Genomic DNA, 214,881 nt, shown 5'->3' on the forward strand with positions numbered 1-214,881 from the left:
AATTTACATTTCTCAAATCTCATCTTGTACTGAAAGATCCAGCTTCCATCTGATACTAAGATATGCTCCACATTAGGAAGATAAATCAGCAGACCTGGAACTAACAAATGATAAGATGTCATAGCGGCTAATTTTTTTTCCTGCTGGAGAAATGAGTCATGACATATACAAATATCAACTATAGGTATTTATAGCAGGAAACTAAAAGTGTTAGCTGCTCAGTTCAGTTCAGTTCACTTCAGTCGCTCAATCGTGTCCGACTCTTTGTGACCCCATGAACTGCAGCACGCCAGGCCTCCCTGTCCATCACCAACTCCTGGAGTCCACCCAAACTCATGTCCATTGAGTCAGTGACGCCATCCAACCATCTCATCTTCTGTCGTCCCCTTCTCCTCCTGCCCTCAATCTTTCCCAACATCAGGGTCTTTTCCAGTGAGTCAGCTCTTCTCATCAGGTGGCCAAAGTATTAGAGTTTCAGCTTCAACATCAGTCCTACCAATGAACACCCCAGACTGATCTCCTTTAGGATGGACTGGTTGGATCTCCTTGCAGTCCAAGGGCCTCTCAAGAGTCTTCTCCAACACCACAGTTCAAAAGCATCAATTCTTCGGCACTCAGCTTTCTTTATAGTCCAACTCTCACATTCATACATGACCACTGGAAAAACCATTGCCTTGACCAGACAGATCTTTGCTGACAAAGTAATGTCTCTGCTTTTTAATATGCTGTCTAGGTTGGTCACAACTTTCCTTCCAAGGAGTAAGCATCTTTTAATTTCATGGCTGCAGTCACCATCTGCATTGTTTTGGAGCCCCCAAAAATAAAGTCAGCCACTGTTTCTAGTTTCCCCATCTATTTGCCATGAAGTGATGGGACCAGATGCCATGATCTTCGTTTTCTGAATGTTGAGCTCTAAGCCAACTTTTTCACTCTCCTCTTTCACTTTCATCAAGAGGCTCTTTAGTGCTTCTTCACTTTCTGCCATAAGGGTGGTGTCATCTGCATATCTGAGGTTATTGATAATTCTCCTGGCAATCTTGATTCCAGCTTGCACTTCTTCCAGCCAGCCCAGCGTTTCTCATGATGTACTCTGCATATAAGTTAAACAAGCAGGGTGACAATATACAGCCTTGACGTACTCCTTTTCCTATTTGGAGCCAGTCTGTCCTAACCATTGCTTCCTGATGCTCAGTCATATCCAACCCTTTGCAACCACATGGACTATAGCCCACCAGGCTCCTCTGTCCATGAAATTCTCCAGGCAAGAATACTGGAGTGGGTAGTCACTTCTTTCTCCAGGGGATCCTCTCTATCCAGGGATCGAACCCAGGTCTTCTGCATTGCAGGCAGATTCATTACCATCTGAGTCACCAGGGAGAGGTAATCGAAAAGCAAGACAACTGATTTTTTATGATAGTTGTGAATTCTTTTGTTAGTTTATATAACTCAGAGATCAGCTGCCTGGGTACACCCCAGATATTCCAGAATTGTGGGAGGCACTCTGTTAGATAATATTTAAATAAAAATTTTCAACTACATAGGGTATCAGATGGTGATGAGTTGCCAAATTCTATGGAGGAAGTTAAGCAGGAGAGAGGACTAGGGAGTGAGGGGACAGAGCAGTGTTAAGCACCCTGGATAAAGCCTCCCCAAGAATGTGGCTTTCGAGAAAAGACTTGAAGTTGGTGCAAGAGGGGTGGAGGTAGGACAGAGAGGGTGCAACCTTTCCAGCAAGTTCAAAGGCTCCCATGTCTGGTGAGTTCAGGAACCCAGAGGCTGATCTGCCTGGAGCAGAGCCAGCAAAGTGGAGAGAAGCAGAAGGTGGAGACTGAGCAGCTTGGGGTAGAAAATAAAACGTATATAAGGTCTCGGCTTTTAACCTGACGAAGTGGGAAGACACTGGAGGGTGTGGCAAGAGGTATCATATGATCTGACAGCTTGTTGAGTAGAGATTGAAGGGTCAAGCGTGAAAGCTCACTGAAGAATCTGGAGGCTTCTGCAGAACAGCAGACCAGAGAAACATGGTGACCTGGATCAGGGAGCTGGCCATGGGTGATGAAAAGAGGTCAGCTTATAAACATATCTGGAAGATGGAACCATTTGTCTGATGACTTCCTTTTCAGTGTTGATACAATAGCCACATTTTCTTCCAGAAAACTTACGCCAATTAGTACTTCCTATGGGCAAATTATAACCTCAGATATGCAGATGACACCACCCTTATGGCAGAAAGTGAAGAAGAACTAAAGAGCCTCTTGATGAAAGTGAAAGAGGAGAGTGAAAAGTTTGGCTTAAAGCTTAACATTCAGAAAACGAAGATCATGGCATCCGGTCCCATCACTTCATGGCAAATAGATGGGGAAACAGTGGAAACAGTGGCTGACTTGATTTTTCTGGGCTCCAAAATCAGTGCAGATGGTGACTGCAGCCATGAAACTAAAAGATGCTTACTCCTTGAAAGGAAAATTGTGACTAACCTAGACAGCATATTAAAAAGCACAGATATTACTTTGTCAACAAAGGTCCATCTAGTCAAGGCTATGGTTTTTCCACTGGTCATGTGTGGATGTGAGAGTTGGACTATAAAGAAAGTTGAGAGCTGAAGAATTGATGCTTTTGAACTGTGGTGTTGGAGAAGACCCTTGGGCTGCAAGGAGATCCAACCAGTCCATCCTAAAGGAGATCAGTCTGGGGTGTTCATTGGTAGGACTGATGTTGAAGCTGAAACTCCAATACTTTGGCCACCTGATGTAAAGGACTGACTCATTTGAAAAGATCCTGATGTTGGGAAAGATTGAGGGCAGGAGGAGAAGGGGACAGCAGAGGATAAGATGGTTGGATGGCATCACCAACTCAATGGACATGGGTTTGGGTAGACTCCGGGAGTTGGTGATGGACGAGGAGGCCTGGCGTGCACCGGTTCATGGGGTCGCAAAGAGTCAGACATGACTGAGCGACTGAACTGAACTGAACTGAACTGATGGGCAATTAAATGGGATTTCTTCGTAGCTCAGTTGGTAAAGAATCTACCGACCATACAGGAAACTCAGGTTTGATTCCTGGGTCGGGAGATACCTGATATTCTTAGCAGGGAAATCCCATGAACAGAGGAACTGGCGAGCTATAGTCTATGGGATCACAAGAGTTGGGCACGGCTTAGCAACTAAACCACTTTCTCTATACCGTCACCAACAGTGAATTAATGTGTTGCTTAAAATTTTTGAAGTGAAAGTTAATTCACATTATTTTTCTTTGGAGGGAGTCAGTTATTTCATGAAATGACCAACTACAAGAAACGCCTTGGAGTTGAGAACCGCTCCCTTAGCAGGCCAGAGCTGTGAGCTACATACCATCAGCCTACTGGGATGACTAAATTGCTGAGCTGGCCTCGTGTTGCATGCAGACCCATCTCTGCTCTCTCAAACCACATTAGAAAAGCGACAAGGTCAAATCGCACAACCGGAAGTGGCTCACCACCTGGACATTCCACTTTGCCCTCCCACAACGAAAGGACTCTAGCTTATTGTAGATTTGCTGTTGCTGTTGACACTGAGGAATAGTCGTTTGTTTTACTTAGGATGAAATGATTCAAAGCAGTTTTGTAAGGCTCAGTCTTTCAAAGACATGTTGAATTTCCCACATGACGGTCCACCCGGGTGACCAGCAGAGCCTGCGCCTAGCAACTGTCCTTTAGCCCTCGATTTCTGGGTTTGCACTCATCCATTCTGGGGTGTGCACGTTGCCATTTCATTTCTCACTTCATTCTGCTGTGATAATTGCACGTTTGGGAAAAGGCAGCTAAAATATCACCAAGAAAATACGAGAAGAAAAAGGTGACTTGTTGTGGTGCTTCTGTTAATTTAAGTCTTTATTCTGGTTTGCTTTCTGTCTGGCTTCTCATTTTAGATATTTACTCCTCAGGGCTGGAGTAATTGCATTTCTGGACTTTCTTCTTCAGAGTTGGCTTGGTAAGATTCTTTCAACACCTCAGAGGTTTTGTTCCAATATATTCAGTTCCTTTGGACTGTTTGTCCTGAATGTCTTTCATCACTTCTCTGCCCCCTCCACCCCTTTGCAGATTTTCTATTGTTCGCACGCTAGTTTCTTCTTGCACCTGGAATTGTTTGCCGAGACATCTCCGTCTGCAAGCAAATTGAAAAGAGGTTGTTTCAGTAGGAGTGTCGCCTGCTCTTTCTCAGCGTGTGCTTGCATTTCTGTGACAGTTTGGGCGATGAACTAATTTCCCAGTGTTTGGCAGCACACCAGGATTGTTGATGCATCCGTCACATCCTCTCCCCCCGTCCCCAAAACACACACACATGGAGAAAGAGTTCTGATTAAATCTCCTCCAAAGTCCCTCCCATTTGTCACTCACTTCCACCTGGCTCTCCTGCTGCCCTTTGGTGGGAATTTTGGTTTTACATGAGAAAGAATTATTTTTTAGGTTAGATTTTTCCAAGGTAGCAATTTAACTGTGGTGGTTATCCTTTTTAAGAAGGGATGTCTTATTTTGGAACTGAGAAAGAAGCAGGGGGAATTCCACGAAAAATAACAGTGAAAGAAGAGAAATAAGGTTGAAAATACACTGCCACCTTAATTTCCATTTAAACTGAGAAACAGTTCGCAGGATACCATCCAAACGCAAGCCCTCCTTAGACGTGGGAGTCCGATCACCAATTAGTCTTCCTCGTTGCTTGGTTGGAGTTTATCTTTGAACGCTGGGTTCTATGGAAGCAGTTGTCAAGGCAACCTGGACTGCAAGGCACTTCCTGAGTTCTTTGCATGGGTCCCGCCTCTGAGGGCTCCGGTGTGCCCTGAGGGCTTCTGACTGCAGCTTATTATAGTTTTATCTCGATTAATATGAACAATCACTTGGTGACTCAGGGAAATTTTTTTTTTGCATCTCTTGATGAGGCATTGAAAAAAGTGATACTGTCATTTTGTTCACCAGCTGGATTTTAATGGATATTCCACCTAACAGTTAGTCACTAATACTGTGTACAATGTACCACCCTCGAAGACTTTCATATGTGGATTTAGGATGGTGTCCTAATAAAAATATGAGTCAGGAAAACTACCCAGATTTTTAATTCTGTGAAGATGAAAATTGTGATCTAAAAATTATTCATAGTCTCCGTTTCCCTACTGATGGGGATGTAAGACTCATGGATTAAGAGAATCTTCATCTGTTCAGTGTGATTCTTTAAATGTTTCTTTCACCACAGCTTTTAGATTTTCCTTTGCTTAAGCCCTTGTGCTGTAATGTGAGGGCTTTCAAATAGATAATTTTTTGTTTGTTTAGTTTAGGGAAAATCCATAATACTCTATTATTTGGCTCTATTCTGAACTTAGCTATTCCCTAAAGTCATCTTCTAAATGAAATGAGGAACTTGGAAAAATGATTTTGTTTGCAATATAGTAAGAAATCAGCAGATCATCTTTCCTAGCTGAGTCCATTGGGCTGCTATCACAACATAACTTACAAACAACAGGAATTTATTTCGTGTATTTCTGGAGGCTAGAGGTCTGAGATCAGGCTACCCACAGGGTTGGGGGATGAGCTATCTTCCTGTGTCTTCACATGTGGAAGGGACGAAGGAGCCCATTCAAGAGGGCTCTACTCTCATGACTTAAGCCCCTTCTAAAGGCCTCGTCTCTTAATACTATATTGGTATATTAGCATATAGTAATATAGTATACTATATGTGCTCAATTGCTCAGGCATGTCCGACTCCTTGCAACCCTATGGACTGTAGCCCTCCAGGCTCCTCTGTCCATGGGATTTTTCAGGCAAGAATACTGGAGTGGGTTGCCATTTTCTCCTCCAGGGGATCTTCCCAACTCAGGGATCAAACCCAGCTCTCCTGAATTACAGGCAAATTATCGTCTAAGCCCCCTGGGAAGCCCCCTATAATCTATATATACTATGTATATTAGAATATATATACTATATGTGTGTAGGTAGTAGTATAGTACACTATAATATGACCTTCCCTGAGGCTCAGAAGTAGAGAATCTGCCTTCCAATGTAGGAGATGTCGGTTTGATCCCTGATTCGGGAAGATCCCTTGGAGAAGGAAATGGCAACCCACTCTAGTATTTTTGCCTGGGTAATCCATAGAGTTACAAAGAGTCAGACATGTCTTAGTGACTAAAAAGAACCCAAATATTATAAATAGTAATATAGTATATCATCTTTGGGGGTCAAGATTTCAAAATATGAATTTTGGAGGTGGCGCAGAAATATTCAGACTATAGCACTAGCTCAGCAACTTTGTACTATTCATAATACCTGTGATCTAGTAAGTTCAGGTCAAAATTAGATGGCTAACGTTCATTCATTCCCTCGTTCATTCATCTAGCCATCCAACATTTACTTTGAGGAGCCTCTGTTACTAACAATGTAACTTCAGTGAAAGGCCATGTGGCATAGCAGATTGATGACTCATCTGAGCTAAGGCTGTGTGTAGATGTACTACAGCCAGCTCTCATATACAGTAATAAAGGGCTTGGGTTTTTTTCTTGTAGCAAATGAAAGCCATTGCAAGATTGCAATCAGAGGGATAATGAGTGGCTGACAGCAACATGGAGGATAAATCAGGGTGGAAGAAAGGTGGCAGGTGAGAGCTGAGGAGTGTGTTGAGTGGTCCAGGCAAGCCTGATCTGATCACGGGACACCCAGGGTGCAGACGGGAGAAAACGTGCTCTAGAGGTGTTTATGAGGAAGAATTGTAAAGATCTGATCGATTATCCCAGAGGCACTAGGTGGGGTGACTTTGACTCCTAAGCAGGAGAGGACGGATGTCAGAGGTAGGAAGATAAAATTGTGGGTTTGGGAGGTGCTGAGTGTGGGAAGTTCAAGAGAGCTCTGCAAAAGCTGAGCCGGAAGTTCAGGACACCTGAAGTACATCCTACTGCCAACAAAACATCCTCACTTTTGTTTTGAGGTCTCTTTGTTATTGTCACTTTCCCAAGCCCACTGTGACAATCTCTTAATAGCTCTTCTCCTGGCCTCAGCTCTGGTCTCTGCTCCATGAAATTCTCTCTTCATCCTGCCCCCAGAGGGATCCAAATGAAATGCTAATCCGCCATTCCCTGATTAATTCCTTAAATGACATTTTCATGCCATTTCAGTGGCTCACTCCTCCCCACTGTGGGATGAAGCTCTAGCTCTTGGGCAGAGCCCTCAAGCCCTCTCCGTGTGAGGATGTCCAGCCTCACACATTTTGCTCCAGCCCTACCAGCCCCTGGCAGTTCCCTGACCTCGCCCTGTGTTGCCTTATGCTCCTGCTATCATCTCTTGCTGGTAGGGTTGAAGAAGCAGGAGCAAACAGACTAAGGAATGAGGCAAGAAGCTGGAAGACATAGAAAACAAGTGATCAGAGACACAGGAAGACAGGCAGGAGAGCTCTGCTGGGATTTCAGGAGAGGTGTAGAAATGGTAGGGGATGTAGATGAAAGCGTGGGCAACCCAGGGGACCGGAAGATGAGTGCAGGGGACACACTGGATCCGGGCTGCTTCTACCAAACACAGGGTCCCTCTAATTGGTAACCTTGGCTTCGGGACTTTCCAGTGACCTGATGGAGATTTTCTCAGACCTGTGCTGCAGTCAGGACCTGCCTTCCCTATCTCCTTTCACAGGTGTCACACCGGCATCATGGCTGAAAACCTCTCCTTGATGACTCCCACTCCCTCCCCCTTTATCTTTACAGGCATTTCCCTCAGTAAATCTCTGGTACATCTAATTCCATCTTTGTGTCTGGCTCGCCAAGGGTCCAAAATGATTTGACAGTTTGTAAGTTACCCAAATGCAGGGGCAGGGGCAGGAGGTAAAAGGATCAAGGGAGGGACCTCGCTGGTGGTCCAGTGGTTAAGGCTTCACCTTCCAATGCAGGGGGTGCTGATCTCCAGCTAAGATCTAACATGCTTTGTGGCCAAAAATTCAAAACATAAAACAGAAGCAATAGCGTAACAAATTCAATGAAGACTTTAGAAATGGTCCACATGAAAAAAAAATCTTAAAATAAATGGACCAAGAGACTTAATTTGATGTGGTGGAAGAATAGATCTGAGAGCATGGGGGTTGCAAGGGTAGACGGTAAGGATCAGAGAGGAGGATGTGTGTGTGTGTGTGCTCTGTCTCTAAGTCATGTCCAACTCTTTTCGACCCCATGGATGGTAGCCCAACAGGCTCCTCTGTCCATAGGATTTCCCAGGCAAGAATAAGTGAATGGTTTGCCATTTCCCCCTCCAGGGGATCTTCCTGAACCAGGGACTGAACCCACATCTCCTGGGTCTCTGGCATTGGCAGGCAGATTCTTTACCACTGAACCACCTGGGAAGCCCAGAGAGGAGGATATGAAAACTTAGTTGATCAGGAGGCGAGGTGTAACAAAGTACCAAGAATGGTCATGAAGAATAGGGTGGGTGAAGCAGAGTAGAAGTGAAGGTCAATGATATTGGACAAAAACTATAAGGCAAGAATATTAGTTTTCACTGATTTTACTCCGAACAGCTAAAAGACCGCCCTTCTCAGCTTCCTCTGCAGGTGGCACAGCAAAGAATATAGTAAGTAGAGGTGCTCAGAGGGGAGGGGATCTGGGAAAATTGCAGTGAGCAGCCATTCGGAAGGTGCACCCATTTGCCGTTTTGTTTCCCCCCTTTTTTCTTTTAGCCTTTCAGTCAGTTTGAACCCTGAGGCCACTTGAAGGATAGAAACCCAGGCTAAGAACAGAAAGACTGAGTTCCCAGTAACATGGATTCACCCTTCTCACCCTGTTCCGCCTAGTTTCTAGACTTGTTTTATGTGAACGAACTCTGTATTATTTAAGCCACTTACTTGGGGATTTTAGGTATAGCTAAACTTATGCTTCCCAGACGGCGCTAGTGGTAAAGAACTTGCTTACCAACGCAGGAGACATAAGAGACTCGGGTTCGATCCCTGGGTTGGGAAGATTCCCTGAAGAAGGGCATGGCAACCCACTCCAGTATTCTTGCCTGGAGAAACCCACTCCAGTATTGACTGGAGCCTAGCTGTCTTCAGTCTATGGGGTTGCAAAGAGTTGGACACAACTGAAGTGACTTAGCATGCACACAGACTTATACAGAAATGCTGTTCACACAGACATAACAATAGGAACTTCTGCTGAACATGGTGTAGAGAGAAAGAAAGTACGTAAACAAGATGGCAAAGCACTTTGTGTATAAGGGGGCGTGACTTGGAGGTCACAGATGAGAGGAGCAAGAGGGCGGTGGCGGTTATGAGAATGTGTGAATGTTGGGGGAATCAAGCGAGCAGAGTTTTCGCACGAGAGTGGAGAAGTAATGGGTTGGAAACATCAGTGGAAGGCAGCCAGTGGGAGAATGTTTACATCCCCTGCCTGGCCCCAGTGATTGTGGGGTGAAGCAGAGGAACAGCTTCTAGGCTAGAAGGCTGAAATGGAAGAGTTTGTTTCCAGTGGGAGTTTTGGAAAATAATTGAAATGGACAGGGGAGCTCTATCAAGTGAAGGGAAGAGTCAGAGGAAATAAACCAGAAAATGAGATTGAGGTAAAGAGAGAGGAGAGGATGGGGGGAAGTGTGGAGTGCTGCCTCTGGGGGCAAAGTGTCCGAGGATTAGAAAGAATAGAAGCACAGAGAGAAAGGCTTGCAGTGTTTCAGCCACTGATCGAGGCTTAGTGGTTGAGGGCAGCAAGGCCCCATGGGTTAGAACTGGAGCCTGAAAGGTTCTGCATTTTGCTGCTATTCAGGGACACACTTGTGCATGGTAGCAAGGATGAGTCTAGTCACAAATGTTGATTCTAACTCCAGTATCACATAGGTGGCATGCTGCGTGCTAAGTTGCTTCGATCATGTCTGACTCTTCGTGACCCCATGGACTGTAGCCTGCCAGCCTCCTCTGTCCATGGAATGCTCCAGGCAAGAATACTGGATTGGGTTGCCATGCCCTCCTCCAGGGAATCTTCCGACCTAGAGATGGAACCCACGTCTCTGATGTTTCCTGCGTGGGCAGGAAGGTTCATTACCACTAGCGCCACCTGGGAAGCCCCTACGTGTGGAAGCTCAATCCAAAAATGGAAGATTCTCGGTGAAGAATCTCAGGATCAGAAAGTTGCCTGAAGTTGAGGTATCTGAGAATTAGGGTTTTTACCAGGCTCTTTGGAGAGAGGTACAGTTTCTCCCTTACTTGATATTTTCTTAGGCACCCCTGTAGTCAAAAGAAAATCAAGGGAAAATCACAGATCTAAGGATTTGGGGGTGGAGGACACAAGTGGAGAACTACTTGGCTGCATGTATTACATGAAAGAGCCAATGTCTGATGTGATTAGCATTTCTGAAGTTCAAGAGTATTGCAGCCATATTTCCTCTTTCCTTGTCCCTTTCCTCTCCTAAAAATGATGCATGAACAATAGGACTAAGTTCTCTGAACCCTAAAGACAATAAAAGCTCTGATCATAAGTGTATTTTTGATAATAAGCCAGAATTCTTGAAATTAGACCTGCCTCCCCCCCCCGCTTCACATGTAGGCTCTCTAGGACATACTCACTGTTTAGAAAAATATTTATTTATTTTTGGCCGTTCTGAGCACGGGCTTTCTTTAGTTGTGGAGAGTGGGATCTACTCTCTAGTTGCAGTCATGGGTTTCTCATGATAGTGGCTCCTCTCATTGCAGAGCGTGGACTTTAGGTGCCCAGGCTTCAGTAATTGCAGCACATGGGCTCAGTATTTGTGGCATATGGCTTAGTTGCCCCATGGCATGTGGGATCTCCCCAGACCAGGGATGGAACTGTGTCCTCTACATTGCAGGCAGATTCTTTTTATAAATTTATTTGTTTTTAAATTAAAGGATAATTGCTTTACAGAATTTTGTTGTTTTCTGTCAGACTTCATGAATCAGCCATAGGTATACATATGTCCCCTCTCTCTGCAAAGCAGATCTTAACCGCTGGGCCACCAGGGAAGCCGCCATATTCACTTTCTATAACTAAGTTAATTCTGTTTTTAGGATTTCATGACATTCACCCCATCTTGAGAGAATTAGGAAATATGTGGAATGTTGCAAAGATAGGGCTAGGAGTGACTAAGCCAGATATTGCCCCAAAGTGCCTTAGTCATCACAGATCCTAACCCAAGCCATGCACAGTCTCCTCCCTGCAGAGAACACCCACTTCTTAACCTCTTCTTTATAGCACCTATCAGGCCCAGGATGTCTGAACAGTCCAGCTCCCAAGACGTAACATGTTTGGATTCCAGGGAAAATGAATAGACTTTGGAGGTTTCTGTTTTTGGCTGTCTGTCTTCAGTGACTTTGGATGCTTTCTTCCAACTGGTTAAGACTGAATGAATGTGACTGTGAAAGTCACTCAGTCATGTCTGAGTCTTTGCAACCCCATGGACTATACAGTCCATGGAGTTCTCCAGGCCGGAATACTGGAGCAGGTGAAAGTCAAGCTGCTCAGTTGTGTCCGACTCTGCAACCCCATGGACTGTAGCTTACCAGGCTCCTCTGACATGATATTCTCCAGGCAAGAATACTGGAGTGGGTTGCCGTTTCCTTCTCCAGGAGATCTTTCCAATCCAGGGATTGAACCTGGGTCTCCCGCGTTGTAGGCAGATGCTTTACTGTCTGAGCTACCAGGGAAGTTCCCTTCTCCAGGGAATCTTCCCTTCTCCAGAGGATCTTCCCAACCCAGGGATCAAACCCAGGTCTCCCACACTGCAGGCGGATTCTTTACCAGCCGAGCCACCAGGGAAGGTTAAGATTAAATGTGCTTTTCTAAGGTTCTTTTGAGAAAACCCAGAGACCTGCACTTCCTATATCTGTCACTGCTGGATCCCACATTCCAGGAGAGTCTCCCTGTCGCTCCAGCTTGTTGTCTTGGGACGCTATTCCCAGGCCTGGAGGAGCGAGGATGGAAGCACAGCGGTGGATGCTGAGCAAACGTGGTGGGGAAGCTGGGATGTGATGGGAACTGGGGCCTCACAGTGTCATTTCCCTTTGTCCACTGTCATGGGCAGGGCAGTCCTCGAAGCTCTCAGGGGCTTCTCCCCACCCCCATGTCAGTTTGTGAACCCAGGGGAAACGTATTCAGTGAATAAGGGATGACCACTGAGGGCCTGGGAGGGAAGAGGGGGTATAATCAAATAGGGTCATCTGAAGAGAGTGTTAAAAAGGGTGGCTTAGCTGGATTCTCCAGGAAACAGATGCTAGGGTGGAGTTAGGGTGTAACTGGCTTATTGGAGGTAATGTCTGTGGAAGATGAAGGGGAAGGAAACAGGAATGAACAGGGAAACGCTGTGCTCTTTGATGCTGATCTGATCCCTGTGAAAGAACACAGAGGAGGAAGCAGGACTGGGCAGGGAAGCCTCAGAGCACCATTCAGATCTGACAGTCTTAACTGATTCAGCAGGGACGGTGAGCAAAGACTGCCAGTTAGTGGAGTCCCTCTTGTTGGGCAGAAACAGCCAGGCTTTCCCACGATGCTTAGTCACTGTCTGGGGCTGTTCAGGAAGATGGAAACAACAGCAACAATTCTGATCTCGAAATCTGAAGGCCATTGGTTAGCTGCAGCCTTGCAGCTCAATGGCTAATTCTTTTTTTTTTTTTGGCTGCACTGGGTCTTAGTTGCAGCACGGGGGATCTTTGATCTTCATTTCAGAAGGCGGGATCTAGTTTCCTGACCAGGGACGGAACCTGGAACCCTGGCACTGAAAGTGAGGAATCTTAGCCACTGGACCACCAGGGATGTGCTGGAAAATTCTTTCTTGAAAAAAGATTTGACAGACACACCTCTATGGCTGTCATCCAGGCTACTTGAAAAGGCATGGGGCATGGGGTTGTTAAGCCACTGGAAGCAACAGTCGGAGCTAGTGAGACAGGGGCACCACTAGCCCCCTTAGCTCCGAGGACAGAGAGACTGACCATGACCGTCAGCTCGAGGATGCAGCAAGGATGGAGGGAATCGGGGCACCAGTGCCTGGACCTCACTCACTGTCCCCCATCCTGCTGGTGCTCCCATTCGCCAGTCCCAGCCAGCTCGCTGACATCACACGTGCCCGTCAGCCTCCCCAAGAAGAGAGTGGGGTGGAGGGGCAAACAAGTGCATCCAGCATCCAAGGGCAACTTCCGAGGAGCAACTACAGAGGGGGAGAGAACGCAGCCTTGGAGAAGGCAGGAGTCAGGACGGGCTGTTGCCTTGCTGAGCTTCTCCCCACCTGCGTGCTTCCTGTGATTGCTGGCTAGGTTCTAGACCACGGCTCTCCAACCCTCAGCAGCTGCAGTTCCCAAAGCAAGGTCCTCAGTGGCAGATGGCCGAGTAATTCCTTGGATGGGTGGATGGCATCATCGACTCAATGGACAGGAGTTTGAGCAAACTCTGGGAGATGGTGAAGAACAGGGAAGCCTGGTGTGCTGCAGTCCATGGGGTCACAAAGAGTCGGACACGACTAATCAACTGAACAACAACAATTCCTTGGAAGTGGAGGAAGGAAGGGAGGGAGAGAGATAGAGACAGAGGTGAGAGAGAGAGAGACAGAGAGAGAGGGAAGCAGGAGCAGGAGAAAGAGGATGGTGATGATCATAGTGCAGGGGAGGAGGAGGAAGAAGGGGAGAAAGACAGGGACTGAGAGCGCGCCCTCACACACACCACACATTTTGTTTGATCAGTACTTTCCTAGATCTTACATCTGAGTATGAGGCATTGAGGGAACCAGAATCTGAAGTCAGTGACACGCCCTAGACTACTTATAAACCTGTGTGTGTGGTCCAGACTCCCCAAATCAGTCCATCTTTCAGAGGTCTGGCGGCTTCTAGGAGTACCCTGTGGCCATCAGCACACGCATCCCCTTAGGTCTTTCTTACCAACTCCTACAGAGGGCTCCTCTCCATTATCAGCTCACTCTCTCCAGCTGCCTGTAGGCATTTATTTTGTGATGTTATTTCACAGACATTCACAGCCACAGGAAACATCAGTTCTGCTTCCGAGGAGTGGACAGTGCTAGGCAAATTACTTTTGGCAGCGAGCAGTTAAGATAATTTTTTAATGATACAAACAGGCCTCAGCCAATGGTGTTCGACACAGGCCTGCTGGAGTTGAACCCGGAGTGGGCAGATGGTTTTTCTCCTAACTTAGTTTGATTGAGTGAGACATTTGATTTGAGCTTCTATTAAAGGGAAATAATGTATTTAATTGTTTGATGATGCTTGGCCTATTTTCAGTGAAAGCACGTAACTCTTTTCGTCTATAATTCCAAGCACCTCCCCCCACCCCCACTTAATCATCAAGGGTCAAATCCTCAAGTGAAGGCTCAGGACTTACCAAGTTACTTCTTTTCCTACATTTAGAAAAGTGATTGTGAAAGACGTCCAAGTCATGTGACAGTACTGGGATCATGGGATGGGAGATGGGGAAGATTCCTTCCTTTCCACAAGAATTTGTTTCCTTCTTAAGAGTAAGAAATAATTGGTGCAGGCACTGTGGAGAACAAAAACTAACAATAGAACTACCATATGACCCAGCAATCCCACTCCTGGACATATACTGGGAGAAAACCATAATTCCAAAAGATATACGCAGCCCAGTGTTCATTGCAGCACTATTTACAATACCTATGACGTGGAAGCACCCTAAATATCCACTGACAGAGGGATGGATAAAGAAGATGTAGCATATTTATATATATATATATGGAATGGAATATATATATCCTGTATATATATGTGTGTGTGTGTGTGTGTGTGTGTGTGTGCATATATACACACACACTGGAATATTATCTTCAGCCATAAAAAGGAATGAAACTGTACAATTTACAGAGATGTGGATGGACTTAGAGGCTGTCATAAAGAGTGAAGTAAGTCCAAAAGAGAAAAGCAAATATCTTAACACATATGTGTAGACTCTAGAAAAAGTGTTACAAGAAAGTGAAAGAAAGAAAAAAAAAAGTGAAGTTGCTCAGTTGTGTCCGACTCTTTGAGAGCCTATGGACTCCTCGGGCTCCTTAGTCCATGGAATTTTCCAGGCAAGAGTACTGGAGTGGGTTGCCATTTCCTTCTCCAGGGGATCTTCCCAACCCAGGGATTGAACCCAGGTCTCCCTCATTGCAGGCGGACACTTTACTGTCTGAACCACCAGGGAAGCCCTCTAAATTCCATATATATGCATTAATATACTGTATTGGTGTTGAACCTATTTGCAAAGCAGAGAGATTGGGATGTAGAGGACAGACTTACAGACACCAAGAGGGGAAGGAGGGTGGGATGAATAGGGAGTTTGGGGTTGACATAAATATATATACTACTATGAATTGTCTTCTAATGGATTTAGAGTAATGGACTATTTCCTGCCGTATCGGTAAACGAGGATGTCACTGCCGGCTACTACAGATGGAGAGCTGGTGCGCCCTGGGGGAACTCAGGAAGGAAAGAATACCTGTTATCTAGTAACCATCAGACTACAGCCACTCCCAACGGTGAGCCCTGAGGAAGCTCAGGATGTGAAAGCAGGATACTGCCCACCCCACCCCCCGCCCCTACCCACCCCCCGCCCGCCCCTACCCACCCCACCCCCGCCCCTACCCACCCCCCCCCCCCCCCCCCCCGCCCCCGGCATAGCTGGGGGGAACCAAGGAATTATTTCAGTGAGCCCAGGCTCCTGCATCTTCCCATAAATAGAAAAATGCTAAATTTCTTAAGTTGAGCTATCTGGTTTTCTTTAATTAATAATAATCTTTTGCTTTCAGACTACCTTCCCTTCATTGTAAAACTTCTGTGTAACCTAGCTCATTCCCTCACCTCTTTTCTCTCAGGGTTACCTGAGATGCCATCTCCCAGGCTTGAAGTGCTAAAAATTCCCACTGAAGAAAACATAACTTTCTTGCCTGGGAAATCCCACAGAGGAGCCTGGTGAGCTACACTCTTTGAGGTTGCAAACAGTCAGATACAACTTAGTGACTAAATAGCAACAAGAAGTGACCTAAATGATACCCACTGACAGAGAAATGGATAAAGAAGCTATGGTTCTGCTAAGTCACTTCAGTCATGTCCAGTTCTTTGCAGTGCTATGAACTGTAGCCTGACAGGCTTCTCTGCCTATCGGATTCTCCAGGCAGGAATACTGGAGTGGGTTGCCATTAATAGAATATTACCCAATAAAAAGAATGAAATAATGCCATTTGTGGAAACATGGACCTAGAGACTGTCCCACTGAGTGAAGTAAGTCAAACAGAGAAGGAGAAATTTCCTCTGACATTCTTTGTATGTGGAATCTCAAAAGAAATGATACAAATGAACATACTTAGAAAACAGAAAGAGACTCACAGACTTAGAGAATGAACTCATGGTTGCTGGGGTGGAGGGAAGGATGAGGGGAAAGGAAAGTTCGGGACTGACATGTATACACTGCTGTATTTAAAACGGATAACCAACAAGGACCTACGGTATAGCACAGGCAACTCTGCTCAATGTTATGGCAGCCTGGATGGGAGGGGAGTTTGGGGGAGAATGGATGCATGTAAATGTGTGGCTGAGTCCCTTTGCTGTACTTGAAATTATCACAACATTGTCAACTGGCTATACCTCAACTTGGAGGTTGTGAATATTTTTTAATCCACAGTTTACTTTCGTAGGTTGTATTGCTGCATCCCATCTGTATTCACAAACAGTGGCAGCTGGACCAACAGTGTTGAGGCCTTGGTACGTGGTAAGCTCTCTGCTGGGAGCTTAGGATACTGATGTGCACACCACAGACTTGGGATTGCCTGCCTGGGGTTTCACCTTTAACAAGGTAAAGAACGGAATGAGTTACAAACCTAAGACAGCAATACTAAATAGTCGTCTAATGCAAAAGAAATTTTAGAAATGCACTGCAATCATTGGCCTAGAACTTGTCATAAAGGATGTTCTTTTCAGTTAGAAATAAATTTAAGTAATATATACCCATAAGCCAGGAGCATTCTCCTATTTAGAGCTGAAAAGACAAGTGAAATGGGAGTAGCAAAAAAATAGATACATATGCATACTTTCAAAGAGTAATTATATTTTTACACCTCCTCAAGCTGTCCTATTTTCTCTCTCTCTCTCTGATGTGCTCAAGTTAAACAACAGACTGACTGTTACAACGGAAGACATTGTAAAAATCAGATTAGCCAAGACAAGTTGGTTGGAAGGTTTAAACCATCTCTGAGCAACCCGATTCCAACATGGAGTAGGGAGCTTTGGCAGCCAAATCCCCATGGCATACGATGGGTGGTGACCTTATTCTGAAGAAAGTTATTGTTTCCAAGTGTTATAAAGCTGCAATTTCCTGGACACAGCAACGCTCATTTTAAGGGCATCTCTTCTTGCCTGGAGAATCCCAGGGACGGGGGAGCCTGGTGGGCTGCTGTCTATGGGGTCACACAGAGTCGGACACGACTGAGCAACTTCCCCTTCGATTGGGACTTCAAACAATTCAAAGAGAAACAAAGACAAACAAAAAAACCCCGAGATGGTGCTTAAGTATCTAGCCATCCCAACGATGCTCATGAATATCTCCACCAGCTGTTCACATGGGCTTGGAAAGAGGGTCAGTTTTCTGAGTGATGCTGTCTTTGAGACTTGTCCCTTCTTTCCTTTTTTAGGGATACACAACTAGGTTGGCTTCTGGCCACATCTTTTGCTTGGGTAAAGCTGAATCGAGTACTTCCTAAGCTTGCTTGCAATGAATTCTTGTAGTTTCTGGCCTAAGAATGGATGCAGCAATCATTGTTCTATTAATAGCTCTTACACATGATGGATGGAGAAGCAGCAATTTTGCATATTTTTCCTTGGGCTGTTTGTCTCCCTGCTGACAATGCAGCCATCCCTGGGTGGTATGAATGTAGGCCAAGGAGTCAAGTAATGTTTAAACAAAACCACATGAAAATGGCCTGTCCATTTCAGTGCCTTTAAATGGATTCAGGCCCCTGGCTTCAAAATGAACAAGCAGGTTGTGGAAAAGGCTCCAAAGTATCATTGCTTAAAAATCTCCCACATCAAGGCAAAAGCAAGGACTTCACTTTTAAAAAATATATTTGTTTATTTGACTGCACTGGATCTTAGTTGTGGCATGTGGGATCCCGTTCCCCAAGCAGGGATCAAAGCCAGACCTCCTGCACTGGGAATGTGGATTCCTAGCACTGAACCACCAGGGAAGTCCCAAGGTATTCACGTTTAGAATAGTGCTTTGAAACCATCCAGGCCAAAGTATATATAAGGCTTCCCTGGTGGATTAGACAGTAAAGAATCTGCCTGCAATGAGGCAGACCCCTGTTTGATTCCCTGGATCAGAAGATCCCTTGGAGAAGGAAATGGCAACCCACTCCAGTATTCTTGCCTGGAGAATCCCACGGACAAAGGAGCCTGGCGGGCTACAGTCCACAGCATCAGAGTCAGACACCACTGAGCAACTAACACTAAAGATAAAGTATCCACTTGGAGATCATTTTTCCCATCCCACCTCTGTTGTACATATTGTAATAAGCTGACTCTCAGAATTCTGATCCTGTGTTTTACAAATGGCTCGGTCTAGCAGGCGGTGAAGAGAACAGTGCAAACAGCTGAGCTCGGAGCTTGGCACACCTGGAACAAACACTCTATGATGTCAGGAGCACTTAAGTGCCTTTTAGTCCACAGAAGGGATTTGAGGGAGCCCCTCTGGCTCTCAAGGAGCTGTGTGTGCGTTCAGTGGACGGTTCCTCTGGGGCCAGGAAGGAGCTGAAGTGGGTCTTCCCATCCTCTCCCCGTCAGGTGTGAGAAGCCTGCTTACTGGAACAAGAACGGCATCACCCACATCGCTCACTCACTCTTGCTTTGAGACCCTGGATATCCTAGTAAGCAGCCCAGGTCATCTCCCAGCAGTGATCACAATGACCACAGCGTGTACCTGGCGTGGACACCCACCCTCACACACAGCGTCGTCACATTGAGACAGGCTGGGACGTGGGGCCCTGTGCTGCAATGCTGCAATGGGTGCTCCTGGACACACTTCTCCTCGAGCAACAAAAGGCAAAGAAACTATATGGAACTAAAAATAACTGCGTGCATGCATAGTGGGGCAAATTTTGGCAAAGAGACCAAAAAACCTGTTACCTTTGAGGAGCCTGGAGCAAAAACCGAGTGTCAGGAGCAAAAGCAAGTTACGGCCCATGTCCCCTGCACACTGCATCACCCGAGGGGTAGGCAAACCACCTAAGCCACTCCTCCGCCAGACCCCTGGGCACATCCCTACCCACATCCCTACCCCATATAAGGACAAGCTGCCCCTCCTAGCCGGGAACAAGCAAGTCAGGGAACCTGTTGTTTCTTCTCCCGCCCCTCCACTGCCCCCCCCCCGACACACACTGCAGCGGGGCCCCAGTAAAGCCTTGCCTGAATTTCTTATCTGGCCTCTAGTCAATTTCCATTGATTGGGGAAGGCGAAGAACCCTGGTCCCAGGAGAGGAGCACTGTCCACACGCAGCTCCTCTCTTTCCACAAGCTGTGAGCACAGGCTTAAGCAAAATCTGGTGTTAAAAACACAATCACACCCCATCCAGTGGGAACCGGTGGTTTTGGCCACGGGCCACAGGGTGGGTGGGGTGGGAACGGAGGGGTGGTGCCTAGCAGTTGGCGCTTCTATTAGAAAAGCAACTTGGGAGATTCTCTTTCAGTGACGGGAAGGGAGGAAAGGGCGGTGGAGAAGGGATGCTGAGGTAGTGAACCCCGAGTTGTAGGGATCTGGAGAGATGGTCGCAGGCAGAGTCTCTTTCCACCAGCAACTGTGGTTCAGGAAGGGTCCTTCCTGGTCCGACTAGCCTTGTGAGGAAGGGCACTTTCTGGGGCCAAAGCCTGCACAGGCCAACCGGCTCCGGTGCTGCCAGCCACTCTTCTCATTTTGCATCCTGTGAGGAGGCAGGAGGTAGCTGGCTGATCTTCCACATGGGGAGTCAGAGGTGTTGTGGTGGGGGTGGGGAATGGAAGTGGGGGTGAGGGGTGGAGGGTGGGGAAAGGGGGAGGAGAAGGAAAAGGCCGCTGTCCTGGAGCCCACAGGAAGCTGCGCACGGGCTTTGTGTCTCACGGGCATTCCTGGGCGAGCATGTGCCTTCCTCCTGTGATGGTGCAAACTTAGAACCAGGAACATTCCTGGGGTAGTGGAGAGGGAGGATGGGGAGGTGGACACCACAGCTCCCCAGGGAGAACAAGAGGATTTCCCCCGCCAACCCCCAACATCGAGGAAGGGTAAAGACAGGTCTGTGGGGCTCATCAGTTCAGTTCAGTTCAGTTAAGTCGCTCAGTCATGTCCAACTCTTTGTGACCCCATGAATCGCAGCACACCAGGCCTCCCTGTCCATCACCAACTCCCGGAGTTCACTCAGACTCACGTCCATTGAGTCTGTGATGCCATCCAGCCATCTCATCCTCTGTCATCCCCTTCTCCTCCTGCCCCCCATCCCTCCCAGCATCAGAGTCTTTTCCAATGAGTCAACTCTTTGCATGAGGTGGCCATAGTACCGGAGTTTCAGCTTTAGCATCATTCCTTCCATAGAACACCCAGGGCTGATCTCCTTTATGAATGGACTGGTTAGATCTCCTTGCAGTCCAAGGGACTCTGAAGAATCTTCTCTAACACCACAGTTCAAAAGCATCAATTCTTTGGCGCTCAGCTTTCTTCACAGTCCAACTCTCACATCCATATATGACCATTGGAAAAACCATAGCCTTGACTAGACGGACCTTTGTTGGCAAAGTAATGTGTCTGCTTTTGAATATGCTGTCTAGGTTGGTCATAACTTTTCTTCCAAGGAGTAAGTGTCTTTTTATTTCATGGCTGCAGTCACCATCTGCAGTGATTTTAGAGCCCCCCAAAATAAAGTCTGACACTTACCCTGACCTAAAAATGGGGAAATTTTAAAAAGGATTGTAAAGTTTCTTTCTTCCTTCCCTGTTTTTCACATGAGCAGCCATGGAGAACACAACTGGCTTTCAGTCTCCTGTGTAATTGGGGACAGGATTGAAATGGATAAATGAACCTCCCAGGTAATCCCCAAGCTTATTCTTTTCCATTAGCTTCAACCTCTCCCCTGAACAAATCTATCCCAGCTCCTGATGAGGAGAAAAATGAGCTACCGAAGCATAAAGGACATTGCAAGCCAGACCTGTCCTCTGATAGGAGTGTGAAGGCTCAGGAAAGAAGGCAGAGGTGCAGAGGGAACCACCTGGGGCTGGACAGAGCCAGCCTGTGGGGCCTTCTGTCTGCAGAGAGGACAGACTTACAGAACTGGACAGGATAACCCATGGATAACCCAATCCCCCAATCCAGTTGGTTCCTATACAGTGGAGGGAGTGAGGTGGACACAGAAGCGCTGAGAGGTTAAAATTGCAGGGAAAGCAAAACTTTTCTTTTACCCTCTTACTGTCAAGGCAGAGTTAAGTTGACATAAGACGGATTGTGGTGCTGGAGAAGACTCTTGAGAGTCCCTTGGACAGCAAGGAGGTCACACCAGTCAATCCTAAAGGGAATCGACCCTGAATATTCATTGGAAGGACTGATGCAGAAGCTGAAGCTCCAATACTTTAGCTACCTGATGCAAAGGGCCAACTCATTGGAAAAGACCCTGATCCTGGGAAAGACTGAGGGCAAGAGGAGATGGGGTGACAGAGGATGAGATATTTGGATGGCATCTCCATGGACATGAATCGATGGACATGAATTTGAGCAAACTCTGGGAGATCGTGGAGGAAGAGTCTAGTGTGCAGCAGTTCGTGCGTGTGTGACCACCAGGTTACTCTGTCCAAGGGATTTTCCAGGCAAGAATACCAGAGTGGGTTGCCATTTCTTTCTCTAGGGGATGTTCCTAACCCAGGAATCGAAACTGTGTCTCCTGCATTGGCAGGCAGATTCTTTACCAACTGTGCCACCTGGCCATGCCATGTGCGGCAATCCCTGGGGTCGCACAGAGTCAGACACAACTTAAGCAACTGAACAAAAACAAAGATGGATTCGCAGGAGAAAAGCATACCGATTTTTATTCTTACATGGACATGGGAACTTTCACAGAAAAAATGAAGACCCCCCCATTCTAAATGGATAAATAACAAGGTCCTACTGTATAGCACAGGGGGCTATATCCAATCACCTGGGATAGACATGATGGAAAAGATATTTTAAAAAGAATGTATATGTGTGTCGTGGTCACTATACTGTACAGTGGAGATTGGCACATTGTAAATCAACTATACTTCCATAAATAAATTTAAAATAAGACCCCCAAAATGGTTGGGTCTAAGAGCTCATATACTAGGTTGAACTAATTTCCCTGGTGGCTCAGATGGTAAAGAATTCGCCTGTAATGTGGGAGACCTGGCCTCGATCCCTGGGTTGTGAAGATACCTTGGAGGAGGGCATGACACCCCACTCCAGTACTCTTGCCTGGAAAATCCCCACGGACAGAGGAGCCTGGTGGCCTATGGTCCATGGGGTCACAAAGAGTCGGACACGACTGAGCGACTCAGCACAGCACTAGGTTGAACAGAGAGTAGTAACTGTGAAAAGGTAACTGAAATATATGGGGCTGCTCAAGGAAGATAAGGGCTATTTGAACAAAGTTTGTACTGATTTCTCTTGGCACCTTCTCCCTGTCTGTGGAGATAAGAATGTTTCTTTCCTCTTGGTACAGAGAGGGCATCTTTCACACTGGAGTTTTGTCTTCTGCTTTTAAGAAGGAAAAAGGAAGTCAGGGCGCCTTCTTGCATTTGCTGTTTTAAAAATATCTCTAACTCAAAATAATCTTATGTCAAACTAGCTTGTTTGGCCATATTCTACTACCTTTTACCATCCAGCTAGTTAGTAGCAAAACAAGAACTGGAAGTTGGTCCTCCTCACTTCTGGTCTGTGGTTATTTGACTACATCTCAGTTTCCTTCTCACGACAAGCACTCACCCATGGTGATTGTTTCCTTGGTGGTCTAGGAAGCACCAGGCCCTATGCTCGAGGCCTCTGGGGTTCGAACATAGTATTACTCTTATTTTGTGGATGAGGACTCAGGTTCAGAGCGGCTCAGTGGATTAGTAAATGGCAACTTCAAGTGTGTGCTAAGTTGCTTCAGTCATGCCCAACTCTTCCTGACCCAGTTAATAACATTGTATCCAACCAGTCCATCCTAAAGGAAATCGGTCCTGAATATTCATTGGAGGGACTGATGCTGAAGCTGATACTCCAATACTTTGGCCACCTGATGGAAAGAGTTGATTCATTTGAAAAGACCCTGATGCTGGGAAAGATTGAAGGTGGGAGTAGAAAGGGATGACAGAGGATGAGATGGTTGGATGGCATCACTGACTCAATGGACATGGGTTTGGGTAAACTCCGGGAGTAGGTGATCGATAGGGAGGCCTGGCGTCCCTGTCTGATTGATTGTATAAAAAAAAAAAAAAACTGACTGATTGTATATTTGAAAGTTTGTAAGAGGGGAGATCTTTAAAATTCTCATCACAAGAAATAAATTATCTAACTATGTGTGGTAACGGTTGTTAACTAGACTTACTATGGTGGTCATTCTGCAGTACATAAAAATATCAAATCACAGTGCTCTACACCTGAAACTAATATAACGTTATATGTCAGTTTCATCTCAGTTGGGGGAAAAAAAGTGAATTCAAGCTCAGGTCTCTGCAAGTGAAAGTCTTAGTCGCTCAGTCGTATCTGACTTTGCAACTCCACGGATTGTAGTCTACTGGGCTCCTCTTTCCATGGAATTCTCCAGCAAGAATATGGAGTGGGTTGTCATGTCCTTCTCCAGGGGATCTTCCCGACCCAAGGATCAAACCTGGGTCTCCTGCATTACAGGCAGATTCTTTACCGTCTAAGCCACTAGGGACTCCCACTTTCTGGTCTCTGAGTCCGGTGCTATTTCTACTACTCTACTAAGCTGGGGTCTTTGGCAGTACTTTCTTTTATTATTTTTCATGGGTTATACTTACTTTTACTGCTTCACTATATGTTGGAAATAAATGAGACACATACAATTTTTTATTTTTACTGAGAACACTCTTTGCTTTTGGCCTCAGTCTGTGGTTTCCCACTCAGACTCAATTATTTCCCCTCGATTTTGACCTCCTAGGTTCTGGGAAGGCTTGAGAGGTGCTTGCAATCTGGACACAAGCATATTCCTGTGCTGCTGCTAGTGAACGTTAGGGCTGGGTGGGACCTGAGACAGAGTCTCATTTCATCCCTTCTCCTTACAGATGAGAAAGCTGCATCCTTAGATGCTGCAGAGGCCTGGGGGAAGGTGAGTATGGAAGCCTCTGGTGTGCTCTCACCTTCATCCACTCCATCAACAGTCCTTGGTGGCGGGGAGGGGAGGGGAGAAGGGGAGGGTGGGATGAATTGGGAGAGTAGAACTGACAGATATACACTGCTACTGCTGCTGCCAAGTCGCTTCAGTGGTGTCTGACTGTGTGACCTCATAGACGGCAGCCCACCAGGCTCTTCTGTCCCTGGGATTCTCCAGGCAAGAACACTGGAGTGGGTTGCCAATTCCTTCTCCAATGTATATACTACCATGTGTAAAGTAGATAGCTAGTGGGAAGCTTCTGTATAGCATGGGGAACTCAGCTTGGTGCTCTGTGATGACCAGAAGGGTGGGATGGGGGTAGGTGGGAGGGAGATTTAAGAGGGAGGGGCTGTATGTATACGTATAACTGACTCACTTCATAGTACAGCAGAAACTAACACAATGTTGTAAAGCAATTATCCTCTAATAAAAAATAATAATAAAATGTGTAATTTGGGGTTGATTAAAAAAGAAAAAAAAAACATTGCAGTCCTTATCTCATTCCTGGGTAAAAATGTGGCACCCAGGACTTCCCAGGGGTCCAGCAGGTAAGACTTCTCGACACCAATACAGGGGCTCAGGTTCAATCCCTGGTTGAGGAACTAAGATCCCACATTCCATGAAGCACAACAAAAATAGATTTTAAAAAAATGTGGCACTCAATTTCAGAGGAGTATAAATCCAGAGGTTCTGGATTTACTTGGATTAGCTGTGAAACAGCCTCCTTTCATGAGAAGATTACAAAGATTCCAAGTGTAATCTTTTCTATTAATAGACAAGAAAATAAGTTTAGTACTTTGACAGCTCAAAAATTCACAGAAATATGGCCAATCAGAAATATGGCCAAATATGGTGGATATAGATTCGTCTTGGACTATATCTACACTCTACCAACACTGCATTCAGAGTCTTAGCAACATATGGTTAGGGTATGGAGCAGCTGAACAATGCCGCCTCATAAGAGTCCTTATGAATGAAATCCAGTCTGGCCCCCACTGAGGGCTGGCCTCTCACTCAACTGCAGGCAGGCTAGGACGTTGACAGCTGACGGCCAGAGCGCTGCTTTGGGGCAAAAGATGGGCAGAGAGTGAGGAGCATGGAACGGAGCAGAGCTGAGAGGCAGGGCTGGAGTGAGAGTTGAGTCCATCAGCCCACCTCGGCAGGGCTGTGGGGAGGAAGGGATGCTTCGTGATGTTTTGATGACATATAGGAGTTGGGTTCCCGTGTGTCAGCTCGAAGCAGTACAAGCAAAGGTGTTGGTGAGTGAGAAATGACACCACTGGGGCAGCAGGGGTCCCCAAACTCTGGGATCTAATGCCTGATGGCCTGAGGTAAAGCTGATGCAGTAAAGTGCACAATAAATGTAATGCACTTGAATCATTCCGAAACCACCCCCCCCAACACACTCACCCCAAGTCTGTGAAAAAATTGTCTTTCACAAAACCAGTCCCTGGTGCCAAAGGTTGGGGACTGCTGCTCTACAGTCCAAATATGACCTGCTGATTTTCCCTCTGGTTATGCGTAAGACTGATGGGATAGGAGAGGTCCTGTCTTAGGGGCTGTTGTTAGCCCAGAGCCCAAATCAAACGTGCATTATGTGGTCATCACAAAGCATAAGGCACCCTTGAGGGACATTCAAACTAGGTTTAAGTATCAGGTCAGGAACACCAACGAATTCATAATCATTTATTGTGAATCACTCATAGTTTACACATTATTAATGGCAAAAATAACACCGTTAAACACCTGCTGGATGAAGAACTTTATTATGACAATTCCTTACCGGCGTCACTTCTTTTCAAAAATGTAAATTTAAATCCTACATCTTCCCTATCTTTGCAGCACTATCTTCGAAGTGCTCTGATGCCAAACTATAAGGCTCTCTTTTGCTCTAACATCTAACACAAAGGGCACGCTGTCCCATTAATTCGACATGCTCTTTACAAGGCGACTTAACACACAAATTTTTTTAAAATCCAGAGGCTACATAATGATCACTTTATGTCTTGCTGCAAAATCAATGAAGGCCGCATGCAGGTGAAACATTTGTAGACACTGAGTTCTAGATAACTGTTGGTTATTCAGATCTGATGACCTGGTGGGGAAAATTAATATGCTTATTTAGCAGGAGTAGGTAAAGTACATGCATCAGTGGCTAGGATCAATTAGAATATAAATTAGGTGTCTAAACATTTAAATGAGAGCTTCATTTGAGCTTCATTTGATGTCTGGCACTTCTGAGTTCTACATCTTAAAATGACAATAGCAAAGAGAACAAAATCAAACACTTAAAACAGGCACTGATTTATAGGGTCAGCTGGACGGACAGCTCAGGACACAAAACTAGCTGAGCAGTGAACAGACCCCTTGAAGCAAAGAAAGTGGAACATCAACAAGCTGGAAACAGGGCAAAAAAATAAGAGAGCCATTTCCTGTATTCTCATTTTTTAACATTTTCAATTTTCTTACTTTAAAGCAACAACAAACACACACAATAATTACAAAGCAGAAACATTCTTTCCTTACTACTTAGACCCTCTCTTTTGTCTTCCACCCTGCCTCTCTGCTCCTTCAGATAGTCTGTTTGAAAATAAGGTTGGGTTTAAAACAGAAAACAAAGGCTCTCCTGAATCACACTGAAAGAATGTGAAATTCCTTCATCCTGTCAGGGTTAACATCATGTACAAGTACAAGCACATGACGATGTATGTTTGAATGACATGTTGTAGCTATAGCGATTAAATCACATGTCCGCGTTCTAGTGTTAAAGCATAGTTACACTGACTTTTAAAAAATTCTCTTCATTGATAGTTTGTATCGACATTATTTTGAGACCAACGAGAAAAATCCGCAAACTGCGTGGATTCTGTTCTCTCCCCAGCTTGCGCCCCCTCCCACGATCCAATGAACAAGAGTAGTGTAGTAACAAAGGCCGTGAACCGAGGCGTCGTTGACAGCACGCGCAGATGCAGGGTCCAGAAGTCAGGCGCTCCCGTCTCCAGTCCGGGCTTTCCGGGCTTCGATCATCTGCTTGGTTGCCCGTTTGCGGTCAGTGGCTAGCCCCAGCCAACACATGAAGTCAATGAACCAGGTGGTTGGGTTGAAATTTAAGCCAAATTCACTCGCAGAGTAGTCAAAGGGAAAGGTGTGATGGTAGTTATGGAAACCTTCACCTGGAAGACAAAGTAGGCTTGAAATAACACTATCAGCACCTCTCTGCAGAGCTTTTAAATGCCACGAGATTGCAAGACCCTGTGTTAGGCTCCATGGGGAAAAAAAATCTTACAGAAGGTGCCTATGTACAAACCTACAAAGATGTGTGGTATGCCATCTGTTGTACTGCACATGCATTTCAAGATACTGGACTGTAAGATTAGAGATGCTTTATTTTTCGTTTGCTTTTTATGTATGTATTATCTATGTGAAAAGTATTAGAGACCTATTACAGTTCAGTGCTATATAGCCGATTGTGTTAGATGGCTACCTAGGCTAACTTTGTTGGATTTCTGAACAAACCGGACTTCCGAACTTGCTCTTGGAATAGAACGTGTTTGTATGTAGGGGACTTACTGTACTTGCCGTCTGCCCTTAGGGAGCATTCACTGAATTGGCTAGACAAACGATAGGAACAAAAAAATAACAATAAAGTTATCAGCATAAAGTCTCAAGATGAATTTTCCCTGTGAACTGGTGACATGCTCCCATGATTTTAGAGCTGTACTTCGGAAGCTAAATGCCGAATGGCTGATAACAGATCATCATTTTGATGTATGTTCATAAAAGAAAAATAGCCTCTGTCGACTGAAGGGATTAAAGGAAGACTTCTTGGGAAAACTCGGAAGAGATAAATGATAATCGTTCCCATAAGTAAGTGAATTAAGGAGTTGGATCTTTAAATATCCAAAATCTGCCTATATATTACTCTTCCCTTCACAGTGAGTAACTTTTCCTCCCTTACTGCCCCTCCCCCAGGGTGTTTTCAGGAGGAGTCTCACATCTTTTTTCATTTTTTTTTCAAACAGCTTTATTGAGATGTAATTCACCGTACAATTCACCCATTTAAAGTATCCAAGTTAATGGCTTTCAGTATGTTTGCAGAGTTGTGCAGGCATCCCCACAACGATCTTTATAACATTTTCACTACCTAAAAAGAAACTCCACTCCCCAAGGATGGATGGATGTTGAGCCCCATCCATCCCCCCATCCTTCCAGTCCTACTTTCTTTCTCTGTGATGGTTAAGTTTACATGTTAACCTGACTGGCCAAGGAGTGCGCAGATTAACCCTTATTTCTGGGTGTCTGTGAAGGTGTTTCTGGATGAGATTAGCATTTGAAGCAGTGGAGTCAGTAAAGTAGACGGTCCTCCTCCATGTGAGTGGGCATCAGCCAGTGCCTTAAGGGCCTGGAGGATGAATTGCCCCCTGTTTTCTGGACACTGATTGAATGTATATTTCATCTTCTCCTGCCCTCAGACTGGGACCTGCATCATCAGCTCCCCTAGTTCTCAGGCCTTGGTGCTCAGATTTAGTTATACCACTGGCTTTCCAGGGTCTCCTGCTTGCAGATGGCAGACAGTGGGACTCAGCCTCCGTAATCCCACCAGCCAGTTCCTCATCATCAATCTCTCCTCCTTCCCCCGCCCCGTTCCCGTAAACACACACACAGGCACACGCAGAAACAGAACACATCTGCCTCTATGCGGATGTGTATTGGCTTGGCCAAAAAGTTCGGTCAGGTTTCCATGTGATCTTACAGAACACACCCAATATATAGGTAGAGAGAGACTTATTATAAGCAATATTATATATATAATTACATATATATATATATTCCAGTATCCTTCCTGGGGAATTCCACAGACAGAGGAGCTAAGAGTTGGAGACAACTTAGCAACTAAACTACCACGTGCGTGTATATATATATATATATACATCGTCTCTGACTCTTTGTGACCCCAGGACCATAGCCTGCCAGGCTCCTCTGTCCATGGGATTTCCCAGGCAAGGATACTGGAGTGGGTTGCCATTTTCTTCTCATATATATACACACACATATACTGTCACAAAGAGTCGGACTCGACTGAGCAACTTTCACATTTACTTTTACTAATACAGTCTCTATAGATTGCCTTATTTTGAACATTTCGTGTAGATGAAATCAAATAATATGCAGTCTTTTGCGACTGGCTTCTTTCACTCAGTATACAGTTTTCAAGGTTGTAGCAGGTATCAGTACTTCATCTGTTTTTATTGCTGAAGAGTATTCCATGGTATGGATATACCACATTGCCTTCATCCATTCATCAGGTGAGTGACATTTGCTGTATTTCTACTTTTTAGCTGTTATGAATAATGCTGCTATGAACATTGATATACAAGTTTTTATGTGGACATACATTGCCTTTTCTCTAGGGTATAAATCTAGGAGTGGAGTTGCTGTATCCTATAGTAACCATTTTTAACCATTTGAGGAACCACCAGATTCCTCCTTTACTTCTTAAGTGGCTACTGGTCACCATACAGTTCTTCTACTGACCACATTTGGAAGATTCTGCTGTACGATGAGTCCATCAGATGGATCAGTCTGTGGTCTGCGCTCTTCTTTTTAATTTAAGTCTTTTCTACCCATCATTCTTGGACTAGAGTTCTAGAGTTTCCCCCTATTTTTTAGAAACAAGCACTGTTCTAAGAACTCTGAACATAGCCCCCGGTCTCCCATATGGCTGGTGTAACAAGAGTCTTCTAGTGACCTTTATCAGGAAAGCTGGCTGAGAGTTCAGTGTAGACCTTGAGAGTCCTCAAGCCAACACCCAGTTTTTCAGGACCTGTGTCGTGGGCACATTCCTTGGGTTTCCTGGCCCACCATCCCCTATGTAAGGCGGTAACAGATGCATGGGGCCCACTCTTGTCGCTCTCAGTCACCACTGGATGTGGCTTCCCTCACCACGATTCTTATTAAAGACAAAGAGCGAGATGAAGAGAAAACAACAGAAGGGGTCAGGAAGCTCACACTTTTCTCTCTGCTTATCAAGTTATTCCCAAAGCGAAATCGGGTCTTTATTCAACTTACATCGCTCTTGTCAACACAAGATCCCTAGGGTCTTAATGAATGGGTGACCCGTACACCACGATAGCAGAAATTCATTGCAGAGTGATGCAGAGACTGTTTATACTTAACAGCAGGAAACTTCCTTCCTGGGTTTGGTCTCGAGCTCAAGCTTAGCTTATACAGAAGCCCAAGATGCTTCTATAAAGACACAGCTGTGCAACCCCATGGACTGCAGCCTGCCAGGCTCCTCTGTCCATGGGGATTCTCCAGGCAAGAATACTGGAGTGGTTTGCCATGCCCTCTTCCAGAGGATCTTCCCAACCCAGGGATCGAACCCAGGTCTCCCGCATTGCAGGGGGATTCTTTACAAACTGAGCCACAGGGAAGCCCAAGAATACTAGAGTGGGTAGCCTACCTCTTCTCCAGGGATCTTCCCAATCCAGGAATCGAACCTGGGTCTCCTGCATTGCAGGCGGATTCTTTACCAGCTGAGCTACCAGGGAAGTCCTGGTAACATTTATCAATCACTTATTGTGTACCAACCACAGGGCTGAATTCTTCAAAGGGTATTAATACTTATAATCCTCACATCACTCAGCTAGCTGTTATGAATAACCCTACTTTAAAATGAGGATGGAAGTGCACAGAAGGGACAAGTTATTTGCCTAAGACCATTAGGCTAGTAAGGAAAACAATATCCCTGAAGGCTTGTTTCCTGCTAAGCACTGCTGCAAACACTAGGTAACCTAACCCTATGGTGACCCTGGGCAAAGGTCAACGCTACTCTTATCCCCACTTTACAGAAGAGAACACAAGGTGGGGAGGAGCCTGCTAACTTGCCCAGAGATTGAGCAGAGGAACCAAGCCTCAACTAAGCCCGTCAGACTGACTCTTAACCATTCTGCGGTCCCACGAGATTGTCAAGGTCCCGTTTCTCTCCATCCCTCTGTTTGAGGGCCTTTTTTAAATGGTCAGCCAAATGTTGGACAGCTGAGGCTAAGAGCGGTCAGGCAATTTGAGAGCGACATCAACTGCTACTCCTCCTTTAGTAGGGAAATGGCTAGCGTAAAAATAAATAACTGCTAATTACTGATTACCTACTATGTGCCAGGCACCATACTAAGCAGATATCTATAGTATCTTATTTAATTCTCGTAACCCCCTTGAAAGTGAAGTGTGAGTCCCTCAGTCAGGTCTGACTCTCTGCGACCCCATGGACTGTAACCCCCCAGCCTCTGTCTATGGGGATTCTCCACGCAAGAATACTGGAGTGGGTTGCCATTTCCTTCTCCAAGGGATCTCCCCAACCCAGGGATTGAACCCATAACACCCTTATGAAGCAGGTATTCCTGTTTCCATTTCACAAATAAGAAAGCTGTAAACCAGAGAGTAAGAGGCTTGTCCAAGAGCCAGGATTCTAACGCCAAAGCCCAAATCCATTTCAGTCCACTCCACTCCCTTGCCTCCCTTGACATGTCCCGCAAAACCCCTGAGAAGTCAAGAAGGTCTGAACACCCACTGTCCCCAGGGGTTCCCACGTGACACTCACCAATGGCACCCAGGGTGACGAGCGGGTTCTGCCGAGGACTGATGTGCTTGTCATAGGGCCGGTTTCCATACATGTGGGCGACGCTGTTGACCAGCCAGGTGACGTTGAGTGAGATGGTGTAGCGGAGGATGGAGGCCAGGAAGTAGGAGTTCCACAGGCTCTCTCCCCAGATGTACCAGGGCACCAGCGTGGGGACTACGAAGCACATGAGCACCACGGTGATCTTGTAGTACCTGGAAAGAGGAGGAGGTCACACTGCCATGGGGCACCTGTTGATGGTGGCGGGGGGCAGTGAGCAAGCTGCAGGGGGAGTCAGGAATGATGCCAGTCAGTTCCATCAGCTCTTGGAGCCTGTTGTGTCTCTGTATGGGGGTCACAAACCCATCCACCTACCAGGGCAAGGCAGGTAACACCAACTTGAGAATTAGGGCAGGCAGAAGTTATAGGAAGTGATAGGACCCTCTGCAAACTTCAAAATTTCAAGTATTAAACAATCGGTACAGGTAAAACCCATGCATCTCCAAGCTACGTGTGTCCTACAAGCGACAGTTTGAGGGCTTCTATTTCTTTCACCAGTCAACCCGACAAACAGTTTTTGTTTTTTTTTTTAACCATAATTTCAAGAAATATCCAATATTCTTTGAATACTTTGCAGGCATGTGAATCTGTTTTAATGTAGCTCGGGAAAAAGATAAACAACCCTTCCTTAAATGTTCTCTGTCCATCTGCAATTATGTTCCAAACCAGCATAAAAATAAACAAGTATATGAACAAACATGGCCACATATAAAGCAAAGATTAAAAATAAACCATCAATAGTTTGCTTGCTGGACTTGTGTACCCAGCAAGTGTTTCCTGAGCGCCCCCTGTATACCAGGCCCCAAGGGCCAGTGGTACCAAGACAAATTTGACAAGAGTCCCTGCTCCGGTCATGTGAAACCTTTGGCTGTGTGGCACAGGCTCTTAGCAGGGACATGAAGGGGCTGTGAAATGAAAATGTCCAAAGCTGCCTGTTCCAGAACTTCCCGGGAGGTCCAGCGGTTAAGACTCCACACTTCCACTGCAGGGGCCACAGGTTCTATCCTTGGTCAAGGAACTGAGATCTCACATGCCACGCAGTTTGGCTAAAAAATAAACCAACCCCTGCCCCACTCCAAAACAACAAAACAAAACAAAGCTGCCTGGTCACAGCTGTTTTCTCCTCGGTTTTCCTTCGGCTGACCCAGCTCATGGGAGGCCTCCGTTAAAAGGCGCATGTATGAACCGGGATGGGGAGCAGCTTGAGGAAACAAGATGTGGGAGGTGGAAGAAATCTGACTTGAGTCCAGGTCTGATTCTTCACGGAAAACAAGCCTCTCTTTGTTTTTCCACTCTTTGTGTACACAGTGAGATGGTTCCCCAAACAGAGCATGAGGCAAGGGCTTGTATGTGGGTAGTTCATTTGGGGAAGTGACCTCGAGTAACAGGAGTAGGCAGCTGGGAAGAGGGAAATGAAAGGAGGGAAGAGTCAAGCTGTGGGTGCCCACTGCTGCGGGAGCTCCATGGGACACATTATAGCTCAGAATTCTCTCTAGGAATGAAAAGGGGACTGTTTTCCCGTTGGCCCCAGTTCCTCTTTGGTCAAGGGGTCTACGTGGGAGGTCAGCTCTCTCACACTTTCAGGTTTGCTTGGGTCAGAATGGCTGAGTGTAGTCATGGGCATCTCAGGTGGGCGTGGCAGAGAAGCCAGGGCAGGAAGTAGGCAGTGTGGCTGGGCACGTTGCTGGTGAGTTACACTTGTGCCGCAGGAACAGCTGGAGTGAAAAGGTGGGCTGGGAGTATGAGGCGGGCACAAGAGGTGTCCAACACAGGCAGGAATTACAATAACACACGGGGTTCTTGAGAGGAGCAAGTACGAATGCCAGCATGGGGAGCTCAGCTCGGGGCTCTGTGATGACCCAGAGGGGTGGGATCGGAGAAGGCAATGGCACCCCACTCCAGTACTCTTGCCTGAAAAATCCCATGGATGGAGGAGCCTGACAGGCTGCAGTCCATGGGGTCGCTAAGAGTCGGACACGACTGAGCGACTTCACTTTCACTTTTCACTTTCATGCATTGGAGAAGGAAATGGCAACCTGCTCCAGTGTTCTTGCCTGGAGAATCCCAGGGATGGGGGAAACTGGTGGACTGCTGTCTATGGGGTCGCACAGATTCGGACACGACTGAAGTGACTTAGCAGCAGAGGAGTGGGATGGGAGTGAGATGGGAGGGAAGTTCAAGAGGGAGGGGATATATGTATACACATAGCTGATTCACTTCGCTGTATAGCAGAAACCAACACAACATTGTAAGGCAATTATACTCCAATTTGAAAAACACTAATGCCTAATGGATACTATGTGCTTACTACATGTCCTGGTTATTCTGAGACCCATCCATGTACGGGCTCATTTAATTCTAACAAAAATTTAGGAGGAGGGCACCAGTAGTATCCTCATTTTACAGATGGGAAAATTGAGCCTTTTATAGGTTATATAGTTGGGTCAAGGTCACAAGGCTAATAAGTAGCAGGACCAAGATTCAAATCCAGGCAGAAGCATTTCAGAGACTATCAGGCTATTCTGATTTGCAAATAAAATCATGTAGGTTTTGCATATTGCTAGATGCACATAAGGGTCAGTTTCCACATAATTATCACTGTTTTTATTGGGCAACATATTAATCCATCAGGCTTCCCACGTGGTGCTAGTGGTAAAGAACCAACCTGCTAATGCAGGTAGACATAAAAGAGAGGGGTTCGATCCCTAGGTCAAGAAGATCCCCTGGAGGAGGGCATGGCAGCCCACACCAGTATTCTTGCCTAGAGAATCCCATGGACAGAGGAGCCTGGCAGGCTGCAGTCCATAGGGTTGCAGAGTTGGACGTGACTGAAGAGATTATCACGCATGCACGTTAACCTATCAGCACCCATTTCGGCATAAGATATGACTGCATTTTAGTGGAAGGAGGGTGCCTGGGAGGTCAGATGAGAGGCTGTAGTTGGAGGGGCAAAGACAACACACAGTGAAGAGATTGCTGGTCTGAGTCTGGGCTCCCAGAGTCCGATGCAGAAGGCTTTTGGGAAGATGCTTGAAGCAAGGAAGGCAGGATGGGCCCGGGGAGAAGGTCATGCACAGTGAGCCTTGGCAGATCCCGTGGAGCCGGGTGACTCCGCATCATCCAGCCCCTGGCCTCAGGGTGCCTCCTGAGCTGGGTGAACCCGTGTACAAGGGCAACTCCCCAGAAAGGACAGCAGCTGGGTGGGAGCATCCACTGAAGAGGGGATCTGCAAGAAGCACGCAGGCCGTGGCCAAGGGTCCTGGGAGCTTGTGGGGGTGTGTGAGGAGCCAGGGGGACGGGAAGCTCAGAGACGATGGTCTGCAGTGGCTGCTCATCGTGGGTGCCTCTGGGAAAGACAGGAAGCAGCTGAATGTTGTCCATAGGGCATCCTGCAACTCGGGTGGTTCCTTCTGTCCCTCCACTCTGGGTTACAATCCAGTACCTCTGAAAGGAGCCTCTCGAAGTCCTGTTCTTTTTTAAAATGCAGTTTCTTCCTTCCTACCTTTCCCGGCACCGGGGCTTAGTTGCCCCAAAGCATGTGGGATCTTTGTCCCCCAACTAGGGATCAAATCCATGTACCCTGCATTGCGAGTTGGGTTCTTAAACCACTGGATCACAAGGGAAGTCCCCCTAGTCCTGTTCTGAGCCACAGTCTGGGACCCTCATTTTGCTCCTGGAAAGGAAACAGAAATCACATATTAACGGCTGACTCTGTGCTGGATGCTGGGCTAAGCGTGCCATAGGCTTTCTCTCATTTACTCCTCGCCATGGACTCACGATAGGCACACTCCATCAATGAGGGTGCTGTGCCATGGTGCAGAGGGGCTGTGGTTTCCCGGGGAGAAGCCTGGCCCTTGCCATGACTCTCTTGCTTTGTCCCCACCCTATGGAATCCACCGTCTCTGGTTTGACTGCAGCCCACAGGCTTCGGCTTCAGTCTAACCATCCTTCTCTCTCAGAGGATTTCTATAGCCCCCTTGGACCAGGCAGGAAGCCCCAGGTTATTGTACTTCTCAGAGAGAAAGGATGGCTATAACTTTTGAAAGGGAAATAACAAGTGTTAATGACAATGTAGAGAAACTGGAACCCTTATGCATCACTGACGGGAATGGAAAGTGGTGAAGCTGCTGCTGCTGCAAAAAATAAAAGCTTCTCAAAAGGTTAAATATCAAATTATCATATGATCCAGCCATTCCAAATCTATGTATCTATTCAGAAGGTTGGAAAGCAGGGACTTGAACAGGCATTTGAGCACCAATGTTCATAGAAACATTATTAACAATAGCCACAAGGTGGAAGTAACCCAAGTGTCCATTAGTAGATGAATGGATAAACAAAATGCTGTCCATCCATACAATGGAATACTATTCAGCCATAAAAAAGAATAAACTTTTGATACAAGTCACAACATGGATGAAACTTGAAAATATGAAATAAACCAGGCACAGAAGGACAAATATGGTTACAATTCCACTTATACAAAGAACGTAGAAAAGGTAATTCATAGAGAAAGTAGAATGGAGATCACTAGGAATTGGGAAGGAAGAGGAAAGGAAAAGCAATACCTATTGCTTCATAGGTATAGGGTTGGTTTTTTTTTTTTTTTGAGAGTGATGAAAAATATTTGAATATAAAAGTGAAGATAGGTATACAACACTGTGCCACGTGCCAAGTTACTTCGGTCACGTCTGACTCTTTGTGACTCCGTGGACTGTAGCCCACCAGGCTCCTCTGTCCATGGGGATTCTATAGGCATGGGAATTCTATTGGATTGGGTTGCCATGCCCTTCTCCAGGGGATCTTCCAGACCTGGGTCTCCTACATTGGCAGGCGGATTCTTTACCACTAGCACCACCTGGGAAGTCCACATACAACACTGTGAATCTACTTAATGCTACAGAATCAATACACTTATGAACGGTTAAAATAATAAATAGCATGTTGTGTATATTTTACCTCAATAAAAGAGAGTGATGAAGGAACGTTTTCCTTGCTAACAGAAAGTGCTCAGAGGGAAAGATGGCGTCTCTTTTCTTCATAGCGTCTCCTGGACCCACCCCACTGGCACTACCCTTGTGACAGTGACAGGAAGGAGGATCAGAAAAGAAAGGAGACCTCTTCGGTTGACGGAGCAGAAAGATGGAAAGGCTCTTGAATGTGCTGCTGAGCCACCAAACTAACTGCCCCTTCAGTGGCTTTATTCCTGAGGTATTGCTCTGGGACAAGACAGGCGAGTCAAGAGGTTCTGTGGAGTAGCCAAAAGCCTTTTAGCATAATGTAGTGGACACTATGGTGAGGCATCCAGATTCCTCTTAGGATCAGAAGGCTTCATCTCCCAGGCGATGGCAATGCTGTCTCTGCCCAACGGAGTCATCTTGCCCTAAGTCACACCTTTTCCCAACAACCCCATCCAGTGACTGACCTAAAAGGGCAGAAGTCCATTACCCAGGTGGAGTACCACCGCTCCAACTCACCATGAATCTGAAGAATAAACCACCTGCAGGGCTGGCTGAAGCCTCCATTGAGACCAGTCAAGGCCCAGTTTCTTCCCTTCCTCAATCCTGTTTCTGTCCCTTCTTCCACAGGTGTTGACCCCAACAACCCTCCCCAGGAAACTTTCTACAGTGTAATATCCATCCCAGAGGCAACTTCAGGGTAACCTGTCTTGCCACAGGATAGACTGCTGGGCCTGTGGAGTGAGGCATAAAGTCAGATTCTGCAGAGTCTAGCACAGAGCCCTGCACAGAGCAGGCACTCCTAAATCTGTTTACAGGAACGGTTAGTCAATGATGAGTTCTCAGAAAAATAAAAGCACTTATGTGACTTCAGCAGGGCTGTTCAGAGTATGACTGATAAGATGCCAAGGTTTTCCAAAAAACCCACAAACTGCACAATGAATGTTCAGCCTGCTTTTGGGTTCCTCATGAGATGTTCATCTCTTGGACTGGTACCAACACAGGATTGTGTATATGAAGTCAACAACTCGATGAAAGACATTTGTGTTCCCTGAGACTCAACCCCCAGCTTCCACCAACAGGTTTCACTGTGAGGCTTCCTATGAAGGAGTCCTTGGGCCTGGAAAAGAAAACAACAGTCTTAAAGGCCCTTGCTGAATCATCTAACTTTGGGGAAAACAAAACTGAACTTTAAGTCCTGCCCTGATGCTCCGGGCCGGTTGCATCTACCTGGAACTTATCACCCCCTGCCCAGAAACCTCCCACCCCCTACATCTGCCCAGGAATTACTGCCCCCTGCCCAGGGGACTTATCACCCCCTGCCCAAAACCTCCCATCCCTTGTTCAACTACAAATGCCATCTCAACTAAAGATTACCCAAAATGTCTCGCCTGACTAACGCTTCCCTTATTGCTTCCACAAACCTCCCTTTAAATATGAAGCCTCCCTGATCCCTCTCATGCTCAGCCTTAGGCCAACTGTTGCCCCTCCTTGCCTGAATAAAGGTAACCTACCTCCAATGAGAAGGCAATGGCATCCCACTCCAGTACTCTTGCCTGAAAAATCCCATGGACGGAGGAGCCTCGTAGGCTGCAGTCCATGGGGTCGCTAAGAGCTGGACACGACTGAGCGACTTCACTTTCACTTTTCACTTTCATGCATTGGAGAAGGAAATGGCAACCCATTGAGGTCGTCTCTCCTTCTTTTCTGCCTTGGCCCAAACTATATCTTATATCCTACCTCCAGTTTAATGAGTGATTTCTGAGCATGAGCTTCTAGGTCATTCTCTGAGCTGCCAAATATGCTACATTTTTGGCAACATTTAAGATTAACAGCCAGTCTAACAGGTTTGGTCTTTTCTTGGAATGTGAGTGACTTCCTCTTTGTCTTTCTGTGAACGCTCAGATGGGAGTTATCTGATAGGAAAAGAAAGGAGATAGGAGAAGCTTCCTAAAACCATCAAGGGAGAAAGAAAAAGAAAGGGGTGAAGAGAGAAGGGGCGGTAGAAATCTGAGAACGACCCAAGGAAGAGTAGCTGCACCCAGAGACTCAAACGTTTAAGCCAAAATCACAAAAGTCAACACTCAAGCTCACCTTACAGTAACTTGGGAGGCGTGTCCTAGAGCTTCAAAGTGACAGTTTATAAGAGGAGACCCACAATAGATGTTGGAAACCTTTCAGTTCCCATCTCACAGTTGCTCATGACACCAGTATCAAAGTGGGAAGATGGTTTTCAGCATTCCAAGATATGCAGTCCATTGGGCTTTCCAGGTGGCGTTAGTGGTAAAAACAGCAACAAAAAACTCACCTGCCAATGCAGGAGACTTTAAGAGGTGCAGTTTCAATCCCTGGGTGGGTCAGATCTCCTAGAGGAGGGCATGGCAACCCACTCCAGTACTCTTGCCTGGAGAATCCCACGGATAGAGGAGCCTGGTGGGCTACAGTCCATGGAATTGCAGAGTCAGACACAACTGAAGTGACCAAGCACGCACGTGCAGTCCATTTTCACACATCAAATGCCATCACGCCACAACACTCCCGTCCAACTAGGCTTTGATTACAGGACATAGATATTGACACAGGCCCTAACCTTTCAATGCTTTGAAGAATATCCTTATGCCAATAAACTGGATCACAATAAGAACTGAAACATTAAAGGCCTTGAGATCAAAAGTTTTTTCTATGGAGAAGAATCAGGCATTTCATATATATATATATTCAAATCTGGGTGTGATAAGCATCTTAAAACTCTCATTTTTCTTCAGATGAAAAAGAAATTGCTGTTCTCTGTCTGCAAGCATCTCTTGTTGCTTGACTAACCCTTGCACAGCAGTCCGGTGCTGCTGGGGTGTGAGATCTTGAGAGTGAAATCTATTAGAGCATGAAAGAAGGGGAAATGACCTGCTGACTTCCAAACAGAGTCAGCTCAGGAAATGTGAAAAGAAGCAAATATAACGGGTGAGAGAGAAATTACAGTCCTCAAATGTATCGTAATGATGAGGGATGAGCCGTCACTGGCATCTTGATTAAATATGTTTGCTTCTGTGATTCCACTTACGGCCAAGTCAGAAATTCATCTTCCCTGCAATTTTCGCATCTTGTAGGGGACCAGGCAAAATCATCTGGGTGCTTACAATAAACATTTATTTTGAGGACAGATGATCTGCCCTGGCAGCTGGTTAAATGAATGGATCATTTCCTCCTTCCTTTGCATACTCTTTTATCGACCACCAGGAGGTGGAATATGTGATTTGTTTGGAGGCAGATCTGAAGACAGAAGCCCATTGATGGGCTTCAGAAAATCTTCCAGACTCTCTGAATTAAGTTGAAAAGAGGCTTCACCGCTGTACCCCGGAGCCTGCTTCTTGGATGCTTCAGTGTCTTTAAGTGAGAATGTTTCACGATGGCTGCATTTGAAGTATTCTCAGAAAGTTTTAATCACTCCAGATTTGTTTTTGACCCTTAGTTAGTCTTGACATCACTTTCCCTGTGCTACTTCACAATAAGCATTCCCTTAGAAGAAAACCTTTAACTAGACTACCTAGATGCATAATTCCCATATCCTGGCTAATTCTTCCCATGGAGGAACCAGAGATAGCAACCAGCCTCTCCATGAAAGCATCTCTGTCGGAAACTTGCAACGTGTGGGAAAAAAGACATATTTTTATTTTCTCTCCGACTTCAGCTTTATTTGCTTTTGAGGTCTGAATGTGGAGGCTAGTTGCATCTATCTACTTGATTTTAATTTGTCTTTGTACAAACAGCTTCCATGAGCTCACTAAGCAGCATTTCAAAAGATAAACACCATCACTGCAGAATTTTAACACAAAAGAGCATTATCCCTACCTCATTAACAATGAAGGACTTGAAGAAAAATGCCCAGACATATTGATTGCTAAGACCATGGAAGGAAGGTTAAAAGGACTTTTCCCTTTTCAAAGCTTTGATTCCATTATAATGAGCGCAGGACAAATTCTTTGAGGTTAGGCTTTGCCTTGATCTAATTCACATCATGCATTGTTCCTTGAACACAAAATGCTGGTTAACACAGCAGGTGCCCAATAAGTAGCTGAATTATTGACTTGCATGACAGGAGTCCACCTGTCTTTGGCCAAAAAATATTAAGTCAGTCCACCCTCAACTGTTTGATATTTAGGATTTCTCCAGTCTCCTCTAGAAATTTAAGTTGATTTAGACACTATGTCAATCTGTGTCTCTCTTGAGGATTTTTTGTCTTTGTCCTTCATTTCCCCCACTCTCCTCCCTCCCTTCCTAATTAGTTACCAATCGTTCTCAATAAATTATAAGAATGACAGATTAACTCCCGATGGTAACAGAATACGATGACTAAAGATGAACAATTAAAATTATTTACAAAATAACTTTAAAACAAAGTCACTGCACATCTACTTTCTCTCGTAAGACTGCACCCTTAAAACTGCATTCCACCTCGACTCTTGCTATCTGAGATAAACTGAACATCACGGGGACAACATAACCATTTTCTTTAACCTGGGACCCATGAAATTATATGCAAACTTTTTTTTTTGCATCTCCATTTTTCTGGGGTTCAAGGTCCACAGCTTTCATCAAATTCTCAAAGAGATATTCAATTCCCAAAAGAATGAAAGCCCAATATGTTAGGTTACTACTTTCTGCTTTGATCATGCTGTTGTTATTTAAGTCTTTTTTTCTCTGTTTCCTTTAGGATCTGGCCTAAGATTTAAGTAAGAAAATTTTAATTCATGTTAAAGAGTGGTCCTTTGATGTATTTAAAAATTTTTTTAAAGAGTGGTCCTTTAAAATATGAGATTGTCCTCCCTTCTCTATTTAAAGGTGAAATTTTTTATAGAATTAGTGACAGTAGATAGCATTCTGTGTGTGTGTGTGTGTGTGTGTGTGTGTGTGCTCATATGTGGATCTTGTACTGAAACGACAATAGCCAAGTGACAAGAGTACAATCCTCTTGCCCCACCCAAGGGAGTAAGGTTGATTCCCAAACACTATCAGTGATAAGTTACTCACCAGTAGCTGGTTTCTGCACAAGAAAGAAGCCACTGGAGTAATTTTGGCTATTTGCATGATCAATATCAACTGTTACAGATGAACTGATTTAGGTGGGCTGACTATGTTCCTTGTTGTGTGCAAAAATGAACAGGCTGACAAAACATGATTTTTTTTCCATTTCGTGTGGAAGAAGTATCACCCTTGTGCACAATGCATGCTTTCTAGCCCATGGTTTCCATCCCTAAACTCAAGCTGCACCATCCTTTCAAAGGTCTCCAGGACTTCAGAACTCAGCTGAAATCTGATTTCCTGCAGAAAGCTATCCTGGGACTTCCCTGGTGGTCCAGGGGTTAAGAAACCACCTTCCAGTGCAGGGGACGCCAGTTCGATTCCTGTTCGAGGAACTAAGATCCCACAAGCTGCGCGGTAACCAAGCCCGCTAGCCACAACTAAGACCCAACGCAGCTGAAAGTAAATAAATAGAAAAAAGAAAGAAAGCCTATTCTGGTAAATCTCCTCCCAAGTCTGCTGATTGCATTTTCCAATACCCCTCAGTACAACTGTGCTGTCAAGACTCAAGAAGACAACTACTTTAGACAGCTGGGTTTTCTTGCTAGTTGAAGATATAAACGTTTAATTACCCCTACTTTCTTTTAAATTGTTTGTGGCAAAGGATAAGATGGAATTCCATCCGATGGAATCTGAATCAAAATGGGAAATTTCTACATGAAAGGGGCCAAAAGATACAAATTTCCAGTTATAATTAGTAAGTCCTGGGTCTATAATGTGCATGGTAACTATAGTTAATAAAACTGTGTTACATACCTGTGTTGTATGCTCAAAAGTACCTAGGGGAATGGATCTTGAAAGTTCTCATCCTGAGATAAAGATTTGTAACTCTGTATGGTGAGGCATGTTAACTGGACTTACTGTGGTCATCATTCTGTATTATTTACAAATACCGAAGCATGTTGTTGTTCACCTGAAACTAATATAATGTTATGTCAATTATACCTCATTAAAGATGGGTATTTCTGGACTTCCTTGGTGGCAGAGTGGATTAAAAATCCACCTGCCAATGCAGGGGACATGGGTTCGATCCCTGGTCCAGGAAGATTCCACACGCTGTGGAGCGGACAAACCCACGGAGCACCTAAGCTCGCGGAGAGCCTAAGCCTGTGTACCATGACTGTTGAGCCTGAGCCCTAGAGCCCCTGCTCCAAAATGAGAGAAGCCACCTCAATGAGAAGCCGGAATACTGCAATGACGAGTAACCCCCAGCCAGGACGTGGAAGCAACCTAGATGTCCATCAGCAGATGAATGGACGAGAAAGCTGTGGTACATAGACACAATGGAATATTCAGTTCAGTTCAGTTGTGTCCGAACCTTTGCAACCCCATGAATCGCAAGGCCTCCCTGTCCATCACCAACTCCCGGAGTTCACTCAAACTCACGTCCATCGAGTCAGTGATGCCATCCAGCCATCTCATCCTTGGTCATGCCCTTTTCCTCCTGCCCCTAATCCCTCCCAGCATCAGAGTCTTTTCCAGTGAGTCAACTCTTCACATGAGGTGGCCAAAGTACTGGAGTTTCAGCTTTAGCATCAGTCCTTCCAATGAACACCCAGGGCTGATCTCCTTCAGAATGGACTGGTTGGATCTCCTTGCAGTCCAAGGACTGTCAAGAGTCTTCTCCAACACCACGTTCAAAAGCATCAATTCTTTGGTGGTCAGCTTTCTTCACAGTCCAACTCTCACATCCATACATGACCACAGGAAAAACCATAGCCTTGACTAGACGGACCTTTGTTGGCAAAGTAATGTCTCTACTTTTTAATATGCTATCTAGGTTGGTCATAACTTTTCTTCCAAGGAGTAAGCGTCTTTTAATTTCATGGCTGCAATGGAATATTACTCAGCCATTAAAAAGAATACATTTGAATCAGTTCTAATGAGGTGGATGAAACTGGAGCCTATTATACAGAGTGAAGTAAGTCAGAAAGAAAAACACCAATACAGTATACTAACGCATATATATGGAATTTAGAAAGATGGTAATGATAATCCTATTTGCGAGACAGCATAAGAGACACAGATGTATAGAACAGTCTTTTGGACTCTGTGGGAGAAGGCGAGGGTGGGATGATTTGAGAGAATAGCATTGAAACATGTATATTATCATATGTGAAAAAGACCGCCAGTCCAGGTTTGATGCATGAGACAGGGTGCTCAGGGCTGGTGCACTGGGATGACCCTGAGGGATGGGATGGGGAGGGAGGTGGGAGGGGAATTCAGGATGGGGAACACATGCACACCCATGACTGATTCATGTCAATGTATGGCAAAAACCACTACAATATTGTAAAGTAATTAGCCTCCAATTAAAATAAATAAATTTTAAAAAAAGAAAGTAATCCCTGTTTGCCACAACTAGAGAAAGCCTGAGCAAAGCCACCAAGACCCAGTGCAACCAAAAATAAATAAAATAAACAATAAAAATTTTTAATGGGAATTTCTATGTGCCAAATAAATAGTATGTGGAAATCAGTGCCCAGTTGTTGGTCCATCTTAATCAGTGAAAGTTGCTCAATCATGTCTGACTCTTGGTGACCCCATGGACTGTAGCCCACCAGGCTCCTCTGTCCATGGGATTCTCCAGGCAAGAATACTGGAGTGGGTAGCTCTTCCCTTCTCCAGAGGATCTTCCCAACCCAGGGATTGAACCCAGGTCTTCCTGACTGCAGGCAGATTCTTCACCATCAATTTTTTGAATTAACTTGACCTTCCATGATGGTGATGAGTGTTTTGGCCTGGGTTTCTCAAAAGGCAAGTCTAAGCAAAGCTTCTATGAATTACTCTATGTGGAGGGCTCAGTCCTGGGCAGACAGAATGTGGGCAGCAGGGAAAGTCAGGGGCTGGCCTGAGCTGGCCACTGCTTGACCCCTCAACCTGGGGGCTCCATCTTCCAAGAGGCCAGATGGGTGACGGAGACTTGGAACAACCTTTCTGGAAGGAAGAAGAGGGAAAAGTGCATCTACCAGCTGCCCTACATTGCCCACATCCCCACTACCACCACACGGAAACTTCTGGATTGTCAGCATGGGTGCTGAGAGGTGTCACAGGCTCCAGCACCAATAGAGACGCCCCAGTGCAGGAGGCTCAGGCATAAGGATAGTGCTGTCAGGATGAACCTGCCGGAAACCAGCTGGAGCGCAGAGAACTGCCGAGAATGAGGGGCTTCAGCCTCAGGATAGAGGCGGTCCAGACGTCTGTAATGTTGCCTAACAGCTGTCTGATACAATGAGCGTGAGCCTTAGACTCTGTTTTGCCCACAGGGTCTGTTAAGGTACGAAGCGCTCTTGGCCTCAAGTAACTGACTTATTATATGACTCAGTCATTACAAGAACTGAGTTCTTATATTTACTTATTAAACTTTGCCAATTCCACCTTTATTTTCAGGTGCACTGAAAAGCTGCCACTTCCGTTTGTCAGTTTTCCCACCTGCAGCAGCTTCCCTGTCTCCTTCTAACTTGCTCCTCTTAATCTGTGAAGGGTCCGAAAACCCTGGAGAGCTGAACTTGAATTTGCATGCAGATGGAGAATACACAGGCTCTGAGTCAGGGCCAAAGAGAGTAACTGGGGCTGAGACTGAAAATGCAGAATTACTAGGAGTGTGACGTTTATTCAAAGATCTCTTTCTATGGAGGCAAAGGGGGGGACATGTATTTTGGAGGTTAGAGGATTCCGTGAAATACGGTGAATCTGGTACTGAGCATCTACTGTGACAATTCTCTCTGTTTATTCACAGGTTCTTGGGTTTATTCCAGTTAAATGAAATGATGGCATAGCTGAATTTCAGATAAATGAGACTCTACCATATTTAGTTTTCACTATACTGTGTGTATTTGAACTTAATGATATTGTTATACTGCCTGTGATTTACTTGAAGATACTTCAGCATAAACAGTGTGAGACGGGTGTGTGTGTGTGTGTGTGTGTGTGTGTGCGCGCGCGTGTGCACGTGCGCACGCACGTTTTATTCTTCACCCTAGGGGATGTCCATTAACATCTGAAGTACCCTCATCAGGAACCCACACTTCATTAGTTAGCATTTGACAAACTCTCATAGTTCATAAACCAGAGGTCTGTTATAGAGTTCAACTACTGTTATCTCCCACCAGCCCTAAAGAGTTTGTAATTAGGATAAGGAAAATAAATTTTCACTGATAAAATGAGTGGTCCAAACACGGCGTCAGCTAGAGATACTAGGTAGGTACCTCTCAGCAGGATCAGCGTGGTATCACCTAAGCTTTTGTTCCACCCTGCGCCCAGCCACTGACAGAATTCTGTTGCTGGATTCCAACAGGAAGAGGATATGACTGCATCATGGCTTCCATGCAAGGGGCTTGTGGCATTCAAAAGGGCAGGAAGCAGGGTTTTTAAAAAGAATGAAATAAAGTCATTTGCAGCAACATGGATGGGTCTAGAGATTGTCATGCTGAGTGAAGCAAGCCAGACAGAGGAGGGGAAATAGCAAATGACATACATTCTACGCAGACTCTAAAAAGAAATACAAATGAACTTACTTGCAAAACAGAAACAGACCCACAGACTTAGAGGATGAACTTACGGTTGCCCTGGGGGTGTGGCGGGGAAGGATAGGGGAAAGGGATAGTTCAGGAGTTTGGGATGGACATCTAAACACTGCTATATCTAAAATGGATAGCCAACAAGGACCTAGTGTATAGCACGGGGAGCTCTGCTTATATGGCAGCCTGGATGGGAGAGGAGTTTGCAGGGAGAATGGATACATGTATACGTATGGGTGTGTCCCTTTGCTGTCCACCTGAAACTATTACAACATTGTTAATCAGCTACACTCCAATACAAAATTTAAAAAACATTTTAAAGGGTAGGAATCAGGGATTCATGAAGCTTGCAGATGTGGTACGTGGCTGTTTTTGTCCCTAGCGGTAGAATTTAGTATGATGTGGGATTCTGTTCCCATGGGCTTCTTCCTCCTCTCACACTGGAGTTGGCCAAAGTCAGTTCCCAGCGTACGAGTCTCCTGCGGCACCATCTACGTTTCTGTACTAGTTCTCTCACTGTACCTTTCCGGGTCAGAGAACCATGGACGCAGGGGAAGATGACTGCTGGTGTGATGATGCCGGGCACAAATGGGTGCTGCTGCTTATGGGACTCCCCTACCTCCCGAGGGAGGTGGGACTCCAGGCAGCTGAAACATGGAGCGGAGTACCCCCAGGGCTGCTGGTGATGTCCATGAGTCACTCACTTTAGCAACTGAGGGTTAGAGCATCATACACAAATCATCACCCCTGAAGCCGGCTCTCAGATGTAGGCTGCCCAGGGCTCTCTCTATAAACTGGAGGGTAAACATACTCCTTAGTCCCCGAAGTATTCAGGGAGGATGCTGCATTTTTTTTAAGTCTCAATAAATAAGAGAGATGAATTGGTCATAGTCATAGTCCTCAAGGAGCTTATGATCTAATGAGAGAACTATACAAGTGGGCCAGGCAAGAACACCAGAACCAGTTGCCAGGTAGGCATTTCCTTCTCCAGGGCGTCTTCCCGACTGAGGGATGGAACCCACGTCTCTTTCGTCTCCTGCATTTTTGGCAGGCAGATTCTTTACCAATGAGCCACTTGGGAAGCCCAACATTAACTATAAGGGAAATTAAAATAAAAATATCACCTTGATTGAATAAATACTAAATGTTAATATATATCAATAATACAGGATTACATATAAAGTAAATAAATGTGTTTGTTCATGTCATACAGGAATATTAAATTGATCAGTTCATTAAAATAACAATAAACCTATTACATGTTAGCATAAATAACACATGTTGATGAAAAATAACTATCTTCCAAAACAAAAAAAGAGTTTCAGTGTGAAGAATGGCCTCATTTTACATAATTGCGACTCTTTAACATCTGGCTTAACAGAGGCAGCTGGATTGACATTTCTGTGCCTGCAGTCAGTCTGCTGTAATATCCCTGCTTGATGACTGAAGAAAAGCTGCCTTACACAGCTCTGTGTGTAGAAACAGGAGAACCTCACAGACACCCTCCCCCCAAAAGACAAGAGCTTATATGCTACATATAAAGCTTGTACGCTTGGGGACCTCTCACCCAGAGGGACCTTGAAAACTGACCTCAGCTCTCCAAGGGTAAGTTGTGAAGAATAAGAGTTGTCAAGGCAACATGACAAGACAAGAACATTCTAGGTCCTGAGCACTGCTAAGTTGCTTCACTTGTGTCCGACTCTGTGCGACCCCATGGACTGTAGCCCACCAGGCTCCTCTGTCCATGGGATTCTCCAGGCAAGAATACCGGAGTGGGTTGCCGTGCCCTCCTCCAGTTCTAGGTCTGTGCTTCCCAAAGAATCACAGCACATCCTAATCACCTGGGATCTGAGGGTGTGGCTGGAATTCTGCTTTTCTAACAAGCTCCCAAGTGATACTGATGCTGCTGGTCCCCAGAACCGCAGTTTGAGTAGCATAAATCTAAGCCAGAGAAAAAGCAGGAATCAAAGGCAAAGTGTCAGAGAGCAGGCTAAAGTGCAAGGGAATGGCATGACTCGAGAGAAGAGTACAAGGCGGGCAGTTCCGGGGAAAAGGGAAGCAGGCCTGGTCTCGGAGATGACAGTGGTAACTTTTCCCGAGGGGAAGCCACAGAAAGGTCTTAGGCAGGAGACAAGTCTGGCTCACATGAAGTATCAGATGAGACGGTTGGATGGCTTCACTGACTTAATGGACCTGAGTTTGAACAAACTCCGGGAGATGGTGAAGGACAGGGAAGCCTGGCATGCTGCAGTCCATGGGGTTGCAACTTGGCAACTGAACAACAACAACAACACAAAATAACTCAAAACTGCAATAAACACAAAACATATGAGCAAAGTAAGCATGAAAAGGATGAAGTGGAGGAAGTAATATTCTCAGTGGATATTATTACAACAGAGTTTATTGGGAAGAACATGTGCTTTGGATGAGGATTGAGTTTGTCTAAATTCCAACTTTGCCTTCTTCAAAATGTTACCGAATCGCTTCTTGGCCTTTTGGCTAAGATCAAAATGCCACCCAGTTAACATTTCAGAGCTTCAGATCCCACGCCGTGTAAAGAGATATGAATTACATTCACAGAGAATGAGTCTGGTGCATAGTAGGTACTCAAAACGCTGAAATGAACACAATAAAGAATTATAGAGATAATTTTAAAAATAAAAACTGGAAGTTATTGCTGTCATTTTAACATTAGAGGAAAGCATGAAACAAGACAGTGGGGCTTAAGGGTTTTGTTTTTTTCAAGAGCAAAAAACATTCAGAATGAAGAACAGAGGGGAATCACCTAGAAGTAAATGTTTTCCTACTGATGCGCCTGGCAGTGTCAGCCCATAGTCATCCTCAGTAATGGAGGAGCTGCACTTCCCTGGTGGTCCAGGGGTTAAGAATCTGCATTCCCACTGCAGGGGACACGGGTTCGACCCCTGATCTGCGAAGTTCTGCATACTTCAAGCTGTGGCTGAAAAAAAAAATCAAATCAAATCAAAAATAATGGAAAAGGAGAGAGACATTAGATGCTGGTGGCAACTGGAAGAGAAGGACCTCAGGCCTCAGGCCTCAAGCTAATTATTTTTTAATACAACTTGGACCCAAAGTTCCAATACAAAAGTTGAAGGGTTTAAATCTTAGATTATTTTTCCCCCTTCTAGTTTCCTGGTGGTTATAATGGCAGATAATAATGGGCAAAGATACAAGGGCACAGAGGAAAATTTTATGCATATGAAATACAGCCACCACAGGTTTAAAAGTGCTCTCTCTGCCTGAGCACTTCCAGTAGGTCTTTCTAGTCCTCTTTCTCTATAACGCTTGGCTTGCAGAATCCAGAAATTCCCTTGGCACCACCTGGGGTTCTGAGACTCCTAATACTTCTTGGCTTGAAGTGTGAATTATTGAAGTCACATATGAGGTGTCGCTTTCTCACTCCATTAGAGCAACCATTGGCCGTCTGACCGTAAATGAAAGTTTTCATTACTCTAAAAATTAGATTCTTAGTTGGGCAGAATTTGAAAGCCTATTAATTTATCTTGAAGAAAAGACATATATGGGGTTTGCCTAAATCTCTTGATAGTTAGGACATCTGAGGAATTGTTTTTCTTTACTTTGAAAGGAAAGGCAAGATAAGAGGAGGTTTATGAGAGAAAGCCAAATGTCAGAAGAGATAGCTCGCTTCATCTGAGTTGTCAGTGAGCATGTCTGGACAAACCACATTATCCCAGCACTATGAGTCTCTGTATCCGTTATTGTTTTATATGAAAATGGGCAGTGTGAGGAGAAATAAATGACTTGGACAGGGAGACAGTTCAAAGCCAATTTCTGACAAGGCTTTCCTCAGCTAGCGGCTGATGGTGATTTCCTGGGTCTTTCTAATCACTGGGAATTCATCTTTCTTAATCTTTGTAATTTCCGTATTCTATGAGAACTTGGCTCTTAGAACATCCTTGCCGTAAGCTCTTAGAACTTCCCACAAAGGGAGAATTAGCCTGCGCTTTATTTTACTTTATTTATTTTATTATTTTAATACTTAATTATTTGGCTTCAACAGGTCTTAGTTGTGGTAAGTGAGATATAGTTCCCTGACCAGGGATTGAGCCTGGGCCCCCTGCATTTGGAACACAGAGTCTTAGTCCCAGGACCACCAGGGAAGTCTCCATTCACTCATTTTAAGAATCTCTGAATCCACAAAAGCATCTCTTGAAAGAAAGCAAAGAGGGAAGGAGGGTGAATTTTTAATTTCTAAAGCTGGAGAAGACTCTTGAGAGTCGCTTGGACTGCAAGGAGATCCAACCAGTCCATTCTGAAGGAGATTAACCCTGGGATTTCTTTGGAAGGAATGATGCTAAAGCTGAAATTCCAGTACTTTGGCCACCTCATGAGAAGAGTTGACTCATTGGAAAAGCCTCTGATGATGCTAAAGCTGAAACCCCAGTACTTTGGCCACCTCATGCAATGAGTTGACTCATTGGAAAAGACTCTGATGCTAGGAGGGATTGGGGGCAGGAGAAGGGGACGACTGAGGATGAGATGGCTGGATGGCATCACGGACTCGATGGACATGAGTCTGAGTGAACTCCGGGAGATGGTGATGAACAGGGAGGCCTGGCGTGCTGCGATTCATGGGGTCGCAGAGTCGGACACGACTGAGCGACTGAACTGAACTGAACTGAAAGCTGGGGTAGCTACCCTACCTGTCTTGATGGTGGTTCTGGGTTGGTGCCCTCTGCCTCTAGCCAGAGGGGCTTCCCAGGTGGCTCAGTGGTAAAGAATTCGCCTGCCAATATATGAGATGCAAAAGACTCAGTTTCGATCCCTGGGTTGGGAAGATCTCCTGGAGAAGCAAATGGCAACCCACTCTAGTAATTTTGCCTGGGATAATCCGATGGATAGAAGAGTCTGGTGGGCTACAGTCCACGAGGCTGCAATGACTGAGCATGCACGCAAGCCTCCTGCCAGCACCCCTTGCGCAACAACCTCCACATTACAGGTATGAGCCTCCAAGGTGTTTTGTGAAAAGTCCGGGTAACTCACCATTTCCTAGTAATTCACCAGTTCCTGTCATTTACCTGAGATACCTAGGGCAATAAGTTAAGGTCTTGGCATCCACTCCCTGTCCCTGGGATACAAATTCAGTGGTGCTGTTAACAATAACAAAAATTGTAGCATGCCTAGGAATGAACCAAACAAGAAACACGCAAGATCTATATTTAGAAAACTATGAACATTTACTGAAGGACAGTATGACAAAGGAATCAACTCTGTTCCTGGACAAAGAGATTCAGGAGAATGCCCTCACCCCATAAAGAACCATCATTCTCATGCAGACTTCAAGAACCCTGTTCTTTCTTCCCTACTTTATCGTGGATTTTCTCAGTTCATGATAAAATCATCTACTAGTGTTACTTTCATACGTGGACTTGGAGGTCTCTGGCGATTTCATGAGTGTCTTCTCAATTAAAAGATTTTGTTGTTCAGTCACCAAGTCCTGTCCAACTCTTTGAGATCCTATGGACTGCAGTACACCAGGCTTCCCTGTCCTTCACTATCTCCCAAAGTTTGCTCAAACTCATGTCCATTGAATCAGTGATACCATTCAACCATCTCATCCACTGTCATCCCCTTCTCCTCCCGCCCTCAAGCTTTCCCAGCATCAGGATCTTTTCTAATATGTCAGCTCTTCACATCAGGTGGCCAAAGTATTAGAGCTTCAGCTTAAGCATCAGTCCTTCTAATGAATATTTGGGGTTGATTTCCTTTAAGATTGATTGGTTTGATCTCCTTGTTGTCCAAGGTACTCTGAAGAGTCTTCTCTACTTAAATGATAAGATAAATAAAAACAAGGACTGTCTCTTTTCAGTTCAGTTCAGTTCGGTTCAGTTCAATTGTTCAGTCGTGTCCAAATCTTTGCAGCCCCATGGACTGTAGCACGCCAGGCCTCCCTGTTCATCACCAACCCCTGGAGTTTGCTCAAACTTTTGTCCGTCAAGTCAGTGATGCCATCCAACCATCTCATCCTCTGTTATCCCCTTCTCCTTCTGCCTTCAATTTTTCCCAGCATCAGGGTCTTTTCCAACGAGTCGACTTTTCGCATCAGGTGGCCAAAGTATTGGAGTTTCAGCTTCAGTATCAGTCCTTCCAATGCATATTCAGAACTGATTTCCTTTAGGACAGACTGGTTAGATCTCCTTGCAGTCCAAGAGACTCTTAAGAGTCTTCTCCAATACCACAGTTCAAAAGCATCAATTCTTCTGCACTCAGCTTTCTTTATAGCCCAACTCTCACATCCATACATGACCACTGGAAAAACTACAGCTTTGACTAGATGGACCTTTGTTGGCAAAGTAATGTCTCTGCTTTTTAATATACTTTCTAAGTTGGTCATAGCTTTTTTCCCAAGGAGCAAGCATCTTTTAATTTCATGGCTGCAGTCACCATCCGCAGTGATTTTGGAGCCCAAAAAATAAGGCCCACATCTGGGGGGGAAAGATCCTGATGCTGGGAAAGACTGAAGGCAGGAGGAGAAGGGGATGACAGAATCAGAGGATGAAATGGTTGGATGGCATCACCAACTCAATGGACATGAGTTCAAGCAAGCTCTGGGAGGTTCACATCTGGGGGGAAATGTTGGATCCAATGCATGAAAGAGAAGTGTACTCTGGTTTTAAAGCTTTTTTTTTTTTTTTCCAATGTGTAATAATTTTATTGTAAAAGAAAAAATCAATTTCAGATGTTTAGATTACAAAGTTTCACAGGTAGCAAGTTAACACTATTGCATAAACTCTTCATATCATGTCTTTGTTTTTTTTTTGTTTTGTTTTGTTTTTAATTTTAATTTTTTTTTTTTTTTTAATTTTAATTTTAACCTCAGTCCACCTTTCCCCACTCTCTGGCATCCATGCACCACCCAACAGCTGCACCTACGTCAGACATGGACTGAGATTCATTCTTACATGACAGTATACATTTATAATTATTTTTTGAAGGTGAGGATCACTTATTTTTATTTATGAATATAAATCAGTCATTTGATTTATATGAAAACCGGGCAAATGAACAGGCTTTTAAAACCTAAGGTTTTGGACTTCCCTGATGGTCCAGTGGTTAAGAATCCCCTTGCTGCGGGGCAGTTCGCCCATGTGCCACAGCTACTGAGCCTAAGTGCTGCAAATGCTGAAGCCCACGTGCCCAGAGCCTGCACTCCACCGCAATGAGAAGCCCATGCACTGTAATTAGAGAGTAGCCCCAACTCGCCCCAACCAGAGAAAGCTCATGTACAGCAATGAAGACCCAGAGCAGCCAATAAATAAATAAACAACAAAATAACTAGAATACTAGAAAAAAAAAACCTAAGGTCTTCACAAACAATATGGCTTTCATGGAGTGCTGGATGTGTGATTAATTACACAAATGTTTACTGAATAGTTCCCCACATTTTCATATAAATTAATTTACTCACCCAAAAACTTTGTCAGGTAGATATCACTATCATCATTTTATGGGTGTGGAAGAAACAGAATCTCAGAGAATGTAAAAGTCAGATCTTTTGATTCCAAGACTGTATTTAACCTCTCAAAAACTACCTCTTCGGGTCAACTAAATGAATGAAAACACAGATCATAATTCTCTCTATGCTTCACATAGTTTTAAAAATGGCTTGGTTTCTGAATGCACGTCTGTTGTTGTATATAATGTTGTCAACACATGTAATATATATGCCACCAATGTTATATTATGTAATGCCACAAGTCCCATATTCTGTCTCTCTTCTGACCTTCAAAATACCTCCAGGGATGTTAGAAGGGGCATGGGAGGGGGCATCGAGACACTTTGTTTAGAGTGGTTTCAAGAAGTCCATGATGAAGCCATGAGGGTTACTTTTCAGTATGCACCCTTGATGCAATTCACAGAGCACCTCGTAGTGCATGCTCAGGGTTGAGAATCCTGATTTGCCTCTGGACATCCTTTGTACTGATAAACACAGAGAAAACGGCTGAGAGTTCAACCTAAGTTTGTTCAGCAGGGGTTTCATTTCTGCAGTGCTCCTGTGTCAATTGTGTTAATAAAAAAACCTCATAATCTCTCTACCTAATCATTCCATGACACATTTAACAGGCTATAACATGGTGAGACAGGGACTTAGGAATTAGAATAAATTGTGTCACAGGAAAAGCTCCCTGGTAGCTCTGACATGACAGACTCTCATGAGTAATCTAAACATTCATTTTGGGTAATGGAACAGCTACCAATAAATTCATTACTTAAGACAATATTTTCGCTTCAACTGTCAATGGACAAGGGAGCTCCATAATACATTACCAATCAGCAGTCTGCATCAGTAAGAGAGAGAAACATACTTGAATTTCACAAATACGTAGGCATCATACTCTTTCGGTTTCAAAAACAGAGTCAGCCTCATTGAAAATTTTCACAAAACAGCTGTCACAATGACATAAACTTTGCAAATCATTTCACAGCAAGAATTATGGTTGTATAGACACTTTACCATCTGAGCCACCAGGGAAGCCCCATATGATAAGTAATGGATCTGTTTCCGGTTAACTAGTCTATTTCTTTAAATGTATGCACTGGCGGTTTCAGATGCCTGTTTAAACATCTTCTTTCTAGCTTAGTAGTTCTCTCCAGATAGATGTGGAGAGGAGCTGGAACAGGAGAGAATCTTGCATGAAGAAAAACAGCACTAAAATGACTCTACCTGTGTAAACATAGCCCAGCTCAGACCACTGAAGGGAGGATAAGCAAGCACGTGTAACACTCCATGGGTGAATTTGCCTATCTAGACATCAGACTCACTTGTGACTGTTCTACCTTCTTGTCCCATGATAGGCAGGATTCTAGATTAAAAAAAAAAAAAAGTAGGCTTTAGAGAAGGAAATGGTAACCAACTCCAGCAGTCTTGCCTGGGAAATTCCATGGACAAGAGGAGCCTGGGGGGCTCCAGTCCATGGGCTCGCAAAGAGTTGGACATGACTGAGGAAGCAGCAGGTGCTTTCCAGAGGCCCCAGAGCTTTTGATGGCAGAGCCAGAACTGTGGCTGAAGACTCCCAGCTCCCAGGCCTCTTCATCCTGGCCTCTCTCACCAGATACGAGTGTGGAAAACTAGAATCTAAAATATTCCTGAGGGCTTTCCTGGTGTCTCAGTGGTAAAGGATCCTTACTCTCCAATGCAGGAGATGCGAGTTCCATCCTGGGAAGATCCCACATGGCACAGAGCAGCTAAGCCCGTGCCGCCACTACTGAGCTTGTGCTCCAGGACCCGGGAGCTGCAGCTCCTGCAGTCTGTGGGCACAAAGCCCATGCTCCGCAACAAGAGAAGCCACCACAGTGAGAAGCCTGTGCTCCACAACCAGAGAGTAGCCCCTGCTCGCCACAGCTAGAGCAAAGCCCAGGCAGCAACGGGGATCCCACACGGCCACAAATAAATAAAATCATTAAAGAAAAAGTAGGCATTGTCACCTCACTTTCTCAGATATCTCTCTTTAACAACAAAAAGAAAGGAAGAGAGATGAGGAGACAGTCTCTCTTTTTTAAAAAAACAAAATGAAATTCTTGCATTTATAGTTTATTTACTTTTTGGCTCTGCTGGGTCTTGGCTGTGCCATGCAGACTTCTCTCTCTGTGGGTTACCAGTTTAGTTCTCTAGCTGCAGAGCATGGGCTCAGTTCTCTAGCTGTGGTGCACAGGCTTAGTTCTCTGGTTGTGGAGCATGGGCTCAGTTCTCTGGTTGTGGCGCACGGGCTTAGTTCTCTGGTTGTGGAGCATGGGCTCAGTTCTCTGGTTGTGGTGCATGGGCTTAGTTCTCTGGTTGTGGAGCATGGGCTTAGTTCTCTGGTTGTGGAGCATGGACTTAGTTCTCTGGTTGTGGAGCACGGGCCTAGTTCTCTGGTTGTGGAGCACGGACTTAGTTCTCTGGTTGTGGAGCATGGGCTTAGTTCTTTAGTTGTGGAGCATGGACTTAGTTCTCTAGCTGTGGTGCATGGGCTTAGTTCTCTGGTTGTGGAGCACGGGCTTTGTTCTCTAGCTGTGGAGCATGGTGGGAATTTAAAGGAGTGGGAATCCCTCATTATTCATCAGAAATAATTACAATACACCTTCACAATGAGATACTAAGCAGGGATTACAACTGGAAAGACTACCCCAATGTTCATCACAGCACTGTTTACAACAGCCAGGACATGCAAGCAACCTAAACGTCCACCAACAGAGGAATGATGAAGAAGATATGATACACATACACAATGGAATATTACTCAGCCATAAAAAGAAACAAAATTGGGGTCATTTGTAGTGATGTGGGAAATCCTATGGATGGAGAAGCCTGGTAGGCTGCAGTCATGGGGTCACTAAGAGTCGGACATGACTGAGCGACTTCACTTTCACCTTTCACTTTCATGCACTGGAGAAGGAAATGGCAACCCACTCCAGTGTTCTTGCCTGGAGAATCCCAGGGACAGGGGAGCCTGGTGGGCTACCGTCTCTGGGGTCGCACAGAGTCAGACACGACTGATGTAACTTAGCTTAGCAGTAGTGATGTGGATGACCCTAGAATCTGTAATACAAGGCAAAGTAAGTCAGAAAGAGAAAAACAAATATCACATACTAACACATGTATATGGAATCTAGAAAAATGGTACTGATGAACCTATTTGCTGGGCAGGAATAGAGATGCAGATGTAGAGACCAGACCTGTGGACATAGGGTGGGAAAGAGGGTGGAATGAAGGAAAGAATAGCATTAACATAAATACACTGTCATGTATAAAGTCGATAGCTAATGGGAATCTGCTGTATAGTACGGGGAGCTCAACTCGGTGCTCTCTGATGACCTAGAATGGTGGGATGGGGGTGGGAGGGAGGCCCAGGAGGGAGGGGACACATGTATACCTATGGTAGATTCATGCTGTTGTACAGCAGAAACTGACAAAACATTGTAAAGCAATTATACTCCAATTTAAAAAATAAATTAAAAAATTAAAACTGGAAAGACTTCACAGTATTCTGTTAAAAGAAAACTGCATATTATAAAGTAGGATGCTGAGTTCTGCTTCTACTTACAATGTGGAAAGTCCTAAGAGAACGTTGTTTCCATCTGAATGATGAGAAAAAGCTGAGAAATTTACAAAATAATAACTTTTCTTGAGCCCATCAGAGAGTTGAGGTCACAAGGCAACCAAGTAAACTGAATTTCAAAGAAGGAGAGGTCCATCCAGGAACTGCCTCACTTTTGGCTGAGCACAAGCACAGGAGGTGGTCACCATGTAATTAGCTAAACATTCAACGCGCACTTAAAGGCCCAGGGTGGGTTAGAGTGTCGATGCAGAATAGCTTAGAGTCTCAGACAAGAGGGAGCTCACACTTACTCTCAAGCTCTTTGCTACAGACCTCCCCTGGGTGTTCATAAGAAAGGTTAGAGGCAGAGGAGGAAACTGGTGCAAGGCCCCCTCCACTTCACAGACATTCAGGAGGTGACACAGATAAGCAGCTGCTGCTGGGAGACAAGATAGCTTCATCTTCTTTCCCAGGGCCTTCTCTTGCAAAGCAAAAGTCTCAAGCTCCAGTGGGGAGGGCAGAAAACCCTCTGGCCTCTAGGACCAGGCAGAAGTCCATTGCTTCTGCGAGAAGAATAAAAGCAAAACTTGCTTTTCTCTAAGGGAGGAGTAGGAGTCTCTCTCCCCCAGACATAAGCAAAGAGCCATTGCAGCTTAGCGAAGGGTGGAAGCAAAAATCTTCTGTCCACTGGCTTACCCACTGCTCCAAAGCAGGTCTCTCACTGCAGAGAAAGGCAGGAATGCTTAGAAAGCCTTAACCCCAAGGTTCAGGCTTGCCTAAGATACAAGGCCAGGACAACAAAGAAACCCCATTACCCCTACAACAAGCCGTGCCCAGAGAAACGGGAGAGGACAAGAGTACGAGAGAGATCTACTCTGTGCGCAGGTGTGCAGAGACAGCTGAAAGCTGAGGGTAAAGAATAAATGCTTAGAAAACTCCTCTCGCACCCCAGGTTCCACTCCACACACACACAGTAACAGCAACCATCCATTGAAATCTGTGGTGCACTAACTGTAACCATAGCAACAACGAAACCCAAATCCAGCTCACCTCTTGATTCACGGACTCAGCCTCCACCCTCTGCCACACACCTCCAACATTGACGAATTGAAAGAATAAGTATGCCCATTCTCAGTAAGAAATGGTATTTACCTCAGTCTCTCTGTTCTTCCAGGCACAATGTCTAGCATATAATTAAAAATTATGAATCACATAAAAGCACAGGAAAAAAAATTATCAAGACATAAGTAATAAATAGAACTGGACTCAAGGATGACCCAGATGTTGTATCAATCAGATAGGCACTTTAAGATAACTATAATTAACATGTTAAAGGGATCTAGTGGAAAAGAGGGACAATATGCATGAACAGATGGGAAATTTCAGCAAAGAGATAGAAAGTACAAAAGTGTCAAATGCAAATGTTGTACAGAAAAACCAGTATCAGAGATGAATTTCTTTGATGGGCGTATTGTTAGGGCATAGCTGAGAAAAGAATTCATGAACTTGAAGATATGTCAACAGAAATTATTCAAACTGAAATATAAAGATAAAAAAGAGTGAATTAAACAGGACAGCACTTTCAAGAGTTGTGGAACATGAAACAGTAAGACATCTGTGTAATTAGAGTCCTAGAAAAAGACAAAGATAGAAAACAAGGTCAAAAATACAAAGATGTCACAAAAAAAGAAAACTACAGGCCAATATCACTGATGAACATAGATGCAAAAATCCTCAACAAAATTCTAGCAATCAGAATCCAACAACACATTAAAAAGATCATATACCATGAACAAGTGGGCTTTATCCCAGGGATGCAAGGATTCTTCAATATCCACAAATTAATCAATGTAATTCACCACATTAACAAATTGAAAAATAAAAACCATATGATTATCTCAATAGATGCAGAGAAGGCCTTTGACAAAATTCAACATCCATTTATGATAAAAACTCTCCAGAAAGCAGGAATAGAAGGAACATACCTCAACATAATAAAAGCTATATATGACAAACCCACAGCAAACATTATCCTCAATGGTGAAAAATTGAAAGCATTTCCCCTAAAGTCAGGAACAAGACAAGGGTGCCCACTTTCACCGCTACTATTCAACATAGTTCTGGAAGTTTTGGCCACAGCAATCAGAGCAGAAAAAGAAATAAAAGGAATCCAAATTGGAAAAGAAGAAAAACTTTCACTGTTTGCAGATGACATGATCCTCTACATAGAAAACCCTAAAGACTCCACCAGAAAATTACTAGAGCTAATCAATGAATACAGTAAAGTTGCAGGATATAAAATCAGCATACAGAAATCCCTTGCATTCCTATACACGAATAATGAGAAAGTAGAAAAAGAAATTAAGGAAACAATTCCATTCACCATTGCAATGAAAAGAATAAAATACTTAGGAATATAATATCTACCTAAAGAAACTAAAGACCTATATATAGAAAACTATAAAACACTGATGAAAGAAATCAAAGAGGACACTAATAGATGGAGAAATATACCATGTTCATGGATCGGAAGAATCAATATAGTGAAAATGAGTATACTACCCAAAGCAATTTACAAATTCAATGCAATCCCTATAAAGCTACCAGCCATATTTTTCACAGAACTAGAACAAATAATTTCAAGATTTGTATGGAAATACAAAAAACTTTGAATTGCCAAAGCAATCTTGAGAAATAAGAATGGAACTGGAGGAATCAACTTGCCTGACTTCAGGCTCTACTACAAAGCCACAGTCATCAAAACAGTATGGTACTGGCACAACGACAGACATATAGATCAATGGAACAAAATAGAAAGCCCAGAGATAAATCCACACACATATGGACACCTTATCTTTGACAAAGGAGGCAAGAATATACAATGGAGTAAAGACAATCTCTTTAACAAGTGGTGCTGGGAAAACTGGTTAAACACTTGTAAAAGAATGAAACTAGATCACTTTCTAACACTGCACACAAAAATAAACTGAAAATGGATTAAAGATCTAAATGTAAGACCAGAAACTATAAAACTCCTAGAGGAGAACATAGGCAAAACACTCTCTGACATAAATCACAGCAGGATCCTCTATGATCCACCTCCCAGAATTCTGGAAATAAAAGCAAAAATAAACAAATGGGATCTAATTAAAATTAAAAGCTTCTGCACAACAAAGGAAAATATAAGCAAGGTGAAAAGACAGCCTTCTGAATGGGAGAAAATAATAGCAAATGAAGCAACTGACAAACAACTAATCTCAAACATATACAAGCAGCTTATGCAGCTCAATTCCAGAAAAATAAATGACCCAATCAAAAAATGGGCCAAAGAACTAAATAGACATTTCTCCAAAGAAGACATACGGATGGCTAACAAACACATGAAAAGATGCTCAACATCACTCATTATTAGAGAAATGCAAATCAAAACCACAATGAGGTACCACTTCACACCAGTCAGAATGGCTGCGATCCAAAAATCTGCAAGCAATAAATGCTGGAGAGGGTGTGGAGAAAAGGGAACCCTCCTACACTGTTGGTGGGAATGCAAACTAGTACAGCCACTATGGAGAACAGTGTGGAGATTCCTTAAAAAATTGCAAATAGAACTACCTTATGACCCAGCAATCCGAGGAAACCGAGAAAACCAGAATTGAAAGAGACACATGTACCCCAATGTTCATTGCAGCACTGTTTATAATAGCCAGGACATGGAAACAACCTAGATGTCCATAAGCAGATGAATGGATAAGAAAGCTGTGGTACATATACACAATGGAGTATTACTCGGCCATTAAAAAGAATTCATTTGAATCAGTTCTGATGAGATGGATGAAACTGGAGCCGATTATACAGAGTGAAGTAAGCCAGAAAGAAAAACACCAGTATACTAACACATATATATGGAATTTAGAAAGATGGCAATGATGACCCTGTATGCAAGACAGCAAAAAAGACACAGATGTGTATAACGGACTTTTGGACTCAGAGGGAGAGGGAGAGGGTGGGATGATTTGGGAGAATGGCATTCTAACATGTATACTATCATGTAAGAATCGAATCGCCAGTCTATGTCTGACGCAGGATACAGCATGCTTGGGGCTGGTGCATGGGGATGACCCAGAGAGATGTTATGGGGAGGGAGGTGGGAGGGGGGTTGATGTTTGGGAACGCATGTAAGAATTAAAGATTATAAAATTAAAAAATAAATAAATAAATAAAATTTTAAAAAAAAGAAAAGAAAACAAGGTCAAAAATAATCTGACGATATAATGACCAAGAATTTTCAAAAATTAATGAAATAATATACAAACAGCTCATACAACTCAACAACAACAAAAAACAACCCAATGGGAAAATGGGCAGAAGACATAAAGAGACATTTCTCCAAAAGAAGAAATACAGATGGCCAACAGGCACATGAAAAGATCCTCAACATCTTAAATTTTTCAGTTCAGTTCAGTTCAGTCGCTCAGTCGTGTCCGATTCTGTGACCCCAAGAATTGCAGCACGCCAGGCCTCCCTGTCTATCACCAACTCCCAGGGTTCACCCAAACCCATGTCCATCAAGTTGGTGATGCCATCCAGCCATCTCATCCTCTGTCATCCCCTTCTCCTCCTGCCCCCAATCCCTCCTAGCATCAGAGTCTTTTCCAATGAGTCAATTCTTCGCATGAGGTGGCCAAAGTATTGGGAGTTTCAGCTTTAGCATCAGTCCTTCCAATGAACACCCAGAACTGACCTCCTTTAGAATGGACTGGTTGGATCTCCTTGCAGTCCAAGGGACTGTCAAGAGTCTTCTCCAACACCACAGTTCAAAAGCATCAATTCTTCAGCACTCAGCTTTCTTCACAGTCCAACTCTCATATCCATACATGACCACTGGAAAAACCATAGCCTTGACTAGACGGACCTTTGTTGGCAAAGTGATGTCTCTGCTTTTGAATATGCTATCTATGTTGGTCATAACTTTTCTTCCAAGGAGTAAGTGTCTTTTAATTTCATGGCTGCAATCTTAAATTATTAGAGAAATGCAAATCAAAACTACAATGAGATACCACCTCATGCTGGTCAGAACAGCCATCATTAAAGTCTAACAAATGCTGGAGAGGGCATGGAAGAAAGGGAACCCTCCTATACAGTTGGTGGGAATGTAAATTGATGCAGCCACTGTGGAAAACAGTATGGAGGTTCCTCAGAAAAAAACTAAAAATAGAATTACCATATGATTCAGGAATCCCACTGCTAGGCATATATCCAGACAATAATTCAAAAAGATACTTGCATCCCTATGTTCATAGCAGCACTATTCACTATAGCCAAGACATGGAAACAAATGTCCATCGACAGGTGACTGGATGAAGAAGATGTGGTACATATATACATTTCACATTCAGCCATAAGAAAGTAGAAAAATAATGCTATTTGTAGCAACATGGATGCAGCTAGAGATTACCATGCTAATGAAGCAAGTCAGAAAGAGAAAGACAAATACCAGACAGTATCACTTACATGTGGAATCTAAAATAAGACACAAATAAACCTATCTATGAAACAGAAACAGAATTAGGGGACAGAGAGAACAGTGGTTGCCAAGGGCTTGGGGGGATGAAAGAGGGTAGGAGTGGGAATCTGGGACTAGCAGATGCAAACTGGTATATATGGAATGGATAAACAACAAGGTCCCACTGTGTAGCACAGGAAACTATACTCAGTATCCTATAGTAAACAGTATTGTGATTCAAATATACTTCAATAAAAAATGAATTTTAAAAAGTTAATGAAAGACAACAAGCCACATTTCCAGGAAGCTCAAAGACTCTCAAGCAGGATAGCACTCTCTTGCTCTGCCCTTACTCAAAACAAACAAACAAACAGACAAACCTAGACACAGCAGAGTCAAACCGCTTAAAACCAAAGACAAAAAAAATCTTGAAGGCAGCAAGAAAAACATTACATGAGGACCTGGGTCAGAAGGTAAAGAATTTGCCTGCAGTACAGGAGACACGGATTTGATTCCTGGGTCGGGAAGATCCCCTGGAAAAAGAAATGGCAATCCACTCCAGAATTCTTGCCTGGAGAATTCGGTGGACAGAGGAGCCTGGAGGGCTAAAATCTATGGGATCACAAAGAGTCGCACACGACTGAGTGACTGACACTGGATCTTGCTTATGGACCTCTGGTGGTCCAATGGCTAAGACTCTGCGATTCCAGTGCAAGCGGCCCGGATTCAACCCTGGTCAGGGAACTAGATCAGGAATAATGCTAAGAATTCCAGCAGACTTCTCAGATTCTATACAAGGCAAGATTGACATCTTGTTGTTCTGAAAGTCTGCTTTAACATTGTGTTAATCCAGAGTTTTATGTTCAGTAAAATACCTTTCAAAGATGGAATTAAAATAAAGACCTCCAAACCAACTAAAGTTGAGAATTTATTGCCAATAAAACTGTGCTACAAGAAATAGTAAAGAAAATTCTTTGGGTAGAAGGATGATATCAAATGGAAATTAGGATACACACACAGTAAATAGGCTGGAAAGGAAATAATTAAGGGAAATATTAAATATATTTTTCTTATTTTAATCACTTTTAAATAGTATATAGAGTATGGATATATTTTGTAGAAAGAACAGCATAATGTACTTTAAAAAGACTTTAGAAAGCTATACATCAAAATTTCAACTAAGCTTTTCTGAGTGGAAGGACTACATATTATTTTATTTTTTACAAATTTTATTTGCATTTTCTGAATTTTTTGCATTGAATTTATATTACATTTTGTGCTAAAAATATCTTTTAAAGATAATGTGCAGATTTCAAGAGCTCAGAGGTTAGAGAAATTTTCTAAGTTAACTGTTAGAAGAAATAATAACTAGGAAATGAATTTTCTGTTATGAAAAACTTTTCCCACTTTTTTCTCCCTACTATATGGGAAAGAAGAGGCAAAGAAAAGGCAAAAAGGGCTTCTTTGATGCATAAGCCAATAGTAATAAAGTTAAGTTTCTAGATAATAAATAAGGATTAACTAGAAGCCTCTTAGAAAGGTTGTGGATGTTCTCTTTGCAGGCCGAAACTTTGGGACTGGAGCCATATACATCACTTGAAGGGTTGTTTATTCCAAGAAAATATTAAAAGACTAATCTCTACATGGTCTAGAAATAGAGCCAGGAATTGATAATGTCTAAATATTAGTGAAAATGTTATCTACTTGCACCAAAATGTCTTTCATTTTGTCAGTCTTTCAAATGTCTTTCTAATTTTGCTTTGACATCTCTGTAATTATTCAAAATTTACATGAAAACTAACTAAGACTTTTTAGTTTTGGTAGATTCCCAGGTGGTGCAGTGGTAAAAGAATCTGCCTGTCAATGCAGTAGATACAAGAGACAGGGGTTCAATCATTGGGTTGGAGTGATCCCCTGGAGAAGGAAATGGCAACCCACTCCAGTATTCTTGCCTGGAAAATTCCATGGACAGAGGAGCCTGGTGGGCTACAGTCCATAAGGTTGCAGAGTCTGACATAACTGAGCACATTAATATTTTATTTGTTGTTCAGTCGCTAAGTCAAGTCCGACTCTGTGACCCTGTGGACTGCAGCGTGCCAGGCTTCCCTGTCCCTCATCATCTCCTGGAGTTTGCTCAAACTCATGTCCATGAGTTGGTGATGCCACCCAACCATCTCTTCTTTTGTTGTTCCATTCTCCTCTTGCCTTCATTCCTTCCCAGCATCAGGGTCTTCTCCAATGATTTGACTCTTCACATCAGGGGGCCAAAGTATTGGAGCCTTAGCTTCAGCATCAGTCCTTCCAATGAATATTCAGGGTTGATTTCCTTTAGGATTGACTGGCTTGATCTCCTTGCCGTCCAAGGGACTCTCAAGAGCCTTCTCCAGCACCACAGTTCAAAAGCATCAATTCTTTGGTGCTCAGCTTTCTTTATGGTCCAACTCTCACACCAGTACATAACTACTGGAAAAACCATAAATTTGACTAGATGGACCTTTATCAGGAAAGTGATGTCTCTGCATTTTAATACACTGTCTAGGTTTGTCATAGTTTTTCTTCCAAGGAGCAAGCATCTTTTAATTTCGTGGCTGCAATCACTGTCCACAGTGATTTTGACAGAATAATTTTGTGCAGGTATATGGGCTGTTCTTCTTTACTTTTTTTTTTTTATTTTTAAGAATTTTTACTGTGCTCTTCATTTTCGACAAAGAGCATATGGTTAATCAAGGCCATGGGGAGCCTGAATCTTTAGAATTCCAGAACAGAATCCAGGTATCATCATTTACATGACAGAGTTATTAAAAGGATCAGAAATAGACTGAACAGCAAGAACAAAGACATGACGTAAGTATACAGTAGGCAGTTCGTGAAAGTGCTGGTTGCTCAGTCGTGTCCAACTCTTTTCAACCTCATGGACTGCAGCCCTCTGTCCATGGGATTCTCCAGGCTAGAATTCTGGATTGGGTAGCCATTCCCTTCTCCAGGGGATCTTCCAGACCCAAGGATTGAACCCAGGTCTCCTGCATTGCAGGCAGATCTTCACCATCTGAGCCACCAGGTTAAACAGCAGCTATTATTGCCTACTGAACTGACTCGAAGATGCAAGAAGAAGCCTTATTGCCATCAGCAGTGAAGCAAAGATAACAATTTACAAACAGCAGTTCAAAAATCCATTGACACCTGCTGATTAATATGTCTAACATGCTCGTGACTGGAATATTCAGATAACATTTGAGACACCGTCTCTTCATCTTGCAGGGGAATTTCACACATAGACATGGATGGTCAGTGTGGGGAAAGAAAAATGATACTAATGCGGTTGATGTGTGTGTTCACACACACACACACACACACACACACACACACACTCAGGCAAGTTCTCCCAAAGTCCTAGTAGGAAAAGTACCCCTTATAGAGGCAAACAAATGACATTTTCACTTGGAAATTTTTAAAAAGTCAAAATGAGTTCTTGAACTATGGGTCACATGTTTTCTCCCCTGTCCAAATTTTTAGCCACTAAAACAGGGAAACTTTGTTGGTGCTGCCACCTCAGTATTGAATCATCTCTGTCCTGTATCCCAGAGTGTCATCCAGGTGTTTGACTACAGCAGAGTCTCTTTAGAAAGGCCAAAAACAACACTGTAAGGCAACAATATCCCAATAAAAATGTTTTTAAAGGAAAGGCCAGAAGTTTGGCTTGGGATGTTTCACCTCTTCCTATTGACTTTTTTCTTTCTTTTTTTTTCCTATTGACTTTTAACAAAGGGATCTGACTGAATACAGCTCATACCTCTTCCACTGATTTTTATCAAGTCCTTGGACCTCAGAAATTCAGAATTTTAACTCCCATCAATGACAGCTGGATATAGAGAAAGTTATTCAAAGAAATAAATTATTTCATTCTTAAAAATTTTACAGAGCCCGGATAAGATGCGACAGTTTTAAAGTGAGGACAGAGTGGGAGAGATTCCAGGGCCCAAGCTGTTAACCAGAGATAGGCTGTCTCTCACAGGGCTTCCCAGGTGGTGGTGGTGGTGGTGGTGCTGCTGCTGCTAAGTCGCTTCAGTTGTGTCTGACTCTGTGTGACCTCATAGACAGCAGCCCACCAGGCTCCCCCATCCCTGGGATTCTCCAGGCAAGAACACTGAAGTGGGTTGCCATTTCCTTCTGCAATGTGTGAAAGTGAAAAGTGAAAGTGAAGTTGCTCAGTCGTGTCCGACTCTTAGTGACCCCATGGACTGCAGCCCACCAGGCTCCTCCATCCATGGGATTTTCCAGGCAAGAGTACTGGAGTGGGGTGCCATTGCCAGGTGATGCTAGTGGTAAAGAACTCACCTGTCAGTGCAGGAAACCCAAAAGATGTGGGTTTGATCCCTGAATTGGGAAGATTCCCTGGAGGAGGAAATGGCCACCCACTCCAGTATTCTTGCCAGGAAAATTCCATGGACTGAGGAGCTTGGCGGGCTACAGTCTGTGGGGTCAGAAGGAGTCGGACACAACTGGGCACTCAAGTGGAAGAAAAGATCAAGGAGAAGGAACATTTACAGATACAAAGAATGTGTGAAAAGAATAAACCTGAGCAAGACAATGGAGCGAGGAGAGATTACAAGAGGACAAAACCCTCATGCCATCAAAAACAAAACGCCTGAGCAATAGGCTGAATGGCTTTTGTTCCCTCAAGAGGCTGGAGGAGAGGAAGACATGGGGAACCTCAAAGAAGGGAGAACGCTGTGTGATAGAAGAGGGAAAGTGTCCTCATGCAGAGAAGGGCACCAAGGAACAAAGCCCTCCGGCAGGGAAAGAGACAAAGACAGCCAAGATGGTAAGAGGCCCATCAACAGGACGGCATGAACTGGAGACAGCTTCGGGGGACAGGACTCAGTAACAGGAGAGGCGGAACAGGGAGCAGCCAAGGCGTCCGTGGAGAGATACACCCAGTCAGGCCATGGGCGGGTGCCTGGCGAGGCTTCCTTTCTCACTTTCCCAAACCCAAATGTGGGCTCTAGACAGAAAGAGCAAGTTCTGTCCAGAATCTGGTTCCCTTGTTCCTGTTCCATTGCCAGCTTCTAGAGCAGAGCCTGGTATGCAGCAAATATTCAAAGCACAGTGGTTGAATGACAAGTGATACACATAGAAAGGAAAAGGAGGCTGGATGCTCTAGAAACGCCACGTGTCTCACGTGCGTATTAGTCGCTTCAGCTGTGTCCAGCTCTTTTCCACTGTATGAACTGCAGCCCGACAGGCTCCTCTGTCCATGGGATTCTCCAGGCAAGAATATTAGAGTGGGCTGCCATTCCCTTCTCCAGGGGATCTTCCCAATCCAGGGATTGAACCCAGGTTCTCCAGAATTGCAGGCAGATTCTTTACCATCTGAGCCACGAGGGAAGCCCATGTGCCTCATGGCTTCCGTTATTTTTTAATATTTCTTTATTTGGCTGTGCCAGGTCTCAGCTGTGGCACTCAGGATCTTCAATCTGCCTTGAGGCATGTGGGATCTTTTAGTTGTGTTTGAATTCTCAGCTGCAGCAAACAGGATCTAGTTCTCTGACCAGGGATCAAACCTGGCCCCCCTGTATTGGGAGTGTGAAGTCTTTGCCACTGAACCATGGGGGGAAATCCAAAGACTTTCATTATCGAGGTGTTAGTGGGCAGAGATGATGCCCAAGAGCTGGGCTCTGCATACAGCATGCCTGAGTGATGCTCACCCTGGGGACGGTTTGATTCTGCTCTTGCAAGACCATCAAGGACCAAGTGAGACAGGCAGTGGTCAAACCACAAGTGACTGATGAGCAAGGGAGCTACAGAGGGTGTTTATGCTTGAAAGGCTCTGTCTCCAACATCTCATCCACATGTTTGGATGTTTGAATGTCTCACTATCTAGATTCTCTCCTTTGGGGGTGATTTCTATAGAATTTTCCATAAAATACAATTAGCCAACCAATGTGCTCAGCCATTCAAAGTCACTAAATTCTAGACAAGAATTGTTGTATCACTCTAGCAACAGTTAGAGTAGGGCTGCAAGACTAAAGAACTCAGGGTGGAGAGAGATTCCCCAAGAGCCAGCATGGAACCAGAACCAGAGGGCAATGGATTCGGTCAACAGAGATGGAGCCAACTTGTTTGTAAATTCCCAGGTGATTCGTCCCACCCACCCCCCCCACCAGGGAATCCCCCAAGTGGAGGATGAAGCTGCGAGGATAGAGAAGTGAAGATGAGTCAATTGTAGACTTGTTTGACTGCTCTGTCTTGGTTATGTGATGTTACCAACAGAGAAATACATTTAGGGTTTTCACAGAAAGAACTAGAACAAAGTCATAGGAAGGAAGGTATTACTGAGAGAGTTGGTGCTTGTCCTTAAGAAAGGAGGGGAAAAAAAAAGACAAACGGTAACAAATTAGGAGACAAAGTGAGGTGAAATCGACCTCAAAAAGATTCAAATGCCTTTCTTCCTGAAATGGCAAGATTTACACATTTTCATCTCTTCTAAGGGCTTCCCACGTGGCTCAGTGGTAAAAGAACCCATCTGCCAATGCAGGAGACTACAAGAGACGCTGCTTCGATCCCTGGGTCAGAGAGATCTCCTGGAGGAGGAAATGACAACCCACTCCAGTATTCTTCCCTGGAAAATCCCTTGTAGCCTGATGGGCTACAGTGCATGGGGCCACAGAGAGTCAGACATGACTGAGGGACTAAAGACAGCACAACCCCATTCCTACCCCCACCTTCCTTTGGGTGAAACTTTAGTGGTGACCTTGGACCACAGAATGAAACATGGAAAGTCATATGCTAAGGATGGAGCAGAAAGACCAAAGAATCCAGCCCTCTCCTGGCTCTGTATGGCTGCCATAACCTGGACCTGGGCAATTCTTTCATATGCGAGAGAAACGAACCTCTATCTTAAGACAAACACAATTCCCACCTGAGAGACCCACTGCCAACCTTATGAGTAGCCCCTTCTAGGCTCACCCCCAACATTTTCAGGGTCCAGGCCAAGAGAAGAGGTGGAGGCCCTTAGCTGTGGCTGAACCCCTTCTCTTCCCAAGTCTGTCTTCTCTGCGTTGAAATCCAGGCCCAGGCGTCTAAGCTCCTCCCCACGCCAACATGGCCCCTCAGCCACTCTCAGTCTAGGGTGCACGCACTTCGCTTCAGGAGGACAGAGCCTGGGAGAGGCTGGTGCAGACTCTGAAAGTGAGCTCAGAGACACTTGGGCAGGGAATTCCAGGACCCTAGGACCCTAAGGCAAGGTCTAGAAGTGGAAGGAGGTTCCAGGTGGCAAGCCCTTTTGCTCTGTGATCTTCTTGCCCTGCGAGGACAAACACAGCTGTTGAAGGCACAGGAGCCAGGCAGGGACCCGAGCCGCCACGGTCTAAATGTGACACCACTGGCTTCTCAACCTCTCATCTCCTAATGCCTGCCCTTTCGGCATTCACAGTTTGACAACAGAGCGAAACCTGAAGTTGTCCAGCTACCTGCTTGTAATCACTTTGGTAGAATGATCTCTTAGAGGAAAAGTTTGGACCCAGGACTGAACCGTGCCTCTTTCCTATTACCCTTAAGTGAAAGTCGCTTAGTCATGTCCGACTCTTTGCGACCCCACGGACTATACAGTCCATGGAATTCTCCAGGCAAGAATACTGGAGTGGGTAGCCTTTCCCTTCTCCAGGGGATCTTCCCAACCCAGGGATCGAACCCAGGTCTCCCGCATTGCAGGCAGATTCTTTACCAGCTGAGTCACAAGGGAAGCCCTATTACCCTTAAGGCCACTATTTTCTCTCTTTTATTAGACTGTATAATGGAAAGCTGAGCAAGCTTGGCTCTCAGGCAAGCTTTTCTTTTGATGGGTTGTCATTAGGATGACCAAGCACAGTGGATCCATCAATTGTAATATTGGTGCTAGGGGACTTTCCCGGTGGTCCAGTGGTTAAGATGCCACATTTCCACTGCAGGAGGTATTGGTTCAATCCCTGGTTGGGGAACTAAGATACCACATGCCACACACAGTGGCCAAAAGAATAAATGAACTAAAATTATCAGTGCTCATGTTCTGATTGAAGGTGTGTGTGTGCTGACTGAGTCGTGTCTAACTCTTTGGGACCCCATGGACTGTAGCCCAGTAGGCTCCTCTGTCTATGGGATTCTCCAGGCAAGAATAAGGAGTGGGTTGCCATTTCCTCCTCCAGGGAATCTTTCCAATCCAGGGACTGAATATGAGTCTCCCGCTTGACAGGTGGATTCTTTACTATTGTGCCACCTGGGCAAACTTCTGACTGAAGGAGGAGTCTCTAAATCCTGGGTCTCTGTCATTTACACATTTGCCTGTTTGAGAAAACTCTCCAAGTGTTTAGCTGGGTCTCTTTGCACAAACATTGCTCTCCGGGAGGTAGTGAATCAGTGGTAAACCCCAGCCACTAAAAATGGAACAAGGACTGTTGCTCTCAGAGGACCACAGAGGGGATGGGAATTCCATCCAGGAGAGGGACTCTCTAAGGAGTGCTGCTGAAATGGCACAAGACTGGGCTCCAAGTGAGCATCTTCTGTTTTTCAAGATGCCCCTCCAACTTGGCACAGAACAGCAAGGTCTGAGACCCAACGTGGCAGTGCCACCCATGATGGGACCCACTGTTCCAGCTCCCATCCCTACGAGCAAGGACTCACTCTTTAAGGAATCTGCCTCCTCTATGGGGCCTGAATGACAGGATGGGTAAAGCTGGCTTCATGAATGTAGCTCTCTTGCTGTAATTCAGTGATTCTTTTATTATTATTATTTATTTATGAGGCTGCATCGGGTCTTAGGGCTTCCCTGCTGGCTCAGTGGTAAAGAGCCTGCTTGCAACGCAGGAGCTGCGGGAGATGCAGGTTCAATCTCTGGGTCAGGAAGATGCCCTGGAGGAGGGCATGGCAACCCACTCCAGTACTCTTGCCTGGAGAATCCCACGGACAGAGGAGCCTGGTGGGCTTCAGTCCATGGGGTCACAAAGAGTCGGACACAACTGAGTGACTGAACAACGAACTTCATATGTTGAAATCTAATCCTCAAGGTAATGACGGGCTTTGAGAGGTGAGTAAGTCACAAAAGTGAAGCCCTCATGAACAGAAGTAGGGCTCTTATGAGAGAGACCCCAGAGAGCTCTCTTGCCCCTCTGCCCTGTGAGAACACAAGAAGACAGCTATCTAGGAACCAGGAAGCAGGCTCTCACCGGACACCAAATCTTCCGGGGCCTTGATCTTGGGCTTCCCAGCCCCCAAAACTGTGAGAAATAAATGTCTGTTGTGTAAGCCACCTGGTCGTCAGTATTTTTGTTATAGTAGCACAAACAGACTGACAGGACTTCGATTCCCAACTTTCTATTTACATTTTGTTTATTTGTTTTCTCATAGGAAAAATGGAAGGCATGGGTTAACTGATTTGTAAAAAGCTCCAAAACTCAAGGGCTCTATAGACTTTTATGAAGTGACAGACATAATAAATATTCTAGCCCCCATCCTTATCTAACTTCTCATCCTTCAGGTCTTGGCTTGGGAGTTGGTTCCTTCCAGCTTGCAGGGTGGGCGAGGAGACCCCTCTCTGCGTTCCCATGGTGCCTGACTCTACCCTATTACACGTCATTCTCCTCCATCTAGAGTATAATTATCTGCAAGTTAATTTGTGGGTTCCCTGCTAGTCTGCAAACTCTGGGGGAACTGAGACCAATCTTTAAGACTGTATCCTCAGCTCTGACTTCCAGCAGGAGCTCAATGATATGTGAAATGATACTGTGAATGAATGGTTTTTGATACTGCAATCCTTCGGTCACTGAACTGGTAATGATAGATGTTCTCAGACATCTATTCAGGGAACATGCTGAAATAGTCTTTGTTCTTCTGCCTGCCTTTAGAGATAGTCTTTGGACATATGTACCATGAGTATACACCTAAAGAATCAGATTACCACATTGTTTAAAAGGGAAAACTTGAAAAAAAATTTCCATTTGTATGGTCAGAGAAACCACACTATTATACTCGGCTCACTTCTTATGAATAAAATAGAAGATCCTCTGCCTTCTCATCTGAGCTCTTCAAATTAATCTAAGGTCTGATTGTCCCAAAGCATTACTAATCATTTAGCAACATCATTTATATCACAAAATTGGAAACGACATACATATCCTATCATGGAGTGATGGTTAAATAAACTCTGACACTCAAACAGTGAACCCATGCAGCCTTTGATAATGGTGCCTACAACATAATCTGAAGTTAAAAGGCAAGACATAAAACTACATAAGCAGTATGACTTTCATCATGTAAAAATATGTCAAATGTATGCATAAATGTAGAAGATGTTATAGAATTGAAACTGTGGTTGTGTTTATGTGTTAGAACTGTGGGTGATTTTCTTTCTACTTCTCTGAATTCTGCAGATTTTCCTATTTTACCCTCATGACAAAAAAAAATTAGAATCAAGAAGTCATTTAATTGAAAGCATCTTATTATTTTCTGCTATAAAACTTTTGGCTACCGATAACTTGTTGCATCCGCCTGAAAGAACTGTATGGAGGAGAGAAAGAAGAGCCTGTGGTGAAGCCAACAGAAGCAGAGGTTTGCAGACTTCCCTGGTGGTCTTGTGATTAAGAATCCTCCTTCTAATGCAGGGGACCAAAGGTTCGATCCCTGGTTGGGGAACTAAGATCATCCCACATGCTGGCAACTAATCTCATGCACCACAACTCCTGAGCCCACCACAGCAAAGACCCAGCACAACTGAAAAAAAGAAAGGAAGCAGGTGGGGGGGATTGGAGTAGCTCCTGCCCAGGGCGTGAGTCATCACAAATCTATACCATGTGCCAGGCATTTCCCATCTTTTTTGTTTTCATTATGTCCTCACAAAAACTGTAAGAGACAGGTGCTACTGTTACCCCCATCTTACAGCCACAGCTGAGCCCTGAGAGCAGTCAGCTCTTTTGCAAGGATGTGGAGGTGCTCAAGTGCAGGCCTATGCGATCTGTCTTCTCCACCCTCCCTTTTCTCACCACCATCTTCAATGTGAGAAGAGAGGCTAAAGGATCAAAGGGGCACATTTCTAAGCCATACATCCTCTCACGCAAGGAACTCTGCATCAAAGGTACAGACTCCATTTCCATTATCAGGAGATTCTGTTTGAGAGAACACTTCAAATGATTCTTGCCTGTCAGTGGAGATGGTATCCAGGGACCATTTGTCCACCATACCAACTCAAGGATCTCACTAGAATGCCATTCTCAAATCATCTCTCTTTGCACATAAATCCATTGTTTTGGGGGCAAGGAATCTATCTATAAGTGCTCTCATCGTGGCCAACTCTGCTGATTTAAACCAACATGAGTTTCCCTGGTGGCTTAGATGGTAAAGAATCTGCCTACAATGCCTGAGACTCAGGTTTGATCTCTGGGTCAGGTAGATCCCCTGGAGAGGGCAATGGCAACCCACTCCAGTATTCTTGCCTGCAGAATCCCATGAACAGAAGAGCCTGGTGGGCTACAGTCCACAGGGTGGCAAAGAGTTGTACATGACTGAGCAACTAACACACTGTGGCCAGCTCTGCGGATCTAGAGCAACATGGATGCAGCCAGCTTCCTAGTGGAAATGTGAACCTTGGATGCTCCCCACTTGCAGCAGTGACAGGCAGGCTATCACCGGCGGGCTGCTGAAAGGAGAGTCACCCTGTAAACGCTGATGGGCGGAAACCGCTCAGCTGACACTGTGCATGCACACAAGCACTTTGAGGCTCTTTGTTACCCGGGCATGTTTTCTCTGCACAGAAACCTTCTGGTGTTAACAGTTCCAGGAGTCGGGGAGGGGAGGATTCTGGGAGCACAGAGCAGGGGACCGAGAGGGAGACCAGTCCCATTGGAGTCCAGCGTGTCACTAAAACAAAGCAAATCCTCTCTGCCCTCCTCGCCAGCCCAGGGAAACACGGATGAGCGAGTGAGGAAAACAACAGAAACATTCCACGAAATCAGTCATGCAGATGGGTCGGAAAGAAATGACAAGTGGGCTTACAGGAACTCCATTTCAAAATCAAGGTCAGATTGAAAACAACTGTGTGAACAGAGAAAAACATCATGATCAAAAGGGAATGAATCAACAGACAGCGACCGCAGGAAGACCCAATCTGCAGGGGAACTGCCTGGGGATATTATTACACCTCACTGGGCTCTGTCTCTGGGTCCTGTCCCTCAGGGACATCGATAGTGATTGCTCACTTACTTTCTCTGGAACCGGACCACGGGGTCAGCCAGCAAGTCGGTGACGTCAAGCTTCCTCCCCTTCTCAATGACGTCCCGATGCTTGCGGACAAATAGCCAGCCGATGTGGGAGAAGAAGAAGCCCCGGCGGGCATTGTGCGGGTCAGCATCCGTCTCCGAGTACTTGTGATGGACTCGGTGGTCCCTCGACCACTCGAAGATGTCGTTCTGCAGGGAGAAGGCAGACCTGAGTGAAAGGATCAAGCATCCTGGCGTTTCCTGAAAGTTCCCCAATTTCCCCCACCCCCCGCCTACTCCCATCCCCACTTCCATCCTCATCACTGGCAGACTTGCTCCCATCCTCAACCCACAGTCTCTCAACCTCAAGTTCAATCCCCAGGGGTTGGTTTGGGGTGGTTTTCATCCAAACAAAAATACATCCTCACTTAGTAGGCATCTTAGCTTGTCCCTGCATGTGTGCTAAGTCACTTCAGTCATGTTTAACTCTGAGACCTTATGGACTGCAGCCTGCCAGGTTCCTCTGTGCATGGGATTCTCCAGGCAAGAATACTGGAGTGGGTTGCCATGCCCTTCTCCAGCGGATCTTCTCTACCCAGGGATTGAACCCGGGTTTCCTGCATTGCAGGTGGATTCTTTACTGATTGAGTCACCAGGGAATTAGGATGTGCCCACTGTAGGAGGTTCTGCCTTGATGAGTGAACTAGTAAGGAAGCCAGAAGAAAGTTCTGGTGGGGACTACTGATATGAAGAGTTGACTCATTGGAAAAGACTCTGATGCTGGGAGGGATTGGGAGCAGGAGGAGAAGGGGACGACAGAGGATGAGATGGCTGGATGGCATCCCTGACTCGATGGACATGGGTCTGAGTGAACTCTGGGAGTTGGTGATGGACAGGGAGGCCTGGCGTGCTGCGATTCATGGGGTCGCAAAGAGTCGGACACGACTGAGTGACTGAACTGAAGCCCACTGAGAGATCGTTCATGTCCAGAAAAGAGACATTCATCCTCAAGGAAAGGGGCAACCCTGAGTATAGAAGGGGGTTAGTTCTTGGCCTGACTCTCTCTATCCTTCCTCCTTCTCTTCAATGGGCTTCCTGTCCAACACACCAGAGAACAGGAAGTCAGTAAGTAAAAGCCCAAAGAGCTACTTGACCAAATCTCTGCAAAATGCCAAGGCACAAATAACATTGTCTGAGGACTGCTCTAACAGTGTGTCACAGACAGGAAGGGAGGGGACTTGGCTCTTTGAGGAATCTGGTCTGCTTGGCAGCATCCCATGTGGAGAGGCAGGCAGCACTCACTGGAATCCCAAGAGAGACTCTGGTGCCCAAAGAAGCAGACACGTCGGAGTCCAGCAGATTCTGCCAAACCCACAGATGGGGCGGGGCTCAGGCACATGGGGGATCGGCTGTTGACCTCATGATGAGAGACAGTGTCAGGGTCTGGAGGTCCTAGGTAAGCTATCCGAGGAAGTATTTCAGCTGAAACTGTTAATGAAACCTTAACTATTATAGCCATGGGCCAGAGAGACCTATAGACTTTTTCAGTTTATACTCTGTTTTGCTATTATTTGATAATGCTTTCAAAACTTTGAGAATGGCAAATTAAGTCGGGAAGTAGCATTTTTGATAGGAAAATTGCAGCTGACCCTTGAACAACATGGGTTTGAATTGCACAGATCCACTTATACACAGATATCTTTCAATAGGAAATGCTATAGTACTTCATGGTTTGCGGTTGGTTGACTCTGAGGGTGTAAAGGAACCACAGATAGGAAAAGTCAATGAAAAATTGTAGGTGGATTAACCTCCGACTTGTTCAGGGGTCAACTATAATCTGAAAATAAAAATAAATGTATATAGTGTATAAACCATTTAAAAAGAGGTAATAATGTTTTATACTGTATTATTCAGTACTGAGTCATGCTTTCATTAGGAATCTGTCATTTCACAGATATTGGGTTCTTCCTAATGATGAGAAGAGAGAGAACTGCTTTTTTCTCAAAGTTTTAACAGTTCTTTTAATCAGAAAAGGATTTATGGAATTTTATATGTGTGTGTGTCTCTAGCTCACCCAGTGCTGGTGGAAGGTGATGCAATCTTCTTTATCTTATAACTTTAAAAATTTGCTTAACATTTTGGTAATGGGACAAAGAGGGAAAGTAGAAAGACCTTAAAAAGTATATGCTCAGCTTTGAATGCAAAGAGGGGGAAAAGGTGCTTAGAAGTCTGTGTAAGGCAAAAATTATAGCTTGGCTTACTGTGATAAGAAAGAGGTCTTTAAATTTTACCAGTGTGTTGAAACACAGCGGTTGGAAACAGTGAAAGCATTCATTACTTATAATCACAGAATTGAGTCAGGAAGGAATGTCAAGATCACTGCAGCCTGGGGAATAATTTATTACTTTTTCTTCCAATGTATTGCTTTTATTGCAAACCCATCTGAACACAGGACTATGGGGGAACACTCTCTCCCCGGTTCACAGATGGCAAAATTAAGGCTTAGAAGATATGTATTCAAGTTCATCTAATAAGTTAAACTAATCACGGAACAAAGATAGAGCTCTTTCGGTTCTTAGTTCACACTAATTTCAGCAAGATATTTCCCTTATCCTTCAAGTTCAGGGGAGAGGGAATCTTTGAAAGAGAAGTCTCATTTTTCTTGTTAAAAGGCTATGTTGACTCCTGAATTTATTACAATGCAATTTTATAAAAACTAAGTGGAGGGCTCCAAAGGGCTAGAAACATTATTCTTATAAAATTAAGCATGATATAACGATAACAAAAGAGTGATAATGAGGACAAGTTGCAGCAGAGATGTTTCTTGAATTCCTCTCACCTTGGAGACCTTCCCTACATAAGCTACTCTGAGTGAAGCAATGGAATGAAGTAAGGATTTTGGCCACATTCTAAATAATTGAGCATACAATCGAGCTCAAATACTTTATGAGGTACTTTGAAAAATCTTTTATTTATTTCTTACTCTAAAAATGAGTCCAGTGAAAAAGTGACTCAAAGAACAAGACATAAGCCAACAATAGGGCAGAAAGGAAGCAAGAGTCACACGCTAATCCCTAGGGCTTTTTCTTCCTACTTCTCTGCATTTTGTTTCCACACTTCAGGTTGGGTGTGGAAGCCAACGTGGGAACAGCATTCGTGTTTGATGAAAAGGTATGTGCACCAAGGGTGTGTCTGGTACAATCAATAAGTGAGGAAGTGAAAGCTGAGGGCTGATAAGAGATGGCAGCCTTCCATCAATGAACTGTCCATCAAGTCTGCATATTCCGTCTTTCCATGCCGTGTGTGCACATTTTAGCAGGAGCATGATGTTGAATCCAGCAGCAATTCCTGAAGTCGAAATACATACCCTTTCTCAGCAATCAATTAGCACAAGATGCACCTTAGAGCTAGTACTTCCGATCGGTCCGGTAGATTACGGTCTTAGTACCCTGTTACCTTCAAAAGTGGGCATTCGCCACGTGTTTACTGATCATTCCTGACAGAGGGAAAGACTGAGGGCAGGAGGAGTGGGATGATAGAGGATGAGATGGTTGGATGGTATCACTGAGTCGATGGACATGAGTTTGAGCAAGCTCCGGGAGTTGGTGATGGACAGGGAAGCCTGGAGTGCTGCAGTCCACGGGGTCGCAGAGAGTTGGATACGACTGAACAGCTGAACTGAACCTGACAGAGGATTGTTGGTGGTGAAGGGGGCTACATTAGTGCTAAGAGCGCTGGCTGTAACTGAGGCACAGGTGGGCATGGGGCGGGAGGAGCGGGAGAGGAAGAGAGCCTATCAGGAGTGCATCCCTCAGTGGCGGGTTTATTATCTGAGGTTCTGTACAGGGTCCTATTCTGTGCTGTCCACGACACACAGAGTGCAAGCCACACATGTGACTTGCATTTCCCTAGTAAATACATGAAAACAGTGAAATTAGACAAGTGGAATCAATTTTACTCATGTATCTTTACTAAACAGACTACATGCAAAATGTCATTCAATATATTATTAGCATAAAATCATTAATGAAATATTTCCCAGGACTTTCTTCTGGACCAGTTCTTCGAAACTGGGTATTTTACACTTCCAGCCACATCTTAATTTGGACCATCCACAGTTCTAGTGTGCCACGTGTGGCTGGTGGTTACCGTATTGGACAGGGCAGGTTTAACCCGTGATTAGGACACTTTTCTATATGTGTTATACTTTTAAAGATTTTTAAAAAGTAAAAGTTGCTTATGGATGACAGTGAGAAACTGGCATAAATCATACGAAAGGCGAATGCACTGCACATATCAGACGTGCTAAAATGGTGCGATTTGTTTTCTGGAGTTTATCTCAGGGAAATAATCATGGCTCTGTGCAAATGCTTAATCACAAAGACGTCCACTGAACTTGGAAAAACCCTGATTTTCCACATAACAGGATTTTACTTACTACCTTGTGATACATTCATTAATTGAATACTATTTGTGTGTGTGTGTGTGTGTGTCCATAGAAATTTTCTGGAGAGAAACATGAAGTACACGGTCTTAGGGTTACATCAAGGAAGGAAGACTGGAAGGTAGGAGAAATACTTTTTATTCTATACTCAGAAATGTTTAACAAGAGCATCTGTTGGTTTTGTATTTCAAACTAGCAAAAAGGGACTTCCCAGGTGGTCCAGTGGTTAAGACTTCACCTTCTAATGCAGGGGGTGTGGGCTTGATCCCTGGCAGGTGAAATAAGGACCCCCATGCCTCAGGGCCAAAAATAAAAACCAAAACGTAAAATAGGAGCAATATTGTAACAAATTCAATAAAGACTTTAAAAATGGTCCACACCAAAAAAATATTTTTAAAAAACTGACCAAAAAACGATACTGTAGCATTGACATGGAGAGGTGAGGTACAAAGTAGTTAAGTGAAAGACAAAATAAATGATAGAATAATGAACGCATTGGGCTTCCCTGGGGGCTCACAGGTAAAGAATCCACCTACCAATGCAGGAGACGCAGGAGACACGGGTTTGGCCCCCGAGTCAGGAAGATCCCCTGGAGCAGGAAATGGTGACCCACTCCAGTGTTCTTGCCTAGAGAATCCCATGGACAGAGGAGCCTGGTGGGCTACAGTCCATAGGGTCGCAAAGCGTCAGACAAGAATGGGCATGAACACAGGAATGAACGGATTCTTGATAAAAATATGTATTTAAGCATAGAAAAAATGTTAAAGTATATGTCAATCTGTTTACAGCTGTTCTCCCTAGGAAGTGGGGCAGTGGATGACTTAATTTTTTTCTTTGTTTGTTACATTTTTAAAATAATCAAGTTTTTCGTCTGTAATAAGAGGGTAACAAATTATTTTTAAGTTTCTATATACCTGAATCAAAACAATCAGCTTCTGCCACCAGCCCCGTGTTAGGAAAAAATGATGAGGCAGTAATATTCATCTAGTAAGGCAGTCAGAGATACATCTTTATATCACCCTTCTTCCATCTCTGTTCTTATGAGCACTAATCAACCAATCCCAACTGAAGCACAGTGACAGTGCCCTCACTGAAACTCACCCTGGGTCCTGTACCTTTATTACTTCACTCTCCATCAGAGATAATATCCCTAACTGGGTCCCTGCTGAGACTGTAGAAACTGAAATTGATCCTGTGGTAATATTTCTCCATAAACTCAGCCTTTGCGTGTTCTCTGGAACTTGAGTAAAGGTAATCAATCTCAAAAGCTCCACTGACGCAGATTAGAAAGAATCTGCTGAGGAGCCTGGTAGGCTGCAGTCCATGGGGTCGCTAGGAGTCAGACACGACTGAGCGACTTCACTTGGACTTTTCACTTTCATGCATTGGAGAAGGAAATGGCAACCCACTCCAGTGTTCTTGCCTGGAGAACCCCAGGGACGGGGAAGCCTGGTAGGCTGCCATCTATCGGGTCGCACAGAGTCAGACACGACTGAAGTGACTTAGCTGCAGCAGCTCTATAAGAACTACTTTTCTCCCAACCTCCTTTTATATTGAAAATAAATTCTTGAGTCTAATCCCCCAAATGGCAGTAGGGGAACTTGTCTTTTAAGGCCTGCCTCATTTGCTCTGGGTAGTGAGATGAAGACCAAGTGCGAACGGCATTGAGCTTGTCCCAGTCAGCAGATCTAAGACCAGAATCATTTTTTTAACTTTTCATTTTGTATTGGAGTACAGTCGATTAACAGTGTGATAGTTTCAGGTGGACAGCAAAGGGACTCAGCCATGCACATACACGTATCCATTCTCCCCCAAACTCCACCACCCCTGCCACCCAGGCTGCCACATAACATTGAGCAGAGTTCCCTGCTGAGACTGGCATCACTGGCATCACTGGCTGCGTTTCCCCTAAACGAACTGCAAACAGATGCTTGCTTCTGACCAGACACCCGTGTGGCTGTTCTGTCCCCTAATTCGAGTGTGCAGCTGCTTACAATTCCTAAAGGGAACATTTACCAGGTGGTCTCAAAACACACCCCCAGGTAATTCCAACTTGTATTCGTAATACACCTTTGTTTCCAGTCAGCAGTGGAAAAGAAACCAGGACCATGTCAGCTTTAAACAGGCAAATTTTAGAGTGTGTGTATGTGTGTGAGTCTTGTGAGTAATGGCATCTTATCTGAGAAAGGAGTCGTTTTATCAAAGAGGGAAAGACGCTGTGGCCTCCACTCTTCAGGGACCCGAAGACCCATTCGAAACAGACTATCTCAGTCTCCAAGTCTGAATCTCATCTCCCCCAGTTCAGATGACAACACTGCGCTATTCAAACAGTGAAGAACGTTCGGTGCTTTCCCCACAGTTGATACTGGGTCAGTATTGATTTCCCTCCAGATAACACTGACAATCTGTAAGCAGGGCCCAGAAAGTCCCCAGGAAGGCCTGGCATCAGCCTTCACCACCTGGCAAATTGCAGCTTCAACAGAACAAGTCCCCACCTGCTGTCTGGCCCTCATGTAGCGCTAAGCCTGGGGAAGTTTTAGGAGCTGGGCAAACGTTGAAAAACCAGTTTTAGCATTTAGAAAGTGTTTGCTGACAAAACTTAAAGACTGCAGGGGTGATTCATGTTTTCTTTTATTCTTCCAGTAATTAAATTCTTACACAAAGAATATATTTGTGTAAGACACATTTTTAAGATGGCTTAGGTAGTCCTCTTGGTAGAATTCTCTGGTAGCTCAATGGTAAAGAACTCACCTGCCAACAAGGAGACATAAGAGACGTGGGTTCGATCCCTATGTTGGGAAGATCCCCTGGAGGAGGGCATGGCAACCCACTCCAGTATTCTTGGCTAGAGAATCCCATGGACAGAGAAACCTGGCAGGCTACAGTCCATGTGGTCGCAAAGAGTCAGACTTAGCACCAGCACCTTGGTAGACTAGTTTGCTTTCTGTGAATCGTTCCAGTTTGGGTTTTGGATGATTTTGGTCTGTGAGGTGACCATTGCTTAGTCTCCTAACCTAGATCTCTCTCACTCAATGAGTCAAAATTTCAGGGAAGAAAGGACCTGGAAAACAAAGACAGTCCAGTCACCATGGATACACCTCACTCCCAGATCTTGGTTTTTAAATACCATTCCCCACTGAAAAGGAATCAGAACTCTTCGGTGTAATGGCTGGTGCCAGGACGAAGGCAGGAAAAGCACAAGAAGAACTTGGTATATTTTGTTACATGAGAAAAGTAAGGAATTGCTCCAAAACATGATGGGGACCTGTCAAAAGGACACAGGAGTCCATCTCCAGTGCTCCCACTGAACAAACTCGGGTCCTCTGATGAATGATTTGGGTGTGTTACGATGAATGCTAACAGGAATGGATTAATAAAATAAGAACCCATGAACCCACAATAAATAAATAAGAAGTAAAATGTCAACCAACAAATGTAGAAAAAATAATGCAGCTAGAAAAATCACCATTTTGCAGGTGCCTTGGCAATAACCGATTCAGGCAAGACTCACCAAGGTGTGCTAAAATTACTAAAATCAAAAGGTTGATTAAAATAAAAAACATATTACATCGGCTCATAGGATCTTAGCATAAATTACTCATTGATTACCAATGGAAACATAGTAATCTTACTGTGGAGAAACAGGGTGGACACTACCTTAGCTAAGCGATTTACGTTCATACCACCAATAATATGACAAAGTGGTATCATGGGCCTCTTGTCTGATGCTAGGACACAAGATTATTAATGTAGCATTCCTGCCCTAAATGCCCAATCTGAGTGAAGCTATGAGGAAACTTGAGCAAACCAAAAATGAGTATTCTGCAAAATAAACGGTCTGCATACTTCAAAAATGTCTAACTTCAAAGACCAAGGAACTATTCCAAATGAAAGGGACTAAAGGGACAGGTCAACTCACTGTTACGTAGGATCTTGAGCTGGTTCCTGGGCTAGGACCCTGGATACAGTACTGTATCAACATTAAATTCCCTGGTGTTGGTACAAGCATTGTGTTACTGTGAAATGTCTTTCCCATTAGGAAATGCACACTGAAGTATTTAGGGATGAAGAGGCATGGAGTTGATAGCTTACTTGCAAAGGATTCATGAAAAAAATAACACAGAAGAATGCAAACTCTACACGCATACAAAGAAAGAGAATAGTAAAGCAAATGAAGCAATATGTTAACAATGAGTGAATCTGGGTGAAGGTACACAGGAGTCCTTCATAACGTTTTTGCAACTTTTTTGTCAGTTTGAAATTATTTCAAAATAAAAAGTTAAACCTAAAAAGAAAGAATGTCAAGGGCATCTTTCTTAAAATTCTCAGTTTCCCCCTTTCATTCCGTTCCTACTCCACCACGCTTGTTCAGACTTCCATCAGTTTACCTGGACTCCTGGAAGGGCCTCCTGCCTCTAGTCCTTCCCTCAACAATGCATTTGATAAACTGTGATTACACTTCACATACTCATTTTCCCCAAATATCTATCATTCTCTTGCTTCTGATTTGACAACTTCACCATGTCACTTTTCTCATCAAGCCTAAACATTTCTTCTTCTTAGCAATCAAATAGCTTCAACTGGCCTGATTATTATCTTTCCCACTTTCTTTAGTTTGATAAATATTTACTGAATGTTGGTATGTGCTAGAAGATAAAGAAGGAACAAGACAATCAAGGCTATGTCATCAAGGAGTTTACATTTTATAGAGGCATAAACATAAATCATTTCAGTTTGGAATTAGTCCCATGAAGCAGATAAGTATGGGGAGATAAAAGAATGACATTGAGACAGGCAAAGGTTTTCTAATCAGATAATCTTGTTGTTGTTGTTCAGTTGCCCAGTGGTGTCTGACTCTTTGCAACCCCATGGACTGCAGCTTGCCAGGCCTCCCTGTCCCTCACCATCTCCCAAAGTTTGCCCAAGTTCATGTCCATTGCACTGGACATATATTCTTAGGCTGGGGGAGATAGGGCAGGAATGAAACAGGGAAGAAGGAATTATCTCAGGGAGAGGAAAGGAGTTGGCACAGTCCGGGAGTTAAGAGAAGTCCAGCATGTCTGGTGGGTGGGGTGCAAGAGTGGTGCAAGATGAGATCTGAGAAGTATTGTGATATAATAAAGATATACCTGTCCCCAGTGGTTGCTGGCAGAGAGCTTCAGAATCTGTTGGAGTTTCCTAAATGATAGAAGTGACTTTACTGCATTAGATGACTCAGTACGGACCACTGGATAGCTTCAGGACTGGGGCTAGTCACCAGAAAGATCAAGCATATGATTAGAGTGCTGGCACTTTGGGAGGAGAAGGGGACTGGAGATGGAGCTCAGTAACATGGCCAATGATGTAATTAACCAAGCCTTTGTAATGAAACTCCAGTAAAAGCTCTGGATGCTGAGGTTCAGAGGAACTCCCTGGCTGGTGAACCCACAGACAGGCAGGCAAAGTGAGGCCCCTGACTCCATGGGGAGAGGTGAGGAAGCTCTGCGTGAGGAATCCTGCCAGACCTCCCACTGTGTGTCTATTCCACTCTTTATAACAAAACTGTAAGAGTAAGTATAACACTTTTCTAGTTCTGGAGTTGTTCTAGCAAATTATTAAACCAGAGGGAATTGTGGGAATCCCTGAATCTGTAGGTATGAGGGGACTGGAGACCCTGGCTTGTGGCTGGCTTATGAAGTAGGGGCACCCATATGGAAGACTGGGGCTTTCCCTTGTGTTGTTTTTTGACTAAGGTAATAAGTCGTGTCTGATCCTTTGTGACCCCACGGACTGCAGTGCATCAGGCTTTCCTGTCCTTCACTATTCTCCCGGAGTTTGCTCAAACTCATGTCCATTGAGTCAGTGATGCCATCGAACCATCTCATCCTCTGCTTCTGCTTCTTTTCCTGCCCTCAATCTTTCCCAGCATCAGGGTCTTTTTCAGTGAGTCAGCTCTTTGCATCAGGTGGCCAAAGTATTGGAGTTTCAGCTTAGCATCAGTCCTTCCAATGAATACTCAGGATTGATTTTTTTTAGGATTGACTGGTTTGATCCCCTTTCTGTTCAAGGGACTCTCAAGAGTCTTCTCCAGCACCACAATTAAAAAGCATCAACTCTTTGGTGCTCAGCCTTCTTTAAGGTCCAACTCTCACATCCAGATGTGACTACTGGAAAAACCATAGCTTTGACTAGACGGACCTTTGTCAGCAAAGTGGTGTCTTTCCTTGTGTATCTGAAGCCAATGCGAGTGGTTAGTATTAGAATTTTATTGAAGTGCACCCACGTGTCATGGAAAAAGCATTGGTATGTAATAGCCTGACCGTACCAGGCTATCTATGTCATGATAACAGGGTTGGATTTCACTTCAAAGGCACCGCTGAGTCACTCAAAGATTTTCTTTTCTTGTTAGTGGTTTCATTTTCAGTAAGTTCTGTGTGGCTGCGGTATGGAGAAGGGCAACTGCTGGAGGAGGAAGACACGTGTGTGGGGTTTTTGCAGTAGTCCAGACCTGAGACTAGAGAGTGGCAAAAATGAGAAGCACGCAGATACAAGATACAACTGTGCAGCAGAACCTAAAGAGATGGGCTAAAATATTGGGTGAGGGATGATTAGGGAGCTAGAGAAATCATGGAAGGCATCCAGATTTCTGACGGGCGAAACTGGCAGAGAAGTAGTTTCGGGGAGAAGATGGAGTAACAACTTCGATTCAAGGCACACTGGCTTTAAGATGCCTCAGACACGTCTGGTGAGAGATGCCGTACAGTGCGGTGAGAGATGCCGTACAGTGCGGTGAGAGATGCCGTACAGTGCGGTGAGAGATGCCGTACAGTGCGGTGAGAGATGCCGTACAGTGCGGTGAGAGATGCCGTACAGTGCGGTGAGAGATGCCGTACAGTCCGGTGAGAGGTGCCGTACAGTGCGGTGAGAGATGCCGTACATCTGCAATGCGCCGCCCCAGTTTTTTCTTCAATCAGACCGATGTTCTGCTACTCAGGGACTCGACGCAGTATGTCACAATCATTTCTCTCTCTCAGTGCTATGCTGTGTTAAGTCACTTCTGTCACGTCTGACTCTGTGTGACCCTATGGTCGGCAGCCTGCCAGGCTCCTCAGTCCATGGAATTTTTCCAGGCAAGAATACTAGAGTGCGTTGCCATGCCAAAGTGAGTGAAGTGAAAGTCGTTCAGTTGTGCCCAACTCTTTTCAATCCCATGGACAAGGCCATGGCATTCTCCAGGCAAGAATACTGGACTGGGTAACCTTTACCTTCTCCAGGGGATCTTCCCAACCCAGGGATCGAACCCAGGTCTCCCACATTGCAGGCGGATTCTTTACCAGCTGAGCCACCAGGGAAGCCCAACCCAGGGATCAAATCGGCCTTTCTTACATCTCCCTTTGAAAGTCGGGTTCTTTACCACTAGCGCCACCTGAGAAGCCCTTCTCTGTCTCTGCTACTGCTGCTGCTGCTGCTGCCAAGTCGCTTCAGTCATGTCCGACTCTGTGCGACCCCATAGATGGCAGCCCACCAGGCTCCTCCGTCCATGGGATTTTCCAGGCAAGAGTACTGGAGTGGGGTGCCATTGTTGCTCAAATGTTTCCCTATCTTCCCCTTCTTCCTTGCCAATGCAAATCCTTTTCTTCTTTTGAGTTTTCAGCTCAAAATTTTCCTTCTGCATTAGGCTTTATCCTAATATCCTAACCCATACTCTTATTTTTGCAGCCCTAAGAGTCAGTTTGAAACTTTCAAGCAATTTAATGCCACATCATCTGGGTAGAGTCCTTCTTCATTATACATGAATCTAGCCTGCTCTAGCAGATCATAAGTTTCTCATAACAAGGGCCATTTCATTTTCATAGCCTGTGTGTTTCACCAGCACGTAATGGTTTATGCACCTTTAAATTCAAAGAGAATTAACTAGCAGATTTACACAAAAAGCTCTAAAGAATAAATAGGAGAAGATAAAGGGTAATCAAATGTGTTTGCCTTGCAAAAGAGTTTTTAAAAAGCGAAAAATTTCCTCCGGCATATGAAACTATAAATTTTACTGTTAATTAAAATTCTTGATTCAGTGACTTCTGTAGCTATTGTACCTCTGGAGCTTAATAAAGCATATAAAACAGCATCCTTGAAACATTCCTGTGACAAGAGCTCTGGTTGGCACTAGAAGAAACTAGAACAGTATGACTGAAAAGCCTGAACTTTAATAAACAAGAACCAGAGATGAAAAACAGCTCAGAGTCTATGGGGATCGGGTGGGGGATGCAGCTAATGGAAGGCTCCAAAGTAGCTGTTAGCTCTAGCTTTATTTAGCATCTTCATTAATGACTAGGAACAAGCCGTACACATTTAATAACATTTTTGGCTGGTGCCAAATTAGGGGGTGCTGCAGACATCATTGAGGGACAGAGAAATAACACAGATGGATCTAAAGAGGTTAGAAATAGGAAGAGAAATTATCACAATGAGATTTGATTTAGGCAAAATGCAAATGAAGGCAGCTGGGAGAGAAATCATCCGAAATGCAAAATAATCAGTGGGTTGGGAAACCTAGAAAGCAGCAACATAAGAGCTTCTGGCAGGAGAGCAATGGAATGAAGAATAAGCAGTGACAACCTGCTGGCTCAGCCCCAACGCTTGGTGGCAGGTACGGAAAGAAATGGCTTGTCAGGGAATGGCACTGTGACACAGTCTCCTTCAGCACCCACCAGCATTTTTTTGGAGACAATGTGGAAAAAATAAACAAAAATAAGTATGATATTTGATCCTTCATTTTTCAGTTGTTGAAGGACATGGCAACCCACCCCAGTATTCTTGCCTGGAGAATCCCCATGGACAGAGGAGCCTGGCAGACTACCATCCACAGGGTTGCAGAGTCGGACACAACTGAGCGACTCAGCACTTTTCAGTTGTTAGAAAAGGAATATGACTTAGTTTTTAATGTCCCTCAGCTTCAAACTTTTGTGGTTTCAGAAGAGACTGGCAGTGGGGAGTGGAGGTGGGGAGACAGGTGAAGAGAGGGTAGGGACTGAATACTGTTAAGATGCCCTGTCTCTGCACTTTTAAACATCTAAGGTATGAAAAGAAGGGAGAAAGAAACATTTAGCTTGAAAATATGTTTCAAGACAGATTCCAAATGGACAGAACTGCATGTGAAATTCATCTTAAAAGTATCTTTCAGTAGAGGTGTGGAGCCAAATTCACATGTATCAGTAAAAATCTGGTGGCTATTTGTTTGCAAAAAACCCCTCAACTTTACCAAGTGTTTCTTTCAATAAAAGCTCTCTGTATGCCTTGAAAGTCTGTCATTATTTGCTTACAAAATTTAATCACCTTGAAATGCTTAGGAATACATCTGTAGTACAAAGAGGGTAAGATTTTGTAAAAAATCTTGCTATATTTGGGAAGAGTAACACAAGAGACCAGACTAGTCTTATTGGTTGGCATGTCCATCTGCAGTTACTCTGTCTTCTCAGGCCACCTCAGGCGATTACGTTTTCCTTCCCCTGAGATGGTTTCCCTCACGTCACCTGTTTCCACTGACCTAGATCCATAACGAAGGAGGTGAAGCATTTCAGGCGGGTAAGGCAATGGCACCCCACTCCAGTACTCTTGCCTGGAAAATCCCATGGACGGAGGAGCCTGGTAGGCTGCAGTCCATGGGGTCGCTAGAATCAGACACGACTGAAGCGACTTAGCACTAGCAGCAGTAGCAGAGCCATCTTAATCTCTACCTTAAATGGTACATTTTTCTTGGCAGGAAATATGTAGTTTATCCTACCAGAAGGAAGGAAAATGCTGAGCCCCATGCAGTAGCCCTGGGAGAATTTCTCCTCTTTCCTGCCTCCCACCTCCTCCCCGTCATCTCTCGGAGTGTCTCTCGATCCTGATGGAGTCACAAAGCAGCATGTATGTAACAATGCTTTGATGAATCCGTATATCACCAGAAACAACTGCCATTTCCTCCTCTAGGGGATCTTCCTGACGCAGGGATTGAACCCGCGTCTCCTGCTATTCCTGTATTGGCAGGCAGAATCTTTACCACTGAGTCACCCGGGAAGCCCTATTTCTACTTGATACCAGAGGTGACCAGGAGGGCAAGATGCCCTCCAAGAAGGAGACGGTGTGAGGCAGGCATGCGAATCATCTCCCGAAACCATACCGGGAAGTCTTTTCTGGGCACTGGGGTCAGGACCACTTCTGCTCTGGCTGTTGACATAGTGGGAGGAAACCAACCACATTCACCCATCGCAACAGAAGAAGGAGAACATGTTTCCACCATGGGGAAGAAAGGTTGTACATCTGAAACTTAGGGTAGCTGTTAGGGAAGGTAGTAGAACCCGAAAGAGGAGCTCTGCAGTGAGAGTCAGGACCCAAGAGCCACGTAAGCTTCGGGATTCTTGAGCCTGTGGCACGTTCTGGGGTTTTCTTCTCCTTCTAACCAACGGTCACTCCATGCTGCTGCCAACACCCCAAGCCGTCCTCAAGGGCACTGCCTCACATGCAGTCTCCCAGAGAGACCCAGCCTTAGGGGTGGGTCCCCAATCCTGAATCTGGTACATCATCTTTGGGGTCTCATGACGACGGTCTGAGGCTCATATGTGCCATCAAAATGCGTGAGGCATGTCGCCCCGCTGCCTAAAAGCTTGCAGTGCCTTCCTGGGGCTTTATTTTATTTTATTTTTTTGGCTACATCGCATGGCATGCAGCATCTAAGTTCCCCAACCAGGGACTGAACCCAGGCCCCCTGCATTGGAAGCACAGAGTCTCAGCTACTGAACTAACAGGGAAGGGCCTCTAGGGCTTTTAGAAGAATATCCAAACTCCTTGCCACTCCTGGCAGAGCCCTGCACTGGTGTGGCCCAGCCCTCCTCTCTGGCCTCTCCTATGACCACCTTCTCCCTCACGTGGCCTAGTCACACGGGCCATCTTGCTCCTCCTTGAACGTGCCATACTTGTTCCCACTTCTGACTCCTCCTTCTATCTGGAATGTTCTTCCCCTACCTGTCCCCTCCATCAGGTCTCAGTTCTCAGGCCACCCCCTAAGTGACAATTTCTCTAACCATACTCTCTAAAGGAGTCACCCTCCCTGGCATTCTTTATCATACACTGTGTTTCAATTCTTCAGCTCTTCTCTCTTTCTAAATAAACTTGTCTATTCATTGCTTGTTTGGCTTCCCTTGTGGCTCGGCTGGTAAAGAATCCGCCTGCAATGCGGGAGACCTGGGTTCGATCCCTGGATTGGAAATATCCCCTGGAGAAGGGAAAGGCACTCCAGTATTCTGGCCTAGAGAATTCCTTCTCTTTCTGAATAAGCTTGTTTATTCATTGCTTGTTTATCTGCTGTCTCTCCCACTGGAATATACATGCTCATGAGAACAGAGACCTTGGCCTTTACTTCTCCAGCGCTGGAAATGATGTTTGGCACATGTATCTGCCAAATGAAAGATAAATAGACACTTGAATGCTGGGAGAGGCATGAGGGCATTGCAGTGAGAGGGTGACCTCTAGAGTTAAGGTTCCTGCACGCGAATTCCCCTTCTGTTACTTAAATCTGTATGTCCTTGGAAAGAGTCAATGTTTTCATCTATCAAACGAGGAAAAGAACAGTATCTACTTAGTATGGGTATTGTCAGATGGCTAAAATACTAAATGAAGTGCTGGTATGTAGTCAGTCCTCAGTAACTGTTTTTGTTTTGTTGTTATATAATTGCCAAAGTTCATGGCCCATGACTCTGAGATTCACTTGACTATAGTTATGAATCACACTGCAACTTCCACTTTCTGATCTGATATGTAAAGAGCTTGGAAGTTATTTACTCTTATCTTTTGTAACAAGAAAGAAAAAAGCCCAGTAAACTGAAAAATCAACAAGTCTTCTTAGATCTATCAGAGAATTGAGGTCACAGGGCAAACTGCTGCACCAAAAGCTAGAGAGACAGACAGACAAAATCACAGCCTAGATGGACAGACAGAATCACAGCCTAGCAGGAGCAGAGGCCAGGAGGGAAAGCCTGCAGCTGGCAGCAGCGTGGCAGCAATACTTTAAGCTGTAATTGATGAATTGTTGGAGGTTTAGTGTGGGCAAGCGTGAGAGTGAAAAACTCTTAGGGGGTTCAGTGCAGGCACCCCCACACTTTCATGAATGTTCCCTCCAGGAGCCCTCCAGGTTCTTGCTATGATCAACCAAGAAAAATCCCCTTGCTCTTCCAGCAGGAGGAGAAAAGTAAACATTTTGAAATACATGACAGAGCTCTCTGTTCCCCTTAGCAAGATCTGTTCTTAAGAGAAATTATTTCAGCAGAGTTTAATCAACTGGGATTTTACCAAAGCCTGACTAATCTGGGGGCGGGGGAGGGAAATACTCAGCTCCAGGTCAATGGAAGACTGAGACCTAATCATGGGATGGAGGAGGTGTCCCCTCAAAGGATTCTGTACAACAGGGGGTTCAACTGAAAGAACTGAAAGCTTTAACTCCTGTTTAAGAAGTCTCTAGGAAAACCCAGCAATGCAGGGACAAAAAGAAAGTCACTGGACCTTCAACACTACAGATACTGCACACAGTAACACAGCCTAATTCCTAGCCAGATAAGCAAAAAAACCTCACACTAAAACCCTATTTTCTCAGTCCCTGTTACTCAGTACATCATGTCCAGTTCTCAACAAAAAATTATGGAATATGTCAAAAAGCAAAACATACCATTTTAAAAGAAAAAGCAAGCATCAGAACCAGACTCAGATATGAGAGAGATGTTGGAGCTATCAGACTGGCTATTTAAAATAATTACAATTGATGTGCTAAAGACTCTAATAGAAAAAGTAAACTACATGCAAGACCATATGGATATTATAAGCAGAGAGATGGGAAGTCTAAGAAAGAATGAGAAGAAACCGACAGAAGTCAGAAAAACTGTAACAAATGAAGAATGTCTTTGATTGGCTCATCACTAGACTGGACACGGATAAGGAAAGAATCTCTGAACTTTAAGGCATGTCGATGGCGGTCTCCCCAAACTGAAATGTGAAAAGATTGTAATAGAGTATCTGAGAACTGTGGGACAACTACAAAAGATATAAGTTGGGTGTGATGGGAATACCAAAGGGAGAAGGAAGGAAAGAAAGGAGGGAAGGCGGGAAAGAGCAAAAGAGGGTGGGCAGGAGAGACGAGGGAACCCACAGCAGAAATATGTGAGGAAATAATGGCTGAAAGAGATGTTTCTAAAATTAAAGACAGACACCCAACCACTGATCTAGGAAGTTCAGAGAGCAAGCACCAAGCAGGATACATAGCAAAAAATCTACTGTTGCGTGTATCATATTCACCTGGAAAAAAATAAAAGACAACGAAAATCTTGAAAGAAACCAAAAAGTGAAGGGAAAAAAAACACCTGTAGAGAAATGAGGATAAGAATTGCACCAGGTATACCGGGTTTCTCTTAAGACACATATCAGCAAGAAGAAAGTGGAGTAAACTATTGTAAATGTTGCAAGAAAAATCCACATACTTGAATTCTGTACTCAGAAAGTTATTCCTCAAAAGTGAAGGGGAAATAAAGACTTCCTTAGACAAACAAAAATTGAAGAAATTTGTCACCGGTAGATCCGCCTGGCAAGAAATGCCAGAAATTCTTCACAGCGAAGGAAAACGGCACAGGTTGGAAACTCAGATCTACACAAAGAAAGAATATTAGCGAATGAATAAATGAAGGTAAAATAAAACTTTCAAATTTTATTATTCTTAATCGATCTAATAGACAATAATTGACTTGCAATAGTAACAGCAAAAATAAAATTGGTGATTATAGCTTATGGATGTATGATATGAATGACAGTGATGTCATAAGGGATAAGAAAGAGGAAGTGGGAATATTAGTGCAGTCCCATGAAATGGCACAGTGTTATCTGAAAGTGGACTTGGATTACCTTTAAATGTACTTTGCAAACTCTAGAGCAATGACTAAAAGAATCTGAAAAGAAGTATAATCGACATGTCAAGAGAGGAAAGAAAATAGAACCCTGTAAAATGTTCAAATAAAACCAGGGGAGACAGGAAAATGACGAAGACAAAAGAAAGAAACAAAGAACAAGGGCAATGACTAGCAAACAGAAATATGGTAGATATTAATCCACATATCTTAATAATCACTTTGCGTGTGAATGGTCTACATACACCAATTAAAAGACAGGGACTGTTGGGGTGGATAACAGAACAAGATCCAACTAAAAGTTGTTTACAAGTCACACTGTTGAGCATCACAAGAGAACATCCACGTGTAAGCCAAGGGTCAGGAGACTTAAGTTTCAGTCTGGTCTATCCACTAACTAGTTTGTGACCTTCAACAAGTCCCTGATAGTCTTTCAATTTAGTTCAGTCGCTCAGTCATGTCTGACTCTTTGTGACCCCATGGACTGCAGCAGGCCAGGCTTCCTGTCCATCACCAACTCTTGGAGCTTACTCAAACTCGTGTCCATTGAGTTGGTGATGCCATCCAACCATCTCATCCTCTGTCATCCCCTTCTCCTCCTGCCTTCAATCTTTCCCAGCATCTGGGTCTTTTCCAAAGAGTCAGTTCTTCAAATCAGGTGGCCAAAGTATTGGAGTTTCAGCTTCAGCAACAGTCCTTCCAATGAATATTCAGGACTGATTTCCTTTAGGATTGACTGGTTTGATCTCTTTGCTGTCCAAAGGACTCTTCAGCATCACAGTTCAAAAGCATAAATTCTTTGGCACCCAGCTTTCTTTATGGTCCAACTCTCACATACAAACATGACTACTGGAAAAACCACAGCTTTGACTATAGCTTTTTTCTTTTCCCTACACAAAATGATGGAGAAGAAGGATGTGCGCTCACCTTCTCCTTTCAGAACTCCAAAACTGCAACTCACTGCTAAACAACCATCAACAGGAGAAAGTTGGATCCCACCAAAAAATGATACCCCATGTCCAAGGGCAAAGCATAAGCCCCAACAAGGCAGTGAAAGTGAAAGTCGCTCAGTGGTGTCTGACTCTTTGCGACCCCCGCTGACGTAGTCCAGGGAATTCTCCAGGCCAGAATTCTGGAGTGGGTAGCCTTTTCCTTCTCCAGGGGATCTTCCCAACCCAGGGATCAAACCCAGGTCTCCCGTATTGCAGGTGGATTATTTACCAGCTGAGCCACAAGGGAAGCCCAAGAATACTGGAGTGGGTGGCCTATCCCTTCTCCAGCGGATCTTCCCATCCCAGGAATTAAACCAGGGTCTCCTGCATCGCAGGCAGATTCTTTACCAACTGAGATATGAGGGAAGCCCATCAACGAGACAGTATGCAAGGCAAAATTGTGTTTGGAATCAAACCCCATACCTGCTGCCTCTCTTTATCTTTCCGTAAAATAGGAGGGCCTCGGCCAAATCCCTGTAGTTCCCTTACAGATTGAAATCCAGTGCATCTCCACTAGGGTCTGATGAGTAAATGTGGACAGTAAGGGAGGGGACTAAAGCATTTACAGGTGCTTTTGGTTGGATTGAGGTCACCGCAGACCCAGCTGCAGCCAGCAGGGGTGTGTGTGCATGAACACGACAGCCCAAATCCAAAGTTGTGGGTACTCTGTGAAAACCAAACTCTTGGAGACCACTGGATGGCAGGAATCCCTCACCCAGGTTCATAGATGACTGGAGAAAATTATTAAAAAGTTCACAAGAAACCTTTTGAGTGGCTTATATCCTACTGGTAAGGAAGGAGAGTCCCTTGGGCTGCAAGGAGATCAAATCAGTCGGAAATGACTGAGCAACTGAACTGAAGGAAGGAGAACAAGCCAGAGAGGAATTCATGGGGTCTTTGCTGAATGCAAGGGTATGGACGGGACAGAGGATTATTACAGCTCCTTATCTGGCATTCCTTGCCCATCATCATCTTTTCAGACTCAGCTTTCCCACTGCTGCCCTCTCCCCTATACACAGGTCCTCTGCAGAAGAAAGAGAAAAAGAAGTTTCGAACATTTCAGTCATATTTTTAAGATTGTTCTTGATGATCAAGATCTTAGCAGCATCTAGCAAAAGCCCTGTTGATCCTCAAACAGAGATAACCATGGCATGACTTGTCTGTTTTGGCCAAAGGCATGACTATTCTTATGGAAGAAAGCAGAAGAGAACCTTTGAAAGGATCTTTTAAAATGCAAGGGGACATCAAAGGGAAACTGAATCAATGATACCGCTTTAAGTTAAAGTTGTAGGTCAATGCCCTAGACTGGCAGTCACAGCACTTTGTTACTTTGTTACACACTTTGCTACTTTCCCAGGTGGTTCTCTTCCTAAGATTAAGTGGCCTGAATCAACTGCATTCTTTCCTCTGACTCAGGCATTATATAGAACCTGGTCCTTTGCTGATCTTATGGAAGCTCATCTAAGTCGAAGTGCCATTGTTACAAAACTGCAGACGCCAAAAGCACCTACATTTCCACTGGGAAACATCTCATTAGCTGGAAGCCTACATAAAGGCAAGGTTTGTAACTATGTTTGCAAATCACTGAAGCCAGTGTGCCTAGTTCAGGGCCTGCCACATAGCGGGTGCCCAGTAAGTATGTGCTGAATTAATGAAGAAATCCACTACAGATGCGGGCCTGGAAGAAGCACACATAGTTCACACTTGAAGATTTCTAAAAGTACTTTGTTGTTGTTGCTGTTCAGTTGCTAAGTCGTGTCTGACTCTGCAACCCCATGGACTGCAGCATGCCAGGATTCCCTGTCTTTCACTGTCTCCTGGAGTTCGTCCAAATTCATGTCCATTGAATTGGTGATGCCATCCAACCACCTCATCCTCTGTCACCCCCTTCTCCTCCTGCCCTCAATCTTTCCCAGCATCAGGGTCGGCTCTTCGCAAGAGGTGGCCAAAGTACTGGAGTTTCAGCTTCAGCATCAATCTTTCCAATGAATATTCAGGACTGATTTCCTTTAGAATTGACTGGTTTGACCATTGTGCTGTCCAAGGGACTCTCAAGAGTCTTCTCTAGCACCACAGTTCAAAAACATCAATTCTTCGGTGCTCAGCCTGCTTTATGGTCCAACTCTCATATCTGTACATGACTATTGGAAAAACCATAGCTTTGACTATATGGCCTTTGTCAGCAAAATGATGTCTCTGCTTTTTAATATGCTGTCTAGGTTTGTCATAGCTTTGCTTTTAAGGAGCAAGCATTTTTTAATTTCATGGCTGCAGTCACAATCTTCAGCGATTTTGGAGCCCAATAAAATAAAATCTGTCCTTGCTTCCACTTTTCCCCTTCTATTTGCCATGAAGTGATGGGACTGGATGCCATGATCTTAGTTTTTTGAATGTTGAGTTTTAAGCCAGCTTTTTCACTCTCCTCTTTTACCCTCATCTATTATTTCATTTAACAGTCACTGAGTATTTTCTGTGTGATAGGTACTAAAATACAGAAATGAGTAAGATGGTTGCCAATTCTCAAAAAGAAGGCAGGAACAGTATTCACTGAGTGCTACTATAAACTAGGCACTTATTATTCATTATTTCATTCTCCCAATAACTGTGTGAGGTAAATATCATTACACTCCCCAACTCACCTTTTGCAGATGAAGGAACAGAGACGTGAACCAAAGCCTACACCTAGCAAATGGCAAAGCCAAGAATTTATTCAATGACCTGGATACTTCCTTCGACAATATATTTTCTCTTCAAAAAGTAGAATTTAAAATCACAGTGTGATGTTCTCTATGTGATGTTTTGTTAAGGAAACTTAAGTTTTTAAAAACTAAATTACATACCAGTTTTCCAAGTTTCATTTGGAAAAAGAGGTTTAGGCTCTCAACTTCAAGTTATTTATGTTGGAAAACATTCCAGTAATAGAGGTGCTTTATAACTACATGAAGGCTTGAAGGCTTCATGTAGTTGAAGGCTAAAAATAATAAATTGCTTGAACAAAATAAATGAAAATTACTGAGTTAAGTCCTGAATAGCATCTAAGACCTAAATCAGTGAGTTTCTAAATTATAATTATCGTAACTCATTGTTAGGGAAAACAAAGCACAATACTGAACTAAGATGGCTGGATTCAAAGTGAAGGGCAGCATAGTTCCCACTGCCAACAGTGAACAAAAAGAACACAAAACTGAGAAGCTGCCAGCTGCTCCTTTGTGCAAACGGCTTCCTCCTGGGATGCTGGTGCTTATTCCCAACTGCACTTGAATTGTTCAGTAGATATTCATAATGTGAACTGAGATCCCTAAGTGATGTATTGTGCTTGACCCTTTTTGCTTTATGAATGCACAAACAGGAGGGAAGCCTGAATTGGGAAATGAATTCTTAAGACACAAGAGCAACTTAGAGAAATATTCAAGGTCAGGCTGTCCTGTAGGGATAGAATGCCCATTGTACAGGTGGCCACCTGACCTGCACATCTGAGGGTCAGAGAGAGACTTCTGGGTCACCTGTCTCCCTGGGCCCTAAAGTAGTTTTGGGAATCACCATTTCTTCCCAATAGGTTGAAAATACACAGGACCTGGAATCATCTGTCCTCATAACATGGGCAGAAATTTTGAAAGCAAGTTATTCTCACCCACCTTATTTAGATCAGATGAGGAACTGGGAAAACAGAGATTCATGATCAATACAAAATTCCAGCGGCTCAGAAAGTGCCCAACGGGGTGGGAAATGGTCTAGGTAACAAAGCCAAATACTTCAAGGATATGGCCCAATCCTAGTGTGGTCATGATCCCTCTTACATTTGTGTCATGATTTCATAATGACTCTGAAATTGAAGTCATATTCTTATATTTACAGATGAAGAAACTAGAGATGAATGAATCAAAGCTAGCAACCGTCAGTGTTAGTCGCTCAGTCATATCTGACTCTTTTGCGACCTCATGGACTGTAATCTGCCAGCCTCCTCTGTCTATGGGATTTTCCAGGCAGGAATACTGGAATGGGTTCCCATTTCATTCTCCAGGGGATCTTCCTGAATCTGGGTCTGCATTATAGGCAACTTCCGGAACCTGCATTATAGGCAGATTCTTTACCATCTGAGCCACCAGGGAAGCCCAGCAACCATAAGGAACAGAGTGAAGTGGAGTGGAAGTCACTCAGTCATTTCTGACTCTTTTGCAACCCCACGGACTGCAGCCTGTCAGGCTCCTTTGTCTATGGAATTCTCCAGGCAAGAATACTGGAGTGGGTAGCCATTCTCTTCTCCAGGGACTCTTCCTAACCCAGGGATCAAACCCGGGTCTCCTGCATTGCAGGTGGATTCTTTACCGTCTGAGCCACCAGGGAAACCCAGCAACCATCACAGTAAGAATTAAATCTTGAGTCTTCCTAATCCACGCTGAGTAACAGACCTTTCATCACAAATCTAAAGCATGACCTCAAGAATATGTGTTGTAGGAGCAATGACTTTGGAGTTAGACTTGCATTGGCCTATCCAGATGTACCATTTTTTAGCCATATAATTAGGAAAGTTCTTTAACAGCATGAAGCCTTAGTTTCGTCATCTGTAAAATGGGGACATGCATCACACCTAGCTCGTGGGGTTATGGTGAGGATCAAAGGCAATATGCATATATCACACTCAGCATAGAACCTGACCCTCATTAGAGCCAGACAGATGTTGAGGGTTTCAGGGTCATGTTTACAGCATGGACTCTGGATGAAGGAACTGCCTTTCCTCCTCTGTAGTTTAGCATGCCTTGGGGCTTAAAACCCCCAGGGAACATTTTATAGTATCAAAAGCCACAAGAAGATAAAAACTTGACACAGGCAGACAGTGCCTGGGCCTAAAATGGGTGTGGAGGATGTCCACTGTACAGGAAGCATGTCTGTGTCTCCTCCCACAATGCCGTCCGCGCTGAGTCCCTGAGAGTGAGGACCCTCCATTCCCACCTGGAAAGCCATGGAGTTGGCAGCAGCCAGAAATATCCTCAGGGGCAGCTTGGCCTTGTAGGACCTGTGGCTCCACAAACGATGGGCACCAGCTGTCACACCCAGAGCAGTCAGGAGGAAGCAGAAGTAGGCTGCAAGACACAAGCAGGGAGAGAGTCAGCAGGTGTCGGAGCTTTTAACCTTCCCCTAACTTTCCTCTCTTCTGAATAGGGATCCATGTGGAATGGTGTCAGAAGCATATGCAGTGTGAAGAATCAATAACTTTGGAAAAGGCAGGCTTTCTTTTATTGGTTTTTAGCTTTCCGGTATGAGAGAGACATAGAGAGAACTTTGCTTAAGAAACTGGGACCTTGGAACATCCATTTTTTCTATGTCAAAGGAATCTATTTCTTGCCAGTCTTGATACAAAATCACAGCCCTATTAGTGTTCATTTGTAATTCTTACCTGTCCACTCTTGGTGGAGTTGAAATAGATCTCTAATCTTGCTTCTTAATTGGCACCTATGCCAGGATGACTCTTTTAAATGGCAGTGCCCATTTTCAGGGCTCTTCTAAATGGTTTGAAGGAACTCAGGCCAGACCTAAAAGCAATGAAGTCTGGCTCAGGGCCAGTAAGAATGAGACTAAAACTGATATCAAGGACAGCTGAGATTTGTCTTCTAGCACTCCTCACTTATTCCATCACCATCACTATGACAGGGCTGGTAGAGATGGCCAGGCGGGGATCTACTTATTTGTTAAAAATTTCATTGGGGTATAACTAATTTATAGTGCTGTGTTAGTTTTAGGTATATAGAAAGTGCATCTGTTATGCAAATATATAGATCAACTCTTTTTTAGATTCTTTCCCCGCATAGGCCATTACAGAGTTTCTGTGGTATACAGTAGGTCCTTACTAGTTGTCTGTTTTATTTATAGAAGTGTGTATGTGTCAATCCCAATCTTCCAATTTATCCCACCCCACTCTGCTTACCCCTCAGTAACCATAAGTTTATTTTCTATATCTGTAACTCTATTTTGAGTTTATAGATAGGTTTACTCATAGCCTTTTTTTTTTTTAGATTTCATATATAAGTGATATCATATGATATTTGTCTTTTTCTGTTTGACTTACTTCACTCAGTTTAAGAATCTCTAGTTCTATCCATGTTGCTGCAAAACATATTATTTTGGTCTTTTTTGTGGCTGAGTAATACTGTATTGTATATAGGTACCACATCTTTATCCATTCCTCTGTTAATGGACATTTAGGTTGCTTCCACATCCTAGTTATTGTAAACAGTGATGCAGTGAACACCGGGGTGTATGTATCTGCCGGGAGCCGGCCCGGGAGATCCCACCCATGACAAGGTCATGTGGAGAGACCTGATGGGCAAGGCGAGTCAGGTCTCAAGGGGTCCTCTGCCTGAGCTGCTACTGCTGCTGCATCTAACCCCCCCCCAAAACCAGAGTCTGCCAGCTTTACTGTGCTTTCCACTCTTCTGACATTCTCTGGAAAAAGTTAATTTAGGGCTTCAGTCTCATATAAAAAGAATGTCTTGGCTTAACCCCCTCTGATGGCTCTCTAGCTTGCCTAACAGGTTCCCCTGGACTTTTGACAACTTGTGAATTGTTTACAGCCCCCCAATCACGAGAGGCACAAAGCTTAAAGCATCTTAAAGATACAGAGCCTTTTCTAAAGAGCTAAAAATTATACTGGTGATGGGTTTCACTGTTGAGTCAATGACTGCTACCAGGCCTCCATATTTTTTATCTTTTAGGCACCTGAAGGATATTAATTAATGTAATTGGGATATAGAAATAGGAATATAGTAGTTTTGATGTTAGCAACGCTAGACTTTTGAGTTAATTATTTTTCTTTGTTATATATCACTGCACTCTTGTATCTTTGCTATGTAAGAATGTAACTTTATTTAGTGCTTTCTGACAGTGGCACCAGACTTTGGGAAGAACAACACAAATAAGTCTTCTGGTTGACAAATCTTTATCAGAAAAGGGCCGTAAAATGTTAATTGGCCTTCTGGCCAGAAGATGATGTAAATCACCTAAGACTTGTGTATACAACTAAGTATGCAGAGAAAAAGCCTGGTCTCGGTAAGAGTCAGGGCTGCTGATGCTACATAATTTTATATTATCCATTAATCTCTATGTACAATAAAAAGTATAAAAGGCCGTTCTGGACAATAGAGGAGGGGCCAGTCACTGGACTGGTTTCCCCCATGTCTCTCCTCTTTACTCTATTTTCTGGCTGAATTCCCATCTGGGGTGTGGAGGCTCGCCATGTCTACTTACTTGCCCCGGCTTCTAAGATCCACACGAGAGGGAGCCCAAGGTGGGGCATCCCCCGCTATTCAAGAGGACGCCGGTGGCCTAATGTAGATGGTGCAAGCTCTTTGTCTGGAACTTTATTGGCTTTCCACATAAACCAAGTTATTCAGCCTCTTTTCTCCACTAAATTTTCCTACTACACTATTTCTTCCTAATCTAATCTTATATTTATAAGTAAATAAGTTTTTCCTCGCCCACGCCATCCCTGCTTCGAATTTCCCTGGATCCACCGGGGCTGGACCCCGGCATGTATCTTTTCAAATTATGGTTTTCACCAGACATATGCCCAGCAGAGGGGTTTCTGGATCATATGGCAGCTCTATTTTCAGTTTTTTAAGGACCGTTTATACTCTTCTCCATAGGGGCTGTGCTAGTTTACATTCCTACCCACAGTGTAGGAGAGTTCCCTTTTTTCCACACTGGGTGGGAATTTTCTTAAAGTCAACCTACAGTGGAGCTTATTATCTGCCACACATTTAAATATATTATCTTTAGTCTTCATAACATGTGTTAGCATCTCATTTTACAGCTGAGAAACTAAATCTCTGAGTTAAATCCTTCATATAAACCAAAGTCAGCCTGGTTCTAAAGCCTCTGCCCAGAGACCCCATGCTGCCCCTATGTGGTGGTGGTGATTTGTTCTTTGTACAAGACTTGGGAAAGGTTGAGGGCATGGTAGAAAGGAGACCAAAAATCACAATTCCTGAGATTATTTTCCTCTAGTGGTTTTAAAGCAAGGTTCCCACAAAATGCTAAATGTCTTACTTGAATTATCTTATTAAAACATAGCAAACAACCCTTATAGGTCTATATTATTATTGAGTCAAAGGCTTAAAGAAGTTAACTAATTTCCCAGTATCACAAGGTTGGGGAGTGTCTTTGCTAAGAGTCAAACTTGAGTCTGCCTGAACCAAGAACAGAGTACTTGGCCTCTATACTTTTCTTTGCCTCCGGGAGATATCAAGTAAGTTTTAGCTTCATCTTCTACACCCTCCTGGAGAAGGACATGGCAACCCACTCCAGTACTCTTGCCTGGAGAATCCCATGGACAGAGGAGTCTGGCAGGCTACAGTCCCCGGGGTCGCAAGAGTCGGACACGACTGAGTGACTAAACCACCACTACCACCTCTACACCCTACATCCTTAACGCATGCATGCTAAGTCACTTCAGTCATGTCTGACTCTTTGTGACTCCATGGACTACAGCCTGTCAGGGTCCTCTGTCCATGAAATTCTCCAGGCAAGAATACTGGAGGAGGTTGCCATTCCTTTCTTCAGGGGATCTTCCCCACCCAGGGATCGAACCTGGGTCTCCTGCATTGCAAGAGCTTCTTTACTATCTGAGCCATCAGGGAAGCCCAACGTCCTTAATATTGGATCCCAATCTAAATTTAAAAGTGAGCTGCTTCCTTATTAGAGGGGAGAGTCCTGAACTACTTACATGTAAGCAGGGTCAGACAGATAGTCCTAGACAATTGTTTCTACCACTTAGCACATACAAGGCCCTCCATAAGGAAGTGTCAAAGACCAAGTGACCAGCTGTGAGTAGATACATGAGTAGTCATGAATGGTACCCAGACCAAGTTCTTACGAAGGCCCTTGTAGGACTTCTTTGGAAGTATTACTAGGGCAACTTCAGTGTCAATATATGTATTTAAAGGGAGTACAATATTACAGCTTCCAAAAGTCAAGCCTGACTGATCTTGACCCTGATATTTATATGGGTCTAAAAACAAGACTCACCCTTGGCACTAAGATTAATGAGTCTGAGTACGTGTGGTTTTCATGAACTTGACAAATTATTCCTTCCTTGAAAGGTTAAAAACAAAAAGCAACAATCTGCCCATAAATCACAGAAAGTAGTAGTAAATAAAACACTCTGACCTCTTTTGTTATCATAATTTACCCTTGGTCATGAGTCCATGAAATGGACAGCTATTTCCCATGTCATCCCTGGCCTTCATGGCTCTGCCAATAATTTTTTTCTGTCAAGTGAAATCTATGATGGAAAAATTCAATGTGACCCTATCTTGCCAGTGGGCTAAGACACTGAACCTTGAGTGCAATAAGATGAATTCCCCAGGCTCCATGAAACATATTGGCCTTAAAGCAATCCCTCCAAACCATGGTTCTCAGGGCCTTGCCATGGCTATGGCATTGTCTTGTCCTTTTCAAGATCTTCAGTATTTCAGGAGTCGTTTACCAGTTGATCTGTTCATGTCTGGGCCCCTGACAATGGGTTTGAGTCAGAGCCTGCACTGGGCAGTAGTGGTTATTGGTTTCCCATGGTCCTTCTTTTGGCAACAAGAATGTAGCTGTTTGACCCAGGCCTTGGCCTTGCATTGTACCCCCATCTACCTTGTTCTGGGACTACAAACCTGACCGAAGCTTTCTCTCTTCTGGCTTAAAGACTAATGCATGATTGAAACAGCAAAGAATGAGGCCTGGAGAGCAAGAAGTGAAGATGACAGACAGAGCCAGCTCTACAAGAGACAGAAGGACAGCTGTCTGCACTGAGCCACTGGCTGCAGGCCCTGGAGTTCTACAGTTGTTCTTTTCATCCTTTGATCCTCCCCAGTATTCCTCCCAGTAATGTGAGCCAACAAATTCCCTTTTCTTGCTAGTTTGCACTAGATTTCTGATAACTAAAATTCTGCAGGACGTCTAGGAAAGAAAGCAATCTTTTGGTCATAGTCCAAATGAGGATAAACAGCAAAAATCTTGGGCTGGTTATGAGGCTTTACAGGATGTTCCATTTAACAGGTCTCAGTTTTCCTACTTTGACAGGGTTAATTGGAGAGATTCTTAACCTCTCTTCTATGAGGTATGTGCTCCAAAATCACTGCAGATGGTGACTGCAGCCATGAAATTAAAAGACGCGTACTCCTTGGAAGGAAAGTTATTACCAACCTAGATAGCATATTCAAAAGCAGAGACATTCCTTTGCCAACAAAGGTCCATCTAGTCAAGGCTATGGTTTTTCCTGTGGTCATGTATGGATGTGAGAATTGGACTGTGAAGAAAGCTGAGTGCCGAAGAATTGATGCTTTTGAACTGTGGTGTTGGAGAAGACTCTTGAGAGTCCCTTGGACTGCAAGGAGATCCAACCAGTCCATTCTGAAGGAGATCAGCCCTGGGTATTCTTTGGAAGGAATGATGCTAAAGCTGAAGCTCCAGTACTTTGGCCACCTCATGCGAAGAGTTGACTCATTGGAAAAGACTCTGATGCTGGGAGGGATTGGGGGCAGGAGGAAAAGGGGACGACAGAGGATGAGATGGCTGGATGGCATCACCGACTCGATGGACGTGAGTTTGAGTGAACTCTGGGAGATGGTGATGGACAGGGAGGCCTGGAGTGCTGTGATTCATGAGGTCGCAAAGAGTCGGACACGACTGAGTGACTGAACTGAACTGAACTGAATATCCAAACATGTTTCAATGAATGCTGGCTAGTTGGCTCTGAGGTAGTGAATAATCAGATACAGAATTGATGACTTTGAAAAAAAGGAGTAATGGGCAGTGTCAATAACTTTACCAAGTAACTCATACCTCACAGAGCAAAGTGCTAAAGTAATCGAAACTGGACTCACAAAATCACAGAACAGTAAGAAACATGTGGATTGGTCTCTATGCAAATAAGAGTCACCAATTCTGGTTAGCTGAAGCCAAAAAGACATGTATTAAATAGATATTAAGTAGTCTATGGAATGCATGAGGAGGTTGCAGGATAGGGTTTTGGTTCACAACCTCCAAGATGGTGCCAGTGATGCCTACCTCCTTCAATTCACGGCCTTGTGTAGTCTTCTCCCCTTGGGTAACTTTCTTCTAACCAAAGGCTCATAGCAACATTGAGGGAATATCAGTTCCATTATTTGGTTACAAAAGATATGACTTCTATTTTGCTAGCAGATTCTTTCTTCCCTTGGTTTTGGTGAACTAAGCTGCCATATTGGGAAGGCTAAGTGGCAAAGAACTCAGGATGGCCTTCATCCAACAGTCAGTGAGGAAATGAGGCCCTCAGTTCAACAGTCCTCAAGGAACCAAGTCCCGCCAACAACAATGTAAGTGAGCTTGGCAGTAGCTCCTTCCCCAGTCAAGCCTTCAGTTAAGACCACAGTCCTGGCCAGCACACTGCTGCCTTATGAGAGATCCTGAAGCAGACAGTCCAGCCTAGCTGAATCTGGATCCCTGCTCCATATAAACTATGAGAAAACAAATCTATGTTGTTTTAAACCGCTGACTTTCGGAGTACTTTGTTCTGTAGCTGAAAGTGATTAATATAAGACCTGAATAGGAAACTTCCCATGAGGGAAGGAAGGTACAGTCTAAATCCCAGTTTAAGAATGGTTTGCCATCTATAGGGATGGGCAGTAGATTCAAGTTGCATGGGGTGGGGGAAAGGGTGGAGAAGCATGGGGTGACTGCTAATAGGTATAGGGTTTTAGGGGCTAAAGAGTGATAAAAATGTTCTGAAATTGATTTTGGTGACTGTTACACAAACCTGTGAATATACTTAAAATTAATGAATCGCACATTTTGAATAGTTAAGTTGTATGGTTTGAGTTACATAGCTCAATAAAGTCATTACTAAAAAAATGACTGAGCTTCTATTAGATTTTATTATTATGTATATTTTCTCAGTGTAAATAAAATAGACATGTCACAAAAGAACATAGGACAAAACAAAGAAAAATCAACCATTTGCCTAGGATGGACACTTGCTACCAGTGGGCACACATATCACACCATGGGCCCTTAAATCTTTCATAGCTGCCAAGAAGAGTGTCTGTTTTACACCTATACATGAATCTATCCAGACCAAAGATTCCAAGGCAGAATCACCTACTTACCAGTGTTCAGATCACAGTCCACGCTCTACCGACAAAAGAGAGAGAATCTATGGTCTCTTTGGCTTCCATGGTGGAAGACAGTCTCTCACTGATCTGGATTCCTCCATTGTAGCAATGTGTGGAAAATAACTGAAGTGACCCTCTCTGGACCACAAAACCAGAGAACAGTCCAGAGGGGGGGAAATGTATATATATATATACATGCTGCCGCTGCTGCTGCTAAGTTGCTTCAGTCATGTTCGACGCTGTGCAAACCCATAGTTCACAGCCCACCAGGCTCCCCCGTCCCTGGGATTCTCAAGGCAAGAACACTGGAGTGGGTCGCCATTTCTTTCTTCAATGCATGGAAGTGAAAGTGAAGTCAGTCGCTCAGTCCTGTCTGACTCCTAGCAACCCTGTAGACTGCAGCCCACCAGGCTCCTCTGTCCATGGGATTTTCCAGGCAAGAGTACTGGAGTGGGTTGCCATTGCCTTCTCCGATATACATACATATGTGTGTGCTAAGTCACTTCAGCCATGTTGGACTCTTTGCAACCCTATGGACTGTAGCCCACTAGGCTCCACTGGGATTCTCCAGGCAGGAATACTGGAGCAGGTTGCCATTTCCTTCTCCAAGGGGTCTTCCTGACCCAGGGGTGAACCTTGCATCTCCTGCATTGGCAGGCGGGTTCTTTACCACTAGCACCACCAGGGTATGTATATTCATTATATATATGGGGTGTGCATATTCGTTATAGATTAATAATGCTATACAGTAGGTCCTTGCTCTCTGTTTATTTTGTATATAGTAGCGTGTATAGTTTGGGCTTTCCTGGTGGCTCAGATGGTAAAAAATCTACCTGCAATGCAGAGGATGCAGGTTTGATCCCTGGGTGGGGAAGATCCCCTGGATAAAGAAATGGCAACCCACTGCAGTATTTTTGCCTGGAGAATTCCATGGACAGAGGAGCCTGTCGGGCTACAGTCCATGGGATTGCAGAGTCGGACATGACTGAGTGACTCTTTCACTTTATTTTCAGTTCAGTGTGTATAGTACATCTTAAAATAGCCTCTTTTCGTTCACCCTCAAATACTTTGCACACATAAGATCATTGCAATCTCTATTACGGGAGCAATAAAGATGAAAAAATCGGTATTTGGGGACAGAGTGTGCAAAAAGAAGTTGGTTTCTATAATTTCTTAAATGAGCGCACAGTAAAATTCCAATTAAAAAAAGAAAAATGCACTGCACTGCCTAACAGTGTCAGCAGGGAGGCTGGAGAAGGGGGTCTGCTCTCACTGCCTGCCTGCCATGGACCCGCACTTTACCAATATGTCTAAATTTATTGTTTTGTTTCTATGTGGTAGATAGATATCTAATTCCCATTTCACAGATGTGTAAAACTGAAGCCCAGAGCCTAAATGCCTCGGGATCTCACAAGGACAGAGCTGGGGCCCAAAAACCAGCTCAGTCTAGCCCAAGCCCTCTCCCCTGGTGCCAGGGTAGCCAGCCCTGACTGCCCACCACAGTCATCTGGGATCTTTAACATTTGAGAGATCCATAGGGCCCAGTGAATCTGAGATGAGGGCCCACAGAGCAGGGATCTCTCTCCAGAGGGGACTGTGATGCACAACCGGGGCTGAGAACCCACTGCCCTGTAATGTACGTCCTCCTTTAGACACCATCTGGTCCCATCCCCTGAACTTAGAAATGGAGAAACCTAAACCCAGAGTGCACTGCACTCCCTCCAAGCCCCCCACCCCATCCCATGCTGACTCCCACGGGGCTTGGTAAATGCTCAGCGGTTTGGGAGCAGGAGACAGCATGCTGTCCTTTCATGTGAACCCAGGCCCCTGTGCTCTTCTCTTGGCGGCTCCCTTTGATGGTGTGAGATGATCCCCAGGTCCCCTCGCTGGAGGCTTTGATATCCACGCACCCACCGGACTGGAAGGCGGGTATGCAGGGGGGCCCAGGCGGGAGAACCCAAGCTTGCAGGGACTTGTCTTCCACCAGGGAAGCAGGGAGGTGAGGCGGGGGGCAGGAATCAGAGGGTGAAGGCTCCTGGCGACAGGGCCACATGCAGGGGCGGTGGTGGGGGGGGGGGGGAGGGCAGGGGCAGAACCTGCATGGGAGAAAACAGCGCACTTGGATATCTGCCTTTTTGGCTCATGTTTTGAAGGTCACTTTGGAGCTCTGGCCAACAAATGATTGTTTCTCTTCTCCAGTCTTTCCTAGGTTTGGCAGATCAGTGGAGGAAAGCAGACACAGCCACAGATGAATCGAGACATACACACAGAGATACATGTACACATATGAGTAAATAACGCGGGCTTCCTAGTGGTAAAGAACCCATCTGCCAGTGAAGGAAATGGGTCAGGAAGATCCGAAGGAGAAGAGAGTGGCTACCCACTCCAGTATTCTTGCCTGGAGAATTACAGGGACAGAGGAGCCTGGCAGGCTACAGTCCACAGAACGGTGGAGTCAGACACGACTGAAGCAACTTAGCACGTATCTCTGGTGGTCCCGTAGTTAAGAATCCACCTGCCAACGCAGGGGACACGCGTTTGATCCCTGGTCTGGGAAGATCATACATGTGACGAGGCACCTAAACCCGTGGGCTACAACTACTGCCCGCCTAAAGCCTGTGCTCCGCAATAAGAGAAGCCACAGCAACGAGAAGCCTGTGCACGGGCAACTAGAGAGCAGCCCTCATTCGCAGCAACTAGAGGAAGCCTACGCTCAGCAAGGTGCTCAGCAAGGAAGACCCGAGGCAGCCGAAAATAAGTAAGTTAACAGTAGAAAAGGAATCTTTCTCTGGGCTTTATATCTTTATCCCTAAAATGGAGAAAGTCTTCACAAAAAATAAAATAAGTAAATGATGGGCACTATAGCATGATTAAGATGAACCTGGGCTGAATCCCTGGTATATCACCTATCAGTGTGACTTTATCTCTACACCTTGGTTTCTTCATCCATAAAATGGGAACACAGCCTGCCCTAGAGGCTTGCCGTAAGGGCTGAACGCAGCAGTGAGTGTACAATGTGAGCCGGGCCTGGCAAGCAGCACTGGCAGGTGCTACTGCCCCAGTATGAACGCCAGCCCACTGCCTCTGAAGCTAGCCCTTTCCCGGCTAACCCCCCGTGAAGACACCCACGCTGTTTATCACTCTGAGCTGGAGATTCTCAAGAGGATGGGCAATCTTGCCTACTCCCTTTCCTGAGACCTTTAGCAAAGACTCCAGACTGTTCATTGTCACAAACCACAGCTGGAAGGGTGTTACTGGCATCTAGTGGGTAGAGGCCAGGGATACTGCTGAGTGGTCAGCAATGCCTGCAACAAAGAGGGACCACAACCAAAATGTCAGGCGTGCCACAGTAGAGAGTCCTGTTCTGGTTTCTTGGGGCAGTTCTCGAAACCTAGTGTGACTACATGGGCCTTGCTTCCTCACACCTCTGACTTCATGGGGAGTTATAGGAGTAACTCATGTTTTACATATACACATAATGTAATGCAATGCAATATAGGCCAAAAGTTTGTTGAGGTTTTCTGCATCATATGGAAAAACTCAAATGAACTTTTTGGCCAACCCAATGTAACATAACATATGATAAACAAGCTGAAAACAAAGAACTAGGACAAAAAGCCAATAGGATTTTAGGTCATTGGTTCTTGAACTTTAAAGGGCCAGCGGTCTTGCTAAAAGGCAGATGCCCAGCTCCACTCTCAGAGATTCAGTAGGTCTGGGGAAGAGACCCAGAGGTTCTGTTTCTAACAAGTCTGCAGGCGGCTCTGGTGCTGTTGGTTCAGGGTCTGAGTGTTTAGCCCATCCACCAGTGAGTGTTTGGCTGACCCACCAGATGTGAGAGAGAGGGGCTAATAAGGGGCTGGCCCTCTAGGGCCACTCACCTCATGAGATGCTGTAACAAAGAGTTGCAATTAGACCTTAGGTCTTCCAGTGAAAGGTTTGGATTTATAACACTTGAGATTCTGAGGCAATTTCCTCCTAGATATTATTTGAACATTTGACTCGAAATCAGAACATTTTTACAAGGTCATGAGAAGTGTGGGCTTAGAGGCAAAGGGCTTCTTTTGACTATTAAACCTTCCAAATTCTGTTGTATTTTTAAAAATTGAGTTGATTTACAGTGTTGTTTTAGTGATTCCAGCATATGGCACAATAACCAACAGCCTTTGTGATCCCTGCCTCCTTCCTCTTTGCCACCTTCTCCTCTGTGACACACGGGCTGCAGGCGTCTTGAAGGAAGTGCCCACATCTTCTAGATTCAACGGAAAGGGAACAGAACAGAAGGGAGAAGATAGATTTCACAGGTACTGCCTATTTCCCTCGAGCATCCTTCCTGCCTTCAGTTAGGCTCACTTAGACTGTTCTGAAGTCCTGGGCAAAGCCTCCTTTTCCTGGTTGATTTACAAAATATATGACAAGTAGTATAAAAGTCACAGCAGATCACAAACGACCACAAAGTACAGCATAGCGTGTTTCCTCTCTGCTGTTGCACCCTACTTTCTATTCAGTTCAGTCGCTCAGTCGTGTCTGACTCTTTGCGACCCCATGAACTGCAGCACACCAGGCTTCCCTGTCCATCACCAACTCCCAGAGCTTGCTCAAACTCATGTCCATCGAGTCGGTGATGCCATCCAACCATCTCATCCTCTGTTGTCCCCTGCTCCTCCTGCCCTCAATCTTTCCCAGCATCAGGGTCTTTTCTAATAAGTCAGTTCTTCACATCAGGTGGCCAAAGGACTGGAGTTTCAGCTTCAGCATCAGTCCTTCCAATGAATACTTAGGATAGGCTGGTTTGATCTCCTTGCCGTCAAAGGGACTCTCAAGAGCCTTCTCCAGAACCACAGTCTAAAAGCATCAATTCTTCAGCGCTCAGCTTTCTTTATAGTCCAACTCTCACATCCATACATGACTACTGGAAAAACCATAGCTTTGACTAGATGTACCTTTGTTGACAAAGTAATGTCTCTACTTTTTAATATGCTGTCTAGGTTGGTCAATTTCTTCCAAGGAGCAAGCATCTTTGAATTTCATGGCTGCAGTCACCATCCACAGTGATTTTGGAGCCCCCTCAAAATAAAAGTCTGTCACTGTTTCCATTGTTTCCTCATCTATTTGCCATGAAGTGATGGAACCAGATGCCATGACCTCAGTGTTTTGAATGTTGAGTTTTAAACCATCTTTTTCACCCTCCTCTTTCACTTTTGTAAACAAAAAAGAAAGTAAGCATTCGAGTCTTTTCCAGGACCTCATTCTGTATCCACAGGTTCAGGCTAAGCCAGGAATCCCTGTTAGATGCTCCCTGGCCCTCTGTGTTTTCCAACATGCAAATCATCACATTGTAATTAAACAAGGAATTGTTCATCTAATACCATCTAAAACATAAACTCTAGGAGGGCAGGAATATTGTCTGTCCTTGCATGTATTGTCAGCTGGTATTTGTGTAACTATTATAATTATATAATGTATGTATATAATTGTATAACAACTCTTTGTGACCCTATATACTATACAGTCCATGGAATACTCTAGGCCAGAATACTGGACTGGGTAGGCTTTCACCTCTCCAGGGGATCTTCTCAACCTAGGGATTGAACCTAGGTCTCCCGCATTGCAGGCGGATTCTTTACCAGCTGAGCCACCAAGGAAGCCCAAGAATACTGGAGTGGGTAGCCTATCCCTTCTTCAGCGCATCCTTGCAACCCAGGAATTGAATCGGGGTCTCCTGAATTGCAGGCAGATTCTTTACCAACTGAGCTATCAGGAAAGCCATTATAATAACTTCAGTTAAGTTCAGTTCAGTTCAGTTCAGTCGCTCAGTCGTGTCTGACTCTTTGCGACCCCATGAATCGCAGCACGCCAGGCCTCCCTGTTCATCACCATCTCCCAGAGTTCACTCAGACTCACGTCCATCGAGCCCATGATGCCATCCAGCCATCTCATAGCTAGGTTGGTCAACCATGCTATTGGTTTCACTTTAAAATTCATAAACCATAACTATAGTTCAGCTTGCATATTACCCAGAGATCATATTACTTTCCCCTGGTCCATATGGGCTCCCTCCCTCCTAGACAACTGTTTCTTACCTGTTCTGATCACCTTGCCCACCCCCCCGCCAGTCTCCCTCCCCCACTTCATATGATAACATTGCTTCTGTTTGAGGGCAGAACTTCCCCAGGCCCCACCACCTCTGCCCACTTGCCCTTCAGCGCCTGAGCCTGTGCACCCTGCATTTCTCCATTCCTACAGATGGCCAGTCCACACATCCTTTAAGGCCGGCCCTTTCTTGTGCATCTTATCCATTCCATCCTACTCAGTTGCTCTGCCATTTACCCCTCTCTCTGCATCTGGAATACCCTCTTACTATTCCCATAGCCTACAATCAAGCTGTTATTTCTCTCATTTTAAGAAACAAAAATTAAAAAACCTCTGTTGACACTCTCCCCCCAACTAGAACCTCCTCGCCTTCTCTGTTCCTCTTTACACAGAATTCATTGATGGCTTGTCTCTTGATTGTGGATTACAGATCTTCACTTCCGATCCCAATCAAAACTGTTCCCACCAGTCCAGCCAAGACAGACGTGGTCCCTTTCCTTGTGGGCAATCTCTAGATGTATATTAAGAAAGTCAATATGTGGGTGATGAACACAGTGAAGGAGAGGCAGAGGTGCTACCGGAGCCCGCAAAGGAGGGACTGATGTTCCACGCAGAGGTGACATTGTGTGCAAAGGCACAGAGGCTCCTGGGAGGAGCCCTGCCAAGTGGCGGGGTCTGGCTCCTGGGAGGGGATGTGGAGTGAAATGAAATGCAAAAAACAGGCAGTGACCTGACCAGGAAGGTGCTTAATGTTATAAAGAATTTAATCTTGAGGACAAGAGGGTTCCACTAAAGAATGTTACATGGTCAGGGATTTCCCTGTGGTCTGGTGGTTAAGAATCTATCTGCCTTGCAGGGCAGGGGACGTGGGTCCTATCCCAGTTGGGAGAACTAAGGTCCCACATGCCATGGGGCAACTAAGCCCTCACACTGCAGCTAGAGAGCCTGCACGATCTAGACCTCATGCTCCACACCTGGAGAAGCCCGTGTGCACAGCCAGAAGCAGAAAGCCTGCACGCCGAAACGAAGAGCCCTCTCGACCAATAAATGAACAAAATTTAAAAATAATGTTACATGATCAAGTTTAGAATGACAGATGTGAGTGTGTTATGGAAGATGGAATCTAGTAGGCTGAAACTATCCCTTGTGCTGAATACTCTCCACCAGCCCTTGCAGACACACATCTCTTTTTTTGCTGCTCTGTGCCCTAGGAGGCTGGCCTCTATCAGGTGGACCAAAGGGCTCCTTCTGGAGCTGGACTAGCTGCTTCGGGATTACTTGAAGAGCTTTAAAATCTATACACATCTTCTAGATCCTTACGCCCAGGAGGCTGGAGTACGTAACTCCAGATGGTGCAGTTATATAGCCAATTATGGGGGTGATGGACAAGGAGAGTGGCGAACAAGGAGAGTGCTCCTTAAACTAATGTGCCCATCAATCACCTAGCGCATGCATACGCAGTCCCTCAGTCGTGTCTGACTGTCCTACCTCATAGACTGAAGCTCGTCAGGCTCCTCTGTCCATAGGATTCTCCAGGCAAGAATACTGGAGTGGGTAGCCATTTCTTTTTCCAGGGGATCTTCCCAACCCAAGGATCAAGCCCAGGTCTCCTGCGTCTCCTGCATTGCTGGAGGATTCTTTACCCACTGAGCCATCTGGGAAGCCCCATAAATCGCCTAAGTGTTTTATTAAATTGCAGATACTAATCCAGTAGGTCTGGGCAGAGCTGGAGATTCTGTGTTTCCAATAAACTGCCAGGTAATGCCACTGCTATTATTCCAGGGACCACACTTCAAGTTGCCAGACACTGGGTAGCTCCTGCAGAGAGTTTAGGACCAAGGAAACCCAGCTTCTCCTCTTAGCTTCTTATGCAAGCAAAAGGATGTTTAGGACAGAAGCCCAGGAGCGAGGTCTCATCTCCCCACCCACAACCGGTGCTCACTCTTCCTACCTTCTCTTCCTTGCCTTCTTTCTTTTCTTGGGTACAGAGTGAAAAAGTTTGTTTATTTAAATTTATTTTTTATCTATTATTTTTTCACTGCACCATGCAGCATGTGGTTCTCAGTAGTTCCCTGACCAGGGATTGAACCCACACACTCTGCAGTGGAAGCTCGAAGTTTTAACCACTGAACTGCCATGGAAATCCTTATTTCAGGTAGATTTTAAAATTTAGAAGACAAGAAAAGGGCTGCCTTCAAAGCATCACTAAAACAACTCCATGACATAAGAACACAAGAACTGAACTGCTTAAAGAACAATGGCTAAAGACATCTGCACACTGCAGTGCTGTCAGGCCTTGGTGTGGAAGAGGTCTGATTAAAGAAAAAAGGTCCCTGGGTAAGAATAAGAATTTGTTAAACTGAATCTTAAGAGCTCTTAATCATCACTGAATGGTGTTGACAGCCTTTCCCCTGAAGCAAAGTATGTGAAACATGTTGACCAAGCTGAATTGTTGGGGGAAGAGAGAAGAGGAGTTTATTTTCTTTTGGTTCTTAAGAAAATGTCAGAAACTTACACTGTTCCGCTTCCAGTTCATTTCTAAAAATATTTGGCATCTAATGCAAGTGGCCACATGTATAAGAAGAGCTATATTTGGAGCTGTCAATCATGTAACATTTTACTAGAAATGCAAAAAACATAAAAATCAGGATTATTTTATGATTTTATGATTTATCAATATTTGTTCAGTACGACACCACCCTAATGGCAGAAAGCGAAGAGGAACTAATAAGCTTTTTGATGAAGGTGAAAGAGGAGAGTGAAAAAGTTGGCTTAAAACTCAACGTTCAAAAAATGAAGATCATGACATCCAGTCCCATCATCTCATGGCAAACAGATGGGGAAACATTGGAAACAGTGACAAACTTTATTTTCTTGGCCTCTAAAATCACTGTGGATGGTGACTGCAGCCATGAAATTAAAAGATGCTTGCTCCCTGGAAGAAGAGCTATGACCAGCCTAGACAGCATATTAAAAAGCAGAGACATTACTTTGCCGATAGTGGTCTGTATAGTCAAAAGCTATGGTTTTTCCAGTAGTCGTGCACAGATGTGAGAGTTGGGCAAGAAAAAAGGCTGAGTGCCGAAGAATTGATGCCTTCGAACTGTGATGTTGGAGAAGGCTCTTGAGAGTCCCTTGGACTGCAAGGAGATCAAACCAGTCCATTCTAAAGGAAATCAGTCCTGACTATTCATTGGAAGGACTGATGCTGAAGTTGAAGCTCCAGTCCTTTGACCACCTGATGCAAAGAGCCAACTCATTAGAAAAGGCCCTGATGCTGGGAAAATTTGAAGGCAGGAGGAGAAGGGGGCAACAGAGATTGAGATGGTTAGATGGCATCACTGACTCAACAGACATGAGTTTGAGCAAACTTATGAAAATAGTGAAGGGCAGGGAAGCCTGGCGTGCTGCAGTCCAAGGGGTCGCAAAGAGTTAGACATGACCGAGTGACTGAAAAACAACAACTCGACCCTGAAGCAAGTCCTTGAGAGAGAACCATTTCAGAGCACAAACTAGCTCAGAATGGGATCTTTTCAGCGTGGCTTCCTGCTCCCTCTGCTTCTTACTTTCTTGTTCAAGACTTCTTGTTACTGTTTAGTCAGTAAATCATGTCCGATTCTTTGTGACCCCAGGGACTGTAGCCCACCAGCCTCCTTTATCCATGGGATTTTCCAGGCAAGAATGCTGGAATGGGTTGTCATTTCCTCCTCCAGGGGATCTTCCTGGATCAGGGATCAAGCCCACAGCTCTTACATTGGCAGACAGATTCTTTACCACTAAGCCACCAGGGAAGCTCTCAAGACTTCTCTCCCTCAAATAACACAAACCTTCTTTGGGGTGGAGGGGATCATTTATTAGGTGTGGGAATCAGAGCTCATTGGAACGGCTCATGGAAAATGCTGGCTCTTTATATAGAGAAGTGCGGGGGTGCACAGATAAATCCGACAATTCACAAGTGAATTGCCTGACTGTCTTTTCCTAGCTGGGGATGGGGGGATACCATCTTACTATTTTTTAGTCTTAGTTCCCTTATCTATAAAGCACACAAGCTAACAAAAGACTATCTCAGAAAGTTATCATGAGACAAATAAAAAAAATATATAAGGTGGTTTTAACAAATAGTAATATCTTAATCAACATTACTGAAAACACCATTATTCTTATTGCTAGGCAAAGATTTTCAGACAGAGGAAAGTAAGCAGGGTCTTCAGAGGAAAGGTGCCCCAAGTTTCAAAGCAACAATTTTCCTTACACTGATTCTCAGCCCTCCCAGCTTCTTGGAGGTGAATTTGGCAAAAGCAAGGAGAGTTCATGATACAGAGTAACTCCCATCATTCCCTCCCTCCCTCTCACTCACTCTCTCACACACACACACAGTCAAAATCAGGAGAAAACTATCAAAATTAGAATTAGAGATAACTGAATACAAAGAGAATAGTGCATGGAACTATAGGCCACACTGAACTTCCTTCTTCATTAATTATTCAGTTGTGATTTTTCTCCTGGGCAGTAACTGCATGTGTGTAAGAGAGAGGAGAGAGAGAGTGAGACAGAGAGGATTCATATACATCATATTGTTCTAAGTATATGCACACTCATTAATGTCTTTAGCCATAAATAGAAAACTGCAATACCTAAAATGTCAATCCCCCTGAAGGAAGAAGACCAAAATTTAGAAACAGCACCCAGACTGGTCATTTGAGGGAACTGGAAAAAAAGAATAATTTCGGCCCTTCTCATCTGAATTATCCAGGTACTTATGAGTTTTCATTCTCTCTCTCCCCTAACAAGCTATTTATTTCCCTATAGGGATTAAGACAGCCAGAGGTTGAAGCCCACGCCAGAAGCTTAGGCAGGCGTCAGCAGGCATTAACAGCAGTGAACCATGAAGGTGTGTCAACCAGACCCTCAGAGGGCTGAGTGCTGGGCCTGGAGAGGTGTCTCGGAGGAAAGTTCTGCCGGGAGAAGCCCAAGGCACCTCTGCTGCTTTGATGTCTGAGCCCTTTGAAGGGCAGGGAATCAAAGTGACTGTAGGGAAAGCTTCTGGGAGCCACAGCTGTCTGTCTGTCTTCATTCCTCCCCAAGGATCTCCTCCCTGTCTTCATTTACCCTTCTGATCAGGGAAGAGTCCTCCCCAGGGCTCCACGTGAATATAGTGGGCTTGGAACAAACCTCCCCACGGAGCAGCCATAGGACAGAGACAAAACCCATTTGGCGGTGGAAGTGCCTTGATGCCCCCAAAGGGAAAAATGATGAAACACAGTCCTTCCAACATTATTTTACCACAATAATGTTTCTGCCTTAAAGAAAAGAGTTAAATTTTTCATAAGACAGCATTCTATCAAGACACCAAGAAATCCCCTTTGACTCTGATTGTCAACCACATCCTCAGGGCAGCCTGACCTAGTTCACGAGCTCCAGTCTCAAGAGATTCCTTCACACATTTCTATTCCTGCCAAGTCTCCTTAAGTTATTGTGAGTAACCCAAGGCGGGTTGGGTTTGTCTTTTCTTTGCAGCATAATCCAGGGCCTGATTTTCTGATCGTCACAGGTTCTGAAGCAAAAAGTCCAACCTGATTTTATAAGTTGCCTTAGCAAAATATTTGGTTCTTTCCTTCCTCGACAAGCACACACCAACGCCTTCTGTGTGCCCGGCTGTCTAGAAGGTACTCAGCACGGAAATGGTCAATAGCCGTCTCCCAGGAGCCTCATGGCAGGACAACTCCTCAAACTGGCAGCCCTGAGGCCACAATCAGCCCACAGATTAAAAAAAAAACAAAATAAAACAAAACTGAAAATTAAAAATACAGGATCTCAGGAAATTCCTGGGTGGTCCAGCAATTAGGACTCTGTGTTTCCCCTGTAGGAAGCGTGGGTTCCATCCCTGGTCAGGGAACTAAAATCCCACATGCCCAGTGGTGTGGCCAAAAAAAAAAAAAGCAAAAGGATTTCAAATTTTATTTATTTATTTGTTGTTCTTGTTCAGGTGCTAAGTCTTGTCTGGCTCTTTTGTCCCCCCGTGGCTGTAGCCTGGCAGGTTCCATGGGATTTCCCAGACAAGAATACTGGAGTGGGTTGCCATTCCCTTCTCCAGGGGCTCTTCCTGGCCCAGGGATCGATCTGGTGTTTCCTGCATTGCAGGCAGATTCTTTACCAACGAGCCACCTGGGAAGCCCATTTATTAGGATTATTTTTATTGAAGTATAATTGATACACAATATTGTATTAGTTTCAGGTGCTTCCGTGGTGGCTTAGAGTAAAGAGTCTGCCTGCAATGTGGGAGACCCAGGTTTGATCCCTGGGTTGGGAAGATCTCCTGGAGAAGGAAATGGCAACCCACTCCAGTATTCTTGCCTGGAAAACCCCATGAACGAAAGAGCCTGGAGGGCTACAGTCCATGGGGTCACAAGGAGTCTGACACGACTGAGCGACTAACACACACCAGGCATACAGCATAGTGATTAAAAAATTTAAAGACTATATTCCATTTATACTTATCATAATACATTGGCTATATTCCCTGTTGCTATACAATATATCCTTGTACCCTTGATCTTAGCCAAAAGGCCTAGAAGCAACATCCTTACGGATTATTTATTTTATATATAGTTTTTTTGTAATCATAGGATTTTTTTTAATTGGAGGATAACTGCTTTACAATGTTGTGTTAGTTTCTGCTGATTCAAAATTTAAAATTTCAGTTTCTACCTTGAAAAATAGAGAGATCTGGAAACATCAGGAGCCAAATGGCCCTTCCTTTCTGACGCCACCCCCACTAACCGCGTACACAAGGACACAGTAGGGTCAACTGTCTTCGCTTATCACCCACCCAGCCTCTGATCTGGAGCAGGGCCACGGCCTTATCTGCTAGGCACAGAAGACACAGCTCTGAAAGCCACTATATATTTTCTTCAGAAGGAAAACAAACATAACAGTAAATATATAATAATGAATCCAGCCTAGGTTATATGTGTCTTTATACCAGCAGTTATAAAATATAATTTCTAATTTTTCTGATGGCAGAAGGAGCCCATAACAGCAAAAGTCATAACCAAGCCAGTCCCTGATATACTCCCCCCGATAAACAGATTTTGAATCTGCATTTCAAAATCTGTTTCCCAAAGAACCCAACCTGAGATCCCAATAAGTAATGGATTCTGGCAAGAATCATCAATGGATGCTGTTATGAGTTGAACTCTGTCCTTCCAAAATTGATGTATTGAATTCCTAACTCCCAGATGCACCCAGAATGTAACCTTACATAGAGTCTTTACAGATGGAATGTGCAGGACAGGATAGGCTCTGATCCAGTGTGCTGCTGCTGCTGCTAAGTCGCTTCAGTTGTGTCGGGCTCCGTGCGACCCCATAGACGGCAGCCCACCAGGCTCCCCCGTCCCTGGGATTCTCAAGGCAAGAACACGGGAGTGGGGTGCCATTTCCTTCTCCACTGATCCAGTATACTGGTGTCCTTATTAGAAGAAATCTGGACCCACAAGCACACACAAAGGGAAGACAAAGTGAAACAGCCCCCTGCAAGCCAAGGAGAGAAGCCTGGAACAGATCCTTCCCTTGGGGCCCTCAGGAGGAACGAGCCCTGCCAACATCTTGATTTTAGGCTTCTGGCCTCCAGAACAGAGGAACAATACACTTCTGTTGCTTAAGCCACCCTGTCTATGGTTCTTTGTTATAGCAGCCCTACCAAACTAATACAGATACTCAGATAATCAGATCAGAGGAGTGATGCAAAGCAGGATACCCTCAAGGTCTCAGAGCATCACCCCTGGGACTGCAGACTAATTGTGAAGCAGAAAATAAAAGTTTACAAAGGAGGAATCTGGCACCTAACCAAGAAATTTAGCATCGGGAATGGTGGAAGAACTTGACATTAGATGTCTTTTGACATGATGAATATGAAGCACATCACATCACCCTGGAGGAACTGCTGCCACCTGGGCTTAGCTGTAATCTCCATACGCTTGTATTCTCAGCTCCTGGTATACAGAAAGTGGGGAGGAAAGAAAACAATCAGACAACTCCAAATGTGGGACACTCAACAGAAAAAACTGTCCTCTTCAAAACATTTATGTCAAATCTGAGAGCCTTTCCTAAAGACAGAGAATAAATATCAAATAGGATGCAATAATCTTGATTAAATCTGGAGTCAAAAAATAAATTTAAAAAGATATTTTGAGAACTGGAGAAATTTTAATATAAAGGAGATAGATTATTATTAACTTATGATAATATCCTTATTTTTAGGGGATGCATGTGGAATTATTTAGGATTAAAGCACCACAACATGTGTAACTTAGTTTTAAAGCAGTGGTCCTCAACATTTTTGGCACCAGGGACTGATTTGGGGGAAGACAATTTTTCCATGGGCCAGGGCGGTGGAGGTGGGAGGCGATGGTTTTGGGATGATTCAAGCGCATTACATTTATTGTGCACTTTATTTCTATTATTATTACATCAGCTCCAGCTCAGATCATCAGTATTAGATCCCAGACCTTTTAAATGACTGAGAAAAAAAATTAAAGATAGAGCAACTGTGGCAAAATGTTAATAACTGTCAAATTTGGCAGCAGATGTGCTGGTGTTTACTGTACTATTCTTTAAAATTCTCTGTATTTGAAAATGTTCATATTAAAAGTTTGGAGGAAACAAATGTCACTGAGAGCCAAAACACAGACACTAAATGTCAACTTTCTTCTTTTGCTTCACACATTAACATACCAACCAGTTGAACACAGAGGGCCAGCATGTGGGAACATCGGTTAAACCTTGCTTTGTGCTGGCTTTATTATATTCAAGAAATTAAATATATTCATACTTAACGAATCCTCCTGCAATGCAGGAGACCCTGGTTCGATCCCTGAGTCAGGAAGATTCCCCCTGGAGGAGGGCATAGCAACCCACTCCAGTATTCTTGCCTGGAGAATCCCACGGGCAGAGGAGCCTGGAGGGCTACAGTCCGTGGGGTCACAAAGAGTCAGACATGACTAAGCAACCACTGCACTTTTCTGCTCACAATTAAGCAGGCTCTAAGATAAGTGGGGAATGCAAAGCCAGATAACAAGAAATATTGTAAAAAGATGTACAGGTGGCTATGCTTCTGTCTCCTTCTGATCCTTTCTGAGTCTCAGTTTCCTCATCTGTAAAATGGGGAGAATAAAACAAATCAGGAAGGATTGTTTTCAGGGTTAAAGATGAGGGATGCCCAGTGTCTATGCACAGTAGACAGGTGATAAATATCCTCTGAACTGCTGTTATTACTCTGACTGTGAGCTGTGGGGGCAGCCAGCAGCAGCAGGAAGGTAATAAGCTAGACATCCTGGCCCGAGCGCCTGTCCTCCAGGTGGTGCTGGGCTGTACTGCCTCTGAGAGAAACTATACGTGCATTTTCTTCTAATGAGCACAACAAGGGTAACCAAAAGGGCAGTTTACTCTCTTCCAGGCAGAGAAAAGTGGACAGACATTCTGTCTACATTTCAGATGGCACACTTCATATTTAGGATAATAATCAGGAAGAACTCAAGAGGAGTTTCCTTTTTTTCTTTTTGTAATTGGAGTGTAGTTGCTTTACAGTGGTGTCTTAGTTTCTGCTGTACAGCAAAGTGAATCCTCGAATGTCTGTCCCGTTTGGGTCACCGCAGAGCACTGAATAGAGTTCCCTGTGCTATGCAGTAGGTCTCTCAGTAGGTTCTCAGTCTCATAGATTGTTATCTGTTTTATGCATAGTAGTGGCTTCCCTGGTGGCTCAGATGGTAAAGAATCCGCCTGCAATGCAGGTGACCTGGGTTCGATCCCTGAGTTGGGAAGATCCCCTGGAGGAAGGCATGGTAACCCACTCCAGTATTCTTGCTGGAAAATTCCATGGACAGAGGAGCCTGGAGGGCTACAGTCACTGGGGTCGCAAAGATTTGGACATGACTAAACCACTAACACTTTCCGTGTATATATGCCAATCCCAATCTCCCAATTTATCCCACCTCCCAGACTTGCCCCTCAAGAGGGGTTTCTCAAAGATCTGTTTTAAAAAAAGAGAAAAAGTTAGAATAGTTCCACAAGAAAGAGGCCAAAGTTTTCCTGTAATCTATGTCAAGACCTTGTAATACTGTATTGCTTAAAACAAAAACAACTTCCCTGAGCTTTAGAAGAGAAAGAAACTTTTCCACTTCACATGCAATGTAGATGACGTTAGGCTATTCTCGGAATGGAAGGTGCCGAAGGACAAAGGCTTTTGATGTTTCAAATAAAACCTTGAATGTGAATTCAACTCAAACCCCACGAGAGCTGTCACTCCCCATCAGCCGACACTAATTTTCCGAAGGTAAAATCCAAATCCCAGTTTTCTTTTCATTTCGCCATCAGCTACTCAAAGTACCTCCACGGTACCTTTTTGTCTCGCCTAGCAAACACAAATGACAGCTTTGGGTGGCAGGGTTTTTTTTTCCCCATTTGTTATTGTGACAGCTTTAGCTCATCCATGAAAATTCTAAGACATGACGCCTTGTGAAGATAAAGCCCTTTTCCAGAGGCATTTGATTTGGGTCCAAACCTAAGGGGAGCAGCATACAAGGGACAAGATGAGTCACAGAAAAAAAAGTGAGGAAAAGCCACCTGAAAGGTTGACGAGCTTCTGAAGCTCCCAGGGGCCTGAACCAAAGGAGTGGAGACAGCGTCCTTCCCAAAGGCTCTTAGAGGCACAGGCAAGCTACTTTCTGCTACCAGCATGTCTGTTACTAAAAAATAACCCTGAATTTTCACAGCAAAGCTAATAGAACTCTCCCAACCAGGCAAACTTGAATTACTCAGACCCTGAGTAGAAAAAAGTGGTTATTTTTATTCTGCTTTTAAGGAGGCAGCTGTTTATTTATTTATTTAATAGAGACTTACAGTAAAATGTTACACACTGCAATGTCGAACACAGACGCAGACAGAACTGAAGCAAATTTTCAGAAAACAATCCTTGCATGCCTGATTAGTTGTATCTGACTCTTAGTCGTGTCTGGCCCCACAGACTGTAGCCCACCAGGCTCCTCTGTCCATGGAATTCTCCAGGCAAGGACACCGGAGTGGGTTCCGGCATCATTCCCTTCTCCAGGGATATCCTTGACCCAGGATTTGAACCTGCGTCTCCTATATCTCCTGCATTGGCAGGCGGATTCTTTACCAGCTGCGCCACCTGGGAAGCCCCCAAATAATCCTTACAATATGCAGTGCACTGATACTTTCTGTTTATTATTTTTAAAATGTTGGTCACAATTCAAACTGAAGTTTCATACCGTCTACTAGGTTACAATGTGCTGTCTGAAATACGCTGGGCTGGATGAAGCCTGGGCCTCTTGGTACAGTCCTGTCACATCTTAACCCTCCTCACCCAATCCCTTTCCCAAGGAGCTGCCAGAAACCCACCTTGATTGGTCAAGAGAAACAAGACAGGTTTTCTTTTTCCTGCATTTCCAAAGTCCTGAAGGGCAGCCATCATGGAGGCTGACCCATGTCTAATGGGGGAGGGGGTGTCTATTTTCCCTTACAGGAATAATGAATGGTGAGTTACAGAAGGGGAAACTCCTTCTTGTGTCTGAGACTCTTGGGTTCACATCTAAGTGAGGAGAGACTTCTCCACCAGAAGACCCATCAGACACTCCACTCACATGTCCTCATCCTTGGATTCACAGGAAACCTGAGCTTGACCACAGGACATAAGGATTTGGGTGCCACAGTGATAGGCAGTGGACGTGCCCCGGTATTGCCCACTTGCAGAATATACACCCTGCACTGTCTCTGGAAGAGTCCATGGAGGGAGGCCAGCCTTCCTGATCACAGAGAGTGGTGCCCTGTGCACCCCAGCCCCGCAGCTGAACACTCAAGAGAGGCACTTGTCTCACCCTATCTTTTCTTAGGGGGCGTATGTGAGATCTGGGCTGCCCTGGTGGCTCAGATAGTAAAGAATCTGCCGGCCATGTGGGAGACTCAGTTGGATCCCTGGGTTGGAAAGATCCCCTGGAGGAAGGCATGGCAATCTTCTCTTGCCTGGGGAATACCATAGACAGAGGAGCCTGGTAGGCTATAGTCTATGGGGTTGCACTTTCAGTTTCGCTTTTTTTCATGTAGGGTCTTAGTTCCCTGACTAGGAATTGAACTGTAGCCCCCTACATTGGAAGCGTGGAGTCTTAATTACCAGACTGACAGGGACACCGTATATCCTCACCCTCTTTGAGTGTCCAGGCCCCACCTGAGGGCTCCTCAAGTCAGGGGTTATGGCTCACATGCACCCCCAGCCTCTGTGAACGTCCCTCCTTTCATCTTCCAGGGAGAGGGCCTGCTCTAGGCTTTGGTTCCCTTTTGGTTGTTTTGAGAACTAATGGTCCTTCCTGTCTGCCCCCTTAGACATCCCCTAGCGGTCAGTCAAGACTGCTCTGACTCCACAGGTAAATCCCTCACCGTCTGGTGCACCCCTGGGAGCGTCCCAGACCAGACTTTCCCTGGTCTGGGAAAGTCCAGCTGTTCTCAGTGTCTCCTCTTTGGCCTCGAGCTTTTTTGTGAGCAAGACTGTCTCTCATCTCCTCTGCACCATTTGCCACCTTGCATTAGTCCAGAAGTTTAGGCCAGTTAAGAATCATCATTCTGAATTTACCTATGCAGGTCCTGTTTTTGTCTCCTTGTCCCTTTTTTTTCTCTAACATATTCTGTTGTTGCTGTTCAGTTGCTCAGTTGTGTCTGACTCTTTGCGACCCCATGGACTGCAACATGCCAGGCTTCCCTGTCCATCACCAACTCCCAGAGCTTGCTCAAACTCATGTCCATTGAGTCGGTGATGCCATCCAACCATCTCATCCTCTGTCATCCCTCTCCTCCTGCCTTCTATCTTTCCCAGCATCAGGGTCTTTTCGAATGAGTGGGCTCTTCACATCAGGTGGCCGAAGTATTGGAACTTCAACTTCAGCATCAGTCCTTCCAATGAATATTCAGGACTGGTCTCCTTTAGGATGGACTGGTTGGATCTCCTTGCAGTCCAAGGGACCCTCAAGAGTCTTCTCCAACATCACAATTCAAAAACATCAATTCCTAGGTGCTTTAGTTTTCACAATTCTCCCTGCCATTGCGTGTCCCCCAAGTTACCAATTAAAGATCTCCTCATGCCTGAAAAGGGTCAGCAGGTGGCCGTCCAAACAGCTGTTCCCAACCTGGCGGCTCACCAGAGTCACCCGGGTGTTTTCGAACGTCTCTGGAGCCACAAATGCACCCCGACCAGTTAAATCAGACCTCTGGGGGTGGGTATTTTTAAAGCTCCCCAGGTGATTACAAAGTGTAGGCAAGATTGAGAATCATTGTTTATTGTTCCCATTTACAGCAGGTTTTATGTTTTAAGATGCTTCTTTAGCCAGTAGGAGAGCAGATGCTCCAATTTCCAGAGTGAAGACTATTTCATCCTCATTGTCCAGGAAGGTCACTTGCAGAGGTTAGACCTCATGTCAAAAAACAGTCTTTTAAATAAAAATCAAGGGGACTGCTGTGGTCCTGTGGCTAATATTCTGGCCCTCCCAATGCAGAGGGCCCAGGTTTGATCCCTGGTCTGCCAATGCAGGAGACGTAAGAGACGGGGGTTTGATCTCTGGGTCAGGAAGTTCCCCTGGAGAAGGCAATAGCAACCCACTCCAGTACTTTTGCCTGGAGAATCTCATGGACAGAAGAGCTTGGCAGGCCACAGTCCATAGGGTGGCAAAGAGTCAGACACAACTGAAGTGACTTATACACACACATACATTCCCGCACACACACGCACGCACACACACACACACACACACACACACACACACACACACACACCACACGGGGAAACACATGATGCACTAAAGATCCCGAGTGCCACAGCTAAGACCTGGTGCAGCCTAATTAATTAATGAAAAATTTAAAAGAACAAAAATAAAATCACTTAGCCCTAAAAATTAAAAAATAAATAAAAAATGAAATCAAGCTAGTTCTTCTCAGTATGCTGATCTCCAAAGGGACCCAACCAATGCTGGAAGCTGTGGCCTCACCATAGATCACCAAACCCGTGGAAAATGAGTAGGTTGTTGCTCAGAAGGGAGAAGGATGGGACTGGGCTGGAAGGGGAAAGCTGGGTTTCCCAACAGAGACGAGAAGCTGCACCTCAGGTGGTCACGGACCATGCGGGCCATCAGGGGAGCACAGAGCCTGGGCCAGAGCTGGAGATTGGGTAGGTGGCTGCTGAGCACCAGATTAGGGTTACTCCGTGTGTGTGTGTGTGTGTGTGTGTGTGTGTGTGTGTGTGTGTTTGCCTGCTCAGTCACGTCAGACTTTCTGCAGCCCCATGCACTGTAGCCCGCCAGGCTCCTCTGTCCATGGAGTTTTCCAGGCAAGAACACTGGAGTGGGTTGCCATTTCCTTCTCCAGAGGGTCTTCCTGACCCAGGGATCGAACCCATGTCTCTTATGTCTCCTGCACTGGCAGGCGGGGTTCTTTACTTCTAGTGTGCCCTGGGAAGCCTAGGATTACTGAAAGAAAGAAGAAAGTGAAGTCGCACAGTCGTGTCCGATTCTTTGCGACCCCATGGACTGTAGCCTACCAGGTTCCTCCATCCATGGAATTTTTCAAGCAAGAGTACTGGAGTGGGTTGCCATTTCCTTCTCCAAGGGATCTTCCTGACCCAGCGATCAAACCCCGGTCTCCTGAATTGCAGGCAGATGCTTTACCACCTGAGCCACCAGGGAAGCCTGGGAGTCCTGTAAAAAGTCAGTTACCTTTTCCTGTGTTTATACTTTATTTGATAAGCTCAACTGTAAGCTCTTTGAGAGCAGCTGTCACCCCACCTGCAAGAGTATGGGCACACAGCTCTGCATCCCATAAGTCTGAGCCGACAAGAGGTTGTCAGTGGAATAGTAGATATTCTCGGAATTAATGGAAGCAGAGGGAGGAGTGGAAGGGATATGTTTAGGAGGAAGCATTTTAAATACACCATCATCTTCTTGAACATAAAAAGCGTACTCTCTTGAAAAACTGCTTCTTCTAAGGAAGGTTCCAGTCAAGAGCTGAGAGTCTCCAAATAAGTCGTTTCCTGTCTGTATAGAAACACCCCTACCCCCACCATGAGACCCATCAAAGACCAGATTGGCATGCTCCACCCGACTAGGGTGCTTTAGCACTTTTCTTTAAAAAAGAAAAAAAAATTTAATTGAAGTATTAGTGAATCAGTGTGTGTGCTCAGTCATGTCCAACTCTTTGCAACGCCATGGACTGTAGCCTGCCAGGCTCCTCTGTGCATGGGATTCTCCAGGCAAGAGTACTGGAGTGGATTGCCGTGCCCTCCTCCACGGGATCTTCCCAACCCAGGGATTGAGGCTGCATTTCTTGCATCTCCTGCATTGGCAGGCAGATTCTTTACCACCAGTACTATCTGGGAAGTTGATTTACAATATCATGTAAATTTCAGGTGTGCAGCACAAGAATTTGGTTATATATATATATATATATTCTTTCTCAGCTTCTCTTCCTGTATAGGTCATTACATAATATTGAGTACAGTTTCCTGTATTATATAGTAAGTCCTTGATGGTTATCAGTTTTATACCCACTGTGCCCATATGTGTGCATGTTAATCCCAGTCTCCTAATCTGTCCCTTCTTCTACACCCTCTTCCCCCTTTGGGAGCCAAAAGTTTCTTTCCTGGGTCTATGAGTTTTTATTTCTGTTTCAGAAATAAGTTCATTTGTATCATTTTCTCTTTTTAGATTTCACATATAAGCAATATATATTTGCCCTTCTCTGTCTGGCTTACTTCACTAGTATGATAATCTCTAGGTCCAACTGTGTTGTTGCAAATGGCATTATATCACTCTTTTATGGCTGAGTGATATGCCATTTTATTTATATGCCTCATCTTCTTTATCCGTTCATCTGCTGATGGGCATTTAGGTGTTTTAGTGCTCTTCAGTTCCTTTCATTTCTTTTTCACTCAGTGAGAGTTGACAACTGATGTGTAGTGGACCAGCCAGGTCTGCCATCCTCGAGAGCAGAAAGCTGAGGATATGGAAGTGTGAAGGTACAGCAGACTCTGCTGAGTGCCTCTCCTGGTAGTCAGCTGGTTGTAGCTGGGACTGGCAATTATTCTGCCTTCATCAGGAATCCAAGGTGCAGATCGCCACTGCTGGGCTGAGGCCTGGCACATACTCAGCCTGGCTAGGACAGCTCCGAGGAGTCTGTAAGGGCGAGTGAGGGCAGACCAAGAGAGGGCACCAGCTCCCTCCCTCTCTCTCTTGCCAACGCAGAGGAACTTTCTCACAGCCACTGCTGTGAGTCAGTCCAGGACAGAGCCTGGGGCTATGAGAGCCCTGGACACAGCAAGCATCACCGCTGCAGCAGCTACAGGCCACATCCAGCTGTGTGTGCGCAGTCTGGAAGTGGAGCCCTTCTTCTCAGAGCTCTGCATCCCTCAGAGAGCCTCTCCAGGTGCTGGGATGCAGGGGGGCTCCAGGGTCTGGAGCCTGGGGAGGGGAACCCCATCACACTCCACCTACCAAGACAGAGAGTGAGCTAGAAAGAATCCAGACCATGTAAGGACCCCGAACAGGCCAACTCACTTCTCACTCCCCTTCCTCCCCAGAGGCAGGAAAATGACTGCAGTTTCCACTTTTTTCTCATTTATATTATCTCTCCTTTTACTTTGGAAAAGACAAGTTGTCATCTGCCTGGGTCAGACCAACTTTTGCCTCTTACAAGCCCCACAATTACAACTATGAATGCTGTGATCAGGGTCCCTCTCCTCCTCTCCTGACTTTCCTTCATAGCTTGCATCTTTGCTCAAAGGCCATTTTTTTTTTTTCAGAGCGAGGGGGATTCTTTTCTCTCTTCTCCTATTACTTCTAAAATCATCCAGTTTTTAATCCATGGAGCTGCTTCTCCAGAAGCGTTCCACTGCGTATTTCATGTTCCACATTTGCTACCCCCACCGACGTGAGTCTCCTCATGGCTGAAACTCACCATCTGTGGGATCCTGCTGAAACTCAGGCCCTGGCTAGCTTCTAAGATGGCATCCATCACTGGTCATTGACAGCCCTCCAGGCTGGGGCACAGTCCCTGGGTCCCTTCACTCTAGAAAGCGAAAAGACTCCAACAGAACTCATGGAAAGAAACAGAATGTGGGCTGCTAGGATAGCGAGAGCTCTGGATCCTCTTCCTCAGTGATCCTTGAAGTGTGGATCCCAGACTAGAGGCAGCAGCAGCCCCAGAATGTGGTAGAAGTGCTATTTGCATCTCCATCAGTCTAGGAGAAAGAGGCGGGGCAGTGGTCCCCAAGCACTGGCATGAATGATGGCAGGAGGATCATGGCTAACGTTGATTAAGCATAGGCGCCCTGTACCAGCCTCGGTTCTCAGAACTTTATAGCATATTTAATCATCACAACAACCCTCAGAGGAGTTAAGTACGATTCATAAATCCTGCAGTTTTACCCATGTGAAAACTGAGAAATGGAGAGGCTCAGAAACTTGGTTTAATTGTAGAGTACATGACAGAACAGCAGACCAGGCACTATACATACAATCTCTCTCTCTCTCTCTCTCTCTCTCTCACACACACACACACACACACACACACACACACACACAAAACACTTTACCTCACTCCTCTCTCTGGCTTTGGTCTTTTTTCCCAGAGCGTGGGCAAGGTAAGCTTGGTTCACTGTCATGAGATGGTGAAGTTTAGTGGCTCCAAGCTTGCACTTAGGGCCAACTGCTTGGGTCTGAAGCTTGCTTCTACCACATCTTAACTTTGGGCAAGTCACTTAGGTTTCTGGTGCCTATTTCCTCAGTTATAAAATGGTCAGAGGGGATTTAATGCCATCTCTACCAAATTACAGGATTTTTTTCACAGAACTAGAAGAAATAATCCTAAAATGTATATGGAACCATAAGAGACCCAGAACTGCCAAAGCAATTGAGAAAAAAGGACAAAGCTGGAGGCAAATGCTCCCAGACTTCAGACAATACTACAAAGCTACAATAATCAAAACAGCATCATACCAGTACCAAAACAGACATATGGACCAAGGGAACAGAAAAGAGATAAACCCACACATCTATGATCAATTAATCTTCAACAAAGAAGGCAAGAATATACAATGGAGAAAAGACAGTCTCTTTAGCAAGTGGTGTTGGGAAAGATGGACAGCTGTATGTAAAACAATGAAGTGAGAACACATCCTTACACCATACACAAAGATAAACTCAAAATGGCTTAAAGACTTAAATATAAGACGTGACACCATAAAACTCTTAGAGGAGAGCATAGGCAAAACATTCTCTGACATAAATTGTCGTGATGTCTCCTTAGGTCCATTTCCCAAGGCAATAGAAAATGAAAGCAAAACTAAACAAAGGGGACCTCTGTCAAATTTAAAAGTTTCTGCACAGCAAAGGAAACCTGTTAATGGTTTCCTTTGCTGTGCAGAAGAAAAATGAAAAGATAACCTATGGACTGGGAGAAAATATTTGCACATGATGCAATCAACCAGGGCTTAGTTTCCAAAATATACAAAGAACTCATACAACAAACAACCCAATTTTAAAAATGGGCAGAAGACCTAAGGAAGCATTTCTCCAAAGAAGTGCATACAGATGGCCAATAAGCATGTGAAAATATGCTCAACACTGCTAATTATTAGAGAAATGCAAATCAAAGCTACAATGAGGTATCACCTCAAGCCAGTCAGAATGGCCATCAGTAAGAAGTCTACAAGTAACAAGGGCTGGAGGAGGCGTGGAGAAATGCTGTTGGTGGGAGGACAATCTGGTGCAGCCAGAATGGAAAACAGGGTGTGCATGTGTGCTAAGTCACTTCAGTCACGTCCAGCTTCTTGCGACCTGTGGACTAGAGTCCACCAGGCTCCTTTGTCCATGGGATTCTTCAGGCATGAATACTGGAGTGGGTTGCCATGCCCTTCTCCAGGGGATCTTTTTGACCCAGGAATCGAACCTGAATCTCTTAAGTCTCCTGCATTGTCAGGCAGGTTCTTTACCACTAGCACCACATGGAAAACAGTATGGAGGTTACTCAAAACGTTAAAAATAGTCATATGATCCTGAAATCCTGCTAATAGGCATATATAGAGAAAACTCTAATTCAGAAAGATACCCCTTTGTTCACAGCGGTACTATTCACAATAGCCAAGACACGGAAACAACCTAAAGAACGGATAAGATGATGTGGTGCAGATACAATGGAATATTACTCAGCCATAAACGAAGGAAACAAGGCCACCTGCAGCAGCATGAATGGACCCAGAGATTAGCATGTTAAGTGAAGTCAGAGAAAGACAAGTATCACACGATATCACTAATATGTGGAATCTCAAATATGATACAAATGTGTGTCAGTCATTCAGTCATGCCCAACTCGTCATGACCCCATGAACTACAGCCCTCTAGGCTCCTCTGTCCACGGAATTCTCAAGGCGAGAATACTGGAGCGGGTAGCCATTCCCTTCTCCAGGGGATCGTCCCAACCCAGGGATCAAATCAGGTCTCCTGCATTGCAGGCAGATTGTTTACCGTCTGAGCCACCAGGGAAGCCACCGATGATACAAATGAACTTATTTAAAATAGAAACAGATTCACAGGCATAGAAAACTTATAGTTATCAAAGGGGATAACAGGGGTTGGGGGGACCTCTCAGTAAATTAAGATTCTGTGATTAGCAGATACACACTACTATATAGAAAATATTCAAATAACAAGGTCCTACTGTACAGCACAGGGAACTATATTCAGCATCTTATAATAACATATAATGAAAAAGAATCTGAAAACAAGTATGTATATATATTCATACATATATATGAATCACTTTGCCTTACACCAGAAACTAACACAGCATTGTAAATTAACTATACACCAATTAAACATATATATACATAAATGAAATAAAAAGAAAGAAAGAAAGAAACAGTGATACTAACTGTTCCCATCTACCTCATAGGGAAGATAAAATGGCTTATCTTCATATTTTGTGAAGCTAAAATGGGTTAATATATGTCAGCATGCCTGATGCAGAGCATATACTTAGTAAGTGTTAGCTCATTATCTCAAAGGCCTCTAATTAGGGGAGGAAAGAAAAAGGAAGAAAAATATGAGACAAGGAACAGAGGAATTGTTGGAAACCCTCCAACAATTTCTCTGGTAAAAACTCATGGAGGGCCCTGCTGGTTCTCTCATCTGCTTGTGACGCGCATGCTAACGAAGCATCTTGTGCACGTGTGAGGGTGGGTCCATCCTGGGTCTCATGCGTGTATTTAATCTTCCTGTGAAAGCAGATGGTGTTGAACAGGCCCGCCAGCCTCTGTCTCTGTAGAACTGCCTGATGCAAGCAGAATTCTGTGTCCAAGCACAGAGATTTGGGCATCTCTGCTGCTGCAAAGAGGCAAATGTGAAACAAACCGATGAAACGTAAGGCCTGCTTACACATGTGTAAGGACGAAAAGAAAAACGGCCTTTACTGAATAAAATGACATCTCTATCTCAACCTTCAGAGCACCTTGCGACTTTGAGGAAATGTGTGACTATATTTTACTGGGATTACTGTTGCTGTCAGAGGTGGATGCAAGGAAAAATAAGAGGATGCCAAGCCTGAGGGACAAGAAGGATCAGACCAGAAGGAAAAAGAAGCCTGTGACTGGGAAATGTGAAATTAGCTTAACTTAGGGGGAGATTCTTACAAGGAGAGAAAGGAGTTGATGCTCTGCCTCCAGAAACCCCCAAACAATCCAAGCATGAGATCCAAGGAGGTAAAGCTCTGGCATTAGATGAGCCAATTGGATAGTTAACCCGACCTGATTTTCTTCTGCAACCACTCCAGGCTCTTGGTAATCACATGTCCCCTGTCTGCACAATCAGCAGGCAAAGCCACTGGAAAAGACCATGATGCTAGGAAGACTGAAGGCAAAAGGAGAAGGGGGCGGCAGAGGACAATATGGCTGGATAGCATCACCAACTCAATGAACATGAATTTGAGCAAATTTCAGGAGACAGTGGAGGACAAAGGAACCTGGCGCGCTACCGTCCATGGGGTCGCAAAGAGCTGGACATGACTGAGTGACTGAACAATGGCAAGGGGGGCCGTTTTGGTGTGATTCCAGCTTGTGTTTACAGTCTGTGCAGCTGTCAAAAACCACAAGATGCAGATGGAAGGATTTACCTCTTTTCTGTCCTTGATAAACTGCAATATACAGTGCAGCCTATAAAACCATGTTTTTAACCAATTTTGTAATGAGAGACGAAACACAAACACCAAAGCAACAGAGACTCACATTCACTTCTCACCCTGCGATGTAACAAAACCGAATAATCTCTTCTTAGCTTTATTGTTGTTGGGGAATTTTTTTTCACATATCTATAGTCAATATTCAAAAAATCTGAGCTCAGGCTGGTTTTCACTTGGACTTCCCTAATGGCTCAGATGGTAAAGAATTTGCCTGCAAGGCAGGAGACCCAGTGATCCATCCCTGGGTCAGGAGGATCCCCTGGAGAAGAAAATGGCAACTCACTCCAGTTCTTGCCTGAAGAATCACATGGAGATAGGAGACTGTCCATGGAGTACAAAGCGGGGTACAGTTCATGGAGTCGCAAGGAGTCAGACACAACTGAGCAACAAAGCACAGCACATTTTTCACTTAGCGTTATTTTATATCAGCTTTTCCATTTGCTTTTATAATAGACAAACGTACCATCCTTAATAGTAATATTAAATTTCATTTCTATATAATAGTTTGTTTTTATTTTAAATTTTTAGGTATTGTTTTTTCTTTCTTTCTGTTTTTTCCTCTTATTTTTTCTTCTTTTGAGTTGTTTCTCCAGGATATGGTTTCAAACACATGTTTACCAGGCCAAAGGATGTGATCGTCCATGGCTCACTACACTTTGCCATGTTGTTTTCCAGAAATATTGTACTAATTGATGTCAGTATGAGAATGCAGCTTTCTCCAAAGCCTCGCCAGATTTCGATTTTGTAATTATGATGGACTTTTACCAGCTTTGCTGGCATTGTATAATTTTGTGCTTTAAGTTCCCACGATTACGAGGGAGGCTGCATCCTTTTGCAAGGATTTGTTTTCTTGTGTGAATCATGCATTCTGATTTTCTTGACCATAAAAGTAGTAAAAATAATATTGCTCTTACAGATGTGGTTCCATTCCCTAGAGATCCTGAATGTTCCTTTTTTTTTTCATCCTTCCTTTTTTTAATTCACAATTTCTCCCCTAAGTCACTTTGACTCAAGAAAGTTTTGCTTGGTGGACACAGATCCCACTCAGGCAGAAGATCATCAATTCAGCTCAGATTCCCAGCGCCCTATTTACTGGTGGCTGCACACAGTAATCCCCTCATAAATTTTCCTGAAGGCAGCCTGCTTTTTGAGTCCCCTAGCTCCCTAATGAACTGTATTCCCGATCTGTCAAATATAGCCAGCAATTATTCAATGTTGTATCATGCGCTACTGGAAAAAAGAAATCAAGAGTGCTATTTTCATGCTTGCCTTCCTGGCCATCCCTGACTAATAACTGTGCCTTTCCGCCAAGGTAGCATTTACATACTGTGGTCTCCACGCATTCTACACCTACTGGGTCAGACTCTGAAAAGAGAAGAAGGAACCACAGTCAAGATGTCATCTCTGGTAGCGGGAGGGCTGAACAGGAAAACAAGGTCATGCACAAGATGAAATGAAACAAACGAAAGCAGAACGTATTTGAGAGTTGGGATAGTAAACGGTTAATAATACTATCTTACATGTCTTTGAAAGTTCCTAAGAGAGTGGAAGTTCTCATCACAAGAAAACAAAACTGCAACTATGTGGGGTGATGGATGTTAGCTAGACCTCCTGTGATGATCCTTGAGCTCTATGTATATCAAATCATTGACACAGTGGTAAAAAAAAATCTGCCTGCCAATGCCGGAGACTCAAGAGATGCAGGTTCCATCCCTGGGTGAGGAAGAGTCCCTGGAAGAGGAAATGGCAACCTACTCCAGTATTCTTGCCTGGAAAATTCCATGGACAGAGGAGCCTGGCGGGGCTACAGTCCATGGGGTCACAAACAGTCAGACACGACTAAGCATTTAGGCACTCAGAGCACGTACATCAAATCATTATGTTGTATATAAAACTAATACAATGTTCTATGTTAATTATATTTCAATTTTTAAATTTAAGTATCTGAAACACATTATAGAATGGACATAAGATCAATTTAATTAGCTCAAAGAATACCCACTATCTAGAAATGTATCTCCCTTTCGTGGGCATCACTAAAGATGGTAAAACAAGCACAATAAAAATTAAAAACTGTATGATTTAATCACTAGGTTGTGTTTGACTCTTATGACCCCACGGACTGTAGCCCACCAGGCTCCTCTGTCTGTATAAGAAACGCTAAACATTTATCAAATTACTTGATAAAAAAAAGCCAAGAGATTTCTTTTTAAAAAAGTCATTTCTTGACTTTTTTCCCCTTGCTTATATGAAGGATCCCCAGTTGGGGAAGACTGCACCCCAGCACGTTTCCTCACTCAATTCTTTCTGACTTACAAATGTCACTATAAGGCCACCCACTCATCACTTCTGCCCCTCCACAGCTCCTCCCTCACCCTTGCCAACTCCCGGCCACTTTGGTCTGTGGAGATGTCCCAAGGAGATGACAGAGACGCTACTCTGGAGACCTGTCTACCCAACTGGTGAGCAGCAGGGGCATTTCTCCACTGAATTAGCTACACTGAGGGCCCAAGTTACAGATGACAAAAAGATGCTCTTGCTATTATTATTGCTGCTGCAATAATTGTGTGCAATAATAATTGTGCTGTTGGCACAACAATAATTAGTGAGTGCCTAGAATGAGCCATGAGCTGAGATGAGCAGTTATACGCCTATCTCATTGAATCTTCACCAACATTATTTTACCCATTTTACAGATGAGACAAAGTGAAATTTACAAACTTAACTAATATCACCCACTAAGTATTAGTAATAACAACTGGGAATAGACATCGTAACATATCTCCTCTCAAGGTATTGTCACTTTTTGATGATTTGTAATCAATTGTAACTTTTCCCACAAGTCTGAGGTTTGACTACAAAAAAAAAAAAAAAAAACCACTTTAACGCAATCCCTCTTACTTTCCAAATGACTGTTTCTGCGAGGTCAAATGCAAAAGCCCCAGACTGATTTCCCAGGCCAACCACGGGAAGCACCTTGCCATCTTCTGTTCTTTTCTAACAGTTCCACATGCAAGCCATCTTCCTCTCAACATTGCCAAGATCCCTGACATCACGCGAGGGGTTGGGGGTGAGAATGTGCGAAGGAGAAAGATGGAGGGTGGGGACCCCAGCACGGAAGTCAAGAGGCTTGTCTTTCAGCCCTACTCCCACCACGAACTCCCCTCTCTGGACCACAGGTTCCTCATGGCCAAAAGGAAACATCCCCGCCAGCTTTAAATGTCTAACGATTTATGAAGCCTGGGAGTGTCATCGCAGTGGTGGTGCCCGGAGGTGTGGACACAGCACCCCCTACCGGCAGCCTCTGGGCAGTGAGGCCGTGGTCACACACTGCCTGCTGGTTCTGCCTTGGAGCTGCGGGAGCTGGGAGGACCGTGGGAAAGGGCAGCAAGGGGGAAAGTGGTTCAGACTCGCCCTCAGCTCATCCCCCCTCTCTTCCTCCCCTCTCTAAACTGCCCTGTGTTCCGATGAAACAAACGTGCTTGGAAATCAGATGGGCAAAGGTTTCACTGATTACAGAATCATTTAGGTGGGAGTCAGATGGATGGAGGGCCTCCCCAGTGGCTCAGCGGTAAAGAATCCACCTGCAATGCAGGAGAAGTGGGTTCGATTCCTGGGCCGGGAAGATCCCCTGGGGAAAGGAATGGCAACCCACTCCGTTATTCTTGCCTGAAAAATCCCATGGACAGGGGAGCCTGGCGGGCTACAGTGCATGGGGTTGCAAAGGGTCGGACAGGACTGCACAGCAGCGCGAGCAGATGGTGGGGGTGGGGCAGCTGGAAAGTCTTGTGCTCAGCCTTGTTGATAACAAAAAGCCACAAGTTACAAAAGTTTTTTTTTTTTTTTTTAAAAAGAAAGAAATATTCTCTCCAAGGCAGGTATACATCTATTCTCTGAAAGTGGAAAATTCCTTTATAGATTTTGTGTGTGCTCGTTTAAAATATCAGGCAAGTAAAGATCCTGAGCTTCCCCCTAAGCTGTGCTTGTCAGCTTCAACAGTCTGTCCTCTGAGCCTGCTCACCTTCCAGGCTGAAAACAAGCCCCAGGCACTTCATTTTTCAGCAAGGCAACCTGCCCTTCCAAGGTCTCCCGCCTGAGCTCCCTTCCTCGTGCGGGCATCTGATGGGGAGCGTGGGCCCTTTCAACTTACACTCTAGATAAACACACATAAAGTATTCACATATTTTTTAAAAGACCATTTTAAAACCACTTCTTGAGGTGAGAGGTACTTAATTGCTCAGTTGTATTCAACTCTTTGCAACCCTTTGGATTGTAGTTTGCTAGGCTCCTCTGTCCATGGGATTTTTCAGGCAAGAATACTGGAGTGCTCTTCTAGGGAATCTTCTCGACCCAGAGATCGAACCGACATCTCTTGTGTCTCCTGCATTTCAGGCAGATTCTTTACCCTCTGAGCCGCTGGGGAAGTCCAAACCATTTCTAAAGGCTTTAGAGATTTTCTTTTTTAAAATGACAACCTCCGAGCCTTGAATCTGCAGCCCACAGTAGAGCAGAGCAATGGACTTAATCATGCCTCAGTTGCCTTGTTCCTCCCACTCACCTGGTCCTGAAACCCCCCCTGAAGACAGAGCTGTGTTGCTACCACCCTGTACCCCTCTTTATTGATGTTCACCTCCTCCTGTGAGCATAAGATCAGAGGAGAGAAAGGGTGGAGTGGAGTGGGGGGGTGGGTTGCATCCAAGGGGACAGGTGGAAAGAACAGGGTTGGGCATCAAAGAGCCAGTATCAAGATAGCATCCTATGGTGTCCACTCAGGCCAGGCCCCAAGGAGAACTCAATCTGTGCTGAAGTCTATTTCATAATAGGCTCCAGAAGGTCTTAGGTGTTGTTGTTTAGTCTCTAAGTCATGTCTGACTCTTTGCGACCCCATGGACTATAGTCTGCCAGGCTCCTCTGTCCATGGGATTTCCCGGGTCCGAAGGTCTCATTTGCCCAATTCACGGAGATGTTGACCTGCTCTCATCTTCATGATCGGAAGTTTAGCCTATTCTCCCAGTTCCCCACCTGTGGTCCATTCCCCCCCATGAATGCTTGCCCAAAGTCAGCCACCGTGACTCTGCTTCTTCTCCTATCTTCTGGATCTTTTCTCTTCCTTTCTATTCTTCCAAATGTAAGCTGACTAAAACCAATATAAATTCATTTTTTTCCTCCCCTAACTCCACGTCTGCTCAGGAAAAAGTTTAGAGCAAGAGCTGACAGAGGTGGGTTTTCTACAGTGAACTAGGGAGAGCCCCAAACTGGAAATGCTGAAGGTAGAGTCTTTTTCCCAACTCTTGAATCTAGACTAGCCTTGTAATTTTGCTTTGGCCTAGAGAAATATGCTGTGTGACTTCCACAGCCTAGGAGACTGTATAGTTTCTGCTTTGGTTCCCTGAAACATTGCCTGGATCACCATGAAAGGAAGCTGGTTTAGCCTAACAGAGAATGAGAGGCCCTGAGAAAGAGATCTGAGGCGTCCAGCCAGCAGTCAGCACCCAGTGCCCACTGTGTGAACGTGAGTGATGAACCCATCCAGCCCAGGTGAGACCAACAGAGAAGCAGGCCAGCCAGCCCAGAAGCAGGAGAAAGGACGCATCGCTCTTATTTAAAGCTGCTCAGTTTCGGGGTGTTTCGGCAGCAAGAAATAACCAACATGTACACTTCTATTGTTTCTCTGTGGTTTATGGAATAAGATACCAGAATGGGATTCTTTCTGCATTTCTTTTGCCCGAGGCACCAATATGATAGATATCAGATACCCACGTGAATGGGAAACAAACCCCTTACACAGAATTCACAAAGGAAATTATCAAGACCTGGCTCCACCATTCCCGAACGCCCCATTCAGATGAAGAATAGCAAAGAGTTAGAAAGAAATGTGAATGAGCTGTGAGCTGAATACTCCCTGGGAAAGAGGGCAGAGAGCCGTGACTCCTTCATCTCAAGCCCAGTGAAGTGGGCTTACGTGGACCCCTTGGAGAAATTTGAAATTCAATAAGTCTGCTTCATATGCAGCAGCACGCCGAGAGCTCATTCATAAATCCAATTTGTTCATAAATCCAAAGTTAGCCTAGGTACCAACTGACATAGTAGGCCATGTAACACTGTACTGTAATAGGTTTATAATACTTCTCACAGAAATAATACATAAAAAAACAAACACAAAAAATAAAGAAAATATTTTGAATCTTACAGTACAGTGCCTTGAAAAGTACAGTAGTCCGGTACAACAGCTGGCATACAGCAGCTGACATCGAGTGAACAGACAAGAATTACTGAGTGGAAGAGAGGAGGTGGGAGACGGTAGAGCTGAAGGATTGTCAGCAATAGGAGATGAAGGGCAAGCTGCAGTATCACTCACGTCTGACGCTAATGGCACAGGTTTTGGTTCCTTGCTGGAATCAGATGCACTTTCACATCTTTGAAAGTTTGTAACGTGAAGGTTTGTATGTAGGGGGCTTACTGTAGAGCTGGCAAACAGCACACACGGTGGGCCCTGGATTCATGCTTTCTATATAAAGAGAGGGCTGTGGCAGTAAGGTAGAGGTGTGGGGGTGCCATATGCTCTTTCGGGGTTTCCTGGCTGATGTGTGTCTTGTGGACCAACTGTGATCACTCTGAAGCGAAAGCTGGGGTGGGATCAGCTTGGCTCCTGTCTCATAGGCCCACCTACAGAAGCAGAAAGACCTCAGCAGCAAGAAAGTGGAGATGTGCACTGAACTGATAGGATCTTAGAAAGAAAACAAAAGAGATCTCCTGGAATACAGATGCACCTTCTTTTGCCCAGAAACATCAACAACCTCAGATATACATCAACAAACATCTGCCTCATAATAACCTTATGGCAGAAAGCAAAGAGGAATTAAAGAGCTTCTTGATGAGGGTAAAAGAGGAGAGTGAAAAAGCTGGCTTAAAATTCAACCTTCAAAAGACGAAGATCATGGCATCCGGTCCCATCACTTCAAGGCAACTAGATGGGGAAAAAGTTGAAACAGTGACAGACTTTATTTTCTGGGCTCCAAAATCACTGCGAACAGTGACTGAAACCATGAAATTAAAAGATGCTTGCTCCTTGGAAGAAAAGCTATGACTAATCTAGACAGCGTTTTAAAAAGCAGAGACATCACCTTGCCAACAAAGGTTCATGTAGTCAAAGCTATGGTTTTTCCAGCAATCATGTACAGATGTGCGAGTTGGACCATAAAGAAGACTGGGTGCTGAAGAACTGATGCTTTCAAACTGTGGTGCTGAAGAAGACTCTTGACAGTCCCTTGGACAGCAAGGAGATCAGACCAGTCAATCCTTAAGGAACTCGACTCTGCATATTCATTGGAAGGACTGACGCTGAAGCTGAAGTTCCAATACTTCACTCACTTGATGTGAAGAGTCGACTCAGCGGAAAAGACCCTGATGCTGGGAAAGACTGAGGGCAGGAGGAGAAGGAGGCAGCAGAGGATGAGATGGTTGGGTGGCATCACCGACTCAATGGACATGAATTTGAGCAAATTCTGGGAGATACTGAGGGACAGGGAAGCCAGGTGTGCTGCAGTCCATGGGGTCACAAAGAGTCGGACATGACTTACCGATTGAACAACAACAACAATGCCCAGAGGACTGTAGGAGAGAGATGGCCGATAATGCGGGTTTCCAAAGATCCCACAACAAGGCCCAACAAGGGAAAGAGTCTCTGAAACACTGGCCTATTTCAGAGAGTGGGAAACCAACCTTGCTGAGTCCTTTGTTCCTAACCTGCCCACCCAATCCTCAGGGACTCAAAAACCAGCTGGCAAACTGAAAACTCTAGGGAGGGGAAAGGCACGAGGGAGAGACCACGGATAACTGTCACCTATCCACCATCGCTCCCAAGGCAGGCCCCCAGCCTGACGTGGGCTTCAGAATAGAAAGGAGAAGAGGGTCAACGTTCACTCAAGTTCGAAGGTTCGATTCTCACCTTGGCCCGGACATCCTAATTTCTGAATTGAGACAGAGTGCAGCTTAGAATGACATGAGGACTATTTTCTAAGAACGAGTTGAAAAGGCACAGGCCTGCTGAGTTTTTACATCCACCTTCCTCTATTCAATAAAATTTAAAGGGCGACAAGGAGAAAAAGCAATATTTTGATGACACCATTAATTGTGTTTGTTGGACATGCTGGTTAATTTATTCTGTTCACCATTTCTCCAGAATATACTTTTTTCTTTTTTTGTATCAACTTCTTTGAAAGTGAAAGTGTTAGTCAGTCGTGTCTGATTCTGCCTCCCTATGGACTATAGCCTGCCAGTCTCCTCTGTCCATGGAATTCTCCAGGAGAGAATACTGGAATGGGTAGCCACTTATATGTATACATACATCCCCTCTTTTTTTTGGATTTCCTTCCCATTTAGGTCACCACGGATCACTGAGTAGAGTTCTCTGTGCTCTACGGTAAGTTCGCATCAATTACCTATTTTCTGCATAGTATCAACAGTACATATAGGTCGATCCCAAACTCCCAATTCCTCCCAACCCTACCCATGCAGAATATACTTTTCAAGACAAAAAACATCCTCTTTGTTCAATTCTCCTTTTCCCAAGACAGTTACTCATACGTCTCTTTGTTCACATGATCCTTCCCTTCATACAAACTAGGTGGGCTTATAACTTATCTCACTACATGATTACATTTGTCCAAATCCAGAAAGCCCCTCGCTGTTCACCATTTAGGATCTTCGAGCTACTGAGGCTATAAACTTGGAAGTAAGTTCCCCAGGTCTTTGTAAGCTTTGTCCCCATGACCGCGGGAAGAGGTCAGAACAAGTGTTGGCTTCAGGTCCGTCCATCTCACTTGTCTGGAAATGCAGGACTTCATCCTGGCGACCCGCCTAAGAGCTTTCAAAGATTGAGATCTGTGGGTGAGGCTTTGGACTTCATGCCGGGAAGCTGAAATCTAATAGAGAAGATGGGTTGGCAGAACCTCTGGTTCTGAAATTCCAGCAGGTAAATTTTTATAAATAAAAGATGCCATCAATTATTTAGCACAACCAAATATGCTTGAAGAATTTAGGTATCACTTGCTAGTTCTCCAGAATTTAATGCACAATCATAGAGATGCATAACACATGCAGACCTGGCCTCACTAGAGACTGTCTTACGAGAGAGAGATTGCTGGCGTGAGAGGAAAAGGGGGATCGCATTTCAATCAATTATTTGCAGGTTATGTGTTACATTTATTCATGCCGCATAATAAAGCTCAGGTGGGAAACGAGGATGCATTTCTTTTCTGTGAGAAGCTATGTGAGTCAATGAGGATATATATTAGACAAGGAACAAGGGCGCAGAGCTCTGTTTCTGACTGCAGAACAAACGGTGCTCAGTGCTGTGGAAACATAAATCGTGCTCCTGCAGCCCCTCCTCAACGCTGGGAATCGCCACCCCAGGAAGAAATCTTGCAGGCTGTCCTACGAAAGACATCTTGGGGTGGACCTTGAAGATTCTGACAAGGTCCAGGGTGCGGCCTTCAGCCTCCTGGGCACTGAAGCCTGATCTGATGACTCCATTTCTCAACAAATCCATTTCCTGGGGACAGAGTCACATCTTCCAGCCTCAGAGCCTGAACCAGAGGGACAATCTATTAATTCACAGGGATACTTGAAGTCCATATGACATTAGTTCTTTCTCTGCAGGCAGACCTCTGTGGGAGACCAAATCCTAAGCCCTGCATTGCTGGGTGAGCGTGGCTTCCGAACAAGGAGAGACAAGAATGGAACGTTTCAGGCACTGGACTAAGGCAGCCTGGCAGGTCCTTTCCCAATACAGAGGGTTTTCAAGCTTTGTGCTAGTACCATCAGAGCTGTGGGATCATTTCTCAAGTCACATTGAGACACATTAATAATAATGTCACATATTAACACATACATGCGGAATCCAGAAAAACGGTATCAGTTCAGTTCAGTTCAGTTCAGTCACTCAGTCGTGTCCGACTCTTTGTGACCCCATGAATCACAGCACACCAGGCCTCCCTGTCCATCACCAACTCCTGGAGTTCACTCAAACTCACATCCATTGAGTCGGTGATGCCATCCAGCCATCTCATCCTCGGTCGTCCCCTTCTCCTCCTGCCTCCAATCCCTCCCAGCATCAGAGTCTTTTCCAATGAGTCAACTCTTCTCATGAGGTGGCCAAAGTACTGGAGCTTCAGCTTTAGCATCATTCCTTCCAAAGAATACCCAGGGTTGATCTCCTTCAGAATGGACTGGTTGGATCTCCTTGCAGTCCAAGGGACTCTCAAGAGTCTTCTCCAACACCACAGTTCAAAAGCATCAATTCTTCGGTGCTCAGCTTTCTTCATAGTCCAATTCTCACATCCATACATGACCACAGGAAAAACCATAGCCTTGACTAGATGGACCTTTGTTGGCAAAGGAATGTCTCTGCTTTTTAATATGCTATCTAGGTTGGTCATAACTTTCCTTCCAAGGAGTAAGTGTCTTTTAATTTCATGGCTGCAATCACCATCTGCAGTGATTGTGGAGCCCAAAAAAATAAAGTCTGACACTGTTTCCACTGTTTCCCCATCTATTTCTCGTGAAGTGATGGGACCAGATGCCATGATCTTAGTTTTCTGAATGTTGAGCTTTAAACCAACTTTCTCACTCTCCTCTTTCACTTTCATCAAGAGGCTTTTGAGTTCCTCTTCACTTTCTGCCATAAAGGTGGTATCATCTGCATATCTGAGGTTATTGATATTTCTCCTGGAAAAATGGTATAGATGGCCTTATTCGCAAAGCAAAAATAGAGACAGAGACATAGAGAACAAACATATGGTCAACAAGTGGGGAAAGGGGGCGGTGAGATGAATTAGGAGATTGGGATTGACATACATACACTACTGATGCTGTGTATAAAATAGATAACTGATGAGAACACACTGTATATGTCAGGGAACTCTGCTCAATGCTCTGTGGTGACTTAAAGGGGAAGGAAATCCAAAATCGAGGGGTATATGTATACACATAACTGAATCACTTTGCTGTACAGCAGAAACTAACACAACATTGTAAAGTATAAGAAAATTTAAAAATTTCAAATATGTAAAAAAAAAACTATAGAGTAGAAAGTATCAGAGTGCACTGCATGTAATTCAGAGAGGTAAGGGGCAGTAAAGAGGGGTGGCGAAAAGGACAGACACTCAAGGCAGGCTCCAGAGGATCACACGCTGGCTTGGCCAAACACCAGGTGTACAACCCTGAGTAAGTTATTGAATCTATATCTCAGTTTCTTTGTTTGCAAAAATGGGAATGTAATAGTACTCACCCCCAAGCTGGCTGTGAAAATTAAATGGCTTAATGCCTCTAAAGGGCAGAGGACTATGCCTGGGTCCCCAAAAGTACTGTATAAGCTTCCATTATTAGGAAGAATTGCTTTGTGAAACTATTGCCCACACCAGAGATACGAGAACTGATTTCCTATGACAACTGGAGTCAGACTTGCTGACAGGGACAGCAGTTTCCCTTGTATCTGAAGGGTGGTTTCCATTGTATTTGAATTAGAGAATTATGGAAGCAGGACCAGGCTGCCGGAAAATGAGAAGCAGGGGAAATTACCCAAAGGGACATCCCAGGTGACTGGGCTTGAGCCCTCAGAAGTTGAGGAATGCTTTTCAGTGAAGGAAGATAAAAGTGGAATTGACACATATTCATTATTGATAGTATGTGTAAAATAGATAACTAATGCGAGCACACTGTATACCACCAGGAACACTTCTTAATGCACTGTGGTAACTTCTTTCCTAAATGGGAAAAGAATGCAAAAAAGAAGGAATATGTGTATGTGAATAGCTGATTCTCATTGCTGTACAGTGGAAACACAACACTGCAAAGCAATTAATTAAAAAAAAAAAAAGATGCTGTTGAAATGAGTTGCTGTAAATCTCTCTTTCCTGGAGAGAATTCTCATTCTCTGATGTACACTTTGCCTTTTTTCTTTCTTTTTGGCTTTCTCCTGAGACCATGATGACATATTTTGATGTGCTAAAAGGGATCATCAAGTTTAAACTTGAACTTATAAAATCCCTCTGTTCAGATCAGGCAGGTTCTCATCTCAATTTTGAATAGTATCAGCTATTATCAATTGACTCTTCCATCCCACACAACAAGTCCTTCTCTCATACATGTTACACGTTCCATGAAAATCTGGACAAGTAGAAGGTGACTGATAAGGTAAAGGCAAGAGACTAAATCATGTTTGCTAAACTAAAACATCTTCTCCAAAGAAATGATCGAGTAAATGGGAGCGATTTGATCATATTCAAACAGAAGTTAGCATAATTATAACATTGACCATACATATAGACTGAATACTTACTATGCACCAGGCATAATGCTAAGCACTTCACGATTTTCACAGTGCCTCTTACAGACAGATGACCTTAATTACAATGAAAAGCAAGGAAAGTGACACTTAGCAGATAAGGGACTGGGACTTCCCTGGTGGTCCAGTGGTTGGGACTCTGTGCTCCCAATGCAGGCGGTCTGAGTTCAATGAAAACTCGGCATAGCGAAAAAAAAAAAAAAATTTAAAAAAGGACATTTTCCCTAGCACTGCACTCCTGCCCCTGGCATTAGGAGAAAACCAGACATCAGTGAGGGCAAAAGCATGGAGAAGCAGGGTAAAATAAGGAAACCAGCACTCCTGAAAGGTTTTAGCTCAGGCCTATGGAGCTGGGAAGGCAGAAAGGCAGAGCTGCTGTTTGAGACCACAGTCGAATCAGTCTCAAGAAGGATGAATTCAATAAACTGCAGAAGGCAGGAAGAATTACTTGGGGATTTGAGTGGAGGCTTTGGCTCATTTTGCTGCACGAAGAAGTAACCCCACAGAAGAACAGAGGATTTAGGGTTGGGAAGAATTTAATCAGTTTCCTGAGCCCTGTTCTAACCTCAAGGAGATGGATTTAATTTTCCAAGACTTAAATAGGAACCAGAATTTAGACAGAGCCAAACTAGCAGAAGGGAAAAGGTGAGCCGGGCCCATGCACTGTCCAGAAACCAAAAGGGAGAATTTACCTAATTAAACTCAAAAAGCTTTTGCACAGCAAAACGAAAAGACAACCCCCAGATTGGGAGAAAATATTTGCAAGTGATGTGACTGACAAGGGATTAGTCTCCAAAATTCAGTAATACAAACAGTTCATGAGGCTTGATACCATCAAAACAAACAACTCAATCAAAAAATGGGCAGAAGACCTAAATAAACCTTTCTCCAGAAGGGAGAATTTACCAGGCTCAGGTCTAAGAGCAAATTTAACTCAGTAAGCACAGGGCACAGTGGAGGGAGTCGGAGGAGGGAGAGATACAGGAATGAACAGTTATTTCCACACACATAGACACACCTAGAAAAGGACATCAAATTCAGCTGTGTGTACTTTTAATTTCCAGGCTAAAGATGCCAGGATTTTAAATTTAAGTTGGAACAATCCATTGGGAGTGACATTTACTTTTAACACCTGCATGGCTGAGGATGACCACAACTGCTGCAATCTCTGAGCTACAGAGGCAAAAAGCTTGCAAAGCATCTTTATCATTCCAACTAAGTGGAATTTTAAAATTTGTTATTGAGTCCACAGATGCTGGGATATAATATATAGTCTGGACCCTACTGTGTTGTTGCTGTTTAGTCACTAAGTCGTGTCCAACTCTTTTGCAATTCCGTGGACTATAGCCTGCCAGGCCCCTTGTCCCTGGAATTTCCCAGGCAAGAGTACGGGAGTGGGTTGCCATTTCCTTCTCCAGGGAATCTTCCCAGACCAGAGACTGAACCTGAGTATTCTGCACTAGCAGGCGGATTCTTTACCACTGAGCCACCAGGGAAGCCCCGGACCCTACTGTAGCAGAATCCAAACAACTCTGAGACCCAAGAAACAGTGCAAGTGAATTTACAGAGGTTAGTGGAAGAAGAACACAAAATGGGAAGAAGCAAAGAGGATTCAGTGTGCTCGATTTATCATCAGACGCTGCAGAACTGGGTTGGGTTAGCAGGCAGCCAGTCACGTACTCAGAGAACAACACCCTTCAGTGGGAAAGGCCAGTGGGAGGAGACAGCAGTAGCTGCAGTTGTTACCACCACCATCAATAAGCACCATTCACCACAACGGGTGAGTCATTCAAGGACATTGTTCTCAAGAAGCTTAGGGTCTTATTTAAGGAAACAAAGCATGCACATAAAAAGAAAAAATAAAGAACAATACAAACTGGGTCAAATGGGTAATGTATCATCCTTGGAAACTGCTGAGTGTCTCCATATTACAAAAACACACCCATCTTGCAGAAGCCTACACCATGATTCTAGAGAGGAAGAGCCCTGAGTGCCAACACCATACAGTTTCACTCTAAGTCATCCAACCACACCACAGACTCACATTTCAAGGAGACCTGTGAGATGGAGACGTGAAGAATCACTGCCCTAGAAGTCGTTCAAAACACTGCCTTGGGCTTCTTTGGTGGTCCAATGGTTAAGGATGTTTCTGCCAATACAGGGGACGTGGGTTTGATCCCTGGTCTGGGAAGATTCCACATGACTCAGCCCACATACTCTAGAACCCGTGCTCTGCAACAAGAGAGGCCACCGCAATGAGCAGCCGCTGCTCACCACAGCTAGAGAAAGCCTGTGCAGCAGTGAAGACCCATCGCAGCCAAAAATACATTTAGAAAAAAATCGCCTTATGTCCTGTTTAAAATGGTCAGTTTTAGCCTCATGCTGATTTCAGAGTTATTTATCTGAAATGAGGCTTTATACTCCTAACGATATTTTATATTTATTTGTGAGGGCAATATAAATTAGTAGCTAGGAGTAAGGACTATGGAACAGATTTCCTGGGTTCAAATCCCATTTCTACACTTTTCAGCTGTGTAACTGAGGCAGGTTACTTAATTCTTCTAAGCCTTGGTTTCCTCATCTGTAAGTGAGGATAAAAGATTTGCCTCATATAATCATGGTGAGCAATACATAGTACATAAAGTACACAGCTCTGTGGATGGCACATAGTCCACAAAAATACCTGCCCTAGTGACTATTTTCAACAAGGTGGCTAAGCCAGAGCTGGTGTGAGATGGCCGTTGGCAGAGGCCAGGGCACTGCACAGCCAAGGGTCCCCTGCACTGGTAACTCGGAGACCACCTCCCCATTCTCAGTGTGTAAAGGCAGGTGAGTGCACAGACTAGAGACAGGGAAGAGGCACGTAACAGTCTGAGCGAGCAACACGTGGGGAAATAACACATCCAATATGTCTGCTTAAGAATTACTGGTCCAACAGAGAACAGACTGGTGGTAACTCCTACCAAGCGGGAGGAGTTGGGGGAGGGATGGAGTTGGAGTTTGGGGTTAGCAGATGTAAGCTTTTATATAGAGAGTAGATAAACCACAAGGTCCTACCATATAGCACAGAGAACCATGTTCAATATCCTATGATAAACCATAATAATACTTTAAAAGAATACTTTAAGAAAGAATATATATATATATATAACTGCATCACGCTGTTGTACAGCAGAAATTAACACAATGTTGTAAATCAACTAAACTTCAGCAAAAAATATTGATTAAAAAAGGAATTATTGGTCCACACACGCAAGAGGTGATAAAAAGAAATTTGAAGTTAGAAATAAATAAGCACACTTCGAAAAGAGTAAGACTGTGATGTATATGTATGACCGAATCACTTTGCTCTACACTAGAAACTAACATAAGATTGTAGATCAACTATATTCCAATAAAAAATTTTTTAAACCATTCAAAAATACTTAAATCCCACATTATAAAATTTTGATAAAAGAGGGTGATAGGGACAATGGATGAGAGGATGCTTCAAGGCTAATAAAACTGTTTCCAGAAAAATGTTCTTAAAGATTCAGGGAAGTTGTGAAGAGCCTTTTGAGTCTCAGAGAATACAGCTGTATTTCCGCCTGCACCAGAGAGCTGCTGGTAGCAAAAAAAAAGAGTTGTGGGATCAAAAGGCAGGTAATTATGTCTGCTTTGAGAGAGGGTATTGAGGGGAAGGAGAGAAAGCTCTGATTAAAAGGTCTGAAGGCTGACCAGGAGGGGAGGGTTTGGAAGCCCATTTCACATGCAGTGTTATTTCTTTTTCTTCCCTGATTGCCATGGCAAGGACTTCCAAGGCTACGCTGAATAATAGTGGTGAAAGTGGACACCCTTATCTTATTCCTGATTTTAGAGAAAATGCTTTCAGGTTTTCACCATTGAAAACAATGTTTGCTACGGGTTTGCTGTGGGCTTCCCAGGTGGCACTAGTGGTAAAGAACCCGCCTGCCTATGCAGGAGATGTAAGAGACGCTGGTTTGATCCCTGGGTTGAAAAGATCCCCTGGAAGAGGGCATGGCAACCCAAGCCAGTATTCTTGCCTGGAGAATCCCATGGACAGAGGAGCCTGGCAGACTACAGTCCATGGCATTGCAAAGAGTCAGACACGACTGAAGTGACTTAGCATGCGCACACACACACACACACAAACGGGTTTGTTGTATATGGCCTTTATTACGTTGAAGTAGGCTCCCTCCATGCCGACTTTCTGGAGAGTTTTTTAAATCACAAATGGATGTTGAATTTTGTCGAAAGCTTTTTCTGCATCTACGGAGATGATCGTGTGGTTTTCATTCAATTTGTTAATATAGTGTACCACATTGATTGATTTGCATATATTGAAGATCACATGCGTTAAGTTCATGTTTAAGGGTCAAGTGGAAATTGTTTGCTGAGGGCTCCGTGGTACAAAGTTCCTCTCAAATTCTGCAGCAAATCCCAAAGAATGTGCCTTCCCCAGAGGCCCTGGACTGGAGAAAAACAGTCTAAGTTGGAATCTCTGCTCTACGCTCAGAGACCTGTGTTCCTTCCTCACATCGCACACCTGCATTCTCCTCTATCTCTGCTTGTCTCTCTCACTACCTTCAAACTTCACGAGAACTGGGGCCAAGCCTGCTTTTGGTTTCTGCTGTACCTCAAGTGCTTAGCAAAGAGTTCTGTGAGCATGGCATCAAGTGAACACTGGGTCCACCATAAATATTTGTGGAATAAATGAACGAGCTGCTGAACAAGTACTGGAAAGCAGAGTCGGGAGGACCAGAGACTTGGTTCTTTGTTATATGGGCCATTGTTGGTACGACTTGAAACACTTTCTTTATGTTTCACTAAGCCTTTTAGTCTCAAAGGACTGAGAAAACCCAGCCCCTGTAAACACCAGTCTGGGCAGTAGCTTCCTAATTCATGAAATTTTCAAGTTATTAATACAAATGTCTGGCTCAGAGCACAGGGTTAATCAAGTCAGTCTTTGTAATCTTTCCCTTTCTAAATGGAAATCAACTAGATGAGCCCTAAAAGTATCTTTCCAAACTATTTAACAGGCTGAAATGTTTCAAGCTATCTCATTAGCAAATAATAGCCATTTAAATTCTTTTGTTATAATGAGGTTTCTTATTAATGAAAAGTACACCGAAGTATGTGTAGGTATCTGTGTATGTATGTGTACATGTACATGTAACTACATATACGTGTGTGTGCACCGCGGATGCATGTTAAGTTGCTTTCGTCGTCTCTAACTCTTTTTGACTCTATGGACTGTAGCCCACCAGACTTCTCTGCTCATCGGATTCTTCAGGCAAGAATACTGGAGTGGGTAGCCATTTCCTCCTCCAGGGGATCTTCCCAACCCCAAATATGGAACTTGCATCTCCTGTAGCTCCTGCATTGGCAGGCGGGTTCTTTACCACTGTGCCACCTGGGAAGCCCCTTTAATGATGGACCACCAGGGAAGGCCCTAGCAACTACTTTTAACCTGTATAGAGCCTTCCCCAAGGAGGGCAAATGCACAGGCCCTGTGGTCCCCGGCCGCTGGTGTAAGGCCACGTTAAGCACCGCTAACCCATGATGCACTTTCTTGCTGAGTCTAGGCACCACCTCTGAACTGTTTTCACTCCAGTCCCCCAGCCAGCCACGATGAATCAACTGAAGTTAGAAAACAAGAGGAAATACCTTAGCCTCCTTGACCTAGCACTATACAGTCCAGTGTATTTCAAATTCTCTTTTCCATGATCCTCAGTAAAACAAGGCATTCTGGGGACTTCCCTGGTAGTCCAATGGCTAAGACTCTGCTCTCCCAATGCAGAGGGCCCAGGTTCAATCCCTAATCGGGGAAATAGACCTTGCATGCCCCAACTAAGATCTGGTACAGCCAAAAATAAAGGCATTTTGCATCAAGTACTAGCACAGGTTTCACTAAACAATACTAGTCCTTATTTGTGGGCTGTATTCTGATATTCTATTCTCTTCTACTTCATTGTTTAAAATGCTGGTTGCAACCTACTGATTTTCTTACCTACATAACATGAAATATGGCTTGCAACCTGCAGTTTGAAAGGTCTTGCTGTAAAGGATTACGTCTGCAAATTCCCAATTCTAAGGTCAGGGCCAACACCACGAGGAGCCTGCATGAGTTTTCTCAGTTGGACAGAGCACTGGACTAGTGGAACCATGGTCAGGGGCTCACTCCCCACCAGGGTCCTCCAGTTCTGCTCTTCGAGCTACAAGTGGATGGCTAACTCCTGGCAGCAGGGCACATCCTTGGGAACGAGCAGATCCCTTATTCTTACAAAAAGCATAATTCAAAATACTCCTTCTTCCACAAGGGGTCAGAAAATCACTCATACCATGTGAAAGACAAACTCAGTCCTGCGTGCGTGCATGCTCACTCAGGCTCTCTGTGACCCCATAAACTGTAGCCCGCCAGGCTCCTCTGTCCATGGGATTTCCCAGGCAAGGATACTGGAGTGGGTTGCCATTTCCTTCTCCAGGGGATCTTCGTGACCCAGGAATGGAACTCCGTCTCCTGCTTTGCAGGCAGATTCTTTACCACTGAGCCCCTGGGGAAGCCCCTAAACTCAGTCCTAACCTCCAGGGAATCTTATTATTGATAGCTTGGTCCCCACAAGAACCATCGAAACTATTTTCAGTTTGCTGAAATCACATGTTCTTTCACTTCCCCGTTTGTTCTGTCTGGCTAACTCCCACTTATCATTCTTCTCTGTAAGCCTTCCGCGACCACCTGGGCCCTCTACTCCCACCTCCTTCCATCCTCAGCCAGGCTGAGTTAGGCGCCTCTCCTCTATAATCCAACCTGCTATCCTGTATTTAATATCCTGGTCATCTCTTTCTGTGTCCTCCTCGAGGACAGAGGTGGTCTTTCAGCTCCATTCTTGGTGCCTGGCACAAGGCCGGTCTCATAAGTGCTTGGAGAATGTTTCTTGAATGACCTAATGACTGATCAAAGTGCCAAGGAGGCCAGGAGCTAATGCATTTGAGGCAGAGAAAGAAATAAGAATTGGAGGAAAGGAAGGAGGAGGAAAAGATGTGACTAATACCTGATGCCTTAGCCTTGCTTTCAGGACTTTGACCTCAGCTGATGCGCACAAGACGTGGGATAGAATTGGTATTCCCATTAGACGGATGTGTAAAGTGAGGCTATGAGGAATCCTTCTTATGGAGGGGAGGGGATTAAAATGATGCCACGGAGAGAGAGAAATTGCCTTTTTCTAGACTGGAAAATACCTTTATCACAAAAACATTCTTCTCCCTTTAACCACAAGTTGGAGGAATCTCTGAAAATAGGACAGTAACAAAATCCTGGATTGTGAATTCTAGCAAGAAATACTGCTCTGCGTGAGACCTGTGCTCAAGCAAAACAAATCCCCATAATTATGTGGGCAGGAGAATCACTATCACAAAGTCTGAAGTGTTTAATCTGAATCAAATATAATTTTAAACCGGGGGGAATTCATTCATGTATAGGAATCTGTACTTCTATCAAGATGAGGAAAAGCAGAAGGCAAAAATGCAGGCAACATCTCTAAGGCTGATCTTGACTTTAAAATATATATTTAATTGTGCAGAAGTTGGACTGAGTCTTCACATTCCAAGATAGTGTTCGTGGCTCATGGTCAGGCTGAAGGGCTGGGGAGGTACAAGGAGAGAGCCTTTTGAAAGCAGCCAGCTGAAATTTTCTGACCAAGAAAGGCACAATCTCACATCTACTCCTAGGTTCAAATGATGGGAAGTTCTGATAAGCCCAAAGGTGTCCCTAGAATTTCAGGAATAAATTAAGCAAAGAGCTACTTAGCACAGGGATGAGACAGTGCTGAGGAGATGGAGTCTCCTGGCCTCTGAACTGCTCAGGGAGCGAGAGCTCCACCTTCAATCCCAGCTGAATAAAACCTGCCCCTCTTCGCTAGTCTCCTCACCATAGCTGGGCCTGGAGAAGCTACACATGCCCTTTGATCCCCTCTTAAAATTCATTTCTTCAGAACATTCACCCTAGGCACACTCATACATTCACTCATTGCCCCCTTTCATTGTCTCTGTATTTCTCTTTATTTCTCAGGCTTCCCAGATGGCCCAGTGGTACAGAATCCACCTTCCAATGCAGGAAACACAGGAGATGTGGTTTGATCCCTGGGTCAGGAAGATCCCCTGGAAAAGAAAATGGCAACCCGCTCCAGCATTCTTGACTTGGAAGATCCCATGGACAGAGGAGCCTGGAGGGCTACAGTCCATGGGGTTGCAAAGAGTCAGACACGACTGAACACAAACATGCTCGTATGCAAGTTCTATTTGCAAGTTCTATTTCTCTCTTCCTCTCTCTCTGTCACACACACACACACACATCCCAACACGCATGTATTGTTTTCCTTTTTCTCCCTAATTAAACCGAGTTCACTATTGAAAACAGATAAAAACTGAACCCTACCTGCCAAATACTGTCACATTTTCCCAAAGACATCATTTCACTTCAGTGATGAACAGGAACTTACTCCCACTACACCATTAAAATAATTTCTCTTTCACTCACTCCCTGCCCTCTCCCTGCCAAGAAAATAATTAAGGAAGTGTAGAATATCAGACGGAGAAGGCAAGTGCCAACCCACTCCAGTACTCTTGCCTGGAAAATCCCATGGACTGAGGAGCCTGGGGGGCTGCAGTCCAAGGGGTCGCTGAGTCGGACACGACTGAGTGACTTCACTTTCACTTTTCACTTTCATGCATTGGAGAAGGAAATGGCAACCCACTCCAGTGTTCTTGCCTGGAGAATCCCAGGGTCGGGGGAGCCTGGTGGGCTGCCGTCTCTGGGGTCGCACAGAGTCGGACAGACTGAAGCGACTTGGCAGCAGGCAGCAACAGCAGAATATCAGAGCTGCAAAGACCCTGAAGACCATCCCCGCCTTTGTGTCTCGGAGCACGGTCTGAGGACCAGCCTTGCCAGAAGCCTGCTGGAAGGACAGAACCTCTGGCTCCCCAGGAACTCGCGGAAGTAGAGTCTGAAATTGAACAAGATCCATGTAATTCACATGCACATTCTGATCCTGAGCTGGGCAGAGCTTCTCAGCCTGGCTCCCCAGAAGCATCACCCGGAGAGGTTTATAAGCCTCCAATGCCAGGCCTCTCTTACCTGAGAGCAAATTAACCAGGCATATTTCTAGATGCAGGGTAGCTAAAGGGTCCCCGGTGATCCTGTTCGGCAGCCAGTATTGAGTAGCACAGCTCCTGCCCAACCCTCCCATTTTCCAGATGAAGAAATGGAACTGTAGAAAGCCAAGTGACCTGACAAGGACTCAGTGTAAAACAGGGGTCAGGCTGAATTCATAAGGTGATGCACCCTAGGGTCTCCTCCAGAGGGTGGGCTCCAGCCGTGGAAGGGTCTGTTGCCGTGCCCTCAGGAGTCTGGCACTTGTTGGGCTGAGAGAGAAGGCTGTTCCTACAGCCGCTGCTGCTGTCTAGTCTCCCAGTTGTGTCTGACTCTCTGCAGTCCCAGGGACTGTAGCCCGCCAGGCTCCTCTGTCCATGGGATACTGGAGTGGGTTGCCATTTCCTCCTCCAGGGGATCTTCCCAACCCAGGGCTCGAACCTGCCTCTGCTGCACCACCTGCATTGGCAGAAGGATTCTTCACCACTAGCGCCACCTAGGAAGCCCCCTGTGTTCACAGAGGGTCCCCCTCAGTCACTCCTTTCGGAGCCCTCCTAGTCTGCTCCCTAAGAAACCATCTTCACTTTGGCCTGGAGTACAGCTTTAGAAAACCAGGGACCCATAACACTTCTGCTTGACCCATCATTTATGTGGTGAATGCATCCATAGCTGCCTGTCCCCCTCCTAGCTGTTTTTCTCTCCCCCTCTCCCTCACTCCTGTTTCTAAGAAAAACAACCAGCACACACCAGCCCAACAGAACCCCCTGAGAAAATCCAATTCAGAAGGGTGAGAGACAAATCAGGATATGTGCCATTTCCTTGAAGCCTTGGAAAATGCTTACATCCGAGGCTGACTCGGGCATCCCATTTTCAACCAGAAAAGCAACACTGATTCCAGCTATGGGAAGGCAGGCATGAGCTTGGGTTTTGAGATTGGCCGGGACACTGCAGAGGTGGCTTATGAGAAGTCCAAAAGTCGAAGCAGCCTTCTCTTTGCGGTCCCCTAGCAGACACTGCAGTCGCTTGTCAAGTAGACTTGTCTGAGAAATGCAGAGGGGAAGATCTATTCAAAGACTCAGAACCGGGAGGCTGGGACTGACATGTACACGCTTCCATGTGTAAGACAGATAGCTAGTAGGAGCCTGCTGTACTGCACAGGGAGCTCACTTCAGTGCTCTGTGATGACCCAGGGGGGTGGGAGGGAGGCGCAAGAGGCAGGGGATATGTGTATACCTGTGACTGATTCACGCTGTTGTACAGCGGAAACTTACACCACATTGTAGAGCAATTATACTCCAATACCAAAAAAAAAATTTTTTTAAGTGTTCGAGTCTCAGAGTTCCATGGCTCTTCATGTGGAGGAAAACTGATCTCCCAAGTCTTGCAGGAGTCGAAGGGCAAAATGGAATGAAGGTGAAATGACATCAGAGGGCAAATCAGACTAGAAGAGGAGAGAGAAGGAGAAGGAAACGAGAGGGCAGGAGGAGAGAAGCGACATTATTAACAGTACGTTAGAAGGCTCTGCTTTTGCCTCCTGCATCTTCACATCACAGAACAAGGGCCGAGGCCCCTGAGATCGTGCAAATGCAGGCACGAGGGATGACAAGGCTGAGAGGGCAGGTCCTAGCAGCAACGGTGTAAGGCATCCCACTGCCCGGTCACGTGGCTGCGGCAGGAGCGCTGTGCTGCGTGGTCCTGGAGCAGAGGGATTCTGCCCAGGCTCCATCCCAGGACCGCCTGTTGTAGAAAAAGGAACCTGAGTTTCCTCCCCCCAGTTACCAGCAGTCAGTGTGCGTCACCCCACTGCTCGGAGGAAGCTTGCTCAGTGCTTCCAGTCACAACTTCCGATTAGGCCATCCTCACGTTTGGGAATGGAGTCTGCGAGGGAGATGATTCCAGCCCCTCTTCTATTTTCAGGCTCCCTCTTACAGAGAGCGGCGCTAGTGGTAAAGAACTTAGGTGCCAGGGCAGGAGACATAAGAGACTTGGACTCGATCCCCAGGTCGGGAAGACCCCAGGGGAAGGGAATGGCTATGCACTCCAGTATTCCTGCCTGGAGAATCCCATGGACAGAGGAGCCTGGTGGGCTACAGTCCACGGGGTCGCAGAGTCGGACATGACTGAAGCGACTTAGCATGCTTATACGGAGAGTAGCATCAGCCAAACTCCAAGAAGCAACTGAGAAAGGGGGCTGGGGGAAAGGGGGGAAAATACATGTCAATCTACAAACCCGCATGGCCTGGGGAGGAAGCTTTTATTTTTAACACTGGGAGCTGTGAGGCCGACCTATATTTCGCTTCTAATATTGACAGGAATGACAAGCCTCGAAGGCCAGGACACAGAGCTGGCCCACACCCTCTGAAGACGTCACACGGAGGAGCAGCAGCTGTCAGACACCAGATCCCACTGTGGACAGAGATGTGAGGCTGAAACAGAAGGGGACAGAAAAGCTGGGTAAAGGGTGCACTCAGCTAGGATGGAAGGGGACAGCCAGATCTTAGCTTGTAACTTCAGAGCTTGGAAATTAGTCCCCAGCCAGACTGAGCATGCAGCTGACCAAAAAAATATGGGGAGGTGGGCAGGGACTAAACGCCCAAGAAAGGAGAAAATCAATAGGATGTACAGAGAATTAGGAGAGGTGAAAGAGGTGAATAAGGTGGTCAGGATGAGGTAAAGGAGGGGCTGAATTTCCCAATATCAGTAGGATAACTAGCACAACACAGCAGAATTTTCTGGCCAAGCAGGCAAAAGAAGAAGCGATATTAAACAAAGCCATCAGACAGGACTGCTTAAAACCATTGGATATGCTTTTTTTTTTTTTTTTAATGCATTATCCCCACTCTTCTTTTATTCCACATTTTATTTTTCCTACTCATTTCTCAAAACCTAACCCTCTAAATCATATTTGTCTGGCCAGCCTTCTGATGACAAGGCTTCAGACATGTAAGACAACGTTAAATTTAATTTTGTGCCTCAGACACTGAAGGCTGGCAGCGCTTCATTATTTTTTCGTCAAGCCTTCACATTTTAATCTGTCAACCAGTCAGTGAACTGGAAACAGAGAGGAATCACTTCAGATTATGAGACTTTAGACTCGACACCACCAATTTTTTTTTTTTTTTGCTTATCTGACTGTCATCTAAATGAAAAGCCGTGTAATGATTAGTGGAGGTGTACAAGCCCCCGGGGGCTCCGTGACAAGAGGCTCCGAGAGGAAGGGACTGAGCTGAATGTCTCCACTGCATGTTCCCCAAGCATCTCCCTCTAAAAACACATAAATCAGAGCCTGGATCTTCCTCTGCTGCCTTCTAAACCCTTAGTCAACGGCACCACCATGCACTTGGTCATCAGCAAGGGAGACAGTGGTGAGGGGAGGAGGGGTCATCTAGATGCCTCCTCGCTGCACCGCCCCCGCCCCCCGCCCCCCGAGCTCACACAGGACAGATGCTGCAGGGTCACAAAGACGGGAGGTGACAGAGCCACACTTGAGTCTCTGCTTCACCCCTGGCCGGCCACGAGCCTACCCTTGGGCCAAGTCCCCAGCCTCTCTGTGCTTCAACATCCTCACCTGTGAGACCTCGGAAAGCTGGGAGAGTTGTCGGTGGTTAGTTGCTCAGTCGTGTCTGACTCTGCGACCCCAGGGGACTGTAGCCTGCCAGGCTCCTCCGTCCATGGGATTTCCCAGGCAGGAATACTGGAGTGGGCTGCCATTTCCTTCTCCAGGGGATCTTCCCGGATCAGGGATCGAACCTGCATCCCCTGCCTTGGCAGGCGGATTCTTTAACCACGGAGCTACCAGGGAAGCCCTGTTGTGGGAGTAAATGAATTAAAATAGGCCACTAAGAACCAGACCTGGTACACATAAGCACTCAGTGTCGGTTTAGAGTTCCCAGCCCTCAGCGCCTCGTGGACTCAATTGTCAGGACAGGCCAATCTCAACATCCTCTCCATCTTCATCCTCATTCCTCTCGTAGCCCTCACCACCTCCCACCTGGACTAACATCTTCCTCCCTGGTCTTCTTGTCTGTACTCTTGTTCCCTCCAATCCATCCTCCATAGAACAGAGGCACTGTAGCCTACCAGGCTCCTCCATCCATGGGATTTTCCAGGCAAGGGTACTGGAGTGGGTTGCCATTTCCTTCTCCAGGGCATCTTCCCGACCCAGGGATCGAACCTGGGTCTCCTGAATTGTAGGCAAACGCTTCACCGTCCGAGCCACCAAGCTTCCTCAAACAATGGCACTGACGTATGTAAAACACAAAACCAGGGACTTCCTGGGGGTCCAGCGGCTAAGAGGGGCCCAAGTTCAATCCCGTCAGGGAACTAGATCCCACATACCACGACTAAGCATTTACATGACCACACATGCTGCAACTAAGACCCGGTTGCACACAAATAAACATTTTTAAATAAACAAGTAACACACAAAACCAAACATTTCACTCATCCTCAGAGCCCTTCAGCAGCACCCTGCTCTCCACAGGAAGAAATTTCCCAACTTCTTAGTGCATCAGACGGCGCCTTCCCCAGCCTGCCCTCCCCGCTTCTCTCCATCTCCAATTCTGCCACTCCTCTCTCGCCCCCTCTCCTCTCCGTGCCCCCGCTGCCCTGATACTCTGAGCTGCTGTTCACCCCCCGTCTTTCGGAGTCTGGCCTCCATGCCTTAGTTGGTGTGATTTCTCCATGGAAAAGTTCTCCAGGTCCCAATTTAGTCATCATCACCTTCAGAGAGCCTTCCAGAACTCCCTCGTGGCTCAGTGGTAAAGAACCCACCTGCCAATGCAGGAGACACAGGTTCAATTCCTGGTCCAGGAAGATCCCCTGGAGAAGGAAATGGCGACTCCAGTATTCTTGCCTGGAGAATCCCATGGATAGAGGTGCCGGGATAGAACTCACCTGCCAACGCAGGAGCTGCTGCTGCTGCTAAGTCGCTTCAGTCGTCTCCGACTCTGTGAGACCCCATAGACGGCAGCCCACCAGGCTCCCTTGTCCCTGGGATTCTCCAGGCAAGAACACTGGAGTGGGGTGCCATTTCCTTCTCCAAAGCATGAAAGTGAAAAGTGAAAGTGAAGACACTCAGTCGTGTCTGACTCTTAGCAACCCCATGGACTGCAGCCTACCAGGTTCCTCCATCCATGGCATTTTCCAGGCAAGAGTACTGGAGTGGGGTGCCATTGCCTTCTCCATAGCAGGAGGGACAGGTTCAATTCCTGGTCCAGGAAGATCCCCTGGAAAAGGAAATGGCGACTCCAGTATTCTTGCCTGGAGAATCCCATGGATAGAGGCGCCTGGCGGTCTACAGTCCCTAGCGCCACAAAGAGTTGAACACAACTGAGAAACTAACGTTTTCACTTCCAGAATCCCAACCCTGTGCAAACTCCTCCTGGGTTCCCAAAGCTCCATGTGTTTCTCTTGCTCCACATCCACCAAGTAAGACTGAAACTGGAGAGCAGGACTCATTCCAAGCACCTTTATAACTCTAATATATTCAAACCTGAACAGATGACTGTGTGATGCAAGGGTTAAGGACACGGACTTTGGAATCCACGTGCTGGGCACGTATCCAGCATTTACTGGCTCTATGACCTTGATCGTGTCACTGACCTTGTGAAGCCCCATCTGTAAAACAGAGATGACTGCAGTACCTCCTTCACAGATGTACTGTGAAGAAACAACAAGGTTAATTTAACAGAGAACCTTTAGCCTGGTGCCTGGCACAGCCTAAACTCATATATAAACTTCAAGGGAGTGGGGAAAATCCTGACAAATGAAAAATAGCAATAGAATGCAAATTAAAAAAAAAAAAGGATGGCCACTAGCTGTAGTTTTATAGGCAGAACTCACAAATGGCTATGCCAAGATAATCTTGGATATGATGTTCATTTGGCTGCTTCTGAGACTTCCAAAAAGTCAGCGAGAGAAAAGGGCTGAATCAGCAGGTGGAGTGATTACGCTCCATTCCCGAGAGACTGGGTTACTGAGAGCAGTCCCTGTGAGGAGCCAGGGGACATATCCTGGAGAGTTTCAGAGGACAACAGTGAGCCCAGAGCAAGCTGCTCACCCCCAGCAGGCAGTGGGGAACAGATCCCTGGACCCTCCTGCTAGTCTCTACAAGAGCAGATTAACTCTCCAGAGCTACAGTGTTACTCACTCAGTCGTGTCCGACTCTTTGCAATCCCATGGATTGCAGCCTGCCAGACTCCTCTGTCCTTGGGACTTCCCAGGTAAGAATACTGGAATGGGTTCTTCTCCAAGGGATCTTCCCAACCCAGGGATCGAACTCAGGTCTCCTGCATTGCAGGCAGATTCTTAACTGTCGGAGCCACCAGGGAAGCCTTCCTCAGAGCTAAGCTTTGCCAAAACTCTAACAAGGGATAACAGATCCATACTTTGCCCAGAGGACCTTCTTAACCAATCTGTTTCCATGACTTACTTACACCTCCAGCCCCAGCAGAGTCGGCGGCGGGTGAAGATGATCAGAAATGATTCCCCGCCCTTCATGCCAGGACCTGGAGTAGAAATACTCTCAGTTCATTAAAATGCTACATAACGGAGTAAATCTTGCCAAACGCCACCACAAGCATGTATGAAAGTTTTTTCTTTGCTAACTCGCCTACTCACAAATCTAACACCTGCAGAGCATTTGCAGAGGTTCTGCTGTATTTAGGCACTGGAAAAGACTCTTGAGAGCCTCTTGGACTGCAAGATCAAACCAGTCAATCCTAAAGGAAATCAACCCTGAGGAGTTGGACACGACTGAGCACCTGAGCAACAACAACAATCCTGAGCAAATAAACAAGCGGGAAAGGCGGATCCTCTGCCGACAGTGTCTCTGAAGGAGCTGAGGGCCGGCCAGTCACAGCAAAACTTCTGACTGAGACTCTCCCAGCCCGTAAGGAAAACACGGATTTCCACAGCATGGGGAGAGGAAGGGCACTCAGGGACCATGTCACCGTGGTCTCGAGGCCCACGGACTCCTGAGCGCCCGAGCCTCTGTCTGAGTCTACGAGGGCAGCCATAGTAGGTCCCGCAGTCTGGGTGGCTGCAAGACATTTACTGTCACGGCTCTGGAGGCTGGAAGCCTGAAATCAAGGTGTGGGCAAGTAACCTTCCTACTGAGAACCTGGACGGAGGTTCATTGCCCGGCCGCTCCCCTCGAAGCTGGTTTGTGGGCGACCTCTGACGTTCTTCAGTCAGCCCCCATCACTCCTCACTTCTGCCTTCATCTTCACCTGGCGTCTCCCTGTGAGCACATCTATGCCCAGCTTTCCTCTTTATAAGGACATCAGTTCTACTTGAATAGGGCCCACCCTTGTTGTTGTTCAGTCACTCAGTTGTATCCGACTCTTTGCACCCCCATGGACTGCAGCAGACCAGGCTTCCCTGTCTTTCACCACCTCCCAGAGCTTGCTCAAACTCATGTCCACTGAGCTGGTGATCCCATCCAACCATCTCATCCTCTGCCACCCCTTCTCCTCCTGCCTTCAATCTTTCCCAGCATCAGGGTCTTTTCCAGTGAGTCAGCTCTTCACATCAGGTGGCCAAAGTATTGGAGCATCAGAGTCAGCATCAGCCCTTCCGATGAATATTCAGGGTTGATTTCCTTTAGGATTGACTGGTTTGATCTCCTTGCTGTCAAAAGGACTCTCGTGAGTCTTCCCCAGCACCAGTTTAAAAGCATCAATTCTTCAGCGCTCAGCCTTATAGTTGGACCATAATAGTCCAACTCTCACATCCGTACATGGATGGTAAAACCATAGCCAATGACTTCGTTTTAGTTTGATTACCTTGTAAAGACCTATCTCAAATACAGCCACCTTCGGAGGTGCAGAGGGTTAAGACTTCAACATATAAATGGGAGGTGGGATTACAATTCAGCCCATGAGCCTTCGGTCTTGTGACAGACATTGGTGTCAGTGCCAGGGCTCCGTGGACGTGGAGCAGGTGAACGCACTGCTCATGGGTGGTGCTGCACCACCCTGGTACACAAAACACCCAGGGCGTGCATGCCAGGCTCAGGATGCCAGCTACAAAGGTGCCTTCTCAAAGGAACACGCCTATCACCTCACAATCAGGAGGCACATACAACACTGGGATCCATCCCTCAGAGCCACTAGATTCTCAGCCCAACCCCAGCCCCTACAGACAGACTGATGGCTCCAACTGAGATGAATGAAACCACTCGTCAGGTGGCCCTCACGTCCTGACACTCCTTCTGGTGATGGATGGAGATGGTCTGAGAAGAATTCACTACTCCTTTTCTTTGCATCTTTGGCACTTCCCTTCAACCTGTCCTTTCTTACCTAGTCTAATTCTGCCTGTTGATGAGAAAGTTCTTAACTGGCAGATGGCCTCTGTGAGAGGAGGAATCTGGTCCGTTCTGTTCACTCCTGTGATCCAGTGTCCCCCGCAGCACACGGCTGGTTACGAGTCTCTACACAGACCTCTGAAGGATACAGTGAATGTTCCTCCCCGCACTGGACAGGCAGTTCCTCCAGGGTGGGGAGAGAGCCTCATTCATCTCTTTGTTCTGCCCAAGGGCAGCCTCACACAGAAGTCCCTGTGTAACAATGAATGGAATGAATGAATGCTTCCACTTAGATGTTATGCTTCACCTCACAGTCAACTCTGAAGTCAAATGCAACCCCTAACATCAGATTTCTTCCTCAAACAAGCAGTCCCTCAGCATTCAGTTCAAGCGCATCTCTTATAAACCTCTTCCTGACAATCCGCCTCCTCCCCAGAATCGAGGACCACTCCTTCCTGTGAGCCCCTCCCTGGACTCTGCACATGCTTCTGACCTGGCATCTCTAATCACAGTGGTCTTCCTCGTACTTGGCTGTGAGTTACTTAAGGGCAAGAATTTTCCTCTTGTGTTTTTGATTAACGCAGGGTTTCATAAGCATCCTTTCTTTTAAAGTTATGAACTGCTTTGCCACTCACCAAAGCTCAACCATTACAGTTTCCCTCACCTGTTCTGCTGTGTCCAGTCAGTTACAGTCTATTCCTTCTCAGTGTCCCTGGGGTCCCTCCTTCCCATCCGTTCAGTCCATCCATGCACCCAAGCATTCCTCTTTCCATTTCCTCAACCACCACCCAACCCTTCAATCAGTTTTCCATTCAGCCCTTCTGTCTGTTTCTTCCCTCCTTCAATCCTATACACAGCTACCAGATTAAGCACCCTACTACAGTATTATGGTTTTTGTTTGTTTTGCCTAAAACCTTTGACAAACCATACTGCCTACAGGATAAAGCCTAAACTCCCTGCCATGCCCTTCAGAATCCCGACAACCAGAGCCCTTGACTTTGCCTTGTCACGTTTATTTTCCACCCTCCATGCCACAAACCATTCTCAAATAAATCTGCTCCTTCTCCGGAACAGCCCCCACACTCCTGTCTCAGTACTTCTTTTCCTGCCATTCCCCTTGCTGGTTTCCAAGATCTGTTACTCAAGTACTGCTCTTTATTCAAGTCCCACCCCTCCGTCAACTCCCTGATGACCCCAGCCCTGGAAGAAAGGCTGCTGTTCAGAATTCCTATGGCGCTTACTGTCTGCACCATGAATGTGGAGCATATACCACCTGGTCCTGATATTTATTCTTTTCAGGAAAATGTTCATCATCCCATCCAGGTTGTAAGCATCCATGAGCAGGAAATGTACCTGGTTGCATGCCTTTTTGTAACTTCAAAAGCTAACACGGTGCCCTAAGCATCACAAGACTGTGGGTGAAAGGAAGCAAGAGGCTGTTTAGAGGATTTAAAATATTAGCCTTTATTTGCTGCAGATCTATGATAGGGGGGTGTAGGCAACCAGCATTCATCATGACGGGCATGCATTTTACCGTGTGATGGATGACTCTAGCAGAATTTAATGTGAGCCACTCTATAAATATTTTACTAAATGAACAAATTACAGGTTGGCCAGTGTCCTCTGGTTAACAAAGCCTAGAGGCAGGCAGGAAGGCGCCACAGCCTTTCCACCAAGAACGGCTGTCGCCATTCCCATAAAAGTCATTAGACCAGGTGACTGCTCTCATCTCCCCTGGTGATGTGAGGCCTGACTCTGGGGAGATTTTTCCCAAAGCCCTAATATACATGTTGTACGTTAGTTTCTCAGTCGTCTCCCACTCTTTGAGACCCTATGGACTGTGGCCCACCAGGCATCTATGTCCATGGAATTCCCCAGGCAAGAATACTGAAGTGGGTAGCCATTCCCTTCTCCAGGGGATCTTCCCGACTCAGGGATCGAACCAGGGTCACCTGCATTGCAGGCAGGTTCTTTCCTGTCTGAGCCACCAGGGAAGCCCAAAAAGCCCTAGAAGCTAACCCAAATTTCTCCCTTCTAAGGTTAGTCCAGTAGATTCTGTCCTGGGTCCTCTCCTCCAACTGACACCCAGGTTCGGTCCACAGAGAGGGGAGAACACTTTAGAGCAACTGACAGAGTCCGCTGAGATGTTACCATGGAAACATAGTGGTGACTTCAGGAAATCCATCTGTTTTAAATTGCTCTATAGACCTGCTCTACCTTCTTTCACAGATCATGTATCACAGAGCCCCCAAAGCCTTTGCTCCCACAGGACCTTCCTGCAGCCTCCTTCCCCTATGTCTCTTCCAAATTTCAAGCCTCACCCAGAAACCCTGCACCTTAGGGGCTAAATTGATCAACTTGCTCCAGTCTCCCAACGTTAACAAAGCGAAGCCCAAACTAGCATCTCCACATGAATGTTGTCATGGCAACAAGAGGCAGCTGGTTGTGGGTGAGGAGAGTTGGTGGGCTTAGGGAAGGGTCAGCATTGTCAGTTGGTTCCTCTCTTCCACATCAGAAGAAACAACATTGCTTATTTGAAGCTTTTCTTTCATTATTCAAAAGGGAAAATTATATAGTAATACTTCAAGTAACAAAAAAGATGTATCTGAGAGGAATAATTTGTTGTCAGAAGGTTCAACATAAACAATAGCAGTCACACAAGATTCTGAGTGGACAGGGTTCCCCTCCTCCTCACTCTATCTTCCTCCACAACTCTCTTGAGAGGTGAGCCATAGCCCCCCACCCTTGGGCCTTCCTCTCTCTTGGGCTGGTCCTTGCCTCACGGTAATCACAAGGAGGTCTCTGCCTGTTCCTAGACAGTTACACCATACCCTGGAAGCCGGGAGACACTGTGCTTAGGAGAACAGTGGTGATGAATAATCTCCCTTCCTGTTATGGGCTTAATTGTATCCCTTCCACTCCAATATTCGTATGTTGAGCCCTAACCCCCATTATGTGAGAATATGACTGCTTTGGAAGAGAGGGCCTTTAAGGGGCAATTAAGTTAAAGTGAGGCCATGACTGTGGGCCCTAATCCAATATGACTGGTGTCCTAATGAGAGAGAGACATCAGGGGTGCACATGGACAGAGGGATGACCAGGTCAAGAGGCAGCAAGAGGGTGGCCATCTGCAAGCCAAGGAGAGAGGCCTCAGGACAAACCAACCCTGCTGATACCTTGATCTTGGACTTCCAGCCTCCAGAACTGTGAGAAAACAAATGTCCGTCGTTGAAGCCACCAAGTCCATGGTATTTTGTTACAACAGCTCTAGCAAACTAACACGCCATCCTTCTTTCCTTGGCTGTCCCCACCAGCAACGATGTAACACCAAGGATGACAAAATAAAATGTTTGTCCTCACAAGAGTTGTGATGTTCTCTTGATGTTGACTTTGACATAAAAAGTTCAGCCTTTAATGTTTGCCTGATACATTTTTTCCCATCCTTTTACTTTTAATTTATTTAATGTCTGTAGATTTAAAGAGAGTTTCTGGACTTTCCTGGTGGTATTGTGGATAAAAATCAGCCTGCCAGTGCAGGGGACATGGGTTTGATCCCTGGTCCGGGAAGATTCCACAGGCTGCAGAGCAACTAAGCTGATGAGCTGAAACCACTGAAGCCCATGCATCCTACAGAACGTGCTCCACAACAAGAGAAGCCCTCACTCACTGCAACTAGAGAAAGCCCACGCACAGCAATGCAGACCCAGCACAACCAAAGACAAATCAATTAATTAATTATTTTAAAAGATGCTGTACCTTAAAAAAAAAAAAACTAGTTTGTTTTGCCAGCATACAGATGGGTTTTGCTCCTTATCCAATCTAACAATTTTTCCTTTTAATTTGGGTATTTTTAACTATGCTGCCCAATAGGCCACTAGCCACATGTGATTATTTTAACTTAAATTAACTAGAATTTAACAAAAGTTAAAATTCCCTCCACAGGCACTCTGTAACCACATGTGACTGAGTAGTAAAGAAGACAGATGAAGAACTTCTTCATCATCAGAGACAGTTCTACTGGGTAACCTGCTTCAGATCATTCATATTTGGTGCCATTATGGCTGGTTAACTCTACCATTTTGCTATGCATTTTTTATTTGTCCAACTGGTATTTGTTCATTTTTTCATCTTTTTCTGTCTTCTTTGAATTACTTGAGCATTTTTCATGATTTCACTTAATCTCCTTTGTTGGTTTACTAGTGATAATTGTTTTGTTTTCTTCAGCGGTTGTTTTAGCGTTAATAGTATGTATATATCTTCAAGTTATCATCATCTACCTTCAAGTAATAATTACAACACTTCACACATCATATAAGAATCTTATGATAATGTACTTCTTGGCCTTTGTGCAATTTAATATTTTACTTCTACATATTAATATGTTTTGAACTCCAAATTACATAGTTACCATTTTTGTTTAAAAAGTCATTATCTTTTAAAGATAAGAAAAAGTCTTTTATATTTATCATTATATTCACATTTTTGATGCTAAATAGAATCAGAAATAAATAGCATTCCTTTATGTTGGTCAATTTTTCAAACTGGTAGATTTCCCATCTATTAATAACTAAAGGACTTCTTTTAACATTTCTTAGCGCAGGTTTCCTGGCAATGGATCCTCTGTTTTTGCATGTCTGTAAAAGTCATTTTAGCCTCTTATTTCAAAGATATCTTTGGTGGATACAAAGTGCTCAATTGACAGCTTTATTTTGTTTCTTGCAGTACTATAAAGATATTGCTCCACTATCTTCTGTCTTGCCTTGTTCCGAGCAAGAAGTTTGCTTTCTTCCTTGTTTTTGTTCCTCTGTCTGTAATATGTGTTTTTTTCCCCTCTGTATGCTTTTAAGGTTTTCTCATTACCACTGGTTTTAAGCAATTTCAATTATTTTTTTCATATTTCTTGTGCTTGGGTTTGTTGAATTTCTTGAACCTGGGGGTTTTTCATTCTGATCAAATTTTTAAAATTTTGGCCAGTATTTCTTCAAATATTTCCTTCCTCATCCCCTCTTTGAGGACTTTAATTACACTCTGTATTAGGTCAGTTGAAACTGTTTCACAGCTCACTGATGCTGTCAGTTACACTTCTTTCAGCTTTTATTTTTCTCTGTGTGCTTTACTTTTAAACATTTCTATTGCAGTGTCTTCAAATTCTCTAATCTTTTCTTCTGCAGTGCTAGTCTGCCATAAGTTCAACCTAGTGTACCTTTTTAACCTGAGAGTTTATATTTTCCACCTCTAAAAACTTGATTTTGGTCTTTAAAGATGTCATGCATCTCTTTACTTTTCATGTTCACTCTTTACTTTCTTGAACATATGGGATATAGTCTTAGTGTTCTTGTCTAATAATTCCATTATATAAGTGTCATTTGGGGATCTGTTTCTTTTGACTGACTTTTCTCCTCTTCATAGGCTGTCTTTTTCCTTCTTATTTGTCTTGTAATTTTTGATTGTATGTCAGACATTGTGAATATCTCCTTGTCTGATGCTAGATATTTTTGTTTCTTTATAGAATATTATTATTATTCTATAAATTATATCCCATTATATAAAATTACATCTTATAATTATACTCTTGATCTGTGTTCTAGGATGCAGTTACGTTACCTATAAATAGTTTCATCATTTTGAGGCTTCTTTTTGTGTGTGGGCTATATTATTTTTAATTGTAGTGAAATACACTTAAAATTTACTGTCTTAACAACAGTTCAGTAGTCTTAAGTACATTCACACTGTTGTGCTACCAATCTCCAGAACTCTTTTAGACTTCTGAAATTGAATCTCTATATCTCAAGTTTTCTTTTTCAAGCTTTGTCAGGTGGGACTAGAGCAATCTTTAGTCTAGGGCTAATTATACCCCACTAACAAGGCAATAGCAACCCACTCCAGTACTCTTGCCTAGAAAATCTCATGGACTGAGGAGCTTGGTAGACTGCAGTCCATGGGGTCGCTACTAGTCAGACACGACTGAGTGACTTCACTTTCACTTTTCACTTTCATGCATTGGAGAAGGAAATGGCAACCCACTCCAGTGTTCTTGCCTGGAGAATCCCAGGGACGGGGAAGCCTGGTGGGCTGCTGTCTATGGGGTCGCACAGAGTCAGACACAACTGAAGCGACTTAGCAGCAATAAGGCAATATCTCGCTAAGCACTGTACCCAATGCTGAAGTGTGTGGCTCCCCACTGTGGCTGGTGGAAAGACAAACTATTTCCAGCCCCATGTGAGCTCTAGGGATTGTTCCTTCCGCTCCTGTTGTGTGGCTTTCTTCCTGCCCTCGGGTAGTCTCCTCACATGCACTTAGCTGGAACACTTGGGGAGGATTCCCTGCACATCTCCAGAGCTCTTGTTCCCTTTGTGCAACTGTCTGCTGCTTGGTCCTCTTCTCTGTGAACTCTAGCCGCACTGGCCTCCCTGAATTCCTAGCTCCATATCCTCAACTCAAGGTTAGACATCACCTGGGTTAGACTCAAGGTTAGTTGAGCTCCATACCCTCAACTCAAGGTTAGACATCACCTGGGTTCCCACTCCTTGCTCTGCTGCCTGAAAATTCTCTCCTTGTTCTTCAAAAAGTAGTCTTTTGTACGTTATCTTTGCCTCTTCATTCTTTGATTGATACTAAAAACTAAAGGTACATGAAACGGAGTATCACTCTGAAAACCCACATCACAAGGTAATGATGGAATTTACCAGAAAGGATGTTAGCAGCAGTGTCAAGTCCATATGCTGCATGGCTACAGAGAAACCTTGGTTTCACCAGGTTACTCACCCCATGCTACATAAACATTCTCCATATGTTCACTTCTTGAAGGGAAAAGTAATCCCAGGTATATTATATGATTCATCCCTACAAGGAAAAAAAAAACCCTGGATTTTCTCATTTATTTGGCCAACTGAGATTAACCAAAAATTGCTCCTATATAAAAATAGTAAGTGGGATGGTGGGGGAAGCTTAAGAGGAAGGGGATATGGCTGATTCACATTGTTGTACAACAGAAACTAACACAACATTGTGAAGCAATTATACTCCAGTAAAAAATAAAAACAGTAAATACTCATTACATATCACATACTCTTCAAAGTGCTTCATATGAATTGTAGTATAATGCAGCAATAAACTAAACAGTATAATTATTCTCATTTATAGATGAGGAAACAGAGACTTAAGATTAGCTTAGGGACATGCACTAGTCGGGTGAACCGGGAATAAGTCTGTTTGACGCTGCTGTTGCTGCTGCTGCTGCTGCTACTAAGTCACTTCAGTCGTGTCCGACTCTGTGTGACCCCATAGACGGCAGCCCACCAGACTCCCCCGTCCCTGGGATTCTTCAGGCAAGAATACTGGAGTGGGTTGCCATTTCCTTCTCCAATGCATGAGTGAAAAGTGAAAGTGAAGTCTCTCAGTCGTGTCCGACTCTTAGCGACCCCATGGACTGCAGCCCACCAGGCTCCTCCATCCATGGGATTTTCCAGGCAAGAGTACTGGAGTGGGGTGCCATTGCCTTCTCCGTGTTTGACACTAAGCCCATCATAAATAGTAGAGGTCTGGCAAGTCAGAAACACTACTGCCTGACTGAGGAAAAATAACATTGGCCTAAAAGAACTATTAGAATAACAATCCAAATAAGGAACAATAGTCTTTATTAGATGAAAAGTCTGACCAATAATGAGGAAAAGGCAAGGAAAAACAAGCCATCACCTTTTATAGGGCTAGTTGGTGAAAGGCAAAGGTAAGACTTCCGAAGGACGGTGGGTTTGGCATTACACAGGAGTTAGTAGTGATGTGACCATTCTGCAATGAAATGCATTATTACGAAAACACTGAGATCCTCTAGGGAAGCAAGATTCATGTCCTGTCTTGAGAACCATGTCCTGGGAATCTCAGTCAGTGTCACAGTGAAGGTCCATGTGAGTGAGCAATGGATGGTAGGGAGACAGCTTTGGAGAAATGAAGTCATCCTTTGCTAAGAGGTATTCTTTTTTAAAATATTTGGCTCTTTGCTCCCCCAAGGTAAATATTTTCCTTTGAAAAGAAGAAGCAAAGCAAGATGGCTGAGAGGCGGCTCTGTAGTGTGGAGGTGGACCAGGACCTGCACTCAACAGGCAACCTGGCCCTGATATCCACTTGCTGGATAACACTGAGCCCAGATGGTAACACTGACCCTGTATGTGAGACAGCAGAAGAGACACAGATGTAAAGAACAGACTCTTGGACTCTGTGGGAGAAGGCGAGGGTGGGGTGATCGGAGAGAACAGCATTGAAACATGTATATTACCATATGTGAAACAGATCGCCAGTCCAGGTTCAATGTATGAGACAGGGCCCTCAGGGCCGGTGCACTGGGACGACCCTGAGGGATGGGACGGGGGTTCAGGATCAGGGACACAGGTACACCCATGGCTGAGTCATGTGAATGTACGACAAAAACCACTACAATGTTGTAAAGTAATTAGCCTCCAGTTAAAATAAATACATTAATTTACAAAAAAAAAAATCTTATGCAGAAGCTGTATATGTAAAACAAAAGAGGAAGCAAGGCGGCTGGAGGCTAAGGTGTGGCTCTCCTCACTCACCTTACCCCCTCTAGAGCCAATGCGTTCCCAGGAGCCTCACAGGCTCCCCTCACAGACACTAGACTGGTCTCTGAAGGACTCCCAAATCTAGAGTTCAGATCTCTAGGCTCCAGTCCCAAGCACTGCCCTAAGACTGTTAGGGCTGTGTTCTTCTGGTCCCCAGTTTGCTTAATTGTAAAGAAGGCTGGGAGAGGGCTTCCCAGATGGTGTTAGTGGTAAAGAACCCACCTGACAATGCAAGAGACTTGGGTTTGATCTCTGGGTTGGGAAGACCCCCTGGAAGAGTGCATGGTAATCTACTCCAGTATTCTTGCCTGGAGAATCCTATGAACAGCAAAGCCTGGTGGGCTACAGTCCATGGGGTCACAAAGAGTCGGACAGGACTGAAGTGACTTTGCATGCACATACATAGGGCTGGAAAAATCTCTAAGATCCATTCCAGCTCTAGCACTGTTTCTTAATAGGATTCTGATGGTTAATAAATTAATAAAATACCATTGCACTGAAGCAGGCTATTAAGGGAAAAGGATATTAGCCAAGTAGGCAGTGTTTCCCAAGGCCCATAAATGTTTCACCACTTTACAGAGAATTATATCTTTTCTCTTTGTTTTACAGATTGAAATAAAATCAATAGAATTCGGAAGCTCTGTTGAGCCATAACCTGTGTTTCAGTATCTCACTGGATAAAAATTGACAAGTGTGCCAAGTCAACCCATTTGGTAAATGATATATTGTGGTAGGAGGGCTTCCCTGGTGGCTCAGATGGTAAAGAATCTACCTGCAATGCAGGAGACACAGGTTTGATTCCTGGGTAGGGAAGATCCCCTGGAGAAGGAAATGGCAACCCACTCCAGCATCCTTGCCTGGAGAATCCCACAGGCAGAAGAGGCTGGCGGGATCGAGAGAGTCAGCCATGACTTAGTGACTAAACCACCATCGTGGTTGTATAAGAGAATATCCCCAAAACAAAACAAAACAAATGCTCAGAAAAATAACTGATATTTATTTTCCTCCCATTCCTTTCCTGTAAACTTCCTGCCATATTGAAATATAAAAGAGTATTTGTGACATTTTTCTCCACATCACTTTCTTTTCCTGATCCCCTTTCTCCTCCCTGAGTGTGTCTTCAGTGCCTGAAAGCACCAGAGGATGAAGAGGTGAGGCTGAGAGTCTACTTAACCAATGTTCATAGCTCTTCAGCTGCTCCTACTATACTTCCAGAACAAAGCAAGGAAACCACTGAGTTTCTATAGAGTGATCCAAAGCGATCCCATCCAAAGTGATCACAGGGCAGAGAGAACAGCCTCTCCTGGGACTGTGCCTGGGATGCTTGTGGAAGGGCAAGGAGGCCAGTGGAATGGACTAGAAATGAGCTCAAGGAGGTAACAGGCTGGACACGCAGGAACAGCACATACACTGAGTGAGATGGGGGCCGTAGGAGGGGTTTGAGCAGAGAAGAGGTGTGATCAGAGAACCACGAGATTCCCTGGTAGCTCAGCTGGTAAAGAATCTGCGTCTGATGCGGGTGACCCTGGGCTGGGAAGGTCCCCTGGAGGAGGGCATGGCACCCCACTCCAGTTTTCTTGCCTGGAGAATCCCATGGACAGAGAATCCTGGTGGGCTACAGTCTGTGGGGTCGCAAAAAGCCGGGGATGGCTGAGCGACTAAGCACACTGTAGCACAGGGCTCCGTGTTAACAGGACCACTCCGGATGCTGTGTTGAGGATGGACTAAAGAGGAAGAGCAGCAGCTGGGAGACACTGCAGGGGGAGACTCATGCAGGGAAACTTGGACAGGGGTGGTGGCAGCACGAAAGGTGTTTTCTCTATTACCCCATTCACTTTTACATGATGGAAATATTCATAGTGATGAAAAGATGACTAAAGAAGACCTTGATTTCTATGCTTCAATTTACCTTTTAACACATATTTCATTTGTTGTTCAGTCGCTCAGTTGTGTCCGACTCTGCGATCCCCATGGGTCGCGGGTTTCCCTTCCTTCACTATCTCCCGGAGTTTATTCAAACTCATGTCCATTGAGTCGGTGATGCCATCCAACCATCTCATCCTCTGTCATCCCCTTCTCCTCCTGCCTTCAATCCTTCCCAGCATCAGGGTCTTTTCCAATGAGTTGGCTCTTCACATCAGGTGGCTAAAGTATTGGAGCTTCAGCATCAGTCCTTCCAATGACTATTCAGGGTTGATTTCCCTTTGGATTGACTGGTTCGATCTCCTTGCTGTCCAAGGGATGCTCAAGAGTCTTCTCCAACACCGCAGTTCAAAAGCATCAATTCTTCAGCTCCCAGTCTTCTTTATGGTCCAACTCTCACATCCATACATGAAAACCCATACTGGAAAACCCATAGCTTTGGCTACACAGACCTGTGTTGGAAAAGTGATGTCTCCGCTTTTTAATATGCTGCCTAGGTTTGTCATGGTTTTTTTTTCCGAGGAACAAGCATCTTTTAAGCAGTCACAGTCCACAGTGATTTTGGAGCCCAAGAAAATAAAGTCTGTCACTGTTTCCACTTTATTTATTTATTTATCTGGCTTCAACAGGCTGCATGCAGGATATTAGTTTCCCAACTAAGGGATCGAACCCATGTCCCCTGCAGTGGGAACTCAGAGTCTTAACGACTGGACTACCAGGCAAGTCCCCAACCTTGATTTTTGAAGGCATACTTAGTCCAATTGCACTTCTTCATAGAGGACCACCCTGAAATGGCCTTGGGGAGACCAGAACCTTTTTTTTACTTTCCTCTGCTTATGGTGAACTCCATTTGGTCCTGTTCTTGACTTAGACATCACTTCTTTTTAATTTTTAAAAAAAGATTTTATTTATTTTTACTGTCGGCTGTGCCGGGTCTTCCGTGCTGGGCAGGCCTTTCTATAGTTGTGGTGAGGTGGGACTTCTCTCTAGCTCCGGTGCACAGGCCTCTCACAGGGGTGGCTTCTCTTGTTGTGGAGCACAGGCTCTAGGGTATGCGGGTCTCAGTATCTGTGGCACGCGGGTTCAGTACTTGCAGCTCCCAGGCTCAGTACTTGTGGCACACAGGCTTAGTTGCTCCGCAGCATGTGGGATCACTCCAGATCAGGGATTGAACCCTGTCTCCTGCATTGGCGGGTGGATATTTTACCACTCAGCCACCAGGGAAGCCCTCTTTTTAACTGTTTAAGTTGATTTTTTACTGATGTAACTTCTTTCACTTTCGCTTTATTCCAGTTTATAACATTGTATGTTTCACGTGTGATAACTACACTACAGATTGCTTACCACCCAAAGTTCAGTTTCCATCCATTAGCATACAGTTAACCCCCTTCACACATTTCGCTGTGCCCCTCCCCAGGCCCCTTCCCCTCTGGTAACCACTACTCTGGCCTCTGTATCTACCAAGACACCATGTCTTTCGAGAAGTTTCGCTGACACCAGGCCCCCTCCACCCACCTCCACGTCCCCATTAGGTAAAGTGTCCCCACCTAACGTGTGTCCCTCTTCATAGCACACACACTGCCTGACACATTGTTGGAGGGTCCGTGCTCCATGAGGATAGGGACTATGTGTGATTCCCTGGGTTTCCTGGGGCCTGGCATCTAAAGAAGCTCGGGAAATATTTATCTTATGAATGGATGACTACAGGGGTTCCCTGGTGGCTCCAAAAGTAAAGAATCCACCTGCAGTACAGGAGACTCTGGTTTGATTCCTGGGTTGGAAGATCCCCTAGAGAAGGGATAGGCTACCCACTCCAGTATTCTTGCCTGGAGAATCCATGGACAGAGAAGCCTAGTGGGCTACAGTCCATGGGGTTGCCAAGAGTTGGACACAACTGAGCAACCAACACTTTAACTTTTCACTTTCACTTCGGACAACTAAAACACAGTTCAAAGATAGATAAATGAAGTGGCCAGTTTCCATTAGAGCCGTGGGTTTGCCTGAAAAGGAGACTTTATGGATAGGATAACATTTCAGGTTATCTCACAACCTCATAACATACAGCATGGGGAGCGCTGATGTTTTCCATTCCCAATGGGTGGGCCCTGGCCAGTGCCCCAGGACACAGGACTTCTTGCTCCCCATGCCAGCTTCAGGGAGACAATAGAGGCTTTCTGATCACTCCCTGCTCCTGCACTCTGCAGTGGCATGTGTTCTCCCTGCCTGCGTCCTCAGTGCCCGGAACTGGCCTTCAGGTCCCTAAAGAATACATACAATTCTCTTTTCATTGCAACAAGGATGGCATTGTCCAGAGAGCACCACCCCCTTCCCCATTCCTTCTCTCTCAGTGCCCCCTTCTCCCGCACCTCCTCCTAGGGCATTCTGCCCCTCTTTCTCTCCTGGATGCAAGGACAGGCTCCAAGTGGCTCACATTAGTCATTTCCCTTCTCCAAAACAGTGCGGGCACGCTGCAAGTGGGAGACAGGATGGGACTGGGTTGGTCTGAATTGCATGCCAATAAAACTTGACCTTGTTTTCCTTGGACACTTGCAAGCTCCAGCACCACAAATATTGCCAAAACTAAAAATATCCATGTGTGTGTGATGGAATATTATCCAGCCATGAGACAGAAGGAAATCCGGCTGTTTGGGACAATCTGAATGAACACTGAGGGCATCACACTAAGTGAAGTAAGAGAAAGATGAATACCACATGATCTCATATATGTGTGGAGGTTAAAAAAGTCAAACTCAGAGGTCCAGAGGGTAAAGGGCTGGTTACCAGGGGTAGACGGGAAGATGTTGGTCAAAGGTACAAACTTCCAGTTACAAGACTAACAAGCTCTGGGGATCTACCTACACTTGAAAGTTGTCAAGCAAGTAGAAGTTAAATGTTCTCACCATAAAAGAGAAATGGTAACTATGAGACAGGATGGAAGTGTTAGCTAATGCTATGGTGGCGATCATTTTGCAAGATATCAACAGATGAAATCAACACATTATACATTTTAAACGTATACAATGTTATGCATCAATTATATCTTAATAAAGCTCAGTGGGGAGAAGTGGAATTCATGTGTTCAAAGCAGAGTTTCTCAACATCAGTGCTAATCCACATTTTGAACTTGATAATTCTTTGATGTGAGAGCTGTCCTGTAATTGCTGGATGTTTAGAAGCACCATGCTTCCTTACCACTAGATACTGGCAGCAACCTCACCTCTAGCTGTGACAGGCAAAAGTGTCTCTGAAAGTGCAAATGTTAGTCACTCAGTCATGCCCGACTCTTTTGAGACCCCAAGGACTGCAGCCCATCAGGCTCTTCTGTCCATGGAATTCTCCAGGAAAGAATATTGGAGTGGGCTGCCATGCTCCCCTCCAGGGGATCTTCCCAACCCAGGGGTCCAACTCGGGTCTCCTGCATTGTCTCTGAAAGTGAAGTGAAGTTGCTCAGTCGTGTCCAACTCTTTGGGACCCCATGGACTGTAGCCTACCAGGCTCCTCTGTCCATGGGATTTTCCAGGCAATAGTACTAGAGTGGATTGCCATTTCCTTCTCCAGGGGATCTTCCCGACCCAGGGATCGAACCCAGGTCTCCCGCATTGTAGACAGACGCTTACCATCTGAGCATTGTCTCTATACATTGCCAAATACCCTTTGCCAGGGAAGTGTCATCTCTGCTGGAGAACCACTCATCTAAAGCTTTAAAAATGCACACAGAAATATATCCTATGGAGAGGGGGAGGGATAAACTTAGGAGTATAGGATGAACAGATACAAACTACTACATATAAAATAGGTAAACAACAAGGATTTGTTGTATAGCACAGGGAACTATATTCAATACCTTGTAATAAGCTATAATGGAAAAGAATCTGAAAAACTACATACATATGTGTGTGTGTGTGTGTGTGTGTGTGTGTGAATCACTCTGCGGTACATCTGAAACTAACACAATATTACAAATCAATTGTACTTCAATTTTGAAAAAAATAAGTTTAGGATGAAATATATATTATGGAAAGCTTATCCAAATGTCTTCTAAGGAAACAATTAAGGGCACATATGAAGATGAAGCTACCAGGGCAGGGTGCTATTGATAAGAGTAACAACAGCAGGAAAAGGACCTCCTAAATTTCCAACGACAGGGGAATAAGTCCACCCAAACTTTGCAAAACTCCACTGCCATTTAAAAAATTCCGTGATCCACATCTATGGGCATGAAATAAGTCTCTGATGTGGCAACAAGTGACAAAAGCTGATAACAAAACAGCACTGTAGTATAAACGCAGAGAATGAAACTTCGTTATGCACAGAGAAAAATATCCAGAAGGATATAGCCCCAAATGTTAGCAATGTGGGCTTCCCTGGTGGCTCAAACGATAAAGAATCTGCCTGCAATGCAGGAGACACGAGTTCGATCCCTGGGTCTGGAAGATCCCCTAGAGAAGGAAACGGCATCTCTCAGATGGGGAGATATTTTTCTTTTTTACTTTGGCATGCCTGCATTTTCCTAGGCTGTCTACAAGGAATAAATATTTATAAGATATAAAATAAGGGAACCCTACTCGTGTTCTGTGGTGACCTAAATGGGAAGGAAATCCAAAAGAGAGGGGATCTATGTACACGTATGGCCAACTCACTTTGCTGTACAGCAGAAACTAACAACACTGAATGAAGCACAAGCTGGAATCAAGATTGCTGGGAGAGATAGCAATAACCTTAGATATGCAGATAATACCACCCTTGTGGCAGAAAGCAAAGAGAAACTAAAGAGCCTCTTGATGAAGGTGAAAGAGGAGAGTGAAAAAGCTGGCGTAAAATTCAACATTCAAAAAACAAAGATCATGGCATCCGGTCCCATCACTTCATGGCAGATAGATAGGGAAACAATAGAAACAGTGAGATACTTTTATTTTCTTGGCCTCTTGATGAAGGTGAAAGAGGAGAGTGAAAAAGCTGGCTTAAAATTCAACATTCAAAAAACAAAGATCATGGCATCTGGTCCCATCACTTCATGGCAAATAGATGGGGAAACAACGGAAACAGTGTGATACGTTTATTTTCTTGGGCTCCAGAATCACTGAGGATGGTGACTGCAGCCATGAAATTAAAAGACCCCTTGGAAGAAAAGGCTCCTTGGAAGAAAATCTATGACTAACCTAAACAGAGTATTAAAAAGCAGAGCCATCACTTTGCCAACAAAGGTCCGTCTAGTCAAAGCTATGGTTTTTCTAGTCGTCATGTACGGAAGTGAGAATTGAACCTTAAAGAAGGCTGAGCGCTGAAGAATTGATGCTTTCTGACTGAGGGATTGGAGAAGACTCTTGAGAGTCCCTTGGACAGCAAGAAGATCAAACCAGTCAATCCTAAAGGAAATCAACCCCGAATATTCATGAAAAGGACTGATGCTGAGCCAAAGCTCTAATACTTTGGCCACCTGATGTAAAGAGTCAACTCATTAGAAAAGACCTTGATGCTGGGAAAGATTGAAGGCAGGAGAAGAAGGGGACAGCAGAAAACGAGAAGGCTGGATGGCATCACCAACTCCATGGACATGAATTTGAGTAAGCTCAAGGAGATGATGAAGGACAGGGAAGCCTGGCATGCTGCAGTCCACGGCGTTGCAAAGAGCTGCACACGACTTAGCGACTGAACAACAAAGAAACTATATATTGCAAAGCAACTATGCTCCAAGAAAAATTAATTTTAAACATAAATAATAAAGTAAATATCTGTTAAAACAACAACAACAAAGATGTAAAATAAGATTCTTCAGAGAGAAAAAGAGCACCCTCCGGTCTCCAGCCCCATCCCACTCCCACTCTTTGCTCCTCCTACTTAGCGAAAGGACTGTGTTGCTTGAAGAAAGCTGTTAACCAGATCTGAAGTCTTCCCCTTCTGCGTCTCTCCAACCTTGCTCACTGTTCCACCCACCCTGTCCTCCCAGAATGCCTCTTAAAAGCGAGGTTATCAGCTGAGAGAAGAGATGAACTGGCCACTCAACCACCAGGAAAGCTTCAGAGATGTACTAACTGCCCCAGCCAGGCCTGGCTGCCCCGGGCTCTCCACGGTCCACTCTCTGTAGCAGGGATATCTCCTTGGGCACATTCCAGATCCTCTAGGCACCCCCTCCCTCGTACAGCCTGCCTCTGCACGGCTGATTAGCCCCCTGGGCTCGGCCAGAGCCGGGTGGGTGGGGGAGATGACATACTAGCCATCCTTCTGTCTCTTGCCAACAGCGCCCATGAACCAGTTGCTGGGAAAGATGCAGCAAGTGCTGGTGGGGATGAGTCTGTGGAGATGAGAGTCTGGCCATCCTCCATTCACTGGACCACAAAGGTCTCCTTCCTCCCTTGCGGTTTCCCTCCCCTGTCCATCCCGAGTCTTCCTCAGATGTCTGCTGCAGGCTGGAAGGCTTCTGGGCAGGCTGGGGCTGGGGAAACTCAGATCAGTGGCTCCCAGTCCTGCAGAGAAAAGCACCTCCACAGGTGTGGGTGTGTGGGTGGAGGTGTGCTGAGGGCAGGTAAAGGGCAGCAGGCAAGCACATCAGGTCAGCCACACTGAATGAGGCTAGTCCTCAGGGACTGCACCCACACTCATCTGCAGACTCTGTGGCCATTTGTTCTGTCCAGAGACCTGTTGGATGGGTGGGGGAGCTGGTGGCCCTACAAGCGAGCCCCTTAACCAACCAGCCTCACAAAGTCACTTTGGAGTCAGTAACCTTATAGATGAATAACTGGGATGGGGAGACTCTCTGGTGCTTGTCCAAGGTCACGCTATCAGAACGGGAAGCTCTGAGCATCCCAAGTTTCTCCTCCTCACAGCCCTCTCCCTTCCTGCTCCTGGAATGTGGGTTCCTGCCAAACAGAGCAAAGTGCCTGTCAAGCAGCATCATTATTCTATTTATCCAGCAACCAAGACAAGTTCTATGATCAGAAAGTAAGTCCTCAGGGCCAAGGCCCATGGTCTTGGCAGTTCTCTGGGAAACAGTCCTGGAACATCCCTTGTGATATCAGAGGGAGCCAAGGACACACACCACGAACGTTATCCTGGGCAGTGGCCTCTTCACGCTTCATAGTGCATGACCAGGGTGAGAATGCAAGGCCATAGAGTAAGTCTGGCTAAATACTCTCCCATCACCAAAAAGGGACATTTAAAAATTTTTATTTTTTAACTTCGCCATACCATGCCATATGTGGAATCTTAGTTCCCCAACCAGGAATCGAACCTGTGGCTTCCACACTGGAAGTGCAGAGTCTTAACCACTGGACCACCAGGGAAGTTCTAGGAACATACCCTTTGTTGTGACTGTGTGCAGTCCTGGCCCTGAAGGAAGCCTTAAGGTTGGGGACAGGGGAGGAAGGGAGAAGGTGACCAAGAATCTTTCCCAGTATCAGGACCAGTTAAATAATTTACAGGACTGAGTGTACAATGAAAATAAAGGGCTCTTATTCAATAATTATTATGAGTTTCAATAAGCAGAGATAAGCAGAGACTTTAATCCTGAATATTCATTGGAAGGACTGATGCTGAAGCTGAAGCTCCAATACTTGGGTCACCTGATGCGAAGAGCCAACTCATTGGAAAAGATCCTGATGCTGGGAAAGACTGAAGGCAGGAGGAGAAGGGGGCGACAGAGGATGGCTGGATGGCATCATTGACTCTATGAACATGAGTTTGCGCAAACTCCGGGAGATGGTGAAGGACAGGGAAGCCTGGCGTGCTGCACTCCATGGGGTCGCAGAGTCAGACAAGACTGAGCGACTGAACAGCAAAGCAGCAGCAGGGAAAGGCCCCTGGAGGGACCATCACTGCTTCCCTCATAATGAGAAGACCTGGCAAAACTGTGAATGAAATAAGATGATGAAAAACACCCTATGTTTTTTGTTCTTGGCATGTGCCACAGTGCAAGTGGATTCCTCATTTGGTGGTGGAGGTGGGAGAAGCGGGGTGCTCCACAAAGTGAAAGCGTTACTCACTCAGTCATGTCCGACTCTCTTTGACCCCATATACTGCAGCCCGCCAGGCTCCTCTGTCCATAGAATTTTCCACACAAGAATACTGGAGTGGATTGCCATTCCCTTCTCCAGGCGATCTTCTCAACCCAGGGACTGAACCTAGGTCTCCCGCATTGCAGGCAGATTCTTTACCCTCTGAGCCACTATGGAAGCCCATTTGGCAGGCAGTCTGGTGTGTTCTATGGAGACCTGCCTGATAAAGACCTATGGAATCCAGAAGCGATCAGGTTTTCCCTTCAGCACGTGCTAGTGCTAATTCACTTCAGGCATGTCTGACTCTGTGCAACCCTGTGGGCTCCTCTGTCCGTTGGATTCTCCAGGCAAGAATACTGGAGTGGGTTGCTGTGCCTTCCTCCAGAGGATCGTCCCTATTTAGGGATTGAACCCACCTCTCTTACATCTCCTGAATTGGCAGGAGGCTTCTCTACCACTAGCGCCACCTGGGAAGACCCCGCCCTTCAGCCTATCAAAGCTTAATTACCCTGCCTACTAAATAAAGCATGAAAGTGGTCATATTGACTATAGATACAGGAGGCGATAATGGATGAGAGTATATAAATGAACACTCATTTACTGTTTATCCTTTTAGGAAACACTGACATGTTTAATGAGGCTCTTTCCAGTCCAGCAGCACTTAACCTTTTTAAAGTCACAGGCTCTGCTGAGAATCCAATAGAAAAAAATGCCAACTCACACAAAACCTATTTCAGGGGCTCATGAAACCACTGAAGCATGCAGTCTCAGTCCAGAATCCTTGCTTCAGTGGGTAGGAGAGCTGGGAAAGGTGATTTGAGGGCTGTTTCAGGCCTGTCCTGGGTCCCTAAAACCACTTCTCACCATTGGCTACACCCTATCTGAACACAAGGCTGATCCTGGGGTTGACCTACAAAACTCCATAATTATTTGCAAGTACATCTTTCCCGCTGATTGAAGAAACCTTAAGGGTAACAGACTGGAAGACAGTGATGGGAACAAAATGTGAGACAAACGGCAGAAAGGAGCAGTGAGAAAGAACCCAGGGTGGGGAAGTGGGCAGGTTTTGGACAGGGCAAGAGCAGGTCTTGTGGGCAGAGAAGCACAGAAAACCCACCCCTTGTCGAACAGGACCTGACTACCACCAGAGTGAGGTGGCCGAGCCCAGACCAACGGGGGGAAACTGACACTCACTTCCCCATCACAGCTGCCTGGGCACATCCATGGGCAATGCCACCTCAATCCATCACCACTCCAGAGTCACCCAGCAGTCCGGTGCCCAAACCACTGCAGTGTAAGTCGGAGCCTCTCAAGGTAGTGCCACCTGGGGTTGCCCAGCAGGGTCTGGAAATCAGAAGGACATTCCCACCAGCCCTGACCGCCCCTTATAGCTCTTGATCTCAGGCAAACGAGTCTGCCCTGCATTCTGCCTTCTCAGATGCAAAATGCAGACGATGCCAGGACAAGTCCCCAGGCCCCCATCAAAACCCAATGGTTTGATGTGCTTCAAGATTCAGAATTGTTCAGATCTGAGAAAGGTAATACAGTGCCTATCCATTACAGTAATACCCACAGTGGGTCCTTCATCAGACACATCAACGGCGAGTGTGCGTGCTCAGTCATGTCTGACTCTTTGCGGCCCCATGGACTGTGTAGCCCGCCATGGAATTTTCCAGGCAAGAATACTGGAGTGGGTTGCCATTTCCTCCTCTATAGGGTGTCTTCCCGACCCAGGGATCGAACCCACATCTGCTTGGCAGGCAGATTCTTTATCACTGCACCACCTGGGAAGCCCTAAGCACATCAGTATGACTATTCAGACTGTAAAGGATAAATAGTTTAGCTCACTTTGCCACCAAATGGCTTCATTGGGTTACACTTTCCCACTATTATTTAGTGGTGAAATAATTTTGTTTGCAAAGTTTTGCTGTTGTTCAGAACTGCAGTGAAGATACGAATGCCCTAAAGGATTACTATTATGTGGATTAAAAGAGCCACCATGCCCACCTCCTCCGGCCATCTGCATACCTCAGGCCCACTTCTGTCCTGGAGTTTATCACACTGAATTACAATTCTCCTCAGTCTGTTTCCCCTTCTAGATTTTGAGCATCTTGTGGGCAGGAATGACAGCTTGCTTATCTATGTATTCCCAGCAGATGGCCCACACTAGGCTGGTGCTCCTGCTAAGTCACTTCAGTCGTGTCCAACTCTTTGCAACCCTATGGACTGTAGCCTGCCAATCCTCTGTCCATGGGATTCTCCAGGCAAGAATACTGGAGTGGGTTGCCATGCCCTCCTCTAGGGGATCTTTCCCACCCAGGAATTGAACTCATGTCTCTTACATCTCCTGCATTGACAGACGAGCTCTTTGTCACCAGTGCCAAGGGAATCTCAGGCACATGTTCACAAATTTGTGTGAAACAGAATTTAAGTAGACATCTAAATCTTCCCACCTCCCTGTCTCCAAGAAGATGGAAAAGTGCATCCCAGAAGCGTCCCCTCACTTGTTCCTAGAACCAGAGCACACATCAGAAACCAATCTGCTTAGTCAGCAACATCACCATGGTGCAGAGGAAACTCTTTTACACTTTAAAATACTTTAAGCTTTTTTAAAAAAATAAGCTCAGAGGAACACATTTTTATTTGTGTATTTGTCGGTTTGCATGTGCATCTGGCCATGCTGTGCGGCTTGTGGGATCTTAGTTCCTGACCAAGGATCAAACCCCTGCATTGGGAGTTCAGAGTTCTAACCACTGGACCACCAGGGAGTTTCCTAAAGCATTTTTTGTCATAGACCCGATTAATGACCACTAGGAATGGCTCTGACCAGGGAGAGACTTGGGAGTTTGCTAACCAGCAAAAATTTACCTAAGTCCAAAGTCTTGCCTCCAACCTTTAGACTAAAGAAGCACCTGGCAGCCTGCGGTGGGGGTGAGCCTAGTGAGACCAGCTTGTCTGTCTACCGCTCCGGGGGCCTCTCCCACACGCCCGGCTGCCTGGGCACAGGGCCAACAGGAGCTCTGCTTTCAGGGTTTTGCATTTCTCTTTCACCAGGAAGACTCCAAGCCTGGCTGGGTTTGGAAGGCTCTTGGCTGCCTCTTCACACACATCACTGTGAGAAATCCAGCCCAGCTGTCTACACAGGCGGCTGTCTACACAGGTGCTGGCTGCAGCCTGAGACGCACGGGTGCTTAAAGAGAAAAGGACGTGGAGAGAGCAGCAACTTGCCAGGAGAACAGAGCGGAAGGTTCCTTAGCAGGGGGAACTGATTACTGTCCTAGGCGAGGGTGGTCACCTCAGTCATATGGCCACGCTGACAGGATGCAGGTTAGGATTAACCCACTGCCTCCCACTGGATGCGCAGTGAACATCTAGAGCAGTGGTTCCCAACCTTTTTGGCACCAGGGAGTGGTTCCATGGAAGACAATTTTTCCATGGACACGGTGTTGGGGGAGGGACATCTGAATGATTCAAGCACATTACATTTATTGTGTGTTTATCTGGCCATGCTGTGTGACTTATGGGATCTTAGTTCCCCGACCAAGGATCAAACCCCTGCATTTTGAGCTCAGAGTTCTAACCACTGGACCACGAGGGAATTTATTTATTTATTTCATTATTATTACCTTGTGTTAGGCTTCCCTAGTGGTTCAAACAGTAAAGAATCTGCCTGCAATGTAAGAGATCTGAATTCCATCCCTGGATCTGGACGATCCCCTGGAGGAGGAAACGGCAACCCCTTCCAGTATCCAGTATACTTGTCTGGGAAATCCCATGGACAGAGGAGCCTGGTGGGTTACAGTCCATAGGGTCACAAACAGTCAGACACGAATGAGCAACTAACACACACACACATATAATGAAGTAATTATACAACTCACCATTAAGCAGAATCAGATCATCAAGCATTAGATCCTCATAAGGAGCACCCAACCTAGATCCCTCGCCTGGGCAGTTCACAGTAGGGTTCCAGCTTCTATGAGAATCTACCACCATCACTGATCTGACAGGAGGCGGAGCTCAGGTGGTAATGTAACTGACGGGGAGCGGCTGTAAATACAGACAAAGCTTCTCTTGCTTGTCCACCACTCACTTCCTGCTGTGCGGCTGGGTTCCTAACAAGAGGGTTGGGGACCCCTGATTTAGAGTGTCTTCCCAATGGTTGTCATCTGTTGATGAGTCAGAAACATTTCCAAGGGCCCTCATATCTCAGGTGGCCAAGGAGCCTGGGTCCAGGATGTCCCTAAAGGTGTCCTGTCCCAGGCAGAGCTGCACTGCATCCCCGTCTGCTTGATCCCAGCGGTATCTGCTCCTCCTCAAATGAAGATGTCTGGAAAGTCACCCACCCTCAGAGATGAAAGGGCCCAGAGAGCAGGGCTCCATCGACTTACATATTTAGGAAAGACACATTTACTGAATGAACTCACATCTGTATAGCGGATTTCCAGCACCAAAGCGCATGTCTGGTCCTGGGGGCGCTACTAATGATGCCACGGCGACTCTCCTGGGGCTGGTCCTTCCCTGAGGGCAAGCTGGGGAAGGGGAGGCGCTGAGGCTCCGCAGTTGGACGCCGCACCTAACTTAGTCCTTACCGCCTTCCTAAGAAATGGTTTCAGAGCCCTCTGCCGAGAAGGCGGGGGTTTCTGAAGCCTAGGGCTATTTGTTTGAGGTTTTCTCCAGCTTTTTTTTCCCCGCCTCCACCTCTTCTGAACAGCTTCCCTGCCACAGACTCAGGGATGAGCCAAGCATCTCTGCCCTCGCCCCCCTACCCCCAGAAAACATACCACACGCAAAGCCATCCAGGACCACATTCCCCGGGCGTGGCGGGGGCGGGGGGGCGGGGGGCGGTTCTCCATCTGCTTTAACGTCCTCTCTGCAGTGAGACAACCAGCCCTGCGTGGAGAACCCCTGCAGCTCTTCCCATTCCCCGGGTTGCCTTTTATCAACCCGAAGGCATCTCGGGCCAGTGGGATTTCGGGTAAGGTCACAGTCCTGCATCTTTTCTGAGACAGGACAGGTGGGCGGGGATGTGATGTAAAACTGCCAGGGACACTGCATCACTCCCAGGCCACCTGTCCCCCAGGTCAGAGCACCTCCAACCCACAGGCTTGAAGAGCCACCCAGGGCACCTGTGAAAATGCAGAGTCCGGGCAGCTCCGGGAGGAGTAGCTCAGATGAGCCCGGTAACAGTCCACAGACCACTCTGGGGACCACTGCTTCGCTCATTACCTATGCCGGCTTCTCGGGTTCTACCCCTTCCTACTTCTGAAAACTGCTCCTCAAAGCTGTTTTCCCGCAAAAAGCTGGGGGCAGTTGGGGAAAAGCTGTTCCTCGAGGTTTTCTATGTGGATAGTGTAGCCAGAATTACCTCAACACAATGCCTGTATGTCTTAAGTCGATTCAGTCGTGTCCGACTCTTTGCAACCCTATGGACTGTAGCCCAGCAGGCTCCTCTGTCCGTGGGATTCTCCAGGCAAGAATACTGAGTGGGTTGCTATGCTTTCCTCCAGGGGATCTTCCCCACCCAGAGTCAAACCTGCATCTCCTGTGTCTTTTGCATTGTAGGCAGATTAATTCTCTACTCGCTGAGCCATCAGGGAAGCCTGGATTAGATAATATCAAAGTTAAATTCCTAGTTTTGAACATTGTTGCATTCTTTTTTAAAATATTTTATTTTTATTTATTTATTTTTAGCCTCCCTGCTTGTGGGATCTCAGATCCCCACCCTTGCCTCTGGCAGTGAAAATGTGGAGCCCTAACCATTGAACCACCAGGAAATACCCTTTCGTTGTATTCTTACTGTTAGGAAATATATACTGAAGTATTTTGAGATAAAAGGACAGATAGCTCTGATTTATTCTCAAATGGCTCAGAAAAAAATAGCACACACACATATGTGTACACATATATATACTCTAGGCAGACTGAACTGTTTGCATCTTATCCCATTGGCTTTATCATATTCTCTCATACACATATGCATAGAGAATATGATAAAGCCAATGGGATAAGATGCAAATACTTCAGTCTGCCTAGAGTATATGGGAGCTACCTGTACGAACAGGGAACTTAACACTGGTTCTGTATGTCTGAAATTATATATCTAAGTAAAAAGCTACAAGGAAAAAGACAAATCCCCAGATGAGCAGGGAGTGTGGGAGAATACAGAAACTCCATTCTGTTTACTTTTGTGTATGTTTGGAATTTTGCATCAATAAGACAGTTCCCTGTACCAAGCCTCAGGTATGGTTTCAGTGGCAGGAATCCTGGGCTGCTGGGTGCCCAGATACCATCTACTACGTCATGAGCAATGACCTGTGAGCTAGGAGTACCACCTGGATGAGCGGCAAGGTCCTCCAATTCTGCACTCCCCACTCCCGACACCTAGAGATACACCTTTACAACCTTATTTTTACAATGTCATTTTTTTCTGATAATAAAATTAGTATCAAATCTCTCTGGGGGAAACCTTACATAAAGGCAATTATAAATTAGAAAATAAAAATCACCTTTTAGATACACACTGCTTCTATCACAAAAGAAGTTTTTATTAGGACAGGTGAGTTACTTTCAACCCCAGAATTTTAATTGGGTCCTAGTACCTTTCCTTGGGAGAAGGCAATGGCACCCCACTCCAGTACTCTTGCCTGGAAAATTCCATGGATGGCGGAGCCTGGTAGGCTGCAGTCCATGGGGTCGCTAAGAGTCGGACACGACTGAGCGACTTCCCTTTCACTTTTCACTTTCACGCATTGGAGAAGGAAATGGCAACCCACTCCAGTGTTCTTGCCTGGAGAATCCCAGGGACGGGGGAGCCTGGTGGACTTCCATCTATGGGGGTCGCACAGAGTCGGACACGACTGAAGCTGTAGCAGCAGTACCTTTCCTTATATGGTTTAGAATATAAATTTCAGCCAGAATGATCAACTGATTTTTTTTCAGAGTTCTCATTCAGTTAGAGAAGGATATAAAGTAATGATTATTTGGATCATATAATAACAAGAAAATGCTCATGCAGCGATGACATAAAAACATTTGAATATAGCATAGGGAACTATATTCAGTATCATAATAACTTGTAATAGAAAAGAACAGAAAAAAGAATATATACATATGTATGTATGTATCTCCAAACCACTTTGCTACACACTTGAAACTAACACAATATAGCATATCAACTGTACTTCAATTAAAAAAAAATTAACAACCCACCAGGGCACCACCCGATCAAAACCAATCAGAACAAATTTAGTTTCAGATTTAAGCTTTGCAGCTGTAGTTCTTGGATTGCTGGGAACTGCAGGAGTACCAGGGAAGGCACTGCTGTTCAATGATTTTAACCACTGGGCACACGCTGACTGAATACCAGCTCTGTGCATGAGGGAATATTAGCGCTAATAACTGTGGTTTATCCCAGCCCTCGTGGGAGCTCTGCTAAGTTTAGGTTCATACCCAGTCTATACTCAGAGACAAATCTCCCCAGAGCTCCACATTAGAGTCAAGAGAGTCTAGAGTAAGTCCAGTAGAGCTCAAAGATGCTAATAACTTGTCCACTTGTCAAGAGCCAGGGAGCCAAACACAATGGGTTTGGGGGTGGGTGATGGGAGGGGGACAGATGTGGCTATTATTCACACTTGCTAATAAATATCTTCCTTTGCTTATAGAGACTCTAGGGCAAAGCTGCTTGCTTTTGGGGACACTCCAGTGACTCACAGGCTGGGAATATGGACGATCTTCATCACAACCATCTGTAAAAGCTTCTTATGAACATATTTATTAGAAGAGTAAATTGACTACTCCAGGGAACAGTTACATTTTAGGGATTCATTTCTAATTTCATGCATGGAACTTTTACATTAAATTGTATATACTACTTAGGGAAAATCACAGCTGTTCCTTTGAGTTATAAAAGGAGGGTAGAGACCAACTGGACATGGAACAACAGACTGGTTCCAAATCGGAAAAATAATACATCAAGGCTGTATATTGTCACCCTGCTTATTTAACTTACGTGCAGAGTATATCATGCAAAATGTTGTAGGGGCATGCAGAATCCTGGGGCACTAAGAATGACTTCTCTCTCCCCAGTCCATCCTCCAAAATCACATGGAAAGTTCTCTTACAGGAGAGAAAAAAAAAAAAAAAAACACCACTTCTAAAGTTGAGACAAAATGAAAACTTTCCTTAGAAAGAAAGGCCACAGAAATCTAGAAAAATGGTACAGATGAATTGACTTGCAGGACAGGAACAGATGTAGAAAAAGGGCATGTGGGCATTGTGAGGGAAGGAGAAAGTGAAAGTGAAAGTCACTCGATCATGTCCGACTCTTTGCGACCTCATGGACTATGCTGTCCATGGGATTTTCCAGGCCAGAATCCTGGAGTGGGTAGCCTTTCCCTTCTCCAGGGGATCTTCCCAACCCAGGGATCGAATCCAGGTCTCCCTCATGGCGGGCGGATTTTTTACCAGCCGAGCCACAAGGGAAGCCCGGGGGAAGGAGAGGGTGGGATGAATCGGGAGATTGGGACTGACGTATCCACACCGCTCTGTGTACAACAGACAGCTAGTGGGGAGCTGCTGAGCAGCACAGGGATTCAACTGTGCCCCGCGCTGACCTAGAGGGGTGGGATAGGGGAGGTGGGGGTGGGAAGGAGGTCCACGAGGGAGGGGATGGATGCTTACATGTAGCTGATTCACCTCCTTGTACAGCAGAAATGAACAACAACCTTGTAAGGCAACTGTATTCCAATTTTTAAAAAAGAAAGGCCACACAGACATCAAACATTCATTCAACTCTTCCTTCATCCACCCTCCCAGCACCATGTCTATGAAGCAGAGGCCATGTGTTGGGGGCCTGGGGAGGCAGATATGCCAGGAAAGAGCTCAGAGCCTCATGGAAAGGGCAGACATTGACAACTCACTGTGATGACACCAGGAGCGGGGACAAGCCCAACGGGTAGGGAGGAGAGGGGAAGAGCACAAGAAACGTGAATCCGGGGCCTTCCCAGGGGATGGAGGTGACACCAAGGAGGGAGGGTAGCAGAGGGAGTGAAGGCAGGCCCTGCAGCAGAGGTGCTGGCTGTCCCAGCAGCCAGGCCCTTTCCTCCCTCCCCCAGAGCCTGGGTTTTGTTTGGTTCTTAAATCCCACCTCATGTGACACGTGGCTCAGAGGCCAACCCTGATTAGCTTGAATCCCTTGCCAATGATGGCTTAACAAAGGACTTGGGACCCAGTCCTGCTGATGATCCTGAGCAGACAACAGCTGTGAGACAACCAGGAGAGAATTTCTCTGGTGAAACTTTAGGAGGGGGGAGTCTCTCTCTTCTTCTGTAGGACATCGTTGTAACTGCTGGAAATCTAGCAGCCATTCTGCAACCACGTGGAAAACGAAATTCCACAGGACCACCGTGGCAGAAATGAAATCTGCTCTTTGATGTCATTTCTGAGTCATTCTACAAGTGCCCTACCTTAGGATTACTTTCCTGTGAAATTAGAAATTTTCCTTGTCTTTTATGGCTTACTGAGTTTTGTGCTACTTGCAGCCAAAAGCATCCTTTGTGGAAGGTGGCCCTTTCCCCAGGCCTCCTCACCTTTACCAGTTCATCTGTTAAAGACTCAAGCTGAGTTCCCAAGGGCCATGCACTGAGCCTCCCTGTTATTTTTCCCCAGCTCTACTCATGAAAATAAAAATAATTTTCCAGCCCATGAATTAAACATCACGGCTGCCGGCTGAAAGATTTTAGCAACAGCCTTTTGCTGGCAAGAGAAGCAGGATCCCGACATGTTCTAAAATAAGCTACAAGGAGGCAAGAGGGGAGGAGGGGACACCAAGGGGAAGAGGCCATTAGAAGGACGATGAAAGAGTTGACAAATCCCACTTGTCCAGTTTCTCTGACCTGTCAGTCTATGGCCCAACTTAACGGAGTTTTTTCTCTAAGTTCAACCCAGACGGGTCACCCAGAGGCCTTATCAAAAGGCAGGTATTGATTCAATAGGTCGGGGATGTGATCTGAGAGTCTTTCTAACACACTCCCAGGTTACGATGCTGCTGCTGATTGGTGGACCACAGCCTGCTGGGACTTATAGAGCCCTTCAGCCTTTAACCGGCTTCCCAGCTGGCGCTAGTGGTAAAGAACCTGTCTGCTAATGTAGGCGACAAAACAGACGCGGGTTGGATCCCTGGGTTGGGAAGATCCCCTGGAGGAGAGCACTGCAACTCACTCCAGTATTCTTGCCTGGAGAATCCCATAGACAGGAGCCTGATGGGCTGCAGTCCATAGGGATGCAAAGAATGGGATATGACCAAAAGGACTTGGCATGTAAGCATCAGCCTTTAACAGCAGGCTGCAGAAATGGGGAGCAGGACGTAGGAAGGAGGATAGTGAGAACTAGCTGTTTAAACTCAGGTTCCAGGGAGGAAGGGAGGTCAAATGAACCCCCCACACACCTGTACCTTTGAGAGAAAGAGGAAAGAGAGCAGACGAGCACAAGAGGAGAAGAGCGCCCTGGGTCTGGGATGCCAGCGTTATTATACCCTTGGGGGCACATTAGTAGTCTAGTCCTGGCACAATACCCCCGAGTCTGTGAGATCAAAGGCCCAGCTGAGACATTATTTCTAGCTCTCCCTGAACTCTGGCCAGCCTGAGAGGGAGGCACCCAGCCCCACTGCACACTCGCTCTAAGGTGTCTGCCTTAGGGTCTTTCCTGAAAACCTTCGGGCTCACTCATCCCACCAGCATGTGACTGGTTTAGAAATTATGTGCTCAGAACCACTGGCGTGTGTGATGGGTGAGCAGAGGTGAGAGGCAAGTAGAGGATAAGGGCAGCCGCTCTGCAAGCCTGATCGCCTCCCAGTCCCGCTGGTCCTACTGACTGCCTGCCCTGGATCTGGGCCCTGATCACCTTCAACCCTCTGAATCTTCAGGTCCTGGACTGGCCCTGCTCCAGCTCTTCTCTCTCCCCTGGGGACCTCTGTCCTGCGGCTGCAATGCCATCTCACCCGAACCCCTCAGCAGGGGTCTCCAGCCAGGCTCAGTTCAGCCACCTCCTCCTCTCGCTTGTTGTTTAGTCACTAAGTCGTGTCCAACTCTTTTGCAACTCCATGGACTGTAGCCTGCCAGGCTCCTCTGTCCATGGGATTGCCCAGGCAAGTATACCGCAGTGGGTTGCCAGTTCTTTCTCCAGGGATCGAACCTGCATCTCCTGCATTGGCAGGTGGATTCTTTACCACTGAGCCCCCTGCAAAGTCCCCTCCTCAAGGGCGCCTTCCTGACTCCCCCAGGCTGGTGCTCTGCAGCTAAGGCTGCCTTGGCGGTTCTCACCTCTCCGTCTCCCCAACCGGCCTTAAGTGCCATGAAGTCAGGGAGGGACGGCGCGGGTGCCTGGCAAGTCATGGGTGATAATAAGCGTAACTGAATACGGAGCAGGGAATTAAATGCACCAGCTGTGCCTCAGAAACACCCAAATGCCTTAAAATAATAATAATAAAATAGTCAGGGCCTCCCTCCTAGAGATTCCAATTCATTAAGTCCAGGTGGGGGCCCAGGCTTCTGAATACTGTAAAGGACATCCAAGCGATTCTGATGTTTTGACAATAGTTGAAATGGAAAAAGGAAAAAAATGAATGAATTCGTGGGTGAATGAGTACATGACTGCATGTGCAACTGTGAGGATCTCTCCCGTGGCTTGCTCACACTCAGAGTGAACAAACCATGGGCATTTACAAGGGAGGAGAATGGGTCCCTGCTGTGGTGGCCACCAGCCCATTGCCAGGGGAAACAAATCAGAAACCAACTGCTTTATCCATGACCAGGGCTTTCTGACAACCAGGGTCGGGGGTCGGGGGTAGTGTGGAGGCTGGAACAAGTCCTAACCACCAAGGAGGAGCTGAAGGAAGGGAAGGAGTGAAGGGAAGTAGCAAGGGTCAAGTTCTTTACTGTGTTGTTTCATTCCACTCCAGCTGCGAACTGACGCTGGCAGAGCTGTCATTCTCAAAGGGCAACTGGGGACACCGAAGCTGGAGAGGGTGACTGATCTGCCTAAGACTGTACCTGGGGGGCTAGGCTTTGAACTCAGACACTCAGACTCCAATACCCATACTCTCAATCCCAGAATGGTGCCACTTCCACAGAAACGGGACACGTCACAGCAGAGGGATGGGGAGACTGACATCACAGAAGACAGGACATCAAAATAGATGCTCAACAAGAAGAATGCCAGCCAAAGATAATGGTGCCCTTTTTAGAAAATTTCTGGTGGCTCAGATGGTAAATAATCTGCCTGTAATGCAGGAGCCTGGGGTTCAACCCCTGAGTTGGGAAGATCCCTGGGAGAAGGGAATGGCTACCCACACCAGTATTCTTGCCTGGAGAATTTCATGGACAGAGGAGCCTGGTGGGCAACAGTCCATGGGGTCACAAAGAGTCAGACACGACTAAGCGACTAACACTTTCACATTGTGTCACCGTTCTGTAAATTTATCACTGGCTTTTTAAAGCAATTATTATAATTTTCTACAATACACAAGTCAGGACAAGATGAGAACTAAATGTTATACAGGAAAGGTCGTGATGTTTTATTCGGATTTAAACATTGTGCATTATATTGGAGCCACAAGAACTCCAGGTCCCAGAGAGACAGTCACTGAAGCCCTGTGAGTTTCCTGAGGCCGCCCCCGCGGTGGGGGTTAGAAGCAGTAGAGAGAACTCTTTACCCTGCGGCTCCTCTTTGACATTTGCCCTGATGCTTAAAGGAACTTCCAGCTCAGTATTATCATCTCTATTTCAGAGACCAGGAACCCAAGGCTCACACACTGGAAAGAGACTTGCCTGAAGCTGACCTAAGAGGCAAAGCTGGGTTCTCAGCCCTGGTTCCTACTCTGCAGAAGGACTTCACATTTTAGGATCACAGTGCAGTTGGCAGTGACCTTGACCAGTTTTAGAAGAAAAAAAGAACCAAGTTAATAATGTTAATCTCAACCTATATTTATACTTGTTGAGACTATGAAGCCAATAAAAGCACACTCCATTCTCTCGGGTTTCTCTGTACTCCACCCAGCCTGGGGAGCGGCCCTTAGTGCTTGCCTGGTTATTAAAAATGGAAGAGTTGCAACAATGGGCTGGGAATTACAGACTTTAAAGGGAAGTCTCATCGACGTTTTTCAGTTTTTTTAGTAGTTTGAACATTAAAGTTTTGTTTTTTTAAAAAAGATGACTCAAGAAGACAAATGCGGGAAAAATTCAACACTGAGAACCTAAGACATTTAGAGAAATGATTAAGCCCTGTTTTTACAGCAATTGCAACTGGCTCCGCTCAAAAAGCCCCAAAGAAAACACTAGAGACCAGGTGAACAAAAAGGTACTTATTTACAAAATAGTGACTTTTTAGAGGAAAAGGGGAGGAAGAGAGGATGAAAGAGAAGGGGATGGGGGAAAGAGAAGGGGATGGGGGAGAGAGAAGGAACAGGGCTATTTGTGTTCATTTCTCTTTGGAGACTTTGAGAAAGAACCCTTGTTTCCCAAACCAAAGCAATCTTTTCCATGCAAGAGGCAACGAAGCCACATTGTATGCCAGCTTTGTAGAACCGATTGTGCTGCAAGAGGGCCTTTTTTTCCCTCTACTAAAGAAAACAAAGCCAGTATCAGGACCAGGAATAATAAGGGGAGCTAACAATTACTGGACATCAACCAAGGGCCAGCCACTGTGCCAAGTAATTCACACCTATTATCGAATTTATTTCTCACAACCTCATGAGCAAGAAGTACGGATCTATCCATTTTACAGGTGAGAAAGCTGAGGTCTGGAGATGTTCATTTGTCCCATCAGGCTATGCAGTTGGTGAACAAGTAGAATAGCAGGGATTCACATTGAGAGTTGTTTCTCTTTTGAGCTGTGGGCTTCCCTGGTGGCTCAGAGGGTAAAGTGTCTGCCTGCAATGCGGGAGACCCTGGTTCCATCCCTGGGTTGGGAAGATCCTCTGGAGAAGGAAATGGAAACCCACTCCGGTACTCTTGCCTGGAAAATCCCGTGGATGGAGAAGCCTGTAGGCTACAGTCTATGGTAGGCTACAGTCTATGGGGTCTCAAAGAGTCTGACAAAACTGAATGACTTCACTTTCACTTTCACCCTAGAAAATCCGGAGATGAAACAGAAGTCCAAGGCCATGCATTCTTGGAGCTCTTCAACAATATTAAGGATTTGACAGAAAAAAAGAAGCACAGCTCAACAAAGATGTTAGGACCATCAAAGGTGTGGATTCAGGCTACCCCATGTCTGACAGAAAATAGCTCACCCTTGGGCAGCTCGCAGGATTGGACAGAATTTGACTGGTGGACCAGCAGGTTCCAAACCCCTGCCTATCCTGACCCAAGCTCCTGCCAGACTGCCTTCCACCTCTGCCACATCTCAGCTTCCTCCCATAGGCTGGGTTCTAGCAACCAAAAGAGCACCAGAGAATCCTGTGTCTGCTTCAGCAATGGACACATTTGGCCTGGGGCAAGACGGAAGGCTGAGAGCTGAAGAATTGATGCTTTCAAACTGTGATCCTGGTGAAGGCTCTTGAGAGTCCCGTGGACTGCAAGGAGATCAAACCAGCCAATCCTAAAGGAAATCAACCCCGAATATTCATTGGAAGAACTGATGCCGAAGCTGAAGTTCCAACACTTTGGCCACCTGATGCGAAGAGCCAACTCATTGGAAAAGACCCTGATGCTGAGAAAGATTGAAGGCAGGAGGAGAAGGGGGCAGCAGAGGATGAGATGGTTGGATGGCATCACCGACTCAATGGACATGAATTTGAGCAAACTCTGGGAGATGGTGGAGGACAGAAGAGCCTGGAGTGCTGCAATCCATGGGGTCGCAAAGAATTGGACACGACTTAGCAACTGAACAACAATAAGAACTGCAAGATGCAAAGGAGCAGGGAAGATGACTTGTTTCGCATGCCTGATCCTCTCATTGAGGTAGTCATGATGTCACCAAGGCATATTTAGGGGACTCAAATGACTTTCAAGGGAAACCAGCAAAGTTCCTCATGTTTCTGGAGACCAATGGCCAGAATGCCTAGACACAGGGCAAAGGTTGCTGGGAAAAAGCACTAGGACTTTGGCCTTGAATCATGACCGCTGCACCTCACTCCCTTATTCTACTCATCTTGGGAGACAGGGCATGAACTAACTGCCCCTTTGGTCAAAAATCCTCAAAGCAGGCCCATTTGTGAGCTCGAACCTTCAGGTGAAGATTTTTCCTTCAGTTGGAGTTCACATTCTGCCCTTGAACTCATAAACTCATCCCTTAGGACCTGTGGGCACCAAGAGCGTTCCATTCTGACAGCCTGCCCACTCAGAAAACTGTAAGGATAAGAAGAGTAAACAACTTGCTCTGGCCCCAAGGAGAGTCATAAAAAGGCGGGGGATGAGGCAATGGAGGAGGTTTGGACTGAACAACTTGATGAGATCTTTCATGGATGACATTTCACCGCCAAGCAAATTACTCTCCGCACACTGCACACCTAACACATCCTTTGCTGGGTACGCTGCATGGATGCCTCCTGTTTCCAGGGCAACCATACCTGGGGTGGAGGGTGGCAAGCAATGGATGGGCTGGCTAAGCCTTATTGCCTTGACAACCCAGGTCTCTGAAGTGGATGAACAACCCACTGGTGCATGAGCTCAGCCCTAACACTAGACAGAGCCAGTGGGAGTGAGGATGGAAAAGGCATCCAGTGGGGAGAAATCTGTAGCTCAAGGCACAAGGGTTTTCAACAAAAATAATCCTGATCAACAGTCCTCCAGGAGACCTTTAACCATCAGCACACCAATCTTGGCTGTCTCTCTCCCTCACTTCTTCTCTCACAAGATATCCATCAGATAACATTCACTTATTTGGAATGTTTCTAAGTCACAAGTTTGGATCTTGAAGCTACAACATCCACCATTGTCTGTTCTTTTTGGGGGGCAGAGGGGAGGGAGCAGGGGTGGGAAGGGCAATTAAGCCCAGGTGGGGAGAGAATCAAGATTCGGGGAATGGAACTGAAAGCAGAAGACTCTGCAGGGAGGCAGAAGGATGGGCCTGGCAGTATCACCCATAAGGCGGATCCCAGACTCCTGCAGTGTGTTGACTTCTCCAGGGAGCCGGAGGAGTCTGGGGCCAGGATGCCATCTTCAGGCCAAGGTCTTTCAGAACAAAGATTCTGCCTCCACCACCATGAGTGGCCGGGAAAGGGCAGAGGTGACTTGGCAAACCTGGAGAGGAGGCCTTGTCCTTGTGGCTCCTGGGGGAAGGCCAAAACCAGGGGGTGGGTGGCTGTAATGGTGGAGTCTGTGGGCCTGTGGAGCTCCGGGCATGTAAGACAATATTTTAAGTGCTCACTTCTCCCTGAGCTCTCTCTGACACTGCAGCTATTAAGACTAAGCCCTAATCTCCTGGTGCCAGGAGGGCTCTGAAGTCCAAAGGCACAGTCCTGCCCCTGGTGCGGGAGGGACGGGGAGAGGAGGGGTGCAGAGGGAGCCGCTCTAGGGGATACAGGGCAATAAGAGCTTTGGTTGGCCGGTGGAGGAAGTGTGTCTAGGAAGCAATGGCTGAGCATCTTATGATCTAATCATCTAGAGGTAAAGGAAGAAGGAAGATAGGAGAATGAAACCAATACATAACAAAAAAGATGGAGAAAAGGACACTGAATTGAGGAAGTGTACTGACTTTTGGAGAGGTTACTCAAAGCTTTCAGGGGACTTTCGAAGGCTTCACAGATTCCCAAAGACCCCTGCCCCTCCCAACATTCCTCAGCCCTGCTCAGCCACACACCCTCCCCAAGAGGCACCCACCCATCTTCTGGAAGGGTCTGCTTGCAAGAGCACAGACTACAGAGTTTCAAGGGAAAGCTTAAAACCGACTGGCCCCATTCTGAACCCAGGCACTTGGAGCTGGCACTATGCCAAGTCGGAAGCTTTGCCGAAAGAGGTCTTCATATTTTCTTCCTTCCTCTTCCCCTCTGGAAATAAAAGGAGGTTGTTTCTCCTGCTCCCCTGTTCCTTTCAGGAGACCTGAAAGGGCTTTTTGAATTACTTCACCAGATTCTCAACCCAGGATACCAAAGCCCTCGGAGCCTTTTTGTCCCGGCTAAGGTGGCCACTATAGTGACTGAGGCCAAAACCAGTTACTAGGGAAGGGGGTTTGGAAGCGGTTCTGAGTCAGCCACTGGAGTCATGCAGGGCAGGCTCTGAAGCCCCCCTCCCCCGGCCCCAGGAGCTGGGGAGGGGTTAGAGGGGCAGTGGGCTCCGGGATTCCCTCCCATGCTGGCAGGGGTGGGGGTGCTAGGGGAAAGTGGGTGGCGCGAGGGAGCGCCACAGGTGACAGGCTGGCACCTGGTCAGAAGGGGACAGGCCTGGAAGGGTCTGCACAGCCACCTCGGAGCTTTGTGCTGGGCCAGAGCTCGCCGACAAACTTCTGGGACCGGAAAACTGCAACTGGGCACAAGAGATCCGGAGAGGGCAGGGACAGGGGCCTTACAGGCGCAGGAAGGGAACTGGCTTCTTCCATCTCCTGCGCGAAAATCAACGCTGAACCTGCGCCTGTGGTCTCTCCAACCCCCGCTACAACTCCCTTTCTAGTCCTTCACTCGGCCTCTAGGTCCGTGGCCCATGGAGGAGACTGAGACGCTGAAAGGCGGCCGATAGGAGCGCCCCTGGGACGCGCAGGGGCTACACAGTCACCACGTTGGTCTCCCCGCCCTGGAGCCCGGGCTTGGCATCCCCCTTCGCGCGCCTCTGCGCCGCAGGACCCCGAGTCCCTCTCGCTCTCCATCCAGGGGTCGCCAAAGGAGCCTACTCAAGGAGACAGCGGAGGGGGCAGAAGTTGAAAATATCTGGATAGAAATACCTTCCCGTCCCAAAGGCCGGACAACTACAGGCCTGGGAGCGGGGGGCGGCGGGGAGGAGCGGGGGGAGCAGGAGAGAAGGCGAACCGAGAGCCGCGGGGGCTCCACACGGCCCGCAGCCAGAGGCGACCCGCGATCTCGCGCGCCCCGGCGCCGCCGGCCTCACCGCGCCTCAGTGCCCGGGGGCGCAGGGGGGCGCGGGCAGGACTACTCACCCCAGAGCAGAGTGAGCGCCTGGGCTTTGGGGATGAGCACCAGGGAGTACACGGCCGCCAAGTGGAGCAGGCTCATCAGGAACACGTTCCTCCAGACGATGTCCTGCCGGTGCCCGCGCGCGCCGGGCCTCTCCCGGCCGCCGCCGCCGCCGCCGCCGCCGCCCTCCGAGCCCTCGACCCCGACCCCCGCACGGATCTCCTCCTTGGCGCTGCGGAAGGGGACCTTCTCCGCGTCCACGGCCGGGCCTGGCATGGCTGGGGAGACCTGGGCGCCCGCGGCAGTGGCAGCGAGCCGGCGATCTCCGGGGCGCGGAGCTCTCCGGTGGGGGCGGCGGCTTCTGCCTTTTTTTGAGGGGATTGGGTGGGGGGGATCTCCGGCACCTCCTGTCCCCGCCTTCCCGGCCCTTCTCTGCTTCCTTCTCGCTTCTTCAGGCGTTCAGCGTGGCCTAAGGATGCCAATCTTGGTGCCCGGCATCTGTTGCTGGCGCATCACCCTCTCGGCTGCCGGAGAAGAACTCGGCGGCGGCGAGAAGAGGGGGCGAGCGCGCGGGGAGGGAGGGGGCGCCGGGGGAGGGGAAGGGGTGTGGAAAGAGCCGAGAGCGCGGCGGGGGAGGGACTGCTCGGAGGGAGCGGGGAAGAAAGACCTGCATAGCTACAGCCAATCAGGGTCGCCCTTGCGGCTCTTAAAGAGAAAGGCGCCCCCTTGGCCTCGGCTGCCCGGGCTCCCCGGGGCCGGACGGGGCAGTCCGCAGGGCAGTGGGCAGCCTCCGCCGGGGGCGGGGCGCGGGGGAGTGGGTCGAGGGGGCTGTGGCTGCAAGGTCAGGGAGCCCGCAGAGCCTCCACACCACTTGTGCGCTGCTGAGGTGGTTTCTCCAGTTCCCCGAAATACCTTTCCCTATTGAAAAAGACTTCTTTTTTCCCCCCATCTTTGAAGCTACAGGCTGGAGAATTTGCAGTCTTGTTCCCAAATCGCAGCGCAAGTTAAGGCCAGATCTGGGATGACGATCAGAAGTTCCTGTGTCTCCCGGCTCCTATGGCTCTGGGGCCTGTGTGGAGGGGATGGAGGCAGCCGCTCGCTCGGTTCTTATTTGAACAACTGCAGCCAGGCACACAGTAGGTGCTCAGATAGCGCCTGTCAGATGATAAATGATCAAGGGGCCGGTTAGTGTCCAGTCGGGCCCGGCCCACTTGCGCAGCGCCTCAGCCTCGCAGCTGTTCGTGGCAAATTCTCCTCTAGCCAGTCGGCTTCTGGACTGTCTTAGCCTTGAAGTCAGCCCCCGTTGAGAATGGGGCTTTAGGGAAAAAAAAAAAAAAAATCACGCAGAACGTTCCAAGGCAAATGAACCTAAGAAAAAAATCTTGTCTGCTCATTCCCCCTAAGGCAGATAATTTAGAGCTGCTCGGAGAGCACCCTGATGGCACAGGAGTGCAGTGAAGGGGCAGCTGGCTGTGCCCAGAACAGCCGTGGCTGCACCTGCAGTGAGCAGAAGGAGACAGGCCCAGGTATGGAAGCCAGGGGCCCTGAATGCTAATTCTTACTCACTGTGACCCAACTCAGTCCCCTAGGGACGAATTTCCTTGTTGTTGTTCAGTTGCTCAGTCATGTCCCACTCTTTTTTCGACCCCATGGACACCAGGCTCATCTGTCCTCCATTATCTGCTGGAGTTTACTCAAATTCATGTCCATTGAGTCAATGATGCCATCTAACCATCTAATCTTTGCTCTTCTTTCCAGCTGGCAAATTCTATAAATGTGAGTTTGAAAGGACACTATTATGTTGACAAAGCTGACTTAGGGATCAGCCATTGCTAGTAATTCTTTGCAGCATTCTGTGGAACATGCTGCGCACTCAGTCATGTCCGACTCTTGGTGACCCCACGGACTGTAGCCCCCCAGGTTCCTCTGTCCATGGGATTTCCCAGGCAAGAATACTGGAGTGGGTTGCCATTTCCTTCTCTAGGGGACCTTCCCGACCCAGGGGTCAAACCTGTGTCTCTTGCATCCCCTGCATTGGCAGGCAGAACCATTAACACCACCTGGGAAGCCCTCTCGAATTGTCTGAGACAGAAAAAAAAATTACCCAGAATTGATTACTTGAAAGGGCCACACATGAGTGTCTTGTTGTTAGCAGACCTGAATCAGTCCAATCGGCCAGAAGAAAATAATGTATAATTTAAAACTGACCCAAGATATGTGACTTGTGGAATGGGGGCCACTGAGTGAGTGTTAGGGTGTTGCTTCAGACAAAGCTGAAATTATAGAATGAAAGGATGCTTGCCGGGCCATCAGATAAATGTCAGCACTGTTGTTAGACCAGTGAGACAGCAGAACATGAAACGTCTGCATGCTAAGCTGCCTCAGTCGAGTCTGATTCTTGGCGACCCACCAGGCTCTTCTGTGCATGGGATCCTCCAGGCAAGAATAGACCCGTAAGACAAAAGAACCTGAAACTTGAGGGTGTCAGTTTCATCAACCTGCTCAACTTTGGTTTCATACTGAACCACTTCTCATGTTCCCTCTGCTCCCCACAAACCCCAGACCCACATACTCCCTGTGGCTCTCTATTCAGCCTGTCCTTTATCTCAGGGTGGACTAGTTGCTCTGTCAAAAGCCTCTCTCTGGGTTATCATGATGACTCACCCCACCATCACTCTAACCATTCAGTCATTGGTTGGGCATGTATTAGGTACCTGCTAGGTGCTAGAACGGATGGATGCTGAGGATACGAGGACGGATAAGATGTGGTCCCTGCCCTAAAGGAACTCTCCATTTAGGAGAGAAGACAGATTAAACAAATGTTACCTCTTGGCTATGAACTGGGAAGGGCAGCAAGGTCCAGTCCATTATCTGGAAAAAAAAAAAAAAAAGTGTCAGGCATCGCGTGGATTTGAGTTGGCCAAAAACTTCATTCAGGTTTTTGTAAGACTTTCTGGAAAACCCTGAATGAACTTTTTGCCCAATCCAATACCTACAAAGAGTCTGGGTGAGGGGTGGCCAAATCATTCCTCATGTGGCCTCAGAGACCCTTATCTGTTAGTTAAACTACTCTAGCTTGAATCTGGCTTAAGTGAGCATCTTCCTGTTGTCCTGCCCACAGGTCAGACTGGGTACTGCCAACCACTTCAGCTGGTTGAACTCAGGATGGGGAGGGGGATATTTTTATGTTTTGGAGATGGGAGGAAGTGCTCTTCATGCCCTTCAGATAATACTTACAAAAGAGGGGTGACAGGAAACAGCCCCTCCAGGTCTAGCCTCAGAGTGAAACCTCTACAGAAACAAGGTGTTATCCTATTGCTAATAATGAACATCCCCTGTAGTATGTTACGCCATCAAGACTACTGTCTCTTTTCTCCATCTTGCCAAAGACCCTAGTATATTTTCATAGCTTCTGGTCAAGACCCTAGAAGTGGATGTGTGATCATCTCATTCATGGAACAGTAACCTTTTTATTCTGTCGAACAAATCATTACCAAAAATGTGGTATTGCAGGATAAAGTGGGGGCATGATGAAGGAGTAGTTAGTTCACACTAGAGAGGAGGAGGTTTGTGGTAACTGGGAAGGGTTTTCTTTTTTTGGAACTTGATTTAAAAAAAAAAAAATTTCACTGTGGTAAAGTACACAGAACATAAGATTTACCATCTTAACCATTTTTAAGTGTTCACTTCAGTAGTGTTAAATGTATTCACAATGGTGTGTAACTAATCTGTAGAACTTTTTCACTTAGCAAAACTGAAACCCTATACACATCAAACAACTCTCCATTCCTCTGTCTCCCTACTCCCTGGCAGCCACTATTGTGTTTTCCCTTTCTTTGAGTTCGACTCCTCTAGATATCTCATAATAGAGTATTTGCCTTGTTGTGACTGGTTCAGATCACTTAGCATAGTGTCTTCAAGTTTCATCTATATTATAGCATGTGTCAGAATTTCCTTCCTTTAAAAAAAATCCAAATAATATTCCATTTTGTGAGAAATGGCAACCCACTTCAGTATTCTTGCCTGGAAAAATTCCATACAGTCCACACGGTCATGAAAGAGTCAGACACGCCTTAGCAACTGAGCGTGAGCATACTTATAGCACAGCATATCTTAATTCAGAGTAGCCTCGTGTGGCTACTGGCTACTTATTAGACAGCACAGTTTTGAAGGATGACTAGTTTACTAGACAGAGACATGGTGGAGGGCATTACTGGCAGAGAAAGCCGTGTGAACAAAAGCTTTTGCCTTTGCCATCTAGAGAGGTATCTGGAATATCCAAAGTGAAACTAGGTGTGTGTGAGAAAGAGGAGTGCAAGATGAAGATGAAAAGTCATGCAGTGGGTGGCCCATGGAGGGTGTTTTTCGTGCCCTGCAGAGCAAGCAACGTGGTAGGTGAGGGGAGTCGCTGATTGGCTTTATGCAATGTAACAATATGATCAAGCTTGCATTTCAGCACGACCACTCTGGTGGAGCTGTGGAGAATGACTGGATGGCAAGTAGAGAGAGCTAAGACTGGAGGCAAGAAGAGCTATTAGGACACCGCGTTAAGAATCTGGTCAGTTGATGAGGAGGATCTGAAGCAAGACACAGGTACAGATTCTGAAAAAGAAGCATTAGAGAGGAGATGATAAAGCCAGAGAAACACAAAGAGAAGCGTCAACAGGATTTGATGCTCGACTGAACATGAAGGAGGAGAAATAAAAAGGACAGGATTCCCCTGGGGGTCTCTGGATTGGGTATTCAGGTAAAACACAATGCCACTTACTGAGTGCCAAATCATACTGTGTTTATTACCTTTTTGTGAAATGGGGATAATGATGCCTCTCTTGCAATATTTTCATGGTGACTGAAGTTTAGAACTGTATCTGGCATGTTGTAAGGAATCCATAAATATTAGTCATCATCAGCATTATTATCTTATCAATGATTTTGGGGATGAGACTGAAGAAATAGGAGCAAGCTCAATAAGGAAAAAAAAGTCTTGTTTTGGACACCCAAGTGAAACTGTCCAGTAGGTTGTTATATAGACCTGGAACCCAGCAAAGGTTGAGGCTGGAGAAAATAACTTTTAAATATATATATATATATATATATATATATATATATTTGGCTGTATCAGGTCTTAGTTGCAGCATGTGAACTCTTAATGACAGTTCAGTCACTTAGTCGTGTCCGACTCTTTGCGACCCCATGAACCGCAGCATGCCAGACTTCCCTGTCCATCACCAGCTCCCAGAATTTACCCAAACTCATGTCCATTGAGTCAGTGATGCCATCCAACCATCTCATCTTCTGTCGTCCCCTTCTCCTCCTGCCTTCGATCTTTCCCAGCATCAGGGTCTTTTCAAATGAGTATGTGGGATCTATTTCCCTGACCAGGGATCACACCCAGGCCTCCTGCATTGGGAGCGTGGAGTCTTACCCACTGGAGCACCAGGGACGCCCCTGGAGAGAGTAACTTAGTTGTAGTTTGGTTTAGTAAAATCCCAGCAGTAGAAGCAGTCGCCCAGGGAAGGTAAGAACGAGGCTCAGAACAGACTTCCAGTGAACGGCTATCTATGAGACTGGCAAAGAAAGGGAAGCCAGTGTGGACCGAGGACAAAAGAGAGATGGGGAAGAAGGAGCAGAGTGTGGGAGCGCAACCTCGAACACTACAGAAAGGCTGAGGAGGATGGGATTGAGGAGTCCACTGCAAAGAGGCCATCACTGACCTTTGCCAAGGTCTTTTCAGTGAGTGATGGGAACTGTCCTTACACAGAGGTGCGTTTAAGATAAGGAGGAGATGCTCGCTTAGGCAGCCCATACTAAAATTGGAATGACACAGAGAAGATTAACATGGCCGCTTCGTAAGCCTGATGTGCAAATTTGTGAAGCATTCCATATTAAAAAAAATAATAAGGAGGAGGAGACAGCATGGTATACCTGTATAAGTTAACTTTAAGAAGCTTGGCAATATTTAAGAAGAGAAGAACAGAGAGGTGAAATTTAGTGTGCGTCTATGGATTTGAATGTGAAGGATTTGAATATATTCAAATTTGGGGAGAGGGAAAGATAATGAAAGGTCAGAGTTCAAATGTATGAGAAAGAGGATGCTTGATGGAGCTATTTTCCTAGGGCTGGGGGAAGGTTAGACTGGGTGGGATCAGGTGATCAACTGGTTGGCCTAACTTTGAACAGAGGGACAATTTCTTCCTGGAGACTGGAAGGAAATGGGGCTTCCTAGGTGGTACAGTGATAAGGATTTCGCCTACAATGCAGAAGGCCTGGATTCAATCCCTGGGTCGGGAAGGTCCCCTGGAGAAGGAAATGGCAACCCACTTCAGTATTCTTGCCTGGAGAATCCCAAAGACAGAGGAGCCTGGAGGGCTACAGTCTATGGGGTCGCAAAGAGTCAGACATGACTGAAGCGCCTTAGCACGCGGGCATGGAAGGAAACAAGAATGAAGGTAGACTGAGCTTGCTGAAGGAGCCACTATAGTGAGGCAGGGTGCACTGATGGCTGGCTGGCTCCAAAGGGAAGGTCAGATCACCTGCCAGCCAAGCAGAGTGGGAATTTGGTGCAAAGTTGGAGAAAAGTGATGAAAGATCCCAAGATCTGTTGAGCAGAATGAGAAAGGAAGCTGACCGAGGACCTTAAAAAGGTTGCTGAGCCAAATTAAAGGCCCAACGTAGAATGGATGCCATGAGCTTGTCATGGCATCAGTCTGCACAGTGGCAGTGATGCAGCCTCACTGACAGGATCTCCAGATTGAAGTGGGGTGGGGGCTTAAGAGGGGGACAGGAGACCCAGGTACCTGAGTCAGAAGTTTGTAAGGAGTCCAGCTGCTGGGAGGGGAAGGAAATATGATCAGAAGGAAGCTAAGAACTCACAGGTAGCAAAGGAAGCAAAGGCTGAGGTTTTAAAGAAGTTGAAAGGTAGATTTCTGTTTGTTAGGGAATGAGAATAGGGAATTCCTCAGCAGTCCAGTGATTAAGACTTCACACTTCCAATGCAGGGGGCGTGGGTTCAAGCCCTGGTCGAGGAACTAAGATCCCCCATGTTGCATGGTGCAGCCTAAAAGAGAAAAAGAAACGGGAATAAAGGAAGCAGTGGCCATTGTGCACCAGGAGGGAGTGGGATTTGGAACTTCAGACCAACAGAGGCAGAAGAGTTTCCATTGATTAACTCCCAGGTGAGGCACAGGATTCTAGAGGAGGGGCAGTGGCTGCAGCTGAGGAGGCTGATGGATCAAGACGGCACCTCCACAGGGGACTGAAGTCCCACAGGGTGGCATCCAGGTTTAACTGGAGAAGATGGTGAGTCAGGTGCCCAAGGGTCGGGGGGACGCTTCTGAAACCAGGACAGAAAACAGCTCTCAAATATCATTGAGTGGTTACAAGATTATATATTTTATTGTTGTTGTTCAGTTGCTAAGTCGTGTCCGATTCTTTGTGACCCCATGTACTGCAGCACGCCAGGCTTCCCTGTCCTTCATCAACTCCTGAAGCTTGCTCAAACTCATGTCCATTGAGTCAGTGATGCCATCCAACCATCTTATCCTCTGTCGCCCCCTCCTCTTTCTGCCTTCAATCTTTCCCAGCATCAGGGTCTTTTCCAATGAATTGACTCTTTGCATCAGGTGGTCAAAGTATTAGAGCTTCAGCATCAGTCCCTCCAATGAATATTCAGGGTTGATTTCCTTTAGGATGGAGTGGTTGGATCTCCTTGCAGTCAAAGGGATTCTCAAGAGTCTTCTCCAGCACCACAATTCAAAAGCATCAATTCTCAGCACTCAGCCTTCTTTATGGTCCAGCTCTCACATCCATACATGACCACTGGAAAAAACAACTCTGAGAGATACTGGAAGAAAACCGTCACAGCCAGGGGCCAAGGCTCTGGCCACTAGTATGTGCCTTGGATTAGAAGTTGCTTCAGGGAGAGAGAGAGAAAGAAGACAGAAGATGAAAGTGTTGGATGGTAACACTACCTATAGGAACTGTGAGTGAGACTTGCTGGTGAGGTGTGTAGTCTGGCATGGTCAGGAGGGCTTCATGGAGCGGGTAGCAGCCAACAAGGCCCTGAAAGATAGAATGACCTGGTAGCGACCCCCAGTTGGAAAACTGTGCAAGGATCAGCTCAGAGACTGGAGTGAGCCTGGCAAAGGATTGACTATCTATCTAAGGTTGTATTCCTCTAAAGCGTAAATACAAAATTTAAAAAAAAAAGGCATCAAAATATTTGACTGTGGACACAGCAGGGGAAGGAGAAGGTGGGATGGATTGAGGGTAACGCTGACATGTGTACACTGCCATGCGCAAAATAGTTAACTAGTGGGAAACTACTTTAGAGCACCGGGAGCTCAGCTCAGTGCTCTGTGATGACTTGGAGGGGTGGGAGGGAAACTTAGGAGGGAGGGGATATGAGTTCACTTACAGCTGATTCAGGGCTTCCCTGGGGGCTCAGACAGTAAAGAATCTGCCTGTAATGCAGGAGACCTGGGCTCAATCCCTGGGGTGGGAAAATCCCCTGGAGGAGGGTATGGCAACCCACTTGAGTATCCCCTGGACAATCCTGGAGAATCCCACAGTCCTGGAGAATCCCCATGGACAGAGGAACCTGGCAGGCTATAGTCCATGGGGTTGCAAAGAGTCGGACACAACTGCGTGACTAAGCACAGCACAGCACATAGCTGATTCACGTTGTTGTGTAGCAGAGACTAACATAACATTGTAAAGCAATCATATTCCAATTAAAAAGATGTTTGTGGAGGGAAAGCAGTTCTTTGGTGGTTCAGCAGTTGGGACTCTGCACTTTCACTGACAAGGGCACAAGCTCAATTCCTGGCTTGTGGATTTACATGCCTATGGCTTTCTTAAGTAAACCTATATTTTGGCGACAGGAACTACAGTGTTGAGAAAATGATCCAGGTTTGGCATCTGAAAACTGGTTTTGAGTTTGACCTCACCATTCTGAACTAGTACACCATTCTGAGTACTCTGGTGGTTTGGATGACGATGGTCTCTTAACTCTTCAGTTTCATCCTACGTAATGTAAGAATAAGAATATAAGAATAAGACAGCTCCGTGCTGGGAATGCTCTCTGTGCAGTTTACCTAATGCTCTAACTTCTTTTTTTTTCACGTGTAAAATGGAGACATCCCCTTTCCTCACTGGACTAGAGCTCAGGACGGGGTTTGATACCTCGTAAGTGCTGGATTTCTGATGGTTTTTAAATCAGGCCAGAGAGATAGGCTCCATGCAGTTACAAAACCTGCCTGGCCAGGAAGCCATGGTGCTTCTGGGGGCCCCAGACTGGGTGAGGTGGAGGAGTTCAGGATTCGCTTAACCCTATGCGAACTATGAAATAAAATCTCCCACTCTCCTTTATCAGAGGTAATCATTTAGAGCAACTCCTCCAGCTCAGGAAGGAATGGGCTCTGGATGAAGGGGGTGGGGGCAGGGGCATGAGGCGAAAGCCTGCCTCTCAGGTGAGGTGTGCATGGACAGAAATTTCAAACGTAACCTTCTTTCTGCTCTTAGGATGAGAAAACCACTCAGAGGCTTTAGATGAGAGTGATTTCAGAGGAGCATAAAGTTGGGAAGTTACCCTCTAAGATTATGGGAAGATTGGTTTTCAGATACAGCAACAACACGGTGGATAGAAAATGCATCTTCTCAGCTTTCTCCATTCACAGGAGGGTTGGCATTCCTGCTTCTGTACTAAATGGGTTGGAAAATTTTTCCCATTAAGATTTTATACATTGGCAGACAGATTTTTATCCACTGAGCCACCAGGGAAGCCCAGGAAGGGTTTTTTTTTTTTAACAAAAACCCCCTGCCTTAGTGCTTCAGGCACTTCCCCCCCTTTCCTGACCACTCTTCAGAGAGCGCTGCAATTTGGCAGCAGGAAACTGGCCTTGGAAATAGCCCATGAAGCCCCTTAGTTCCTAATTCATAGATCAGAGGGGGTCCACTTAACGAAAAACCACTGAGGATTGAAACCAACCCAAACCCGACTCTGATGTTACCTGTCAGTGACATCCTGCCTCGCCCATCTTTCCAAGTTGTCTTCAGGTTGACTCAGTGAACAGACCTTCATTAGGCATCTGTCTATTTAGTCTCCTCCAGAAGCAAGCACTGAGCTCAGTCAGCTCCAGGTTCAGAAGAGTACATGACTGTGCTCCTGGACTCACTGCCCAGTAGGGGAGGCAAAGAGGAATCAAATGATCACTACAAGAAGTGTATGCCACAATGTATATGGAATCTAGAAAAATGGTCAGGAAATGGTACTGATGAGCCGATTTGCACGGCAGGAATAGAGACACGGAGAACAGACTCTGGACACATAGGGGGAAGGAGGGAGGGAACGCATTGAGGGATTAGCACTGAAACATATACGCTATACCATATGTGAACTAGATTGCTAATGGGAAGCGGCTGTGTAACACAGGCTTTGCTCCACGCTGTACTCTGTGACAACCTAGAGGGGTGGTGTGGAGAGGTATTGTTTTATGGCAGAAGCCAACACAATATTGTCCAATTATCCTCCAATTAAAAAAATAAAAGGAATGTATGCTGCAGACTCTAACAAATGCTATGGAGGAATCATCCTTTTTATGACCCAGCCATGACACGTGAAGTTTGTTAATATTCCACCACGTCCCCCTGTGACCAACATCTGGCTCAAAACAAGGTCCATAAACCAAACACACTCCTCTTCTATCTGTCTCTTTCCCAGCCCCTAAATGCCAGCTCTCTGAAACAAAAGAACAATCCCGTTTGTTGTGGCAGAAGAAAGACAGCATTGAGTTTTCACCCACATCTCTTCCAGCTCTCCGGCCCCCTTCTCCCCACAACACCCACCCCCATTTCGTTCAGGATCGTTATTTTGGTTTTCCAAGGGCAGATAAATGCAGAGAAGCTCTTATTTACTTCTCAGCGTTAGCTGCTGTCATTGTTTCTGTGTCAATGACCTCTTTGTGCTCCTGCTGTTGTCAGTTACCATGGGCTGCTCTGAAGGCGAAGGCCCTGTGGTTTTCCAGCCCGGAGAGGGCATTTGTCAGTGGAGTTCAGGAATGTCAAAAGGGTGACCCAGATTTGCAGCACCAGAGGGAAAACTGGCTCATCGCGAATATCCTGTGTAGTCAAATGGGGCGTATCCTTGATGTGAGGGAACAAATGGGTTTGTAGGAAAAGCTAATTGCAGGACTCACTACTTAAGGATCTCAAGGCGAAGCAAATACATCTGTCCCCAAGTCCGCAAGTCACCAACTATTTCTTAAATGCTGCCATTCGTTTCCAACAAAGGAAAGTGGTGCACTGACTTTTCTCCAGTTAGAAACTCTACAAGAGGAAAATAAGTTTCCAAATATAAATAGGCATGAGTTGTTTTCATCCTATTTCTTCAAAGCTTCAGAGCTTATCACAAAATTTGTTTTCCATTCCTACTGGAATGTAACATACTGATACAAAGATGCTGTGAGAAAGAGGTGGGTTACAGACTCCTAGAGTTGGAAGTGAACTTAGCACTGAAGCATGCTAAGTTGCTTCAGTTGTGTCCGATTCTTTGTGACCCCGTGGACTGTAGCCCACCAGGCTCCTCTGTCCATGGGATTCTCCAGGCAAGAATACTGGAGCGGGTTGCCATGTTCTCCTCCAGCGGATCTTCCCAACCCAGGGATCAAACCTGAGTCTCTTGCATCTCCTACGTTGGCAGGGGGGTTCTTCACCACTAGTGCCACCTGGGATGACCCTTAGAGATCATCTAGTCCCACCCCCTCATTTTACAGGTGAGAAGTGGAGGGAGAAAGAAGGGAGTGGTTTGACCAACAGTAAGTGGCAGAGAAGACACTGGAACCCAGCTCCTTGACTCTGATGGGTGCTCTTCTGCACTGTCCTTCGTGAGGTTACAATTACAGCCACTGGGATACAGTGGGCTCCCTAACAGCTTTCTTTTCAAACACATCTATTTATTTATTTATTTTTGGACTACAATGTTTTGATTTACAATGCTGTGTGTTTCAGGTGTACAGCAACGTGATTCAGTTATACATATACCCTTTTTTTTTCCAGAGTCTTTTCCCAGATAGGTTATTACAGAGTACCGAGTTTAGTTCCCCATGCTATGCAATAGGCCCTTGTTATCTATATTTCCCTAACAGCTTTTTACTGTGACTCTCTAGTCTAGAACCCTGGTACCATAACTTCCCTTTTGTGATCTACAGGAGGTAATGGAGCATTTTGCCTACTCTTTTCTCCACTCTTCTCCTGAAAATGGCACCCTTTCCTTTAGGAAACCACTTCATGTGGTTCTGGTGGGTTTAACATCACTCTGCTTGGGTGAGCAGACAACCTGGGCCAGCCAATTCTGATACCCTACGTCTCTGGGCAGGAACTTGATCAGGCAGGTGGTGGGCATGAGACCCAAGCAGAGGCAACTGAAGTTGCCTGGTGATTCAAATGGAAAAAATCTGCCTGCATTATAGGAAACCCGGCTTCGATCCCTGGGTCAGGAAGATCCCCTGGGCAAGGGCACAGCAATCCACACCAGTATTCTTGCCTGGAGAATCTCATGGACAGAGGAGCCTGGTGGGCTACAGTCCATGGGGTCACAAAGAGTCAGATAGGACTTAGAGACTAAAACAGCAACAATCCAGAAAGCAAGTTATTTTTAGGTCACCTTTAGGAGGTGGTTGCTTTCCTTCTTTAGTACTGAAATGTTTTTAGATTTGATTCCACCATAAATTCTAATTTTCTTGGAGTGGGTAGTTCCTTTATTGGACCAAGTACAAGATGAAATTATTTTTCACCATCAGCCCAATCATATTTACTGGTCATCCTTAGTGGCGCCTTTAAATCATATACTCACTCACTACCCTTGCACTATTCAGGAAAAAAAAAAAAAATCTGGACGTTTTCTCTTCTCATCAAATCTGAATCCTTTCTGATACTATGATAGGCTCCCTACTGATTCATTTACATTGCCTACTTGGAAGGATATCTATTTGGACATGAAGTCTCTACTGAACCGAGTAAAGGACTTCGTAAGCATTCAACGAAGTAAAGAAACAAAGTTAATGACAACACTAAGAGGCCACTCTCAGGAGCTAGGAACTGTAATAGCCTTTAAAGATATAGAAGTGATAACATGGATATATCTGAGACACAAGTTCCATTGCCTTTAACTTCATATATAATAACCAAAAATCCAACAAGCTCTTGGGTCGTTTGGAAACAGCAAAGTTTGCTCTATTTCACAAGGCTTCTCCCTCTCCTAACTGCACGGTGAGTCCACTGATACACAAAAGGTGGCTTTAGAAGCTCACGGATTGGGAAATTATAAGGCACCAGCAATGAAAGCAGTCAGGCTGACCTGAAGCACAGCATGCTTCTAAGCCTGTGGAATGTCAGTCAAAAATTGAATTCAAATTCAGCAAGGTGTGCTTCCCCATTAAAATAATGGCCTGAGGTATTACTGAGTAATGATATTTGTACAAAGTCATTTGAGGGGATTCATTAACATTGCTTGCTAAATAAATACTTTAGCAGACCGCTGGAAACATTAATCCGGGGTGCAAAAAGCATGTACCACGGTTAAACCAAAGTCTATTTCCTTTTATTTGATTTTATTAGGTTTTTCAAGATCTGTCTCAACAGCTTAGAACTCACACATTCCCTATCTCCTAACAGGGAAAAGGGCTGGAAATTAAGGAATGGCACAGCCTGACCCCAGTCAGCTCAGAAGTGTACTGTTCAGCTGAGCCTGAGTAATTGGTGTGGTCACCAAAAGCCCCAAGCAGAAAAGATGCTACAGAGAGGTGTGTAGAGCAACCAGACTGCCAGGAAGCTAATTTGATCAGTTTCTTTGTAATCTAGTTTGGAGCATTTATTTATTAGAGACAACAGTTGAGATCTTCCCTGCACAGACAGTGACTTTTCACTGGATAACTGGAGATACCACCTGCCTGAGACAGACACCTTTGGCATCTGATGAACCACCCCCCTAGATGTGTCAGGGTTGATGGTTGGGAAGGCAGCCGCCCACAACAGCAGTGGAAGGACACCTGAAATATGGATGTGTGCACGCATACATGTCCATGTGCTATGTGCTGCATCTTTAGAGAAGTTTCAAATGAAGTCTCCACTACGGCTGAGCAGTCCAGGGACGGCCTTGCAGCCATTCTTACACGAACCCAGGTCCGGTTCAGGAAATGAAGAGTGTTTATGAGAAAAGCGTGAACCAGTCACCATCCCTCCCTTTCTCTTTCAGGCACGGGTTACACGGACAGCATACACCGGCTTGCCAGGAATCCCACTGCGTCTTTCTGTCCTCCCAGTGTAAATGGGAATTTTCTGAATC

The 214,881-nt window shown here is 45.4% G+C and overlaps 1 protein-coding gene and 1 long non-coding RNA gene across 2 annotated transcripts; both read right to left on the reverse strand.

Moving 5' to 3' along the window:
* LOC106502212 lies at positions 3,855–4,713 on the reverse strand. The gene is made up of 2 exons (XR_001295803.2): positions 4,633–4,713; positions 3,855–4,142 (listed from the first exon to the last, which is right to left on the reverse strand). It is a non-coding gene; the product is annotated as an uncharacterized LOC106502212 (long non-coding RNA).
* Positions 26,003–201,143, reverse strand: SCD5 (stearoyl-CoA desaturase 5). The gene is made up of 5 exons (XM_018049650.1): positions 200,564–201,143; positions 99,629–99,759; positions 75,346–75,551; positions 31,929–32,161; positions 26,003–27,504 (listed from the first exon to the last, which is right to left on the reverse strand). Exons 1-5 carry the CDS (start codon positions 200,814–200,816, stop codon positions 27,314–27,316), a joined length of 1,014 nt encoding a protein of 337 aa, XP_017905139.1. The 5' UTR covers positions 200,817–201,143; the 3' UTR covers positions 26,003–27,313.

The sequence above is a fragment of the Capra hircus genome, chromosome 6, assembly GCF_001704415.2.
Source record: "Capra hircus breed San Clemente chromosome 6, ASM170441v1, whole genome shotgun sequence".
Taxonomy (NCBI): domain Eukaryota; kingdom Metazoa; phylum Chordata; class Mammalia; order Artiodactyla; family Bovidae; genus Capra; species Capra hircus.

Coding starts and splice junctions, on each gene's coding strand:
- SCD5 (XM_018049650.1), bottom strand. CDS start 200,816: ATGCCAGGCCCGGCCGTGGACGCGGAGAAGGTCCCCTTCCGCAGCGCC. Junction 99,760..200,563: donor GGCGCTCACTCTGCTCTGGG/GTGAGTAGTCCT, acceptor TGTGTCTTGCAG/CCTACTTCTGCTTCCTCCTG. Junction 75,552..99,628: donor CCAACTCCATGGCTTTCCAG/GTGGGAATGGAG, acceptor TTCTCCCTGCAG/AACGACATCTTCGAGTGGTC.